Source organism: Rhinolophus ferrumequinum, chromosome X (assembly GCF_004115265.2).
Source record: "Rhinolophus ferrumequinum isolate MPI-CBG mRhiFer1 chromosome X, mRhiFer1_v1.p, whole genome shotgun sequence".
NCBI classification, from domain to species: Eukaryota; Metazoa; Chordata; class Mammalia; order Chiroptera; family Rhinolophidae; genus Rhinolophus; species Rhinolophus ferrumequinum.
The window spans coordinates 85,070,919-85,359,276 of record NC_046284.1 but is presented as its reverse complement, the minus strand read 5'-3'; the positions used below and the strand labels follow the sequence as shown (position 1 = coordinate 85,359,276).

Sequence of the window (288,358 nt, the reverse complement as noted above, 5' to 3'; positions counted from 1 at the left end):
AGCACTCACCACTACCTAGCGTATATTTATTATGTATTGGTTTAATGTCCATATCTAGAACAGAGGTGGGCAAACTGTAGCCCATGGGGCAAACTGTAGCCCATGGGCCAAAACTGGCCCACTCTGTTTTTGTAGATAATTTTCTCCAGTCATCCCTGTAAGTATTGTGTGTGGCTGCTTTTGCCTATAACAGCAGAGTTGAGCAGTTGTGAAAGAGACCATATGACCATCTTATCTTAATCTATTTGCTATCTGGCCCTTTACAGAAAAAGTTTGCTGATCCCTGTTCTGGAGTATAAGCCCCATAGAAACAGGGACTTAGTTTTGTTTATAGCTGTATTCCCAGGTCCTGTCACAGTGTTTGACATATACTAAGCCATCAATAAATATTAATTTACTGAATGAGTGAATGAATGTAGGAGAAGAATGATAGGAATAAACAGAAAACTAAGCCAGGCTTGAGTCAGATCTTGAACCTTGTGCTAAAGGGCTTGGCTGTTCCCTGATGGTGGTGGGGGTGTCCTGAGGACATAGAGTGAGGGAAACTCTATGGGTTCTGTCAGTGAAGGGTTAAACAGCTGTTTCTTCCATGAGATCACAATTATTCATGACCACATGGGTGTTAGAGACATCCGCTGTGAAGCATGGGTATGTGGGCACCATGTATCTGCTACTACCACTCTAGGCAGAGTGGAGGTTGCTTAAGGGAGGGACACGTAGGGTCGCAAAGTGCAGTGTGTGAATCCTGCTTCCCACACAGACTAGCTGTAGAGCCTGCAAAATTTAACAAACTTCTCTAGATCTCAGTATTCCTCATCTTCAAAATGGAATATTTACAGACCCACCCTCATCGGGTTGGTTGCTTGTGGATTTAAGGGGTCATGTAAAGTGTTTGGATCAGTGACTGGCACGTAGTAAATTCTTCATGAATATTAGCTGATATTAGTGATTCTCCAGTATTAACAACTCTCCATAATGACCCCTTATTTGTGTATTATTGTAACAGTGTATGTTGTGTAGTAAATAATTTAACCATATTCAAAGAGAGGTCTGGCCTTTGCCCTTAGCTTTTGGAAGATAATGTCTAGGTCTTGGAATGTCATGCCTGATAGGAATGTCTTTGTACGCTTGGGAGTCATGATCCAGATAGTAACTATGTGATTTAGAGTGGACACTCAGCCATACCAACAATGTGATTTAGTGTGGGGTCTTGGTCCAGCTAGATAGTAACTATGGACTATCTGTGTGGACTCTGAGTCACGCCAACAATGTGATGTTGGCCTTGACCTCCTGCGGATTAGAAACAGAGACCAGCCATGTGGGCAGGCAACTGTGTCGACATGATGGAGACCCATTCAAGGCTCTGGACACAAAGGCTTGGGTGAGTTTCCTAGTTGGCAACACTCCATGCTATTGTCACACATCAATGCAAGGGGAGTAACGCTGTCCTGACTCTATGGGGAGAGGGCAATTGGAAGCTCTGCATTTGGTATCTTCCTGGACCCTGCCCTATTAGTCTCTTCCCTTAGCTGATTTTAACTTTACTCTGTATCCTTTCCCTGTAACAAACTATAACCATTAGAATAACAGCTTTCAGTGAGTTCTGTGAGTCCTTCTAGCAAATTATTGAAACTAAGGGTGGTTTTGGGAACCCCCTGAACTTGCAATTGGTGTCAGTAGTGACAGTAGTTCTATGTGCATTGTTCCCACTAATTTTGCAGTTGGCTATATTTCTGCAAATGTACAGGGTGTGGGTCTCTGTGGATCTCAGTTCTCTTCCTAGACTGACCCCTTGAGAGGTGCTAGGTCAAAACACCCTCCCCAGGGAACCTGCATCCTCCTGTCTCCCCCTGTCTGTGAGGCTAACAGAGAAGATAAGGCCACCATATCACCCCAGGAGCACCACCTTGAAAGGGCTGCAAGACTGTACATTTCTGATGGAAATGGGGGTCTGGGAGGGAGGTCTTTTCCAGACCTTTGTGGTGAATGCCCCTGTCCTCATACTGGGGTCTCACACTAGGGCCACAGAGGTGGACAGGTGGGGCCTACCCTAAGGGGAGTGAGGTCCCTATACCTCGGGGGAGAAAAACACATCAGTGCTTAATAATAATAATAATCAGAATATTAAAAATCAATAAAGCAGTTTGCCCCTCCCATTCTTGTACACATAGCTCTGTGCACATATGTGAGTGTTTCTTTAGGACACATTCTCAGAATTGCTGCATTAAGGGAATCATTCTTTCAACAGACACCTAATGAGCATGCACTGTGTGCCAAGCATTGTTCTAGGAGTGTTTGTCTCATGGGTGTGAGGTCCCTGAGCTCTTTGCAGTTTTTTCTCTAGAGTGTAGTAAGGACCCTGAGCTGCTTGAGGGTTTCTGCTTAGAGTTTTCAGTATCTAAGCTGTTACGGGGTCTGTATCCGGCGTATATCATCTCTGAACTCCATGGGGGTCTGTGTCCCAGGGAGTGAGGTCTGAGCTGTTTGGGGGATCTTCTCTCCAGTGGATGAGGTCTTTGAGATTTGGGGGATCTTTTTCAGGGTGTGAGTTTTTTCCTCCCCCCCTTTATTGAGATATATTTGACATACAACATTGTGTAAATGTAAGGTGTACAGTGTGCTGATTTGATACATTTATAAATTGGAAAATGATTACCACCAGAGTATCAGCTACCATCTCCATCCTGTCACATAGTGACCATCTTTTTTGCAGTGAGAATATTTAAGATCTACTCTCTCAACAACTTTCAAGGATATGATACAATATTAGCTGTAATCGCCATACTGTACATTAGATCCTCATAACTTATTCATCTTACAACTGGAAGTTTGTACTCTTTGACCAATATCTCCCCATTTTCTGCAACCTCCAGCCCCTGGTAACCAGTAATCTATTCTCTGTTTCTCTGAGTTCAGCTTTCTTTTTTTTCCTTTTTTTTTTTCCAGCTTTCTTAGAGTCCACATATAACTGATACCATGCACCATTCGTCTTTCTCTGTCTGACTTATTTCACTTAGCACAATGTCCTTAAATTCTATCCAGCTTGTTGCAAATGCAGGCTTTTCTTCTTTCTCATAGCTGAATAATATTTTATTTTATATATCTATGCACATATACGAAGGTCTGACAATTAAGTTTGGGAACTTGTTGCAGCAATGTTGCTAACATTTTTTGAAATCAGAGGGATTATTCATTATGAATTTGTACCAACTGGACAAACAGTTAATGAAATTTACTATTTGGAAGTGCTGAAAAAACTGTGTGAAAAAGATGAAAACAACCTGAACTTTTTGCCAGCAATTCATGGCTCTTGCCTCACGACAATGCACCAGCTTACACGGCACTGTCTGTGAGGGAGTTTTTAGCCAGTAAACAAATAACTGTATTGGAGCACCTGATCTGGCCCCCAATGACTTCTTTCTTTACCCAGAGATAAAGAAAATATTGAAAGGAAGACATTTTGATGACATTCAAGACATCAAGGGTAATATGATGACAGCTCTGATGGACATTCCAACAAAAGAGTTCCAAAATTGCTTTGGAGGGTGCACTAGGTGCTGGCATTGGTGCATAGCTTCCCAAGGGGAGTACTTTGAAGGTGACCATAGTGATATTCAGCAATGAGGTATATAGCACTTTTTCAGGATGAGTTTGTGAACTTACTTTTCTGACCTCATAGGTACATTAATTTTTTTTTCACGTCTTCTTTATCCCTTCACCTGTTGACAAACACTTAGGTTGCTTCCATATATTGGCTATTGTAAATAATGCTACAATTAACAAGAGGGTGAATATATCTTTTTGAATTAGTGTTTTTATTTCCTTTGGATAACTACCCAGAACTAGAATTGCTGGATCATATGATAGTTCTGTTTTTAATTTTTGAGGAATCTCCATACTGTTTTTCATAGTGGCTACACCAATTTACAATACCACCAACAGTGAACAAGGGTTTCCTTTTTCTCCACATCCTCTCCAACACTTATTCATATAACCATTTTAACAGGTGTGAGGTGGTATCTCATTGTGGTTTTGATTTGCATTTTTCAGTGTGTGAGGTTTCTAAACAGTTTTGGGGGTTTGTTTCTCAGTGTGCGAGGTCTCTGAGTTCCTTGAATGTCCATGTCCCTGCATGTTTCTGAGCTATTTGGGGGGTCTGGATCCCAGGGTGTGAGATCTCTGCATTCCTGGGGAGTCTGTGTCACAGTGTGTCTGGGCTTTTGGTAGGTCTGTGTTCATTCTGAGGTGTCTGGCTATTTGGGGATCTGCACTCCGGGTTTGAAGTCTCCCAGCTATTTGGTGTAATCTGTGTGCAGAATTGAATGTCTCTGGACCCTATGTGGGTTCTGTATCCAGGATTTGTGGTCTCTGAACTCAAAGTTTGAGTTCTCTAAGATGTTTAGGGGTCTGTGTCAATGTATGAGATCTGTTGGCTGGTTGGAGTCTTTGTTCTTGAGGGCCTGAGCTGGTTGGCTGTTTTCCAGGATGTGTATCTATTTTCAGGTTGTGAGGTCTTTGAGATATCTAAGGAGTCTGTATCCAAAGTGTGAAGTTTCTGAACACTTTAGGTATCTGTGTTTGAGGGAGCCAATTCCCTCAGCCATTTGGTGGTCTCTGTTTATGACCTGTGTAGGCATCTTTGTCCAGAGTACCCTGAGAAGTCTAGGGGTCTGTCCTAGGTGGGGTCGTCTGAGAAGTTTGGGTCATCCCAGCGTATGAGGTCTCTAAGTTGATTGTTTCATGTTTAATGTCTTTCTGCTGTTTTGGGGTTTGTGCCCAGGAGTAAGATCTCTGCATTCTTTGGAGTTCTGTGTTCCAAGGTACGAGTTTGACATATTTTAAAGTCTGTGTTCAGGGTGTGAAGTTTCTCTTTGAAGGTCTATATTCCAAATTTAACCTACGAGATTGGGGTTCTGTATACAGGATATGAGGTCTCTGGACTCATGAAGGGTGTGGGTTCCAAGGTTTGAGCCTGAAGTATTTCAAGTCCGTGTCAAGGGTGTGAGGTCTCTGAAATCTTTGAAGTTGTTTGTCTCGAGGTTTGAGTCTGATGTACTTGGGGTCTGAGTTCAGTATCTGAGGTTTTAAATGCTTGAATGATCTGTGTTTTGTGGTCTGAGTCTGAGGTACTGGGGGGATCTATGTTCAGGATGTGTGGTCTCTGAAATCTTTGAGTGTCTGTTTCCTGGGGTTTGAATATAGGAGACCTAGGGGTCTGTTTCAGAGCATGAGGTCTCCGAACTATTAGAGGGTCACTGAGAAAGTTTGAATTGAAGATATTTGTACTCCGTGTTCAGGCTGTGATGTCTCTGAACTTTTCGAGGTTCTTCGTCTTAAGGTTTTAGTGTGAGTTATTGGGGGCCTCTGTTTTGGGTGTGAGGTTCTTGAATTTTTAGAGGGTCTATGTCCCAAGGATCAAGTGTGAGGTGATTGAGCATCCTGTATCCAGGGTGTGAGGTCTCTGAAGTTTTAGAGTGTATGTGTTCCAAGTTTGGGTTGGAGATATTTGCAGCCTGACTTCAGGGTATATGATCCTTGCTTTTTAAGGGTCTATATCCCAATTTCTGAGTCTGAAGTACTTGAAGTCTGTGTTCAGTGCCAGGTCTCTGAACTTATTGAGGGTGCATATCCAAGGTTTCTGTTTGAGGTATTTTTAGATCTGTGATCAGGGTGTGAGTTCTCTGAAATCTTTGAGTTTTTAATCCAAGGTTTGAGTCTGAGGTACTTCAGCGTCTCTGTTCAGGGTATGAAGTCTTTAAACTATTTGAGGATGTGTGGCCCAACTTCTTTTGTTTATGTGTTTGGAGGTTTGTGTTCAGAGTGTGAGGTCTCTAAACTCTCTGAGGTCTGAGTCCCAAGGTTTGAATCTGAGGTATTTGAGGGTCAATATTTAATGGTGTGATGTCTCTGAAAATATCACAGTATGTGGTTTAAGGTCTGAGTGTTAGGAGGTCCATATTCAGGCGTGAGGTCTCTGAACTTTCAGGGAGTTACCAACGTTTTTTTTTCTTCTCTTTTTTTTTTTTATTAGTTTCAGGTGCACAAGACAAAGTAATACTTAGATGTTTATCATTTATATCCCTCACACTGTGTGAACTCCCCTTCCCCCATCCACTACCCCTCTGACATCGCACAGAGCCATTACATTTCCACTGTCTCTATTCCTAATGCTATACTCCGCCTCTTGTAAGTATATACATACATATATATATATACATATATATGTATAAAAAATTATAGTTGGCATTCATTGTTGTTCAGCTTCAGATGTACAGGCAGTGATCAGGCCTCTACATCATCCCTGAGGTGGTCTCCCAAATGGGACACGTATCCATTGGATACCCTACAAAATCTTTACAACATTATTGATTACATTCCCCAAAGTAATTTTCAAAACCCTGTGGCCATCTTGTGGTTACTGACTGTTTTCTAATCTCCTCACCTTCCCCTTTACCGCCACCCCCCCGCCCATCTAGCAAACCTCAGTTTTTCCTCTATGTCTCCAAAACTGTTTCTGAATAGTTCATTCACTGATTCTTTTCTTTAGATTCCACATATAAGTGAGATCATATGGTATTTGTCTTTCTCTGTCTGACTTATTTCACTTAACATAATGTTCTCTAGGTCCATCCATGTTGTTGCAAATGGTAAGATTTCTTTCTTCTTTATGGCTGCGTAATACTCCATTGTATAAATGTACCACAGTTTCTTAATCCAGTCATCTACTGATGGGCATTTCGGTTGTTTCCATGTCTTGGCTATTGTGTATACTGCTGCAATAAACATAGGAGTGCATAAAGATTTTCGAATTGGAGTTTTGGATTTCTCAGGGAGTTACCAACGTTTTATGAGTCGGTTATTTAGTGGCAGTGTTCAGGTGTGAGGTGTCTGAACTTGTAGGTTTCTGTATCCCAGTATTTGGGTCTGAGGTATTTGGGGGTCTGTAGTCAGGGTATAAGGTCGCTGAACTTTTAGAGAGTCATTGTACTAAGTTTTTATTGTGAGTTATTTGGGGTTCATGTTTAGGATTTGAGGTCTCTGTCCTATTTTAAGGTCTTTGTTTTAATTTTTGAGTCTGAAGTGTTTGGGAGTCTTGTTCAGGGTGTGTTGTGTTTGTATTCATTGAGCTCTGTATCCTGAGGCTTGAATCTGAGGTATTTGGGTTCAAATTTCAGGGTGAGAAGTCTGAAGTTTTAGAGGGTTTTGTCCCAAAGTTTTTAGTGTGAATTACTTAAGGTCTGAGTTCAGGATTTGAGGTCAGTGATTTTTTTTTTAGAGGGTCTCTATTCCAAGTTTGGGTTGGTGGTATTTGTGATCTTTGTTCAGGGTGTGAGGTCTGGAAACTCTTTGTGGGTCCATGTTGCAAGACTTAAGTCTGAGGTAGTTGAGGCTTTGTTTTCAAGGTGTGAAGTCTTTGAACTTTTGGATAGTTTCTGTCCCAAGGTTTGAGTCTAGAGTATTTGTGTTTTGTGTTCAGGGTGTGAGATTGCTGAACTCATTGAGAGTCACTGTTCCAAAGTTTGAGCCTTAAGTATTTTGTAATATATTTCAGAGTGTGATGTCTCTGGACTTTCTAAGGTCTTTGTCACAAGTCAGAGATATTTAGGGGTCTGTTTTCAGGGTATGATGTCTACATTCTCTGAGGGTCTGTATCTCAAGGTATGAGAATGAGGTAACCAAGGATCTGTGTCCAGAGCTTGAAGTCTCTCAACTCCTTAAGCATGTCCCAACGTTTGAGTCTGAGGGAGTTCATGGTGTAAAGTCTCCAACATCCGTGAAGTCCCATTGTAAGGTTTGAACCTGAGGTACTTGTGGGTCTGTGTTCAGGGTAGCAGATCCCTCAAATTTTTGTGGGTCTGTGTTTTAATGTTTGAGTCTCAGGTATTTTCAGGTTTGTGTTCAGGGTTTGAAGTTTCTGAACTCTGTGAGGATCTGTATCAAAGTTTAAGTTTGAGATATTTGGGGTCTGTGTTCAGAGTTCAAAATGTCTGAACTTTTAGATGGTCTTTATCCCAGTATTTGAGTCTGAGGTATGTGGGTTCATATTCAAGATGTGAAGTCTCTGAATATATTGGTGGTGTGTGTCCAGAGATGTGAGTCTGAAGTATTTAGAGGTCTATATTCAGGGTTTGAGTTCTCTTAACGTTTTGGTGGTTTGTGTTGCAAGAGCCGAGTCTCAGGTATTTGGGGGCCTCTGTTCAGGGTTTGAGGTCTCTGATCTCTTTGAGTGTCTGGGTCCCAAGATCTGTATTATTTGGGGGTCCCTGTTCCAATTTTTAAGTCTGAAATATTTGAGGGTCCATATTCAGGGTGTGTTTTGTTTAAGGTCTGTGTTCCAATGTTTGAGTCTGAGGTATGCAGGGGTCAGTTTCAGGGTTTGAGGGTCTATGAATTTTTATAAGACCTTTGTTCTAAAGGTTTAGCATGAATTATTTGGTGTCTAAATCCAGGGTGCAAAGCTTATCATTTTTAGAAGGTCTTTTCCCCCTCTTTTTGGCTAGTGGTATTTTGTGGTCTGTGTTCAGGGTATCAGGGTATCTCTGCACTCATTGAGGTTCTGTGTTCCAAGGTTTGAATCTGAGGTACTTGAGAGTCTGTGTTCAGTGTGTGCGAGCTCTAAAATCTTTGAGGGTATGTATTTAAATTTTTGAGTCCAGTATATTTGGGATTTTGTATTCAGGGTGTGAAGCCTCTGAACTGTTGAGGTTCTGTGTCCCATGGTATATGTCTGTAGTGTTTGGGGGTCTTTTGTAGAGTGTTAAGATTCTGAATTCTGGAGGATCTGGGTATAATGTTTGAGTCCTAAGTATTTGGGGATCTATATTCAGAGTGTGAAGTTTCTGAACTTTTGGAGGCTATATCCCACAGTATGAATTTGATGGTTCTGGGCTCTACATTCAGATTTTCAGGTCTGTGAACTTGTAGAGGGTCTATATCCCAATATTTGAGTTTGGCTATTTGTGGGTCTGTTCAGGGCATGAGTTCTCTAAACACTTTAAGAGTCTGAATCCCAAGGTTTGAATCTAAAATGTTTGTGTGTCTGTGTTCATGGGGTGAGTCCTCTGAACTCTTTGAAGGTCTGTGTTCCAACATTTGAACTTGAAGTATTTGGTTGTCCGTGTTCAAGGTATGAGGTCTCTTTGAGTTGTTTGACAGCCCATGTTCCAAGTTTTGAATATGAGTGACCTAGGGGTCTGCTTTCAGTATGTAAAGTGTCTGAAGTCTTTGGTATCTGTGTTCCAAGGTTTGCGTTTTAGGTATTTTGAGGCCTGTAGTCAGGGTGTGAGATCTCTGAACTCACTGAGGTGTGGTTTCCAGACTTTGAGTCTGAGGTGTTTAGGGACTGTATTCTGGGTGACCATATTCTCGGAACTTTCTACGTTCAGGGTGTGAAGTCTCTTAACTCACCGAGGGTCTGTGTTCCAAAGCTGGAGGTCTCTGAACTCTTCGAAGTCAGTGTTTGAAGGATTGAATTTGAATAGTGGGAATCTGTATTCAAGGTGTGATGTCTCTGATATCTAGATGGGGGTCCTTGTCCCAGGGGGTAAGGATGCTGAGCTGTTTAGGGCTTGTGTTCAGCGTGTGAAATTTGTGATCTGTGTTTAGGTCTCTTTCTGGTTTGAGATCTCTGAGCCATCTGGGAATTTGTGGTTAGCCTGAGAGGTCTCTGAGCTCTTTTGGGTGTTTTTGAGCAGAGTGTGAACTCTGTACTCCTAGGTTGCTATCAGGGTGTGAGGTCTCTGAGCTCTTTAGGCTCTCTAAGCCAGGGTTGGAGATGTGTTCCTATTTGTGGGCCAGCTTCCAGAGTGTGTGGTCTGGACGCTATTTTGGAATATCTAAGGTAGAAGTTCTTGGAGCTGTCTTAGGTCCATGCTTAAAATGTAAGGTCTCCAAACATTTTTAGGATCTGTGTCCCAGGCTTTGAGGTTTCTACATTCTTTGAAATACTGGATCCCAAGGTGACAGTTGTTTAGATTTGGGGATTCTTTGCCTGGATTATCAGGTCTTTGTCCTGCGTTTATGGGTGTGTTCAGTTTATGAGGTCTTTGGCTAATTGTGTGTCTGCATGCAAGGTGTGAGGTCTTCTAGCTTTAGAGTTCGTTGTTTAGAGAATGAATTATCTGGAGATTTGAAGGTCTTTGAACAGCAAGGGGCGTGTCCTGTGCCCAGAGTATTGAGTCCATGATCTCTTTTGGACTCTGTGTCCCAGAAGGTGATTTTTTGAGTTGTTTCAGGGGTCTATGACCACAGTGTGAGCTGTGTAAGCACTAGACAAAGTGATCTAATGTGTGAAGTTCCTAAGTTAGTGTGGATCTCTTCCCTAAAGTTTATGGTCTTTTACCTGTATGGGGATCTCTATTGAGTCTCTGAGGTCTGTAAATCTGCTTTGGGGTCATCGCACAGGATGCTAATTCTCTGAATAGGATGTGAGGTCTTTCAGCTTTTTGGAGGTTTGTGTTCGGGGTGTGATGTCTCTGAGCTCTTTGGGGGTCTGTGTCACAGTTTTGAGGTCTCTGAGGTCTTCTGGGTCTGTATTATTAGAGTGAGATCTCAGAACTCTATAGGAATCTTTGCCCCAGGGTGGGAGGATGCTGAGCTGTTTGGGAGTTTGTGTTTAGGGTGTGAAGTCTGTCAGTTGTCTCAGGGTCTGTGTGTGTGTAAGGTCTCTGAATTCATTAGTTGTCTGAGCCTAAGCACTGATTGTGGATGAGGGCCCTGAGCTCCATGGGGGCCTCTCAGGCTATATACAGTTCTGTGTCTAGGATGTAAGATCTACTTGCTGTTTGGTGATCTGATCCTAGGCTGTGAGTTCTGTGGTTTTCAGGGGGTCTGAGTTCAGGGTGTGAATTCTCTGAGCTCTTTTATTGAGGGGCGGTGTCTGTGTAAATGGTTTGAAGACTCTAAGCTATAAGAGTGCAGTGTGAGCTTTCTGAAGTATTTGATGGTCTATTTTCCTGTACATGTTTTCTATGGCTGCTTGGGGTTCTGTGCCTTGGGATGTGAGGTATCTGAACTACTGGTGAGTCTGCTTAATGCGTGAGGTTTGTGAGATTTTTAGAGGTCTGTTCTGAGAGTGTAAGGTCCTTGAGTTCTTTGGTGTTCTGTGCCCAGGATATGAACTCTCTGAGTTGTGGAAGTGTTTGTATCCTGCATGTGAGTTGTGGGAGCTGCTTGGACGAAGTGGTACATAGATAGCTCTGACCTTCTCTGAGTTTTTTTTTTGGTCTGTGTCCAGGATTTTAGGTCTCTCACCGATTTAGGGGTCTTTGCCTAGGCTTGGAGATCACTGAACTCTTTGGGGAATCTAGTCTCCAGGTTGTAAGGTCTGTGGCTATTTAGCGGTCTATATACTCAGTGTCAAATGGCCTAACTCTAAGGGAGTATTTGTTCCAGATGTGAGGTCTCTGAGCTGTCTGGGTAATTGTGACCCAAGGGTGATGTTGGTATCTGTGCCAGGGTGTAAAGACTGTTTAATGTTTGGGACTTTCCATTCTGGGTGTAAAGTCTGTGAACTGCTTAATGGCCTGTGCCCAGTCCCAGGTGTGTGGTGTCTGTTATTTATGGTTGATGGGGGTCTCCTTCCATAGTGTGGAGTCTCTAAGCTTCTTTGGGGTCTTTATCCCGAGGTCTGAGGTCTAGGAACTGTTTGGGGGCATGGAGTTCTTTGTCTTCTGCTCCTGATGGACAATATCTTCATGATAATCACTGCCTCACTGCTCTGTGACATCTCAGTTGCCTTAACCTCTCAGAGCCTAACTGTCCTCATTTTTACTCAGTGAAATCCACACTCCCTGTAGTGTGATTGCTCTGAGAATGAAGAGCAATTGTGTTTCCCACATCCCCAACTTCACTCCTGAAGAGATCATTACCCACAGGTCCATTGTACCAGTTTTCCTCAGTTTGGGCAAAAATTCTTCCTTGTCTTGAAGGACATGACTTTTCTAATATTATCAGTTAAAGCTATAAATTTCCCTCTAAGTATTCCTTTAATTTAATCCCATGAATTTTGATCTGTTCTACTTTTGTTATCATTCAGTTCAAAATGTTTTCTAATTTCCCTTGTGATTTTGTATTTAACCCATGAATCTTTTAAAAGTATGTTGTTTAATTTCCAGATATTTGGGGGTTTCCAATATATCATATAATTGATTTGCAATCTAATTCAACTGTAATCATAGAATATACGCTGTATAATCCTGGTCCTTTAAAATTTATTGAGATATGTTTTAAGGTCCACAACCTGAACATAATACCCCCCATATACTACTGAAGGGAACCAAAATTTTGCCACCCTGATTCTGCATTTTGGGAGATTGGCTTTAAGCTGTTTATTAAGAAACAAGATTCAGAAGGAATCTTTGAGCCTCCCTTCCTTTTCTGCCTAAGAGATTCAGACAGAGAAACCTGCTTTTTAAAAAGGGAGCCTGGGCTTAATCACCTGAAGAATTTTCACCCTAGGAGTACTCAGGAAGACTCCAAGCCTGTTAGCTAGACACCCACTGTGTCCCATTGTTTCTGAGTTGCCCAGCAAGAATTTTCCTGCCATGTATGTTCAGCTTTTCCTCGACAACCTGTAAATTGCCCATTCTCACGGAAATCTAATAGTCCTCCCCTCCACTCTCTCCTTTGTTCAAAATATCTTATTCCCAATGTTGCCTTACTGTCTGAAATTTTCATGCTTATGTGAAACCCCATGTGCATGTATTTTTAAAAAAATTTTTGATAGGTTATTTATTTATGTATTTTTTAATTTATTGGGGTGACTATTGTTAGTAAAGTTACATAGATTTCAGGTGTACAATTCTGTACTACATCATCTATAAATCCCCTTGTGTGTTCACCACCCAGAGTCAGTTCTCCTTCCATCACCATATATTTGATCCCCCTTACCCTCATCTCCCACCCCCCACCGCCCTTACCCTCTGGTAACCACTAAACTATTGTCTGTGTCTATGAGTTCTTGTTTCTCATTTGTTTGTCTTGTTCTTTTGTTGTTTTTGGTTTATATACCACATATCAGTGAAATTATATGGTTCTCTGCTTTTTCTGTCTGACTTATTTCACTTAGCATTATACTCTCAAGATCCATCCATGTTGTCACAAATGGTCCTATATCATCTTTTCTTACCACCGAATAATATTCCATTGTGTATATATACCACAACTTCTTTTTTTTTTAATTTATTGGGGTGACAATTATTAGTAAAATTACATAGATTTCAGGTGTGCAATTCTGTATCACATCATCCATAAATCACACTGTGTGTTCACCACCCAGAGTCAGTTCTCCTTCCATCACCATACATTTGATCCCCCTCACCCTCATCCCCCACCCCCCAACCCCCTTACCCTCTGGTAACCACCAAATTACGTTCCCCAGATTAATTTTCAAACCCGTGGCCATCCTGTGGTCACCAACTGCCCTCCAATCCCCTCACCCTCCCCCCTACCCCCCACCCCTCCCGCCCATCTAGCAACCCTCAGTTTTTCCTCTTTGTCTCCAAAACTGTTTCTGATTAGTTCATTCACTTATTTTTTTCTTTAGAATCCGCAAATAAGTGAGATCATATGGTACTTATCTTTCTCTGTCTGACTTATTTCGCTTAACATAATGTTCTCTAGGTCCATCCATGTTGTTGCAAATGGTAAGATTTCTTTCTTCTTTATGGCTGCGTAATACTCCATTGTATAAATGTACCACAGTTTCTTAATCCAGTCATCTACCGATGGGCATTTTGGTTGTTTCCATGTCTTAGCTATTGTGTATAGTGCTGCAATAAACATAGGAGTACATAAAGATTTTTGAATTGAAGTTTTGGGTTTCTCCAGATAGATACCTAGGAGTGGAATTACTGGATCATAGGGTATTTCCATTTTCAGATTTTTGAGATACCTCCATACTGTTTTCCATAGTGGCTGCACCAATCTGCAGTACCACAACTTCTTTATCCATTCATCTGTCGAAGGACATTTTGGTTGTTTCCACGTTTTGGCCACGGTAGACAAAGCTGCAATGAACATTGGAGCACACGTGTCTTTATGTGTAGATGTTTTCAGATTTTTTGGGTAGATACCCAGGAGAGGGATTGCTGGGTCATATGGTAATTCTATTCGTAATTTTTTGAGGAACCTCCACACTGCCTTCCATAACGGCTGCACCAGTCTGCATTCCCACCAACAGTGTATGAGGGTTCCTTTTTCTCCACAGCCTCTCCAACACTTGTTACTATTTGTCTTGTTGATGATAGTCATTCTGACTGGGGTGAGGTGATATCTCATTGTGGTTTTTATTTGCATTTCTCTGATGATTAGTGATGTTGAGCATTTTGTTATAGGTCTATTTGCCATTTGTATGTCCTCTTTGGAGAAATGTCTCTTCAGGTCCCCTGCCCATTTTTCAATTGGGTTGTTTGTTTTTTTGTTGTTGAGTTTCATGAGTTCCTTGTATATTTTGGATATTAGCCCCTAATCAGAGGCACTGTTTGCAAAAATCTTCTCCCATTCAGTTGGTTGCCTCTTTATTTTGTCGATGTTTTCTTTTGCTGTGTAGAAGCTTTTAAGTTTCATATAGTCCCATTCATTTATTTTAGCTTTTACTTCCATTCCCTTTGGAGTCAAATTCATAAAATGCTCTTTGAACCCAAGATCCAAAAGTTTAGTACCTATGTTTTCTTCTATGCAGTTTATTGTGTCAGGTTTTATGCTTAAGTCTTTGATCCATTTTGAATTAATTTTGGTACATGGTGACAGATAGCAGTCCAGTTTCATTCTTTTGCAGGTGGCTTTCCAATTCTCCCAGCACCATTTATTGAAGAGGCTGTCTTTCTTCCATTGTATGTTTTTAGCTTCCTTGTCAAAAATTATCTGTCCATATTTATGTGGTTTTATTTTTGGGTTCTCAATTCTATTCCATTGGTCTATGTGTCTGTTTTTCTGCCAATATCATGCTGTTTTGATTATTGTAGCCCTGTAGTACAAGCTAAAGTCAGAGAGTGTGATACCTCCAGTATTGTTCATTTTTCTTAAAATTGCTTTGGCTGTTTGGAGTCTTTTGTGGTTCCAAGCAAATCTGATGATTTATTGTTCTATTTCTTTAAAAAATGCCATTGGGATTTTGATGAGGATTGCTTTAAATCTGTATATTGCTTTGGGTAATATAGCCATTTTAACTATGTTGATTCTTCCAATCCATGAGCACGGAATGTCTTTCCATTTCTTTGTGTCTTCTTCAATTTCTTTCAAAAATGTCTTATAGTTTTCAGCATATAGGTCCTTCACATCCTTGGTTAAGTTTATTCCTAGGTATTTTATTCTTTTTGCAGCAATTGCAAAAGGAATTGTTTTTTGTATTTCTTTTTCTGAGATTTCATTGTTAGTATATAGGAATGCAATGGACTTTTGTACGTTGATTTTGTAGCCAGCAACTTTACTGTATTTGTTGATTGTTTCTAATAGCTTTTTGATGGAGTCTTTAGGGTTTTCTATATATAGCATCATGTCATCTGCAAAGAGTGATAATTTAACTTCTTCATTCCCAATGTGGATGCCTTTTATTTCTTTCTCTTGCCTGATTGCTCTGGCAAGGACTTCCAACACTATGTTGAAAAGCAGAGGTGATAGGGGACAGCCCTGTCATGTTCCTGAACGTAGAGCAAAGGGCTTCAGAAAAACTACCAGTTCTTTATTGGTGAAAATATGAATCCAGATGGCAAGGTTGCTCTGATGGACTGTGTGAGGACAGTGTGACCCCCATATATGATTTTCTTTATGGATGGTTTAGAAATGGAAAAAAATGTTAACAAATTTGGCTATTTGGATTTATCACCTGTCATCATCATCATAACTGGCTGCTGGTTTTCTTTCTTTCTTTTTTTCCTTCAGTCTCAATGTGGCATCTTCTTTATATCCTTTATATAGGGTTCTGTTCAGCTAGTCTTCAGATGGTTCTCAAGGTTCATTGTTCTGTAATTTAGTTGTAATTTTAATGTGGTCATGAAAGGCAGCAGGCACAGCATTTACCGATTCCACCATCTTTTTTTCCATCTCTGGCTGCTGTTTTTCATCCACAGACTAGGACTATGACAAATGGGACCGATCCTTGAGCTCATTATTTATTTTGACCTTGATTTATTTGGAGCAGAGGCATTGTTTTCAGGAAAAATATGTCACGTAGGTTGTCTAAAAATAAAATGCATTTAAACTCTTTTGAAAGAATGCCTCTTAATACATATTTAAATCTATCCTGTGTAGTGTTCCTGAAGACGCTAGAGTCTGGTTGTAGACCACTACTACAAAGCATAAGACTGTCTTTGGATAACTTTTACAGTGAAAACTACTTTTGGGGCTCAAATATGAAAAACAAAGATTAAAAGTCTTAATTTTGAGTTGAAGTAAAGGGAAAGACCATGTTCACAGCAGAGCTAACATTTGAAGTGGATTCCTTAGACATTTCATTACCTACCAATGGAAGTAGTTAACTCTGAAAGAGATTACCAAAAGAATAAAAAGAAACTAATACAGTTGGGGGAAACAACAACAATAATGACCTCAGACTCTGACCTTGCAAAACAGACCCTTAATGAGTTCAGGGACCTCACATTCTAAACACAGATACCCAAATATATCAGTTAAATATATCAGTTAAATTACAGACTTCCAAAGGATTCAGTGACATTATAATCTAAATGCAGATCCTCAAAAACCTCACACTCAAATCTTGGAATATCCATCTTTGAAAAATTCCAAGGCTTCTCAACTGTACATCCTAACAGAGACCTGAAAATGCATAAGCCCTCATGCCCTAAACATAGATCTGCAAATACATCAAGCTCAGAATCTTAGGACACAGATCCTCAAAGAAGTGAAAGACCTCGCACTCTGAACAAAGACCCCCACATAACTCAGAATCAATTGTTTAAAAAAGGACCTTTAAAGAGCCACAGACTCTCACTCTAACACACTTTCCTCCAGATACCTTAGATCTTGTAACAGAGATGATCAAAGAGTTCAGTGCTCTCACATCCTGAATACAGACCCTCAAATAGCTCAGATTCAAAATTTGTATGACAGACTCTCAACAATTCCAGAGACCTCACGTCATAAACACAGATTCCCAAATACATTGATTAAAACTTTAATATACAGAACCTCAAAGAGTTCAGAACAGTCTAAACACAGACTCCCAAACTTCAGACTCAAACCTTGGGACACAGAACCTCAAAGAGATCAAGGGCTGCATACCCTGAACTGAGACATCAAAAACCTTTTAAGTAAACTTAGCTCAAAGCATTCAGAGATCTCTTGCCTCAAACACCTCAGACTAAAACCTTGAAAAATAGACCTTCAATGAGTTCATAAAGCATACACCCTGAGCACACATTCCAAAATACTTCAGACTTACGCTTTGGCAGACAGATTCTTAATGAGATAAGGGACTTTACATCCTGACTTTAGAACCCCAAATTCATAAGATTCAACCTTGGAACACAGATGTGCATAGATTTCAGAGACCTCATAGTCTGAACACAGATCTTAAATACTTCACACCCAAACCTTGGGACACAGTCCTGTAAAATTTCAGAGTTGTAATGTGCTGAACCCACACTCCCAAATATCTCAGGTCCAACCCTTACAAAATAGGCTGCATACAATCTCATATACCTCACAGCTTGAACAATGACAACTAATACTTCCAGTCCAAATCTTGGAGCACAGGCTCTATAAGATTTTAGAGACTTCATACCCTAAACATAAATCCCCAAATACTATTGACAACACTTAGTACACAGACCAACAAAGAGTTGAGAACCCTCACATTTTTGATACAGAGCCCTCAAGAGCTAACACTCAAACTTGTAACACTCTAAGATTCAGAGATGTCACACCCAAACACATACTCTCTATTACCTCAGACTGAACGTATGGGACACAGATCCTCAAGGTGCTCAGAGACCTAACACTTTGCACAGTGACCCTGAAACACATCAGACAAAAATCTTGAAATACAAACAATGATTACAGAGACCTAACACACTGAACACAGACCTCTCATTACCTCAGAGATTCAAACTTGGAACACAGATTATCAATGTGTTTTGAGACCTCAAATCCTTGAACTCGCAACCTCACACAATCAAAACTTGGGACAAACTGCTTGGAGCGTCCATTTCCACCCTTTCATTTTCAGTCTGTTTTAATCTTTGTAGCAGAGATTTGTCCCCTGGAAGCAGTATATGGTTGGGTTTAGTTTTTTGATCCAACCTGCTACTCTGTACCTTTTTATTGGTAAGTTCAGTCCATTTACATTTAGGGTGATTTTTGATATATGAGAATTTCCTATCATTCTGTCTGGTTTTCTGGTAGGACTGTGTCTCCATTGTTTCTTTGCATTTTTGTTGCTGTCTAGCATTTCAGTGTGGTGGTATTCTATGATTTTCCCCTCTGTTTCTTCTTTTTTTCTGTTATATATTTCAGTTCTGGATTTTACCATTCTGATTACAATTAAGTTTATGTAAAAGAAAGTTTCATATTTAGAGTATTCCGTTTTCTTCAGCATGCTTTCTCCATTCCCTTGTGCTGGTTCAGACCTTTACTCTCTCCCCTTTTATGTTTTTGTTGTCAAAAATTTGCTGTGAGTTGATTTCTGCGCTGTAGTAGCAAGTTGTCTCTTTCCTCTTTTGTTTAAGTGTTTTTTATTTTCTTCTTTACCATGTATGTTATGTTTAACTGAATAGTGTCCTACTTGGTGTAGATGTTGCCATTTCCTGCTTCTTTTTTTTAATTAAAGTTTATTGGGGTGACAATTGTTAGTAAAATTACATAGATTTCAGGTGTACAATTCTGTATTACATCATCTATAAATCCCATTGTGTGTTCACCACCCAGAGTCAGTTCTCCTTCCATCACCATATATTTGACCTTCTTTTTTTAAATTAAAATTTATGGGGGTGACAATTGTTAGTAAAGTTACATAAATTTCATGTATTCAGTTCTGTATTACATCCTCTATAAATCACATTGTGTGTTCACCACCCAAAAGGCGTGGTAGATGAGGGTAAAGGGGATCAAATATATGGTGATGGAAGCAGAGCCAATTCCTGCTTCTGTCTGTGTGTTCGTAATACTACTCGTGGCTTTGTATTCTTTGCTTTTATGTTTCAGGTCGAATAGCCTCCTTCAGTATTTCTTGTAGTGCAGGTCAGCTTCTGAATGTCTGGCAAGGTCTTTATTCCTCCTTCATATGTAAAGGATATCTTTGCTGGATATGTTATTCTTGGCTCATAATTTCTCCCTTTTCATAGTTTTATTATTTGAGTCCACTCCCTCCTGGCTTGTAGAGTTTCTGCTGAAAAATCTGATGATAATCTAATGGGTTTTCCTCTGTAGGTTACCATCTTCTTTTCCCTGGCTGCCCTGAGGATTCTTTCTTTGTTGTTAGTTTTTGACAGCTTCAATACAATGTGCCTTGGAAAAGGCCTGTTTGGATTGAGGTGATTATTTGCTTCTTGGATTAGAGCATCCAGTTCTTTCCACAAGTTTGGGAAGTTCTCATCAACTATTTGTTTGAATATACTCTCTGTTCCCTTCTCCCTTTCCTCTCCTTCTGGTATGCCCATTATTCTTATATTGCTCTTTCTGATGGAGTCAGAAAGTTCTTGTAGAGTTCTTTCATTTCTTTTAAGTCTCAAGTCTCTCTTCTTCCATCTGTGTCATTTCCAGGTTTCTATATTCAATGTCACTGATTCTTTCCTCCATCTGGTCAGCTTTATTACCTAATCTGCCTAATTCATTCTTCCTTTCTTTTATTTAGTTCTTAATCTCTGGAAATTCTATTTGGTTCCTTTTTTAAATTTCAATCTCTTTGGTAAAATGTTCATTTTGTTCTTTTTTTTTTTTTTTTTTAAAAAGATTTTATTGGGGAAGGGGAACAGGACTTTATTGGGGAACAGTGTGTACTTCCAGGTCTTTTTTCCAAGTCAAGTTGTTGTCCTTTCAATCTTAGTTGTGGAGGGTGCCATTCAGCTTCAAGTTGTTGTCCTTTCAGTCTTAGTTGTGGAGGGCACAGCTCAGCTCCAGGTCCAGTTGCTGTTTTCTAGTTGCAGGGGGCGCAGCCCACCATCTCTTGCAGGAGTCGAACCGGCAACCTTGTGGTTGAGAGGACGCGCTCCAACCAACTGAGCCATCTGGGAGCTCAGCGGCAGCTCAGCTCAAGGTGCCATGTTCAATCTTAGTTGCAGACTAGTTGCATCCCTTGTGGGACTCGAGGAGTTGAACCAGCAACCTTGTGGTTGAGAGCCCACTGGCCCATGTGGGAATTGAACCAGCAGCCTTCGGAGTTAGGAGCATGGAGCTCTAACCATCTGAGCCACCGGGCCGGCCCCATTTTGTTCTTTGATTGTGCTTCTGAGTTCATTAAACTGCCTGTCTGTGTTTTCTTGTATCTCGTTGAGTTTTTTCAGAACTGCAATCTTGAATTCTCTGTCATTTAAGTCACATATTTCCATGTCTTTAAGTTCATTTTCTGGAGACTTTTAATTTTCTTTCTGAGCTGCCTTGTTACCTTGGTTATTCATGGGCAATTAATGAATTATTATTAGGTTGGTGCAAAAGTAATTGCAGTTTTTGCTATTATTTTTAACCTTTTAAACCAATTACTTTTGCACCAACCTAATATTTCTATTCCTAGGTCTCTACAGGAGTGGGTTCTGCAACAGGTTGGTAGGAAGAGATCTTTGTTTTGCTTTCCAGTAGGTGTTGGTAGAATGCTTTCTTTTCCCTCCAACTGCAGCCTTTTATCTCTCTCACACTGTAGTGTTATATTTTCTCTGCACTGTTCCGGATTCTCACACAGTGGGGGGGATTCCCTGAAAGGTGGGCTTCTCCTCTTTGTGCAGGTCGCCTTGGTCTCAGGGCACCACCTCCATTGAGGGATGCTGAGAGCTTCTGAAATTTTGAAGCTCTTTCTGCACCAGATTCAGGGCCTGTGAATTTCAGCAGCACTGCTTACCCCTTCAGGGAACTGCCCAGATAGGTGAGGGCAGGGGCAGGGCGGGTTGTGAGAGGTGGCTCTGAGCAATGGTGGTGACCACCAGCACAGCCAGTCCTGAATTCAAGGCTCCCTCCCCTTCGCTGGAACTAGTTGGGCTGTGAGTCCTTGGCTGCAGGCTGCCGTTCTCAGAACTGCAAATATTCTGTTTTTTTTTATCTGACATTGCTACTGTTCCACTTGTAGCACTGGGCAAGTGGGGGTGGGGTGACCTCTGGGAGGGTGGGAAGGATCGGCTAGACTCTGTCATCTCTCTGTTTGCCTAAGTCTTCCCTCCTCTGCTTGGCAGTGAGGGCTTAAACCACCGTTTTCACCCTTCTTCCCTCAGTCTTTGCTCCGAGGTCTCTGTCGTGAGCTTTGGGTTCAGTCGTGTTATATGCTGATCCCTCAGGTGGGATTGTGGGCCATAAGGGGAGCGGTAGCAGTCCGAATTCTTCCCTCTCCCGTGACTGCTCTGGAATGCAGGGAGCTCAGAGCTCTGAGCTCCGGTCTGCGTCCTGCACCCATGTGGCCCGCGACTCCACACTTCCCCCTTCCCTCCTACCCCGCTTGCCCAATTTGTCCACCTTTAGATGATTTCAGTTGCATGTCTCTTAGTCTTGCCGGTCTGCTGCACAGGGAGTCCTTTGTGGAATTATAGTTGTTCAATTTGTTGTAAATTCCAAGGTAGATTTCAAGAGACTCACCTCACGCCACCATTTCTATGACTTCATCCCCAAAATTTATTGTTTAATCTTTATATTGGCTTCTACCTCTGGTAAGCAAATGCTCCAGTCCTGTGCCTTCTGCAGGTGCCTTTCTCTTTCCAGATTTTGGCATGGCATTTACCCTATGACTTCAGTTCTCTGATGAGTCCAAGAAAACTCATTCATTTGCAGGTTATCCATTTTTTTTCTAGGACAATATAGGCAACATCTTTCCAGCTCTCCATCTCTGAACTGAACTTCTGGGTCATATGGTATGTGTATATTTAATTTTATAGGAAACTGCCAAACCATTTTCCAGAGTGGCTGTACAATTTTGTATTTGGGCCAACAACATATGAGAGTTCCAGTAGTTCTACATTCTCACCAGTACTTGGTATTGTTAGTAATTTTTCTTTTGGTCATTTAATAGTTGTGTAATGGTATCTCTATGGTTGTAATTTGCATTTCTCAAATGGCGAACGATGTGGTGCATCTTTTCATGTTCTAATTTTCCATCTGCATGTCCTCTTTGGTTTAGTGACCATGGCTTTTGCCAATTTATAAATTGGTTTGCATTTTTTTCTGTTGTTGTTGTTACTGAGTTTGGAAGTTCTTTATACAGTATATTCTGGTTAGAAGCCCTTTTCAGATATATGATTCGTAAATATTTTCTCCCTGTCTGTAGCTGTCTTTTTTAAGTTAGTATTTTATTGTGTTTTTTTTTAATTTAATTTTTTTTAAATTTATTGGGGTGACAATTGTTAGTAAAATTACATAGATTTCAGGTGTGCAATTCTGTATCACATCATCTATAAATTACATTATGTGTTCACCACCCAGAGTCAGTTCTCCTTCCATCACCACATATTTGATCCCCCTTTCCCTCATCTCCCACCCCCCAACCCCCTTACCCTCTGGTAACCACTAAATTACGTTCCCCAGATTAATTTTCAAATCCCGTGGCCATCTTGTGGTTACTGATTGTTTTCTAATCCCCTCACCTTCCCCTTTACCCCCACCCCCCCGCCCATCTAGCAACCCTCAGTTTTTCCTCTTTGTCTCCAAAACTGTTTCTGATTAGATCATTCACTTATTCTTTTCTTTAGATTCCGCATATAAGTGAGATCATATGGTACTTATCTTTCTCTGTCTGACTCATTTCACTTAACATAATGTTCTCTAGGTCCATCCATGTTGTTGCAAATGGTAAGATTTCTTTCTTCTTTATGGCTGCGTAATACTCCATTGTATAAATGTACCACAGTTTCTTAATCCAGTCATCTACCGATGGGCATTTCGGTTGTTTCCATGTCTTGGCTATTGTGTATAGTGCTGCAATACACATAGGAGTGCATAAAGATTTTTGAATTGGAGTTTTGGATTTCTCCGGATAGATACCTAGGAGTGGAATTATTGGATCATAGGGTAGTTCCATTTTCAGATTTTTGAGATACCTCCATACTGTTTTCCATAGTGGCTGCACCAATCTGCAATCCCACCAACAGTGCACAAGCGTTCCCTTTTCTCCACATCCGCACCAGCACTTGTTGTTTGTTGATTTATTGATGATAGCCATTTTGACTGGGGTGAGGTGATATCTCATTGTGGTTTTTATTTGCATTTCTCTGATGGTTAGTGAGGTTGAGCATTTCTTCATATGTCTGTTTGCCATCTGTATGTCCTTTTTAGAAAAATGTCTCTTCAAATCCTCTGCCCATTTTTTAATTGGGTCGTTTGTTTTTTTGGAGTTGAGTTGAGTGAGTTTTTCATAGATTTGTGATATTAATCCCTTATCAGATATATCATTGGCAAATATCTTTTCCCATTCAGTAGGATCCCTTTTTGTTTTATTGATGGTTTCCTTTGCTGTGAAAAAACTTTTTAGTTTGATATAATCCCACATGTTTATTTTTTCTCTTATTTCCCTCGCGCGAGGGAATATATCAGTAAAAATCTTACTCCGGGTAATGTCTGTGAAGTTTCTTCCTATATTTTCTTCTAGGTATTTTATGGTTTCAGATCTTACATTTAAGTCTTTAAGCCATTTTGAATTTATTTTTGTATATGGTGTAAGGAGGTGGTCCAGCTTCATTTTTTTGCATGTGTCTGTCCAGGTTTCCCAGCACCATTTATTGAATAGACTGTCTTTACCCCATCGTACATTCTTGCTTCCATCGTCGTAGATTAAATGGCCATATAGGCATGGATTTATTTCTGGACTCTCTATTCTGTTCCATTGATCTATGTGTCTGTTTTTATGCCAGTACCATGCTGTTTTGATTACTGTAGCCTTGTAGTATAATTTGAAGTCAGGTATTGTTATACCTCCCACTTTGTTCTTATTTCTCAAGATTGCTGAGGCTATACGGGGTCTTTTATGGTCCCATATAAATTTTAGGATTATATGTTCTATTTCTGTGAAAAACGTCGTTGGTAGTTTGATAGGAATTGCGTTGAATATGTATGTTGCCTTAGGCAGTATGGACATTTTAACTATATTAATTCTTCCTATCCATGAACATGATATGTGTTTCCATCTATTTATATCTTCCTTCATTCCTTTCTTCAGTGTCTTATAATTTTCTGAGTACAGATCTTTTACTTCTTTGGTTAAATTTATTCCCAGGTATTTTATAGTCTTTGGGGCAATTGTAAATGGGATTGTTTTTTTAATTTCGCCTTCTGATGTTTTATTATTGGTATATACAAATGCAACTGATTTCTGAATATTAATTTTGTATCCTGCTACTTTACTAAATTCATCTATCAGCTCTAATAGCTTCTTGGTGGAGTCTTTAGGTTCTCTATATATAGTGTCATATCATCTGCATATAGTATTTTATTGTTTTAAGGACATTGAAGAACCATCATGAAAATTCAAACATAAGGTAGGATTTTATAATACACACATACATCCTCAAAATCATAGCTTAATCCTCCCTATTCTTGCATAATCATAAACCAGTCTCCTCATCTTGGACACTTAAGATGCCTTCAACAAAGAATCAATTCCTTTGCAGTTCTAAGATCAGAATAATGGGTAGCAGTATGTTTGACTTTGTAAAGAGAAGATTATAGCAATTCAAATTGATTATCTTCTATGACAGGAAAAGGCCTTAAAGATGTGGAGAAACTAACAGGTTTTCATTTATTGAGGCCTGAGTTAGGCTTCTATTTCTATCTTCTAGATTCATTAATGATTAGTCCTATAGTTTATGAATCGTACTCCAAGGAATCCAGGCCTTCTGTAGAGGATCATTCAGAGGTTGCCTAAGAGATTGAGGGTGCAGGGACAGAGATGATGAGCCTCTGAGAGCTCCTCTTCTCTAGCTTCAAGCACATCAGCTCTGAGTATTTGTTATTGGGTTTGTCTATATGTTTTTTTTAATAAACATTTCTATTTTGAAATGATTTTAGATTTACAGAACAGTTACAAAGATAATACAGAGTTCCCATATACTTTTCACTCAGATTCACTTAATGTTAACATCTAATGTAACCATGGTTCACTTGTCAAAACTAAGAAATTAACGTTGGTACTGAACGGGACCAAAGCTTTGCCACCCTAAAGCTGTCTTTTGGGATATTAATTTTAAACTGTTTATTTAGAAATAAAAAACTCAGAAAGAACCTTTGACGCTCCTTCCTTTCCTGCCTAAGAGATTCAGCGGGAAAGACCTACTCCAGGAAGGGAATCTTAGGATGTTCACCTTAGTACCCTAATTTGAATTAAGTATGGTCCATGGGAGGGTGTCAAGCAGGGGCCTGTTAACTAGATACCCCCTGTGTCTCATTGTTTCTGGGTTGCCTAGCAAAAATTTACCTGCCTTGTATATTCTGTTCTTCCTCAACCACCTGTAAAATGCCTACTTCCTTTGAAATCCCAGACTCCTGCCCTCCTTTTCTCCTTTATTCAAAATGACATACATACCCAATTTTACCTGTGTTTGGAATTTTCATGTATATGTGAATTCCTCGTGGGCATGTATTAAAATTTGATTTTCTCCTGTTAATATATCTCTGTTAATTTGATTATTATCCCAGCTAGAAGAACTTACAAGGTGGGAGGAAAAGCATTTTTTTTTTTTTTTTAGCCTCCACAGTACTATGCTTGGAATACTGCTAACTAAACTATAGACTGTATTCAGATTTCATTAATTTTTCCACTAATATTCTTTTAATGTTCCAGAATCCAAACCAGGATACCACATTACATTTAAAGAAGATTTTTCTTTTCGTTCTTTTAACAGTGTCCTTCACACAGCAAAGATTTTTAAGTTTGATGAAGTCTGATTTATCAATTTTTGTTTCTTGTATGAATTGTGCCTTTAGTGTCATATCTGCGAATTCATCAACAAACCCAAGGTCTCCTAAGTTTCTTTTTAATTTTATACTTTACATTTTATATTTAGATATATGATCCATTTTGTGTTAATTTTGTATACAGTGTGAAGTTTAAGTAGAGGCTCATTTTTGTTGCATATGACCATCCAATTGTCCTCATATTATTTATTGAAAATACTACTCTTTGTCCATTGAATTGCTTTTGCACCTTTGTCAAAAAAAACAATTGGCAATATTTGTGTGGATGAATTTCTGGACTCTATTTTATCCCAGTGATTTACGCATCTTGATTACTGTCACTTTATAATAATTCTTAAAATCAGACAGTTCAGCACCCAGATCTCAGTTTCTAAATACCATTTCTCAATAAAAGTAATCAAGAACCATGGAGAATTGGCTGATTCTAGGGCAGAAGGCAAACTTGTATTATCTTGTAGTGACAGAAAGTGAGGGAAAGCTAAAAAAACAAAACCAAAAAACAAAAGCACAAAAGATGAGGGCCATGTCAAAAGTACACAGGAGCCAGTCTGAAAAAGGTCCTAATGGCCAAACTAGATCAATTTGAGCCACAAAATACAAAACAATTGTATTGGAATTGAACCTAAAAAATGAAATAAAATAGCCACAAGTCCATAGTGACATAAATAAAAAAATGGGGAGAAAGGACAAATCTTCCTTACAGAAGAATTCCAAATAATAAATAAAGAATGAATGTGTGAAATAAAAAATCACTATTAGAACACCACAGTGATGACTGCTGCTGGCAAGGTCCATAGATTAATACTAAAATCAGAGGCCTAAACTTTAAGGAGAAAAAGGATATTTGCATAGCCTCAAAGTATTTTTCTCCAGATATTTATTAGTTACTGTGGAGATTTTTTTTTTCTTTTTTTGGCAAGTGACTTGTCTTTTTTTATTTCTTAGCCTTTTTTTTCTTTTTCTTTCTTTTTTTTTTAATTAAAGTTTATTGTGGTTAGTAAAGTTACATAGGTTTCAGGTGTACAATTTTTTACAAATTTACTGGGGTGACAATTGTTAGTAAAATTACATAGATTTCAGGTGTACAATTCTGCATTACATCATCTATAAATCCCATTGTGTGTTCACCACCTAGAGTCAGTTCTCCTTCCATCACCATATATTTGATCCCCCTTACCCTCATCTCCCACCCCCCCAACCCCTTTACCCTCTGGTAACCACTAAACTATTGTCTGTGTCTATGAGTTCTTGTTTCTCATTTGTTTGTCTTGTTCTTTTGTTGTTTTTGGTTTATATACCGCATATCAGTGAAATCATATGGTTCTCTGCTTTTTCTGTCTGACTTGTTTCGCTTAGCATTATACTTTCAAGATCCATCCCTGTTGTCACAAATGTTCCTATATCATGTTTTCTTACCGCCGAATAGTATTCCATTGTGTATATATACCACAACTTCTTTATCCATTCATCTATCGAAGGACATTTTGGTTGTTTTCACGTCTTGGCCACCGTAAACAAAGCTGCAATGAACATTGGAGCACACGTGTCTTTGTGTGTAGATGTTTTCAGATTTTTTGGGTAGATACCCAGGAGAGGGATTGCTGGGTCATACGGTAATTCTATTCGTAATTTTTTGAGGAACCTCCACACTGCCTTCCATAACGGCTGCACCAGTCTGCATTCCCGCCAACAGTGTATGAGGGTTCCTTTTTCTCCACAGCCTCTCCAACACTTGGTATTATTTGTCTTGATGATAGCCATTCTGACTGGGGTGAGGTGATATCTCATTGTGGTTTTTATTTGCATTTCTCTGATGATTAGTGATGTTGAGCATTTTGTCATATGTCTATTTGCCATTTGTATGTCCTCTTTGGAGAAATGTCTCTTCAGGTCCTCTGCCCATTTTTCAATTGGGTTGTTTGTTTTTTTGTTGTTGAGTTTCATGAGTTCCTTGTATATTTTGGATATTAGCCCCTAATCGGAGGCACTGTTTGCAAAAATCTTCTCCCATTCAGTTGGTTGCCTCTTTATTTTGTCGATGGTTTCTTTTGTTGTGTAGAAGCTTTTAAGTTTCATATAGTCCCATTCGTTTATTTTAGCTTTTACTTCCATTGCCTTTGGAGTCAAATTCATAAAATGCTCTTTGAACCCAAGATCCAAAAGTTTAGTACCTATGTTTTCTTCTATGCAGTTTATTGTGTCAGGTTTTATGCTTAAGTCTTTGATCCATTTTGAATTAATTTTGGTACATGGTGACAGATAGCAGTCCAGTTTCATTCTTTTGCAGGTGGCTTTCCAATTCTCCCAGCACCATTTATTGAAGAGGCTGTCTTTCCTCCATTGTATGTTTGTAGCGTCTTTGTCAATAATTATCTGTCCATATTTATGTGGTTTTATTTCTGGGTTCTCAATCCTATTCCATTGGTCTATGTGTCTGTTTTTCTGCCAATACCATGCTGTTTTGATTATTGTAGCCCTGTAGTACAAGCTAAAGTCAGAGAGTGTGATACCTCCAGTATTGTTCTTTTTTCTTAAAATTGCTTTGGCTATTCGGAGTCTTTTGTGGTTCCAAGCAAATCTGATGATTTTTTGTTCTATTTCTTTAAAAAATGCCATTGGGATTTTGATGGGGATTGCATTAAATCTGTATATTGCTTTGGGTAATATAGCCATTTTAACTATGTTGATTCTTCCAATCCATGAGCACGGAATGTCTTTCCATTTCTTTGTGTCTTCTTCAATTTCTTTCAAAAATTTATAGTTTTCACCATATAGGTCCTACACATCCTTGGTTAAGTTTATTTCTAGGTATTTTATTCTTTTTGCAGCAATTGCAAAAGGAATTGTTTTTTGTATTTCTTTTTCTGAGATTTCATTGTTAGTATATAGGAATGCAATGGACTTTTGTACGTTGATTTTGTAGCCAGCAACTTTACTGTATCCGTTGATTGTTTCTAATAGCATTTTGATGGAGTCTTTAGGGTTTTCTATATATAGCATTATGTCATCTGCAAAGAATGGTAATTTAACTTCTTCATTCCCAATGTGGATGCCTTTTATTTCTTTCTCTTGCCTGATTGCTCTGGCAAGGACCTCCAACACTATGTTGAAAAGCAGAGGTGATAGGGAACAGCCCTGTCGTGTTCCTGAACGTAGAGCAAAGAAAGGGCTTCAGTATTTCACCATTAATTATGAGATTAGCTGAGGGTTTGTCATATATGGCCTTCATTCTGTTAAGGTATTTTCCTTCTATACCTATTTTATTAAGTGTTTTAATCATAAATGGGTGTTGTATCTTGTCAAATGCTTTTTCTGCATCAATTGATATAATCATATGATTTTTGTCCTTTATTTTGTTTATGTGATGTATCACATTGATGTATTTGCGGATGTTGAACCATCCTTGTGCCCCGGGGATGAACCCCACTTGGTCGTGATGAATAATCTTTTCAATGCATTGTTGTATTTGATTTTCTAGAATTTTGTTTAGGATTTTTGCATCTGTATTCATCAGAAATATTGGTCTGCAGTTTTCTTGTTTTGTGTTGTCCTTACCAGGTTTTGGTATCAGGGTAATGTTGACCTCATAAAATGAGTTAGGGAGTACTGTCTCTTCAATTCTTTGGAAGAGTTTGAGCAGGATTGGTATTAGATCCTCTTTGAAGGTTTGGTAGAATTCACTAGTGAAGCCATCTGGTCCCCGGCTTTTGCTTTTGGGAAGGTTTTGGATGACTGATTCAATTTCATTACTGGTGATCGGTCTGTTTGGATTTTCCAGTTCTTCATGGTTCAGCCTTGGAAGGCTATATGTTTCTAAGAACTTGTCCATTTCTTCTAGGTTATTCAATTTGGTGGCATATAGTCCTTCATAGTATTCTTGGATAATCCTGTGTATTTCTGTGGTGTCCGTGATAACTTCCCCTTTTTCATTTCTGATTTTGTTAATTAGTGTCTTCTCTCTTTTTATCTTAGTGAGTCTAGCCAAGGGTTTGTCAATTTTGTTAATCTTTTCAAAGAACCAGTTCTTTGTCACATTAATTTTTTCTGTTGTCTTTTTGTTCTCTATTTCATTTAGTTCTGCTCTGATTTTTGTGATATCCTTTCTTCTGCTGACCTTGGGTTTCACTTGTTCTTCGTTTTCTAGTTCTTTAAGATGTAACATGAGGTTATTTATTTGGGATTTTTCTTGTTTCTTGAGATAGGCCTGTAATGATATAAATTTCCCTCTTAAAACTGCTTTCACTGCATCCAAAAAATTTTGGTAGGATGTATTTTCATTGTCATTTGTTTCTGTGTATCTTTTGATCTCGCCTCTAATTTCTTCTTTGACCCGGTCGTTCTTTAAATGTATGTTGTTTAATCTCCATGTATTTGTGTTTTTTCCTGCTTTCCTTTTGCAGTTGATATCCAATTTCAAAGCCTTGTGATCAGAGAATATGCTCGGTATGATTTCAATCTTCTTAAATTTGCTGAGGCTGATTTTATGTCCCAATATATGGTCTATCCTTGAGAATGTTCCACGTACACTAGAAAAGAATGTATAGTCTGATGTTTTAGGATGAAGTGCTCTATCTATGTCAGTTATGTCCATTTCATCTAATGTGTCATTTAGGGCTGTTATTTTGTTATTTGTTTTCTGTTTGGATGATCTATCCATAGCTGTCAGTGATGTATTTCGGTCTCCTCGTATAATTGTGTTTTGGTCAATTTCTCCCTTTAGTTCTGTTAGTAGTTGCTTGGTGTATTTCGGTGCTCCCTGATTGGGGGCATAAATATTGATGACTGTTATGTCTTCTTGTTGTATAGTCCCCTTTACCACTATGAAATGTCCCTCTTTGTCTCTTGTTATCTTTTTCACCCTGAAGTCTGTTTCATCTGATATCATTATGGCTACACCTGATTTTCTCTGGGTACCGTTTGCTTGGAGTGTCAATTTCCACCCTTTCACTTTGAGTCTATGCTTGTCCTTGTAGCTGAGATGTGTCTCTTAGTCCTTGTAGCTGAGATGTGTCTCTTGGAGACAGCATATGGTTGGGTTTAGTTTTTTGATCCACTCCGCTACTCTGTGCCTTTTTATTGGTGAGTTCAGTCCATTTACATTTAAGGTGATTATTGATATGTGAGGATTTCCTGTCATTCTATCTTTAGTTTTCTGGTAAGGCTGTGTCTCCATTGTTTCTTTGCCTTTTTGTTTTGTCTATTATTTCTGTGTGGTGGTATTCTATAATGTTTCCCTCTGTTTCTTGTTTTATTGCAGTATGTATTTCAGTTCTAGATTTTTCTTGAGTGGTTACCCTTAAGTTTAAGTAAAAGAAATTTTGATATTTTGAGTATTCCATTTTCTTTAGCATGCTTACTTTCTCCATTCCCATATTCCGATTCAGGCCTTTACTCTTCTCCCTTTTTATGTTTTGGTTGCCACAAATTGTCCCTGTTGATGGTGGTTGAATAGGCTTCTTTAGTATTTCTTGTAGTGCAGGTCGTGTATTAGAAAATTCCCTCAGCTTCTGTATGTCTGGAAAGGTCTTTATTCCTCCTTCATATCTAAAGGATATCTTTGCTGGATACATTATTCTTGGCTCATATTTTGTCTCTTTCACTAGTTTGAATATTTGGTTTCACTCCCTCCTGGCTTGTAGAGTTTCTGCTGAAAAATCTGATGATAATCTAATGGGCTTTCCTTTGTAGGTTACCGTCTTCTTTTCCCTGGCTGCCTTGAGAATTCTTTCTTTGTCGTTTATTTTAGACAGCTTCAATACAATGTGCCTTGGAGAAGGCCTTTTGGGATTGAGGTAATTAGGTGTTCCAATTGTTTCTTGGATTTGAGGATCCATGTCTTTCTACAGGTTTGGGATGTTCTCTTCGACGATTTGTTTGAATATATTCTCTGTTCCCTTGTCTCTTTCTTGTCCTTCTGGTATGCCCATTATTCTTATATTGCTCTTTCTGATGGAGTCAGAAAGTTCTTGTAGAGTTCTTTCATTTCTTTTAAGTCTCAAGTCTCTTTCTTCTTCCATCCATATCATTTCCAGGTTTCTATCTTTGATGTCACTGATTCTTTCCTCCATCTGGTCAACTCTACTACCTAAGCTGGCTATTTCACTCTTAAAAAATTAATGTGACAAAGAGTTGGTTCTTTGAAAAGACTAACAAAATTAACAAACCCTTTGCTAGGCTCACTAAGATAAAAAGATAGAAGACACTAATTAACAAAATCAGAAATGAAAAAGGGGAAGTTATCACGGACACCACAGAAATACAAAGGATCATCCAAGAATACTATGAAGGACTATATGCCACCAAATTGAATAACCTAGAAGAAATGGACAAGTTCTTAGAAACATATAGCCTTCCAAGGCTGAACCATGAAGAAGTAGAAAATCTAAACAGACCGATCACCAGTAATGAAATTGAATCAGTCATCCAAAACCTTCCCAAAAGCAAAAGCCCGGGACCAGATGGCTTCACTAGTGAATTCTACCAAACCTTCAAAGAGGATCTAATACCAATCCTGCTCAAACTCTTCCAAAAAATTGAAGAAGAGACAGTACTCCCTAACTCATTTTATGAGGTCAACATTACCCTGATACCAAAACCTGGTAAGGACAACACAAAACAAGAAAACTGCAGACCAATATTTCTGATGAATACAGATGCAAAAATCCTAAACAAAATTCTAGAAAATCAAATACAACAATGCATTAAAAAGATTATTCATCACGACCAAGTGGGGTTCATCCCCGGGGCACAAGGATGGTTCAACATCCGCAAATACATCAATGTGATACATCACATAAACAAAATAAAGGACAAAAATCATATGATTATATCAATTGATGCAGAAAAAGCATTTGACAAGATACAACATCCATTTATGATTAAAACACTTAATAAAGTAGGTATAGAAGGAAAATACCTTAACATAATAAAGGGCTTGCCATATATGACAAGCCCTCAGCTAATCTCACAATTAATTGTGAAAAACTGAAGCCCTTTGCTCTATGTTCAGGAACACGACAGGGCTGTTCTCTATCACCTCTGCTTTTCAACATAGTGTTGGAGGTCCTTGCCAGAGCAATCAGGCAAGAGAAAGAAATAAAAGGCATCCACATTGGGAATGAAGAAGTTAAATTGTCACTCTTTGTGGATGACATGATGCTATATATAGAAAACCCTAAAGACTCCATCAAAATGCTATTAGAAACAGTCAACGAATACACTAAAGTTGCTGGCTACAAAATCAACGTACAAAAGTCCATTTCATTCCTATATACTAACAATGAAATCTCAGAAAAATAAATACAAAAAACAATTCCTTTTGCTATTGCAGCAAAAAGAATCAAATACCTAGAAATAAACTTAACCAAGGATGTGAAAGACGTATATGCTGAAAACTGTGAGATATTTTTAAAAGAAATTGAAGAAGACACAAAGAAATGGAAAGACATTCCGTGCTCATGGATTGGAAGAATCAACATAGTTAAAATGGCCATATTACCCAAAGCAATATACAGATTTAATACAATCCCGATCAAAATCCCAATGGCATTTTTTAAAGAAATAGAACAAAAAATCATCAGATTTATTTGGAACCACAAAAGATCCCGAATAGCCAAAGCAATCTTAAGAAAAAAGAACAATGCTGGAGGTATCACACTCCCTGACTTTAGCTTGTACTACAGGGCTACAATAATCAAAACAGCATGGTATTGGCAGAAAAACAGACACATAGACCAATGGAATAGAATTGAGAACCCAGAAATAAAACCACACAAATATGGACAGATAATTTTTGACAAAGAAGCGAAAAACATACAATGGAGGAAAGACAGCCTCTTCAATAAGTGGTTTGGTTTTATTTTAACTGAAATCACTGGCAGATTTTGCTCTCTACTTTTAAAAAAATTACCTTCAAATAGTTTCATAGAATTTCATCTGTTCTGGACTTGAGAAATCTGTGTTTCTTCATACCACCAAAAAGAGTAATATGTTGCAAAATTAGTGCTCATATGCCTGAAAATGTACATTAGCCTAGAAATCTATGCAGCAGTTAGGGTTCTGATTCTTAGTTTCATCTCATAAGACCCAAACTGTAGTATCCTTTATGTACATTTATCACCATCTAAGTAACATTCTGTTAAGTAATCTACCCAACTGTTATATTTGTATTTTAGATGATAGACAGTGATACATTAGAAAGAAGACATACTGAAGCCACACATGCTGTTATATTGATCATTTGGCTTGTGAAATTCTCTCAATAAAGCTCTGTGGTTTGCTCAGAGAAGTCATGCACATCTTTTGTTAAATCTGTTCCTAGGAACTCGATACTATTGTAAATAATATCTTAAACATATTCTGTTTAGAGCTGGTGTATAGAAGTGCAACGTGACAAATTTTATAACTGGCAGTTTGTACTTCCCCCCACCCACTCTTTTCTACTCTTCAGTTTGGGCTGGTTTTATTTTTATAGGACTTTGGCCATGTTATCTAAAATTTCATTACACAAAGTTGTCGATATATCCTCTCATTATGCTCTTAATGTCTGCAGGATCTGTAATGTTACTGTCATTTTCATTCTTAGTACTAATAATTTGTGCCTTCTCTCTTGCATTTTTCCATAAAATCAGGTTTACCAATTTTATTATTCTTTCTCAAATAAATCAACTTTTGGCTATGCTGATCCTATTCTATTTTTGTTTTATATTTTGTTAATTTCATCTCACCATTATTACTTTTCTTCTACATTGTGTTTAATTTGTTCTTTTTCTAACTCCTTGTGATGTTTAGCTCACTAGTTTTCAGCCTTTTTAATAATACAATTTTATTTTTTTTTGAGTTTTTTTTAAATTTTATTTTATTATTATTTTTTAAATTTATTGGGGTGACAATTGTTAGTAAAATTACATAGATTTCAGGTGTACAATTCTGTATCACATCATCTATAAATTACATTGTGTGTTCACCACCCAGAGTCAGTTCTCCTTCCATCACCATATAATATAATACACTTTTAAATTGTAATGTTCTCTAAGTAGGGTTTTAGCTTTATCTCACAAGTTTTGATATATATTATTTTTGTTGTTTAATTCAAAATATTTTCTGATTCTCATTTCTTTGACTTATGGATTACTTCTAAGTGTATTTCTGTTTTTGAAATTCACTTTTTTAAATTTATTTTTTATTTTTCAATTATAGTTAACATTCAATATTTTATATTAGTTTCAGGTGTGTAAGATAGTAGTTAGACATTTACATGATTTATGAAGTGATTCCCCTTTAAGTCTAGTACCCACCTGGCACTATACATAGATTCTGTATTTCCCCCAACATAAGACCTACCCTGAAAATAAGCCCCAGTTAAGATTGTCAGCCAGTTAAGACGGATGCATTTAGTACATTATGATGATGTTCCAGAAGAAGATGCTATGACTGTATTTGAATAAATGTAGATTCTTGTACATGAGAAAATAAGACATCCCCTGAAAATACACCCTAATGCATATTTTGGAGCAAAAATTAATATAATACCTGGTCGGAGAAACACGTTAGTACACTATTATTGCCTATATTCTCTATGTTGTACTTTACATCCCCATGACTATTTTGTAACTACCAATTTGTACTTCTTAATCCCTTAACTTTTTTCACCCCACACCCTCACCCCACTCCTATCTGGTAATCATCAGGTTGTTCTCTGTATATGTTGTTTGCTTGTACATTCTGCTCTTTATATTCCTCATAGTAAGTGAGATCATATGGTATTTGTCTTTCTCAGTCTGACTTATTTCACTTAGCGAAAAATCCTCTAGGATGGAATCTTCTAGGTCCATCCATGTTGTTGCAAATGGTAAGATTTCATTTGTTGTTGTTGTTGTTTATTAATTTCATTTACTTAATTTTATGCGTATATTTTTTTTCTGTTACTTATTTTATTTATTTATTTATTTATTTATTTATTTATTTATTTATTTATTCAGTTTGGTACCAGTGTTTTTTATTTATTTTTATTGTTAATTTTAACATTTTTTTTTACTAGTCTGGCTGAGTGATATTCCATTGTATATAGGTACCACATATTCCTAAGTGTGTTTCTTTTTTTTTTTTTTAAAGATTTTATTGGGGAAGGGGAACAGGACTTTATTGGGGAACCGTGTGTACTTCCAGGACGTTTTTCCAAGTCAAGTTGTTGTCCTTTCAATCTTAGTTGTGGAGGGTGCCGTTCATCTTCAAGTTGTCCCTTCAGTCTTAACTGTGAAGGGCGCAGCTCAGCTCCAGGTCCAGATGCCGTTGCTAGTTGCAGGGGATGCAGCCCACCATCCCTTGCGGGAGTCCAACCGGCAACCTTGTGGTTGAGAGGATGCACTCCAACCAACTGAGCCATCCGGGAGCTCAGCAGCAGCTCAGCTCAAGGTGCCGGGTTCAATCTTAGTTGCAGGGGGCGGAGCCCACCATCCCTTGCAGGATTCAAGGAGTTGAACTGGCAACCTTGTGGTTGAGAGCCCACTGGCCCATGTGGGAATCGAACCAGCAGCCTTCGGAGTTAGGAGCGTGGAACTCTAACCTCCTGAGCCACCGGGTCGGCCCCCTAAGTGTGTTTCTTAACTTTCAAACATTTGAACACTTCTGTCTTTTTGTTATGCAGCACAAATAACTGATAGAGCTGTTTGCAAGACACACAGCTAAAACATAAAAATTTACAAGAGTTGAAAGTAAAAAGATGGATAAAAGATATTCTGCACAAAATAGCTAAAGTAGTCTTTAAGATAAACAAGTGTTACAGAAATAAGGGATACTGAAAAAAATTCAGAAGATTTAACAATTATAAATATGAACCTGCTGGGTGGTGAACACACAATGTAATTTATAGGTGATGTGATACAGAATTGTACACCTGAAATCTATGTAATTTTACTAACAATTTTCACCCCAATAAATTAAAAAAAAATATGAACCTGATAGCATGGCTTCAAAACATAATTGGAAAATTGGCAGAACCACAAGGAGAAGACAGGAACAATAATCAGACAAAGATTAGTAGGGATGTGTAAGATTTGCATAACAAATTTTAGCTAATGGAAATGTATACAACTTCAACAACTGAATACATATTCTTTTTCAGTGCAATTATTTATTTCTACTTGCCATATGTATTTCATGATAAAAATCGATGGTAAAGTTTTTATATTTTTCCCATGATGTTGACTTTGCTGTTTCTTTGAATATCAAATTCAAGTTCAAATGTTTCTAGTGATCTTTTTCTCATTGCTGGGGGCCCTTCCCTATTGGGGACCTAAGCACGTTAGGGTAATCTAGCACTCATTCTGGTCCTTCTTCAAGCTTTCACCCATCACAGTCTGTCACCAGGTACGGGATCGCTGTAGATGCAAGTAAAGCTAGTACAACCTGAAAACTATGCTCAGTTCCCACATCTGTCATCTGGCGGCAGGAGAGAAGTGCCAGATGGATGGGAAGGACCCCTGAAATTAGGGACAGCTTGACAATAGAGAACCAATTTAAGTGTTTTATTGCACGCCCCCCAACGGCAGGCATTAACTGGAACGATGCTGGGGTGCTTCAAGGAAATGAAGCAAGAGTTAGCTTAACAAGGGGAGGAAGCAGGGCAGCTCTGGGGTTGTCATCTGTAGTGATTCTGCCTCTTCAGCCCAGGTGTTTGGAACAAAACTCCAGAGCATGGAGGATATGGCACCTGTCTGTCTATTTCACCTGAGGGGCAGCAACCCTATCAGCATCCTGGGAGAACCAGGATGCCACCACAGTGGCAACCTGATGGGAACCAGGCATCCCATCCACCTTAAGGGCTCCCCATTCCTGACAACCAACTCCTGCTAACTCCAGGAGGCCTAGGCACCCCCCTGCCTGCAGAAAGGGGCCAGGTGGAGGGGTGAAGTCCCATGCTAACCAACGAGAACTGTGCTAAGGTATCATGAGGCAGCACAGCCCCACAAGCTGAGCAGTGTGTACTGGGCCAAGGCCAGCCATCGCCAGGACTCAGGGACTGACCCTTCTAGAAACACTCTCCCTGATCTTCCAGCACGGGCTATTTACTTCTCTGAGCCCCATTCTGACACCCACCCTAGGCTGCCCTCCCTGTAACCAGCACCTGTAGCCACTCCGACATCCCCCAGCGCGCCCAGGACCTGAGCTCAGTCTTCATGGGCCCCGTCGTGCTGCTGCCCACTGCCAGCAGCTCTCAGTGGAGGAGCTCCCCTAGGCCCTCAGACTCAGGCCCGCCCCTCCCCTGCTCCCAGCTGCTAGGGCTTGAGGGTCTTGGGGTGGGGTCCTGTAGTTCAGGCCCCTCTCTCAGCCACAGGGGAGGTGCCAGCTGTAAGCATGACGTTGTTGTGCCTGGTCCTTCCTGCTGCCCAGTGTCTGCTGTGCCAGAAGGCCAGGAGCCAAACCCTCAACCCACCGGCGGCCTTGGGAGCCCGAGGAGGAGGCGAGGAGCAGGCACAGCCTCGGAAGAGCACTGATAAGATGGGCAAAGGGACGTTCCTCTTCAGGCCCAGCGGCCTTGGGAGCCCTGCCCCTGGGAATCTGGGGTCCAGGCCTGCCCCAGAATGGAGTTGGAGCTTCATCCTTATCGGGCAGGGGGGCAGAACCTGGGGTGGGAGGGGAGCCTGGGACAGGGCTGGGGGCAGGCTCAGCTGCAGAGATGATGGTCTATCGCAGCTTCTGACTGCGCTCCTCAGGACCCGGCCTCTGAGAGGACATTTCACAGCTCCAAAGACGTTTCTGGATTTGGTTACTCCTGTGTCCCTGGCCCCGCAGTGCTGGGGTAAGCTGTCTGGATGGAGCGAAGGACAAGGGGAAGAAGAACAGCGCTGTATAAGGGGTTGCAAAAGGCTGTGCTCCAACAACGTTGTGTGGGGTACAAAGTAATCTCTCCCCAGAGGCCTTTGCTGGAATGCAGTGGACAGTGCCCTGGATGAGAATCAAAGGAACTAAATCGGCTCTTGGCTCTACTTCTTAAAAGCTATGTTTATTTGTAATATGTAGAGGATCCACTTTGAGTCTCAGCTTTGTTGCCTGTAAAATGAAGATAATTCATATCTCATAGGGATTCCATATAGATTAAATAAGATTTAAAAAATGGCCATTAGCAAAGGAAAGAGCTAGGCCTGTTCTACATGCAGTGCAAATGTTGGTTGTATCCAAATCTGAGTTTTCTCTGGGACCAGGGCTAGAGGCCAGAATACAGCAGAAGTGAGGGCCAGTCAGCTGAGAACCACCCACAGACTTAGCTCACACCCTGTCACACCCTTCCTCTCCAACACTCACTGCTGCCTGGGTCTCCAGTGCACCACACTCCTTGCTCTAGTGCACACGTGAGTTCAGCTAGTGTCATGCCCGAGGTCTCTAAATGAGACCCTCAGGCAAGGGCGGTCCCAGCCTGCATCTGATGTCTAAGATGAAATGCTAAGCGGAGATGCATGCTGTAGAAGAGTGTGAGATAGGATCCTGTGTGTGTGTGTGTGTGTGTGTGTGTGTGTGTGTGTGTGTAGGATATACATATATGTTGGCATATTCATTTTCTATGAATATGGAAGAGTACTCAATTTTCATTTCTATGAAAATTTATGGACCAGTACACAAGAAACTTAACAGTGGTTATTACTGGGAAGTAGAACTGGGATGATGGGCAGAGAAGAGAGGGGACTTTATTTTTACCAATCATTATCATTTAAATATTTTTACCCTGAGCATCATTTATAATGATGGAAGCTTTAAATCAAAATATATAGATAAATTGATATGTAAATATAGGTGATAGAAAATGGATATAGATAAATGATATGTAAATAGATGAAAGATGAGCTAGAGACATGCAGACACAGATATCTCTGTGCTTCAGTTTCCACACCTATGAAATGGCACCTATTTCATAGGATTTTATTGTGACGATTAAATGACTTCCTGCATTCAAGACCTTGGCACAGTTCCTGGCACACAGTAAGTACTCAATGAATGTTCTCTTCAGTGTAATAATGATGTGGAGGAAGACAGGTTGCCTTGATGTGATAATCTTTTTCGCCATCTTGTGGTCAGTGTACGCCATGCGGGAATGTCAATGCCAATAAGAAGCATATTTTCAACCCTCTTCGTAGGTGAGTGTACGAGTTCTGGCCTTATAGAGTGGCAGACCTATGACTTTTAAAATCAACAAAGAGTATAGACAGACAAATAACTTTATAAATAAATAGCTAAATATGACTTATAGTCCTCTATTCTAGTCATCTTTGCTTTCAGATCTGGATCCCCAGACTTGAAAGTGTCAGTGAGAAACAGCACATTGACTGGTTCCTATTTGTTTTTCGGTCTCTCTTTATCCATCAGGCTTCATAGTTGCAAGCACAGAATCCATTCTAGCTTTTTTAAGCAGAAAAGATATTTTTTTTTTTAAAAAAAAAGAATGGCTATTAGGTAGAACTCAAGGAAATATCCAACAGGTGAGAGAATTTGGTTTGTGGGATAGGCAGCCACAAATTGGTATAATCCCACTTCTTCTGGGGGCAGCCACTGCTGAGGTTGAACCCAGGATTGTGCCATTAGGACATCTACTACAACTGCCTGGGAAAACTCGGTATCTGTTGGCCATGCTCTACCATTTTCACCAGGCGTGGATTCCACTGGACAATTGTTTCCTATTTCTGTCTCCTCACCCAAAGTTTTGATGGGGAACATCTGACTGGTGGAGCTTAGGGCTCATATGTCTCCCCTAGGCTAAGTTCCGGTTTCCACCTTAGGAAGACAGGACTCTTTTTTTTATTATTATTTGTTTCAGGTGTACAAAACAACTTAATGATTAGACATTTACACTCCTCACAAAGTGATAACCCTGTACGTAGCAGCTATTTTACAATACCATTGACTGTATTCCCTATGCTGTGCGTTACATCCCGTGACTGTGTGTATGTATTTATAGTTGACATTCAACATTATTTTATATTAGTTTCAGGTATATAGTGCAGTGGCTAGGCATTTATATAATCTATGAAGTGATTCTTCCTGATAAGTCCAGTACCCATCTGACACCCTACATAGTCTTTACAACATTATTGATTATATTCCCCATACTGTATTTCACATCCCTGTGACTATTTTGTGACTACAAATTTGTACTTCCTAATCCCTTCACCTTTCTCACCCATCCCTCAACCCTCTCCCATCTAGCAACCATCAGTTTGGTCTCTGTATCTATGAGTCTATTTCTGTTTTGTTGGCTTGTTTATTCTATTCTCTAGATTCCACATATAAGTGAGATCATATGCTATTTTTCTTTCTCAGTCTGACTTATTTCACTTAGCATAATATCCAGAGAGGCAGGACTCTTAACTCGGGGATTCTGTAAATTTAGAAAGGTTATTCAGAAGAGGCTGGATAGGGCAGGGGGCGACGTCTTGTCCTTAGGAAGAGGCTATTGAGTATGTGTGCTTCAGAATCCCATGTCCCTTCCTGTCTAGCAATAGGTTCTAGATATGGTCCAAGCACTGCTGGGAATTTAGGTCTGTCTAATTCTGTGGTTAGATTCCATACCAATTATCCAGGGGGAGGAGCATGGTGATACCAGATGGGACAATTCTTTTAGGCTGGGAACTCCATGGGGGCAGGGACCACGTCTGTCTGTTTTACCACTGTATTACCAGCAGTTAGCTTGGTGCTTCAATACATGAATGAAGGAATGATGGAATGAATGAACAAATTAAGCTCTCTACTTTCCTTATGTAGTTGTAAATTTTCATTGAAACTTAGGGCCCCTAATCTCAGGAGAAGCCTAAGAGATGCTGTTTTGGGGATGTCTTGTTAAATAAGGGAGATCATAAGAGCGATAGCTCCACTCATACCAAACTACAATTTTATGTAGGGTTTCTGACTCCCCTCCAGAAGGGTTCTGCCTGAACAGATGCATTCATTGTCTCCATTCAGAGGGAAAGGACAATCAAGTGTGTGCCACCAGATTTTACTGTCCAGATACTTTCTTGAGGAGGAATGTGAGCAATATTCCGACAGTGGAATTTCTCGAGATTGCTGGGTCTGAAGGCCTATTGGAATTGAGCTTTTACATCTAGCAGTAGGTTCAGCCAGTGGCTTCAACAGTTGCTCTACCCCTCACTTAATAGGAAGACCCCATCTCTGGCTGTAACTGTTGAAAGGCACAGACCACCAGAGGGAGTAGGTGTGCCTCTGCTGTGGTGGATCATGGCACTTCCTGTTTGGACCCTCTGCCCCTCCACTGACGCTCTGGAAAACAACACTGTTGCTCAGCAACAGGTAAGCCAGTCATGCAGGGCTCACGCCTCAGTCACCTGAGACGTGGAAGATAAAAGCCTGCCTTCAGATCACATCTACTGAAGTACTTTAAAATTTACTGGCCACTTGAAATTTCAGGGGTCTCCAAAACCACACATTCAGTGAATTCGTGAGAACTCAAGGGACTCAATATACAGAGGGTACCAAAAAAATTTATACACATTTTAAGAAAGGGAAAAACTGTGTTAAAATTGTAATATAATGAATGATGCTAGCATTCACTGGGTTAACACCATCTTTTGAGAGAACATCATACTGCACATTGCTACGTAATTCAATTCAACTTCAAAAAGTAATACATAGATAGCATCTCTTAAAATGTGTATACATTTTTTGGCACCCCCGGTATAATTGTATTCATGACTAAAATTTATTACAGCAACAGAATATACAATAAGATCAGCAAGGAATAAAAGACACAGGTGGGGGTCTTGAGAAATCCACTCACAGGCTTCCTTATGCTCTCCTTCCCGTGAGGGGGCGCACCAAGCACACTCTTTCCTAGGAGTGGAAATGCACAATATGTGGGCGATGTTTTTGCTCAAGGAAGCTCACGTAATGCCTGAGGGTTTTTTTTTTTTTAAATCAGAGTATGGTCACTAGGCACCCTCTGCCTAGCACGTACCAAAATTCCCGACTCTCAGAAGGAAAACAGGTGTTCAGCATAAATGACATTGTACAAATGTCTAGATATGGTCCAAGCATTACTGGGAATCTAGGTCTGACACAGCAAACCACCCTTATCAATTAGGGAACAGATCAAGTGCTGTATTAGTTTTCTGTAACTGCTGCGACAACTATCATAAACTTAGAGGCTTAAACTATACAAATTTATTATCTCACAGTTCTGTAAGTTAGAAGTTCGGCACAGGTCTCACTGGGCTAAAAATTCAGGTGTCAACAGGACTGCATTCCTTTCTTGAGGCTCTAGAGGAGGATCTATTCTGTTCACTCAGCTTGTTGGCAGAATTCAGTTCAGAAGTCCCTGTTTTCTTGCAGACTATAAACTGAGGGTCGTTCCCAGCTTCTAGAGGCCACCACATTCCTTGGCTTGTGGCCCTTTCTTCCATCTTCAGAGCCAGGACAGTGAGTCAACTCCTTTTCAAATCTCATCTTTGTGGCCACAAATGGAAAAGGTTCTTCACTTTTAAAGAATCGTGTGATTAGATTATGGTCACCCAAATAATACAGGATCATCCCCCATCTCAAAGCTATTAACCTTAACCACATATGCAAAATCCCTTTTGCCATGTAAAGTAACATATTCATAGGTTCCAGGGATTAGGAAGTGGACATCTTTAGGCAGCCAGTATTCTGCCTGCAAGTGCCAAGTTCCCAGGTACCAGTCAAGGGCCAACCTCGAAAGCAGGCCTTTCTAAAGACAACAATCTCAGGTCTAACTATTTTCTATACACCGATACATATCGAAACGAAAGTGACATCATGAGTCCAATAGCATGTGGCACATATTGTGCTTGTAATATCTTGGATTTCGTAGATAACTGGACTGGGGGCCCAGGCCACAAAGAGGCATTTATGCTCCAGACACTCTAATGTCGGGGCTGCACCGGGCTGTCTCCTTCCCACTTTCAACCGTGATAGGAGCCAAGGTCAAAGAAACTGTTAGGCCATGGTGATTATTAGCACTAGGCTTGGCAGAAAGTAGATTCCGGTTTAAATTCTTAGCTATGTACCAAGAACAATTTATTCTCTTTGATTTTCATTTCTCATCTCTTTATAGGTAGAACACCATTATCTTACAGATTTAAATGAGAGAATGCACGTAATGCATGTGTAAGACAGTATCTTCCAGATCATAATGGCTAGTGTGCTAGGAGATGGAACAACCAGTGGGAGCAGAAACAAGATTAAAGTCTCCTATTTCACATGGGGCTTCCTCTTGGGGGAGAAATAAGAGGCAAAGACTCACTTTTAGGATCTACCTTGGTCTTTTTTTTTTCTCAGTTAAAGTTATTAGGGGAACAATTGTTAGTAAAATTACATAGATTTCAGGTGTACAATTCTGTATTACATCATCTATAAATCACATTGTGTGTTCACCACCCAGTACCTTGGTCTTTTTTTCCCTTGAACCCTTATCTCTTTGTGGACAAACTTATTTCTCTTCTGTTAAAATGTGACATCGTGAATTATTAACTTTTGTTTTTCGCCACCAGCTCCAGCTTGCCCTTTTACTCCTACTCCTGTCCCTGCCTCAGACATGGCAGGTCCAAGCCTTCTGCCCCAGGGTAGAGTTATTTTAAGCAGAAATGCAAATAGAATCAAAGAGCCCAAGATCAGCTATTGAGGTTTAGAAGAGCCTTCAGAAAATCTACACAGAGAAAAGAGGACTAAAAGAAAGGCTTTTTGAGTGTAGAATCTCAGGTCTTTTTGAATACCAAGAGATAAGGACCTGGCCTTTCTACAGGCATAGAAGAATATGTGGTCTGTTCAAGGGATTTCCCGTCATCCCAGACTAGATAAAGACCCCACAGACTGAAGGGAAGCAGAGAGATACTCGTGACATTCAAGGCCAGGGGATTCCAACCCTCATTTCAGATTCCACTGACCCTGAAACACTCCAGGTGTATTGCTGTGAAGAAACAGCATACTGAGAAAAATAAGGAGGCTTGCAGAATATGTTAAACTTTTGGCCAAGAGAATGAAGGAGGCCAAAGAAAAATGCCAGGAACAGATTGCCAAGAGACATAGGCTGTTTTCTCTGAGAGCTTCTACCTCTAAGTCTGAGTCCAGGCAAAAATGAACTTTTCTAAGAGTAACAAATAAATAAGATCAGACATCAAAAAAAAAAAAAAAAAAAAAAGAAAGAAAGAAAGAAAAAGAAAGAACGAAAAAGAAAGGAAACACTTCACATTTTCTCTCTCTTCTCCCTCCCTCCCCACATGATTTGGGTTCCCTCTAATTTCCAAACATCACAATGGTACAACCTGGAAGACCTAAAAGGCCACTCAATTAGCTTTTAGTTAGGGCCTGAGGATTGAGAGATAAATAGAGTCTTAGGTGTTCATAGAAGGTCCAGCACCAACTCTCAAGGTGGCAGGGATTTGCAGGCAAAGGCCTGTATTTAAAAGACAGATTTTACCTGGTTTGGGTCCTCAACAAACCACTTTAGGTCCTCTGAGAAAAAAGACACTACCCTACTGGCTTTGTAGTCATTATCAGGTGAAGACCCCATTCCTCCCATTAGTAGAGCATCCATGCAGTTTCCTGATGGCAAGGTGACAATGTTGAAGTCACAACAGGTGAACAAAACCCAGACACAGAGTCATTTGCTCTGGGGTCAGCTGTTCACTGAGAGATGAGATGAGATGTCTGGTTCCCCCATTTCTGATGGATGCATGCCTGGCCAAGGCAGTGAGCAAAGGGGGATGTCAGGGTGGAATTTTGAGGGACCAAAATCGGGGCAGATTGAAATGATTAATAATTCAGTGATTCCTGATCTCTTCTGTCTACAACTACTAACCTTCCATGACTTGTAGCTTAACAGTCCTCTGAATTTGGGGGAGGCTTCATGTATCCACTGAAGAAAAGAAATTTAAAATGCACTGAGAACACTGTATCATGGCTAAAAGCAAATGAACATTGTTCCTCCAGCTGGATTGCATGCATGTACATCAAGGGAAACCATGAATCTCACTGAATCACAGGCAGACCTCACAGATATCGTGCATTTGGTTCCAGACCATCACAATGAACAAGTCATAATCTTTTTGCTAGTGGAGGGTCTGGCCTTCAATTTGTAAAAAAAAAAAACCCAAAAAACCAAAAACCAACACCTGTGAAGTGTATTAAAGTGAAGCACAATAAAATGAGGTGTGTCTGTACAGGCAAACTAGTGTACAAGTTGCTTTTTATGCATTTTTCAAGGGAGAGGGGTTGTAGATATGATGAGATTCTCAGGGGGTTCTGAGACTTATGACATTTTTGTAGGAGGGCGTCCTGGATCCTTGCTTTATGATTAGGTTGGTGCAAAAGTAATTGCGGTTTTTGCAATTATTTTTAACCTTTTAAACCACAGTTACTTTTGCACCAACCTAATAACTGTGCACTCTATGAACACTCATTTACAATCCCCACGATATGCTTTTCCTGCTTGTGGAGCCGGAAAAACAATACTGAGCACACAGTTATTGTGAGGAATTAATTAGAAGGTGCTTTGTAAATAAATTGATCTTTAAATGAGGGGCATTCATGTGTTAGCCTTCCTTACCACCCCAAAATGAATAGCTCTATTAAATAAAGGGCAATTGGATGAGATTCTGGGTAGAGAGAGACACATTTTTAAAAAATGTATGTGTACATAGTTTATATGTGACATAATGATGTGTTTCGTCCTATATTTTTTCAAGGAATCTTTTTTGTAGATTATTTGGTATTGTGGGCTTTAAAAATAATGATAATGCTGATAATGATAATTCCTTGTACTTGCGTAACCAGTAGTCTTCTCATTTATCTCATCAGTTGTTGACAAAGCCCTCTTCTTACTCTTTTAAATGAAATGAGGCTATTGCTGGGTCCGCAGTGTTTGGTTGCCATGGTTTGAGTTCGTTTCATAAGCTGTTGCTTGGCAGTCCCATGCGTCAGCTGGCTCTTTTCCTCACAACTCTCACCACACACTGTCTGAAGTATAATGAGACTGAGGCTGGGCAAAGGAGGATGTCGGTCCCTGAACATTTTCTATCTCCCCCCACAGTGCTCTTACCATCGTGCCTGATAGATGTGTTGAGAGCAGAGCAATGAAGTACTTATGGATATGTGATTTAGAGTCACACAGACCTGGATTCAAATTCTGGTTCAGGATCTGGCTCGGTGTGTCATTTAGCTATGCACTTAGAAGCCTGTTTGAGTCTCAGTGTCCCCATGTGTAAAGTGGGGTGTGATAATACTCTGCTCCAGGAGTACTTGTGAGGATTGAGGGAGAAAATCCATTTAAAGCACCTGTGCACAGTAGGTGCTCAGTAGCTGTAACCTATACTAAAAAGGGTGATGAGAGGTGGTGGAACCATAACTTTTTTTGTTCTGCAGTAAAATGCTCTGATGTAGCAGTCAGTTTGGATTTAGTTTGTATAGTTATGTCCCACTTGCCTTTATCCATAGAATGAGTGGGCACAATGCAAATCCATGGAGTAAAACAGGAATTTATAAATAATCAGGACCACTGAAAAGAACAGGTATTATTGCCAAACAGAAGAAAAGTAGGGATGCAGCAGACAAGTAGGGATGCAGAAGATGTTCTCTCTAGGTAGTGGGTGCGTAGGCACTATGCATTCAAAGGGGCTTGCATTGGGGAGGCCCTTCTCCTCCCTAGACAAACACATACCCACAGGCAGTGGTGTGCTGGTAAAACAGCTCTCAGAGGGATAAAGCCACTGATTTGTAGCATTTGCCTATTTCCATGGTAGAAATACTCCTACTATGGCCAAGTTCAAGCTACCAACATGATGTCTTTGAATGGAATGTGGAATTGGGAAGAGATGCGTGCAATCCATTCTCAGGAATCCATGCCACCTACTCTAGCACAAAACTGATCCTTTCCTCAGGGGCAGCTTTATTTGATTTTCTCACTGGTGGACATTCCAAACAAGTTCCTGTCTGTTTTTACAGCAGTTTAGGGAGGTGAGTTCCCAAGATTGCTCTTCTGCCCTTCAATTTTCCTATACTGGAAGGATATGGCTGAGGAAATCTCTGTTGTACAGGCCCAGCCCACACCTTTACAGGCCTGGCTCCTGTGCTTTTTCTTCCCCGGGACAGGACCACATGACCTTCACAGGATCCAGAGGAGACTCAGGAGCTAGGAATCACCTAGGTGAATGTCCTATTTGAGGTGGTGTCTTCTTTCAAAGTTATCTTTTATCTTTTTTTTTTTTTTACATAACCCAACTCAAACACACTGCCTGCCTCATAGTCTTTCGTATTCTTAGTCAGTTCTACAATGTATATGACCTTAGTATTTTAATATTAGTCACCAGCCAGTTTTAAAATTAATCACTTTTAATCTGTGCCATCATACAACTTCTTCCTGTAATAGAACTTCGATGTACATGTCTGATTCTGATAGCTGGAGTATACAAACTGTGGGGGTCTGAATTCCCTTATGGACTGATCGGTTTCAAGTGTCAGTGACTTTCATTCACATGAGTAGGCACATTGAGCAGCTTTTGGTGAAAATATGCTGTATGTGTTTTACATTTTACTTGGTCCATAATTTGTATTTCTGCCCCACTCAATATCTGGCAATGTCTGGATGAATGGCTTCTGTAATTACAGTGGCCCAAAACGTAGTGTGTCCCCTACACATCAGCTGGATAATACCAGAATGTTTATGTTATGTGGGTAGCGGAAGAGATAATTAGATACAACATCCTACAACTTTCTAAGGAGGGTAGGCCCTATTAAAGGAAGATTTTTCAGGTTGGGGGGAGCTAGGGACCAAGTCATCAACTTCAATATAATTAATAGCCTGTCACAGATCTTACAGGAGTTTTCAGTAGTGGGTAGAGTATTCAAGTTTGGAGAGAGCAGATAGAAGAGACTTAAATTTCTCTGAGAGGGTAAGAGGAGAGATCAAGAGGACCTGGGCAAGATCCCTGAGGATGAGAATGAAGCCAGGGATAACAGAAGGCTGTTTGGGAGATGGGGCATGAGGTGGGGAGGAAGGGGATCTGATCTCTGGAGACTGAAAAAAGAAGATTTTGGAGAAGAAATCATGTGTAATGGGGACTTTCTAGCTAAATTCTGTGGGAGAACCCCTCTAACATATCTTCCCCTAGGACATCTTCATTTAAGTCTACAATGCTCACTGTTTGATAGGAATGGATTCTCTTCAGTAAAAATGAACACAATCTGGCTTCAAGATTTAGATAAGGAGAAAAAGAGAGCCTGCGGGTCAGGCAAGCAGATGTGGCTTATATACACTCTTGTGTGAATGAAGGAATATCTGTGCATGAAAAGACCTAGTGTTCAGAGCTCACTGCTTGGGCTGGGGTGCAAAGTATTTCCTGAGCTCAGCTGGAGGACCATAGGGCTACAGAGGCATGGGGAGGACAGGGATGGAGTCTCTTTGAATGCGAGCCTAAAGGCTCCTGGAACTTTTCAAGCTGAGCATGCAGGAGTAGACCTGGGCTTCGTGTTCCTCAAAGATGCTGCCTAGGAGGGGCAGACCCCTGCTGGGGACAGTCTTGCTGGATCTGGAAGAGCAGCTTATCAGCAAGGATAAGCAACATTCTGTCTAAAAAGCAACCAGGAGTCAACAAACATTTCATTACCAATGTTTTCAAAATACTTGAAAAATGTGTGTGCCAGGAGAGAGCCTGTGGTTTTTTGACTCTTAATAATTTTTACCTTTCAGTCTTTGTACCCAATTATTTAAATGTTAATGAGGAATGAGGGTGTTATCTTTTATGTACTATGAAAAAGTCTTAAGACTTTTCAAGTCCACTTTTACATTTAGGGCGAATTGTCAGATACTAAGAGTGCTTATTTCTAATTTATTTTCAGGAAATTTTGCCTTGCTACCTTTTTAGAAGATTTAAATTAAAATTATACATCCAGCTATGATTTATTTAGAGGCTAATTGCTTGAAAAGGAATAAGCAGGGTGTGGCCGAGATGGCTTGGAAGCCACCTAAGATTCATGTTCTCTTTCCATGTCATGGAGCAGCTGCCCAGTCAGACATTACACTTCTCAGTGCCCCACCACACCCCCAACTCCATCTAGGTGACTAGTACTTGCTAGTGGAATATGAGAGTTACTGTGTGGCCAAATAAGGGGCTGTGCCTTCTCCATTGTCTCTTTTCTTATTTGCCAGTTAAATAGAGGGAACACGGGGCTCTAGAGAGAAGAAAGTTTACAAGATAGGAAGCTACCACCAAGCAAGAACATCTTCACTGGGTTTATGGAGTTAGAACTAAATATCCATTGCGTTAAGCCACTGAAATTGCCTCAGGGTTTATCTGTGATAGTAGCTAGCATTACTTTAACCAATGGAGAGTGCTATCCGGGATTTCTCTAATCAGTCATCAGTCTTGTACATAGAGCGTAACCTGGAACACACTTTGCCTTTCCAAACGCTCTAACTGCGAAATATATTTAGGAAAATAATGTTGAGGGTGATGGTAGGATATTCTTTAGTAAGCCCTCAGTCTGAGTTGGGTCAGGTCCCTTAAGGATTGCCTTCCAGGAAAAGGCACAGGCAAGAGGACCTAGGACTGGACCCCAAAGGAGTGGTTTAGGAATTTATCAGTTAGAAAAGGAACAATGCTAACAGGCAGGTGGTTAATAGGAGCCTAGGAAATACAGCCAAAGGGTAGAAAACTCAGAGTGTAGGTTAAACAAGGATATCAGCCTGGTCAAGCGAAGGTTACAAAGATAAAAGACCCACAAGAGTCCACCAAAAAGCTATGAGAACTGATAAATAAATTCAATAAAGTAACAGGATACAAAATTAATATTCAGAAATCGGTTGCATTTTTATGCACCAATAATGAACTGTCAGAAAGAGAAATTAAGAAAACAATCCCATTTACAATGGCACCAAAAAAAATATCTAGGAATTATTTTAACCAAGGAGGTAAAAGACTTGTACTTAGAAAACTACAAGACACTCAAGAAAGAAATTGCAGAAGATACAAATAAATGGAAGCATATACTGTGCTCATGAATAGGAAGAATTAACATCATTAAATTGTCCATATGACCCAAAGTAATCTATAGATTCAGTGCAATCCCTATCAAAATACCATTGGCATTTTTCACAGAACTAGAACAAATAGTCTTAAAATTTATATGGAACCATAAAAGAGCCCGAATAGCCACAGCAATATTGAGAAAGAAGAACAAAATTGGAGGTATCACACTGCTTGATATCAATCTATATTACAAGGCTATAGTAATTAAAATAGCATGGTACTGGCATAAAAACAGACACATAGATCAACAGAGAACCCAGAAATAAGTCTATGACTATATGGTCATTTAATCTATGACAAAGGAGGCAAGAACATACACTGGGGTAAAGACAGCCTATTCAGGGAAAACTGGACAGACACATGCAAAAAAAAAAAAAAAAAAAAAAAAAACAGAAACTGGACCACCTTCTTCCTCCATATACAAGAATAAACTCAAAATGGATTAAAGACTTAAATGTAAGACCCCAAACCATAAAACTCCTAGAAGAAAACATAGGCAGTAAACTCTCTGACACTGCTCTTAGTGGTACTTTTTCTGCTTTATCTCCTCGGGCAAGGGAAACAAAAGGAAAAATAAACAAATGGGACTACATCAAACTAAAAAGTTCTTTATCTCCTCGGGCAAGGGAAACAAAAGGAAAAATAAACAAATGAGATTACATCAAACTAAAAAGGTTTTGCACAGCAAAGGAAACCATCAACAAAATGAAAAGACATCCTACTGAATGGAAGAAGATATCCGCCAATGATATATCTGATAAGGGGTTAATATCTAAAATTTATTTTAAAAAAACAACTCAACACCAAAAAAACAATCCAAATAAAAAATGGGCAGAGGACCTGAATAGACATTTCTCCAAAGAGGACATACATATGACCAATAGACATATGAAAAGATGCTCAATGTCACTAATCATCAGAGAAATGCAAATAAAAACCAAATGAGATACCACCTCACTCCTGTCAGAATGGCCATCATCAATAAATCAACAAAGAACAAGTGTTGGCGAGGATGTGGAGAAAAGGGGACCCTCGTGCACTGTTGGTGGGATTGCAGATTGGTGCAACCACTATGGAAAACTATTTGGAGTAGCCTCAAACACATAAAAATAGAACTACCTTATGACCCAGCAATTCCACTTTTGAATATTCAAAGAAACCTAAAACACTAATTCGAAAAGATACATGCACCCCTATGTTCATTGCAGCACTATTTATAATAGTCAAGATATGGATGCAACCTGGGTGTCCATCAATAGATGATTGGATAAAGAAGAGGTGGTACATATATACAATGGAATACCACTCTGCCATAAAAAAGAATGAAATCTTAACCATTTGTGACAACATGGACGGACCTAGAGGGTATTATTCTAAGTGAAAATGTCAGAGAAAAACAAATATCAGATGATCTCACTTATGTGTGGAATCTAAAGAACAAAGTAAATGAACAAAAAAATAGAAGCAGACTTACAGAGAACAAACTGATGGTTTGCCAGAGGGGAGGGGGATTGGGTGAAAAAGGTGAAAGGATTAAGAAATACATAATGGTAGTTACAAAATAGTCACAGGGATGTAGAGTACAGCATAGAGAATATAGTCAGTAGTGTTGTAACAACTGTGTATAGTGCCAGGGTGTACTAGACTAATTGGGGGGATCACTGCATAAATTATATAAATGTCTAACACTATGCTGTACACCTGAAACTAACATAAAATAATATTGAATGCCAACTGTAACTAAAAAAAAAATTAAGAAAAGAAAAACAAGTCTACTGAAATATGAAAAATATATGGGTGAAAGCGCCGAATCCTAGCCACTAGACCACCTGGGAGTGGAGATAGTGGAAATGGGATGGCTCGGTGCGGTGTCAGAGAGATAGTGGATGGGGGGAGGGGGGTCCACAGTGTGAGGGATATAAATGATAAATGTCTAAGGAAAAAAAAAACCAAAAAACCTCATAGACAAGACAGACAATAGTTTAGTGGTTACCAGAGGGTAAGGGGGGTGGGGGGTGGGAGATGAGGGTAAGGGGGATCAAATATATGGTGATGGAAGGAGAACTGACTCTGGGTGGTGAACACACAATGTAATTTATAGATGATGTGATACAGAATTGCACACCTGAAATCTATGTAATTTTACTAACAATTGTCACCCCAATAAATTAAAAAAAATATATATATATGGGTGGTTCAATATGAACTAAAAAAAAGATAAAGGAAAGATAAGTAACATACAAATATAGGGGTAGAGAAGGGCTAGTTAGGAACTAATTTAATGGAAACACCATTTATGTAGTTATCTGCATGGCCTACCACCTTCTGAGTATTTTTCTTTGGGCTGCCCAGGGCCCTCCCAATGCACCTGGCCTTAAGCTAGCATCTGGAAACACTGCACATACAAGCATTCTACACAGCAGTGTGCCTTCCTCTTTCTCAGATTGATGGGATGCCCTCTGGCAATGAGAGGATGAAAGGCAATGGAGAGCCGGTGCTTTGGTCACTCTGAAGGTTGAATCTTCCAGAGCTCAGTGCAGTTAGTTCCAGGCAGCCTCAGTGAGGTGGGCGGAGCCTGCCTGCCCAGCTCCCACATCGGGAGCCTTAGAAGCTTACAATTTCTGCTCTTTTTCTTTCTGCTAAAGATGATCTGTAGATCCTACTCTTCTCCTCTTAGCCCCTCCCTTTTGGGACCTAAGCCTCTGGTGTCAGGGTTCTGGGCCAAATAAAGTGAGACATTTTCCTATTAAGTCAATTTATTTGGAGAGGGATGACACAGTAACTAAAAGCAAGTTCCACTGAGGATAGTGAGTTCTCATTGGTCAGGGAAATGAGTTCCTCCACCAAAACATGATAGACTCTTCATCTGGTCACTAGTCTGGGATTTGTGGGTGATGAGAGAGGCTGTGTACCTGACATGCCATAATGAGGGCACCTAAAAATAAGAACAAGTTTTTGGAAGTAGTTTTCTGAAAGGACACTAGTCTTGGTGTCTCCAGTAGAGAGAGTTCTTACGGAAATAACTTTATTTTGATCAGCGTGTGTATTAGTCGAAGTTCAGTTGCTCATACCAGAAATCATTCTAGTTATTTTAACAGGATATGTCAAACAACAACAACAACAACAGCAAACCCCACAGGATATGGATTTTAGAGAATAAGGTGCTTGCAAAATCACTGGGAAGGCTGAAGGAGCAACCTGTAGGCCAGCTGCCAGAAATGACCACTAGAACAATGTCTACTGTCCCCCAGGAAGACCGCTACTTCTGCCACAGCCAGGAAGCTGGGGAATCAGGAAGTTTCTTTGCTGACAGCTGGGTTCAGGATTACACCACCTTAGCCACAATCCTGGAACCAGGAATCTGCCCCCACAGCCATTGGATTTCAGAACATACTCCTGTAGCTGTGCTCCTGAGGTCACAAAGCTGCCTTCACCTCTGTTGTTCCATGCCTGCTAGAACCACAGCAGCAGAATGGAGGCCTGTCATATCGCCACCTCTCTCCCCACTTGACTAAATTGTCCGAGAGGATTCTTACACGAGTATACCTGATTAGCAGAACCTAAATTGCATCCATTTCCTGTTTTCAAGGGAGTAAGAAAATAGAGCTTTTAGCTCTCCAGCCTGTGTCATCTAGGAAGATGCTCTAGAGAGGGGTTAGAAGAGATGTTCGGCAAGCCAATCTATAGAGTTCACTACCAGTCATTCCCTGCCCAGAAAAAAGCCCTCATCCCTGCCCTTGACACTCTGAGACTGGCCTTTCATGTTATGAAACAGGCCCAACGAGATAAAAGCTTCAGTTCTGAAAGCAAAATAGTAGTAATGTAATATCATTGGGCTGAGGAACATTATGCTGAGTACAGCCTGCACTGATGTAAATGATACAATCAAAGCATAACAAGGCTAGCTCTATAAAGTGAATATTACTGTCTGGAAAAGAAACTAAACATGGAAAATTATTTTTGAGAAAAAAATGTATTTAAAAGTTGTGACATCCACCAACACTATAAATTTTTTAAAGATACAAATATATTCAAGATGAATTTTAGATAAAGTGTGGTGGAGAGAGGGTCTGAATGAGAGAAAGGATTTGGGGTAAACGAGAAAAGTAATAGAATTAAAAAGAACAGTTCGTACTGACATGATAAAAGTGTGCCATAATCTTTGTAGTGTGAATAGTTCAACTCCTGATTTTGTAACATTTAAAAAGGATACATAAAAATTACTGAAAGTGTTAACTGGTGATTGGAAGCATGCATTTTAAATGAATTTGCAACTGAAAACTTCATGAAAACACTGACAAACAGAGCAGGAATAATTGACGTAAGTAAATTAGATTTAAAATATAAAAATTGCAACCTACAGAATGGGAGAAAATATTTGCAAACCATATATCGGATAAGGGAGTAATATCCAAAAAAATATAAAGAACTCACGCAACTCAACAGCAACAACGCCACCAAAAAACCAATCTGATGAAAAAGTGGGCAGAGGCACTAAATAGACATTTTTCCAAAGAAGACATCTAAATGGCCAATAAGTATAAGATAAGGTGCTCAACATCACTAATTGTCATGGAAATGCAAATCAAAACCAGTGTCACCTCACACTGTTAGAATGGCTATTATCAAAAAGACAAGAGATAATAAGTGTTGGTGAGGATTTGGAGAAAGGGGAATTCTTGTACACTTTGGTGGGAATATAAATTGGTACAACCACTGTGGAAAACTGTATGGAGGTTCCTTAAGAAATTAAAAATAGAACTACCATACGACCCAACAATTCCACTTCTGGGTATATACCCAAAGGAAATGAAAACAGGATTTTGATGAGGTATTTGCTCTCCAATGTTCATTGCAGCACTATTCACAATAGCCAAGATATGAAGACAACCTAAGTGTCCATCAATGAATAAATGAATAAAGGTAGATGTGATATATTTATATGAATATTATTCAGCCATGAGAAAGAAGGAAATCCTACCATTTGCCAACAACATGGATAGAGCTTAAGGACATTATGCTAAGTGAAATAAGGCAGACAGAGAAAGACAAAAACAGAACTATCACTTATATGTGGACTTTAGAAAAGCTGAACTTACATTTTTTTACTGTAAGAAAACTTAATTTTTATTTTAATAATTTTAAGGAAATTAATTCATGAGAAAATTAGTTTAAAGAACAAATGAGTTGATTTCCACAAGCTGTCCAAAATCATAATAACCCATAACATTTTAATTCATAATGGTATGCAAAAGTAATCTGATGAAAAGTGTCTATCCTTCATCCCTGCAGACAAAAAGCTGAACTTATAAAAGCAGACAGTGACATGGTGGTTACCAGGGGCTGGGAGTGTGGGGGAATTGGAAGGTGTTAAAGGGTAAGAACTTGCAACTAGTAGATAAATAAGTCTTGGAGATCTAATGCACAGTATAGTGATTATAGATAAAGATACTGGATTATAAACACCAAACTTGCTAAGAGACTAGATTTTATTCCCACCACAAAAAAGCAATGATGATTATGTGATGTCATGGAAGTGTTAGCTAACTCTACAATGGCAATCATATTGCAATATATAAACGTATCAAATCAACATGTACACCTTTAACTTACACAATGTTATATGTCAATTATATCTCAATTTAAAAAACAAACAAAAATAAAATATAAAAATTAAAAGAAGTCACTCTCAAAATTCTGAAATACACGCAAATCTATAATTGTTAAAAAGCTTAGAAAATGCCATACAAGGTTTAAAAATTATTCAAATGTCCAAATGGAAAGCCTAGGAATGTTCACATCCTTAATTCTGATAGAACAAATATGGTATCAAAATAATATTAGCGCCTGATAAAAATTGTAGAAATGAAAAGCTTATTGAACATGAAAGCAAAATCATTGAGACATTTTAAATAAACGTTTAAGATATTAACAAACTGAAAAAGTGGCTAGAACAGTAACCTAAAATAGTTTATAAATGAACACAGTCAATAGTTACAAAAGTATAAGCTGCCGTTGGGAGATACTCCTTTTCAGCCAATTTCGAAACTCAAGAAGTTTATGAAAACTTCAAAAAGCCGGACAGAATAAAATTACTTACCTGAAAACGGAATTGAAATAAAAACAAAAACATCAAAAGGAAACAATTCCACAAAAACTTAAAACACATCTATTTGACTCATAAAAATCATTGAAAAGCGAACCCAAAGACATTCAAATTGACTGGAAGATCCTGGTTGTTGATTAGAAACATTTCCTTTTAAACCCATTTAAAATGTTATAATTTTGCCCAAATTGTACACTGCCACCCTCTAAAATTTCTTCTTTCCCAAGTTCCCCTGTATCCTATTCAAAGTAAGTCCCCTGCACAATTAGGCAGCTGCTGAGCAGGCCAGGAGGCATCCCTGTGGCATTTACAAATTGAAACAGATCACACAAAGATTAGGACTCTCACTTCTGCCTTTCACACCATGCAACAACTTTGCCAAACCAAAGGTCTTAGATTGGCTCTTCCCATCATCAAATAGAATTTGCCCACAGCAAGGACCAAGAAAGACCCCCAACAGTTCCCAAGCACACCTACTCCCCCCCCGCCCCCCACCCAGTAGCATTCTCTCTCCTTGAATGGAACCAGAAGCTTCTTTCAGGACTTGTGGCAGTGCCAGATAATACTGATGTGATGGAAGGAAAACCCTACCTGCTTACCCTCCCAAATGGCTGCAGTTGTGTGATGATGGTCAACATTGACCTTTTTCCTGGCTATTGGAGGTGACTCAGAGATTCTTTTGTTTGTTGTGAATGTCTTCCATGTACAGGCCAAAAGCTGGAGTAATTGGGTGGGGTGTTGATGGGAAACGGTGAGGTCCCGGGTCTGTTGGTTGGGGCAGGTAGAAGAGGACAAGTGCCTCATGTTGTGGGGAGCAGAAGTCAGGGCTCTGGTCTGGAATGGAGCTACATCATGGTGAGGTGAAAGTTGTCTGGGGTGAGCTGCCTCATTTCAGAAGGGGCTGATATGTGGGTCCTGATGTAGGCATGATCGTCCTCAAGGTGTAAAGGACAGAGGTGAATGCATGGTCAGAGCTGGGCTGTCGGGGGCAAAGCTATTCACCCAGGTCTGGCTGGGGGCTATTCCTAGATACTGTATTTCATTAAATCTAAGATGCCATCGAATGTAAAATGTACCGTTATTTTATGTATAACTACACTAAGTAAAAAAGCCTGCCAATGAACCCATGCCATAATGTTTTCTTTGCACTTACAATTTTTAATTTTCACTTAATTGAAAAAGTTATTTCAGTCTTATATAGACATAGTACTTTTCATATATCACTCTTATGAGTACATAAAAATATAAGCAATATAAATTGCTTAAAGTATTTCTAAAATTTCTTCACATCTATAACTTGACTATTCTGAATCACTTCAGCTCTGAGTTGGAATTCATGTTTTTTCCACATGATATTATCCTCTATGCCATCAAGATTGTAGGTGATGCAGCATTTCTTAGAGGAGTGACTGACTACTGTCCAGGGTATTTTCTTCCAAGTTGCTTCCAAGCTACAAGTTTTGACATGGGCTTTCTTGCTTGGCTTGTGTAAAGCAATCCTGATGAAGTAGCCTGTTATCTCAATAACAAAACATAACAGAGTTTCAGCTATTTGTAGGTATCTTCCTTCCTTTGGGTTCAAAACACACTTGGCTGTTGCTCTGCATAAAACATGTGGAATTGCAACAATTCCTCCATATTTCAGGTATCTATTGCCTCATAACAAACCATAGCTCCACAGATCACTATTTCCAGCCTGAGGCATGCCATTACTCTGCATGCCAATATGCTTCTGAGCATTGACCTTTGCTCCAAAGCTCTCTCTTTATAACTTTGGAAATAATTATAGACTCTCAAGGACTTGCAAAAATAGTAGAAAGGTCCCACGTGCTCATCACCCAGCTTCTCCCAATGGGGACATCTTACATAACTTATAGTGCATTGTCAAAACCAGGAACTCGATTGGCAGAATACAATTTAACTAGACTTACAGATCTTAACTCAGATTTTACCCATTTTCAAATGCACTTGTTTATTTTGTATGTTTGTGGATCATTCAGTGACATTTTATATATGTATATAAAATGTATAACATGTATATATTTTGTATAACCAGTACCACGATCAAGATACAAAAGTGTTCTGTCACCACAAAGATCTCCCTTATGCTGCCCCTTTATAGTTACAGTTTTTATTGGGGCAACTGGCTTCAGCTTCCTCCTCAATTCTTGTTGTTCTTGTTGTTTTCTCTGGTTGTAGATGCTAAGCAGACCCTTGGTTGGCTGCCCATCTATTTTGCCTCCTAAGCATGCCACAACACCCTACACAGCAAGCCCCCTTGGTTCCTCCTCTGACTGAAAGTGTTGCCAATCATTACGGTGACTGCAACCTCTGGGCTTCTGGCAGTAAATTGCTGCCACCTGGCCTCTATTACTTTATGGCTCCATGATCCCTGTGGACATTAATAAGCCCAACTCTGTGACCACCTCTCCTACCCTTAGCCCTAGCCAGCAGGTGAGAGCCACCACTGAATTTCTTAGTGATGCTGGTGCCCCTCTCACCAGTACACTCCTGATGGCTTTGGTGAATAATGAGTTTCCTTGGCCCCCATGGAACATAATCTAGGAGTATTTTTGACCTCACATGATATATCTATTCCACATGTCCAATTCCTTCAGCCTTTTTATTCCTTCCTCTACCATCCTCCAGGCAATGCAGGCGTTTCTACTTCACTCAGCATGAACCTATGCCTACTCCAGGCTTCTAAGAGCCATCCTAGCAGTGAGTTTGCTCAATTCCTGGGGTGCTTGACAGGATGTTAAATCCACTTCCCGAAAAAGTACCCTCAGATTGATAAATTCTTGCTTCTTCAATGTGATGTTCTAGCTGCCTTGAACAAGTACCTCAAAATCCAATCCCAGGGAAACTCACCTGGCTCATGGCACTAAGCGTTAGCTAATTCTTGTAGCTCCTTCAGTATATGATTTATTTCCTTCCTTATCAGGCCCAGCATATCTCCAGTTTGGTTATGCTAGGATTTAACTGAGGTGATTAGTCTGGCAGCCAGGAAAAAAGATTAGGGCAGCTCCTGAAAGGGAAACCATTGTTTTGTGGCGTGAAGCCTCACTGGCATCTTCCAGCATGAGAGAAGTGGTAGCTCTTACTAGGGAAGGGTGCACTACCTCTGCAAATTCTGTGAGTCCAGGGGAATCTACAAAGCCAATATCTTAGGGATATCCATCCAAATGTCGCCATTCTATTTTTCAGGTCCCAGGTCTTTCCAACCAGGGCTCTGACTTGAGTGTGACAGACTTGTCTGGGATGAGCGTTTAATCATTTTGAGGCTCTTACTATCAAATCCTGGGTCTTCTTTTCTGATGTGAAGAAAAAAAAGGGCATCTTTATAAGCTACATATCAACAAGCTCCTCTGGCTCTTATTGTATTATAATTATAATTGTTTGTTAACAGCCTTCAACCTCATTATCCCTTTGTAGGGCATAAATACAAGTTAGTAATAACCAGCCAACTTTTCTGCCCTATCTTTCAAATGCCAGAGTCATCATACCTGCAAGGGTATTCCAGTCTATTGGACATTTTCCCAGGTCACTAATGGTGAAATCTTCAGCATTTGGGTCACCACCTTGGAATATCTGATCCCATCTACAACTCAGGATGGCATCCTCTTTGCCCAACAGGTGGAGAGTTATACAGCTCCCAAACTCCATCTGATCATCTGCTTTCTTGGATCCCACGAACAGTCCAATTTATGTCTATTCAAAACCTCCAAAAAGCAGATGCCAAGATCGGATTAGATATGCAAGAAATTTATTGGGAGACATGCCTGTGGATTATAAACAGGAAGAAGCAGAAGTAGGCAAGGAGAGCCTTCAGATTACAATCCAGGTCTAACACCTGTGAAAGGAGAAGGGGAAGGGAGGAAGATTGGCTAGGAAGAGTCCTAGTCTGTAGCATAGTTTAAAGAAAGTTTGAGCCAGGGAGATGGGTTAGAGGAATCTTGTGTCCCACAGGATGGGTCAGCACTAGTTCTTGCACCATGCTCAGTCAGTGGCTATTGGTAGCCCAGGGGAAGCACGGTCTTGGCGCAAACATGGCAGTGGACCAAGTCAGGTAGAAGCTGCAGCTATTAGCCAACTATGCTTCCTGCAGCAGGAGATCTCAGTGATACATTTTTATGGGCACTAGAGGTGCCATTCTAGGAATAAGCTTTGTATCTGTCTCTGATTTTGACCCCCTGGGGAAAGGGTTGAGGACTTCTGCCCATGCCTTTTTAAGTGCAATGCATGGACACACCAGGGCTGATTGATCCTCTTATCCTACTTATATACACCCAGTATGAGGTTGCACATTATCAAGAAAGGATCCCTCATCCTCCATCCCTCACTCAAGTTTTGGAACAGGAATGGAAACTGACAATGTGCCATGACCAATTTGCAATCAATTCTCAGGATTTCTCTTTGGCTGGAGTAGAGTCCTGGTCTGGACCTCAGACTCTATCATATAGCTGATTGATTTAAAATTTTAAACCCTAAACTAACTGTTGTAATTCTTTGCCAAACTGTGTTTTGCCTCTGACTCCTACTCTTGGACCCCCACTGTATTAAGACCTCCACACAAAATTGTCAGTCAGCCTTAATATATATGGTTTTTGCGTCCTCATACTTGTCAACCTAAAGGGAAGGGCTTTAGCCCAATTAGACCCTATGACATTGCAGCCCTTAGACAGCTCAACCTTTAGACTTGATTCATTCTCACTACAATGTCTACAGGGTGTTAAATATGTGTGACTGCCCGTTCATATCTGTGAAGTTTGCTAGTTTCCACATAATTTCTTAGTTGGAAGTACCTCCACCCTTGCCTTAGCAGCAAAATCTCTTATTTGGATGGTTTCCAGTGGTGGATCATCCTCCTCCATAGTTGGAATGGCCTCAATTCAACAAGAATAGCTCTGAACTACCACTGAGAAGAGTCAACCTTAAGCAGTGTTTTGCAATATTTGCCTAAAGTTATGCCCCCAACTAGTGGTCTCCTGAAAAAATTCTTAGAGTGGCTGGTTTAGGACCATTGCATGGAGCATTTTAGGCAAGTAGAAAACCAGTCCTTCCTTGCGTTATTTACTTCTTTCCACCATCCAATGTGTGTGACAGCATCGTGGTTTCAGGTATACTAAAACGTTTATTGTCTTAGATCCTGTTGCGGGTTTAATTCTGTCACCAAAAATATGTTGAAGGATTAATCCCCAATATCTGTGAATGTGACCTTATTTGGAAATAAGATCTTTGCAGATGGAATCCAATTAAGATGAGGTCATTAGGGTGGGCTCTTAATCCAATATGACTGCTCTCCGTATAAGAGGAGAAGAGACACAGAGATGGAGACACATAGGGAAAATGCTATGTGACAACAGAGGCAGAGATTGGAGAGATGTGTCTACAATCCCAGGAATTCCAAGGATTGCCGGCAACGCCGGAAGCTAAGAGAAAGGCATGGAACAGATTCTTCCCTAGGGCTCTCAGAGAGAGAGCATGGCACTGCTGACATCTTGATTTTAAACATCTAGACTTCAGAGCTAAGAGAGAATAAATCTCTGTTGTTTAAAACCACCCAGTTTGTGGTAATTTATTATAGCAGTCCTAGGATGTTAATACAGATCCCCATACTGACTTTGGTTAGTTATGGCAGGAGTTTCCAGAAATATAAAAGGGAAACTTGGGACCTACTCATCACAGAGGGGTGTGTGCAGTACTTTGGTGTTCCTGGCCCTCCTCCAAGTTGTATTGGCCAGGAACAAAAATGTAGAGAAGAGGACCCAGCTCAGGTCTCTGGTTCTGAAGTCTTAATAATTAAGAGTCTTGCTGCACACTTTGGCCAAGGCATTCAATGTTGCCAGTTCTTATTTCTCCACTCAGTTTTATATTTTGGGCTCCTAGAAATGAAAATAGTAATACTTACAGATAATACTTAGAAGAGCTATTGTTTGTTATGAGTGTTTTTACATTTTTGAAGTCACCACTCACAACAATGCTAAAATGGAGTCATTGTTATTACTATATCCATGTTTACAGATGAAGAAATTTAAACACAGAGACGTTAAATAATATGCCAAAGTTCTCATCGTTAGGAACTGGCAGAGACAGGATTTGAACACTGGCAATAATAGCTCCAGAGTGTGTGCATTTAACTGTTATGCCAGACTCCCTTCTTCTCTAACAGGAGGAATAGTGGAAGTGGTGCCAAATAGAGTTCACCAAATACTGGATATACCACTAGTCCAACAACCTACTGACTGTCAGAAATAAATAGCCTGACTTTATTACCATGGTGTCTGCACATTCTCAAAATGGATTGCTTTTTGGGAAGCTCAAAGGCCACAATTTCAACCTCCTAGACCCAATGCCACATTCCAAGATAGCTTATTTAGATCCCAGATCCCTGGTCTCCCAGTCCAGCTTTTCCTTTTGTAAAGGAGCCATCCTCAAAGTATTATTTGCTTTCTCCTACAGTTAGTATTTCTCTCCCAAGATTATTTACTTAGAGGATAATAATAAATAAGTTAGAGATAAATAGACATCAATTGATAGTGGTATAGCTAATTCCCACAGAGAAGTTGGAAGCTTCTCCAAGAATTTCTCTGCTTAGTTAAAGGGCATAGCCTACTATAGTGCCTATGGACAAATTGAAACCTCCATAATAGAGTTTACTTGTTCCCCAAGTTCCATTTGATGTCCAAATCAGACAGGAATGTTTATGGATGTACATTGGCAATAGGTCTACTTTCAAGCCAACAATTTTTGGACTATTGTCCTCATTTCTTCTATGACATCAACAGCATTGGGGTATGTTTCTGTTGGAATTTTTGCTAGTCATAGTCTTTATGCCAACTTGAGCTCAAGTGGAAATGTGTGACTCTTTTGATGGACTCTACCATCCAGCTGACTCCTCCATCAAAATTAGTTGTATTGTGGCAGCTGTTTCTTTCTACATACCATCCATATTACAAGACTTGATGACTTTGTTAGGTAAAAAATAAAAAAAAAAAAAGAAGAAGAAGAAGAAGAAGGAGAAGGAGAAGAAGAAGAAGAAAAGAAGTCCTTGAGGTTTCTAAGACATGCCCACTTTAAGCCAATTTAATCTTGGGTGCTGCTTGTGGGATTTCAGGTACTTCTGCAAGTTTTCTAATCCCATAAACAATGCCTACAGTCGAGGAGTTTTTAATAAATTAGTTCTGTGCCCAGAATTCAGTGGAAAAGTCCAGATATCTATTCCTTTCTGTATTCTTCCCAACAAGCCCATTATGGCCTTGGGAAGTAATTACGTGCTGGGAACCCACCACTCCTGTTTTCTTTTTTTTTAAATTAAAGTTGATAGGGGTGACAATTGTTAGTGAAGTTTCTACTCCTGTTTTCTTAGTTTGAAATTTGTGAAGGCAGAATGGTGAGATGTTTCTGAATATTTTTGGCTCAGAACCAAAACAACTTCCATTTCTCCCTGGATGCAGAGTCCCATATGTAAAGTGAAGTACCAGGCAGGCAATATTTATTGCTCATCCTTGTGCCTCAGTACATACCCATTCTCCCTAAAGAGTAGACACTGGTCGCTTCCTGAAGATGATAGGTGAGTTCGTGTATGTATTTTTGGTTTGGAGTCCTGTCCTTGATCTGAAACCAGGTCCAAACAGGAACCAACCATATTGACCTATTTTCTCCAATGTAGCCTCTTTGGATAATCAGATTAAAAAGTTAAAGTCAGGTTTATTAAAATATAATTTACATACGGTAAGCTTCACCCTTTTTAGAAGTACAGTTACATGAGTTTTGATAAGTGTATACAATTGTGTAATCACCACCACAATCGAGATACAGAAAATTTCCATATCACAAAAAGTTTGCTTGTGCCCCTTGGAGGTCAACCTTTCCGCTTGCCCTCAGCTCCTGGCAAACACTAGTATGTTTTATGTCCCCTTAGTTTTGCATTTTCCAGCATATAAATAGAATTATACAGTATGTATCCTTCTGATGCTGGTTTCTTTTACTCAGCATAATGTATTTGAGATTCATCCATGTCATTATGTGTATCAATAGTTCATTCCCTTTTATTGCTGATGATTATTATCCTTTTGTTGGAGATATCCTTTGGAATGGACATACCAAAGTCTGTTTACCCATTCACCCATGAAGGACATTGGGGTTGTTTCCAGTTTGAGGTTTCTACAAACATTCACATATAGATTTTTGTGTGAACAGAAATGTTTATTTCTCTATGGTAATATCTAGAAGTGGAATTGCAGGGTCATATGGTAAATGTATATATGACTTTAAAAGAAACTTAACACCCTCTTACTCTTCTCCATCTCTGCCCATTTCTCTCTGAAAAGGTAAATGTTATTGGTTTGTAGCAGAGATTCACCATCCCCAAGCTTTTAGTTCACCATCAAAAGTTTGTTTTCTAGAAAGTAATCAGCGTCAACCGTTTTATTTTGACTTTCTAGTTCTTTTGGTTGTAATAATTGGAAAATCATATAATCTTTCCATATTTCACATTATTGGGTCCAGGTGCCGAATTTTAAAGTCGTTTTGTTGTTGTTGTGTTGTGTTTTGTTTTGGTTTTTTTTTGAGTGTTTATTGCCATTCCTGTGACTGGGAAGCCCAGGGGTTCCATACTAATTGAATGGGGTGGCTGTCCAGCATCTAGCCTTTGTAATGACCAGCAAAAAAAACTTCATGATTTTCATGAGGTTGTCTCTCTCTGTCTCTCAATTCACTCCCCAAATACCTCATCACCTCAAATTCACTCCTCAAATACCTCATCACCGATGCCTTCTAATGGACCCAATCCCTAAATACTCCTTGTATGTTCTCTGACCTCCTTCTATATATCTCCATATCAACTGTCTGAGCAAAGGTCCCTACAACTTCCTCTTGTCTCCACTGTTTGGTGGCCCCATACATTAGCTCACTTCCATCAGCTACTTTGAAAACTTCTCAGTTCTTAACATTATGTTTTCCCTCGCCTTGAAAACATTCTTGGACTCATTGGACTTCAAGATTTTCAACGATAGATGCCCATCCCACTTCGGGGTGGGTGGATGGCAGAGCAGAGTAGGTTTTTTCGGGTTGCCCCAGGCTGTTCTGTCTCAGCTCCCTCCTGCAGGTTTATTGTCTGCCTTGCAAATCATCTTCCTTGTTTGAGTCATCTTGACAGCCTCATGTGCAGACTTGCCCTCTTAATGAAGCTCAACTGGCGGTGGGTGCACCATAATGACAGGGGTTTGTCCCTTGCCTTGGCACTCCTCAAATACCTCATCACTTTCAGACAGATTCTTTCCATTTACTTCTTAGGGCAGAGTCCCTAGTGAATCACTAAGACTATCTTTCCATCTTTCCACAATTTTCCATTTCTTAGAGCTCTTGCCCTTTGACCTTTAGAACTGAAACTGACTGGCCTGCCACTTTCATCTGTCCACAAAAAATAGGTCAGTACTGTACTACACTTTTTTTTTTTTTCAGTTTGTTCCTGCTCCTTCTTTCCATCTCATGGAAAGGGAACGCTCTGTCACAAATTCTGGTAATGTTATCCCCTTCTCTCTGTGTTTAACCTTCCTGGATTCCTGCCCCTCCACTAGGGATAACATTGTCTTTACCCAAGAGAATATAGTTCCAGAATCTTCTGCCCATCCCTCCTCAATCTTTCCTAATCTCATTCTTAAGTAAAGTGAGCTCGTCCTAGGAATAAATCTTCCTTACGAAACGCCATCCCAGTTAATCACTTTACTCTTAGTAAAACACTCTCCGAAATTCTCCTGGGATGGTGGATTCCTTCCATGTCACATATCTTGGCAGCAGATTTATCTGGCATACTTAGGGCTCCCCAAACGTGTACTGACAATATGAAGATGTTAGATGTCTTTGCAATTCTGTGGGAGGTCTTTCCGATATGTCTGCTGACTCGAGGCTTGCCTAATTCTGATCCACTGACACTGTTGTTTCCACTCAAAAGTAATAATAATTAAAAAAAAATTATAACTGAGAAAATGAAATTCTGATTTGTTTGTTTTTTAGATAAAAGTCGCAGAAGCCTATATGATAGTAGAAAGTGAAGCACCTGAATCTTCTGCTATTTTTAACCCAGATTGTGAGATCCAGGTTAAATACCTTGCCTGAGCTCATCTACAGTGTAAGTTCATAAAACCAGTTCCCCATTTCATCCCTCCCAACATGATGGCTCATAGTGACCAAGGACATTGTCCAGTCAGTCTCATTGTCCCAGCAGGACAATACATGGTGACCAAGAAATAGCAGAGTGGCAGCCAGAATAGCAGACATAGGAGTTATTTTTAATTTATACAAATCACTTTTTGAGAATGAGGGATCATGTTCATATGAAAATATCTAGTATTCACCAGCCATTGGTTAGGCTGGATTGGAGGCTATTTAACTCTGATTTAGTTGGGAGCCTGTGGTCTAGAGAAGAACAGAAGAGAGCCACGTCACTCTGCTATGTTTCCTTATTGTGGAGACATGTCTAGTGAGAGCCCACAAGGTCCTGGGGACTCCGCCTACAGCTGTGGTCCTGGATGAAGTCCTGGACTTCCGTTATTCCACCAGTGTTGACCAGGGGAGCAGCAAAGGGCATGTGGTCACATAGATCCCTATGAGGTCAGTTTTATTAGAGCCTCTAGAGACACTTGGGAACCTCTGCATCAAGGCACAAAAACCTGACATTTCTCATTAAAAACAATATGGTAGAAAATATTGCTGAGAATTCAATTTCCTCTTGTTTTTATTTGAAATTCCTTTTTCAAGAGATTGTTCTGTGTAACCTTCAACCAGTTTCTCCCAATACTTACATCTTGTGTAATAGAAATAAGTATTGGAACAATGTGTGTGCATAGTTCTATGTCATTTCATCTCATGTAGATTGGTGTAACTGCCACCACAATCAAGATACAGAACTATTCTATCTCTGTGAAGATCTTCCTGCTACCCCTTATAGTCATACCCATTCCCCTCCCACCCACCATCCCAAATCCCTGGTGATGACTAATCTGTTCTTCATCTCTTAATTTTGTAACTTCAAGAATGCTATGTTGGGGCAGCCAGATAACTGAGTTGGTTAGAGCACATGCTCTTAACAACAAAGTTGCCGGTTCAATTCCTGTGTGGATGGTGGACTGCACCCCTGGCAACTAGATTGAAAACGTTGACTGGACTTGGAGTGGAGCTGCGCCCTCCACAACTAGACTGAAGGACAACGACTTGACTTGGAGCTATGAGTCCTGGAAAAAACAAAGTTACCCAATAAAAATTAAAATAAAATAAAAGAATGCTATGCAAATGGAATCATTCAGTTTGTGACCTTTTGAGATTGTGTTTTTTTTTTTCACTCAGCATAATGCCCTTGAGATCCATTTAAATTATTGTGTGTATACTTTGTCCTGTTTATTGCTTAATAGTAGTCCATGGTATGGCTAAAGCACAATGTGTTTAACCATTCACCTATTAAACAACATTTTGGTTTTCAAATCTAGCTATTACAAATAAAGCTGCTAAGGACATTCAAATACACATTTTTGTGTGGACATAAATTTTCATTTCTGTGGGATAAATGCCTAGGAGTTAGATTACTGGGTCATGTGGTAGTTTAGTTGTTTAAGAAACTACTAAATTATTTTCTAGAGTGACTGTACATTTCCATCAGCAATGTATGAGAAATCTAGTTTCTCTGCATCTTTGCCAGCATTGGTATTGTCACTATTTGTTAATTTAGCTGTTCTGATAGGTGTGTGGTAATATCTCATTGTGGTCTTAATTTGCATTTCCCTAATGGCTAATGATATTGAACATCTTTTCATGTGCTTATTTGTCATCTGTTTGTCCTCTTCAGTGCAATATCTCTTCAAGTATTTTGTCCATTTTCTAACTGGATTTGTTTTTACTGTTGAGTTTTCAGACTTCTTTACATATTGTAGTTATGAGTCTCTTGTTAGATAGTGGTTTGCAAATTTTTCCCCAGTCTATAACTTATATTTTCATTTTCCTAAGAGTCTTATACAAAGTTTTTTATTTTGATGAAGTACAGTTTATCAACTTTTTATTTTATGTATCATGGTTTTGGTGTTACGTCTAAGAATTCTTTACCATCTAAGAATTCTTTACCAAGCCCCTAGGGCCTGAAGATTTTCTCCTATGTTATTTTTCTAAGAGCTTCATAGTTATAGTTTTACATTTAAATCTGTGGTTCATTTTGTCTTAATTTTTGTATAAGATTTGAGGTTTAGGTCTAGGTAGAGGTTATTTTTACTTTTTTTTTTTTGACTTATGAATATCCAATTGCTCCAGCACCATTTGTTGAAAAGACTGTCCTTCCTTTATTGAATTGCTTTTGCACTTTTGTCAAAGATCAGTTGGCCAATCTTGTGTGGGTCTATTTCTGAGTTCTCAATATGTCTATCTGCCAATACCACCCCTTTTTTTTTTTAAGAAAAAGAAGGATTTTATTAGGGAGCCCTAATTGGCAAACAAATTCAACCAAGATATTACAAGAAATGATAATGACAAGTCAGTTTTCTTCATGAATACTGATGCAAAAGTCCTAAGCAAAATAATAGCATAACAAAACTATATCAAATTTAATATATCATGATTCTGTAAGGTTGATAACAGGAACACAAGGTAGCTTTATATGACCAAATCAATCAGAAAAAAAAATTGCTACATAAGATTTCCTTTTCTGCTTTTCAGTAACAATTTCCTCATTTCCTTTTGAACTCTCACTAGCAGTATTCTCCATATACAGATTTCTGCTAACAGTCTGTTCAAGGCAATTTAGCTCTTCTCTATCAAGCTCTGCAACATGCACCAGCCTCCACCCTATGTGTGATTCCAAAGCCATTTCTACACATTTTTGATCACTATAGCTATATAAGAAAACTTAAAATTGAGCAGTGTGATTCCTCCAACTTTTTTCTCTATTTCAATATTGTTTTAGCTGTTCTAGTTCCTTTGCCTTTTTATATAAGTTTTAGAATAATCTTGCCTACATCTGTAAAAAAATCTTTCTGGGATTTTCATAGGAATTGCATTAAAGCTGTATATAAATTTTGGGAAAATTGACATCTTTATATATTGAGTCTTCCAACCCATGAACACAGAATGTCTCTCCATATATTTAGATCTTTGATTGCTTTTTTCCGAACTTTGAAATTTTCAATATACATATCCTGTATGTGTTCTGTTAGATGTATGCCTCAACATTTTGTTTTGGAGCAATTATAAATTGTATTGTGTTTTTAATTTTGGTTTCCATATTTTTGTTGGTGTATACATACACACACACACACACACACACACACATATATATACATATACATATATATATATCTTGTGTGTGGGGTATATATATATATTATACATATATACATACATATATATGTATATGATTGACATTTTTGTATTGATCTTGTATCCTTCAAACTTGCTGAACTCATTTATTAGTTCTAGGCGCTTTTTTTGTAGATTCCTTGGGATTTTCTATCTAGATAATCATGTCATCTGAAAATAGGCAGTTTTATCTATTTTTTCTGATTTCTATTCCTTTTATTTTTGTTTCTTGCCTTATTGCACTGGCTAGAACTTCCAGTATTATATTGAATAGCAGTGGTGAGAACAAACATCCTTGCCTTGGTCCCAATCTTGGCGGGGAGGGACATTCAGTCTTTCACCATTAAATATGTTACCAATAGTTTTTTTTGTTTGTTTTTTGTGTTCTTTACAAAGATGTTCTTTACAAAGTTTCCTCTGTATTTCTAATTTTGCGAGAATTTTTATTGTGAATGGGCTTTGAATTTTGTCAGATACTTTCCCCCAGGCTATTTTCTTTCTGTTGTTCACACTGGATAATTTCTATTATTCTATCTCCAATTTCACTGATTTTTTTCCTCTGTCTCTTCCACTCTGCTATTGAGCCCATCTATTAATTTTAAATTTTTCAGTTACTGCAATTTTTAGTTTTAAAAATTCCACTTTGTTTTTTTTTTATATCTTCCACTTCTTTGATGAGACTTTCTATTTGTTTCTACACATTTTTCATTTGTTTCTATTATATAGTCTCTACTGACACTGTGTTAGAGGGGGCTTGTTACTGCCCAGTAGAAATGAAAGTTCTGGCTCCTAACTTGCCCTTCTCTGACACCGTCCTGGCAAGGGGTTTGGCTTCTTACAGCCTGCCCAGGGAGGATGTCTAAGTTCCCCACTGGGCCTTTGTTGGCATAGGTGGTGCTGCAGTTTTTTTTCTGTGGTGTTTAGAGTAGAGTAGTTAATATCTGAAACTTTTCTGTCTTGCAAAGTTTCCCCTTTCCTAATCCTTTGCCTAAAGAGACCAAGCTTTGCTTGAGGCTTTTTTTTTTTTTTCTTTTTGGCCTATGCCCATTGATGTTTTCAGGTTTTCAGCTTCTCTAGCACCCTAGGATATCTGAGGCAAAACAAACTCCAGGGACCTCACTGCTGTGTCATTACTTGCGTTCTAAGGTCCATAGCTAGTCTGCTTTCTTCTGTCTACTTTTCAGCGTCTTCTTATGTTTGTTTTATATACAATGTCCAGGTTTTGAAACTAGGCTTAGCAGGAGGAATAGGGAGAAGTACAACTAGTACATCTTTTTTTTTTTTATTAGGGTGACATTTGTTAGTAAAATTCAGGTGTACTGAATTTTATGTACTGAATCTACTGTAGTAGATTTCAGGTGTACAATTCTGTATTGCAGCATCTATAAATCCCATTGTGTATTCACCACCCAGAGTCAGTTCTCCTTCCATCACCATATATTTGATCCCCCTTACCCTCGTCTCCCACCCCCCACACCCCTTACCCTCTGGTAATACATCTTTCCAGAAATAGAAGTCTCACTTGCTTTGTTTTAAAATTTCATTTTATTATTAAAAAAATTTAAACATACATAAAAATAGAAAGGTTAGTAGAAAGAATCCCCTTTACTCAGCTTCAACAATTTTCAACATTTTTCCAATCTTGTTTCATTTATTCTGCCTACTCCAAGGTTTGTTGGAGTCTTTTAACTCACATCCTAGATAGAATATGATCTCACTCAATGTGAGTGTGCATCTCTAACAGAAAAAAATTTTTTTCATAACCACAATGCCATTATCACAATTTACTGATTAACAATAATCCCTTAATGAAATTAAATACTAATTTATATTCAAATTTCCCTGATTGTTTCAAGAAGTGTTTTTAAAATTGATTTTTTAAAAATAGTATCCAAACCAAATGTAACACTGCATTTAGTTGTCAACTCTCTTTTAAAAATCTATACTTATATCAAAACATCATGCTGTACACCTTAAATATATACAATTTTTATTTGTCAATTATACCTCAATAAAGCTAGAAAAAAATCTGTAAGTTTCCCATCTTCTTTTTCCTCATCTTTTAAAATTTTTTTTCTTTTCCTTGATATTTTCTGCCAAGATGTCTTTCTAGTAATTTTTGAGATCATTGTGGACCTCCTCATCCTTTTTTAAATGTCATTTATCATTGAAGAAAACAGATCACTTTTCTTATAAAATATTCCACATTCTGGATTTGGTTGAATGTCACTTTCTTAGTGGTGACATTGAACTTGCTCTTCTGTCCCCTATATTCACCATGAACTGAGAGTTAGAGTTATAGCTTGATTAGACTTAAGTTCAATTTTTATTTTTGGCACCAATATATCACAGGTGATGCTGTATGCTTCCCACTGCATCACATCAGGAGGCACATATGGAGCTGTCCTATTCTTAGTGATGCAAAAATTGATCAGTAGGTTCAGGTGGTGTCAACCTGATCCTTCCATTGTAAAGTTCCCCATCATCATTTTGCCTAATCTCTTTTTAGCCATTCATGATCAGTGCCCTAGATTAGTGGTTCTCAGCCAGAGATGACTTTGTTCCCTAGCGGACATATGACTATGTCTGAAGACATTTTTGATTATCATGAATGGGGTAGGGGGGTGTGCTAATGGCATCTAGTGAGAAGGGGCCAGAGATGCTGCTAGAAATCCTACAATGCATAGGACAGCCCCAAATAAAGAATTGTCTGGCCCCAAATGTCAATAGTGCTGGGGTTGAGTAAATACGGCCTAGATTTATTATTTCATTAAGGATTGTAAATGGTGATATACTAATCTACCATTCCTTCTGCATTTGCTCTCTGGAATTGTTGTATAAAAAAAGAATATCATAACTATTTGGTTACCCTAAAATATAGTTCCTATAGGAAAGGTGGGATAAGTTCTTGATTTTTTCCTTTTATTTATTTTTGCAATAATAACTTGGTGCTCTAGCATTACCCAGGGGTGACCAGCATTTTTTAATGTCATTATGAACTCATGTATTTTGTACATTTGATGCTTGGTTAATTGCTGATTTTTTGATGCTCTAATTGTCTCAATATAGACAATTATGGGAACTCCCCTTCATCTTGGATCCTGTGTTCTTTTGACATGATTACATTTGTCTTTGATATCCCTTGCTTTTTGGCAAAACAAGATGTCCCAGGCTCATTTTGTACATTTCCTGTTACAGACCTGTGATTTCTCCAAGGTAGATTGGCTCCTTTTGGCAGGAAATTATTTTAGAGACCACAATATGGGCATTAGATATACTCATGGCTACTAGATTACCATTGCTGTTAGGTCTTTTCAGTGGACAAAGCTAGGAAATACTTATATTTTAGAAAGAGAAAAATAGATCATAAGTTCATAATGTTTCTGTAAATACTGTATTTCCCTAATTTTCTTACACAGAAGGTAGCATACTATATACAATGTTCTATACTTTGCTTTTTCCATTTAACAATATATCCCAGATATTAGTCTTAATCATCATATAGAAATCTATCTCATTCCATAGTATTTATTTTATTTTTAAAAATCTTTTTTCCAGCTTTCCATGTTATGGCTCCAGTATAATTTATTCAACTGGTCCCCTGGTGATGGACATTTGTTGTTTTCCCCCCAGTCTTTTGTTATTACACACAGTGTTACAGTGAATGGCCTTGTGCATATGTCATTTTGTGCATTTGCTGGTGTATCTTTGGGTTGGATTCCTAGAAGTGAGATTACTGAGTCAAATAGTGAACACACAAGTAATTTTGCTAGAAATTGCTAAATTTCCCTCTATTGAGGTTATATAATTTTGTCTGTACTGCTTTTTGTGATTTTAAAAGGAATAAAATTTACTGGCAACTAGTAGTAAATAAGCCCTAGAGATCTAATGGACAGTATAGTGAATATAGAAAAAAAGATTGTGTTATAATCATCAAACTTATTAAGAGACTAGATTTTAATTATTTCAGCCACAAAAAGAAATGATAATGATGTGAAGTGGCAGTGGCTACAATGGCAATCAGATTACAACGTGTATCAAATTAGCATGTTGTACGCCTTAAACTTACACAATGTTATATGTCAAATATATCTTAATAAACATAAATAAGTAAAAATTAAAAAAATAAATTAAAAAGGAGCAATATTTTGAAAAAATCAGAAGTGTGATTAGAAATTATAAATACCAGTTTCGGTACAATATAACAAGGGTACCCTTCCCAGCCTTCAGAATTGAAAGACACTTAGGACAAATGCAGATGTCAAATTCCACACTTTGATGAGTAAAACTGGAGAAAGCAAAACTTCACTGTGCCTCTAAGCTCAGTCCTAGGGCCATGCTATATCCCACAAGGCCAACCTCCAGCACTAGACACCGATTTGAGGATTCCGGGGTTTTCCTAAAAGACCAGGGTAAGATGGGTGGCTGGCCAGATGCTGTGCCAGCATGCGGGAAGCTGATCAGAACTCACATTATAAAGCAAAGGTGTAAGTCAAACGGGGCAGCAGTATGAAGGGGTACAGTCAGAGGTGCTGAAGACTGAGGGAAGCTAAGAAACAGACTACTGGAGGTGATTTTTGGTAAAAACTGGAGAAATGGCTGGTTAGGGTATGATGCAGTGTAACCGATATCTTTGCTGTCATCCCTCACAAGCATAACTTTGCTCTCTCTGTGAGCCTTTCCTTTCTTTCAGACAGAGAAACGCCCAGGCCATTGGAATCACAAGGGTGCCTTGACAGACTCCATTTTCCCTTCCACACCTCGAGGCCTGCTGCTTTCCTCTGTAGGGCTGCCATCTCCTGGAAGCCTGTTGTGGACCCCAGTAAGCCCAGTGCTTAGTTCCCTGGCTGCTGATATGCTGTGGGAGTGCAGGGCGCAAGGCCTTGTGGTGCTGCAGTGGTAAGCAGGGGCTGCTAGGCTGCCTATCTCGGTCATCATGAACAGGCCAGCAGGCTGGCTATTCCTGTGTTTACAGCAGTTTGGCGTGGTCCAAATGGGGTGGCACCTGACCAGCTTCCAGATCTAAGGGCCCTGGTGCTGAGTGAATTTGCCATTTGCCCTTTAGCCCAATGAAGACTCTCAGAGCACTAGTAGGATGTCAGGGCCCTAGGTAAAGTAGGTGTCAGACACCTCATTGTTGATATTAGGTATATTCTGAATGGACACAGGTATAGAAGCAGAGAGTAAACATAAGCAAATTTAAGGTACTTAATGTTTTTGTGCCTCAGTTTCCTCATTTGTATAGTGAGAATAATATCAGTACCTAACTTTTCAGGGTGTTATGAGGTTTAATAATGTAGTAAAGTACTTATAAAATATTGCCTGGCATATCATAAGCAATCAAGAAATGTTAGTTACTATTATTGCTATTAGATTATAATTATTGTATGTAAATCATAAATCATATCGTGTCACCCCCTTGCTAACTCCCCTAAGTGATCCCCATCAAAATTTGGATAATATTGAAATCCTATATAGTAGTCTCTGCCTGCATAGCTATCCTCAGCCACATCTTGTACCACTCTCCTTCTTCTTGGTAACCATTTCAAGCCCTTCTGGCTTTATTTTCATTTTTTAAAACCACCAAGTTCTTTTTTTTTTTTTTGCACTTGCTCTACTTTTTGATAATCAGAAAACAAACAAAAATACCCGACACTAATATCCAGGATCCATAAAGAAAAGTTTTCGAATCTTGATTACATAGTAAATGGAAATATATATCTATATCTATCTATCTACATATATATATGTGTATATATATATGTATATACATATATATGTATATATATATACACATATCTATCTATCTACCTATCTATCTATCTATCTATCTATCTATCTATCTATCTATCTATCTATCTATATATATATATATATATAGAGAGAGAGAGAGAGCGCCAAAAAATGTGTATACATTTTAAGAAAGGAAAACTGTATTAAAATTGTAATACTCAATATATACCGATAACAAAGGATGAATACAAGTCACATTTGACTTCTGCAATTACAAGAGGTGCTCAAAGTGGTTACCATCAGCGTCCAGACACTTCTGATTACGGTGAACTACTGTTTAAGCAACATTGACCAAAGTGTTCACTTGTATACATGTTTTTGGCATCCCCAGTATATTAGAATATAACAGAAAAAGGGCTAATAGTTTAGTAGTTAAGAATTCAAACTCTAGATTCTGACTGCTGGGTTTGAATCCCAGGTCCATCATGTACTAACTGTGTGACCTTGGTTATCACTTGTTCCCTCTGTGCCTCGGTTTCCTCACCTGTAAAATGGGGATGATGATAGCACCTACTTCTATAAATTGTAGTGAAGATTAAACCTATTTAATAAAAAAACTGTTGGCACACTTCAAGTACCATGTAAGTGTTACTTATTATTTTTAATAAGGAGCCAAAAGAAAAATAGGCAGAGAATATGAATAGGCAGTTCACAAAAAAGGAGCAATACAAAATGGCCAGTAAACATATGAAAATATGGTCGACTTCACTCATAATGAAAAGCATGCATTTGTTTATTTCACAAATATTTAAATATGTATTAAGTGCCGAAGAGGCATTGGGAATAGAATAGTGAACATCTTAAGGCTCATGGAATTTACATTATAGTAATTTTTATATATGTGTATGTGTTGTAACATTTAATGTATCACATGGTGATAGTGTTTTGAAGAAAAATGAAAGAGGAATGGGATGTTATATAGAGGTCAAGGAAGGACTCTGAGATAAGGTGACATTGAAGCAGCAATCTGAAGAAGCGACAGAGACAACCATGAAGATCTCTAGGGGAAGAGTTTTCTAAGCAGAGGTAACAATAAGGACATAGGCTTGGAAGCAGGAGCCAGCTTAGCTTATTCAAGGAAGAGCAGTACATTTACTTTGAGGCAAGGCTGAGTTAATAAGAAGAGAGGTCTAAGAGACCACGGCCAGATTCTGTAGGGCTTTAAAGACCAGGACAAGGACTTCAGACTTCACTAGAAGTGAAATAGAAAACCATCTGTCACTTAGGAATTGTATTCAGCTACACATAACCGGGATCCAGACAACAAAGGCTCAAATTGGATGATGTTTCGAGTGTTGTATTGATTCTAAGACACTATCAATTGTAAGACACACCATTATTTATGTACCACCAAGAAAGAAAAAAAAGGTTTCCAAATATAATCATTAAACTGTCATTCAAAGATTTCAGAGATGTTGAAACATGACAAGATGTCCCTGTTAGAATTGGTAAAATATGGCATTTTTTTTCCTTATGTAAGAATAAGTCCAGAGGTAATCAGTTTTTTGGTTGTAAAATGGTTACTCAGCTATAGTCACTAAATCCTCATTTCGGGGAGGAAGAAGGAGAAACAAGAAGGGGGGGAAATGCCTTTTATCCTTCCACATTAACTTGTAAAATTCTTCCTCCAAAAACTCACTGGAATTTGTATTGGCATTGCACTGGATATGTAGCTCAACTTGGAGAGAACTGCCCAACGTCCAAGTGCTAAATTGTAGATCAATATGTATATTAGTCTCATTTCTAGTTCATAAATAGATGTAAAAAACATGCTTGTATTTGCACAGAAAATTTCCCAAAGGATACATGAAAGACTGTTAACAAGTGATTATTTCAGGGGAATAGAACTGAGTGTGATTGGCAGGGGAGAGAGGGTCTTTAACTTCATTTTATGCCCTCTTTGCCTTTTTTAAAACCACAAATATTTTATATGTTACTTTCATAATAATAAATATAAATCAGCAACCTTAAAAGTGGAGCGTGATTACCGTGTGGGTACAGGAAGACTTTCCACGGGGTAAATAAAGTACTCAGAGTTTTAAGGGGATCAATTCTACAACCTCAAATTTCATATTTCCTAAAATTGATCTACCAGAGAACAAACTTGCGGTGGAGGAATAAAGCTGGTTCTGTTTTTTCCATGTCCCTTTTCATAACAGTCCTTTTTGCACTTTACCATAGAAAAGCCTATCTTTTACCCATCCTGATTCTTACCTGGGTGCACTGCCCTGTGGTGTAAAATCCTCAGGGCACCAGAGAGACAGTTCCACACACTGCTGTCAATGATGAAGAAACAAATTGCTTTACCAAATGAATGGGATCAAATCCTTTTGCAACTTAGATTGCTTCCAATAAAATTGAAGGAGAACCCAATGGAGCTGTCAGCTGATAAATCATGAAAAATAATTTTGAAGATAAATCATTGTGTAACTAATTACCCCCCATATATCTCCAAATGAATTCAAAGACTTGAGTGACATTTCTAAAACCAAATGTTCATTCCCATTGACTTATTTATATAAACAAAAGTTTCTGTGTGCTAACGTTTAACCAAGCAAAAAATAGGAAGAGAATTGATGCTGAATCCTGTCTAATTCTAGCAATAGGCAATATTTATCCCTGGATATACCCACTAAGTTAAAAGAAGATCTATCTGTAATACATTTTTGTTCTTATTTTTAATAATTACCTTTCAATATTTGTAATATATTTACAATGTTTTACAAATCTAATGTTTCGATCCATTATATTCTAATACTAATTGACAATACACAAGCAAGAGTAAATTTTTAAACAACATTTAGAGCTTTAGGATCACAGGAACATTTAAAAAGCATTTATTTTTTTATTTTTTTTAAATTAAAGTTTATTGGGGTGACAATTGTTAGTAAAGTTACATAGATTTCAGGTGTATAGTTCTGTATTACATCATCTATAAATCCCATTGTGTGTTCACCACCCAGAGTCAGTTCTCCTTCCATCACCATATATTTGATCCCCTTTATCCTCATCTCCCACCCCCCAGCCCCCTTACCCTCTGGTAACCACTAAACTATTGTCTGTGTCTATGAGTTTTTGTTTCTTATTTGCTTGTCTTGTTCTTTTGTTGTTTTTGGTTTATATACCACATATCAGTGAAATCATATGGTTCTCTGCTTTTCCTGTCTGACTTATTTCGCTTAGCATTATACTCTCAAGATCCATCCATGTTGTCACAAATGTTCCTGTATCATCTTTTCTTACCGCCGAATAGTATTCCATTTGGTATATATACCACAACTTCTTTATCCATTCATGAATCGAAGGACATTTTGGTTGTTTCCATGTCTTGGCCACCGTAAATAAAGCTGCAATGAACATTGGAGCACACGTGTCTTTATGTATAAATGTTAAAAAGCATTTAAATAGCAAAAAAATACATATTTTTGCTGCAGTGGAATAGGATAATCAATAAAATCATTTCACGTGCAAAAATATACATTATTGGGATAAAATCCTGTTAGAAGAAATAGAATTAAGAACTCAGGGAGAAGAAGGGAAATGTACAACTTGCAACTATCAAAGAAGAGCTCAGTTATAAATTTTTAAACAAGAAAATGGTGGCTCTCAAATCACTAAGGTATTTAGGTTTCAGTGGTTTCATATAGAATCGTGATGTAACTGTTTTGTTTGTGAACGTTAATATTTGTTGGAAATCACATTATTTCCAGCTGACATTTTTGATGCAAAATTTTAGATGTCCCAACGTGTAGAGCACAACGTTAAAAATATTTTTAGGAAGTATTTTGATATAAGCCAACAATTGTATATAAACATATAGAACAAATATTCAAGGGATTGTCATATACTCTTTTGCCACCTTGTGGTCAGAGGTGTATCCAAGCCCAGGCACTGTGACTGCAGTGAGGAGGGGTCTCTCCTTAGGGGGCCCCTCTGCTAGCCTACAGTCGGGTCTTTGTGAGGCAGAGATGGTGACATTTCCCCAGGACTGAGTCCAGAACCACACAGGTACTAAGCATGAAAAAGATTATGCTGACACCCCCTGCATGTGATGCAGAGCAAAAGCAACATGCAATCCGGAAAGGAATGTAAGGAAGCACAACAAAATTCTGACTTTTCCCATAAGGACTATTTTTTCTTTTTTAATGTCAAGGTGTTTCTGATATTTTTTTCTTGATTCTCTTGTTTTTGGTGCTTCTTCTCTTTCTGGTGACCTACACACTTCCTTAGGCTGACTTTTGGGGAACCCAGCCCTGATTCTGGCCTTGGGCAAGTTTGTTTGGTTCAGGGCTGTGACCAACAGCTCCTAGTAAAACACCTGGCTCTGGGTTGGAGCTGACATTTGTTGAGTGAATGATGGCAGAGCCCCCAACTTCCAGAACATGCTGGACCTTTGGGCTTCTGCAGAAAGTTGATTGGTAAGGCAGTCAGGTTACCATGGTGTCTTCAGGGGGAGACAGTCCCAGGTACACAGAGATCTAGGGCTCTTGGATGTCTGTTACTGTGTGGAGGTGGGATGCGAGTGCCTCCTGTCCTTCCACACCCACTCCATGACTTCCGTCATTTTTAGCAGCAGTAGCAGAAGCAGGATTCCTTCAGTGGGTGAGCTACTTGCAGTTCCTCTGGTTGCAGACCACAAAGGGCAGGATTTACTGGAAGGATGCTGGGGTGCTTCAAGGAATTGAAGCAAGAGTTGGCTTAGGGAGGGGAGGCACCAGGGCAGCTCTGGAGACCTCGGCTGTAGGGGAACCAGGCATCCCATCCTCCTTAAGGGCTCCCCATTCCTGACAACCAACTCCTGCTAACTCCAGGAGGCCTAGGCACCCCCCTGCCTGCAGAAAGGGGCCAGGTGGAGGGGTGAAGTCCCATGCTAACCAACGAGAACTGTGCTAAGGTATCATGAGGCAGCACAGCCCCACAAGCTGGGCAGTGTGTACTGGGCCAAGGCCAGCCATCGCCAGGACTCAGGGACTGACCCTTCTAGAAACACTCTCCCTGATCTTCCAGCACGGGCTATTTACTTCTCTGAGCCCCATTCTGACACCCACCCTGGGCTGCCCTCCCTGTAACCAGCACCTGTAGCCACTCCGACATCCCCCAGCGCGCCCAGGACCTGAGCTCAGTCTTCATGGGCCCCATCGTGCTGCTGCCCACTGCCAGCAGCTCTCAGTGGAGGAGCTCCCCTAGGCCCTCAGACTCAGGCCCGCCCCTCCCCTGCTCCCAGCTGCTAGGGCTTGAGGGTCTTGGGGTGGGGTCCTGTAGTTCAGGCCCCTCTCTCAGCCACAGGGGAGGTGCCAGCTGTAAGCATGACGTTGTTGTGCCTGGTCCTTCCTGCTGCCCAGTGTCTGCTGTGCCAGAAGGCCAGGAGCCAAACCCTCAACCCACCGGCGGCCTTGGGAGCCCGAGGAGGAGGCGAGGAGCAGGCACAGCCTCGGAAGAGCACTGATAAGATGGGCAAAGGGACGTTCCTCTTCAGGCCCAGCGGCCTTGGGAGCCCTGCCCCTGGGAATCTGGGGTCCAGGCCTGCCCCAGAATGGAGTTGGAGCTTCATCCTTATCGGGCAGGGGGGCAGAACCTGGGGTGGGAGGGGAGCCTGGGACAGGGCTGGGGGCAGGCTCAGCTGCAGAGATGATGGTCTATCGCAGCTTCTGACTGCGCTCCTCAGGACCCGGCCTCTGAGAGGACATTTCACAGCTCCAAAGACGTTTCTGGATTTGGTTACTCCTGTGTCCCTGGCCCCGCAGTGCTGGGGTAAGCTGTCTGGACCGAGCGAAGGACGAGGAGAGGGGAGGAGACAACGAAGGGGGTCGGAGCGGCGATTGGAGCCGAGAACTGGAAGCGCCTTAAAGAGACTGCGCGGTCCCCGCCCCCCTTCCCGCCAGCCTCAATGAATTAGAGCTGTGTTTCCCAAACTTGCCTGATCATAAGAATCCTCTCGGGCCCTAGTTAAAGATACAGGTTCCGGAGCACCTCCGTTCGAGATCCTGATTCAGTGGGTCTGCGGGTGGAGCCGAGGAATCTGTAATTTTAACACGCTCCCACGTGATTCTCGGGAACAAGCAAGTTTGGGAAATATTGAATTAAAGGAAACGGGGCCTGGCTGCAGAAGCGGCCTCCGCTAGGGGGCTACGGCGGGAGGATTCCCGGGGGCGTCGCCTGCTTCCGCCGCCGCCTCCAGTGAAAGTCCCTTTTGGGTCCAGCTGCCACAGCCACCACGCTCCCTCAGGCCGGGCGGGGGACACCCCAGGTCTGCGTGGCCCCCGCGCCGCCACGCCCAGTGGCCTCCCGAGCCCAGTGAGCAGGGGGAGGAGCCGCCGCCAGTGGAGGCGGAGGAGGTAGAGGAGGCGGAGACGGCCGAGACCGCGGCGGAGAAGGCGGAGAGGAAGGTGGAGGCGGAGGCGAAGGTGGAGGGGAAGGTGGAGGCGGCGGGGAAGGTGGACGCCAGCGGGAAGGTGGAGGCGGCGGGGAAGGTGGACGCCAGCGGGAAGGTGGAGCTGGCGGAGGGACCGGGCGGCCGGGTTGAGCTCAAGCTGGAGCCCGAACCCGAGCCGGTACGGGAGGCGGAGCAGGAGCCGAAGGGGGAGCCGAAGCAAGAGCTGGAGGATGAGAACCCAGCGCGGAGCGGCGGTGGCGGCGGCAGCAGCAACGAGGTTCCTCCCCCCACCCTTCCCTCCGACCCCCCGCAGCTCCCGGATCCCTCTCCGCGGCGCAGTCGTGCCCCCCGCCGCCGACCCCGGCCGCGGCCGCAGACCCGGTTCCGTACCCCGCCGCAGCCTAGGCCACGGCCCCCGCCCCGGCCCCGGCCCCGGCGCGGCCCTGGGGGCGGATGCCTGGATGTGGATTTCGCTGTGGGTCCACCAGGCTGTTCCCACGTGAACAGCTTTAAGGTGGGAGAGAACTGGAGGCAGGAACTGCGGGTGATCTACCAGTGCTTCGTGTGGTGTGGAACCCCAGAGACCAGGAAAAGCAAGGCAAAGTCGTGCATTTGCCATGTGTGCAGCACCCATCTGAACAGACTCCACTCTTGCCTGTCCTGTGTCTTCTTTGGCTGCTTCACGGAGAAACACATCCATGAGCACGCCGAGACAAAACAACACAACTTAGCTGTAGACCTTTACTATGGAGGTATATACTGCTTTATGTGTAAGGACTATGTATATGACAAAGACATTGAGCAAATTGCCAAAGAAGAGCAAGGAGAAGCTTTGAAATTACAAGCCTCCACCTCAACCGAGGTTTCTCACCAGCAGTGTTCAGTACCCCGCCTCGGTGAGAAATACCCAACCTGGGAGACAACCAAACCTGAGTTAGAACTGCTGGGACACAACCCAAGGAGAAGAAGAATCACTTCCAGTTTTACCATCGGTTTAAGAGGACTAATCAATCTTGGCAACACGTGCTTTATGAACTGTATCGTCCAGGCCCTGACCCACACTCCAATCCTGAGAGATTTTTTCCTCTCTGACAGGCACAGATGTGAAATGCCAAGTCCAGAGTTGTGTCTGGTCTGTGAGATGTCTTCACTTTTTCGGGAGTTGTATTCTGGAAACCCATCTCCTCATGTTCCCTATAAATTACTACACCTGGTATGGATACACGCACGTCATTTAGCAGGGTACAGGCAGCAGGATGCCCACGAGTTCCTCATCGCAGCGTTAGACGTCCTGCACCGGCACTGCAAAGGTGATGATGCTGGGAAGGTGGCCAACAATCCCAACCACTGTAACTGCATCATAGACCAAATCTTTACAGGTGGCCTACAGTCCGATGTCACCTGTCAAGCCTGCCATGGCGTCTCCACCACCATAGACCCATGCTGGGACATCAGTTTGGACTTGCCTGGCTCTTGCACCTCCTTTTGGCCCATGAGCCCAGGGAGGGAGAGCAGTGTGAATGGGGAAAGCCACATACCAGGAACCACCACACTCACGGACTGCTTGCGAAGGTTTACAAGGCCAGAGCACCTAGGGAGCAGTGCCAAAATCAAATGTGGTAGTTGCCAAAGCTACCAGGAATCTACCAAACAGCTCACAATGAATAAATTACCTGTTGTTGCCTGTTTTCATTTCAAACGGTTTGAACACTCAGCCAAACAGAGGCGCAAGATCACTACATTCATATCCTTTCCTCTGGAGCTGGATATGACACCGTTTATGGCCTCTAGTAAAGAGAGCAGGATGAATGGACAATTGCAGCTGCCAACCAGTAGTGGAAACGACGAGAATAAGTATTCCTTGTTTGCTGTGGTTAATCACCAAGGAACCTTGGAGAGTGGCCACTACACCAGCTTCATCCGGCACCACAAGGACCAGTGGTTCAAGTGTGATGATGCTGTCATCACCAAGGCCAGTATTAAGGACGTTCTGGACAGTGAAGGGTATTTACTGTTCTATCACAAACAGGTCCTGGAACATGAGTCAGAAAAAGTGAAAGAAATGAATACACAAGCCTACTGAATTGACACACAGACCTACCTGTAATGGAAGATGACGACACCTATACCACAACTGGCATCGATATTTAAAGGACCTACTTGCATGGCCCATGGGCCTGACAGAGTAAGAACTGAACAGTACCCAGTGTCTAAAAGGTCCTGATTGGAAGAGAAATAGAAGGGTTGGGAGAAGAGGCTCTAGTCTAAGCAGTCAATTAAAGGAAAAATAAATGGCAGGAATGCTCTGTGAGAGGAAGGCAGGAGCAGGGAGGTCCTGACACTGGTACATAGCCTATATTCCTCCAAAAGATTGTGTGGGGAAGTGTGGGGTGGGAGGGGGGTGGTGTGTGGGGGGGTGTGCCCTTGTAACCGTAAAACATCTTTCTCCATGGGTGTTTCAGCTTCAACTGACCAATCACATAACAGTTATATGTTTGGGGGGTAAAAAGAAAAGTTTATACAAATGTAGCCCATTACATATATGGGTATGAAAGCGGAAAAGTGGAGGAGGCAGGGATATCTCATTGACAAACACCTTTGCCAGTTTCTTTGTATTCGTGATTTTTTGTGCTATTAAATGCAGTATTAAAAAAATAAAAGCCCACATGGGCTAGTGAAAAAAGAAGAAATAAGGGGGCTTGTATAAGGGAGCAAATGGCTCCAATAGCAGAGAAGACAAGAAATACTGTAAGATAAGCAACCAACACAGACAGGCCTCAGCTACGAGTATCGTGTGTGTGTTTAAAAAAAAAAAAAGCTGTATGATATACTTGAGCAAATCAATGAACCTCTTTGCAAGTGTTTTCTCATCTGTACAATGCAGATAATCCCTACCTTAAAGGGTTATTGTTAAAGATTAAGTGATATAAAATGTGTCAAAGTATAAAGTAAAAGGCTTGGAACTTTGTAGGGGCTCAGTAAACATTTGTTGGGTCTGAAACTTCTTTGGACCAGGACAAGAATGTATCAGAGGTAAGGGTCAGTCCTACCTGAGACCCATGGACAGAATGGGCATACATCATGTCACATGCAGTCACACACACACACAACTCCCTCCCAAACACTGTCCACTTGGAGCCTCAAGGCAAAGGACTCCACCATTGTTCTTGTGTAGAGGGCATCACAGCTGATGTCACACCCAGGATTGGGGGGAGAATCACAATTGTCCCCAAAAGTCATTATTCTGTCCATTTGGAAGACCATCATGTTGCTTTCATGACTCAGCACCCCAGTGATGGCACTGTTAGGGCCACTAAGCTGCCAAGCTTCCACGTGAGGGTGTTTGGTGATCTTTGCCTTCCACAAGCATTATGGGTGTAGCTGTTATATTCACCTGCAGGCATAGATCAATTGAAAGACTGTTTTCCAAAGCTCGCTGGTCCACCAGCCCAGGGATATTGATGGAGCAGCTTGTTGTCCTCTTCCCTGGTTCTCACAGAAGGCAGAGTGGCTTGCAAAGAGCTAAGGCAAAACAGATGGGCTGCACCCAGGTTGAGGTAAGCACTGGTGGTTCCTTCTTTTCTTCTCAGCATCAGATACAAAAGTACCATCAGATACAAAACTAGGAAATCCTGGGGGCAGAAATGGAATGTGTATCAGGCTTATGGGGCTTGGATCCACTGGCTATGGTAAAAGGCTGGGCTTCCTAAGTCTACTTCGTGGTCCACTCATTTAGAAATACACATTTATTTAAGTGGTTGTAGGTGCATCCCCAACTAGCTCATAGGCTTTTTTTTTTCTTTGGACGGGTTGTGTCTCCTCTTGTACCCTGGGCTGCATCCTCAGCCCCTAGCACAGTTCCTGGCACATAGTAAGTAGATATTCAAAACATTTACTGGGTGGATGAATGAACCAAGACACCTTCCTTTCATAACCAAACTTTCACCAATACCCAGGGCCCATAATCCTCAGGAGAAAATGTAAAAAGTGTTATGTTTGATATCTTGTAGGATAGGGGAGATCAAAAGATGAGTGGCCTCAGATGCCACTTGGCAACTTCATGCCGGGTGTCTGACTACCTTTTGGGATGTGTTTGGTAGCCCTGCCTGGGAAGACAGCCATGCCCTCCTTCCTCATCTCGGCCACTTCCGTCAGGCATGTGCCACCAGATTCTGACTGCTTGCACAGAAATGGTCTTTTACATGTTAAAAACATTTTTATTTGGAAATGATTTTAAACTTACAGGAAAGTTGCAAAAAAAAAAAAAAAGTGTAAAGAACACCTGTATCCCCTTTACCAGATTCACCTATTGCCAACAGTTTACCTCATTTGCTTTATAGTTTGTATGTATGCTCGCGATCTCTCTCTCATATTTGGACCATATGAGGGTAAATTATATCATAGCCCTTCTATAGTACTATAGTACTTCAGCGTGCATTTCCTAAGAATAGGCATATTCTCTGCATCACAGTATAGTTAACTTCAGTAAATTTAACACTGATACAATACTATTACTCAATCTGCAATTTGTACTCCAATTTTGTCCGTTGAGATGATAATATCCTTTATAGCATTTTCCCTCTCCATCACAGGATTTGGTCTAGCGTGAGGTGTTGCTTTTAGTTATCATGTCTCTTTAGCCTCCTTTAGTCTGGAACATTTCTACAACTTTTCTTCATCTTGTATAGCATTAGCATTTTTTAGCAGAATGTTCCTCATTTTGGGTTTGTCTGATACAGAAACTGTCTTTTAAATACCCTACACTCAGGAATAGTTCTAAGAGATATGAAGGGCGCAAGACTGCTGAAGCTGACCTCCAGTCTCTACTGGTGGAAGGCACAGACCACCAGAGGGAGCAGCTGTGCCTGGCACTTCCTGATGGAAGCACGCACCTCCTCTGGAAAACACCATTGTCCCTCAGCAACAGGGGAGCCATTCAAGTCCAGCCCCATGCCCCTACCTGTCACCAACCCCCAAATTGATCCATGGCCTACTTTCAGATCACATCACTGTGGGACAGAGCAGGTATGTGTTACCTTGAGTTCAAATGGAGATTCAGTCATGTTTGAGCATGTCTGGCACATGGGCGGGCACCTCCATGGTTGGGGCCTTTAGGGGGATCAGGAGCTAACATCCTTGGTACCTTTATCAACATTCCCATGGTAGGCACAGCAGCAGTGGGTTGGGGCAGGGGAGAGGTAAGTATTTCTTAAGGTGCTTTGTGAGCAGAGTACAGAAAGATGGGACCCAGAAATAGTAAGGGAGAACATGGGAGATGCCAAAAACAGATTGGTTTGTGATCTACTGGGGACATTCAGACACAATTGGGCTATTTTACACGAGGACTGGAATTCCTGTGTAAATTCCAGATGCGGGCAAGAGCTGGCGAAATTTAAGCTAATTCTTTAACTGAAACTCCATCTATTTCCCCAAGCTGGTAAGGGTGAGGAAACTCAGTTTACATGTTGGTCTATGATCTGGGCCCAGACAGGAACAGACAAAAGCTGGGTGCTCACAACTCAGTGCCTTATCTACCTATAGAGCTCAGAACGAGGGACTGAGCAATGGGGTATTTCCCTTTCACCTGTGGCACTCGCTTCCTACAGTTTCTTGGCCTAACCAGGTTGAAAATCCAATACTACCACCTCCCATCTAAAACTTACTTCAGCCCACACTTCACGTAGATAACTGCCTTACTTCTTCCCCATCCACAGGGAATCCTGATCAGGGATGCCATCAACCAAGAGGTCTTTTTCAGTCAAGAAACAGTGGCCCCCGTATGATTCATATTGTCATAATGCAGTAGACCTGGTGCCAGGAACCTGTGTTTGCACCAAATGTATGTTCACACCCAGAAGTGAAGGCCCAGGTTCTCTGAGAGTATGAAACCCAGCATCCACAGCAGTGTGTCACAAATGCCCTGCAGGTGACCCAATACGATTTTCAATTCTTGTATTGAAGTATATCAAATATACAGGAAATACACATGTCATAAGGGCACAACTTGATGAATTTCTAGAAAATAAACACACCTCTGTAAACAACATCCAGAGCAAGATGACTTACCCATAAGTGAGGACCCCCTCCTGCTTCCTTCCACTCAATAACCTCAAAGGATAATTCCTATCCTGACTTCTTCCATTGTAGATTAGCATTACCTTTTTTTATGCCTTCTATAAATAGAATTGTTCAGTATGTATACTTTTATGTCTAGCTTCTTTTGCTCAACATTATTTTATGAGCTTCAGATATGAAGCCTTTTTGTCGAGAAAAATTATGAGGAGCATCATTATTTCTGCCTAATAAATTAGAAGTAAGAATCTCTACTCTTCCCAGTGATTTCTGACATGTTGAACCAACTAAAAAAGGACCAAGGCCACTGCAAAGTTGGACCTCAAGAGTGTCTGTAATTTCACTTGGGTACAAGAAAATGGTGGATGTTTGTTTCTAACAAGCTTATAGACACAGACAAGAGTATGGTGGTTGCCAGAGGGTAAGGTGGGTAGGAGGAGGATGAAGAAGGTAAAGGAGGTCAAATATATGGAGACAAAAGGAGACTAGACTCTGGGTGGTGAGCACACAGTGCAATATACAGATGATGTATTATAGAATTGTACACCTGAAACTTATATAATGTTATTAACCAATGTCACCCCAATAAATGTAATTAAATTTAAAAAATCCACAAAATGAAAAAACAAAACAAAACCTGGTGGATGGAAAAGAGCCTTCCAGATAAGCTTGGAATAACAAGTACCAGGAAAGTCAATCTTTGGCCCTGTTCTGTCCAAAAATCTTGGATTCCAGCACTGTTCCATCACCTCCTCAATGGGACTCTATTCTAGTAAGTTCTCAAACTTTAACTTGTATCAGAGTCACCTGGAGGGCTTGCTAATGCACAGATTGCTGGGTCCTGCCCCCAGAATTTCTGATTTCAGTAGATATGGGGTGGGGGCTTGATAATTTGCATTTCTAACACATTCCCAGGTGATGTTCATGCTTCTGGTTCTGGGATCACACTTTGAGAACCACTGATCTATTCAATTTGTTTTCACACCGTGGTATTTGGAGCCCAAGGAGGCTGTGAAGATGCCCTGGGGAGCACCTTGGAGAGCACCTTGGAGAGCAAGGGGGAGGGTAAATTGGTGAAGATCAGGAACTCTCAGCCTGACTTCAACCAGAGCAAATCCTCTCTATTTTATATGTCGGGGTTCCAAGTAATACTTAAAGACAGGGTTCTGCTACTAAAAATTTTAAAAGTTGAAAATCACTATGCTAAGGAATTTTAGAACCCCAAAGGAATGATAGATTTAAACTACATGAGGCATATCTGGAAAATAATCCAACATGCTACAGAGACCTGGCCTCATATGTTCCCTTAATCTAGATGATCCTGAGGGGAACTTAATTTCCTTGGAACTTAAAAAAGTGTGTATTTATGTGGATGGAAGCGATAATGGAAAGTGCTTAATTATAAATAAGGTGCAATATCATATGTATAAAGTATGTTTTTTTTTGCTGACAATATGGCACACTAAGATGACATGAATAAGTACCTCCCCAACTACAAACACATATTTAGCTATAATAAAAATTTTAATATATAGCTGAGATTTAAAACACAAAAAATAAAATCTCTGGAGAAACAAAAAGAAAAAATTAAAGCCAGTCTAATACTTGTAAACAGACCCTGCAAAACTCATTGCGCTATTGGTTCCAGATACCAGGCTCTAGGGACTAGGGCTTAGAGCTAGGAATCTAATGCTTAAGCAGGTACTGGCAACACAACCTCAAGTCCAACAGAGGCAGAGAACCTGCAACTGAAATCTCTGGATAAAAGCCTGTAGTAGCTTCTCTGTCCATTAAAAGGGGTTTGGAAAGTAAGCAGTGAAAAGTCTTATGCTCGCTTTGGAGCCACCTGAAGAAATAAAAACCCCAGGCCCATGTAATATGTGGATGTGGGGTCTAAATTTACCGTACTGTGTTTTATGGGAGCCATATCTGATAAATTAAAACACAAATTGAACCATTTAAACCTCAGCAAAAGCAAATACATTTTTATATTCCAGGGCACATGGAACCAACAGAAAAAGAATTATCTGCTGAAGATGTGCTTAGAAACAAACAATAAAAATGTTGTACCCTGTTTTCCTGAAAATAAAGACCAGGTCTTATATAATATAATACAATATAATATAATATAATACTGGATCTTATATTAATTTTTGCTCCAAAAGACGCATTAGAGCTGATGGCTGGCTAGGTCTTATTTTGGGGGAAACACGGTACTCGCAAAGAAATGACACACCATGCAGGAGAGTCACCCGGTTGCCACAAGGAGGAGAATTAGTACTCCCAAGAAATACTAATGAGAAGAATTACTACTCTTTTTGTTTTGTTTTGTTAGTAAAATAAGGGCATTTTCAGAAAAACAAACCGAAGAAAGTTTAGCAATAATAGACTCTCACTAAAATAACTATTGTAAGATATATTTCAAGAAAAAGGAAACTGAAATCAGAGAGCAGGGATGAATAGGAGGCAAGAAACAGTGAAAAAAATTGGTAAACATGGGGAAATCTGAATAAGCATTAAGTACATAAAACATTAATAATATTGAATAATTTGGAAGTATAAAAACAAGCTGGTACTAAAAACAATGGAGCACAAAAACATGTAAAACACGGTAGGAGACTATTAATATTTAAAGCATTCTAAGGCTCTTAAATTGTTTTGGAGGAAGGTAGTGATATTGACTGAATTTGGACCTTGTTAAGTCAAGTATGAATGTTTAAACATTTAAGAGTACGGACTTGTAGTTTCTGGCAATGGCAAGCTTGGTTATTTGATTCAACTTTCCTAGTGAAGTAATGAAATATGCTGGATAAACTCTTTCAAAACCACTTTAAAAGCATTGAAGAGCTGAGAAGACAGGGAGACTTCAAGGCCAATTTTTGGATGAAAGTTGTAACCAGACAGGTAAGTAGAATATTGGTGCACCAAGGCCATTTTATTCTGAGGGCATTTGCCTACATTGACCACCTGAGCTTTGATTCAGTGGCCACACAGGGCTAGAGGGAGAGAAGTTACGGTTCAGGGCCAACCCAAGGTAGGAGTTTAATAAGAGATCCTCTCCCACATTAAGCTGGGACCCTAAAAGGCTACATCATCTGCATAAGGGCCAAATGGAACAAAAGCTGTCCCGGCTCTCAACAATCCCAGAGAACTGTACAGAGGCTGCCTTGGCACCAAACAGAACTCACTTTCTAAAAAGGAAGGGTAGAAAAGGGGCAGAGAAGTAAAGAGAGAGAGAGAGAGAGAGAGAGAGAGAGAGAGAGAGAGAGAGAGAGAGAGAGAGAAAGAGAGAGAGAACGAGGCCACACTCCAGTCCTCAAACAGATTTGCACCTCTATCACCCATGGCCTGAATCAGCCAAGGAACTTCAAGTTATGAATTTGGTTTTAGGTGGCTCCCAGACAGGTAGTACTACATGGTGCTCGGTTTAAAAAAAAAACAAAAAAACCAGAGCCTCTGGAGGAGAATCTATTCATTCCAGGCCTCAGGGAACCCCCACAAATAAATTTTCAAGGGCAGTGACCTGAAAGCAAACTAAAACAGGCACACAAGGAAATAAGGCAACTTGAGTTAGAAACAGCAGGGGTAAGAAACAAAGGAAACAAGCCCATAAAGATTTCAGAGAATAGATTACCAGACACATATTTTGAAACAACTATGTGTATCATGTTTAAAAAATAAATTGTTAATCTGAAAACATCCAAGGGAAGAAAAATCTAAAGGAAGTGACATAGCATATTGGGAAAAAATTTAAACAGAACATCTAGAAATGAAAATTACCAGCTCAACAAATGTATCTGGCAGAAATGTGGACATAAGAAAGTTAATGAACTAGAATATAGACTTGAAGACACGATCATCCTCTCAGTATGGAGAAAGAAAAAAAAAGAAAATACAGAAGAGAAAGAAAGAGACGAGGGCACAATGAGAAAATCTAGCACACATCTGACTATAGTGTGAGAGAAAAAGAATATGGATATTAATGGAGCAGAGTCAATATTTCAAGAGAGAAAGGCTAAAAGATGTTCTAGACTTAATGACAGAAATCAATCCACACATTCAAGAAGCCCAACAAATCCTAAGTAGGATAAATAAAAAGAGATCTAACCTCAATACTGCAAAAAAACAAAGAGAAAGAGAAAATGAAGTCAGAGAAAGGTGACACATCATGTCATAGGTACAGCAACTAGACTGACAGCTGACTTGTCAACAATTACAAGATAGTGGAATGATCTTCAATTTGCTGATTGTTACCTTAGTAGTCTATACTCAGCAAAAATATTTTTTAAAGAATGAGAGTGAAATAAAGACATTTCACACAAACATTGAGATAGTTCTTCGCCAGCAGGTCCTCACTAATGGAAATTTAAGAGTGTATTGTACTGTAAGAATGCAAAGGATCTCAGGCAGAAGATTTGTGATGAATGAAAGAATGAAAATTAAAGATGATGGTAAACGTGGACAAATGTAAATTAAAATATAAAACAATAATAATCAGTGCTAGTGGGATTTGAAAAGTAATCTAGACTTGAAATACCAGACAACAATAAGCATGAGTTGCAAGAGTTAATGTAATTAAAGTGTTCTAAACTCTTGTATTATTTGAGAGGAATGTAAAGGATTTCCCCCCCTTCTTCCGCCACCCCCCCCCACTCTGGTTCAAGCCTTTGTTTTTCAGTTTAGTTGTGTACGACGCAGCTCCCTGGCCCATGCTGGTATTATGAGCCTTGCTCTTCCCCCGGCTGAGGTAGTGGGTCACTGGTTGTCGGTCTGCCACTCACAGCAGCTCACGGCAGCTCAGGGCAGCTCACAGCAGCTCAGGGCAACGCAGCTCCACGTCGAGCTGTTGTTCACAATCTTAGCTGTAGAGGGCACAGCTCACTGGCCCATGTGGGAATCGAACCCGCGACCTCGGCATTAGGAGCACAGCACTCCAACCACCTGAGCCACTGGGCAGGCCCCCCCAGGTAAAGGATTTTTTTTCACTTTAGACTTCTGTAAGGTATTATGCATATCATTATTTCTTTTTTTAAAAAAGATTTTTATTACTTTAAAAATATAGCTAGCATACAATATCATATTAGTTTCAGGTGTACACCATAGTTATTCAACATTTATATACCTAAAGAAGTGATCACCGTAAGTTCAGCAACCATCTGACACCATCCCATGCTATATTCTTGACTATATTTCCTATGCTGTACATTACACCCCCCTGACTTACTTGTTTTATACCTGGAAATTTGAACCTCTTATTCCCTTTACCTTTCCCCTCCTTTTTTAATTTTTCAATTATATTTGACATTCAATATTATTTTATATTAATTTCAGATGTACAGCATCTGGTGAGACGTTTGTACAATTTAAGAAGTGATCTCCCCGACTAGTCTAGTACCCACCTGGCACTATACATTGTCATTACCATATCATTGACTGTATTCCCTATGCTGTACTTTACATCCCCATGACTATTTTGTAACTACCAATTTGAACTTCTTAACCCTTCACCTTTTTCACCTTGCCCCCAACCCATTCCCATCTATCACCCCAACAAATCTAGTACCCATCTGACACCATACATAGTTATTACAATGTTATTGACTATATTCCTTATGCTATACCCTACATCCCCATGACTACTTTGTAACAACCAATTTGTACTTCTTAATCCCTTCCCCTTCTTTCATCCACATCTGCAAACCCCCTCCCATCTGGCAACCATCAAAATGTTCTCTGTATCTATGAGCTTGTTTCTGTTTTGTTTGTTTATTTTGTTCTTTAGATTCCACATATAAGCAAAATCACATTGCATCTGTCTTTCACTGTCTGACACACTCACAGGCAACTCAGGACAATTCCCTCCATGCTGCAGCAGAGGGCAAGAACCCATTCCCCTCCCTGGCTGAGCAATATTCCATTGTAGATACGTACCACCTCCTCTTTATCCATTCTTCCATCAATGGACACCCAGGCTGCCCCCACATCTTGGTCATTGCGAACAATGCTGCAGTGAACATAGGGATACACATGTCCCCTCGAAGTAGTGTTTGGGTTTCTTCAGTTAAAGATCCTGCAGTGGGCTTACTGGGTCCTTCTTTGTCTCTTCTTATAGCCTTTGTTTTAAGGTCTATTTTGTCTGGTATAAGTATTGCTACCCCAGATTTTGTTTGTTTGTTTGTTTTTCATTTCCATTTTCATGAAATATCTTTTTCCACCCCTTTACATTCAGTCTTTGTGTGTCTTGCAATCTGAAGTGAGTCTCCTGTAGACAACATATGCAAGGGTCTTGTTTTGTTATCCATTCAGCCCTCCTCTGTCTTTTGAGTGGAGCAGTTAATCCATTTACATTGAAAGTAATTGTTGACAGATAGGTAGCTATTGACATTTTATTCATAATTTTGATCTTTCTTTCTTTCTTTTCATCTTAAGTCTCTCTAACATTCCTTGTAATACTGGTTTGGTGATGATGAACTTCTTTAGCTTTTTCTTGTCTGGGAAGCTCTTTATCTGTCCTTCGATTCTAAAGGACAGCTGTGCTGTGTTGAGTAATCTTGGTTCTACGTCCTTGCTTTTCATCTTGTTGAATATTTTGTGCCAATCCCTTCTGGCTGCAAAGTTTCTGTTGAGAAATCAGCTGACAATTTTATGGCAGCTCCCTTGTAAGTAATTAACTACCTTTCTCTTGCTGCTTTTAAGATCCTCACTTTGTCTTTAAACTTTGTTGTTTTAATTATGATGTGTCTTGGTATGGGCCTGTGTGTGTTCATCTTGTTTGGGACTCTCTACACTTCCTGGACTTGGATGTAAATTTCCTTCATCAGGTTCAGGAAGTTTTCAGTCATTGTTTCTTCAAATATTTTCTCAATCCCTTGCTCTCTCTCTTCTCCTTCTTCTCTTCTCCTTCTGTGATGTGAGTGTTGGTATGTTTGATGCTGTCCCAGAGGTCTCTTAAACTATCATCATTTTTTTGGGGGGGGGATTCTTTTTTTGTTTTGCTGCTCCTATTGGGTGTTTTATGCTACCTTGTTTTCCAAATCACTGATTCGATCCTGTGCTTCATCTAGTCTGCTGGTGATTCCTTATAGTGCATTCTTCATTTCAGTTATTGTATTCTTCACTTCTGACTGGTTCTTTTTATGGTTTCTATGTCCTTTTTTATGCTTACTATCTCTTTGTTTAAGTTCTCACTAAGATCCTTGAGCATCCTTATAACCATTGTTTTGAATTCTGTATCTGGGAGGTTGCTAACCTCCATTTCATTTATTTTATGTTTTTGAAATTTTTATTTTTATTGGGGAAGATTGGGGAATAGTGTGTTTCTCCATGGCCCATCAGCTCCAAGTCATTGTCCTTCAATCTAGTTGAGGAGGGCACAGCTCAGCTCCAAGTCCAGTCACCATTTTCAATCTTTAGTTGCAGGGGGCACAGCCCACTATCCCATGTGGGAATTGAACTGGAAACCTTGTTGTTGAGAGCTTGCACTGTAACCAACTGAGCCATCCGACTGCCCCTCTGGAAGCTCAGTGGCATCTCTATTGTCTTCAATCTAGTTATGCAGGGTGCAGCTCATTGGCCCATGTGGAAATCAAACCAGTAGCCCTGTTGTTCAGAGCTCGCGCTCTAACCAAATGAGCCATCCAGCCTCTGTCGTTTAGTTCTTTTTCTAGAGTTTTCTCTTGTTTTTTCGTTTAGGATGTATCTCTTTGGATGTATCTCAATTTGAATGCCTCTCTATTTGTATCTATGTATTAGGTAGATCTGCTATGTTCCCCGGTCTTGGCCAGGTGGCCTTATGTAGTAGGGGTCCTGTGGGGCCCAGTGGTACAGTCTCCCTGGTCACCTGCACCAGGTGCTCCAGGAGTATGCTTTGTGAGGGTTGTGTGTGTCCTCCTGTTATAGTTCAGCTTTGGTTTCTATTGGCATGTCAGTGGGTGTGATTGACCCTCAAGCTGACTGGATGTGGGGTTTGGCCACGTTCACAATGTATAGGCTGCTGTGCAGGGCCCTTACCCCACTGAGTGGTATTTACCCCAGTGGGCTCTGGTGCCTGTTGAGGCTGCCCTTTGTGTGTGCCATTTGGGCTAATTGGGCGGTGCTCTGCTGTGATCTGAAGCCAACCTTCAAGTATGTTGGTTCTGGGGCCTCTTGCGAGGGGCTCCAGTGTAGGCCCAGGTCACCCATTGCCTGTGATTGGCCAGGGAATACCTGGTAAGAGCTCAAAGCAATCTGTATTTGTTCGATGCCTGTGCTAACCCTGGAGGTGCGTGGGAGAGGCCACGCTGCAAACCGAGGATGTCTGCCACTAGTACTGGGACTGGGGTAGCTCTGCAGAATGCCGGGACACCCTGAGGCCTGCTGCTACCTGCCAGCTCCCTTAAGGTTCAGCCACTGATAAAGCCTCCTGTGGTATGCAAGTTGGATGAGGTAGGGTCTTGGTGAGTCAGCAGGGTGGAGCAGTGGAGTTCACCAGGTCAATCAGATTCAGATTTGGCCTGTGGGGGCGGGCTCAACACAGGAAAGATGGCACCCACCTGCTGGCTTCACAGGAGGACTTAGAAGGAAAATGCCAGCTATCCTCCCCACCTCATCCTGAAGTCACAGAACTCAATCTGCCCCCCCATATGTCTCTGACAACCACTCCCCCGAGTTACTGTCCTTCTGCTGGAGCCCAAGGTGAGTGCCTGGGAGTGAGAGAGTCTGTGCACGGGCCCTTTAAGAGGACTCCTGAGTTTCTTGCTGCCTTTTGTCCCACCTGGATGGTTAGAATCGCCACTTTTTCATAGCCAGATATTGTGGAGACTTCTCTTTCCAGCATCAGTACTCTGGGATGGGGAGGCCAGTGTGGGACTGGGGTCCCTCACTCCTCTGGAGGAAACTCTGAGGCCAAGATATTCCTCCTGCTTCTCAACAGTCACACCAGAGGTTTGAAGTTAGCCAGTTCTGCATCTCCACCTCTCCTACCAGTCTTGGTGTGGCTTCTTCTTTATATCCTTAGTTATAAAAAACTTCTGTTCAGCCAGACTTCAGATGCTTCTCCAGGTGCTTTTTTTCTTTTTTTTTTTTTAAAGAGGTTGCAACTCACAGTGGCCCTTGGTGTTATTAGCACCATGCTCTAACCTACTGAGCTAATCGGCCACCCCTGATTGTTCTGTAATTTAGTTGTAATTTTAATGTGTTCATGGATGGTAGCAGGCATAGTGTTTACTCCACCATCTTGGATCTCTAAAGCATGTCTTAATAAATACCACAGCATTGGGTTTATTCAGACCACGTTCCCTGATTACAGTACAAGTTGGAAATAAAAAGCAACAATAACAACAAAATCTTTTAAAAAAAGTTCTTTGAAATGTTTGAAAACACTTTTACATAACTCTTCAGTTAAAGGAAAATCATAATGTAAATTAGAAAGTATTTAGAACTGAATGATAATATATGAGGTTGGACAATTAAGTTCGTGAACACATCCTAGAAAAAGTGCTACATACCTCATTGCTGAATGTCGTCACCTTCGAAGTACTCCTCTTTGGAAGCTATGAACTGACACCAGCACCTAGTCGACCCTTCAAAGCAGTTTTGGAACTCTTTTTCTGGAATGGCCATCAGAGCTGTTATTGTATTACCCTTGATGTCCTGAATGTCATCAAAATGTCTTTCTTTCAGATTTCCTTTATCTTTGGGCAACGAAAGAAGTTATTGGGGGCCAGATCAGGTGAGTAGGGAGGGCGTTCCAATACAGCTATTTGTTTACTGGCTCAAAACTCCCTCACAGATAGTGCCGTGTGAACTGGTGCATTGTTGTGATGCAAGAGCCATGAATTGTTGGCGAAAAGTTCAGGTCATCTAACTTTTTCATGCAGCCTTTTCAGCACTTCCAAATAGTAAGCATGGTTAACTGTTTGTCCAGTTGATACAAGTTCATAATGAATAATCCCTGTGATATCAAAAAAGGTTAACAACATCATTGCAACATGTTCGCGAACTTAATTGTCAGACCTCTTAGATATCAAAATTTGTGAGATACAATTAAAGCAGAATGTGAAGGGAACTATATGGGCCTGAGTGATTTTTATTAGGAAAGAAGACTAACATTTAATGATTTAAGCACCTAATTCAAGAAGTTAGAAAACTGACACCAAATTAAACCTAATGAAAGCAGAAGAAAAGTCATAATCTATGTAAAAATTATAAAATGATGACAAAGAAAAAAAAAGAATGCAATAGAGAAGATCAATAAAACAAAACTTGCTTCTTTGAAAAGACAAATCTCTGGCAAGACTGAATAAGAAAACAAAAGAGGAGGCACAAGTGAATAACATTAAGAGTGAACACAGGGACAACACTACAGATACAATGAAGATTTAAAAATAATTTTAAAATACTACAGCTTTCTACTAATAGATATAAAATTGACATCATAATCCCCTAAAAAAATTTCAAACAGGATTAAACACCTACATGTGAAAAACAGAACTTAAAAACCTTCAGAAGAAAATAATAAAGAATATTTTAACCTTAGGATTTTCTTTCTTTTTTTTAAATTTTTTATTGGGGAATAGTGTGTCCCTCCAGGACCCATCAGCTCCACATCAAGTTGCTGCCCTCAATCCAGTTGTGCGGGGTGCAGCCCAGCCCCAAGTCAAGTTGCTGCCTTCAATCTAGTGGAGGGCGCAGCTCACTGGCTCATGTGGGAACTGAACTGGTGACACTGGTGCTATGAGCACCATGCTCCAACCACTGAGCCAACTGGCCGCCCACCAGCAGCTCAGCTCCAAGCTCAAGCCGCCGCTTCTCACTGGCCCATGTGGGAATCCAACCAGTGACCTTGGTGTTATGAACACTGTGCTCCAACCATTCAGCCAACCGGCCGCCCAAGGATTTTCTTAAACAGAACATAAAAAGCAAAACAAACAAACAAACAAATAAGTCCAGATATAACTTAAAAACAAAAAAATCTCATTTGTTTTGTATATTGAAATTCTCTTGGTCCCTTGAAAAATTAAGTTTTAATTATTATTGCAAGAGAAAATTCTGTTGATTTTATATAAGCTATTAATTTTATGTCTAAAAGCAATTTCAAATAGTTAAATAGGGACACAGGTTGACCTATAACACTAATATTAAGAGAGAGAATATTAGCTACACAGTTTTAAGAACAGCATTATATGCTTTTTGAACTAATAGATGTGTATATTATTTCACATCATAATCCAAGGCAGTGTGATAGATATTGAATTACATAATAATTGTATTCTTTGTTAGAGTTGTTTGCATATAGAATGTTTGTAACATAAAACAAAATGAATTTAAAGAATTGTATATAATTTTATTTGCTTAATTTCATTTAGATTATAAATCTTTTGAGAAAAAGCCTTATTTGAGAATTCTTCACATCTTGTGAAGATGAAATAAAAAGCAAAATGTCATCTTTTCCATGTCAAAATTTCATGTGGTGGAAAAACTCAAAAATCACACACGACAACATTCATTATAAATCATCTTTAATTCAGACTTCACAAGGATTATAAAGAGTTGAAAGAAAAGAAGAAAGTTTCAGAGAAAACTGAAAAGCCCCCAAAACATCATATTCTTCCACTGATCTCAATTAAAAGTGAGTATTTAGTACTGAAAATGTGCACTCTAGTGAGGAGACTCTAGGAGGAGTCTAACTGCTGAAAGTGCTGGAAAATTCGTGTTATAATGTCATGCATTATAATGTCAAATTGTTAAAAGTTGATTAATAAAATTGTAACTGTAAAAGCCCTTACTGATAAAATTTCAGAATTATTCTTGTATTCCATGAGTTTAATCCATGATAATGATATTCAGCTTTGGCTTTGACTGAACATGGATGTCATTCACGTGCATTCTGTGTAACTTCATTATCCAGAATATAGAAATCACTGTTATAAAGCAATAAGAAGGATGCACAAGCCAATGGAAAAAATGAGCAATAGATATTAACAGGCAATTCACAGAAAAGGAAACCAAGATGAATGATACTCAATTTTACTAGCAATTAGGAGATGCAAATTAAACAATATTGAGACATCATTTTCATACTCATCAGATTGGAAAATTTTACGAGTCTGAAAATACCAAGTTGGCCTTGGCAAGGATGTTAGGGTAACTGGGATTTTCATATACCGCTGGTTGGAGTACATATTGGTACCACTTTAGAAAGCAGTTTGGAGTTTGGTGGTTGTTTTGTTCTCACAGGTTTTGAGAGGGATGTAGTAATAGCCAGCTACTGTGCTTCTAGATATAAACCCCAGAGAACTCTTGCACACATAGTATTGCTTTTTATAGTAAAATTTCCACCAGTGAGGGAAGGGATGAATAAATGTTGATATATTAATACAATTGAATGCTTAATAGAAATGAAAATAAATTAACTTGATCCATATGCAGCCACATGGATAAACCCTACAAACATTGAGGGGAAAAAAGTTTGGCAGTGATACATACAGTTTGATATTATTTATATAGATTGAAAATATATACCACACAGCATTAAGTACTGCTTTTAAGGGCACATATATATAGTGAAGGTATAGAAACATTGACAGGAAGACTACAGACTAATTTCAAAGTAGTGGTTACTTAGGGGAGGGAGAGAGGGCAATGGATCTGAAAGGAGTACAAAGGGAGCTTCATCTGTATCTGTAACATTTTATTTATTTAAAAAGAAAATAATTTATGTAAACATGTCCAAATAAAATTCAGGGTACACGGGTATTTGTTATATTATTCTATGCACCTTTAAACATATTTAAAATATTTCATAATAAAGGTGTGATTTATTGCTCTAACTCACTATAAGCAATGCCAAAAGACTGATAACAAACTGTGAAAAATAGTTACAGCTTACATCACACAGGGCTTATTTTTCTAAGATACAAAGAACTCCTACAAATCCATATGTAAAAGACCACAACAAAAGTATGGGCAAAGAATATTGATAGTTGACAGAAAAAGAAAAAAAATGACTCTTACACATAAACAATTCTCAAGCTCAGTCATAAAAAGAGAATTGCAAATTAAGACTAAGTTGAGATGCTATATTTTATATATCAGATTGGCAAGGATAAAAAAAGTCACCATAGGGGTGAGGTTGTGACAGACAGATATTGGTGGTAGCTATTAAACACAGCCTCTGTGTAGAGCAATTAGTCAATATTGGTTAAAATTACAAATGCATATACTTATACTAAGCAATTTTGTAGGAGTTTATCCTACCGATATACTTGCACACATGTAAAATGATGTGCAAGGTTATTCATTGACAATATTAGAGACAACCTAACAGAGTACTGGTTAAACAAATTGTGGTATCTCTATACAATGGACTAAAATGCAGCTGTTAAAAAACAAACTCTTTATGTGGGATAATTAGTGGAAAAAAACCAAAGTGCAGAAGAGTAAGCATGAAATGCCACCATCGCGTGTGAATGTATTATCTATTCCAAAAATATGGGTTTAATTATGTAAGCTATATATGTTAGCTAGTATTAGTCTCCATTCACAAACTCATGTAAAATAAATATAAAACTTTGTTTTCAATAATTCAACCTAATTTGTGTCCCCGAACCCCTATGTCACCAGTAATAATATTTCAGACCTATACCCATCTACCACCAAGGCAGTGCCACAATCCTGATATCTTAGATAGTGCCAGGATATTGAAGATTGGAAGCTAGTACTCAGTCTGTCCACACAGTTTGCTGCTGTGTAAATCTTGGGCCTTATAGCCCCATGAATTGTGTGGCTGGCTATCTGATGAATCCATGCCACGTTTGGGACATGACACTTTCATAATGCTACATCATTTGCTGATATGCACCACACAGCAATATAGATAAAAGTGTGATCATAGCTGATGGTTGATAGGTAGGTAGGAAGAGAGAGAGAGAGAGAGAGAGAGAGAGAGAGAGAGAGAGAGAGAGAGAGAGAGAGAGAGGATGAGTCATCTACTATATGCCAGGCACTCTACTGAACTCTGCAGATGTAGCAGTGAACAAGCCAGATGAAAATCCCCGACTTCATGGAACCTACATTCTAGAGGAAGAAGAGAAGAAGCCTAATTCCAGGGTACTTATACTATGAGGAGGCTGGAGTGGAGATTGAAGCCCATCTTGCCAGTGGAGTCCACAACAGGATTTGGGAGTTCGTGGGAATGAGAAGTGGGACTGAAAAGAGGAGAATGGATTCTCGATCTGTCTATGGAACACTGAGTCTGTCGCTCCCACCACACCCCAAATACACATAAGCAGCCCAACAAAAACTGGAAGGCTTTTATAAAGATATTGTGTCATAAAGGGCTTGAATCGCATGGATCTGATGAATCAGTGGCAGGGGCAGGGAGCGAGTGGGGAGGGCAATGGGAGCATTTCCTGGGGGAGGAGTATTTTATCACTGGTATTATTATTTAGAATTGCTGATGCTTGGTGATAATAAATAGCAGGCCAACTTTAACATCATTATTTTTAAATTACCTAAAGACAGACAATACACCCTTTTATTGCCTTGCCATCGAGTGCAGAAAGCTTCTCACCACCGTTGCCCGCAGTAGGGAATGACAAAGATAAAGGGAGATGTTCTCCTAGAACAAATAAATTAATATAATTTGAGACAGCATACTTGATACAATAAACCTATGTCAAGGATATAAACTGCTTTACAGTATTTTTCAACAGGTCAGTGGTAAGCAAAAAGGAATCAGTTCAAAACCTATGCATAGAAACCAGGGAGAAGTGAGGAAAAAGAGAAAGGAACATAAGTAAAAGGCAAATGAAGAGAATACACAATGAGAAAGTTTAGAAAAGAAACACTAGAAGTATTGTAGGTATCATGATGGCTCTTCAAAAAAGAGCACAATCAAGAATCACAGTGTTAAGTGCTGGCGCGGATGTGGAGAAAAGGGAATGCTTGTGCACTGTTGGTGGGATTGCAGATTGGTGCAGCCACTATGGAAAACAGTATGGAGGTATCTCAAAAATCTGAAAATGGAACTACCCTATGATCCAGTAATTCCACTCCTAGGTATCTATCTGGAGAAACCCAAAACTTCAATTCAAAAATCTTTATGCACTCCTATGTTTATTGCAGCACTATACACAATAGCTAAGACATGGAAACAACCGAAATGCCCATCGGTAGATGACTGGATTAAGAAACTGTGGTACATTTATACAATGGAGTATTACGCAGCCATAAAGAAGAAAGAAATCTTACCATTTGCAACAACATGGATGGACCTAGAGAACATTATGTTAAGCGAAATAAGTCAGACAGAGAAAGATAAGTACCATATGATCTCACTTATTTGCGGATTCTAAAGAAAAGAATAAGAGAATGAACTAATCAGAAACAGTTTTGGAGACAAAGAGGAAAAACTGAGGGTTGCTAGATGGGCGGGAGGGGTGGGGGGTGGGGGGGAGGGTGAGGGGATTGGAGGGCAGTTGGTGACCACAGGATGGCCACGGGTTTGAAAATTAATCTGGGGAACGTAATTTGGTGGTTACCAGAGGGTAAGGGGGTTGGGGGGTGGGGGATGAGGGTGAGGGGGATCAAATGTATGGTGATGGAAGGGGAGCTGACTCTGGGTGGTGAACACACAGTGTGATTTATGGATGATGTGACACAGAATTGCACACCTGAAATCTATGTAATTTTACTAACAATTGTCACCCCAATAAATTAAAAAAATAAATTAAAAAAAAAAGAATCACAGTGTTGTTACAAGAAGCAGAGTACAGCATTAGGAATAGAGACAGTGGAAATGTAATGGCTGTGTGTGATGTCAGAGGGGTAGTAGAAGGGGAGAGGGGGGTTATCACTGTGTGAGGGATATAAATGATAAATGTCTAACTATTACATTGTTTTGTACACCTGAAACTAATAAAAAAAAGTATTACTGTGTTGTACACCGGAAATTTATATAATGTTATTAGCCAATGTTACCTCAATAAATTTAATTTAAAAACATATATACTTCAAATAAGAAAAGAAATACAGGGTTCAAAGAAGATATTTAAGACAATGGGAGATTAAGAAGACCAGTTTATGGTGCAGCCGTTATGGAAGGCAGTGTGGAGGTTCCTCAAAGAGTTACGAATAGAATTACCATATGACCCAGCAATCCCTCTCCTGGGTATCTACCCAAAACATCTGAAAACATCTACACATAAAGACACGTGTGCTCCAATGTTCATTGCAGCTTTGTTTACGGTGGCCAAGACATGGAAACAACCAAAATGTCCTTCGATAGATGAATGGATAAAGAAGTTGTGGTATATATACACAATGGAATACTATTTGGCGGTAAGAAAAGATGATATAGGAACATTTGTGACAACAGGGATGGCTCTTGAGAGTATAATGCTAAGCGAAATAAGTGAGACAGAAAAAGCAGAGAACCATATGATTTCACTGCTGTGTGGTATATAAACCAAAAAGAACAAAAGAACAAGACAAACAAATGAGAAACAAAAACTCATAGACACAGACAATAGTTTAGTGGTTACCAGAGGGTAAGGGTAGTGGGGGGTGGGAGATGAGGGTAAGGGGTATCAAATATATGGTGATGGAAGGAGAACTGACTCTGGGTGGTGAACACACAATGGGATTTATAGATGATGTAATGCAGAATTGTACACCTGAAATCTATGTAATTTTAGTAACAATTGTCACCCCAATAAACTAAAAAAAAAGAAGACCAGTTTATAAATCTCAAAACAAAATAGAAAAGAAAAATAAATTACAAAGCCACATTAGAAGCAAACAAACCCCAGAACTGAAAAAATGCAAACATTGTGAAAAGGCTCAAGGAAATCACACCAAACAAAACAGAAAAGATCAATGGCACCATGACTATAGAAAGAACTACAGCTGATAAGGTAGATGAAGCTGGTGTGAAAAAATCCTTCATCCCATTTCAGATACATAAATGCTGGGTAAATGTAATAGAAATAAAACATATATAGCCACATTTACAACCAAGAAAGGGAAATCCTTAAGCACCACAGACAAAGAGGTAAGGCAAAGTTAGATCAGTGACCATGGCTGAAGCTGAAAATGACCTAAGCGATTTTGACATACACTAGCAGCATACACTAGCAGTGTACACTATCAGATTTTGGCATACACTAGCAGCGATAATGAAAGAGAGGTCTGGGGATCCCTGAGATCTTTTGGGGGTCCACAAAGTCAAACTAGTTTCACAATAACGCTGAGACTAATTTATCACTCCCGTTTATCATTCTCTCTTCTATCAAGTATACAGTGGGGTTTTCTCGAAGCTACATGAGCTATGATATTGCACAGATTGATGCAGGACCAGATATGAGAATCTAGTTTTTTATTAAGCCAGACATTAAAGAGATTTGCAAAAAATGGAAAACAATGAGATTACATTTTTACATATTTTGGAGTATACATAGCACTATTTTAATTACAAATATGTTATTTATATAATGTGTTTTCAGTATTGGTATTTTAAATGAATTAACAAATTAATATTTAAAATTTTATCACTTATAACTTCTAATATGGCAAATATTGATAGATATAAGTTACATAAACAAAAGGTCTTCAGGATGTTCAACATTTTTAAATTTTATTTTAAAATTACCATATAGTAAAATTGATGATGTTGGCATATAGATTGATGAATTTTAACATTTGTATAGGTTCATGTAACCATCACCACAACCAGAATAAAAAAGTTCTACTGCCCCACAAACTCCCTTTTGTTATCCCTTTGTCATACCCCCATCCCTAAGCCCTCACAACCACTGATCCATTCTCCATCACTATGGTTACATCTTTTTGAGAATGCCATATAAATGGAATCATACAATGTATAATCTTTTGAGACTTGTTTCTTTCCTTCAGCACAATGCCTTTGAGATTCATTCAAGTTATTGAGTGAATCAATAGTTCACTCCTTTTTATTGCCAAGTAATACCACAGCTTGTTTATCCATTCACCTGCTGAAGAACATTTGGGTTATTTCCACTTTGGGGCTATTACAAACAATGCTACTATGAACATTCATATACAGGTTTTATGTGAACATTTCTGTAAGGTAAATACCCAGGTAAATGGGACTGCTGGATCATATGGTAAGTGTATGTTTAACTTTATAAGAAACTCCAAACTGCTTTTCAAAGTGGCCGTAACATTTTACATTCTGAAGAACAATGTAAAAGATCTCCATGTGCTCTGCATCCTTGATAGCAATTGGTTTTGTCAGTATTGTTTATTTCAGCCATTCTAATAGATGTGTAGTGGTATCTCATCATGGTTTCAATATGTATTTTCCTAATGGCTAATGATGTTGAAAATCTTTTCATGGGCTTATTTTCATTTACATATCCTCTTTGTTAATGTGATTATGCAAGTCTTTGTCCATTGTTACATGAAATTCTTACTTTCTTAACTGTTGTGTTGTGAGATTTCTTTATGTATGCTGGAAGCAAGTCCTTTGTCAGATGTGAGAATTGCAAATATTTTCTCCCGGTCGTTAGCTCCTTCTATTATTCTCTTAAAAGTGTCTTTCATAGAGCAAAACATTTCCATGTTGATGAAGTCCAATTTGTCATTTATTTTTATGGATCATGTGAAAAAAACTTTTGACCTAACTCATGAAGTTATTTCTCCTGTGTTTTTAGTTAAAAGTTTCATAGTTTTATGTTTTACATTTAGACATATTTTTTATTTTGAGTTAATTTTTGTAAAAGGTGTGAGATTAAGGTTGAGGTTCTGTTTTTTTTTTTATATACATGGAAGTCTAGTTGTTCCAATGTCATTTGTTGAAAAGACTATCCTTTTTCCTTCACCAATAAAAACCACATTGTCTTGATTTCTGTAACTTCATAGTATGTCTTAAAATCAGGTATGATTGCTTTGACTTTATTATTTTCAAAATTGTTTTATCTATTCTCATTCCTTTGTCTTTTCATATCAATTTTGGTATCAGCTTGTCAATATTGACAAAAAATATTGCTTGGATTTTAATTGTAATTGCATTAATGTATAGATTAATTTCAGGATGACCGACATCTTTACTATGCTGAGTTTTCCTATCCATGAACATGATTTATCCTTTCATTTATTTAGGCCTTTTCCTATCCATGAACATGATATATCCTTTCATTTATTTAGGCCTTCACTGATTTCTTCCATTAGCATTTTGTAATTTTCGGTATATACTTTCGGGTTTTGGACTTCTGTAAGTCCATGCCAGGTCATAACTGAAGAAATAAAGTGGTAAACTTACTGATAATTCAGTGATACTATAAATCTGGTCTTCTTCCCCAATCCACTCTATTATTTTCAGAGTACTCAAATAGCTCTTCCATGCATTCTGTCCAGGTTTTATAGCTGTATGTAGTGAGAGAGATAGTTTGGAGTTTATTTATCCCATCTTACCAGAACAAAACAATAATTTTTAAGTGTAAATGAGTTCTGAGATGAAAAAGTTTAAGAACCTCTGCATTCTAGGGACTGGAATTTTAATACTCTCACAGAGATGGAAGATGAGGCCATGAAGCAGGAACAGAGTTTCATCCATTAAGCCTTGAGCCACCCTTTCACACAAAGGGAAGTAGTAAAATTTCACTCACAGAGCAAGAAATATGGCAAGAAAGCTCACCACTTGCCCAGGAAATAGGTAGAAAACGGTCACATTTAAAACAAAGGGCATGTAGTGAATAACTTCAAAATCATTCAGAAAATAGACAGGGTTGTTGTTTCTTTAAGTGATAAATCCAAGAGATTCAGGAAAGGAGTGGGGGGGGGAGGGGAGAAGAAATTACTGTTCAAAGAAAACAGCGACTTTTTCTTCTGATCATGATGGAGTAAAAGGAATTGGGTTTACCTTCTTGCCTTTAACAACTAAAGAATGGATACATGATATAAAACAATGGTTTTCAGACATTGGACATCAGGCAGCAAAGGACATGGATCCTTGAGAGAAAGGAAACAAACAAAGTGAACCCTATGATTACCTCAGCATACTGCCTGGAGAGTTTTCAGGTCACAACACAGGCAGTGGGAATCCAAACAGAACCTGGCGTCTCCTTGAGTCAAGAAGACAGAGCTGAAAATTCAAGGACAAGGTGATTAGATTCACAGAGCTGAGCAGTGTATGTGGATTCTCCTAGACTCTTCAGCCGAGTTCTGATCAGCATATGTATGTGAGGAAACTACCCAAGGCTAGGGAATAAATGATAAGAAATGAGAGTGGAGAACAAGTTTCGGAGCTCAAACAGGGCTGGGAAGAATTCATATTCCCAATATCCTGAGTGGAGAAATCTTGTAATACACAGGGCTTTGGGTAGAGTACTCAGAAGAGTAGTGCCTCAGTAGAGGACAATTAAACTGATGCTCTGATCTGTTGGGGAAAAATTAAAGATAAAATTACCTGCCAATCCAGGAAATCCTCTCCATTAATGGAGAAAAGAAAGAAAACATTGAATAAGCATTAAACCAGACTGTGGTGCATTACAGGCGATCTGCTAATGAGATTGGAAAGAAAGAAAGAAAGAAAGAAAGAAAGAAAGAAAGAAAGAAAGAAGAAGGAAGGAAGGAAGGAAGGAAAGGAAGGAAAGGAAGGAAAGGAAGGAAAGGAAGGAAAGGAAGGAAAGGAAGGAAAGGAAGGAAAGGAAGGAAAGGAAGGAAAGGAAGGAAAGGAAGGAAAGGAAGGAAAGGAAGGAAAGGAAGGAAAGGAAGGAAAGGAAGGAAAGGAAGGAAAGGAAGGAAAGGAAGGAAAGGAAGGAAAGGAAGGAAGGAAGGAAAGGAAGGAAAGGAAGGAAAGGAAGGAAAGGAAGGAAAGGAAGGAAAGGAAGGAAAGGAAGGAAAGGAAGGAAAGGAAGGAAAGGAAGGAAAGGAAGAAAGAAAGAAAGAAAGAAATCCTATTATTATGTATGTAATGTACCCATTACAAACATGTTCTTAAAATAAATAAGTTGTCCCTATGAAAGAGGACTTAAAAACACTGTTTACTACACAATATTTCATAGTTCATCCTAAGTTCACCTAGTAATTGGAGTAGACATCTGTTCCAGTTAATTGCTTTTATCTGAAGGAAAAATAAAACTTCTCATATCTCTATGACAAGCAGGTGCTTACAGCTTAGAGCAAGGTGCCTAAGCTAAGCTTCTAGGATGACAGAGAAATATAGGGGTGCTTTCTTCCTTGATGTTTACATTTCAATGAGATGGCTCCCAGTCCCTTAAGAAAAACATTTCTGGGTTATAAGTCTGGCAAGAGGCTTATTTAGTCTTTGAAAAGATTTACATAAATACATACATACTAAAGGGACAGAAAAAATATTCACAAATACTGAATTTCTCAAGAAAATACAATAAGAAAAGGGAGGAAGAAAAGGTCTCTTTCCTTTTTAGCAACAGGGAAAGTTCAATTTTATTTTTATTTATCCTCCAGATTTTACCTTGCAAAGATGAAAACTAAGCCTCAAAATAATTAAACTCTTTCCAAGTAATTTACCTGCATCACAGAAACAGCTAAAAATAGTGAAAATAAATACAGAAAATTTAGTACCAAACAACACAAAATTCACAATGTTTGGCATGCAATAAAAAAATTGCCAGGTATGCAAAGAAACAGGAAAATAGGACTCATAATCAATATAATCAATAGTAAGAGACCCAGAAATAGAACAGATAATAGAGTTAGTAGACAAGGTCATTAAAACAACTTCTACAAATATAGCCGATATATGTAGAGGAAAGAATGAGTATGTTTAGGAGAGGGATGGAAGATATAAAGATTCACAATGAATTTGTAGAGACGAAAATATATGTCTGTGATATACTGGATAGGATTAAGAGCAGATTAGGCACTCCAATAAAAAAGATTAGTGAATTTAAGAACATAGCAATGAAAATTATTCAAAAAGAAACACAGAGGAAAAGTCTGAAAATAAATGAACAGAACATTAGTGAGTTGCGGGACAATAGCAAGTAGCCTAATATATGTATGATTCCCAAGAGAGGACAGAGAAGAGGGCAAAGAAAAATTATCAGGAGCCGTAATGGCCAAAATTTTCCCAAATATGATAAATCTATAAACTCACAAATCTAAAAAAACTCAATGGATTCCAAGCATGAGAAACATAAAGAAAACTACAACAAGGCATGTCAAAGTCAAATTGCTCAAAAGCAGTGATAGAGAGAGAGAGAGAAAAAAAAAAAAACCTACAAGGGACCACAAAAAAGACATATACAGAGGAATAAATGTAAAAATGATACATATTTTTATTAGAAACTATATAAGTCAGAAAACATTGAAGCAACATCTTTAAAGGACTGAAAGAAAAAACTGTCAATCTATAATTCTATACACAGCAAAAATATTTTCAAAAAGAAAAAATGAAGACATTTGCACACACACAGAAGCTGCAATAATTTATCACCAGCAGACCAGTACTACAAGAAATGCTAAGGGAAGTCTTTCAGGCAGAAAAAAAATACCAGATGGAAACTTGGATCTACACAAAGAAACGAAGAGATTGAAAAAGGAAACTATGAGGGTGACTACCATTTCTTTCCTTATTTTAAAAATCTCTTTAATAGATAATTGACAGCTTAAAGCAAAAAGGAAAACATTGTATTGTGAGGTTTATAACATTTGTAGAAACAAAATGCATGAAAACAATCACACAAAGGCAAGGAGAGGGAATATGGAAGGACACTGTTGTCAGGTTCTTATACTATACGTGAACTGTTCTAATATTACCTCAAAGTTGGTTGTGATAACTTAGAGCTATATACTGTAAATCCTAAAACAATCACTAAAGTAATGCAACAAAAAGTTATATCTAATAAGCCAAAAAGGAGATAGCACGGAATCCTCAAAAAAATTCATTATTCAAAAAGAAGCCAATAAAAGAACAAAATGGGAACAAAGAACAGGTGAAATAAACAGAAAATAAATAACAAGATGGCAGATTTAAATGAGACCATATCAATAATCATATTAAAGGTAAGTGGTCTAGCACCCCAGTTAAAAGGCAGAGAGATGGATGAAAAGTTATGACCCAACTATATGCTACCTACAAGATGTCCATTTTAAATATAAAAACACAAATAGATTAAAAATAAAGGGATAGAATAAGATATTCCATGTTAATCAGAAGGAAGCTGGAATGGCTATATTAATATAGGAAAAAATAGATTTCGGGGCAAAGAATATTACCAGAGATAGAGTGCCATTTCATAATGATAAAATGATCAATTCATAAAATAACTGAACATCAAAATGCATGAAGTAAAAACTGATAGATTTGCAAAGAGAAATAGACAAATTCACAAGTATGAGATTCCAACACCTCTCTCAATAATTGATAGGACAAGTAGAAAATAAGGATATAGGAGACTGAAACAAAACTATCAACCAACATGATCTAACTAATATTTATAGAAAACTTCATCTAAAACAGCAGAATATGCATTATTTTCAAGGATCATGCAGAATATTTACCAAGACACCAAATTCTGAGCCCAAAAGCAAGTCTCAATAAATTTAAATGGATTCAAGTAATACAAAGTATGCTCTCTGACCACAAAGGAATTAAATTGCAAACCAAAAACAAAGAGGTATTTGGAAAACCCCAAAATATTTGGAAGCTAATTAATGCACCTATAAATAACCCATTGGTTGGCGAAGAGAAATCACAGGGGGAATTAGAAAGCATGTTGAGCTGAATGAAAATGAAAATATGACTTATCAGAATATGAGGGCAACAACTAAAGAGTGCTTAGAGGAAACCTTATAGTACTAAACACTTACATTAGAAAAGAAGAAAGGTCTCAAATAAATGACCTGAGCTTCCATCTTAGGAAATTAGAAAAAGGAAGCAAATCAAATACATTAAACAGAAGAATTAAAAATAATGAATATTAGAGTAGTAATCACTGTCATATAAAATAAAAAATTTGATGAAACCAAAAGCAGGTTCTTTGGAAAAAAATCAATATAATTAATAAATCTCTATTCAGACTGCATAGGAATAAAAAAAAGATACAATTTACTGATATCAGGAATGAAACGGGGACATTATTACAGATCCTAGACATATTAAAAGGATAGTGAGGGACTATTATGCCAATAAATCCAGCAACATGGACAAAATGGACAAATAATCTGAAAGACACAAACTACCAAAGCTCACTGTAGACTAAATAGATCATGTAAACAGACACAAAACTAATAAAGAAATGGAATTTTTATATACAAACCTTCCCATAAAGTAAACTCCTGGCATAAATGGTTTCACTGATAAATTCTACCAAGCATTTATAGAAAAGAATAATACAAATTCTATACAAATTCTGCCAGAACATAGGAGAACACTTTCTGACTAATGTTGTGTGGCCAGAATTACTCTGATACCCAAACAAGACAAATAAATTTTAAAAAAGTAAAAGAAGACTAGAGACCAATATCCCTTATGAACATAGATACAAAAATTCTTAACAAAATTTTAGCAAATAAAAAAAATTTAGCAAATAATCTAGTATATCATGAGCAAGTGATTTATTCCAAGAATACAAGAAGGCTTTAGCATTTGAAAGCCATCAATGTAATTTACAATATTAAAAGATGAAAACAAAACAAAACACCAAGCCATATGATCACTTCAGCAGATTCAGAAAAAGTGTTGTACAAAATCCAACATCGTTTCATGATAAAAAATTCTCAGCAAACTGGGAAAAGAGGGGAACCTCCTCAATCTGTTAATGAACATTCACACACACACACACAAACCTATATATAACATCATACTGATGGTGAAAGGTGGAATGCTTTGAGATCAAGATCAGGAACAAGGCAAAAATATCTGCTCTCCATTTATACTCATTATTCTACTGGAGGTCCTAGTCAATACAATAAGGCAAGACAAAGAAATAAAAGGTATACAGAGTAGAAAGGAAGAGGTAAAACACTATACTCAGATGACATGATAGTCTATGTAGAGAATGCTAAGGAATTCACAAAAGAAGCTACTAGGATTAATAAATGAATTGAGCAATGTTGTAGGATAAAAGGTCAATATACAAAAATAAATTACATTTCTACATATACTAGCTGAAAGCTATTGGAAACTGAATACTTAAAAAAAATCTACCATAAAATATTTAGAGATAAAAGTCTAACAAAATATGTGCAAGATCTGTGCATTCAATACTAGAAAACATTGCTAAAAGAAATTACAAAAGACCTAAATAAATCAAGAGGTATATATATCATGATCATGGATGTGAAGATTCAGTAGTGTTAGGATGTCAGTTGTTTCCAAATTGATCTAGAGTCAATTCATTTCCAATCAAAATCCTGTCAGAATTTTTTAGAAACTTACAAGCAGATTCTAAAATTCACATGTTAAATCCAAGAACCTGGAATAGTCAAATACAATTTTTTACGGAACGTGCAATTGATTGACTCATTGATTGCAGGGTCAAATCCTATCTTTATTTAAATTTTTATATTTTTTCAATATGGATTTTTACATTAATTTTCAGTTTTTAAAATACTGCAGTAAACGACTATTTTTGATTACTGACTTTTTGTGCCTGCTTGAACTTTTTCCCCGTTTTATTGAGATATAATTGACATATAACATTGTGTACCGTTAAGATGTACAATGTGATGATTTGCTACCTACATTCAAATACAATTTTGAAAAGGGAGAATAAAGTTGGAATACTTACAATAACCGACTTCAAGACTTATTATAAAGGTACAGTAATCAAGACAGTGTGGTATTGGCATGAATATAGGTAAACAGATCAATGAAACAGAATAGAGTCCAGAAATAGGCCCACAGAATTGACTTTTGATAAAAATAAAGAGGCAATTCATTAGAGAAAGGATAGTATTTTCAGCAAATGGTGCTCAAATAATTAGATACCAATATGCAAAAACTGAATTTTGATGCATGTCTCTTTCCATTTATAAAAATTAACTTAAAATGGTCATAATACCTAAATGAAAAACCTAAAGCTATAAAACTTTTGGAAGAAAACAGTAGAAAAAAACATATTTTTACCTTGAGTTGGGCACATCTTTCTCATATACATACATAACACCGAAAGCATGTTCCATAATAGAATAAATTTAGATCTGTTCTTAGAAAAACGCTATTAAGAGAATGAAAAGACAAACCTCAGATTGGTATAAATATTTGCAAATCCATATATAACAAAGGACTTGTATCAAAAACATACAAAGAACTTTCGGGTGGCTGGATGACTCAATTGGTTAGAGCACGAGCTCTGAACAACAGGGTTGCAGATTCGACTCCCACCTGGGCCAGTGAGCTGCGCCCTCCACAACTAGATTGAAGACAATGAGCTGCTGCTGAGCTTCTAGAGGGGCGGCCTGATGGCTCAGTTGGTTAGAGCCTGAGCTCTCAACAACAAGGATGCCGGTTCAATTCCCACATGGGATGGTGGGCTGAGAGCCCCTTGCAACTAAAGATTGAAAACAGCAACTGAACTTGGAGCTGAGCTGTGCCCTCCACAACTAGATTGAAGGATTCTGACTTGGAGTTGATGGGCCATGGAGAAACACGCTGTTCCCCAATATTCCCCAATAAAAATTTAAAAAAAACCCCAAAAATATAAAGAACTTTTATAAAGCTGAATAGACCAGTAACCAGTAACCATTAAACAAGTCAAATTAGTAGTTTTTTAAAAAATAGTTTTAAAGCAAGTCATGAAACTAAAATGACTTTACCATCATTTTTTCTTAAAACCAACCTTCAAAAATTATATAACCTTAACTTCCCTGGTGAATAGGAAAATTTAACTCAGATTTTGAGGCTAGAATAATCTTGATGCTCAAATCTGACCAAGACACTGCATAAAATTTTTTTTATTAAAATTCACTGGGGTGACAATCGTCAACAAAACCACATAGGTTTCAAATGTACTTAATATCTCATCTATATATTGCATTGGGTGTTCACCACCCAGAGTTAATTTTCCTTCCATCACCACCCCCTTTACCTTCTTCTACTATCCCCTCTCCCCGCTTACCCTCTGGTAGCCACTAAACTGTTGTCTGTATCTATGAGTTTTTGTTTCTTTATTTGTTTGTCTTGTTCCTTTGTTGCCTTCAGTTTTATATCCCATATATGAGTGAAGTTATATGGTTCTTGACTTTTTCTGTCTGACTTATTTCACTTAGCATAATAATCTCAAGATCCATCCAGGTTGTCACATAAATTTGTTTATAAGGCAATCTTGATTGTAAGTAAAAATGAAAACTCCTAGCTAAGATAAAGCAGATTTATTCCCTAATGTACACTTTTTAAAAATATGAATAAGTAGGGTTTATCCCATTATTTCAAGAGTGGTTTAATTAGAGAATCAGTTAATGTAATTCATCACATTAATAGATAAAAAGGAGAAAAACCATATGATCCTCTTAGTTGTAGAAAAGCAACTGATAAAATTAAACACCCATTCATAATTTTAAAACAAACAACAAAACATAACAGATACAGAGGTGAAAAAGATTATCTACCCAAAATCTATATCAAACCTTGTGCCATTATTATCCAACACTATATGGAGATTCTAACAATGCACTGAGATAATAAAAATAAAACAGGAATAAAGATAGAAAAAGAGGGTAAATATAATTCACAGATAACATGGCTGCCTATGTAAAAAAAATATCTACGAGAATCTATAAAGGAACTATTAGAATAAAAGACTTCAACATGGTTGCTAGATACAAGAGTTTCATACAAATGTCAATAGAGTTCCTATATACTAGCGATTAGCAGTTAAAATGTAATTTTAAAGAAGGATCTCATTCACAATAGAAAAAATTATAAGTTATCGATCTAGGAATAAATCTAAAACCAGTATTTTACATAAAATTATAATACATAAGATCCCATTTAAAATTTATTTCTATGTACTTAATTATTTATATTTCTGTCTCCATTCAATAAAAATTTTGAGTACCTACTATGTGCCAGACACTGTTGTTAGGGCCAGAGATGTAGTGATGAATGAGACAAAGTTCCAGCCTTCATGAAACTTACATTCTAGTCGGATGAAGTGATAATAAAACAAGTAAAATACATAGCCTTTTAAAAAGTGCTTGAAGAAAAATAAATCAAGCTAAGGGAATGGATGACAAAGGAGATGGTATTTTAGAAGGAGTGGTAGAAGGGAAGGAGAAGACATATGAACAGAGACCCAAATGAAGTGGGGAGATTGCCAAGGGGATATCAAGTGGGGAATGGAGGTGTAGGGGAAAGAGAGCTTTCCAGACAGAGGGCAGCAAGTACAAAGGCCCTGAGCTGGGAAAAGCATGGCAGGTCCAAAACAGCAACACCAAGTTAGTGTGTCTAGAGGAAAGTTATGCAGGAAACAGAGCATAGGGCCTTTTCTGTGAGCCATCATAAGGAGTATAGATTTTTTTGAGTAAGTTGGAGAAGCCATTGAGTTTTACACAGGAGTAGAATAATTTGACTTATGTTATAAAAGGGTCACTTGGACTTCTGTGTTGTGAATAGAATATAGGGTGGCAGGAGTAGAATCCGGGAGACTTGTTAGGAGAATATTACAATAATCCAGGTGAGAGATCATCGTATTTAGGAACAGAAGGGTAGTGGTGGAGAAGGTGGGAAGTGGTATAATTCTGTGTATATTTTGAAGAGAAAGTCAAAAGGATTTGCTAATAGATTGGGTGTGGGGTGTGAGAAAAAGAGACAAATCAAAGAGAATCGGGGATAGAATTTGGGTTAAAGTCATGGCCAAGGTATTTTGACTTGAGTATCCTATCGTGTGGTAGTTATACCACAGGGTCTATAGACCCTCAGGTACTCCTCCAGTTTCTCAAAGATTTTAGCTTGTCTCACTGTCACTCTCTCCAATTATTCCTATCTTAATTCTTTGTGATTTCAATATCTAAATACCTCATCCTCCCAACATCCTAGACTTGAAATCCTCTCTTCCAGTTATGCACTCCACCTAATTGCAGTCATTTGCCTCCATTTTGTCATTACCAATAATTTCTACCCCTTCCTATATCCCTGGAGCTGAACATGGCCAGAGAAAAACACAAAATGACACTCTCGCTTTAAATTCAAGAATACGAATCTGAAGTGGACACTTAATGTTGCCAGGAAATAACATAGTATCCTAGTCCATTTAATCTCCCGGTTTCCTAGACAACTATTTCATACCTTCTCCTTTCCCATCAAGCCTCTAATACCTCCTCCGCACCCATCCTCACTCTCAGCTCATGACCTTGCTTCTGATTTCACTGAGAAAACAGAGGCAATCAGAAAACAAAGCCCATAAATTTCTACCACTGCATCTACTCACATACCTAAATCTATGTCTATATTCTACCCTTTCTCCTATGACTATGGACAAACTGCCCTTACTTTTAAGGCCAAGTCTCCCCCACACATATTTGTTTACTAGATCCCATACTCTGGCAATTCTCTCCTGTCTTGCTCCTTGACTATACATATATAAATTTTTTCCCGTCTACAGGTTCTTTCTTATCAGCTTCAACTATGCTATTGTTGGTCTCACTAAAAAATTAAAACATATTCTTTTGAGCCACCTTTACTTGCTCACTACCCACCCCATTTCTTTGTTCCCCTTTACAGTAAAATTCCTCACTAGAGTTGTCTATACTCAATGTCTACCTACAATTTCTCTTTTCGTATTCTTTTAAACAACTTTTCTTTATTTTGAAATAATTATAGATTCACAGGAAGTTGTAAAAATACTAGATAGGCCCTTTGTAAACTTGACCCAGCTCTCCCCCACCCATAGTTACATATTACAAACTATAGTAATCTAATCCAGGATATTAACATTGGTACAAAGTGTGTGAATAGTTCCACGCATTTTATCACATGTGTAGATTCATGTAACCACCATTGCAACCATGATACCGAACTATTCCATCGCCACAAAGATCTCTCTGTTGCTACCCCTTTATAGTCACAGCCACCCTCCTCCACCACTCCTAATCCCTGGCGACCACTCATCTGTTCTCCATCTCTATAATTTTCTCATTTTGAAAATATTAAGTAAATGAAATCCTGTAATATGTGACCTTTTGAGATTGCCTTTTTACACTCACCATAATGTCCTGGAGTTCCATTTAAGTTATTGCACGCATCAATTGTTTTATACAAAAAGGAGGTGGGAGACAGTGCACAGGGGCGGCGACAGCATCCCTGGGGCTACAAGTGAGCCGGGACGCCATCGGTCTCCACCAGGTCGTCAGAGACTATGTTGAGCTCAGTGCTGATCTTTTTGTCCAGCTCGTAGCGCTCCACTGTGCTGAGGTGAAGCCAGCGATTGAGCAGCCCTGAGACTACGGCCGACCCTGCGTCCACCCTACGTGCGGGATCCGCACCGGTAGGGAGGCTGGCGGCACGGTGGTCGGCGCGTTCTACAACACCAGCAGCCACCACCGATAAGTCTTCTCCTCCTGGGTAGCAGGAGCCCGGTGTCGCCGTCTAGTGTGAAGAACCACGTGATGTGCTTGCTGTCCCACACCACTGACTTTTTGCTGGGCCCCTAAGTGGACCCCGCACGAGGTCCTCCAGAACGTGTTCACGTGGATGCCCACGTGGAAGTCTGCCCAGCGAAGCAGACACATACTCCAGAAACTGTCTTTGGCTTCTGGCAGGTGCATATATACCATGAGGTTGCCGTCTCGGCCAGACACCCTGAAGCCCAGCTGGGCATTTTCCACGGGGAGGTCCACGCTGTGTACCTCAAAGGGCTAGGCGTCCCGGGAACCGAGGCTCAGCGTCTTGCTGTCCTCCTGGTAGCGTAGCAGGAAGATGCTTTTCATGACGTCAGCCAGGATAAGGTGCTTCACCCAGATCATCTGGTGGAAGTGCAGCTGGGTGTCAGTGAAGGGTGCCTCTCAACTCGCTGGCCCGAGGCTCCACAGGAAGCCCTTCCAGCTGATGGCTGACACCAGGCAGCAGTTGCAGTGACACAGAGTGATCATGGTCCCCTTCTGTTCCTTTTCATATAAGACCTTGAACTTGTTCTTGGTCGTATGGTAAGTGTATGTGTAGTTTATTAAGAAACTGCTAAACTATTTACCAGAGGAACTGTACCATTTTACTTTCCCACCGGAAATATGTGAAACGTCCAGTTTTTCCACATCCTTGCCAGCATTTAGTATTATCACGTTTTCTTAGTTTAGCAGTTCTAGTAGGTGTGTAGTGATATCGCATCATAGTCTTAATTTGCATTTGCCTAAAGGTGAGTGATGTAGAGCATCTTTTTATGTGTTTATTGACCTTCTATGTATCCTCTTTAGTGAAATGCTTCTTCATGTCTTTTGCTCATTTTCTAAATGGATTTTTTGTTTTCTTTTACTGTTCAATTTCTAGTGTTCTTTATATATTCTACTCTTAGCACTTGAAAAATGTTGTGCCACTTCCTTCTGGCCTCCGTGGTTCTGATGAGAAATACACCTTCATTCAAATAGCTTTTTCCCCTAAGTAAGGTGTAATTTCTCACGTGGTGCTTTCAAGATTTTTTTCTTTGAGTTTTTAAAAGTTGGATTACAATGTACTTTGGCATGGATTTCTTTGGTTGTATTCTGTTTGTGGTTTGCTCAGCTATTGCATCTGTAGGTTTATGTCTTTTCCCAAATTTTGGAAATTTGGGAAAAGTCATTGTACTTTTTCAGTTCTAAAATTTCCATTCAGTTCTTCTTTATATCATCTATTTTGCTGAGACTTTCTATTTTTTCATTCATTTCAAACTTGTTCAGAACTGGTCTTTGAAACATTTTTATGGTGAATGCTTTAAAATCCTTGTAATATAATTCTAACACCTGTGTCACATAGGTCTTGGTGTCTGTTGATTCATTTTTCTTACTTAAGTAGAGATTGTTCTGTTTTTTGTTATGATAAGTGATTTTCACTTGTATCCTGGACATTTTGGATGCTATGCGATGAGACTCTGGATCTTATTTAAATGTCCTGTTTGGCTGACATCCTCTGATGCTATTTCAGGAAGGGGGCGTCACCTTGTTACTACTAGTTGTAGGCAGAAGACCATGTTTTCTGCTTTGTCTTCCCTGTGAGGCAGGACAGGCATCTCATTAATATTGGGAGAGGGTGAAAATTCAGGTGCCCTACTAGGCTTCCACTGACACCACGCAAGCACTGTGTCACTCCTCAGGTTCTAAGGTCCCTACTCAGTTTTCCTTTTTCATCTTTCAAAATCGTCTTATATTTGTTTTACATATAATGTCCAGGGTCTTTACTTAGCGGGAGGAATATGGGTAAGTGCATTCGTTCTGTCTGGTGAATGGGAAGTTCCTCCTCTTCCGTTTTCTCCTGAACCCATACTTATCAGGCTTCCATCTTCCATGGCTCTACCAAACCTGAACTTGTCAAAGTCACCAGTGATTTCCACATTGCCAAATCCAATGCTGCCCTCATTTTACCTCACCCACCAGTAGCGTTAAACTCAGTTGATCACTCCTTTCTTCTTAAAACACTTCCTTTACTTGTTTCCAGGATACCACACTGCTCTGGATTTTCTCCTATCGCATGGCTACTCTTTCTTAGTTTTCTTTTCGGTTCCTTCTCAGCTTCCTGATTTCTTATGGGAGCACTCTGGTAAGAAATCTCCTCTATCTCTACTTTCTCCCTTGGTCATCTCATCTGATCTCATGACTTTAAGCGCCATCTACTGTCAACCCTCAAATTTGTATCTTCAGTCCAAACCTCTCCCCTAAACTACAACTTGTACATCTCGCTGCCTATTCAATATCTCTACTTGGATCGCTAATGTGTATTTTAAATTTTAAAATGTTAAAAATGGAATTTCTGATTTCTACCCTCCCAAACCCACTTATCCTTCATTATTTCCAACTGCTCAGTGCACAAACCTCGGGATCATTCTTGACTTCCCTCTTTCTCTAACACCTCATAGCCAATCCATCAGCAAATCCTGATAGTACTACCTTGAGAATAAATTCACAATCTGACCACTTCTGATCACCTTGGTCCAAGCTACCATTATCTCTTGTCTGGATTGCTGAAATAGCCTCCTGACTTGTGCTTCTCCCTCCTACGTAACAGACTAATTAGAGAAATCCTTTTAAGAGAAAAGTCAATCATACCACCCTTTTTCTGAAATCCTCCCATAGTTTCTAAGTCATGGCTCAAGCAAGAGCAAAAGTCAAAATTCTTACATGAGCCAACACATGATCTGGCTCACTGTGAGTTCTGTGACTGCATCACCAACTACTCTTTTCCTCGCTCACATCGTTTCCACCACACCAGCCTCCTCTCTGCTTCCAGTCACACCAGGCATGCCCCATCTAAGAGCCTTCACACTTGATTTTCCACTGTGTGAAACACTCTTCTTCTAGGTACCAGCATAGCCTACTTTCTCACTTCCTTCAAATTCTTTCTCCTGTCACCTTTTTAAATTTCAACTTCTCTCAAAACCTTCTCTGATTACTCTATTTTAAGTTGTAACCCTCCAGATCTCTCTATATCCCTTTGCAGCTTATTTTTTCATAGTACTTACTCCCACATATACCATAAAGTATTCTTATTTATCTTGCTCATTATCTGTCTTTACCATCCCCCCTCCAAAAAAAAGTGTAAGCTTAGTGAGGGCATGGACTTTTGCCTTTTCGTTCACTGCTATATTTTCTGTACCTGGAACAGTGTATGATACATGGTAAGTACCCCGTGTATAAATAAATAAATCACCTAATTTATGCTGTAGTGTCCCAGTACTAATTGATAGTGGCCATATCAACTTTCTTAGGCTTGGAGTCTTAAAGTTTTATTTTTAATTTGAATTATTTTTTAAACCTCTGTTACCTCTTAGAGTCAACTTATCTGTTCTTGTATCTTTTGTTAGATTCTGGAGGTTGCCAGGATAATGGACCAACAGTAACCAAAAGTAGAATGTATTCTTGTCATAGTCTTATCTAGTTTAATAAATCACCATTCTGACAATGTGATATATAGATGATGTATTACAGAATTGTACACCTGAAACCTATGTACCTTTACTAACAATTGTCACCCCAATGAACTTTAATTTTAAAAAATCTGCATTTTCTAAAGGGTGTTTAAAATGACCTACAAAAATATATTTAAAATGTGGTAATCAAGCCAGGGGAAATACAGGTAGAAAAAAAATAAAATGGAGCAAGAGGTGAGGTTGACACAAAATACAATCTGTAAAGTCCCGTTCACTTGCTAGGGGTGGACCGAACATTTGGCTCTGAGCTTTCTAGTAGCCAATGCAAAAAAAGAAAGACAAGAAGGGCGTGATTTACTGATTCCATCCTTCCAGAGCAACGTTCTCTTCCTAGAGACATGTTCTTTACTCCACCAATAGATGGCGCGCCTTCCACGTGATTACGTTACAGAGCAAGCCCTTCAAAGCAGTCCTTAACTGAGCCTAATAATAACCATTATTTCTGAATTACGTGCCTGGCTATTTACATTCACCATTTAGTTCTTAGTGCAGCTTTGTGGAGAAGCTGTTATTATTCCCATTTTAGACACAAGAAGACAGGCTCAGTAGTAAAATCTCTTGCTTAAGCCTGAATTCCAAACTAGCTCTCTGATTCTCTATCACACCACACGGTCAAACTGCTGTCATTTGGAAAGCCCAAGATAGGTCTTCTTATTTCTAATTGGTGGAACTCCTCTTTGATTGGAGGGCTTTCTTAGTGTCGCTGCCACAAAATGCAATAGGATTCAGAGATTAATTTGGGCTCAGACACTAAGGAGCTGTTTCAGACCTGGCAAATCATTTAATCTGCATGCCTCAACTTCCTCTCCTGTCAAATGGGAATGGTAAAATCTGCTTCACTTAATTCTGAAGGTGGTATGAGGATAAAAGGGGGAAAGAGATGTGAAAACACCCTACAAAGAAGCAAACACTGTAGGAATGATGTATTAAACTCAGCATTTATCAAATGCCTACCAAAAGCTAGGTACTGTGGTAGTGCTGTAAGGAAATATTACTCAAAGTGTGGTCCATGGCTCAGTGCCAGCCCACAAACTGCTTATTACTGGTCCACGACAAGAAATTGACAGTAAATGTTTTGAAACCTTAACAACAATTTGACGGAGTAATCTTATGTCTGGTAAATAAAATCAAAAGAATTGGGCTTATATTTTATATGTCTTTGTTTTGATTTCATTTTTCTAGTAATTCATTTTTATTGTACTTTGTAAAAGTATTGGTACATGATGGATTTGGGAGGAAATGGTCCTGCCCCACAAATAGTTTGAAAAGCACTGCTGTGATGGATGTAAAGGAACCATAGGCCATGGACCGTGCCCTCAAGGAGCTCTCGGGCTAGGGGGTAAACAGGTATCACAGTGGTTTTGAGAAACCACTACCACTGTGCCATGTACTTCATCCCCTTCATGAAACAGAAGGCCATACAGACTTGGATGGGCTTGCAGATTAGAGACCCGCAAATCCTCAAAACCACTCCCTGAACTAACGCTCATATTAGCCCCCTTAGAATACCAGCAGCACTAATCTAGATAGAATTGGACTTCTCTCAAATCTGATATGGCATTTTTTAAAAATAAAATTTCTCGTGAAAACCATCTGTCAAAAATTATGCTGGCCCCAATTAGAGAACTATAAAGACTGGGTTTTTGCATATCATAGACTTTCTAGTATATGCTCACAGGTTAATGGGGTCTTTCTTTAACTGGCACTAAAGCAGTGAGCTAACCAACTGGCTCTTTAAAACTATCCTTGACATGGTATTCAAAATTTTTTCCATATTACTTTTGAAGATATAAATTGAATAGGTAACACACAGCCATGTCACAAAATTGGGAAAGTACACAGCTCCACCTCTTTTTTTACATATTGTGTCATAGAGAATTTTACATACAAGTACATACAGAGCTTTGTCATTGGATAGATGTACGTTATTTATTTGATCAGTTCTCTATTGGTGGGCATCTGGTTGTTTTTCATTTTTTGTTATTACAAACAATGGTACAGTGAATAACCTTGTACACACAACTGGAGGAGAAGTTCCTAGAAATGGAATTTTGGGATCAAAGTCTCATGTGTTTGTAATTTTTATAGTTATTGCAAAATTGCCCTCACCTGACTAATTGCACTCCTACCAGCAATTTATGAGAGGACTCTCTTTACCTTTGTCAACACAGTGGATTCTCAATATTTTTATATTTTACTGATGGTATCTCACTGTAGTTTTCATTAGTATTTCTCCAGTTATGAGGTTAGCTATCATTATTGGCATAGAAGCCACTTATTCATTTTGATACTCGGGGTAAAGTTACATGGCAATTACAAATGATCCTAGGTCACTATATTTTCAGAATTTCCTAACCTACTGTTTTGATAGATCTCTGAGCTAAAGAACTTTGTTCATTTCCTTTTATTCCACTCCATTTTTCTAGAACTATCCTAGGCATTTCTTTGGTACCCCAGACATTTTAGTTTAAAACTAGTATTCCTAGGGGCTGACACAGCACCTGGTACAATAGTTAGGGCTTAAACAAAATGTAGAACAAATCAATAAGAACAATACCAGAAGCACTGACTTACTACTTTGCATGGCTATGTACCTATGTAACATAAATTACGTAAGTACTTACTTCAGTCTATATTTGCAATGACAATTTCAAAAATTAAAGATAAAGCTGCTTTAGACATGACAGTTTAGCTGCCACTGTGATCTATTGCTCTGAAGTTTTTTTTTTTTGCAAAATTAATCCTAAAGTGCTACCTTTCGTTATACAGAGAAATTTATTGTTTTATTCTTTCTTTATAAGTAACTTTTAAGATGACGTTGTGTTTACTTTTTGCTTTGTAAGATCTGAAATGGCTTTTGACCAAAAGTCTGTTGACCACCGTGGGGGGTTGGGTGGGAACATTTTTTTCAGTTTTTCCAAGGAAGGGTGAGGAGAGCAGTGAACTCATTTAAGTTGATTTATCTACACTCTTTTGGCACACAGTTGTGGGACACCTGGCTAAGTTTCTCATAGGGAAGAGAACAGAGTTAACAGAATCTATAACTTGTGACTAAATTATTAACTTTGCCTCATTAGCACCACACTCTAACCACTTCACTTGGGAAGGTATTGTGTAGGCATTTATTACTCAGCATATAAATAGCTTCAGCAAAACTTGGGAATCCAAAGCCTGAAGGAGACATCATCATCATCAGCATCATCATCAATAGTAATACTAGCTAACAATTATTGAGCGTTTAATCTAAAATCCCAACAGGAGCCTTCCAAGCTGTCAGCGGTCGGTGGCGACACCAAGTGGTATTCTGCGTGTACTGCAGGCCTCTCATACTGGCCATAAATCACTCCGGCCCAAGCTCTCCCAAATAACTACTGTATTCCAAGTGGAGCCAATATGCTCGCTCTGTAGAGGTAACTTCATGACAAATATGCTTCTAACCAGATTGCCATCCTTCAATCCGTCTTTTTCTTGTCTCAGAGAAAGAGACGTCTTTCCCAAAGTTAGTTTGTATTTTGCATCTCATTTCTATCTCCCCACGTATTTTACTCCATTATTTAACTTTTCCTTTTCTTGCCTCTTCAATTTCTGTTTCGCCAGTGGCTCTTCCTGTTCAATCTACAGGTAAGCTCCGGTTTCTCCTGTCCTGCAATGACAAAAACAAACAAACACCTCAGATTCACCTCCTTAAAAAAAGAGTTCCAAAACAGGGAACTTGCTCAAAAGCCTTAATTCTTTTTCAATCAATTTTTCCCCACTTTTTTCAGTTATAGTTTAAATTACTTTCCGAATTAAGTACAAATCTTAGTCCAACATTCAGGATCCTTCAAAATTGCAGCATGATTTATCTTCTGGTTATATCTCCCCTATACTCGCCTACCCTAAGCTTCAACAATGCAGCACTACTCATGGTGCTCATACATGATTTCTTTTGCACAAGGTTTTACCTCCACTTTTATTTACCTTTATCAGAGGACTCAGCATAACCTGATTTAATTAATTTTAATTTTTTTAAAATTTAATTTACTTAATTATAATTATTTCTAGTTACTTGTGGATATTTCCCACCCACCCATACACTATGAGAGCCTGAAGGCAGGGACTAAATGTTACCAGATGAAAAAGTAAAAATTAGCTTGGACTGAGAAAGCAAAAATCTGGCCATTCATCATGCTGGAACAACAGACACCTGATAAAGCTAGCTGTAAGTTTAACAGGGAACGATATTTCTCTCAAAGACATGTTGCAGCTGCAAAGTGATAACAACCCCATTTATCTGAATGATCACCACTTTTTTTATTCACTGAGAAACTTTGTTCTCTATAATCAGAGACTATCAGAAACTTTGCTGCTTAAAATCACAGTAGTGAGAATAAAACATCCCACATTTGTCTGAAGAACATTAAGTTTCTTGGACACAGAGAAGCAGCCTCAATTTTCAATCCAGGTGCAGAGCTTCAGATAAGAGTATGGAGACAACATTCCACATCTATCTTTACTTTGTGGTTCCCAAGGAAACAGGGACTCTGGGTTCACTTCACAATTCAGACCTGATGTTGACCCCTTCACACAGCCCTGCTTTAAGCTTACCAAGACAATGCTTCATTTAAAATTCACCTAAATTCCACTCTTTCCTATAATGACTCCTTTTCTTTGGTGAGATGTCCCTCCCACGGTTTCTCTGGTGTGGGGTCTCCCTCATTGAAATGGGTTTAAAAGCCTGACTTTTCATATTACGGATTTGTCTTTGGTGGCCTTACACTGACTGGGCATTTTGTATCCTTGACCACTTAGCTTGTCCAAAGTAGGCATTCAAAATTGCTCGCTACAGTAGACTCTGAATTAGAGTAATGGGGTTCTAGTTAGATTATTTGGATTGATTATATGGATTCCAGTCTCAGTTCTACCAATAACTAATTATTAGCAGGGTCATCTTAAGTAAGTCAATGCTTCCCATTGGCCTGTTTTCTGTAAAATGAAGGGATGTTTCTTCCAATACCAAGGCAAGGGCTTTGGCGTCACGTAGACCCAGGTTGAAATTCCAGTTCTACCACTTATAAGACCTGTGGTTTTTGCTTTTCTGAGCCTCCGTTTTAATTTTAATTATTAAAATGGATATAATACTGAAAACTGCCGTGTAGATTTTCCAGTATTGCAATGAGGATCGAGTTGGTTGTTACAAGCATCACTATATTTGATCACTATTCTTACTGCTACTCTGTGAACTAGGACAAGTTAATCTTTCTGTGCTTTTTCCCCTTATGAATAAAAGTGGAGAAATAATAGTACGTACCCCAATGGGGTTATTGTGGGCATTAAATGAGATGAAAAAAGTAAAGGGCTTGGAACAGCGTTTCGCATATAATTATAAGCTGAAAATACGTGACCTAATAATAATTGGTATTCGATTTTTACTACTAATTACTGTGGGCCAGGAACTCAGGGTGACAATTTCATTCTAAAGACAAAACCATAAAAGTGCACCGCAGGCTCGAAACAGTAAAACATAATGCAGTACTTTTTTCTTTCAAAAGCAATTGACACGCCCAGTACTGGCTTAGGACCCGCCCAAGCTTCATTAAATATGGCAGCTGGCAGGGCCGGCCTACTGCGACTGCGCACGCGGAAACCCCTCCCAGCGCTTCGTTCTCGGTTGCTGTCAAGGCCCCGCCGCCTCCCCGGCTGGCTTTACCCGGTCTCCACTCGGCCGAGGTGCGGGGAGAGGGCCAGCAGGGGCGCGCACGCGCAGACGTCAGCTGTGCTCGGCCGATACTTGGCGAGGAGCCTGTCACATGAGCCGCGCGCCCGCTCCGCTCCCCCTCCTCCCCGCCAGGCTGTGAATGAAGCTCTGCCGGCTACGTGGGGCGCTAGCTCTACTTGGTGTTCTGGACGCCAGAGCCGACTGTGCGCTCGGCCCGCCGAGTGCGGGCTCCGCCGCGCCTGACCTCGGCGACAGGTAAAGACAGATGGGCTGTCCCTTCCCCAACAGGTCCTCCGCGGGCCGCTGGCCCCCGGCCCACCCCTGGAGCACCCCCTGGGCGCAGCGACACCGGGAAGCGCTCCCTCGCTGGCTCGGCCCCCCGCAGATGGGGGTTCCCCGTGCCTGGCCGCCTCCGCCTGGCACTCGAAGGAGTTAGACCGGCTAGTTCTAGCCAGTGCAGGGCGGCATCTTCTCGGGAGCCCAGCCCTAGTGTCCCAGCAAGGGTCCCTGCGCTGTCCCAGCGAAGTTTTCTCGCGGAGCGGCGCCAAGCCTGCCTCGCTTTTGAATGGGGGAGGTTAGCTGCAGTCGTCCCCTTTCCAGGACTGGGGCAGGGTGGCTTTGCCTGGTAAAACTCTGTCAAGGCCCCGTTCTTCTCCCTCCTCCTCTGGACTCACAGGTTGGTGTGGATCTTAGCGAAGTGGAGTCCATACTCTCCGAAAAGTAGTTGCTGAGTTTTCCTTGTCCCACTTAACGTGTGGGTGGCCGGTTCTCTCCAGACTGTACGGGCTTGCGCCTGAGTGCCTTCACCCCCAAGCGCTTTCCCTTCACACTGATGCGCGTTTACCTTTATGTATTTCAGAGCAAATCAGTTTCCTGGACTGCCAAGTGAAGTTGTGCGTGTGCCCGTGTGATAACGTCAGTGTAAGCTACCTCAAATAAGCCAGGGAAATCCAGAAGTGTGGAGCATAAGAAGCCAGTAAGAATCTGCTTTACATAAACTTCATGCATTTATTAGCAGTTACCCAGTTGGATTTCAGAGATGTTAGAGTTCGCCTGATCCCACTAGGCGCAGATCAGTACTATTTAACTGCACGCAAAATAAGAGGAAGGAAAAAAAAGAAAGAAAGCAAACCCCCAAACACTGTCCCAGGTTCCAGATAAGTCATCGGAACGCTTTTTCTTGGTGAATCTATCCTGGGACTTTGTGAGTTCCTAGTTTTCTTGGACTTCGTGAACCTTTTCTTATCCAAAGCTTTGTCTTTTCTCTATTGATGTTTTGGGGACTAGTGTACACATTCACACTTTTGTCTTAAAAAAAAAATCATTAAAGAAGGCCAAAATGATGACTCTCAAGTTTGTGTTAGTCTTCAGTACGTGCACGCTAGCACTTTCACTTCAGGGTGGTGTTACTTCTACAGAAGCTATGGAAATAGCAATCTACTTTGATGTACACCAGGTCAAAAAGGTGAGGACATCTTCTTAGAAAAAGCAGATTGGCTCGTATGCTAATTAAGGAAGACCAGTTTATTAATTAGGAACTTGTTTAGATGGACAAAGGATTTAATATATTAAACCTCTGAAACAAAGTAGTCAGACCTTTTATTTTTTTTCTCCCATTTCTAGCGTCTGCCTTTTATATCCTTGCGAATAGTATTGTCCTAAGACTGATTTTGACATTTTTAAAATAGGAATGAGCTGAATTAATTTGGCTTTACTTAAATTAGTATTTTATTTTTACATTTTTATTTTTCTTTGGTTCTTCCCCCCCCACCCCCCGATTGTAAAAGCGATATATGCTCCCCATAAGACATGAGTGAAGTGTGGGAAAGTACAATGAAGCGGACAGGAAGAACCACGACACAGAGGGCATCACTCTTAACTTTTTATTATACTTCCCTTCTTTTCTTTTCCTATACAAGATCTCTTTTAAAACTTTAAATAGTCACAAAATTTGCTGTCCTTTCTACTATTTTTTAATGTAAAGTTGGGTGTTTGGAGGTTTAGGAAGGGCATTGGATATCATGCTGCTCTTCACTCCCCAAAACATGGAACATCAAGATAGGAAGGATGCTTAACGGTCATTGGTCATCTCATCCAACCACCCATCCTTTGAGATTCCCAAACCCACTTACTGAAGATCCAGTGATTCATGCACAATTGAACAGCAGCACTCAGTGGCAATATTAACTGACTCTAGATCTTCCCATGCTTTCTTCAGCGATCCCTTTCTGCTTAGGGGGAACTTGGCACTGCCTGTGTCTGTATATCTTTGAAAGAGAGGTTCAGGGAGGGACAGGACATAATTTTCAAGGATTTGAAATGTTGTGTGTGTGAGTGTGTGTGTGTGTGTTGTTGTTGTTGTTTTTTGTCACTTAGGTATTCATTTTTTCTGTTTATATTTTCAGGTTCGGGGCTTGAGTCTCTGGCAGAAAGTAAGACCACACAGTTTCTGTTCCATCTACATCCCATTCAAGCCTCCCTACAAAACTGGGGGGCTCTGGGAAACTCTGAGCCTGTAACCCCAACGTGGAAGAGGGTAGGATCAACATGGCCATGTGGCAGGGTAAGAAATTAGCACTCATTCCTCTAACTGGTTTTTCCTCCATCTCTATCCTCCATCCCTACCTACCCACCCACCCCCCACCACCATGGCAGGCAGCCAGCTGTTTCTTTAATTTAACCCTCTGTCTTCATAAGGACAAAGCATATTAGTTTAAAAGAAGTCGCTGCTACTTAGAAGTTCAAATTATTTTGAAGTGGGAGTAGGAGGGTGGTGGGGGAAGTAGCAGGAAAATGTAGAGCCAGAAGCATTTTCAAAGAACTCTCTTTGTTTGAATGTGTGCTTGTGGGGGTTACATGTGAGGAAACGGGGGACATTTTTTTCATATTTGTGTGTTTCATTTGTTTCTGGCAAATTTCTGTCATAAGGTTCTCAAATGTGGGGGAGAGAGATGTCAACACCTCACTGGCTTCATCTTCCTAGTAAAGACTTTAAACCATATTTAATGTTACAATGTTTGTATTTGGTGATAGAAGGAAAATGCCTGTTTTAATATTACGAACTACTGGAAAGTAAAGCTCAGTGATATCTTACCTGATGTCTTACATCTCTTGTGAACCTGCAAATTCCTACCATGCACAGTTATTTTTTTCTGGGGCGGGGGGAGGGTTGAGGATTGGCCCTTTGGGAGAGTATTGGAATCTCCAGGGGTATGTGGGATTTTTATGTTTATCAAAAGGGAGTGTGGGTTTAAGAAATGATAGACAAATACTACCGAAATTCATCTATGACCCACAAAAGGTTAAGGATGGTGTAGAATGAAGAGCTCAGATGTCTATAAATATTCAACAGGTAAGTTTGTTGGTGGTCTAACGTGTCTTTTAAAACTGTCTCCTGTTGGTTATGGCTTCAAGTATGTAGTCACACAAATATAACAACTATTTTTGATGTACGAGGATTGTCAAGTTAAAGATATTTGTTAAACTGGGATTCAGCCTGTATGCCCACTTTGACTCACACGATGGGTATTTATCAGGAGCAGTTTGAATATTCTTGTTTAAATCCTGAGACATTCCTTCATTCAACAAACAGAATACAGAGATGAAAAAGACATGCAACGCTGGACGGTTCCTTGTCTTAAGGGAAAGACAGACAAATAAACAAATAATTGTGTCAGGTTGAATAAGTGTTAGAATAGGGAGAGGTGCAAAATGCGATGGAAGCCCAGAGGAAAGCATAATGAACCCTGAATTTTGAGCCAGTCTAAAAAAAATGAGTGGGAGTTTGCCAGATGGGCAAATGAGAGAATTGCATTCTGGGCAGACAGAGAAGCACTGTTTGGGAACTTCCAACTTGCTCTGTTTGCTTCGTGGGGCACAACCTCAGATGAAGCAGGGAAGGTAATCAGAGGCCAGATAATAAAGAGCCTTGTATGTTCTAGGAAGGATTTTACACTTTATCCTGAAGACAAAGATTCTAAACAGGGAAGTCACATAATCAGATTTTGTTTTATAAAGATGACTTTGGCAGCATTGTTGAAGTGGGTTTAGAGCTGGAGAGAATGGAAGCAAGAGCCATTTGGGAAGTTTTGGGTATAGTGATTTAGGGAAGAAATGGTGAAGGTCTGAACAGAATGGGATGAATTCTAGAAATGTTCTGTGACTGGATGTGGGAGGAACCGAGCCTGGGTTGACAGCCAGCTTGGGTGCTTGGGGCCAGTGGTGCCATTCACTGAGATAGGGAATATGGGAGGTGGAGAGAAGGGCATGGAGATGGTGGGAAGTTAGGGTACTGAGTTTGGTTTGGCCTGTCTTGTTTGAGACACTTGTGGGCTGTCAGGTTATTGTTTAAAAGCCAGTTCTGAAAGTATGGAACTGGAGTTTGTGCAGGTGGGGATCTAAAGTTTTGTTTCTAACGATGCATAAAGAGCTGGTGTGTTTTCTCTGTGTTTAATGAGTGTCATTAGTAGTTAATGCTTTATTTGTTTTATAATACAAACATTTTCATGGGTAACACTTCTTAATAAAAAGGTCATTATTTTCTTAATAAAACATTTTGCTATCTCAGGCCCTGAAATCTGATCTGCTTAAAATTACATTGTAGTAAAACCTAATTTTTCTGGCATTAGGAAAGAAGGGAGTACTCCACAGGAGTAACTGCAGCTCATTTCTGTTGTTGTGCAACCTCTGAAGTGACCAGCAGAATACAGTGATAGTCTGGGTGGCAATGTAGTATAGTAGTTAAAAGCATGGGTCTGGGTTCAACACAGTTGGTTCCATCATTTGGTAACTGTGAGACCTTGGGCAAGTCCCTTAACCTCTCGGTATCTCAGTTTTCTCCTTTGTAAAATGGGGATAATAATAGAACGTATGTTACATGATTGTCGTGAAGATTAATTAAGTTAATATATGCAAAGCACTTGGAACATAGTATGTGTGCCATTATTATTAGTAGTAAGATGTTTAGAATATTGTGGATCATGAAATTTAGCAATAGCTGTTGTTTCTACTATACTTCTTCTATTACTACTGTTATTGATACTATTATTTTGTTGTAGCTTGAGGTGGGACTGGGACTGTGTTCTTTGGAGGGAATTGCATGTTGTCCTTGGATGTCCTGCCCTTTGGTAGTCTGTTTGGGACTTTAGGTAGAAGTTTAGAGCTGAAGAGAGCCTTAGAAAACATGTAGCCCAACCCCTAGAGGTTAAGTGACACTCCCATAGTCAAACAGGTTGCTGGTAGTGACAGGACTAAAACTCAGGTCTCCTGACTCCCTGTTCCAATTTTCTTTCCATGGGCTCATGGAAGAGGGTATGTGTGAGCCTTTCAGCTCAAGGAAGCTCTGAGTCAGTCTCTGGAGCTCGCTGAGGAACTCTAAGAACTAGAGGAAGCCAAGTCTCCTTAGTCTCTCAGGTCAATACTGTCTAATTCCTCCATGGAGAATTGGCTCAAAACTCCCATACCTGTTAAACATGAACAACATGCTTATTTTGACTTCATTTGATGGAGCCCTCTAATCCATTTCCTGGCCACTTTAAACAGAGTATACTGGGCATAATTTAACATTTTTGATAACTAAGGGTCATTATTAATAATACCAGTTTTATTAGTCTAATGGTCAAAACAATTTCGGATGGGATGAAGTTGGAGATTTGTGTTGTCAGGTGTTATTTATTCAGTTAACATGTATGAAGCACTAGTTGTGCACCAGGCACTATGCTGGGCCTTAGAGAGGTAATAGTAAAAACAGGTATGGTCTCTGCTCTTGTGGAGCTTACCAAATAAGATAAAGGTAGCATTTCAAGTTCATGAGATTATTTAGTGCTTAACAAATGTACTGAAATAATTTGGAAAAATGACAGTAGTGTAAATTTAGAAGGATTAAAATGGTTTCTTAATAAAGAAGGGGGTGCTCAGGTCTCATCCTTGCAAATTGTGATTCAGTCTTAAGACCTGAGCATTTAAAGAAGCTCTGTAAGAAATTCTGGTGTGTAATCCTGTTTGGGAACTGCTGTATTAAAGAATGAAAAGATTTTTTTTTTTAAACAGAGAAATGGTAAAGGAACTCAAAAAATATAGGAGACTATCTAATCTTGGGGTAGGGAAGATATTTATATGCATAATATCTAAGGTAGAATAATGAAGAAAAAGAATATAATCAACTATATGAAAATTTTAAATTTCTGCACAAAACCATAAGTAAAGTTAATGAGAAAACTAAAAACAATTGCAACAAGAGTCATTATCCTTAATACGTAAAGTCCTATAGAGCAGTAAGAAAAATACAAGTATTTTACTGGAAAAATGGGCAAAGGATGGGAATAGGAAAATATATAAAGGAAGAAACTTAAATCACCAGTAAACATGAAAAAAAATTCTTAGTAGTAAATAAAGGGGAATTAAAATGGCATACCATTTTCTCCACTAAAATTTGCAAAGATTAAAAAGGAATGACAAAGGAAAATCCAAGATGGCAGAGTAGATAAACACTGTGCCTGCGTCCTTTCGTAAATACATTAAAATTACAACTAAATTACAGAACAGTCAACCTGAAGGACCATCTGAAGTCTAGCTGAACAGAAGTTTTATGACTAAGGATATAAAGAAGCCACATCGAGACTAAAAAAAAAAAAAAAGAAAGAAATGGCAAAACTCAGTGTTGGCAAGGACACTCACACACACTTCTGATGGGAATATCAATTTGGCATTATTTATGAAAACCTTTTGACCTGGCAATTCCTTTTCTTGGAATTTATCCTAAGGAAGTAAATGTGCACAAAGGTGTATCAATAAGGATATTGATCGCAACATTTTCTATAGTGGGAAAATTGATAGCACTTGGCATTCTGATACATTGATACCATGGAACACTATAGTTACTAAAATGATGATGCAGAATTGTATTTATTAACATAGAAATGGGTTCATGATAGATGTTAAATGGTGGGGTGAGGGAAGCAGATCTCAGAGCAGCTCTTTTATCTCTATTGATAAAATAGTTAAAAGTGTGGACTCTGGGCTTAGCATTAGATTCAAATCCCACCTTTATCAGCTGCCTGATGTTGGGAAGTTACTTACTTCAGTGTTCCTCAACTTCTACATCAGTAAAAGAAGCACAAAATAGCAGCAAACATAATACTTCCCCATTTGTACACCCATGAGGATCCCCTGTGGGTCTCGTAAACCCTCCCAAGCTCAAGCCTCACCCAGCACGATGAAATCTGAATCTCTGGGGATGGGATGCAGCACTCAGGATTTTGGAAGTCCCCCAGGTGACTACAATGTATAGACAAGTTTGGGAACAGCTGAGTGAACACATGGAGGTGGCTGGGAGGATTAAATGAGAAAATCACAGTGCCTGACATGTGGTAAGTACTCAGTATATGGTAACTGTTATGAGTAACTTACTGTTTATAGTACGATCCATTTCAACATGTGTGCTTGTGTCCATGGGTGTGTAATATAAATTCCGAAGGGATATACACAAAAGTGTTAAAAAAAATTACAGTTAACTTTATTTTTGCTTATTTGTATCTTCCAATTTTTCTGTAAGTAGCATGGATTCCTTGTTAATTTTAAAAAGGATAGTCTCTGAAGGAAATACCAGATATATGTGCACAGCTTTATATAATAAGGTATGTAGTAGAGTGAAAGACTGAAGACACCGTTTACATAGTAGGGGAGTGTAAGTAAATTGTGGTAGGTCTACAGAGTAAAATATCTGCCCATTAAAATCAAGAGTAATGCTGAGGAAAATTTTCATGGTATAATGGAAAGGCATGGGATTATCCCATTTCTGGCTTTTTAATTTAAGTGTGGGTTTATGTGTATCTCTGCGTGTTTCATGTTATATGCACACCTATGAATATGATGATCAATACAGAATAGAAGGAAATGAGCCAAAGTTGTTAAAGTGGCTACCTCTAGGTAGTAGGATGCATTTATTTTTCTTTTTTGTTACTTTTATTTTCCAAATTTTATACAGTGAATATGTATTACTTTTATAATCAGAAAACAAGTGATTTGAAAATGAGATATAAAATAACAGTGCGTCCCGCAAGGAGTGGATTGCGTGGGCTTCTGGACAGCTGCTTCAGTCATTCCGTATCCCCTTTACCTCCAAACTGAAAAAAAGAAAAGAATGAAACCAAGTCCCCGAGGGTTTGGTTAGAGCAGTTTTTTTGTTATTAATACTTACTGAACTACTCTTGTAATTTTTGGCCATCTTTCCTGTTGACTCCAAAAAGTTTTTTGGGAGTGAGAGTGGGGACAGGGAGATGGTACAAAAATGGGGAAATCACACTTAATTTAGTGGGAATTATGTAATAAAGCGAGGTGACAAAATATGTCAGGGTAAGCATAAAAATAAAGCACAGAAAAGTTGTAATAAAATAGATAGTTGAAATGGCAAACTGTTCTGTTGGCTTCAGATCCGGAGGAACCATGTTTCAACCTTGCAGTTGGTTTTTTGTTGTTTGTTTGTTTAGCACATCACAGTGTATCTGTAAACACTGCTGATTGAGCTAACACATGGGGCCTAGGGGAGCATCACAGAGCAGTCAGTGAATTGATGACAGGCCCTCAATATGAAATCTGGATAGCTGTGTGGTTTGATAGGTGGACCACCATCACCTAGGAAAAGCCATCTGCTCCTGCCTATTGACCAAAACGGTAGTGTCTGTGTGACTCTCAGAAGTCATGTTAGAGAAGGAGTAAGAAAACAGAGTCCCTCCTCCCCTTTTCTTTTTCCTCTGTGGCCCAGTGTCTCACCTACAGCAGGTACAGAAATGAGTTCTTTGTTTCTCTGCACTATTGCCCTTTTATAGCTCCTCAGCGGGGCAGACAGGTGGGGGATGGATTATGATGAGAAGCATTGAGTAGGGGGTAAACCAAAACAATCTTTCAGATAACTTTTCTCTCAGAGCCAGCTACTCCTTCCCAAGCATATGGTTGTGGAAGGAGTATGGGCCTTGGAATCTGATACACCTGGATCTGAATCCAGCTCTGCCAGTTGGTAGCCAAGTTACCTAAACTCCCAAAGTCTCGATTGTCTCATCTGGGGTCAAGTGTAGTCTCTGGAGACAGACTCCTTGGGTTTGTAGCCTGGCTTGATCATTGCTAGCTGTGGGCAAGGTATTTCATCTCTTTGTGCCTCACCCTCTTCATCTATAAAATGGAGTTAATAATGATAATACCTACTCATAGGATTATTGGGGGATAAAGTGAGTTAATATGCACATATACATCCTTGGAACACTGCCTGGCGCTTGTTAAGCTCTCACAGATGTTGACTTTTATATCATAATATGCAAAAGGATATGACACTATTTTACCTCCCGCAGTTGTAGATGAGAATGAGAATCACCAAAATGCCTGGCCTGTCTTAGCTGCTCTGACTGTATAATAACTGCAGCAGCAGCAGAAAAAAAAATGATATGCTCTTAAAGGGATGTTTTTAAGCTGGAAAGGGTCTTTTGAGGTGATGTAGTGCAAATGTCTCATCTTGCAAAGGAGGAAACTGAGGCCCGGTGAAATTCCTTCTGGGTCATACAGCTGTCAAATGACGCATAGAGCTAGGACTCGCCCCTGGGCTCCTGATAATCGATGCTGCCAGTCTGTCTGCCTGTGTAGCCCTACTCGTTACCTTGCCTAACCTAGGGTTGGCTGTTTTACAGTTTTTGGCTAAATGTTAGTCTTTCCCTACTATGCTTTATTGCTACTTGGACATGTTCAGGGTTTTTTGTTTGTTTGTTTTGTTTTGTTTTGTTTTATAAAGAATTGTCTTGTCATTGAGGCTTCCAGGGTGTGGTTTTTCTTCCCGTCACTCTGTTAGCATTTTTTGAAATAAACTATACGTTCTTATGTTTTAACCAAAATTATGATTCAGAGCTTCCTGTTTCTGTAAGGCAGTTCTGTGTGTGGTAGGACGGGAGGAGGGTTGACTAGAAAGTTTCACTACAGGTGGCAACATATGCCAGATTCTTCTTATTCTTCCTACTTTCTGTTAACACACAGGTATTTATAGACCTGTGGTCATACCAAAGAAGCTGTTGAGGAGTTATTAGGATGAGGTAACCCCATGAGTAATGGCATATTTTGAAGTTTTTCAACCTAATACCATTCAGGCATTAGGTAGCACTTTATTGTATTTATTGAAGATTTCTCCCCTGACTACTTACATGAAGAGCAACACAGAAATTGCAACATAGAGCAGTTAGAAATAAATCCAGGACAGAGCCCATCCAGTGGAGATGAACTGGGTATCACCAGGTGTATGAAATACTCTGGGCACTGAATTTTTCTTGTCTTCTGGGCCCACACAAAAAGATAAGCACAAGCCGCTATGGAAGGCAGTGTGGAGGTTCCTCAAAAAATTACGAATAGAATTACCTTATGACCCAGCAATCTCTCTCCTGGGTATCTACCCAAAAAATCTGAAAACATCTACACATAAAGACACGTGTGCTCCAATGTTCATTGCAGCTTTGTCTACGGTGGCCAAGACATGGAAACAATCAAAATGTCCTTCAATAGATGAATGGATAAAGAAGTTGTGGTATATATACACAATGGAATACTATTCAGCGATAAGAAAAGATGAAATAGGACCATTTGTGACAACATGGATGGATCTTGAGAGTATAATGCTAAGCGAAATAAGTCAGACAGAAAGAGCAGAGAACCATATGATTTCACTGATATGTGGTATATAAACCAAAAACAACAAAAGATTAAGACAAACAAATGAGAAACAAGAACTCATAGACACAGACAATAGTTTAGTGGTTACCAGAGGGTAAGGGGGATGGGGGGTGGGGGGTGGGAGATGAGGGTAAGGGGGATCAAATATATGGTGATGGAAGGAGAACTGACTCTGGGTGGTGAACACACAATGGGATTTATAGATGATGTAATATAGAATTGTATACCTGAAATCTATGTAACTTTACTAACAATTGTCACCCCAATAAACTTTAATTAAAAAAAAAAAGATAAGCACACTAAATTACGTTGTTGACGTCTTCTGGCCAAAAAAATGTTCAGACCTAGAGAAACCCCCTGGCCCTGTTCGTACTGTCTTCTCTCTGGTGTTTCCACTGCCCTCCCTTGGCCTGGCCTGACCTGTGGCCACTTGTGACGCAACACTGAATATTCTCAGGTTGAAATCATGATCTTGAGAGTAGTGAGAGGCAGATGGGCAAAGGAATTGCCACCATCCAAATTCGCAACTCTGCCAAGGCTTTCTTTCCCTTGGGTTCTACTGGTAATAAACAAGAATACTAGATGCCTCTTCCTCTTACCGTCTCTATGTTAAATAATCATACCACCATCCACTCAGACATCAAAGCCGAAAGTCTGTGAGGCACCCCAGTCCTTGCTCTTCCCCATGTGCAGTCCACCCCTGGTGGCCTAGATCATTTCAGTCGGTCGCATTCCTGGCAAATGTCTGCTTACCTTTTGGCCATCAGCTCAAGAGTTGTCTCTTCTCTGTGGTTTTTCCCAAAACCTTGCCCATCCGCTGGTAAAATTTGCCTTTCCCTTCTTTTTGTGTCTCCCCAATGTATTGTATACCCCTCGAAGGCATTGGATGTATTTGTTCAGTACTTCTGTTTTTGTGTCTGCTGTGTGCCAGGCACTGCATTGGGTAAGTGCTGGGGTTATAGCAGTGACCACAAAAACCATGATTCTTGTCCACCTAGGCCTTGCAGTCATGTGTGGGAGTTGGAATGCAAACAGGTAAATACACAAATATTTCATTATGAAGTGTTGTGAGTGCTACCGTGTTTCCCCAAAAATAAGACCTAGCCAGACAATCAGCTCTAATGCATCTTTTGGAGCAAAAATTAATATAAGATCCAGTCTTATATTATATTACCATGTTTCCCCGAAAATAAGACCTAGCCAGACAATCAGCTCTAAAGCGTCTTTTGGAGCAAAAATTAATATAAGACCGGGTATAATATAATATAAATAATAAAGACCGGGTCTTAATTTTTGCTCCAAAAGATGCATTAGAGCTGATGGTCCGGCTAGGTCTTATTTTCGGGGAAACATGGTATGAAGTAAAGTCCTGTGAAAATGAATAATAAATGTGACATAATTTATTGGGCAGAAAGGTCTGGGAGGAAGTGACAAGTTCAACTGAGACTGTAAAATGAGTAGGAGCTAATCCAGGCAAAGAGTTAGGGGGGAGAGCATCTCAGGCATAGGAAATGAAGTGGAAATCCCTGAGGTGGAAAGAGTCTGGATTCTTCCCCAGCACGGTCCTGTGTAGCTGGGCCATAGTGAATGAGGTATACAGGGGCCACGGGATGAAATTGGAGGGGTGGGCAGGTCACTGGGTTTGTAGGCCATGTTACTAAGTATCCTAAGTACAATGTGAAGGCTTTGTGGATAGATTGGATAGGGCAGAGTGCCAATGATTGAGAGGGGAGTGTCTTTTTTGTCTTCACATGCCACCTACCTAGCAGAGAGTACCTAGCACATCCTGTGTGCGAATTGGGTCTTCAATAAATGATAATTGCCTTGCCTTCCTACCAGAATTGCCATGGGATTTCAATGAGGTCAAGTATGCTAAGGTGCTTCGCAAAATATCGAATGTTAAACAAGTGTTATTTAGATGTGATTCACTAGATTCTATGCAGTGATGCTTACAGATGTTCACTGTCACTGAAAAACAGAAACTGAATTCTGTTTAACTAGCAAAATCTCTTAGTCAGATCATCCCATGCCATGAATATGCAGATGTATTGAGTTCTTACATATTCAAAGTTGTCTCCATTGCCAATGCCTTTATCTAATTACGACTGAGTGGAAACCACCTTACATTAAACCATTCTGTAGCACTCCTGGTTAGAGACCTTCAATTCACTCCACAAAATTTCTGAACCTAAGGAATTCCTTATTCAAGAGCTGGATTAATTCTGAGGAATAGCACCCTCTGAATTTGCATTTGGATGGGGGCAAGGTGAAGCACAGCAAGGTGTGGCTGCCACCACCTGTGGCACTTGGTTTTATACACTGTGTTAGAAGATCTAACAAAATCCTCAGTGAGCTGCTTTTTTTATGTTAAAATACCTAGCTCTCTATTTGAGCTGCAGGACTGTTAGGCGATTGATTTAAAAGCCTCCTCTGTGAGGTGTTTGTGGGAGTATAAATTGTTAGAGCCCCTTTGGAGGGCAGCTTGGAAGTCCTTATCAAAACGTAAGCTCTGTATATCTTTTGTTCTAGTGACTCTAGTCTGAAAAGGAACTGCACTTGTTAAAGGATGTTAGTTGCTTTCGACGTTGCCATTTTTTCACTATCGACAGTCTTGATGTCCATCATGAGAGACTAGTTGTATTAATAATGGTGTATACACACGATGGAATACTGTGCATTTCACTCAAAGGAGTGAGGTAGATCTATATACAATGACAGGGAATACTATCCACAGTACATTTTAAGTGGGCAAAAAGGTGCAGAAGGGTATCGTATGATGCCATTTATATAAGAAAGAAGGGGGGAGGTAGAGGATAGATAGATATGAGTTTGTATATAAGTATACTTATATATGTATAGACATTTTCTGGAATGATGTACAAGAAACAGTTATTATTACTTTGGAAATTAGGGGTGGCAGGGCTAAGGGTTCTTCATTGTCACTTGCTACCTTTCTATACTGCTTGACTTGTTTACAACAAGCTATAATGCCTTTAAATAATAGCATTTAAGTAAAACCCATACCACACTTGATTCTTTTCTTGACACTATTATACTAAGAAATAAAAGGTGCAATAGTGATTGAGGTAAGAGGTGAGGTCTGAAGTACAGGAGGCAGAGTCTGGGCAAATCAAGGACCTCTGAAATCTACCAGGGAATCATCATGGCAGGGGTGGGGGTGGGGGTGGGGAGGGGCGGGGGAGGAGCTGTGGCTTTGTTAAAGCTTCACTCTGAGAAAGTAAGTGAGATAAAATTAGGTAAAAATCTTGCTTTTATTAGGTTTTGGGGGGTATGAAGCAATTTTAATTTTGTTATTAGTTTTGATCTGTGAATATTTTAATACCTAAGTAGCATAGCAGTTGTATTCTAGGCCACAGTTAATTATCTCCATGTCTGGATAAATTGTTGTTCTTGCTTAACTTGTTTAAATATTGCGAGTGAATGGCAGACTACAATTTCTTGAGCTTTTTGCTTAAGGACCTGAGGAGAACTGCAGGTATGATCTTATGTTTGAAGTCGGGAAGATATAAGTAGCCTGATATTTACATTAACATGTTGTGATTAAATTAAATCCCGAAATGCTTCAAGATCGTTTTAGCCCACCTTCCCCTCCCTTCCCCCCAAAAGAAGGCTTTTGCCTGAGATACAAGAAGTAAAAGGAATGTCCAGCTAAATGTCCTATTGATTTGGTTAATGAATAGTTCCTTCACTCAGTTGTGTGTGTTTAGAGACTAGAGTCACTAGCCTGTCTTAACTGACCCTGCTTCTCTAGTATTTGAAATTTTAACCAGGAGATGGATGGTAGAAAACAATGGATTAAGAAGCAAGACAGGTTTTACTCTTGGATATATAATTATATGCATAAGGTATATAATTGGGCAGGTGGCAGAGACTAGCATGGTGGGAACAATTGTGAGAAAGGAGAAAGGCTAAGTAATTTCAGGGTGTAGATTGGTATAAAAAGACTGGAATCATAGAGTGCAACCTTTGAGAGATTTTTCTGGTTATGGAAATCAGAGCACAAGGAGCTACCTGGAATATGGTTTGAGGTTGAACCCAAACCTGAACCTAGAAGTTATGCTTAGAGAACCAGACAGGAGGATTCTCATCTTTGCTGGTGATCATAGAAGCTGTTAGAAATGGCTCTAGCTTGGCCTAGGTATAAAGGAGGGAGGAACTGGGACAAGAAACCATACATCCTAGAAAGACGGACAGAGAAGACCCAAGCCATGAGTGGGCTGGACTTTGTATCTACTGAGAGCCGGGACTTGGCTGCCTGTGTAGAGGATGTTACTGAAAGCTTCACTCCATAGTAAAGCATTCAGATTTGACTGAGGTCGAGGAAGGGAACAGATACTTGGATACTTAGTGTGTGCCTTTTCCCAAGTGCTTTACATGGATTCTGAGCTAGTACCTGATAGAGACATAATTAGGAATGGCAGAGTCTGGCTCTAGAACCTGTGCTCATAGTTATTCTGTATTCGTAGGACCATCACTCCAAGAATCCCTCGTCCACCACCAGCCCAAAACAATCAGGGCGGAAGCCAGCTGAAAGAAGGAAGCTTTCTATTAGAGTACCCTTGTTGTGGTACCAGTGAGCGAGTGAAATGATCTCAAGGGAGTAAGAAAGCAGAAGTAAGAAAGTAAGGAAGTAAGAAAGCAGTTGAATAAACAGCGGATGGATAAGTGAAATACAATTCTGTGGCCAAAGTTCTGGATTCTTTCTATATTGAAGAACATAATTTAGTGAGTACCTTCTGTGTAGAAGACACTGCTAGGTGTCACATGTGAGACTAAGAGGAATCAGAAGCAGATACTGTCCTTCCCACAGCTAGTCTCTGAGGGAGTTAAAATATGTGCACAAATAACCATGACTCAAACTAATGCTAGATACACATTAGAAGAGGGGTTTAGAATCCCCTAGGAGACAGAGCAAAGTGAGGTGGTGGCCGCTGAGGCAGACCACTCAGGTACCGTGTTTCCCCCCAAATAAGACCAGGTCCTATATTAATTTTTGCTCCAAAAGACACATTAGGGCTTATGTTCAGGGGATGTCATCCTGAAAAATCATGCTACGGATTATTTTCCGGTTAGGTCTTATTGTGGGGGGAACATGGTAGACCACAAAGGTAAGGTGGTGGCCTCTCAGGGAGCATGGGGTGAGTTTTTCTATAGTTGTTGATGTTGGTGATAGGATTTCAGGCAGCAAAGTACAGGGTCCATTTGGGGTAGTGAGGAAAGTATCATGCCAGGCCCGTTATATTTATTTGCATTGCCTCATTCAATCCTCCTAACAACCCTCTATTGACCAAGTGACTTATTGTGAAAACCAGGGAACTTTTGAGAGTGAAGTGGTGTGCTAATCAGAGGGTAGGCATAGACAGTGACTGACCCAGGAAAACCAGGACACATGAGGCAGGTGGTATTACCCTCATTCCACAAATGAGAAAAATGAGGCTCTCAGTCACCTAGCAAGGAAGTGGTAGAGCCAGGACTTGAATTCCGCTCTGGTTCCTAAGCTAAGAGATCCATACTTCATTCTGTAAGCAATGGGGGACAATTGAAGGGCTTTGAGCAGAGAATGTCATGGTTAGAGCTGTGTAAGACAGATGGGAAGGAGATACTGGAATTGGGGAGATTGCTGAGAGAGAGTCAGGTAGAACATCATGAGGGCCTGGATATAAGATATTGACTTTGGGGATTTAAAGCAAGGCCTCAGCATGAGAGACATCACAAAGGAAGAAATGGCAAAGCTTGACTATTGGTCAACTTCAGAGGGAGACAAAGATTAAAGGATGACTCAGGATTTCAAGTTGTTGTTATTATTATTGGTTGTCAAATGATCTTTAATTGAAATATTTTCCTTTGTAGTTCTTAACTAGCTGGGCCTTCCCCAGCTGTTGATGACTGTTGATGTCATCTGTGATGTCTTGAGGGTGGCGGTCCTCAACATTGCAGCCCCCAGACTGGGCTGTCCCCAAGATCTCTTTAATGGTTCTCTATTTAGAGAGTTCTGTAGCTAAAGATCGGTACCACATCTGTCTGGCAATGTTGACAGTCTTATCAAAAGTGGTATTTCCACTGTGCTTGATGCTTTTTCCTTCTTTCTGTCTCCTGGCGGTTCTTTGAGGGCTTTGATGATCAGGGCAGAAGGCACTACCTCAGTCTGGGCCTGTGTTCTGAACGGTCAGTTGCACTGTAGTCCTCAGACCCTTCCAATCACTGGTTGCTTTGGCGTTGTCATAACCGACCTTTTTTGGAGACAGACCCAGGGGGCCGATTTTGGGGGCCCGGGCAGATGTGGCACTGACTTCCCCACTGGTGCGCCTCAGGTATACAACTTTGATCTCGTTGGGGTTGAACCTCAGCAGCATGGTGGACGTGGCCGGTGTGGGATAAACCTGAATTCGGGACGACTGAAGAAAGTTGTAGCTGGGCCTCCAAGCTGAAATCCCAAAGCTCAAATTATTTTAGTGAAAACATTGTTAACCAAAAGTAGCCATTGCCACCTAGAAAGGTAATGTGAGTTTTTATTAGCATTCTAGACTAAGAAATTCCGCTTCTCAGTGCAGTTGACTTACTGACTTGTAATCATGAACAAATTATTTAACCCTCCTTTGCCCATATTTACTTAGCTGTAAAATGTAATATTATCTGTCACTAAACAACCCCTGAAATAGCTCAGCTTGCCTGAATTTTTTTAACCTCCACATTTTCTAAATTTGAGTGCTTGTGCTCAGCAATGTGAAATTGAATTCCAGTGATGAGTACACTCACTTTTATGTTGTCAAAACAATAATCATAATATTGATAATGATGTGTTGTCTCCTTTTTTTGAACTCCTGCTTCTGTTATCACCTTTAACTAATTGCCAGATTAATTCTAATAACATCTTTTCTATTGTCTTAAACTGCTTTAAGTTCTTTATTATGGTTTAAATTTTTAATTATTTTTATTAGCTCCCTGGATAGAGTGGAAAACACATGTGTCCCTCTGTTCTTCATACTGCCTTAAATCGAGGCACCCAGGAAATACTGATTGATTTGATTTGACCAGTATAATGGCACAATAGGACTGCTTCTCCTTTTGCTTTGTACATTATACTTTATTAATATGGTCTCAAGTGGTAGTATTAGCTTTTTGGTAGCTACATCTTACTGTGAGGTCATAATGAGCCCAAGGCCTACTCTTTCTCCAAGTATGTCTCTATGTCTCTCTTTTTATCTTTTATTTTTATTTTTTTAGAGAAATCTTTCTGGTCTAGCTTTTACTTAAATCTTAACGTAGTTAAATTTTTATTTCTTGTTCATCTTGTTAGTTTTAGCATTATCATACCTATTTCATAAACATCTTTAAGTAATTAATAAAATGTTGCTTGGTATATTAGTTTTCTATTGCAGCATAATAAATTACCACAAACATAGTGGTTCAAAGCAGTACCCATTCATTATCTCACAGTTTCCATGGGGCATGAGTCTGTCATAGCTTAGCTGGGTCATTTGCTGGGTCTCTCAGGCTACAATCAAGCTGTTGACTGGGATCGCAATTTCATCTGGGGTTTGGGGTCTTCCAAGCATACATGGCTGTTGGCAGAATTTAGTTCATTGTGTTTGTAGGATTGAGTCCCTCAGATCCTAGGGTCCACCTGTCGTTCCCTCCCACAGGGCCCTGTCCATAGGCACTTCACAGTGTCGTAACTTGCTTCTTCAAGGCCAGCAAGAGATGAAGCCTCTATGTCATGCTAGCAAAAAGGAATCCCATTTGTGTGTGGGAGAGAGAGAGAGAGAGAGAGAGAGAGAGAGAGAGAGAGAGAGAGAGAGAGAATATTAGCCTAATCATGGCAGCCACCTTTGCTGTATTCTGTTGGCTAGAAGCTAGTCACAGATCCCACCCGCACTCAAGGCAAGGGGATTATATAAGGCCGTGAACACCAGGAGGTAGCATTATTGGGGATCAACTACAAGTGTCTGCCAACTTGGCATAGAGCTGAACGAGGCTAACTGGAGACTTTGCTACTTACCATTAATCCATTAATGGACACTCATTGGGTAAGGCTGCTCTGACAGCTGTGACTAACTTTACTGTCATGTAGCAAATGTTTTTCATCTCGCTTACAAAGCTGTAATGAGGGATGATGTTCAATGATTTGCCTAAAATCATTCATCATGTGGTACCTTTCACTGAGACAGAGAGCACTGGACTAGGAGTAGAATTGTGGAGATGGAGATAGCAGTTTGTATGCTCATAGATATCTAAGTAGAGATTCATCTCCCCAGGATCTGGGGCTTAGGAGAGGGTTTGGGCTGGAATAGAGATTTGGGGATCTTCCAGGTGGAGATGGTAAATAGAGCCTAGGGTATGTGTATAGTTTGAGAGAGGAAAGGTGTCACGGGTAGAGTTCTAGGGGAAACCCAGGTACTTTCTCTAAGTGATTCCCCTGACCTCCTAATCGAAAACCACAACGAAAAAGGTATCCAGCTCCAGGGGAAAAGTCCTATTATTTTTATTTGCTTCTACCTTCAGTCCCATCTCTTCTGTCTGTTCCAGGTACTACTTATCCGATTACCCCACTTTTCTTCTGGTATCTTCCTTTCCACTGGATCCATTCACTCGACTCTCCATTAACATGTTGTAATCTCCCTTTGCTGTGCTGTCTAGCTGCCAATCCCTATCTAGCCAGCCACTTAACCTTCTGGGCCTCAGTTTTCTCAAAGGTTGAGATGCATAATATAGGGAGAAGGTCATGACTTTTAAGAAGCCTCTTTCCGATCTAAATTCTGTTCTGCCATCTTATTTCTCTCCCCTTTTCCCTTTTTGGTTCTGTTGACAGTTCAGTTCCTTTTTGAAACTTCCTTCCCTTGGCCACAGAGTTGTTATACTCTCGTTATTCTCTTTCTGCCCGCCTCTCCCACTGCTGCTGCTTCACTTTTGCTTCCCTCGGCTCTCCTTAATTATCCATATTTGGGAGTGTTGAGTTCTTTGACTTTTCTCTCTTTATACACTGTCCCTCTGAGATTTCATCTTCTCTCCTGGCTTTACGTGTGCTGGTTTTTAATTATAGAAGTAGCACATGATGACATGTTCATCTTTAAAAATATAGAAGCATCTTGAGTAAAAAGTGAAAGTGCCCCTTCAACCTCCTCCTTAGAAGTAACCACCGTTATCATATTGGTGTCCTGTCTTCCATATGTTGAGCTCCAAGCCCATAAATTTAGCTCTAAACTCTAGTTTTTCATCCATAAGTGCAATCAGGATACCCTTACTCGAATGTTCCACTATCAGCATGTCAAATTCTCTAGCTGAATGACTTTGTGGGCATGTGGTTGATGTGATTCTTTCTGTGGTTGTTTCTGTTCTGTGATTTGTTCATGTCTAATATGTATTTCTTTTTGTGTCCCCATAGCATTAAAGAGTAGGTATTCCTGTATGTTTGTTTGATCCTATTATTTTATGGCTGGTAAGCTCTTGTTAGTACTCCTTCCCAATTTGCTTATATGCACAGACCCAAGGAAATAGAATATCCCTCGGTCAAAATTTTAGATGAAAAGGTGAGTGACTGGTTGTCATTGGGAAACAGAAATATGAGCAGTTGGGTGAGTAAGAGGAAGCATGGGACTTGATGGAGGAGAATAAATGTGGATAGTATAGTGGAAACTTTGATCAGTAAATTAAAGCCAAAGTGCTAACATTAAAGAAATATATAATGGGCTCTGAAACTTAAATATCTTAATCTAAAATATTAGCTACCGAAATCGCTATTTGTGTGAAAACATTGTTTGGACTCTGAAAAAGATATATGCATAAGCTCTGCAATGTAATGGGTCATTTTACAAAAGTATTTTCTACTATATGCGTATTTTCCCCCTTTTTCTGCCCCCCCCCACTCTGGTTCAAGCCATTGTTTCTCAGTCTAGTTGTGTAGGACACAGCTCCCTGGCCCGTGGTGGTACTGAGCCTTGCGCTTCCCCTGGCTGAGGCAGTCGGTCGCCAGTTGTCTGTTGGCCACTCACAGCAGCTCACGGCAGCTCTTGCCAGCTGTCGGCCGCTCTCAATGGCTGCCAGCCACTCATGTTGGCCACTGGCCGCTCCTGGCAGCGCACAGTAGCCCACGGCAGCACACAGCAGCCGGTGGCAGCACACGCCTACCTCCCGCTGCTCACCGCAGCCCAGCTCCAGGGAGAGCTGTTGTTCACAATCTTAGCTGTAGAGGGTGCACCTCACTGGCCCATGTGGGAATCAAACCGGCGACCTCACCGTTAGGAGCACAGTGCTGCAACCACCTGAGCCACTGGGCCAGCCCATATATGGGTATTAATTGCAAATTAACTGTAAAGGTTATGCCTTTTGAGAACCCAGATTGTCAATGGAAATTGATCACTCCATGTTGTATTAATGAGGCTGTGTCATAAGCAGTGACACTAAAAAATTGCAGGTCTCTATATGAGCTTAATTCCAAAGGAATTTAGGGTAGCTTTGGTTGAGAATCCATAGTTGTGGTTCTCAACTGGGGGCCATTTTTCTCGTCTGGGGACATTGGGCAGTGCCCAGCGGACTTTTTGGTTGTCGCAACTATAGAGGGATATTACTGTCATCCAGTAGCTAGAAATCAGGGAAGCTGATAGGTATCCTATATTGCCCAGACCAGCCCCCCACAACAAAGAATTATCTGACCCAAGACATCAGCTGTGCTGAAGCTGAGAAACCCTACTCCAGGAAATTTGGGGTTGGGGAGAGATCCAGGGAGGTGTTCATTGATGCCCCTTTTTCTTTATGCTGATGCCCTGTAATTCTTAATCTTGGAAGATATGATGATTGTTTGGATTTCAGTGATAGCAGCATAAATATTAGATAGATGAACCGTGTATGCTTTTCTAGGTATTCTACTTACTTGGGAAATTAATTATTCTAACTATTAAAGGAAATTATCCCCAAACTTTGTCAATACTCATTTTTTTTCAAGGGGAACTTATTGCCAGAACACTTAAAGAGAGATAAACAAGGATGCTAAGACCTGGTGTTATTTTATCTTGAATTGTTGCTGTGGTGTACTACATTTTAATTCTCAGTCCTAAAAACTGCAGGCTACCCACCTGGTATTAAACTGAGATAGAGCTCAGGAGTTTAAGTGGGTTGCCCATAGGGTTTCCAGGCGGGAATTCCTGCCTGTTCTCAGGAATTTTTTTCGCTTTCCCATTCCCAAATCCCGAGATATAAACTGAGAATCCATAGTTGTGGTTCTCAACTGGGGGCCATTTTTCTCGTCTGGGGACATTGGACATTTCTCGTCTGGGACATTGAATTGTTTCCACAAAGTGACGGCCGTTCAAGGAGCTGATTTTCCCGATTTTTCTACCAACTTTTCTCAGGATTTGGGAACGGAAAAACGAAAAAAATTCCTGAGAACGGGTGGGAATTCCTGCCTAGAAACCCTAGTTGCCCAAGGCCATGTAGTGATTTAATCATAGATCCTGGGCCACAAATCGGGTTTCTTGATTCCTAGGCCATTCATTGTTCCTTCAGTTTTGCCATCGCTTCTGTATCACTGCTTCGCTGCTTTGAGTCTTCTGAAATGCACAATCAAGTATGTCAAAGATTGGATGGTCTTATGTGCTGGGCATTTTGCAAATTTATGCAAGACTATTCAATCTCACTAGCTATCTAAAAAAAGCAACAAAAATAACCAAAAATAATGCAGTTAAAATTAAGGAGTTATACCTTTTCACCTATTAACCATGGATGCAATATTACAGCAAATGGGGGACAGAGCTTAAAGAAAGTGGTAGGATGAAAGGACTGTTATATAACACAGCTGGATGACATTTCTCTAAGCTACCATTTTGAAGAATGTTGCCTTTTGGACAAACTCCCAAACTCCATTTGGCTAGCACTTTGGAATTTTAACTGGGTAAAAAATATGATTTTCCATTGCTCCCAGCTGCCCTGCACAGTTTAGTAGACAACTATTTAAAAGAGAATAGAACCAGCATTGATTTTCTTTATGAATTTAGGAAATACACTTGGTTTTTTCTATGCTCAGTTTCTTCATATAGTAAATGGAGGATGATAATGATAAAGGCAGTTAGTATTTATTAAGCCCGTACAATTTTGCCAGATACTGTTCTAAGCCTTTTACATATATTGGACGTCAGTAAATCTCTGTAAGGTAAATACTATTATTCCCATTTTAAAATTGAGGAAACTGAGGCAATGAGAGGTTAAGTAACTAGCTTTCGTAGTTAATAAGTAGTAGCGCCTGATATGAATTGGGACATGCTGTAAATGGAAAATATACACCAGATTTCAAAGAAGTAGTATGATAAAAAGAATATAAAGTATTTCAATAATTTTTAAAACATTGATTACATGTGATATTATTTTGGATATATTGGGTAAATAAAATCTATTATTAAAATTAATTTCACCGTATTTCATTTTACTTTTCTTAATGTGGTTTCTAGAAAATTTTTTTTAGTTAAAGTTTATTGGGATGACAATGGTTACTAAAGTTACATAGGTTTCAGGTGTATAATTCTGTAATACATCATTTATATATCACATTGTGTGTTCACCACCCAGAGTCAGTTCTCCTTCCATCACCATATATTTGACCCCATTTACCCTCATCTCCCACCCCCTCCCCCTTACCTAGAAAAGTTAAGGTTACATATGTGACTAGTATTTTTATATTTCTGTTAGATGGCCCTGTTCTAGAGAGGTTTATCAAGGCAGCTCCCGGGGGTGGGTGATTCTCACCCTATTATCACATAGATGGAGTAAAAGCTGAGGAAAGAAAAATATTAAATTCATTGGGCTAACGTTTGCTGCCGTTGCCTATAAGTCTCTAAGGTGGATATTATGTCTAACTTCTACTGCTTGCATTATTAAGGGGTGAGGAGGGAGGATGTTTTTAAACTTATGTAAGTTCTCAAGTTTCAGTCCTATAGATATCTACTGAATAACTATGTAAGATACTGTGTTGAGTTGATAATGTGGCTCAGATAAAATCAGTGACTTGGGCCTTGCCATCAAGGAGCTTATAATCTAGTAAAAGAACATGTGCGTACACAGCTCTACATAAAATCATAAATAATGAGTGGTAGAAACAAAGGGCTTAGAATCTTAAGAGCACAAGAGGTAATCTGCAGCTATGGTGAGGAGGAGGGAAGGGGGTGACATTTGAGCTGGTTGGAGCAAGATAGGATTTTAATAGAGGTCCTCTCTGTACTCAAAGGAACAGTCAGAAATAGGTGTCAGGTCACTGAGCTGGCATGGCTTTTTGCTCACCAAACGGAAGCTCTGTGTGGCACAAAACGGAGACAGGCCATTGAAATGGGGATATTTTTTAGGACATGTTTGTGTTGCTATGCCTTCCTCGGCGGATCCCTTCCTTGCACATACATAGAAACCCACTCACCAAACAGACTGTTTATCTAAGTCTTTTGATTTCTGATCAGCTAGGCAGCAAGTGTTGCTTAAGCACGTAACTCGTGCCTGTGCATATGTTTTGAGGTACGTATAGATAGACGGGCAGGGAGATAAATTGTTTTTAAATTGTAGTTACAGTGGGCCAACCTTGAAATTTAGATTTAACATGAATTTCTTCTTATAAATTGTTATGTAATCGCTGAAGCAAATAATGGTAGCTCCCTCCATGGAGAGGAGTAAGTAAGGGGCAGAAAGAGGCCACAAATGTTATTCTAACAGAAGCTTCTTTACCTTGAAATGAAGAAGTGAGAAAAAAATACTCCCTTCAGCCCCCACCAATACTACTGTGTTCAATTCTGTCGTTTCCTTCTATCTACTCATTGTTCATCAAATTGATTGGTTTGTTTTTTTTTCTTGGCATTAAGAAAAAAGACTGAAAAAGAAATAAAGAATATTGCTTTCAAGATAAAATTCAGAAAGAAAAGAACTCTTTAGCCTTAAGTGGTGGGGGCTCTTCACTCTATACTTGCAGAAACGTTGTCTTCTAGGTGGGATTTTTTGTTGTTGTTGTTTGATTGTTTTATGCTAATAGTTTTGCCCCCATTAATGTAGAAGATGCTACGGTAACTCCTCCCTGCTCTCTGGAGGATACCATACAATTCATTGGTTTTTCCTTTCATAGAATCCTAAAATGTTAAAGCTACAAAGGGATACTCTTGTAGAATGTTAGAGTAACTAAGTCTTTTAGAAATGATAATCCAACTTTTCTCTTTAAAAGGTAAAAATTAATATGTTCTTATTATAACCAGTATTTAAAAATTAGAACATGCAAATAAGGAACAAAGAATTTTCACATCCCAAATTTTTTTAAAAAGAGAATATTTTTAACATTTGCTGTATATAGCCTTCTAGATTGTGTGTGTGTGTGTGTGTGTGTGTGTGTGTGTGTGTAACTTTAACAATAAAATGTATTATAGCACTTTATAAACTGCCTTTTTTCATCTTTACATCATGGACATATTTCCATATTGTCAGCTCTTCATCTACAATAACGCTTTTGACTACTCCACTGAATGAATGTACCATGATTTATTTAAGCAGTCCCCTGTTGTGAGACATTGCAGTTGTTTCCAGTTGTTCTTTATCATTACCAGTGTTGCACTGAACATCCTCTTTATCACACCCTTAACTGTTTCTTTGATAGAAATTATAAAAAGTAAAATTGGATAGATAGAAGGATAAAGGTTGATGAGTTTACACTCTTGAACTATTGCTAATCCTGTGTATTATCATTTGGAAAATATTTGTCAATTTGATAAGTCAAAAAGCTTTTCCTTCAATTACGAGTGAGGTTGAGTTTTCTTCATATGCTTATATTATTGGTAATTCTTTATTGGTAGTCACTTTTTAACTAATTTGAGTTACTTAATTATTAAGGATAGTAATTCTGTCATAATATTGCACATATTTCTTTTCAGTTTTGATGTTTGTTTTATAATTGATTTGCTTTTAATGTACACAAGTTTTCCATTTTTATATAGTCAAATGTACCAGCCTTTCTTTTGTGGTTTATACTTTACATGTGTCTCACCGCAGAGCAGGGACTTGGAAGGGCCAAGGACATGTGCCCCCCGAACTCCTTCTAGACCACACTCCCGGTACTTGGAAGCCAATAATTCCCTGCTCAGTCTGCTTCCAGGGCTTGCAATGGCCTCTTCCCTGGGTCTGTCCTCCTAAGGGGCGGGGGGACTGTGCTATAGGTGTGAGCTCTGCTATGTCCAAGAGGTGATTGTTTGGTGGGAGAAATGTGGGTGGAGCTTTGATGTGTGAGTTGGGTAGTTCACACATATATGCCCAAGGTCCCTAGTCATGTAGTAAGGAATGGGGTCAGGGGAGGGGGGAGAAAGATGGGGGTGGGGTAGAAAGTTTGCATTTATATTCTTGTCTTTGGCCTTGCAAATGTCATGGATGGACCTGTTTCTCATAGTAATATTTGATTTTAATTACATTTAAATCTTGAATCCATTTGGCATTTCTTTTGGGATGAGATGTAAGGTCAAACACCAAATTTTCCCACCAAATGTCACCCCTCTGGTTTTATAGATGGGAAACTGAGCCTTAGGTTGTAATTTACACAGAGTCACTGGGCTGGCTAGTGGCAGAGTTGTCTCTTATGACTGACAGATTAGTGTTCATTCCCTTAGGCAGATAGACCTAGGCTTTACTCTGGGGTCCGGTGCTAAGTGGCCTATCTCATGTCGTATAGGATAGGTCAATAGGTCTCTGATTAATTAAGAGAATCCTACCCATTTTCCACCCCTGCACCCCACCATTTTGCCCCGTCAACTGCATTTTCCAGGTTCCGCCCCTTGTGGTCAGTTCAGACCTCGTCCTCTTGCTGCAGGCTGCCTGTCACCTCTATTTATAAAGTAGTCAAAACTACAGCCCTTTGTCACAACCTCTGCTCCTTAAGTTCCAGCTAGAACCCAGAGGCTGGGAACACAAATATATGTAGAAACCCAACTAAGCACTTTTATTTTACAGAGTTAGTGTGTTTTTTGTTAAGGTTTTTGACAAGCTGTTCAGACCATCACCCCACCCCCAACGCCCTTGAGATTCCATAAGCACAGCTATTGTGGTAAAAGTCTGATACAATTTGGCTGCTTCTGAATACAGGCTGCTTATTGTGTTGACTTTGGTTTATTTTCCTCTATCTAATTTATTTTTCAGAAATTCACCTAGATTTGATTCACTGTTTTATCTTCTGTCTCTACTTTTAATAAGGTACTACATACTCTAAAGACAGTTCAACCTAGCAATTATTACACTGACTTTCAACAGGGCAGGTTTCTTTCTCTTTTTTAATCTTTAATGAAGGTAAACCCTACTCTGTTTCCCCAGAGGTAGAAATCTCAATTTGTTTGGTTTGAGCAGGAAAAAACTTGTTAATTAAAACTGTCAGAGTGTAGTGAACTTTGTGATTTGAATGTATGTTGCATCAGATGATGAATGTAGGGATTGGAAGAGGAAGTCATTCACAGATGCTTTTGTGATTCAGTTATGATGACACTAATGTTTTAAAAATTAAATTAAATTTTGTTATTAGTTTCAGGTATACAAAACGACATGGTGATTAGACACTTACATCCCTTACAAAGTGGTAACCCCACCAAGTCTACTACCCATCTGATATCCTACATAGCTATTACAATACCACTGACTGTATTCCCTGTGCTGTACTTTACATCCCGATGATGACACCAATCTTTTTTTTTTAATTTATTGGGGTGACAATTGTTAGTAAAATTACATAGATTTCAGGTGTACAATTCTGTATCACATCATCTATAAATCCCATTGTGTGTTCACCACCCAGAGTCAGTTCTCCTTCCATCACCATATATTTGATCCCCCTTACCCTCATCTCCCACCCCCCACCCCCCTTACCCTCTGGTAACCACTAAACTATTGTCTGTGTCTATGAGTTTTTGTTTCTCATTTGTTTGTCTTGTTCTTTTGTTGTTTTTGGTTTACTCACCACATATCAATGAAATCATATGGTTCTCTGCTTTTTCTGTCTGACTTATTTCGCTTAGCATCATACTCTCAAGATCCATCCATGTTGTCACGACACCAATCTTTTGTTCATCAAGTTGCAAATTTTTTTTTTTTTTTGGTGGGAATCTTGAAAGTCATTTACAGTCAATCACAGTTAACATACAATTTTATATTAGTTTCAGGTGCATAACATAGTGATTAGATACTTATATAACTTATGAAGTGATAACCCCAATAAGTCTAGTACCTATCTGACACTATACATAGTTATTACATTATTGACTATATTCCCTATGCTTTACTTTACATCCCCATGACTATTTTGTAGCTACCATAAAGTTGCAAATTTTGATGAAGTCAAAATTGATCTGAACGTGTAGAGAACTGTACCACTATCTCCATGGTCTGTCTTAGCTCTTTGGGCCTATGCTGTTGCCTTCACTCTCTAGTACTTTTTGTTTGTTTTGCTTTGTTTTATTTGTTTGTTTTCAAATTACGGGTGAGAACAGATAACAGCATAGCTTTTAGTTACTATGCACATTGCATTATGCTTTTTCTCTTACTCATAAATCTAGGATAAGACTGAAATTGTAGAAATATGGTCAAAATACTCTGCAGAAAAGCAAAGGAGAGTAGGCATATAAGGAAATAACATAAATACCCATTACAAGACTAAAAATATATGTGTAGGGAACATTTTGACAGCAATGTCCCATACCTTCCTAGTAAACTATACATCTTTTAAATGTAACTTCTTTTTTTTAACTAGAGCCATACCACTTCTAGAAGGGCCCCACTTTGTGTGTCCAGTCCAAACTAGCCCATCATTCAAGATTCCTAGAATCCTGTTATCTTTCATTTGTTCTAGTCCAGCCTCTGACTCAGCCTGGAAGTCCACTCACCCTGCAGTGACCTTAGTGGGTGATCATTCCAGTTACCCCACAAGTCGTGTTTCTGGAGTGGGGCTGCCTCAATCTGACAGTTGACTAGCTGTGGTTATAGCATTGGGCAGAGTATCTGACCCTTCTGTACATTAGTTCTCTCATCTATGAAATGGGAATAATGGTACCCACCCACAGGACTGTTGTGATGTTAAAATAAGATAATAAATATGTAGTACTTATTATATCTACTAGCACATTCTTGTTGCTCTTACCGTTATTGGTATACCATTGTCATGATGATGATTGAAATGTTTGAAAATCCTTCTTTATTTTGCCTGAAATCTGTCTCTCTGTAATCTCTAACCATTGTGATGCACAGACAGAAAAAAATCTAACCCTTTCCCTATTTGACAGCCTTTCAGATATTGGACAGGTAAGGACACAAGTATGAAAGCACATTGTAGATTTTAAAGTACCATGCTACCTACAATGAAATATTTAACATTATCATTATATATCATTATAGTATAGTCTACATTATAGTTATTATCTAACTTGTTCCTTCCACCTGCCACATCTTATCTTTTCCATGCTAAGTATCCTGTGTTCCTTTTAGTGTTCTTCATATAACAAGATTTCTAGATTCTTAACCATCTTAGTTGCCTTATTTGGGATATACGAGTACTCTAGTTTATTCATGTCCCCTTTAAAACGTGGCCCCTAGAATTTGACTTGGTACTGTATATGCAGTCAGACACCAGTGCAGAGCACAGCTATAATACACTATTAACACAACCCTCCCTTTAAAATATATATACTTTGTTAATCAAGTGAAACATTGTGTCCATTTGATGGATTATTATCATTCTGTTTACTGAAGGGCCTTTTCAGATGAGCTCTCATTGAACTTGCTGAATATTTTGAAACTTATTTTTTCACCAGGTCTTTTTTTTACCCTCTTCTTTGTGCCAGGCACTGTGCTGTGTGTGGGGATACAATGGTGGGTTCTACCTTTGTCTCTATTATATTACAGTCCCTAGTCCAGCTTGCTAATATTTTTGGATTCTAGTTCTATTGGAAAACAGATTGGCTGCGTCTCTATGTTTTATGTCATTCATAAACTTGATAAACATGTTTTCTCTGTCTTCTCTAACGTGTTGGGTTAAAAAAGGTATTTCAGTAGTGCCAAGTACAGAACCCTGAGATAAGCAACTAGATCTCCATTTGTGAGGTTGACATTGATCCATTAGTTAGTGTTCTTTAAAAAAAACAAACCTTTTTATTTTGAAATAGTTACAGATTCAGAGAATGTTGCAAAGAAAGGTATAGAGAAGCCCCATGCCCCTTCTCTAGTGTCCCCCAAAGCTAACATCTTACATAACTACAAGTACAGTCCAATATCAAAACCAAGAAATTGACATTGGTACAATCCATAGAGTTTAATTCAGATTTTGTGTGTGTGTGTGTGTGTGTGTGTGTGTGTGTGTGTAGCTCTATGAAGTTTTACCATATGTGTAGCTTTGTATAGCCATTACTACGATCAAGATACTTAACTCTACCGTCACTATAAGACTCCCTTGTTCTACCCATTTATACCCACACCCCTTCCCCCTCCCTATACCTATCCCCTGGCAACTGTTCTCCATCTTTATAATTATGTTATTTCATCAATGTCACATAAATGGAATCGTGCAATTTGTATCCGTTTAGATTGGCTTTTACCCACTCAGTACAATTTCCTTGAGATTCATCCAAGTTGTTGCGTTTATCAATACTTTGTTCTTTTATTGCTGAGTAGTATTCCATTAGTATTTTTTTTGAATAGAGTTAGTCGATAAACCATAAATCAACCTACCTGTATTACAGTGCAGGGCACATCTCACTGTCTCATGTGAATGTATTCTATAGAGAAAATATCTGTAACTACTGATTGAAACTCAAAGACACTTAGTGACATTACCTCAACCTACCAGTCTCACTACCTCATCCTTGCTCATAACCATCAGTTGAATACTCCATTGTAGTCTGTTTTTCCATTAAGATCTGCAGTCTTCATTGCTGAACTGTTTCAGATATGTCTGGCTTTTGAAAATTGGGTTGTTAGTTGTCAAACTACTGTCTTCCTTCATTTCTGTAGACAGCCTTGATTTTTCAGAGATTACTAACAGTGGCTTCATCAGGAATGTTGGCTACCTCAATACCATGGGACATCCTTGATGTGGGTCCAGAGACCCAAATTCATTTTAAACCACTTGCCAGTCTCAGTATCTCAGCATCTGTTGGGCTCCGACAAACTATTATTCACATTTGTGCTACCATTTCCAATTTGAAAATCATCCTTATCATTTAAGATGGAATAGAAATAGGAACTGAATCATCCCACTGCTGTTCTTGTTTGCTCGTTCTCTCTGTCACCTGTTCACATATGTCTTCTGAGGATCGATGATCTTACCTTGAAAAACTGAGCTTGCTATACCTGCATTAGTTCTGGTAGCTTACCAGTGTACTTCTGGTGTACCTACATAGTGTTCTTTAGTCATGTCTCCTTTTCTCCTTCAAGATCATGTGGGATTGATGATATTATGAGAAGTTTTTCCCCAAAATCTTTTTATTTTTATTCCTCTTAAACAGTAGTCTACTTAAGAGCTACTGTGGTCTCTTGTAGAAATTTTCATTCCTAATATATGGGGGAATATCTTTGTACCTATCGCTTTTTTTTTTTTGGTCCTTGGTCATTACCCAGAAATATTTAAGATGACATGACCATATTTCCTAAAGTTTCTTTCACTTCTGCTTTTACCAATCAGTTCTTCTTTCTTGGTCAAACTTATACAGAGTTGTAGTTTCCTCTCACTGCTTCCTCAGCATCCTAAAGGATGAAATTTCCCTCTTGGAAGTTTAGCACAGCCCTTTGATAGGTATATTGTTTTCTGGCTGACACTCCCTTCTCACATCTCCTGTGCCCTGCAGAACTCCTGTTCTTTGGTCAAGAAATGTCCATATATTCTTAATCATTTTTCTGGAACTCTGCCTTGATGACACTATTTTCTTTGCTCCCCTCTTAAATAGAAGCTGCTCATTCTCCCATAATCCCTCAATCTCAAAGCTAGCTCCTGGTGCCAGGGTGTTGTTCAACAATTTTGCTTTCCATCAGGTTGCCATCAGGCAATATGCATGCCATCAGGTCGTATATGGACTCTCTTCATTGGCATAGACCGATCTCTGGGTTACTGACTCCCATTCTTTGAGGCCTCTGGCACCGAGCTTAGTATTCTATGCTGTCCTAACTCCTGGCATCATCCTAGATCATGTCAGTGGCCACACTGATGCATCGTCAAATGCTCTAGCACAACACTGCCTTGACCTCCCACAATAGGACTTCCTTTTTTGCTCTGCTTCAGCAACTTCTTCATCTGGCCACACTTTGTGCCTTGTCAACAATTCAGCTTTTCGATGAATACGTCTAGCCTTCCATATCCTCTATTCCCTTATTCTCACAGAACCTCTTTGACCTCATCGATACTCTTAGGCCCGACTTGTTTCTTCCTGACTTCAATCCTGTCTTGCTTCTGTGGTCTTTCACAATCAACCATTTCACAGCCCCACTCAACCCTGACAGCCATTTGATATCAATTCCCACCAGTATCCTCAATTCCCTCACGTCCCTCTTATTCCCCTGCACCTGCCCTGCCAATCCCCAAACCTAGATGGACTTGAGCATCTGCTTTCTTCTGTCCTGTTCCCAGGCTGCCGAGTAGTACTTGGGAAAATCATCTTACCATGCAGATTATATCCATGACCAGACTGTGATTTCTGACCACAGCTGGATCCTCAACGGCTGCTCACTAATCCTTTTTGACACATTCTTGGTTGGTTCCTTTTCCAATTTCCCACAGGATCTGTTCCATTTTCTTAGCATACCCCTCTGGTGCCCTAATTTAGCTCTATCTCCAACGCCTCTCAGCAGATAATCTAGTTACATACTTTCCTGAAAAGATAGAACCTATTGGTGATAAACTGTCTTTTCCTCAAAACGTTTATTTCCATGGCTACTTTTATTTGTATTGTTTTTGCATCATTTTTTCCCAAGGCTAACCTGTCTTTCTTTGTAACTATTCCCGAATGCTTCATTTAAAATATTGTATTCTATTAATGTCTCCCTTCTCTCTTGTATCTTTAGTATTTTTCTCACAGAGCTCTTTTTCTTTGGCCTGCAAACATATCCAAGAATGCCTCTTTCACCTACTTCTCCCAAATCTTCTTTTAATTCTGTCATCCCTGCCAACTAATGGGATATCTTTTTCCATCATTTTATCTGAAAATTTCTTAAAAGAGCCATCTATTTTTTCCTCATCTTTCAGTCTTCAATTCACGAACTCTGGCTTGGGAACCTTTCCCTCTGCTAAAAACTGAACCTCTCATAGGTCAGCATTGACTTCAAAATTCAGATTGGGTGGATTGGATATCCTGAGGTATAGAAAACAGAGGAGGGAAGGTTTTGTGTGTGTGTGTGTGTGTGTGTGTGTGTGTGTGTGTACGTACACACACAGGATTGCCCATGCCTGTGTAGAGTGGAAAAGAAGTATGAGGAAGTGGGTATGGAATTCAGTACTAGGCCTTTTTTTCTGTTCCAGGGACATTCATTGTGTGATCCAACAACATCTTCTTTCTCTTTGCTTTGATTCTCAACCAACCTGATATTCATCATGTTTCCACCATCTCGTTTGTTGAATTCCATGAGAAAACACTTTTTTACTACAAATTATGAGGATTATGGTAATGATAGTGGCCCCCTTTTGACTACTTATGTTGTGTCATACACTGTGATATATACATGCATTGTAAAGTTCACTCTTCATAACAGCTTAGTGAAGTATTTTAATACCGATCTTATGGATGGGCCAATGAAGGTTCAGAGAAGGTAAGTGTCTTAACCAAGATCACACGACAAGAAGCAGCACAGGGAGCTGAACCCTGGTCGGCCTGGCTTCAAACCTCTCCTTCATCACTACACTCTACTGCTTTCTGTGATCTCTTGCCAGATGCCAGCTCACTAGCTTTTGGTGATGATAACTGTGAGATCATATTTACTTTCTGGCGTTTCAAGTGTCCCAGTAACTTTGTCACAACTACTCTGTTAAGTCAGTCTGTGGACTTCTTCCGCCAGCCCCAGGCATGAATTCTAGCTGTTTTGTTCAGTTTTCTCCTGAATAGTGGTGGGTATCTCTTTTCCACTATGGTTTTTCTTTCTTTGTCACATTTTTGGTGATTTATTTTCCTTACCTTAACAATTTCCTTTAAGTCCATAGTCATCATGTTAATGAGTCTCCAGCAAAATCATTTTTTTTGTTCTGTGTGAAATTTCCTCCTTCCCTTGCCAGAAGTGTATCATTCTGAGATCTTAAGTGACCGTCCGGAAAACCACATCCTATTCTTTGACATAATTTCAGTAGCAAGACATTCATTTCCCGTATATTTCCTTCCAGTGAAAAGTCATGACCTTCAACAGGAAGAAGAGGTGAAAAGCTTCCACATGCCCCTGAAATCTTCAGTTTTCTACCTAAACTTTCAAAGTCAGTAGATGTAGTCTAGGTTCTTCTTGGTTGTATAACTTGTTCCTAGATCAAAACATTTGCAGGACTAAAAGTAATCCGGAAGACGCATAGCATCCCCGTCCATCTCATTGAGTCAAAAGTGTCAAGGACTGGAGAATCTACTGGAACAGCAACAACAAAAGGCAGCCCTGCCGTTCATTGGGCAGGGAGGACAGACCAGATAAAGACAACTGCCAAGTTAACAGGAAACATTGCTTCTCCCAAAGTCATGCAGCAGCTGTAAAAAGCCATAAGGCACCCTGTTTGAGCGAATACTGCTTTCTTGTCAATGACCCCAGACCTACTCTGTTATTCCCATTTATTACTGGGGATTCCCAATTGCTGAGCTGACCTTGCCTCAGGACAGCATCCAACCCCTAGTTTATCCCCGCTTCTCCTAATCCTGCCCCTGAAATACTAACCAATCCAGAATTGGCCCCCACTTTCCTTGGGCCCTCCAGCGAATCATTCAGCAGGAACCCAAAAGATGCTTCCCTCCTTCTGCTTTTCGAGTAGCATTCCACAGTTCCTCTGGACTGCCCTCTGTTATGATGTGTGAATACATCTGACTTTGTTGGGCTATAAGCTTGTCCTTGGTGGTCTCTAACTGATTAAGCTTTAAATGTCATTCTCACCTTGAGCTTCTTCCCCCATTTTTTTTAGGTCTATTTAAGTTCAAGCCTGCTCCAATTCCATATTTCCTGCCTTAAGAATGAAGGTCCCCACCCCCTTCCTGGCTCATCCCAGGTATAGTGCTGCTATCAGATTGATATGGTGCCATCTCGGCCTGGAGTTAATAGCATGAGCTAAAAGCCCAGTATTAGAATGTTATTAGGGACTTGCCATACCTGGGTCATGGTGGTAAAAGGGATGCTGAGTTAATGAGCAGTCACACAGTGACTCCAGAAGGAAGTGAGTGGTGAAAGACGTGAGGGACATTCACTGGTTTTAAAAATATTCTTAAGGAAGTGTTTGAGTTGGGGTGGGGTAGAGAAGCGAGAGCAAGTGATTCTGAGTAGAGCAGGATGACTTGTGTAAAAGGATGGAAGCCAAAATGAACAAGCCACATTGGAACAATAGCCCTTCCCTTGAGACTGGAGAGGCAAAGAACAAGAAAGTCTGCGTTTGTTTGTTGGTGTCTCTTCTCAGTGAAGTACATGGTTTGAGGGCTGGGGAGAGTCTGATTAGGATTTAAGAAGAGACTGTTGCAACAGGTGGCCACCACAGTACTGTAAAACTAATCTAGAAAGGCAAAAGAATAGAAATGCCTAGAAGTACCCAGGACAGAGTGGTAACCACTTGGCAGCTTCTCTTTTTTCATTAAATTTATTGGGGTGATCTTGGTTAGTCAAATTACATAGGTTTCAAGTGTACAATTTTGTGATACATCATCTATATATCACATTGTGTGTTCACGAACCAGAGTCAGTTCTCCTTCCATCACCATATATTTGATCCCCTTACCCTCTTCTACCACACCCCTCCCCCCCTTACCCTCTGGTAACCACTAAACTGTTGTCTGTGTCTATGAGTTTTTACTTGTTTTGAAGGCACTTGTTACCCGTGGAGAAGATGCTTTCAACTTCTGCTCTCCTGAACCTCTCCAAACAAGGAGATATCTCTTCCTGTTTGATTCTGGTTTTACATTAGGAAAAAGTGAATTTGATTTCCCTCCTCAGATAGTATGTCAGGACAAATATTACAAGCCACATCCATATTCTCCTCAGAAGAGGGATGACAGGTGAATTCTATGTCAGAGTTGTTATGAAGACCTGTGCTGTTTCCCAGTGAGGCCATTTAGGATACAGTCCATGTTCTTCTGTTTGTGGATAATTAAATCTGTCTTTTGCCGCCTTATCACCAAAAAGTGCTAAGGAATGCCTGCATTGCATCATTATTCTGGCTGAAACCAAAACCTTAATGCTGCTTCCTTTGCATAAACTGCACCTTTCTTATCTTGGGCAACTTCATTGAAGTTGATTAACTGGTTAGGTGGTAACTCTACCTCTTTCGGGTCCTTTATTTCCTATTTGGATGTGATGCATGTTGCATTTTTAACTCTACAACATAATATTAAGTATGGTAAATTTGCTTTGGTTTGGAAGAAATTTGTTCAGCAACCATTTATTTATTTCAGGTCTCCCTCTTTTTTTTATTATTTTATTTTATTTTTTTTTAATTTATTGGGGTGACAATTGTTAGTAAAATTACATAGATTTCAGGTGTGCAATTCTGTATCACATCATCCATAAATCACACTGTGTGTTCACCACCCAGAGTCAGCTCCCCTTCCATCACCATACATTTGATCCCCCTCACCCTCATCCCCCACCCCCTTACCCTCTGGTAACCACCAAATTACGTTCCCCAGATTAATTTTCAAACCCGTGGCCATCCTGTGGTCACCAACTGCCCTCCAATCCCCTCACCCTCCCCCCGACCCCCACCCCTCCCGCCCATCAGCAACCATTTATTGAGCACCAACTATGTTCCAGAAAATGTCAAACGATGTTTTGAATAATTGAGCTGTTTTTTGTTGAATTAGAGCAGTAAACTACTCAACAAGATACATTCTTTTGAAAGAGCTGTCACAAGAAGAGTAGGTGAGAGATTACTTCTTGAAAAGAAACTTCATTAATTCCATTCAATTGTATGCAAAGTCAGTGTATTTTAGCGAAAATTGTAGCCTGGAACAGACTTGCCAGTTACAGCTTTAATGAACAAGTAGCAATTTAGTGCCAAGCTTTGTTCTAAACACCTTCAAATATTAAGTCATTAATACTCCCAACAACCCTACGAAGTGGATACTATTTTCACCCCCATTTTATAGGTGAAGGAACCGAGTCACATAGAGGTTTAGTAGCTTGCCCAAAGTTACAAGGCTATTAAGCCCTGATGTTGGGATTTGAATACAGTCTGTTTATAGTCTGTGTTACGTATATTAAGCTGCAAATTAACCTGTAAGGTTACTTAAGTGGACTTATGCCCCCCCCCAGAAATCCTACATATGCTATTGATGTGTTTATCAAGCTTCTTTATTCCTGTATAAAGGTAGTTTTCTACCCAACTCTAATCCAAATTATGACAGATTCTGACTTACTGGTATTTATTTGTGAATTTTGTTATTTTTATTATTTTTGCTGATTTGTTGTGCACTTACTATGTCCCAGGCACTTGTGTCCAAAGCTCATTCTTTCAGCTGTCACACCGTTCAGTTCCATAAGCTCTCTCTTCCATTGCTCCCTCAACAGCAGATTCATACAAACCCCACGTGGGATGACTTTATCCTGCCTCAGTCTGTTAGTGACTGTCTCCAAAGTTCAGGGAAAAACCTTTCTTGAACTGTATTATTATGTACTGATAATCAATGCCTGAAAATTATGTCACATACAACAAAATATATGTGCTCCCAGGGCACCCAGCAGCAGGATTGAAATAGATCCAGTCATGCGTTGCTCGTTTCACTTGGAAGGTGAACACACGGGGTCATGCTCCTCACCTTAACACCACACGCATCAGAGTCACAAAAGGGCTGAGGGATCTGCCTGGGGTTAGTCTCAGCTTCATTGAGACACAATGACATGTAAGAAATAGCCCATATTTAAAGGGTGTAATAAGTTTTGAAATATGTATACACCTGTGAAACCATCACCATAATCAAGATAATGAAAATATCCATTACCTCCAAAAGTTTTTTCCCAGTCCTTGGTTAATTCCTCCCTTCTCAGCCAGCTCCCTCCATTTGCTTTTTATCACTCTGTGAATTTGCGTTTTGTTTTTTAATTAAATTTTATTGGGGTGACAATTGTTAGTAAAGTTACATAGATTTCAGGTGTACAATTCTGTATTACATCATCTATAAATCCCATTGTGTGTTCACCACCCGGAGTCAGTTCTCCTTCCATCACCATATATTTGATCCCCTTTACCCTCATCTCCCACCCCCACCCCCCTTACCCTCTGGTAACGCATTTTGTAGTTTTATGTAAATGAATCCTACAGTATGTAGTCTCTTTTGTTTGGCTCCTTTCATTCAGCATACTTATTTTGAGATTCATCCACGTTGTGTGCAGAAGTAGTTCACTGATTTGTATGATCTTACTGTCTGGACATACCACAATTTATTTATCCATTCCCCTGCTGATGGGCATTGGAGTTGTTTTCTTTTTTTAGCTACTGTGAATCATGCTGCTATGAATGTTGGTGAGCAAATCTTTCTACGGACATACTTTCATTTCTCTTGGGTAAATAGCTAAGACAGGAATGACTGAATCGTATAGTGGGTGTATGTTTAACTTTCTTAGAAACTGCCAGCCTGTTATCCAGAGTGGTTGCTGATGGGACTGTAAAATGGTGGAGTCAATGAGTTGCAGTTTCTCCGCATCCTTGCCAGTACTTGCCAGTACTTGATACGGTCAATGTATTTAATTTTAGCCATTCTAGAAGGTGCATAGTGATATCTTGTAGCTTTAGTTTGTCTCGTACTTTTAACTTATTTGTGTCATTATCTGTAAAGTGAGTTTTTATAGGCAGCGTACAGTACATAGGTTCTGGCTTTTTAAATGTAGTCTATAGATTTCTGCCTTTAATTGGTTTGTTTAGACTAATTACATTTTAAAACAGCTTTTTTGTATACCATACATTCACCTATTTAAAGTATACAATTTAACGGTTTTTATTATATTTAGAGTTGTGCAACAATCATCACAATCTAGTTTTAGAATATTTTCGTCACTCTGAAAGAAACCCTGTATCCATTAGCAATCAATGTCATTTCCCTCACCCCCACCCCAGCCCTAGGCCACCACTAATCTACTTCCTGTCTCTATAGATTTACCTATTCTGGAAATTTTCTCTAAATGAAATCATATAATATATGATCTTTTGTGACTGACTTCTTCAGCATAATGTTTTCAAGGTTCATGCATGTTGACAGTTCAGCATGTAACAGTACTTCATTCATTTTTTTGGCTGAATAATATTTTATTGTGTAGCTATGCCCCATTTTGTTCATCGGTTGATGATGGTCTTGAGTTGCTTCCACTTTTTGGCTATTATGAATAATGCCACTATGAACATTCACATGTAAGTTTTTGGGTGGCTATATATTTTCATTTCTGTTGGCTATATACTGAGGAGTGGAATTGCTGGGTCATACTGTAACTCTGTGTTTAATATTTTGAAAAACTGCCAAACCATTTTTTTTTTCCTAAAGCAGCTGCACCGTTTTACATTACCAGCAGCAATGTATGAGGGTTTCAATTTTTCCACATTCTTGCCAACAGTTATTGTTGTTTGTCATGGGATGTCTTTCAATTTATTTAGGTCTTGTTTAATTTCTTTAAGAGTGTTTTGGACTTTTCAGGGTACAAATTTTGTACTTCTTTTGTTAAATTTATTCCTAAGTATTTTCTTATTTTTGATGATATAAATGCAACTGTTTTCTTAATTTTATTTCAGATTGTTGATTGCTAGTGTATAAAGGTGTATACTGACCTTGTGTCCTGCAGCCTTGCTGTACTCATTTATTAGTTCTAATAGCTTTTTTTTTTTTTAGTGAATTCCTTAGGATTTTCTGTATACACAATCATGTCATCTGTATTTACAGATAGTTTTACTTCTTACTTTCCAATTTGGATGCCTTTTATTTCTTTCTCCAGCCTAATCGCCCTGGCTAGGACTGCCAGTGCTGTATTGAATAGAAAGTCTGAGATTGTACATCTCATCTTTTTCTTGATTTTAGGGGGAAAGCATTCAGCCTTTTATTATTAGTTAGGATGTTAGCTCTAAAGACCAGCTGTAGTTGGCCTTTAATCAGGTTGAGGGCGTTTTCTTCTATTCCTAGTTTACTGATGGTTTTCTGACGAAAGGGTTTTGCAGCCTCTGCCCTAGGAGTGGGCTGGGAGGAGGGTGATCAGGGCCTGGTATTCTTGTCCTGCTGCACCTGGAGTAGAGTTTCTACCCTACAAGTGGGAGCTGGGCGATGGAATGGAAACTTGGTCTTCTTGGCTGTGTCTGATTGGAATACAACTTCTGCAACACGGGGTAGGGGACGAGAAACACCAGCAACTGGCCCCTCCTGGGGTGAAACTGTAAGTCCAGACTGGGAGCTGGGAGGGGGAAGAGCCCCCATTCTCTTGGCTACCCAGGATAGAACCTCTGTAACACAGTACTAGGGGCAGGGTGGTAAGCAAGCAGGTCATAGCTCAAATGCCATCCACTCTCACTGTTCTTGCTGAGATTTAATAGGTTTTCTTCCATTTATGTTTCACCATTTGCTACATGCCCTTAGGACAATTTCCAGAGACTTTAAATGATTGCTTTTAAAAATAATTTTTACCAGTTAAATTGTTGCTTTGCTAAGGAGAGAATGGGCCAAGCTCCTTACTCCATCGTTCTGTAAGTCCCAATCAATGATTAGAACTTATAATTTAAAAAAATTATTTGAACATAATTTCAAACTTACAGAAAATTTACAAAAAAAAAAAAATACAAAGAACACCCTTACACCCTTTACCCAGATTCACCTACTATTAACATTTTACTCCATTTCCATGTTCTGGTATATGTATGCATATTTTCTGAGCCACGTGAGGGTAGAGTACGTACATCATGGCCCTTTACCTCAAATCATTGAGTATTTCTTGGAAATGGAGTTATTCTCTTACATAACCATAGTATAGTTATCAATTTCAGTAAACTTAATATTATTTATCTTATCTACTAGAGAAATTATAATTCTCTATTTTTATCACGCTTTCTCTATTTTTGTATGTGTCGTATATTGCACATAATATTAATACAGTGGTACATACATGGGAGCACATGCTCAAATGTTTTTCTGCTGATTGACATGTGCAATAAAAAGATTTGTGAAGTAGCCAATCCAGACTTTGACCGAGGCTTTCACTATATCAGTTTAGCTGCTTCTACCACTACCTTCTGAAGTAGGCAAGATATATTTTCCCCATCCATGCCAAATCCAAAGAAATACTGAGGAATTCACTGAAGATAGGGAGCTTAGCAAGTATTAGACCTGGGCCTTAACCCCAGCATTTCCGACCCCAGAGTCTGTACTCTTTCCACACCAAGTGACCTTGCTGAATAAGCTTTCAGCTATTTACATGTGACTTTTCTACTCTATGAATTTTAAAGCAATTTAAGATCAGAGGATTCTAAAACCTGTGCCAGATGCTTCCACCATATAGATTTGAAGACATTGTGGCTCATTGAGGTTAAGTGGCTGTTATTTCCTAAACCCTCCCTGTAACAAAGTAGGACAAAGGAAACCTTACCATTTCCCTTCCTCCTCTCAAAAGGATGCCCCCCCCACATCCTCAAAAATGTTGGACTTGATTGTGTAACAACATTTATATGGCCCTTTACTGATTACAAAGCATGTAAATACATTCTTTCCTTCTCGAACCATACTGACCCTGTGAAAGTAGGCCCCAGGGTGATGCATGTGTACTTTCAAGTCTGCGAAGTACTGCTCTAGGGCGCTGACCCTTCGGCCTCTACTTACACCTGGTTCTCATTGTCTGCTTACCAACCCTCTGGCAATACGCGTGAATTCTTGTCATGGCCAGTGCCAGAGACTTTCTCTATAGCCAGACAATTTCTCTTTCATCGAAGGTGGCAGTCTTCAGAGTGGGATATACAAGATGATCTACTAGGATTAGACATTTTTAAAGATGATGTATTATAGAATTGCACACTTGAAACCTATGTAATTTTATTAACCGATATCAATAAAGTTAACAGAATTAAACAAGAAAATATAAACAATTGCAACTCACCATAAAGCAAAACAAAACACGCACGTCTTGTATCATAACAAACACATTAATAGCATATGCCCATTCACGCTGTAACCATCCACGCGCACAGTCTCTTTGGAGGAAGCCGAAAACCTTTGCCAGTCTTCCATGTATAGCATAAAGATTCACAAAATCTTGGAACCACAGTTTCAGTACCAAAGACTTGAAATGCTACAGTCACTATATATAGAATAAAAAATATGCCTTAAAATAAAAATGTCTTTAAAAAAAGATTTTTTTTTGCTGTTTCCTCTAGCTGTTCTTTTTATTCTCTGTATCTTCATTCATATACCATCAACTCACCCATTTAAAGTGTACGAATCAATGGTCTTCAGTATGTTCACACTAATTTCAGAACATCTGTGTCCTACCAGAAAGAAACTACCTGCTCATTAGTAGTCACCCTCCAGTCCCAGGAAACCACCAATCGACTTTCTGTCTCCATAGATTGCCTACTATAGACATCTTACATAAATGGAATTGTACATGTTGTCTATTGTGTCTGGCCTCTCACTCAGCATGTTTTCAAGGTTCATCTAGGCCGTTGCATGTAACAGTACTTCATTCCTTTTAATTGCCTACTAATATTTCATTGTATGGATAGACCACATTTTGTTTATCCATTCACCAGTTTATGGATATTAGGGTGGTTTCCACTTGTTTGCTATAATGAATAACACTACTGTGAACATTTATGTACATGTTTTTTGGTGGACATAGGCTTTCATTTTTTTTGGCTGTTGCTGTCTTCCTTGATTAGCATAAATGTTGTGTGTTAGATTTTGAGAGAAGAAAAACAATAGAAAAGTAAACGTGGCTGTTTCAGGGAATTAAGTTTTATTTCTTCTTTGGCTTTTCCATGCACACTGTCTCATTGTGTTGGCCTTCCGATTTAGCTCTTTACTTGTCCTCCTGCCTGCTTCTTACTTCTGCCAGGGATGTCGTGAGAGGAAAGGAAACATTATTGAGTAACATCGAAGTGCTAAGTACTTCACATTTAACTTCACAGCAACCTTATATAAGGTTGGTGCTGTTAAACCCATTTAAAGATGAGAAATATAAAGCTGAGACTGGAATTGCTCAAAATCACCTTACAATTAGGCAGAAGTGAGATGAGCCCACCTCTTTTTGAGTCCAATGCTCTTTCAGTGGACTGTCTCTCAGATGAAGTATTTGAAGTTCAGAGGACAGATCTTGTTTCTCACCGGAGACACGAAGATGGATACATGGAGTGAGAAAAAAAGGGAGGTGAAAGATGATGCGAAGATTTTGATGAGACTACATGAATGGGAGTATGTGGGAGATGGAGGGGATGGCAGGTGAATTCAGGAATAGAACCTGGTTTGTGGAAGGAAGGTGTTGTTCAGTGTGCAGTTGGGGACATATGGAATTTGAGGGCATCATTCATTCAACTGATATTTGAGTAGCTTGCTTGTGCTAGGCACAGTGCAGGCTGCTGGAGATACACTGAGATCACCATGGTTCCCTGCCCTAAGGGAGCTTGTGGGCTTAGTCGAGAAGACAGAAAAAACAATTATAATCAAGTGTAATGGGTGTCAGAAGAGAGGAGAAAGATTTAATTCATGTGTCTGGAGAAAGTGATTCTATAAGGCTCTGAAGTTAGTAGAAAGAAGCTCAAAATGGCTATAGCTTAAGGTACACATGGGGAAGGACATAGAATTACCAGAGATGGATATTGGAGATGAAAATCTTGAAGAGTCGATAATATTGTGTCCCTCCACTTACACCCTTCCCATAAGGGAAAAAAGGTGATTGCCTGCTACGTGGAACAACTGGTAGTAGTTGCCTGACTCTTGTGCTTTGTTGCCCCCGTGCCTTTGAATGTGCCGTGTCCTCCTGCATCTGGAGTTCTCCCCTGTCCCTTTTGTCCAGCCGACTCCTGCTCATCTTTATCATCATCTTAGAGAAAGCCTGCCGTGACATCCCGGTTCCGGGTCCCCACAGTCTCCTCATCCTACTGATCACACTGTCTCTTCTGTTAATTGTAAGTGCCCTAAGGGCAGGGACATGTTCGTCAACCTGAGTAGCCCCTCAGAGTGCCTGACACTTAGTTGGATGGATACATGGATGAATTCAACAAAAATGACCACATCTTGAGGGAAATCTGCATCTTATGAACAAGAGGAGGAGGCTTCGTCACTTTGTGGAAAAGGAGCTCGCTTGTCAGTCTAACTCAGTCGTTCTTAACCCGGGGTAATTTTGCTTCCATTCCTCCCCAAACACTTGACAATGTCTGGAGACATTTTTAGTTGTCATAGTTGGCAGCAGGGGGTGGGGGCAGGTGGCCCCTGGCATTTAGTAGAGATCAAGGATGCTGCTAAACATCCTACTATGCACAAGACAGCCCCCCACAACAGAGTTATCCAGCCCAAAACATCAGTGGCACTGAGGTTGAGAAATCCTGGTCTAATCTAGTTCAGCTCCTTTTTCACCTAAAGCCGTGGTTCTCAAAGCCTAATTGTAAGGTGATTTTGAGCAATTCCAGTCTCAGCTTTATATTTCTCATCTTTAAATAGGTTTAACAGCACCAACCTTATATAAGGTTGCTGTGAAGTTAAATGTGTGCCCCCCACTAGTGGCAGCATCACCTGGGAACTGTTAGAAAGGCCAATTCTAAGGTCCCACCCCAAAGCAACTGAAGGAGAAACTCGGGGGATAGGGCCCAGCACTGCTTGAGCAAGGCCTCCAGGGTATTCTGACACAGGCTGAAGTGTGAAAACCACTCCTAAAGTCAAAAAGCTGGTTGGTAACGGATCCAGCATCAGAACCCCTAGAGAAGCCAGAGAGGGAGTGGTCGAGGAATAATGTCAGAGCAGTCCACAGGAAGTGATGGTTTCCAGAGTGGAAGTGGTCATTGGCGTCAACTATTCTTGAAGAGTTGCTAAATGTGAGAACAGGCAAAAGGAGGCAAGGCTGCTGCTAATAGTTAAGACTCTTGAAATGGAATGAGGCGAGTGTAATGTTAAGAAGGGAAAGATTTGAGTAGGAGGGACCTGAAAGCTTTTAGTTTGCAGTCATCGACGCAAAATAACTGCTTTTTAAAATCTATACTGAATGTTAGGCTCATGGGAATAACTTGCCAGTACTCTCATCTCGCTAACACAGCAGCTCTTGTTCTTTTCGTGTTGTCTTCCTTTGAAGGAAGAACAGGCTTTGTCTATGTGCATAACTATTTTTACAGTGGAGTGTTCTGCTGTCACAATAAATAAAAAGGCATTTTCAAAGGTTATGCCAGAGCAGTAGGCAGCATTTTGCTATGGCAGCAAAGCTAAACGTGATCCCATTGTCAGTTTGTTCTGCTTGGGGTCAGGGTGGGTTGGTGGAATTTGAAATCCTAGGAAAAGCCAGGCAGGTGCACTTAGACTAATTTTGGTTCTCTGGGAAGAAAACAGTAAATAAAAAACAACTTCAGGACAGAAATTGTTCTTAAGCCTCATTAAGGAAGCCAATGATATTGATAAGACAATATGAGAGAAAAGGACTCTGGGAAAAGCTGACGCTTTAAATAGTAGACACTCAGAGCCATCTGTGAATCTCCTGTGTTTTCTTTGGATTGTTATTTGGACTGGACAGTTTTCTCAAGAAGCTTTCTGTTGACTGGGGGTGGAGGGAGAAAAGGATTTTAGAGCATTGTCTATTTTGGGGGAGGGAGAGTTAAAATAGGTGCTGGGGTTAGAGATTTGTTTCCCTGACAAATTGAGTATGTTAGGGAAATGCTCCCTAAGGGAAATGCTCCCTAACATTGAATAAAACATATTTTTTAAAAAAGCATTTATTTTGCATAGAAGACCTTTTTTCCTCTTAAAAACAATCTTCATGAATATATGTGTATTAGGCACAGTGCAGTGTATTCTTAAGCACACTTTACAAGTCAGGGAAATTAATGATGGTATCCCCAGTTTATAGATGAGGAAATTGAGGCTCAAAAAAGTGAAATGACATGGCCAGAATCAGACAGCAAATAAGGATCAGGGCTAGAATTCTAAACCCTGGTATGTTTTTCTGCAAGTCTACTGTAATTTCCGTAGTAACTTAGTTGCTGTAGTGATCAGTTTCCTAGAGGTATCTGAGATGCCTTTATACCTCTTTTTATTCGACTAAAGTCAGTACCCAAGGTTATAAAAGGACCATAAGGCAACTTTTCAAAGTTTGTGTCCAGACTCCTCCCAAAGAGGCTCTATGGAGGGAGACTAAAACAAAAACAAACAGAAACACCTCCCCCATTTCCTCCTAGCTCCTCTTATTTTCCCGTAGCCAGGCTACACAAAGGCTGGTTTTAGTGTGTGGAGCAGGTGGTGGGCAGGGCCTGGGCAGCCGTCCCCAAGCTGATTCAGCTGTGATGGTGACAGCTGCTCTTCTCCAGTTGCCTGTAACTGGCTGATCTCAATCACCTGGAGAAGGGACAGTGTGCCAAAGGGCCTTTTGTGACCATGGGCAACTGGTGTCAAGCTTTCTGGGTTCAAATTTTATCTCTGTTGCACACCAATGGTGTGATCTTGGTAAGCTGATCCTTTAAATTTCCCAGGAGACAGAATAAAGCACTGGTTAAGTGTAGGGACTTGGAGCATTTTTTTCATGTGTCTGTTAGCCATTTTGATGTCCTTTTGGAAAAATGCCCATTTTTAAATTGAATTTTTTTGTTGTTGACTGAGTTCTTTATATATTTTGGATATTAACTCTTTTATCTGATACATGGTTTGCAAAAATGTTCTCCCATTCTGTAGGTTGTCTTTTCATTTTGTTAATTGTTTCTTTTGCTCTGCAGAAGCTTTTGTTTGATGTAGTCCCATTTGTTGATTTTTACTTTTGTTGTTTGTGCTTTTGGCGTAATATTAAAAAAATCATTGCCAGGACCAATATCGATGAGCTTCTTCCCTACTTTTTCTTTTAGGAGTTTTATGGTATCAGGTCTTATGTTTAAGTCTTTGATCCATTTTGAATTAATTTTCGTGAGTGGTATGAGATAGAGGTCCAATTTCACCGTTTTGCATGTGTTTCCTCAGTTTTTTCAGCACCATTTGTTGAAAAGACTATCCTTTCCCCCACTGGGTGTTCTTGGCTCCCTTGCTCAACATCACTAATCATCAGGGAAATGCAAATCCAAGCCACAGTGAGATAGCACCTCACATTTGTTAGAATGGCTGTTATCAAGAAGACAAGAGACAATGAGTGCAGGTGAGGATGTGGAAAAAGGGAAGCCTTATACAGTAAGCCTTCACTCAATGTCATTAATAGGTTCTATGACTTTAAGTGAAAGGACCTATAATGAAACTAATTTTACCACAGGCTAATTGATATAAACAAGAGATAAGTTCCTATGGCATCTCATCAACATTATAATGAAATGACGTTGAACAAACAGTGTTATTCCAGGCCCTGGAATATGCTGTATATTGTTGGTGGGAATGTAAATTGGTCCACCACTATTGAAAACAATATGGAGGCTCCTTTAAAAATTCAAAATAGATGTATATGATCTACATATTCCACTTCTGGGTATATACCCAAAGGAAATGAAAATAGGATTTTGATGAGATATATGTACTCTCATGTATATTGCAGCATTCTTCACAGTAGCCAACATATGGAAACAGCCCAAAAGCCCATAAGTGGATGAACGGATTAAAAATGTGGTACATCGGGGGCCGGCCCGGTGGCTCAGGCTGTTGGAGCTTCGTGCTCCTAATTCCGAAGGCTGCCAGTTCGATTCCCACATGGGCCAGTGGGCTCTCAACCACAAGGTTGCCGGTTCAACTCCTAGAGTCCCGCAAGGGATGGTGGGCAGCGCCCCCTGCAACTAAGATTGAACACGGCACTTTGAGCTGAGCTGCCTCCCGGATGGTTCAGTTGGTTGGAGTGCAACAACAAGGTTGCCAGTTTGATTCCTCGACTCCCACAAGGGATGGTGGGCAGTGCCCCCTGCAACTAAGATTGAACAGGGCACCTTGAGCTGAGCTGCCGCTGAGCTCCCGGATGGCTCGTTTGTTGGAGTGCGTCCTCTCAACCACAAGGTTGCCGGTTCAACTCCCACAAGGGATGGTGGGCTGCGCCCCCTGCAACTAGCAACGGCAACTGGACCTGGAGCTGAGCTGTGCCCTCCACTAAGATTGAAAGGACAAAAGCTTGACTTGGAAAAAGTCCTGGAAGTACACACTGTTCCCCAATAAAGTCCTGTTCTTCTTCCCCAATAAAATCTTTAAAAAAAAAAAAAACGTGGTACATGCACACAATGCAATGTTATTCAGCTATGAGAAAGGAGGATATCCTTCCATTTGCAACAACATGGATGGACTTTGAGCATATTATGCTAAGTGAAATAAGTCAGACAGAGAAAGACAAGTACTATATGATATCACTTTGTGAAATCTAAAAAAGTTAAACCAGTGAAAAACAGAGTAAAGTGGTGGTTACCAGAGGTTGTGGGGGATGTGCAAGAGTGATGGTGTTTAAGGGTACAAACTTTTCACGAATAGTAAATAAGCCATAGAGTTCTAATGCACAACATAATGAATATAGGTAGGGTTCCCGGGCGGGAATTCCCACCCGTTCTCAGGAATTTTTTTCGCTTTCCCATTCCCAAATCCTGAGAAAAGTTTTTGATCGGGAAATCAGGAAAATCAGCTCCTTGAACCCAGTAATACCCACAGTGGGAAATAAACGTACTACTCACAATGTATCTCTTAGACATTTTTCCTATTTATTGCTAGGGTTTCCAGGCATGAATTCCCGCCCGTTCTCGGGAATTTTTTTTCGCTTTTCCATTCCCAAATCCCGAGAAAAGTTGGTCAGGAAATCGGGAAAATTGGCTCCTTGAACCCAGGTGGTTGGTAGTGTGGACCATCACTTTGTGGAAATGATTCATCGTGGAGAACAGAAAACAGTTTATATCTCGGGATTTGGGAACAGGAAAGCGGAAAAAAATCCTGAGAACGGACGGGAATTCCCGCGTGGAAACCCTAAATATAGACAATAATATTGTACTATAATTATGTACTGTGATAAATACCGCTACATCAGCAATCATATTACAACATATTGATGTATCAAAGTAACATTCTTTACACCGTAAACGTACACAATGTTACATGTCAGCTTTATTCAATAAAAATGTGTTGGGACTTTGAGATCTGAGGAAGTGGGTTTCAGGTCCAGCTCTACCACTTTTACTAACTGTACACCAAGGATGAAATTCATGGGCATGTGACCTGTGCAGTCCCGCAGGGCTGGGTACTCCGAAGAGCCTTGTGCTTGGTTTAATTCTCTGTTGTCTCCATCTTGAAATTCTTAATAATTTTTTTAATCAATTACACTTGACATTCAATATTATTATATTAGTTTCAGGTGTGCAGCGTAGAGGTTAGACATTTATATAATTTATGCAGTGATCCCCCCATTAGTCTAGTACCCACCTGGCACTATACATAGTTACTACAATATTATTGACAGTATTCTCTATGCTGTACTTTACATCCTTGTGACAATTTTGTAACTACCAGTTTTTACTTCTTAATCCCTTCCCCCTTTTTACCCAGTCTCCCCAACCCTCTTTCTATCTGGCAACCATCAGTTTGTTCTCTGGATCTATGAGTGTGTTTCTGTTTTGCTTTTTCATTTATTTTGCTCTTTAGATTCAACATATAAGTGAGATCCCTCTAAGTTCATTCATGTTGTTGCATATGGGAAGATTTCATTTTTTTATGGCTGATTAGTATTCCATTGTATATATGTACGCCCTCTTCTTCATCCTGTCATCTATTGATGGGCACTTCAGTTGTTTCCATATCTTGGCTATTGTAAATAGCGCTTCCATGAACATAGGGGTGCATTATCTTTTCGTATTAGTGTTTTGGATTCCTTCGAATAAATACCCAGAAGTGGAATTGCTGGGTCATAAGGTAGTTCTGTTTTTAACATTTTTGTTTTTGAGGAACCCCCAAACTGTTTTCCATAGTGAATGCACCAATTTGCAATCCCACTAACAGTGCACGAGGGTTCCCTTTTTTTCCACATTCTTGCCAACACTTGTTCTCTGATTTATTGATGATGGCCATTCTGACTGGTGTGAGGTGGTATCTCATAGTGGTTTTTATTTGCTTTCTCTGATTATTAGTGATGTTGAGCATCTTTTCATATGTCTATTGGCCACCTGTAGGTTCTCTTTGGAGAAATGTCTCTTCATGTCCTCTGACCAATTTTTAATTGGATCGTTTGGTTTTGTAAGTTCTTCATGGATTTTGGATATTAACCCCTTATCAGATGTATCACTGGCTAATATCTTTTCCCATTTAGTAGGTTGTCTTTTTCTTTTGGTGATGTTTTCCTTTGCTGTGCAAAACCTTTTTAGTTTGATATAGTCCCATTTGTTTATTGTTTATTTTATTTCCTTTGCCTGAGGAGATATATCAGTAAAAATATCTCTAAGAGCAATGTCAAAGAGTTTATTGCCTGTGGTTTCTTCTAGGAGTTTTATGGTTTGGGGTCTTACATTTAAGTCTTTAATCTATTTTGAGTTTATTCTTGTATATGGAGTAAGAAGGTGGTCCAGTTTCTTTTTTCTGTTTTTTTTTTGCATGTATCTTTCCAGTTTTCCCAACACCATTTATTGAATAGACTGCCTTTATCCCACTGTATATTTTTGCCTCCATTGTCATAGATTAACTGACCATATAGGCCTAGGTTTATTTCTGGGCTCTCTATTCTGTTCCATTGATCTATGTGTCTGGTTTTATGCCAGTACCATGCTGTTTTGATTACTATAACCTTGTAGTATAGTTTGATATCAGGTAGCATGATACCTCCAACTTTGTTCTTTCTCAAGCTTGCTGTGGCTATTTGGGGTCTTTTGTGGTTCTATGTAAATTTTAGAATTATTTGTTATAGTTCTGTGAAAAATATCATTAGTATTTTGATAGGGATTGCACTGAATCTATAGATTGCTTTGGGAAATATGGACATTTTAACAATGTTAATTCTTCCTATCCATGAGCATATTGTATGCTTCCATTTATTTGTATTTTCTTACATTTCTTTCTTCATTGTCTTTGAAATTCTTGATGTTTTTTGAACAAGGGTCTCTGCATTTGCATTTTGCAGTGGGTCTCACAAATTACATAGCTTTTCCTGTGTTACCTTTGGGAAATTACTTAACTACTGAGTCAGTTTCCCCAACTGTTAAATGAGTCTATACAGAGGACATACATAAAGCACTTACTTGTAGGCACAGAGTATGTGCCCAGTCAGTGTTAGCCATCCTTAACAGGATACTGGGCTTCAGTTTCTCCATCTGTAAAATAAAGCGCTAGGTTAGCAGCTAAAATTTCCTCACTATATCTATAACTTTTCCTAACCAATAGGAAAGCACTTTGGAAAATATAAGGGCTGCTATTTAAACATAAAGGTTCATTTTTTTTTCTTTATGGTCCAGTTTTTTTTTTTAACATGTCCATGTTAATTTTCTCTGCTTGTAGCCTCGACCTGAAAACCTTGAAATTTTCAATTTCCCTTGAAAATTCTTACATAATGATTTTAACCCCTATTTAATTTATTTTAAATCCGCCCTTTTTAGTTGTAAGATGAATAAGGTCTGAGGATCTTATGTATAATATGGTGAATATAATTGATAGCACTGTGTTGTATAATTGAAATTTGCTAAGACAGTAGAACTGATATGTTCTTACCATCTATATATATATATATATATATATATATATATATATATATATATGGTGATGGATGTGTTAACTAGATGGGGGAGGGATCCTTTTAAAATGTATACTTATATCAAATCAGCACCATGTACACTTTATATATTTTACAGTTATGTTTGTTAATTTTACCTCAATAAAGCTGAAAAAATAAATGTGCCCTTTATTTAATGAATATAATATGTTAAGTGGGTAGATTTGGCCTGTAGACTCTCCCCAAGGGGTAGACATTTTTTCAACCAACGTGGAAGATAAAGGTAGGAGTAAAGCGTCTTTGGGGGTGTGGTTACTGGAGAGGACAGGAAGATCAAAGAAATGTTTGTGGTTCTGTTTTAAATGGGAGGAGTGGATCACATGCGTCACTGGAGATATAGGGATTTGGTGGAGACAGCACTGGCTCCCACAAAGGTGAGGAAGAAGATAATCGAAACACAGTTTAGGGACCGACTTTGGAGAGGGTGAGGGGAACTTCATCCTCTGAAACAAGCAAAAATAGGTTGAAGATGGTATGATATTTTTCTTTATTGTATACTGAAATACCTTAAAAGAAAAGAGGGCAATATCTTCCCCGCTAAGTACCAACTATTTATAAAACTCTGTAATCTTTTTGTGTCCTTGTCATTTTTACCAAAATGAACAGATGTTGGGTTATATTTTATTAAAGTCTTGCCTACAGCCCACCACAGGCCACACATTTATCATTTTTCATTTTTGATGGCTAGATTTTAGTCCTTCACTAATATATCAGAGTTTATTTAACCATTGACTAATTTAAAAACATTTGGGGAGCAGTTTCACATATTGCTGATTCAGTTTCACATATTGCTCCTTTTTGTGTAGTACAGGGTAATTCTGAAGCTTTTTACCTGCCTTGAATTATTTCAATTCATTCTTCAGACTCAAAATCTAATTCATTTTCAGCCAGTCATACCTATCTACTTGTTTGGCAATGTCTTCATGAACTTAAAAAATTTCCTTCAGTATCAGGTAAACTTTCAGGTGGTTAAAAACAAATTACCTTCTCCGCCTGCTTTCCCTCTTTAGCTATGCTTTCTCCACTTAAATTTTTCCTATAATTCTTTTATATTGAAGCAACTTTACCTTTATAAATACTAATTAGCCACATTAAAGGTCTAGTACTGCCTAATGTATTTAGGATTAAAGATATAAATATTCCTGTGATTATTAGAATGCTGAATTAATTATATGTCTATGTATGTCTCAGTTTTATATTACAGAGTTAAAATAACATTTTTATTGATTTTTATTGAGATATAATTGACATATAACATCGTGTAAGTTTAAGGTGTACAACGTGTTGATCTGATACATTTGTATATTGTGATATGATTACCACTGTAGCCACTAACACCTCTTATCACAAAATAACATTAAAATCTAATGCCACTTTAAAAAATACCCAATGCAAAATTCAGCCAGTCCTTCAACCCTGTTGAAAGCTTTCTTTTTCTTTCTAATATAGGCTTTAATGAAACAAAATAATTAAAATAGCCCACAATGCTTTTTTTAAAAAGTATGTTTTAGAGGCGGACGGGTGGCTCAGTTGGTTAGAGTGCGAGCTCTGGGCAACGGGGCTGCTGGTTTGATTCCCACATGGGCCAGTGAGTTGCACCCTCCGCCACTAGAATGAAGTCAATAAGCTGCCACTCAGCTCCCGGGTAGCCAGATGGCTCAGTTGGTTGGAGCGCGGGCTCTCAACCACAAGGTTGCCCGTTCGACTCCTCCACTCCCGCAAGGGATGGTGGGCTGCGCCTCCTGCAACTAACAAGGGCAACTGGACCTGGAGTTGAGCTGCGCCCTCCACAACTAAGACTGAAGGACAACAACTTGACTTAGAAAAGTCCTGGAAGTACACACTGTTCGCCAATAAAGTCCTGTTCCCCTTCCCCAGTAAAATCTTAAAAAAAAAAAAAAAAAGAAAAAGAAAAAGAATGTTTTAAATGTAAAATCACCAGAAAGTACTGGGGGTGCCAAAAAATGTATACACATGACTTGTATTTATCTTTTGTTATTGATATATGTTGAGTATCACCATCTTAAATACAGTTATTTTCCTTTCTTAAAATGTGTATACAGTTTTTTGGCACCCTCTGTATATAAAAACTTTTTATCAATAAATAAACTTGTGATTGGAAACATTTTCAATCAAAAGTCCAAAAGCAGTTTCACTTAATGGCAGAGATAAAATGGAGAAATATTTATGAAAGATTGCCAAACAAATCGATTTAGGTATAAATGGCTAAAAATAAATCTGAAAATTTTCAGAATCTGAAACTGAAATACTGAAAACATGCACTAAAAGTTACAAAACTGTCCTGGTGGTACGTGGAAGTGGCCAGGCCAGTATGTAAAATGCCAATGACTGAAAACATGGATTTTTTTCCTCCTATTTGTTGCTTTGACTAATTCACTTAGAGCTAATAGAGTACCATAGCCTTAAAAACTGGTATTGTTTGTCAGGAGAATGAAATATTGAGTTTTATCAGGACATTAATAGGTGCTTTAATTTATGATGAGGCTGAACATTTTTCAGTGTTCCTTCCTTGTCGGTGTAATATGTTGATATCTTTTTGCCACTTACCTAGAGGAAAGTAGTATTAACTATCAGGTTGTATCAGATCTTTATTATTTTTTATATTAAGTTCTTTTTCCATGAAAATTGTGCCTGCTTTCTTTTTAAACTTTGTAATTTTTTAATCTGCAAAAAGCTTTATTTTTATTTAGTCACATTCATCACCCATGGATGATAATTTCTTCTTTTGCTTTGGTATTAATGAAATTCTGTCACGCACTGAGTATAAATGCACCGTTCCATTTTCTTATAATTTTTCATAATTAGAAAAAAGTTTGAATCCTTGACTCATCTGGAATGAATTTTAATCGTTTTCCCAAAAGCATTTATTGAAAGTTCCTTTCCCCAATGAGCCATCATTTCTCACACTGTAATCCAAAGGCTGTGTGAATTCTTTTTCCACTATCGATTCTCTCGCATAGTTGAAGCTGTTTGAATCCTATTCTAATTTAGGATTTCATGGTTAATGCATTTCTCTGTCTCTGAGCCTTATACGCATCTTTGTCTACTTTTTAATGTAGAAACTCAACCCTGATACGATGCCCTAACCAAAAAATAATGATAAAACAAACAAAAAGCCCTGCATCTTGAAATTACATTGAAAGACACCATGGGTATTTTAGTCATTTTTTCCACACTTCAGCTTTAGTGTCTCAGTCCTTGCAGATTTTTATTCAATTTACTAATTTTTTTAAATGACGTTTTTAATCACAAAAGTCATGTCTTTCAAGATTTAGGGTGCAAATCCAAATATTACTAAATTCATTTCTATTACTAGCAGCCAGAGAGCAGCAGCTGTTGGATTTTTGAGAAAATAGCAAAAGAACACTAAGAAGAATGTATGTGGGCTATGGTTAATTGTGTTCAAGCTAAAGACAAGGCTGAAGCCAATATAATAAACCTTTTCCAGATTAAATTCACCAAACTGTCAGTGGCATCATTAAGGAAATTAGTTCAAGTCCTTGTATCCAGTGTTCTTTGCCTCCGAAGGTTTCGTGATGCTTCTACCTGGAGCCAGTGAGTCACACATGTGAGGGAGCCTGGAGGAATTATACTGACCTTGGTGGCGGTTCCTCTCTTCCCGTGCACTGCCATTATCACCAGTAGTAATTTCTTCTTGTTTTTGGCCTCCTAATTTTGAGCTGTTTTTCAGAGTGGCAACAGAGACGAAACATTGTTTTAAATGCAGGTGACATTTAGGAACAAAATAAATTGAAAGTTTTAAGAATAAACATTTTAAAATCCCTTTGAATGTCTTATATGGCCCGGGGTAACCTAAATGTAGAGAAGCCCCTTGCCCTCTGTGGGAAACTTATGTCTACTTTCAGGATTTCTTTTTGTATTCCATTAAATAACATCGTATAAAACAGGATGGGGAATTATTATTTTTTTTTTCTAGCAAGGACCACTGACCCACTGAAAGAATTCAATTAAGGGTCATAAGTTTAAAGAAATCTTTTAACAAGTAAAGAAATATAACATGTTCCATTCATCTGGTTTTAAAATTAGGAAAAGGGAACATAAAACCCCCTATTCTATAAATGCAGCAAGTAATTTACAAGAAGCACTTGGGTTTTATGTTATTGGCAGTTAAAAGAGAAACAGAGGAGAAGGAAAAAGAGGGGTATTCTGAGTTACATATACATAAAGGCTGGTCCCCTCTAAAAAGCACAGGAATAGAAGCAGCCAGATGATGCCAAACTTTGCTATTGAAAGCATTATAGAAGTTGTGGTGCAAGTTTCTATGCATGTGTGGAAAACTATTCCACAGATACAGAATACCAACTATTTATATTATTGTTCAGCTCTTACAAATTCTTGCCTCTGTTTCTATTTGTGTGTGTAGAGAAAAAATATTTTCACATTGCTTTTATCATTGGTTTTGCAGTTTTTTTGTTGTTGATGGACTTTTTTTCAGCTAACATTATTTTGTACATTCATTTCCATGTATCAGGTAGCATGATACAAACATTTATTTTAATAGCTAAATTAAATAATATCACCTTGAGATCAAAGACTGCCTGTTTTGTTCATGTGCATATACCTCAAAATGAACAATCAGTGAATAAGAGGGAATAAATGCTGTGTCAGACTTGGTTTAATCACATTTCTGGGATTAAAAAAAATTATGAATACAGCTGTGACAAACATCTTTTGTACAAAGCACCCTTTTTCTATGTGAGAGGAGAGGTCTAATTCTGGAGGGACCTGTTCCTGAACTGAGAGTACTGAATCAGACAGTTGGTTTATGTGGTCGTATAGTCAACAGTGTCTTGAGTGTCTTCATTATCCCAATAGCCCTGCAGTTATTTAGCTTTATCTTTATTTTTACTAACACAGTGGGTGAATGTAGTACTAAATAATCATTAACTTGTGGTTCATTTAGTTCATTCCATTTATAGAAACCATTTGTCTTTAACGTCTTATTCTAAGGAACTTGGGCATTACCTTTATATTTAGGCGACAAGCTTTTTGTACATTGTATTGTCACATTGAAGAGGTAAAATTGACAGGGTTTGCTAACTATCCAGGTTGAAATGAAGACCTAAATGTTTCTGCACTGTTAAGCTGTGGTCTTGGCCATACTTAGTCCCCATAATATATATGTGCCTAGTTAGTAATTCTCAGGTTAATTTTTTGGTGGTTGTTGCTGTGGTAAAATGGATTTCTGTCTGTCTAGTTGTATTTGGTAAGTGCTTATTATTAGAGTGGGAAGGCAATAAATGTTTGAGATTTTATCATAATTTGCCCTTTGTTGAACTCATTATTTTTAATTTTGTTTCTTGACTATCTTGGTCTTTTAGGTTATATAATTATGTAGTGTGTGAATTGTGCTGTTTTAATTTTATCTCCTTATATTACTCATTTTTCATATTTGATTACAATGGTCAAATTTTCTAATATGGTTAATTAAGAATGGTTATTAGATATCTTGTGTGGTTTTTCTTTTTTTAGATGAATACCTCCAATGTGTCTCCTTTAAGAATAGTGTTAACTCCTTTCTGACATAATCATATTTATTGAAATCTTTACTAACAATTGTCACACCAATAAACTTAAAAAAAAATACAAGGAGAAATTAACAAGGGAAGACAATATGATTTATGTGTATTATGTAAGTAAATAAATATTATGACATATGGAGAATTCCAATTAAAAAAAGAAAATCCTTTTACTTTTAATATCAGAAATGAATGTTGAATTTTCATTTTTTTTACCTTATTGATTCACTTAATTTTATTTTTACTATTTTTCTTGTGAATCATTAGTCTTATTTAAAATCAGTCTTGTAACCTCAGGCTAAAACCTGACTAACTATTGAAGAACAATTCTTTTAAAGTACTAGTATAGGGTTTACTGAAATTTCATTTAGAATTTTGCATTTGTGTCCACAAATAAGACCAATCTATAATTTTCCTTTTGAGATTTTAGCCATAAGTCAGGTTTAGTAATCAAGCTAGCATTCACCTCATGAAAATGAATTTGCTAGAACACTTTTAGGAACCATTTGTGTAATGGGATTATTATTTATTTAATATTTAAACACTTAAGTGCCATTTTTGTTTCTTTTGACATTTGTTGATAATGTTGCTTATTTCTTTGGGCTATTTAGATTCTTTATTTCACTTTGGGTACTTGGGCTTTTTTTTCTTTTCAAGAAAGTTATTCCTTTCATTTTTTAAAATGCACATTTTCATATGGAGCTACCTAAAACTACATCAGTTTTGCATTAACTGTATATCTTTCCAGTCAATAATTTGTGTGTTTTTCTTTTGTTTAATTGAACTAGCAGTTTATCAATTTTTCCCCATTTCCGCCACCCCCCGCTTCCGGTTCAAGCCATTGTTTTCTCAGTCTAATTGTGTAGGACACAGAGCCCTGGCCCATGCTGGTATAATGTGCCTTGCACTCCCATGGTCGGATGACTACTTACGATGGTGCTCTGGTAGTACACGGTAGCCCACGGACTCCCAGCTCCAGGGAGAGCCGTTGTTCACAATCTTAGCTGTAGAGGGTGCAGCTCACCGGCCCATGTGGGAATCGAACTGGTGACCTCAGCGTTAGGAGCACAGCGCTCCAACCACCGGAGCCACCTGGGCCGGCTCAGTTTATCAATTTTATTAGTTGTTTTCAAACTGCCGGCTCAGTTTATCAATTTTATTAGTTGTTTTCAAACTGCCCCTTTCTTAAGGTAAGTATGTAGAGCTGTGGATACACTATTTTGATTCACTATTTTAAATAGTTGCTTACTTTTTTGATTCAGATGTCATTTCAGAGAGATGTATTTTTACAACTTCCATGTGGTTTGATTGTGTTCTTATATCCCATTTCTTATCTTACTGCCTTGTGCTGTGTGAAATTCTTGCCATTTCATATTTATTGAGAAGGTCTTTGTGTTTCAGTATATGATAAATTATTGTGAAAAAAAACTTTTTTCTCAAAATTTTCCACTTGAAAAATTGTGATAAACCTGATGATTATATTGTATTGACTGTTTTGTTTCGGTATACTGAATTCTTTCATTGTTTTTATTTCTAATTTGATTCCTCATATTCAAATAATGGAATTCCATTTTCTTTTATTTACTGGATATTTAAATTTTTATTATCTGGTATTTTGTGTATCATTTTACAATGTCTTTGTTTTTTGGGGTTTAAAGTTTGCTTTTATTTTTCCAGATTCTGTGACTAATGTCTTGCCTTTTAATTTGCATAAGTGAACCTAAAAGGAGTGGCAATTTTTAACATGTATTTTTATAACAAATTAGGGTCAGATTTTATTTATTCCAGTCTATAATTATTTTATTGTATTTCATGCATAAAATTTAGCATTATAATTACAGGACCCTTATTGGAGGGGAATCTTCCAAGACCCTCAGTGGCTGCCTAAAACTGAGGATAGTACTAAACCATATACCAGAGGTGTCAAAGAATGCATACACATTGACTTGTATTCGTCTTTTGTTATCGGTATATATTATTATAATTTTAACATGTTTTTTTCCTTTCTTAAAATGTGTATAAAAAAATGTGTGTACATTTTTTTGGCACCCTCTGTATATATATATATATACTATGTTTTTTCCTAAACACACATACCTATGATCAAGTTTAACTTATAAATTAGGGACAGTAAGATATTAACAATAACTACTAATAAAATAAAACAATTATAATATACTATAATAAATGTTATGTGAATGTGGCATTATTTGATTAAACGCAAGCACTGTGATACCATGACTGATAACTGAAATGACTACTAAGTGACTAAGGGGCAGGTAGCCTATACAGTGTGGATTCACTCAACAAGGGGATGATTCATGTCCTGGGTGGGATGGACTGGGATGGCTTAAGATTTCATCAGGCTACTCAGAATGGTGTGCAATTTAAAACTTATGGATTGTTTATTTCTGGAATTTTCCATTTAATATTTTCAGACTGTGGTTGACCGCAGGTAATGGAAACCTTGGAAAGCGAAACTGCAGATAAGGGGGGGGCAACTATTGTATCTTATATTTTGCACTTAACCATGAACTTTTTTATCTTTTTAAATCATACTCTAGTAGATTTGATGAATGGCTTAATAATGTGGAAATGTAGCCTTAATTCCTTAATTTTGCTTCAATTTTGCTTCACTATTGCTTCAATTTCTTATTGCTGTGTCCAGTGATTCTTTTATTTCTAATAATCTAATGGTTATTTGCCATATCTAGTCTTTCTTACGTGCTTGTTAAGCCATCCATCGTATTCTATTTGTTTTTTATACTATCTTAATTGCTGATGTTTTCACCCTATCCTTGTGACTTTACTTACTTTTAGTATTGTAAAACTTTTTCATTGGACCTGGTTTGCTTTTAAAAAAATCATATTAATTGAGTCCTATCTTGATTACTTTTTATTAATAATACTTATTATTCTTTGAGATTTAAAAAAAAGTTGATGTGTTTAATTTCAAAGGAGCTTTTTTGCCATCTGCCTACATGTTTGGTTTCTTAGACAGCTTTAGTTAGTCATTTTCTCTATTATTAACAATTAACCTTATGGAATTTCTTTTCCACAACATGAGAGTAAATTGCTTTTCCCTTAGTCAAATGTATATAAGAATTTGTTTAAATTTTAAAAATCCTTTGGGTCTTTTAATCTGTACATTAGCAGATGTGATATTTAGCTCAGTCATATGTGGTAAATCTTTAAGGATAATTAAGAGTTTCCCTGTGCATTTGTAGTTTAATTTTTCATCCTTTCTCAGTTTTGATTCAGAAAAAGAAGTCAGTTTTGAAGAAAATACTTAAAAATCTACCTTCCTCTCTCCACTAGCAGATCTAGTAAACTGTCTTATAGTTTAGCAAAATGCACAAGTTTTTTCCTAAAAGCAGAGTGTCTGTATTTTGTCTTCCAGCTTGCTTTCTCTGTAATCTAACAGTTAAAAAGAAAATTATGTAAATATATAAATATATAAATATATATTCAGTCAAGTCTGTCTATGAATGGACAGTTTGTAGCTAAGTTTACATCCCACCTGCTTTCCTCCTGCTACCTATCTGATATTTTGGAAAATGCTATCCCCCCCTGTTAGGAATAAAAATGAAAAGTACAGCTGGGAACATAAATGGACTTTTAAATATGAAATTATCTGCTATTTTTAAATGAAATGATCCCTGCCACACTTCCTACCTCATTCGAATTCATCTGAAACATTTCATTTTTGGTTAGCATAATCAAAACTTAACAAAGATACAGTATAAAAAATAATTATATATTTTTCCCAAAACAATTCACATGAATCCTTTTTTTCCCTCTTTCTAGTAACCTACCTCATTTAGTTATTTTAAAAAGATACTGATTTTAAAATATTGTGCTTAGGCAAGGTAGCACTTCCTGCACAAAACGTAATGATTACCTTGAGGTTCATAAACATTCTGAGAGGGGGAAAAATGTTTTCTGGTCATTAACAAAATGATAGGGTAAATAAAAAGTTCAATAAGTTTCTTTACTGCAGGACTTCCCCTAGCTTTTAACATGTTTGTGTATTTCCCAAACTTTTTTTCTTTTTGACCATAGGACAATCCTACTTTTTAAAAAATTAGGAACACAGTAACATCTCATAGAACCAGTGTTCCATAATTCACAGTTTAGAAAATACCGGTCTAAGGATTATATATTTGTACTCATTCAGAAGAGGCTACTGGACTTGATAATCTTCAAAAAATAAGTATATAAGTATATAATAAGGAAAAATGCAAGGCACATTCAGGAACAGTTCACACGGGTATAGTACAGGCCAAAAGCTTGAGTGCTGATGAAAGAACCAGCTTATATTGCCAACTCATTCTTGAAATGATATATTCTCATCCTCACAGGTGCTCCCCACCCCACCCACTCACCCCACCCCATGTCTCTAATGTATTTCATTGGCAAAAGTCCACTGACATTGCCTGTTTATTGAACTTTCTAGAAGTGTGATATCTTAGGAGACTGCAGCCCTATAATCCTTCCTTATCTTCTAAACCTGTCCAAGGTTGTTGGTAGTATACTCTATCCTTAGGTGCTTTATCTTTTATAGCCTCTTCTGAAGGGTAAACAATGCATTTCTTATACAAGATAGATGGTATCTTATCTGGTAAGACCTTCTCCCAACTAGATTCTGGGAGCAATTTGTCTGTATATCCTTTTGGAAAATTACTAACAATAATACACTTACATAAAAGCAGTCTATTAAATAATTCTTATTAAATTCACGAGAATCACCCCCTGACAGGTACAAATATGGCAAGGGAGAAAAAAATCACTGCCCTTCATATAAGACACCCTTGGAAGTACTTAATGTACTATAAACTGAATGTTAACAGACCAGTGGCATTATAATTGTAAACTTTATATGAGGACACTTTCGAGGCATAATAAAACATTCTGCCTGGAATTCCCCAAGCAGAGGGCATCTTAATTAGACTCTTTTAAATCTCAGGTAACATTCTGTTGCCTGTGCCCATAAGAAGGAGGCCAAGGGGAACATTGCTACTTAGACCTTTACAAGAAAGGCCCCTCCCTCACAGTGTCTTCTGCAGGCGGCCATTTTAACATACACTAACTCCAGTGCGGAGAAATCTCAAGGTAGAAACTATGTACCGATGGGCCTTTTGGTTGTTTCCATGTCTTGGCTATTGTGTATAGTGCTGCAATAAACATAGGGGTGCATAAACTTTTTCGAATTAGAGTTTTGAATTTCTCTGGATAGATACTCAACCGAAATGCCCATTGGTAGATGACTGGATTAAGAAACTGTGGTACATTTATACAATGGAGTATTACGCAGCCATAAAGAAGAATGAAATCTTACCATTTGGAACAATATGGAAGGACCTAGAGAACATTATGCTAAGTGAAATAAGTCAGACAGAGAAAGACAAATACCATATGATCTCACTTATATGTGGAATCTAAAGAAAAGAATAAAAGAATGAATTAATCAGAAGCAGTCTCAGAGACATAGAGGAAAAACTGAGGGTTGTTAGATGGGACGGGGGATAAAGGAGAAGGTGAGGGGATTAGAAAGCACAGTTGGTAACCACAAGATTGCCATGGGGATACGAAAGTTAATTTGGAGAATGTAATCAATAATGTTGTAAAGATTTTGTAGGGTATCAGATGGAAATTTGTCTCATTAGGGAGACCACCTCAGGGAAGATGTAGATGCCTGATCACTGCACTGTACACCTGAAACTGAAGCTGAACAATAATGAATGTCAACTGCAATTTTATATAGATATAGTTATAAGAAGCAGAGTACAGCATTAGGAATAGAGGCGGTAGAAATGTAATGGCTGTGTGCGATGTCAGAGGGGTAGTGGATGGGGGGTGGGGGGTTATCACTGTGTGAGAGATATAAATGATAAACGTCTAACTATTACATTGTTTTGTACACCTGAAACTAATAAAAAGTGTTAAAAATAAATAAATAAATAATTTTTTTTAAAAAAGAAAAAACTGGAAAAAATTGGAAATTAAAAAAAAAAAAGAAATAAAATAAGGTCCACTGCTGTGGCTATAAATAAACGTGTGTCAATGACTTAGCTCCCACGTGAAAAAAAAAGAAAGAAACTATGTAGGTTAGTTTATAGATTGTACAGATTTGATGAGGTCCAGATATATAGTCTTGGTGTTTAAAGTGTTACTTTTCTAGACATTTCTTGCTTCCCATATTTATATCCCTGGCCCCACTTCACCCCCCAGAAAAACCCCTCCATCATCCAAGTAATTCAGAGTTTTGGGTTCCCCACATTCCTTGCTGGCCTGTCTTGTCATCCTTGGTCAAGGCTTAGCTTTTTCTTTTCTTTTTTAGTTTTTCCTTTTAGAGAAGCAAGGTCCCTTTGTGTCTGGCCTCTAGCAAGAAATCGTAGAGTTCTGTTTGTCCTCTTTCACCACCAGATAGCCAGTGTCTCTAAACTTTGCCCCTTGTTCTATAATGCTACTGTCCACACCTCAGGCTAGAGGGGATTCAAATTCAGCCTCTTCACCGGATTTCCAAATTACTCTAATCCCTGTGTTTCCCAAGAGATCTGTCTCCTTTCCAATGAAACCCAACCAACTGCTGTCAGGCTATGCTCTATAAAATAACTGCTTTCTTCATGTCACTTTCTTATTCATGAACCTAGGACCACCTTTCCAATGCTTATTGTCTCCACGGTAAATTCCTCCATGTGCTTGGGTTTCAAGGCCTTTGTTATCTTGTCTCACCTCATTTACCCATCCTGACTCCCCTATCTTCCTACACACCTCAGCCCCTTGACTCAGACATATCATCACTCTCCTCGACTGGTGCTTCTCAAAAGAGCTGTGCTGAGAGACCCCGTCATTTGTATTTGTATTTTTTCTAACTTCTAACCCATCATGGATTGATACTTTTGTATAATACAATAAAGATCATTAGGAGAATGAAATTATAAACACGTATAAAATATAAGCTTCATATTTATTATTAGATTCACGAGAGATAAAATTGCTCTGTCAAATTGCTATAAAAGTTTCTAAATGCTCATTAATTTCTGGACTTGTCTTGGTGAACACTGGTAATAACAAGTTGGGGACCGGCACTCAGCCTTGAACCACACTTCGAGTAGTGCTACTCTGCCTCCTGCTGATCACACTGTCTGCCTGTCCTTTGCTTAGACCTACCTGCCCTAGCTTGGAATGCCTTATCTCTTTATCAGCAACCTTACCTGCTCATGCTAGAAGGCCCAGACGGTGTGCCCCCTCCCACCCCACCCCTGTAGCTATACTAAGCTGTACTGAATATACCTCTTCCTTGAACTGCTGCAGCTAATACCGCACTGCTTAGCCCCTGATTTTATTAGCACTGTATTTTTTTTCTATAACAGACCCATCTCTATTAGCATGGCCCACCTCCTGCCTCCCCAAGTAGCCTGAAATCCTAGAGTATAAAATGTGTCTTCCAAAAAAAAATATTTTGGCACTTAGCCATATAAGTCTCTCAGTACATATTGGTTAAATGAATAAATGAATCTTCTGTCCAAATAAAAATAAATAACATTTTTATCCCGCTGCCAAATTTGTCTTCCACAATACATAGTAGGTACTTGATTAAGCCATGTATTTTTTTATGTATTTTGTCTTTGCTTTGCCTAATTTATTTATCGAAAGTCTTAAGTGCACATTTATTTGTTTTACTCTATTACAAAAGTAGTACATGCTCAATGTAGGAAATTCTAGACACAGAGACTCACAAAGAATTAAACGTTCATAATTCACTGCCGGTCACATTTTGCAAATTACTGTTGTTGTTTTTTTAAATTTATTGGGGTGACAATTGTTAGTAAAATTACATAGATTTCAGGTGTGCAATTCTGTATCACATAATCTATAAATTACATTGTGTGTTCACCACCCAGACTCAGTTCTCCTTCCATCACCATATATTTGATCCCCCTTACCCTCATCTCCCACCCCCCAACCCCCTTACCCTCTGGTAACCACTAAATTACGTTCCCCAGATTAATTTTCAAACCCCGTGGCCATCTTGTGGTTACTGATTGTTTTCTGATCCCCTCACCTTCCCCCTTACCCCCACCCCCCCACCCATCTAGCAACCCTCAGTTTTTCCTCTTGTCTCCAAAACTGTTTCTGATTAGTTCATTCACTTATTCTTTTCTTTAGATTCCGCATATAAGTGAGATCATATGGTACTTATCTTTCTCTGTCTGACTTATTTCACTTAACATAATGTTCTCTAGGTCCATCCATAAGCCATGTATTTTTAAAGTATATTAAATTGATTATAGTCTGGGCACATACAGAGTACTCATAATATTGCCCTGTTCCATAACCTTTCGGCCACTGTATACGGTTGTAACTATGGCACAGGTTTTGGTTGGGTGTCTTGCCTCTCAGAGGCATTTTCTGCTGATTCAGACCAGTTGTTCCTGGCCCTGAAATTATGACTCCATGGAGTGTTACATGTTAAGAATGTTGTGAAACTTCAAAAATTGATCCTATTTACCCAATTTTATTAATTTCTGTTACACATACACACACCGTGCTATCTATGCTTTGTTCCTTTAGAAGTTAGAGGAAACTTTAAACTGAGATAGTTTTACAGTTGCCCCAAATTTGGAAATTACCGAATTAGCCTATTTCAGGTTAAGTGGCTCAGTCTGCACACCCCTTAATCAATGAATAATTTCTCCCTTATGCATTTAGGTGCAAGGTTGGTTCTTATCGTCCATGCACCAGTACTTATGTTTCCATCTCAAACAGTGAGTCTACTCCAAACGACCAGAACGCTATGCCATCCATTTAAGCATTTCTGTAGCAAGGTATTTAATGACGCTAGTAGTTTAGTCAAAGGATGCTGGTTAGTTTTTTAACTTTTCTATTAAAATATAACATACATACAAAATAGCATGCAAATCCAAAGTTATAGCTCAGTGATTTATCACAAAGTGAACATGCCTCCATAACCAAGGGTGGTGAGAATTTGGGAACTTCCTTTCTTTCACAATCCCAATGATGGTTTCTTAAACATATGGCACTATGGGAGTGTACATTATGAAGTGTAAATTGTAATCCGTGTGCAGAGGTGCTGCTCAGTTGAATGAATTAAGCCTTTGACTTGTCTCATTGTCCTGGGAGCATTGACGCCAGCTGTCTGGTAGCACAAATTCTGACAACTGCCCAAATCTATAGGGTCTTTCAGTTCATTTTTTTTAAAAAAAAAAGTTTTCCAGGTGTTTTGAATTATATTTAGTTGTAGTTAGTGGCAAATTTATGAGCTGGCTGGCTACATCTTTTCAACTTGTGCCACAGAATCTGCAAAAGGGTCTTGGGGTCGGTCTCCCCTTCCCCCCTATTTTTTCTTTCTTTTTTTTTGGCTTCTGAAATTTCAGCTTGGAAAAATTACAAAAGGGTACCCATATTCCCATTTTCTCACTCCTACTATTTTCTTTGGGCTTTCAAAGGATGAATTCTGACAGTGTTTCATGCATCCTACCTTAGGAATAGACACAACCGTCATGAAGTACGTGTGCTAGGAAACCTGCCTGTTTTCTTCTTCAAGGTCCTATGTGGTTTGTAGGGTTGAAATTCTAATCAGTACCCACATTAACATACCCAGTGACTATCCAGGTGCATCACTGGCAGAATCTCTAAGACCTCTGTTTAGGAATAAAAAAGCACAAAGAGAAGAAATACTTAAATGTTGTGGTTTGTGTCAAGGAGAAAAACGGCCACAGTGCTAAAATTGATTGCAACAGAACTAGCACTTCGGTAGGACAATGTGCTGAGTTCTGCACATTGTTTTCTTCATTTTCCCCCTAGCAGTAATTTCTTAACTCAGTGATGTATTAACCTTGTGGCAAGCCAGCAACTCTTTTAGATTGTTTTTAATGCAAGTTATTTGCTTTCCCTTATGATTAATTAAGGGATGTATTGAAATTATAAAGGTTTACATATATGCAGACCTATAATTTTTCCTTGGTTTCTAATGTACTTGATTAAGGCCCACAAAAGCCTAAATGTTGCAGTTACTCTGAGGCAGAGTACAGTAGGGTGTGAGACTTGGTGTGCTGTTGATTCCTCGAGCTAACTAGGGAGGGCTTGTTACTTGGTGGCTGCTGGGTGATGGGATAAGCAGTACAATAGCTTGAACAGATTTAAGTATACAGCAAAACAAGTTAGGAAGTGAGACCCCCCTCCCCAACCCCTTGAACTTCTGGCATCAGAGAAAGATGTGCTGGGCCCCAGTGGATTTGGGTCTCTTCCTCCGTTGGCTTGAGCCCTAGATTCTAGGCATTTAAGGTTTCCTCTCCACACCCACCTTCTCCACCACCAGGGTCAGCCTCAGAGCAGCATTTCCCCGGGGACCTGAAGAGGAAATGTTTCCGGTTGTCCTTGCTTTTTAATTTAAGGGCTTTGTTTAATCTGGTTGCTGGGGGAGAAACAGTTTTTCACATTTAAGGGAAGTATCTAGCTGGATTTTGTGCTCCTTTGTTACTAAAGTTCTAAAATTGCAGACTTTTAGTATCATATGATGTGTGTTTTTCATGTGTTAAATTCCAAAAGGGGCAGAGAGGAGTCAGGAGGGGGACCAGAAGGTCATGATTCTCATGGGCGCTTCTAGATTCAATATGTGATCATGGAGGAGAGAAAAAAGAGCAGAGTTTTCAAATTATATAGTTTTTCAACGTTAATCATTGTATGATCAAAAAGCATTTATTGAATATCCATTATGCAACTAGCACTGTGAAAGAGGATACAAGAGAAAAATGCCCTAAACCCAGTTTCTCTTGTGCTTATTATTCAAGAAACAATGAAGGGGGTGGAGAATGAGAATATAATTACAAAGTAAGTAGCATTGTCCAACTAAGAGTTTAGGAAAAGCAGAGTATCACTGAAGAAATGAGACTGAGCTGGGCCTTTAAGGCAGTTAACATTTGGACAAGTAGAAAGGGAGGGGACAATCCAATCTGGCTCAGTAACACAAATATGGTTAGGGGTGGGTGGACGGCTGACCATGAAGAAATTGGCTGGACTGGGCAAGAGGACTGTGGAGAGTCTGGGAAGCAGGGTGGGGGAGTCTGACATTTGAGTGTGGCCAACAGTAGGGACCTGTCTTAGGGAAGAATAACAGATAATGAAAGGTGTAAAGCAGTCAGGGCCAGACTCCAATAGGAAAGGTGGGGATAAAAAGTAAAAGAACAAATCTAAAACACTGCAAACCAGAAGTTTGGACTTGGTAACAAATTAAATACATATAGGAGGGAACAAAAGATAATTAACATTCTAAATCGGTAAGCTCAACATAGCAATAGTGATTGCAGATAATTTTGGGGGAAGGAAATTTACTTTGGGGGAAGGAAATTTACTTTGGGGAAAGGTAATGAATTTCGCTTTAGGTATGTTTTTTAGGTGTCAACCTTTTTATTTTGTGATAAATTGTTTGAAATATCCTGTGACTTGAATTGAAACCAGGAATAGATACTTTGAATTTATTTGAGAATGATGTCTTCTGAAATCCATAATAGAATTCAAAGAGAGATAATTAGAAAGCCGAAGATATATTTTTACCAGTGGGGGGCGGGAGGCACACACACAGTAGGAACCTTGAAAAAGGAAGAGGTAGCAGCAAAGACTGAAAAGAAGGAAAGATTGGAGAAGGTAGTAAGAGAACTAGACTACTATACAGTATACTATAATATAAACTAAGACAAGGGCATTTCAAGAAATAGGTAGTCACCTTATGTGAGATGCTAAAAGAAGAAACTGAGAAGAGTAGGAAGTTTTAAAAACTTCCCGTTAGCTGTGTTAGGTTCTAGTGTATGGTAAGCCCCTTAGACCATGTAAAGTTAGAATCTCACTATAACACAGCCTATACTAGTGCAGAAATTGATACACCCTTATTCAGTCTTGTGCTCCATTCTAAGAGGGTAGATATTCCTAGAAGAATCTTACCCTTGACTCCATTCTGCTGTATAAACCCTAGGGACAGCACAAGACAAGGTTTATGCATTTTCTCTTCAAATATACAAGTATACAATAGGTCACAAAAGTTAAACACGATTGGGTGAACTTTTCCACAGTTTCAGCAGACTTTTTTTCTCCCCCAAAAATATATTTATTCATATTACCGTGCTATGAAGCAGCTAAGATGCAGAGGTGTCAGCCACTTGGCTTTAAGACTCAGATCAGGCCAGTGAAACGGTTGGAACTAGAATCCAGTTTCCCAGATTGTTTGTTTCTTCTTCTCTAGCCGACTGAGAGAATAAAGACTCATCTCTAACTCAATATAGCTGGCCTCTTGGCCCTAAATTCAGATCAAGACTTATTCATAAGCGTATATTTTAGATTTACAGAGTGAGGTGTAGGCATTATTTGTCATGCTAGTAGTCACCGCGTCTTCTTGGGAGGGTGGTTAGGTGGAACAGTAACTGAAGGATGGAGTGTATGTCCCCAAACCTGACACACCCGGAAATCTTCCTGAATTTGTAAATCATTTTGATTTTATCCATAGCTTCTTGCACAATAATGGCAAAGGGGAAATAATTTGAATAGCTGCTGCTAAGACATTTTTGGAGCCTCGAAATGGCAATACTTGAAACAGAATGGGAGCAGCTGTACTCAGGGTAGAAGCAAACAGATTTATTTCACAGATAGTTAAGGAGTCTCTACTCTGTATATGAGGCCTCCAAGCGATGTGAAAGTCAGTTTCTTCCCTTAGGGGGAGATAAGGCACGAGGCAAATAACTCTAATACAAGGCAGGATGTGTGTAAGTGCTATGTGAGCCACTCAGAGGAGAGACATTCTTAGAGTGCAAAGGCTTGACAGCTCTCAAGAAAAGCACAAAGGAAGAGATCATGAATCTATTCATTCTGCCAGTCCTCCAAGTTGTAAGACGTAATAAGTTTATGTACCAAATGAATGGTGTAACTGTGTCTATTTTTAGAGGAGGCTGGAGCTCATGAGTAAAGTCCTTCCAAGTTGTCGTTTTTTGTTTAAATTTCCTTTGAGCAATAAAATAAAATCCACTCCACTGCCAGTTTTATCATGTGTTGTATCTTGCTTTTAGAGCTACAGGGGTTGGGAAAGGAGGGGGAAAACTAGTGTTTCATGTTGGGAACACCAGCACAGGATAGGTAGCTTTCCTAGAATTAAGGGTAGCAAAAGCATATTCAATGCCTTGGTGTCTGTGCGGCACACAGCATTCTGTTGTTTAGAGCTTTGCAATACGTGACCATTTCAGGGAAGGATGCTAAGATTCCAAATACCTAGTTCTTAGCCCAAGACATTTTCTGTGTGTTAATACCGGAATCCTAGGCATTTTCTGATGTAACCACGCCCTGGCTTACTCATCCAAGTTCTACAGATTGCTTAAAATGTCCCTCACGCTCATCTCATTTATATTGGCTCAGCTACCACCTCATTCAAGCCTCCTTGTTCCCAACACTCACAAGATTCATCTAACAAAACACCACATAGAATGAGTTGCCAATTCCTGCTCTTGAAATCCACCAAATCCCTCCTCAGCCCCTCACACTGTCACTTCCTTTCTCACCTCTACTCAGCTCAGCTCAGGCCTTCCTGAACTCTCTCATCTGTTGCTTGTGAAAGCTGAGCTTTTACACTGATATCCCTAGTGCCAATCCATATTTCCACTTGTTGCTAGACCAAACTTCCTGAAGAAGCATTTTGTTCTCCTACTTACAAACTTTGGTAACTGCCCAGGGCGGGCAGCTGTGTTTCACAGGAATCCCAGTCATTTTCATACTGCCTTTATAATCTTCATGTCCATCTGGACTTGCTGTCTTCCTTTCAATCAGCTCATTTTGAAAATTAAATATCTATTCTAGTTTCATCTCAAGCAGTACACTTCAGACAAACATGAGTTGGAGTTAGTTTTACTTTATTCCTCTTCAGCCTTCAGTAGTCACGTTGATTAAGAGAAACACCGTCAGTGAGCCACCTAAAATTCCCTCTCCAGAATGATAGCTCACCACACAGATAGTCTAACTCATTTTTATTCTTGCAGCATTTAAGGACCACAGCATAGCTTTGACCTTATTCACCCCTTCTTCCTGACAGAACTCTTCACTCGAGCCAGACTGGTTTATTTGTGGCCTCTTAACTTACTTAGCACCTTTACCATTCTCCTCCCTACCTTCTGGAATACCCTCCTCCACTTCTTCTTCCTCGCCACGCGTCAACATCTTTCCCATCCTCTTTGGTCACTCTTCATTCCAATTCATCAGGTCTGCAGCAATCTCTCTCCTCTTTAAATTCCTGCATTTTGCATCTACTGCCTTGTATCAGTAGTTCAGCATTTCATTTTATCTGGCTTAATTCTGTCATCGTGGCATCATAAAGTCTCAGAGTTGGGATGGAACTTAGAGAACTTTTCATAGGACTCTTACTTGGTATAGAAACTTCAAGCTCCTTGAGGACACCAGTCATATTATACATATCAAACCCCAAATGTACATTTCCTTTTTAGGGTTTTCTTGACTCTGGCTGCTATTAAATATACCATTCATCATCTCATGATGTTTTAGGAGCTCCTTATCTAGCTTATTCTGATCATCACCAGCGCTTCCACCAGAGGTATCAAAGTCACGACTTTATTATGTTACCTCCCACGTGTCGTGTCCCTGTCGTGCAGTCTATACCCTTCACACCTTATGTCAGTACCTCCTCGCTTACCTCTGAACACGTACATACAGCCATCTCGGTCTCCAATCCATTTTGCCACCTTCTCCTTTACTTCAAAATTATAATAATGGACATTTTTATTGAAGATTCCATTTCTGTGTCTGTCTCCTTAGCTCTCTCTTTCTTTCCCCTTAGCCCCAGGTTTTGAGCACAGGGTAAACTCTGGGACTAACCACACTGCAGCAGCTTCTTTCTGGCTCCAGACAAGGGAGAAGGTAAATAATTGGGGTCACAGGCACTCATGGGGCCCTTTGAGTGACATTTCCCTACAGAGGCTCATTTTGCTGCTACTGGTACCAACAGTGATGGTCAACATTTCGTTACACTTACGGTGCACTAGATGCTGAGCTAGTCATGTTGTCCAGTTTAACAACGCCACGGCAACCCCAAGAATGAGGTTGTAGTCCCCACTGTATAGATGAGGAAATGCAGGCATAGGGCAATGAGACACAACAATTAATGGCAGAACCAGGAGTCCCAAAACTGCCATACTACCGTGTTTCCCCGAAAATAAGATGTAGCTGGACGATCAGCTCTAATGCATTTTTTTGGAGCAAAAATTAATATAAGACCCGGTTTTATTTTACTATAAGACCGGGTATAATATAATATAATATAATGTAATGTAATGTAATATAATATAATATAATACTGGGTCTTATATTAATTTTTGCTCCAAAAGATGCATTAGAGCTGATGGTCCGGCTAGGTCTTATTTTCGGGGAAACACAGTATGCAAAAATACAATGCTGGAGGTGTGGGGGAGCACGATTCCCATCACCCCCTTGCACATTCCTGCTCATACACACACAGGAATATATGCTTACAGTGTCTAGTCATTTAACCCTTCTCACTTAGCCTCCCATGACCCCGTCTGCTCCTGCCAATGCGGGGCCATCCATATATACCTGCAGATACCTTGCTACTGAGTGAACCTTCTCATGAGCACCCACACAGAAAAGGTGTAGATAAACAAGCCTCCTCACCTTAGACCTACAAGCACCCTTCCTTTCTGACCTGCTTGCTACCTCACAGGCCTTATGCCTTAATTACACATCAGAGTGTGAATTTTCTCAGGCCCCTCTCCTACATCAAAGGTTTTGTATTTCTGTGGTGTCTGTTGTCACTGCTTCTCTTTCATTGCTGATTTTATTTATTTGGGTCCTCTCTCTTTTCCTGATGAGTCTGGTTGAAGATTTGTCAGTTTTGTTTATCTTTTCAAAAAAACAGCTCTTGATTTCATTGATATTTTGTATTGTTTTTAAGCCTCTATTTCATTTATTTCTGTTCTGATCTTTATTATTTCCTTCCTTGTACTCACATTGGGCTTTGTTTGCTGTTCTTTTTCCAGTTATCTTAGATGTAAAGTTAGACTGTTTATTTGAGATTTTTCCTGTTTCTTGAGGAAACAGGAAAACATTGCTATAAATTTCCCTCTTAGGACTGCTTTTGCCAGGTCCCTTAGATTTTGGGTCATTGTGTTTTCATTTTCATTTGTTTCAAGGTATCTTTTGATTTCTTCCTTGATCTCGTTGTTAACCCACTCATTGCTTAGTAGTATGTTATTTAGCCTCCATATATTTGTGTGTTTTTCTTATAATTGATTTCTAGTTTCATACCATTGTGGTCAGAGAAGATGCTTGATATGATTTCAGTCTTCTTAAATTTATTAACACTTGCTTTGTTTCCTAACATGTGGTCTATCTGGGAAAATGTTCCATGTGCACGTGAAAAGAATATATATTATGCTGCTTTGGGGTGAAATGCTCTAAAAATATCAATTAAATCCATTGGTCAAGTGTGTCATTGAAGGCCACTGTTTCCCGGTTGATTTTCTTTCTAGATTTGTCCATTAGTGTCAGTGGAGTGTTAAAATCCCCTACAATGATTGTGTTACTGTGGATCGCTGCCTTTATGTTGGTCAATATTTGTTTTATATACTTAGGTGCTCCAAAATATATTTATATGTTTAGGTGCTCCAGTGTTGGGTGCATACATATTTACTAGGGTTTCGTCCTCTTGTTGGATTGATCCCTTTATCATTATAAAATGTCCTTCTTTGCCTCTTATTATAGTCTTTGCTTTAAAGTCGATTTTGTCCAATATAAGAATTGTTACCCCAACTTTTTTCTCATTTCCATTTGTGTGAAATATCTGTGTCCATCCCTTTATCTTTCGACCTGAGGTGGGTCTCTTGTGCACAGCATATGCATGGGTCTTCTTTCCTTATCCATTCAGCTACCACATGTCTTTTTTTCTTTATTAAATTTATTGGCGTGACAATTGTTAGTGAAATTACATAGATTTCAGGTGTACAATTCTGTATTACATCATCTGTAAGTCCCATTGTGTGTTCACCACCCAGAGTCAGTTCTCCTTCCATCACCATATATTTGATCCCACTTACCCTCATCTCCCACCCCCCACCCTCCTTACCCTCTGGTAACCACTGAACTATTGTCTGTGTTTATGAGTTTTTGTTTCTCATTTGTTTGTCTTGTTCTTTTGTTGTTTTTGCTTTATATACCACATATCAGTGAAACCATATGGTTCTCTGCTTTTTCTGTCTGGCTTACTTCGCTTAGCATCATACTCTCAAGATCCATCCATGTTGTCACAATGTTCCTATATCATCTTTTCTTACCGCCGAATAATATTGTATTGTGTATATATACCACAACTTCTTTATCCATTCATCTATCGAAGGACATTTTGGTTGTTTCCATCTCTTGGCCACCGTAAACAAAGCTGCAGTGAACGCTGGAGCACACGTGTCTTTATGTATAAATGTTTTCAGATTTTTTTGGGTAGATACCCAGGAGAGGGATTGCTGGGTCATATGGTAATTCTATTCGTAATTTTTTGAGGAACCTCCACACTGCCTTCCATAACGGCTGCACCAGTCTGCATTCCCACCAACAGTGTATGAGGGTTCCTTTTCCTTCACAGCCTCTCCATCCTTGTTTCTGTTTGTCTTGTTGATGATAGCCATTCTGACTGGGGTAAGGTGATATCTCATTGTGGTTTTCATTTGCATTTCTCTGATGATTAGTGATGTTGAGCATTTTTTCATATGTCTATTTGCCATTTGTGTGTCCTCTTTGGAGAAATGTCTCTTCAGGTCCTCTGCCCATTTTTCAATTGGGTTGTTTGTTTTTTTCTTGTTGAGTTGCATGAGTTCCTTGTATATTTTGGATATTAGCCCCTTATCAGAGGCACTGTTTGCAAAAATCTTCTCCCATTCAGTTGGTTGCCTCTTTATATTGTCGATGGTTTCTTTTGCTGTGTAGAAGCTTTTAAGTTTCATACAGTCCCATTCGTTTATTTTAGCTTTTACTTCCATTGCCTTTGGAGTCAAATTCATAAAATTCTCTTTGAACCCAAGGTCCATAAGTTTAGTACCTATGTTTTCTTCTATGCAGTTTGTTGTGTCAGTTCTTATGCTTAAGTCTTTGATCCATTTTGAATTAATTTTGGTACATGGTGACAGATAGCAGTCCAGTTTCATTCTTTGGCACGTGGCTTTCCAATTCTCCGAGCATCATTTAGTGAAGAGACTGTCTTTCCTCCATTGAATGTTTTTAGCTTCTTTGTCAAAAATTATCTGTCCATATTTATGTGGTTTTATTTCTGGGTTCTCAGTTCTATTCCATTGGTCTATGTGTCTGTTTTTCTGCCAATACTATGCTGTTTTGATTATTGTAGCCCTGTAGTACAAGCTAAAGTCAGGGAGTGTGATACCTCTAGTATTCTTTTTTCTTAAGATTGCTTTGGCTATTCGGGGTGTTTTGTGGTTCCAAACAAATCAGATGATTTGGTGTCCTATTTCTATAAAAAATGCCATTGGGATTTTGATGGGGATTGCATTAAATCTGTATATTGCTTTGGGTAATATAGCCATTTTAACTATGTTGATTCTTCCAATCTATGAGCACGGAATGTCTTTCCATTTCTTTGTGTCTTCTTCAATTTCTTTCAAAAACGTCTTATAGTTTTCAGCATATAGGACCTTCACATCCTTGGTTAAGTTTATTCCTAGGTAGTTTATTCTTTTTGCTGCAATTGCAAAAGGAATTTTTTTTTGTATTTCTTTTTCTGAGATTTCATTGTTAGTATATAGGAATGCAATGGACTTTTGTACGTTGATTTTGTAGCCAGCAACTTTACTGTATCCGTTGATTGTTTCTAATAGCTTTTTGATGGAGTCTTTAGGGTTTTCTATATATAGCATCATGTCATCTGCAAAGAGTGATAATTTAACTTCTTCATTCCCAATGTGGATGCCTTTTATTTCTTTCTCTTGCCTGATTGATCTGGCAAGGACTTCCAACACTGTGTTGAAAAGTAGAGGTCATAGGGGACTGCCCTGTCGTGTTCCTGAACGTAGAGCAAAGGGCTTCAGTTCTTCACCATTAATTGTGAGATTAGCTGAGGGCTTGTCATATATGGCCTTTATTATGTTAAGGTATTTTCCTTCTATACCTATTTTATTAAGTGTTTTAATCATAAATGGATGTTGTATCTTGTCAAATGCTTTTTCTGTATCAATTGATATAATCGTACGATTTTTGTCCTTTATTTTGTTTATGTGATGTATCACATTGATGGATTTGCGGATGTTGAACCATCCTTGTGCCCCGGGGATGAACCCCATTTGGTCGTGATGAATAATCTTTTTAATGCATTGTTGTATTCGATTTGCTAGAATTTTGTTTAGGATTTTTGCATCTGTATTCATCAGAGATATTGGTCTGTAGTTTTCTTTTTTGTGTTGTCCTAACCAGGTTTTGGTATCAGGGTAGTGTTGGCCTCATCAAATGAGTTAGGGAGTACTGTCTCTTCTTCAATTTTTTGGAAGAGTTTGAGCAGGATTGGTATTAGATCCTCTTTGAAGGTTTGGTAGAATTCACTAGTGAAGCCATCTGGTCCCGGGCTTCTGCTTTTGGGAAGGTTTTGGATGACTGATTCAATTTCATTACTGGTGATCGGTCTGTTTAGATTTTCCAATTCTTCATGGTTCAGCCTTGGAAGGCTATATGTTTCTAAGAACTTGTCCATTTCTTCTAGGTTATTGAATTTGGTGGCATATAGTCCTTCATAGTATTCTTGGATGATCCTTTGTATTTCTTGGTGTCCGTGATAACTTCCCCTTTTTCATGTCTAATTTTGTTAATTAGTGTCTTCTCTCTTTTTATCTTAGTGAGTCTAACCAACGGTTTGTCAATTTTGTTAACGTTTTCAAAGAGCCAGGTCTTTGTCACATTAATTTTTTCTGTTGTCTTTTTGTTCTCTATTTCATTTAGTTCTGCTCTGATTTTTGTTATTACCTTTCTTCTGCTGACCTTGGTTTCATTTTTTCTTCTTTTTCTAGTTCTTTAAGATGTAACATGAGGTTATTTATTTGGGATTTTTCTTGTTTCTTGAGATAGGCCTGCAATGATATAAATTTCCCTTTTAAAACTGCTTTCGCTGCCTCCCGAAAATTTTGGTAGGATGTATTTTCATTGTCATTTGTTTCTGTGTATCTTTTGATCTCTCCTTTAATTTCTTCTTTGACCCAGTCGTTCTTTAAAAGTATGTTATTTAATCTCCATGTATTTGTGTTTTTTCCTGCCTTCTTTAAGCAGTTGATATCCAATTTCAAAGCCTTGTGATCAGAGAATATGCTCGGTATGATTTCGATCTTCTTAAATTTGCTGAGGATGATTTTATGTCCCAATATATGGTCTATTCTTGAGAATGTTCCATGTACACTAGAAAAGAATATATAGTCTGATATTTTAGGATGAAATGGTCTATATATGTCAATTACGTCCATTTCATCTAATGTGTCATTTAGGGCTGCTATTTTCTTATTTATTTTCTGTTTGGATGATCTATCCATAGCTGTCAATGATGTATTTAAGTCCCCTAGTGTAACTGTGTTTTGGTCAATTTCTCCCTTTAGTTCTGTTAGTAGTTGCTTGGTATTTCGGTGCTCCCTGATTGGGGGCATAAATATTGATGACTGTTATGTCTTGTTGTTGTATAGTCCCCTTTACTATTATGAAATGTCCCTCTTTGTCTCTTGTTATCTTTTTCACCCTGAAGTCTGTTTCATCTGATATCGGGTATAGCTCCACCTGATTTTCTCTGGGTACCATTTGCTTGGAGTGTCAATTTCCACTGTTTCACTTTGAGTCTGTGGTTTTCCTTGTAGCTGAGATGTGTCTCTTGGAGACAGCATATGGTTGGGTTTAGTTTTTTGATCCAATCTGCTATTCTGTGCCTTTTGATTGGTGAGTTCAGTCCATTTAGGGTGATTATTGATATGTGAGATTTCCTGTCATTCTATCTTTAGTTTTCTGGTAAGGCTGTGTCTCCATTGTTTCTTTGCCTTTTTGTTGTTGTCTTTTATTTCTGTGTGGTGGTATTCTATGATGTTTCCCTCTGTTTCTTCTTTTATTACAGTATATATTTCAGTTCTTAATTTTTTGAGTGGTTAACCTTAAGTTTATGTAAAAGAAAGTTTGATATTTAGAGTATTCCATTTTCTTCAGCACGCTTACTATCTCCATTCCCATATTCCGGTTCAGGCCTTTACTCTCCCCCTTTTTATATTTTGGTTGCCACAAATTGTCCCTGTTGACGGTGGTCGAATAGCCTCTTTTAGTATTTCTTGTAGTGCAGGTCGTGTATTAGAAAACTTACCTCAGCTTCTGTATGTCTGGAAAGGTCTTTATTCCTCCTTCATATCTAAAGTATATCTTTGCTGCATATATTATTCTTGGCTCATAATTTCTCTCTTTGAATAGTTTGAATATTTGGTTCCACTCCCTCCTGGCTTGTAGAGTTTCTGCTGAAAAATCTGATGATAATTTAATGGGCTTTCCTTTGTAGATTACTATCTTCTTTTCCCTGGCTGCCTTGAGGATTCTTTCTTTGTCGTTGATTTTATACAGCTTCAATACAATGTGCCTTGGAGAAGGGCTGTTGGGATTGAGGTAATTAGGTGTTCTATTTGCCTCTTGGATTCGAGGATCCAGTTCTGTCCACAAGTTTGGGAAGTTCTCATCAACAATTTGTTTGAATATATTCTCTGTTCCCTTCTGTCTTTCTCCTCCTTCTGGTATGCCCATTATTCTTATATTGCTCTTTCTGACGGAGTCAGAAAGTTCTTGTAGAGTTCTTTCATTTCTTTTAAGTCTCAAGTCTCTTTCTTCTTCCATCTGTGTAATTTCCAGGTTTCTATCTTCGATGTCACTGATTCTTTCCTTTATCTGGTCAACTCTACAGCTAAGCTGGTTATTTCATTCTTGATTTCTTCTATTGAGTTTTTAATCTCTAGAAATTCTATTTGGTTGTTTTTTAAAATTTCAATCTCTTTTGTAAATGCTGATTGTTGTTCCTTGATTGTGTTTCTGAGTTCATCAAACTGCCTTTCTGTGTTTTCTTGCATCTCGTTGAGGTTTTTCAGAACTGCAATCTTGAATTCTCTGTCATTTAAGTCACATATTTCCATATCTTTAAGTTCCTTTTCTGGAGACTTTTCACTTTCTTTCTGAGCTGTCTTGTTTCCTTGGTTATTCATGGCAATTACTGAGTTATTATTTCTCTTCCTGCACATCTATAGGAGTGGCTTCTGTAACAGGTTGATAGGAAGAGGTCTTTCTTTTGTTTTGCAGTACTTGTTGGTAGAATGTTTTATTTTCTCTCCGAATGCAGCCTTTTTTTTCCCTGTCTCACACGGTAGTGCTATGTTTTCTCTGCACTATTCCAGCTTCTCACACAATGGGGGGATTCCATGGGAGACGGGCTTCTCCTCTGTTAATAGTTCACCTGGGTCACAGGGTGCAGTGTCCGTGTGGGTATGCGGAGAGCTTTTGAAGTTCCAAAGCTCTTCCTGCACCAGATTCAGAGCCCGTATGTTTCAGCAGTTCTGTTTACTCCTGCAGGGATCCACCCAGATAGGTGGGGCCAGGGGCAGGGTGAGTTGTGAGAGGTGGCCCAGAGCAGTGGCAGTGACCACCAGCACAGCGGGTCCTGCTTCTACAGCTCCCTCCCTTTTGCCAGAACTAGTTGGGCTGCGAATCTGTGTCTGCGGTCCACAGTTCTCAGAACTGCAAATATTCTGTTCTTTTAATGTGGTACTGCTAGAGTTGTGCTTCTAGCACTGGGCAGGTGGGGGCGGGGCGAGCTCTGGGAGTGTAGGGAGGGTCCGGCTAGTCTCAGTGCCTAAGGCTTGTGTTCTCTGCTCGGCAGTGAGGGCTTACACCACCGTTTTCAGCCTTCCTCCCTCTGTCTGTTCTCCGAGGTCTGTGCCGTGAGCTTTGGGTTCAGCTGTGTTACATGCTGCCCCGTCAGCCCTGTGTGCCATAAGCGGAGCCCAAGCAGTCCGAGTTCTTCCCTCTCCCGCAGCTGCGGTAGTTCCGGGATGCAGCAAGCTCGCAGCACTGAGCTAGGTCTCGTCCTGCGCCCGTCGGGATCCGTGTCAACGCTTCTCCCTTCCCTCCTACCCCGCTCACGTGATTCGTCCACCTTTAGGTGAATTCAGTAGTGGGCCTCTTCATCTTGCCTTCTGCTGTGCAGGGAATCCTTTGTGGAGTTATTGTTGTTCGATTAGTTGTAAATTCCAGGGGAACTTTACAGAGGCTCACCTCACTCAGCCATTTTGATGACGTCTACCCTATGTCTTTTGATTGGAACATTTAATCCATTTACATTTAAAGTGATTATTGATAGGTATATAGTTATTGCCATTTTATTATACGTATTTTTTATCTTCTTTTATTTGTTTGTTTTTGTCCTTCTTGTTCATAAAGAAATCCTTTTAACATTTCTATTTCTTGTATTACTGGCTAGGTGGTAATGAATTCCTTAAGCTTTTTCTTGTCTGGGAATCTCTTTATGTCTCCTTCAGTTTTAAATGATAGCCTTCCTGGGTAGAGTAGTCTTGGTTTTAGGCCCTGGTTTTTCATCACTTTGAATATCTCCTGCCAATCCCTTCTGGCCTACAAACTTTCTGTTGAGAAATCAGCTGATACTCTTATGGGAGCTCCCTTGTGAGTAACTACTTGTTTTTCTCTTGCTGCTTTTAAGATTTTCCCTTTGTCTTTAGCCTTTGCCATTTTAATTATAACATGTCTTTGTTGTGTACCTCTTTGGGTTCATCTTGTTTGGGATTCGCTGTACTTCCTGGGCTTGTTGTCTATTTCCTTTGCCAGGTTAGGGATATTTTCAGTCTTTGTTTCTTCAAATAGATTCTCAATCCCTTGCTCCCTCTCTTCTCCTTCTGGTACTCCTATGATGTGAATGTTGTTATGCTTGATGTTGTTCCAAAGGTCCCTTAAACTATCTTCTTTTATTTTTTTTAATTCTTTTTGTTGTTGTGATTGGCTGTTTTCTGCCACATTGTCTTCTAAATCAGTGATTTGATCTTGTGCTTCATCTAAACTGCTGTTGATTCATTTTAGTGTATTCTTCATTTCAGTTATTGTATTGTTTTTTTCTCACTGGTTTGCTTTTTATGGTTTCTATGTTCTTCTTTATGTTTACTATCTCTTTGTTGAAGTTCTCACTAAGTTCCTTAAGCTACCAGTGTTTTAAACTTTGTCTCTGGTAGGTTGGTTGCCTCCATTTTACTTAATTCTTTTTCTAGAGATTTCTCTTGTTCTTTTATTTGGGACATATTTCTTCCTTCCTCATTCTGGCTACCTCTCTTATATTTGCTTCTATGTATTAGGTAAATCTTCTGTGTCTTTCATTCTTTGCCGGGTGGCCTTATGTAGTTTGTGCCCTGTATGGTCCAGTGCAGTGGTGCAGTCTTCCTGATTACCTGAGCCAGGTACTCTAGGAGTGCCCCTTCTGTGTTTTGTGTGTTCTCCTGTTGTAGTTCAGCCTTGATTGCTTTTGGTACTAAAGTAGGTGGGATTGACTCCCAGGCTGTTTGGCTGTGAGGATTGGCTGCACCCACAGTGTATGAACTGCTGTGTTGGGGCTGACCCCTCAGAGGAGTCTTCACCCTTATGGAATCTTGTGCCTGTTGAGACCATCCTTTGGGTGTGCCACCTGTGGGACTAACTGGGTAGTGCTCTCGTGTGGTCTGAAGCTGGCCTTTTGGTGTGTTGTTTTTGGTGTCTCTTGGGAGGGGCTCCCATGCAGGTCAATTTCAGTCTTGCCTGTGACTGGTCCAGAGCTACCTGGTAGGAGCTACAAATCTTTATGTGGTTGTTTGCTGCCTGTGCCTCACAGTGAACCAAGGCTGTTTGCCAGCAGTGTTGGGCCTGGGGTAGGTTAGCAAAAGGCCCAGAGTTCCCCTATGCCTTTTGCCACCTGTCGGCTGCCTGTAAGGGTGAGCCATTGAAAGAGTCTCCTTGGGGTGGCCGGTTAACTCAGCTGGTTAGAGTGTGGTGCTAGTGGCACCAAGGTTGCCGGTTCTATCCCCGCATGGGCCACTGTGAGCTGTGCTCTCCTTAAAAAAGGGAGGGAGGGAGGGAGGGAGGGAAGGAAAGAGAGAGAGAGAGAGAGAGAGAGGGAGGGAGAGAGAGAGAAAGAGAGAGAAAGAGAGAGAGAAAGAGAGAAAGAAAGAGAGAAAGAAAGAAAGAGAGACTCCTTAGGTGCACAGGCCAGGCTGGTTGCCCCGGTGTTGAGAGTGCCTCTGCTGATGCAGCACTAGCTGGGCAGGGTTCCAGGGAGTCAGAGGGTGTGGGCTGTGGTTTTTACAAAGTTAATGCAGATTCAGTTCTTGTACCAGTTCCTGGCCCGTGACCATTTTGCAAAATGCCCTGAGAACACTGCAGACAGGCAAAGCTTGCTTCAGGCCCACAGATCTCCAAGAGCTGCTCAAGAGAGACTACAGTACAAATTGTGACTGACCGCCCACCACCAAAAATTCCCTAGGCTGCAGTGTACTGTCCACTGCTATAAAACACTTTTGTAGCTTGTGGAGTGGGCTGGCTGCCCAGGAGCTGAGATTGTCCCTGGTGATGCAGCACTAGCTGTGTGAGGCAGGGACCCAGGCGTCACCAAGGTGGTGTGCACTCATGAATTTTACCAGACCAATGCAATCTCAGATTTGGCCCTTTGGAGGAGGGTTCAAGATAGAAAAGATGGTGCCGTCCTGTAGGCTACGTGTGAGGCAGGCTCCACCGTGGCAGCTGTATCCTCCAGCACTCGCCATGAAGCCACACAGCTCAGTCTTTCCCTGCATGTCTCTTGTGCCTCTTCAGTTGCCACCCCTCCACTGGAGACCAAGTGACTGTTTGCAAGCGAGTGACTCCATGTGCTGGACCTTTAGAGGCATACTCCCCTGTCAGGGAGGACGTCTGGATTTCCAGCCACCTTACTTCTCACCAGGACAGAAGGACAGAATCCGTGCTGATTTTCAATGAGATGTTGTGGGGACTCCTTTTTCCGGCACAGGACCCCTGGGCTGGGGAGCCTGGTATGGGGCTTGGACCCCTCCCTCTTCAGGGGGGACCTCTGCCACTGAGGTGTTCCTTCCAGTGTTCAGTCATTACCTGTGCGTTTGAGGTCAGCCCATTTCGCATCTCCGCACCTCCTACCAGTCACGATGTGGCCTCCTCTTTATATCCTTAGTTATAAGGGTTCTGTTCAGCTAGTCTTCAGGTGATTTTTGAGGTTGATTGTTGTATAATTTAGTTATAATTTTGATGTGATCCTGGGAGGCAGCAGGCATAGTAGCATTTACCCAATCCACCGTCTTGAACCTTCTCCCCATCCTTCTTTCTTTAATCTCACCTCAGCTCCAGCTCGCAGTCATCACAACATCCCAGACAGATGGCCAATGGGAACAGAGCTGGAGGAGAGGGAGGCCAAGATGACAGGTCCAGCTGGAACTACTTTCTGGCCTCTCTCTTTTATCTTGCACTCCTTTTTCATGTGCACACATGTGTGTTATGTGTGTTAGAGAGACACCTGATCTGTTCCATTTCATCCAGCAATGAAGGTCTGCAAGCCTTTGAGAACTGGCCCCTCCCATTCCAAGCATTGATTAAACTAAAGTACAATTAACCTTTGTTATTACAACCTCCCAGTACACATATTGGTTGTGCTACAGCGTCACCTTCCTCATTACTCCTTTCTCTGTGTTCACCCATACAAGCATTTATGCCAGGAGCTTCAGCCTTATTATACATTCTTGACCTTTCTTCTATTTCCACCCTCCCTCTCCCATACATGTGTGCCCAGGATTGCCAGAGAGTAAGTCCTTATCACCGTTGGTTCTCATACAACGGGGTGGCTACACATGCCTTGGGGTGGTGGTTAGGCCCACTGTCTTGGCAATCAGATTACCTGTGATGGAATCCTAGTGCTATCCCTTACTAGCTCTCTGATCTTGGAAAAGCAACTTTTGCTCTTTGTGTCTGAATGTCTACAATACATATAATTTGAAAATTAAATTAAAAATTTAAAAAGAACTATCTCCTTCACTGACCCCCAAAAGCTCCTCTAGTTTCTACCCATTTGTATATTCCACTCCTTAAAGGAGTTAACTCTCTCCATTTGTGATTCTCCCATTCTCTCTTGAACACCCTCCAGTTAAGGCTTTAATCTTTACCTCACCACTAAAATCACCCTTTTCAAGGTCCCCAGTGCCCTTCACATCACTCAATTCATTGAGCAGTTTCATCATCTGACTTGACAGATCCATACACAGTTGCTTATTTCCTGTGTCTTGGGACTCTACCTTGTTTCTGGGACTCCACACTTGCTCAGTTGTTATCTTACTTCACCAGCTTCTTTTTCTCACTCTCTTTTGATGGCTCCTCCTCTTCTTCCTGAATTTTAAACATTAGACAGATAGAGGGCTTAGTCTTTGGATGACTTCTTTCTACTTCTCAGTAATCCTCAAATGTTCTCATCTTATCTTGTGGCTCTAAATACCATCCTCTGTGGATGACTTCCATATTTATATTTCCAGACTGGACCTCTCTCCTGAATTCTAGATGTATGTGTCCAACTATGTACTCAACATCTGCCCTTGGATGTCTAATAAGTGCCTCAAACTTTAACACAAACAAAACCAAAGTCCTGATTTTCCTCTCCCCTCCCTCAGTTTTCTCCAACTCAGTAGATGGCATTCCCCAATTGCTCAGGCCAGAGATGTGTAGGGTTTTAATATACTGAAGTCTTTGGATTCATCCTTGACACTTCTTCTTTTTCCCCACAATCTAAATCCAAACCATTATCAAATCTTGTTGGCTCTACTTTCAAAATACATGCCTGCTCTGAGTATGTTTCACATAGCCACTCTTCACCTCTTCCTTTACTTTCACCCCAATCCAAGTCTTCCATGGACTGACAGGAGAATGGGCCTTCCGCTTACACACACCTCTCTCTCTCTCTCTCTCTCTTTCTCTCTCTCTCTCTCTCTCTCATTATTATTTTTTTATTTTTTGTCTGGCTCTGTATCTTTCTCTCTTCCCTTTTCCACACTCTGCTTTTCTCTCACCCCTTCCCCACACTTGCCTTGAGCAAAAGGGTGGCTTATTTTAGCTCCTCCCCTGCCTTTCAGTCACCACCACACAAAGTGCATGGACACAGGCTTGCAAGAAAATGAGTCAGCTTTTTGCCCCAGGCCCTGGCCTTGCTTGTCTACCTGCCCACCCGTGGCCTACACAATCCACATTATTTCTGTATCTTGCTTGGGGTGTGGCCACACACATACATGCACAGGTGTGCACAGAATCACATATACACATGTGCATTCAGGAGAATGAACTATTATTTCCTTTGTTCATATCTTTTGCATGGTAGATGGTGAGCTTTCTGAAACCACTGCCAATAAGCAGGAGACGGAGCCTTAGCTTACCTTGCTCTCGTGAACATTCTCATACATGCGAGTGAATAAGGCTTTTTTTCTACAGTACGTTCCCCCTTATTCTTGGGGGATACGTTCCAAGACCCCCAGTGGATTCCTGAAACCGTGCATAGAACTGAAACCTAATGGACTTCTTTAACTCTTCCAGAAATGAGGCAGTAGCTTCTTCATCAGCAGATGCAGCCTCTCTAGTAATTTTATATTTTTCAGTTCAAACCTATTCCTGAATCTGTGTGACCATCCCTTACTTGGAGTAAATGGCTTGGTGTCACTCATTTCAGGGGATCCCCTGCTGAAGTCCTCGTATAGGCTTAATGCTTTCTGGTGCAACACATTGTTGTCAGTCAGAACACGTTTTCTGTCATGTCTTCCACCCACAAATTGAATGCCTTTTCCATCTTTAAGCACTTATCACACACTGTGGCTGTAACTTTTGCGGTTTGAGGTGTGACAGCAAAAGTAGCATGAATTTCTTTTTCTTTGTTCACGATTTCATGGATAAAAGATTTGTTCTTACCATAGATCATAGCAACCTCAGCATACATTTTTTTTTCTCTCCTTATTAAATCAAGAACTTTCACCTTTTCACTTAAAGGAAGCACTTTACAGCTTCTCTTTGGCACATTGGAATTGCAGCATCACTGCTCTTACGCTTTAGGGACGTTATTAAGTAAACTAAGGGTGGCTGGAACACAAGCACTGTGATATCACGACAAGCAATAACAGGCAGGTAGCATAGCGCACACAGCACGGATACACTGGGCAAAGGGATGGTTCACATGTGGGCCAGGATGGAGTGGGATGGCAAGAGATTTTATCAAGGTACTCAGAACAGCTTGCAAGTTAAAACTTATGAAATTGTTTATTTCTGGAATTTTCCATTAATATTTTCAGACTGCGTAACTGAAACTTTGAAAGTGAAACCGTGGATAAGGGGGAACTATGGTATTCTCTATCTGACATCCATTGCCTGCAGAGAGCAATACTTTTTGAATTTCCCTCCTGTGATTTGCCACCAAAGTGAACCTTCTTAGCAAGTTGATCACCTTGTCTCTCCCTCTGACTCTCTCGTGCTCTGTCTTCCCACACCGAGAGCCAATCGTTTTTCATGCCTTGTGTAGGGTTGTAGACTTTAACACTCACCGCAAGCAGCGCTTGTACCTACCACGAGCAGGTGTGCAGGAGATACCTCTCCCTGTTACATCTAGCATGCACGTGGAGCCCAGAGCCCCTGCTCCTCGCTCTCACACCCACACCTTCCCTCCACACAGCACAAGGGGGCGTGAGGTGCTCTCATGTGCCTTGCATGGTGTAGTATTCCTCCTCCCCCACCCCCTCTCTCACTGGACAGAAGATTGAGCCTTCTTTGTTGAGTCCTCTCTCTAAACATCAGCATGTAAGATTCTGAGCTTTGTTATCATGTGTCCTCTATGCAGAGTCTGATGTTTTATCTGTAAAATAGTGATAGTAATGATTACCTTGTTGGTATTTTATGAGGATTTAACGAGCTAACATATGAAAAGTACTTAGAACAGTGCCCTGTAAATAGTAAACACCACAATGGTGCTTGGAATAAAAATAAAGAAAAAGAAAGCAAGAAAATGGGAAAAAATAGGTAGTAGTGAACTTTCCTGAAGGTAACATACGTGACCGAACATGAAGACATACCTCCTGATTACAGTATGTCTGGGACAGCCACATACATACCTGTCCAAGATACCTGGGGAACACATACACACTCACTCACGTGCACACAGTGTACAGGAGAGCAAACCTCCTGACTTGCTTTCTCTCTTACATGCCTTGAGTGTAGGACCGTTGGCATCTTAATTACCCTCCCACACCCAAGGCTTGCAGGAGGGTGAGCCTTCTCCTTCGTCTCCAGTGCCCAGGCATGAGCACAAACACACACACACAAGACAATTTCGGTCTTGATGTAGCCCCTTCCTCATATGTAGTCCCTCATGTATCCTATGTGTGGGACATATACACATACCACTGCTACCAAACCCCACTCTGGATGACCGTCCCACTCCATGTATGCCCCTCCTAACTAGGCCACCAGCGCTCCTCCCTTGACTGGCTCCCTTACTGCCTGGGCAACCCCCAGGCTGATGCACCTTGCTTTTTACACCATTCCACATGTTGTGCCAAGAGAGTGAGCCTTTCCCTGCTCCCTCTCTCACATCCCTTGCATGGTGGAGGGTGCGCTTGCTGAAAACCCCTCCCACATGCAGGGTTTGCAGGATGGTGAGCCTCAGCTTTCCTTGCTCTCTTGCGCATGCATGCATACATGGACACTCACCTTCACAAAAAGACGGACACACAGGTGGTGGGAAGGGGAACAACCCGCTGCCCTGTGCCCTTTCTCTCACCTCCGGCTTACATAGGCCTTTCAGGAGAGGGAATGTTCTCTTAACCTTTCTCTTGTACAAATTACAGGTCCTCATACTTACTGATAAGGACAACCTAGAAGGAGGGTGAGCCTGTTCCTTCCTTGCCAGCACCTAGAAGGAAGGAGAGAGAGCCTTCTCAGCATTCCCATACGTGGGTTGTGATAGAAAGGGAGCCTTCTAGCTAATCTAGCTAATGCTCACAAACCCAATGTGTGAGGGAAATTAAGGAGTATCTGCTCCTTAACACATATGGAAGTGAGCATGTGCACGCATGTCCCCCGCTCCCCGCCACCACACCCACGTGCACACATGGTACAGGAAGTTGGATTCCCTCACTATCTCATGCCGTCCCAAATGCATACTTATTTGCATTAAAGGGTACATGAAGGTCTGTCTTCTTAGACATTCATGTAGACATGAGTCAGAGTGTGAGCTTTCTCTGTTCTCTTCCCTTCCCAGCTGATTCATTGAGTCATTCATTTATTCAACAAATAGTTACATACAAATATTTCAACACATCTACTATGTGTCGGGCTCTCTCCTGCTCACCAGGGATACATCAATGATAAAAAGACAAGAATCCCTGCCCTAGTGGGGGGAGACAGGCAGTGGACAGAGTGAGTAGGTTAGATACATAATGTGTCAATTGGTGATAAGTGCGCTGGGGAATAAGAAAGCAGGAAAAGGGGATAAGGAGTGGGTGGGCCAGTGGCAGTGGAGATAATGGTGGAGAAGTTTCAGGATCAAATAAGGCAATCAGGAAAGGCCTACTGGGTTCTAGGAACAACAAACAGACCATTGTGGCAGGAGTGGGAAGGTGGGAAGTAGCAAGATATGGAGGAAAGGGAAAGCTGAGGATTAGTATCTATAAATGGTGAGAACTCTTGTTTCCAAACAAAATCATAATCATGATACCACTATCACACTTAATAATTAACAATTTCTTAATATCATCAAATATCCGTGATTCACATTTCTAGTTGTCTCAAAATGATCATAAACTAGGATTCACATTGAGTCCATACGTTGCATTTGGTTGGTAGGTATCTGTAGTCTCTGAATTATAACTTCTCTCTCCATCTATGTTTTTTTATCTGCTTATAATTTATTTGTTGGAAAAAAGTGGACCATTTGTCCTGCAGTTTCTCCTAGCCGGGATTTTTCTGATTACATTCCTGTGGTGCAGTTTACATGTTCCCTTTTTTTGTTTGTATTTCCTATAAATTGATAGTTGTATCCAGGAGCCTGATCAGATTCAGGCTTAACTTTGGGGAAGGGGACAGAAGAGCTTCCATCAAGAGGAACATAATGACTGATTGTCTCTCTTTCTGTGATGTTAGGTGCTATTGATGCTCAATTCCTAAAGCCATTATTTCCTTAGGTTTGCACAATGATGATATTTTAATTCAATTATTCTCTCTTCATTTAAAAGCTGGAATACTTCTGTAAAGAAAAATTTTCCCTTATTTACTGTTTGATTACCCAATGGTACAATTTTTATAGGAAAGGTGAGATCAATTCTTGATTCTTGCTATTCAGTACTCAAAATAGTGAGTTGGGTCACTAGCTTACTCCAAAGGGGATTATTTTAAAAAATTATTATAAGCTCATGGATTTAAAGATATTTGAGCTTTCAATCCATTGCAGTTCTTATCTTCAGTGAAGCTCAAATGTCCCACCTTTACTCAGGGGGAGCTTCTTCAAATTGGCTCCGGAGTTTTTCTGTCATTGCCCCAGTAGTTATTCAGTAGCTTCTCTGCTTTCTGGATTGAGATAATGTTCCAGGCTCATCTCAGATATCTCCTTCCCCAGACCTGGAATCTACCATGTCTTCAATAATGAGCCTTGGTTCCTTTGATTGGATATGGTATTTAGAGACCACATTCCTGGCACTGAAGGTGCTCCTTGCCTCTGGATTGTTTTTCAGGCTTCTTCAATGAGCAGAACAAAAGGAATGTTTTGTTGTTGTTGCTTTGTCTTGTTTCTAAATAAAACATATTATGAGTTTATTCTTACACTTCCAATTCAAAGTTAGGATTACAGGGGTTTTACATGCCTTTTTTCAAAAATAGCATTCTAACTGTTGTGTTGTAAGAGGGAGCAAGTGCGGAAACAAGTAGACCAATTAGGAAGCCACTGAAATAATTCAGGTGAGAGATCGATGGAGACACGCTGGTTGTGGTGAAAACTGGTCAGATAGAGATATATTTTAAAGTTAGGAGACATGAGAGGAAGAGGAGTCAAAGGTTGAACCTTCTCTTTCCTCTTTTTATGTATGGGTTGGGCACCTGTTCCAACACTGGGTGTGTGGGTGTCGGAGCCTTCTGCTCTGTCCCCCCTCTCTAATCTTAGTACCGAGATGCAGGTGCTACCCCAGTGCAATGCACTGGGGCCAGGATTCCACAGAAGGTGAATGTCTACTGCACGGAGAAGAACAAAGCGTCTGTCTGTCTCCTCTCCTCATTCATTTCGCAGATCTTTTTGAACATCTCTTGGATTAGGGAATCCAATAGTAAAGAAAGCATCAAGGGCGTTGGGCTGACTGTCTCGTGAGCCTGTACCGGAGAATAAGATTCCTGACTGCCATTAAGCCTGCTTTCATGTATTCAAGGGGATGGAGACAGTGAGTTTTTCTGTTGTTCCTCCCATGTCACCTTTGGGAGCCCTCTCATTTACTCTTTCTCTCTAATCCTTGGTACTTTCTACATGCAGTGCACCTGGGCAAGGATTCCGAGCGGGCTGAGTCGTATCTGCAGGTGGAAGCACAGAACACCTGTACATCACATCCCTCTCCCTCCAGCCTGCCGTTATTTATAGACTTCCTACGTTGTGCCACTCAGTCTGCCGGCTGTAGGCAGCCAGCAGTGAACAGGCCAGGCATAGCCCGAGTATCCTGGAAAGTGAGCACACGCAGGAAGGTGACCCTCATTTATCCCCACTGTGCAGGTGTGCATTCGTGCTGAGGACGCTGGCGAGTGAGGTTACTCTTTAGTTCCCACCTGCCCAACACCCTGTCCCATCCCCCAGGACAGACAGGCATAACTAAGGGTGTGGACCTGCATGCAGTCCCCCTGATGAGGGGAGGAGGGATGGAGCCTTCCTGCCCTGACCCCATTCTCTTATACCTCCCAGGAAGAGCGGTGACCTCAGTGCTTTTCCCTGAGAAATTGTTGAATGCAGGTCCACTCGCTTATGAGTGCTCTCTGTCATGTTCACAGATAAACAGATACCCAGGCATGCACATACGTGAGCAAGGGAGACAGGGGGATGAGCATGCGTGGGAGGCCCACACATGGCTAAGTGTGCAGCATATACAGGCAGGTGAGTGTTCAGAGACAGGAGACGCTGGAGCCTTTGGTTCCTCCTCACAGGGGCAAATGTCCCCATTCTCATTCACTCATTTGTCCTATCTAGCTAGCTAGCTATCATCTTCCACACACACACACACACACACACACACACACACACACATGGAGTATTCACTTTCTGACTCATTCCCCTCCCCTCTCTCTGAGTACTCCCTGATACACACAAGCGTGTGAACCATTCAGGAGAGTGAGCCATCTCACCTGCTGCTTCTCACATCCCTTGCCCAGGGGAACGTAAGCTTTCTCAAACTCCCTCCAACATGCAGGGTTTGCAGGAGAGCAAGCCTCGGCTACCCCATTCTCTCCTATGAGTGCCACATGCTTCCCGCCCCACACAAGAACTACCTACACGAATGCATCGCCAGTCCAAAGGCACAGGCCGTCTGACTCCACTGATATTGCAATTGAACTCTTGCCAATTAAACAATGAGCTCTCCAAACCCTATTCCCATATGGTGCGTGCTCTTGCTCTCTCTGGTTGTTGCTGGTCTTGCCTTCAGTTTGTACAAAACGCAACATCTGTGAAGTGCAATGAAGCTCAATAAGATGAAGTATGCTAATAATGATAGCTGTGTGCCAGGGGCTGTGCTCCACGTTATGTGTATTTGTCATCCTGTTTCACTTTCTTGGCACTCTTAAAAGGTAGGCTTTATTGTCCTCATTTGTCGGAAGTGAAACCTGACCTTTGGAAAATCAGGTTGATTCTCTAAGTGAATTTGGGGTAGCGCTTGGATTTGAACTGAGGTTTGAGGATACCAGAGTCCATAGTTTTTCTACCACACCAGTACTGTCACCTGAGAACCTGTTAGAAATGCAAATTCTTTGGCCCTACCCCTGGCCTATGTGATCAGAAACCCCTGTAATCTGTGTATTACCAAGCTCTCCAGGTGATTCTGTGCATGTTGAAGTTTGCGAGCCACTGCACTCAGCTATAGTGCCTTCTGGTCACATATTCACACAAAGGATTTAGGGGATAATGAGCCTTGGTGATATCTCATATTCGTTCTCTCTCTCTCTCTCACTCACACTCCTCTCTCCTCCCAGTCTCCGTCCTTGTAGATTTATACCTTTTTGTCATCATTTTGTTGTTATCCAAGAGAAGACAAAATAGGTGTTCAACTAGCATTCCTTAATGTGAAGCTGAAGAACCTTCTCTTTACTAATGTAGTGTCACAAGTAAACACCTTCTGTGAAGAAGAGTGAGCTCTCTTGTTAAACCCACGAGGAACCTTCTGTCCTGCTCCCCCTCTCTAATCCTTGCTACCTGGGTGAGAGTGCTGTTGGAACGCAATGCACCTGGGCAAGGATTCCGAGAGTGCGAGCTTCATCTTCATTTAGGACAGACCCTTCCATCCTCTTTCCATCTATTCCACAGACACTTATGGATCGCTTCTTTCATACATGATACTAAATTGGGCAATGAGCATACACATACAGTAATACATAAAACATGCCTGGTCCCTGCCCTCATGTTGCTTCCAGTCGAGGGGGAAGAATGGAATTCCTCATCAGCCATTATACCTACATGCCCCGAGAGTAGGTGGGCCACATAGTGGACTTCTCATTGCCACTGTCACCCACAAGTACACAAAAGCATGACTCTCTGATCTCACACAGGACTATGCAGGAGAGAATATTCTCTGCCTCTGAATAGTCACTCATAAATGACACTGTATATACATGAGAACAAGACTCTTTGTCATAGCTACACACACACACACACACACACACACACACACACACGAAGGGCAGGTGCCTGAGCCTTCTTGTCTGCTCCCCCTCTCGAATCCTTGGAACCTAGGTGTGAGTGCTGATTCAGTGCAACACACCTATTCAAGGATTCAAAGAGGCTGAGCCTTGTCTGCACATAGAAGGACTGGGTACCTGTACATCACCTCTTCTACCTTCCCACCTTCTCTCAAATATTTGAGTTTGCTAGGACATGCCAGCCCCTGCCCTGGGTGCTAGAGATACAAGGGTGAATTAAGATAGACAGGAACCCTGGGCCAGAGTCCTCATCCCTGGGTCCTCCAGAGGACACCTATGGGAGAATGGACTTCATTCCCCATGGACAGGCTTATCCCTATGTCAGGGCATTAGCTTTCTCTTTATTCCTGCTTACTGTGTGTCAGATACTGTAATGGGGAAGCATACATTGGGTGATGAGACTGACACGACCAGTTGTTGCCCTCAACGAGCTTATAGCTTAGTAGAGGGACGGAAGGGAATAAAGTATCCCTTTCACCGCACTGTCCTCCAACAATTGTATGCACATGTGTGCCTGCGTACAGACATTGTTCCAGCCTTCTTGTTGTCCCCCACACAGCCACCACCACATGCAGACTCTCACACATGATCTGAAAAAGATGTTGCTTGCAGAGACTCTATCTCTGAGAGGGAATGGCCGTGTGATCTCATGCATGGGGATGAATGCATATGCACACCCTAGGGAAATGTATCAACTTCATTTAATGCATATAGTGATGCTTTGTGGGAATGGAACCTGGAAAGAAAAATAGGCACACACGTACAGGATGCAGGTACCCGAGCTTTCTGCTCTGCTCCCCCCTCTCCTCCTTTGTCCCTGGGTGAGAGTGCTTTCTGAATGCAACATACTGGGGCAAGGAGGGTGAGCCTCCTCCTCTGAGTGGAGAATGACAGGATCCGTACGTCACCTCTCAGCTGCCTGCTGCATGCCTGCCTGCCCTCTGTCCCTCAGTCGTTCTTTCCTTCCACAAATCATATTCATTGGGCACCGGACACAGAAGAGTAGACAAGACTGACGTGGCCCCTGCCCTCCTGGATCTGACAGTCCAGGGAGAAGAATGGACTTGGTCATCACCCACCACCCCTGCATGTACTGAGGGAGAGTCGGCCCCATGGGGGACTTCTTACATACCCCCCAAGTTATACACGAGTATGACACTTCTCATTCCTGCTGTCACACTGATACATGTAGGAGAACCTCTTGAATTCAGTTTTCCGTGGGTGCCCTGGGGAAGGACAGTGAGCTTTCTTGTGAAACACACACGCAGGGGTTGCGGGTGTCAGAATTTTCTGATCTGGCTCCCCCTCTCTAATCCTTGCTACCTGGGTGAGAGTGCTTTCTGAATGCAGTGCACCTGGGCAAGGATTCTGGCAGGGGCAGTGGCGTCTTCAAATAGGACACAGCACCTCTACGTCCTCCTCCCCTCCTTTCTACAGCTACCTGTTGAGCAGCTACCCCCTTTCAGGTGCTGTGCTGGGCAGCTGGCCCACAGAAGGATGAACCACATCTGGTCCCTCCTTGCAGATTGCAGAATGGACTCCTCATTAATTATGCCTGCATGTCCTGAGGGTCCCTTGACACGGCCCACCCCTCATCCTAGTCTCACACAGACGTGTGTAGGAGAATCTTCTAAACCTCAGTACGATCCCACATACCCAGAACTGCGCTGTGCGCAGAAGGGGCTGATTGGGTCACACGCATGGACACGATGCGGGGTATGCCCCTGCCTGTGCATCACTCCCCTCCGCTCGGGGCAGGTGCCAGTGCTGTCCTGCATCATTGCCCCTGCTCACGGACCCCAAGGGAAGGAGCCTTGTCTACATTTAGAAGGACAGGACTCCTTGCGCAGCAACTCTCCCTCCCCCTTTCCCCTCCTCCCATAGATGTTTGAGTGTCAACTAGCTGCCAGGTACTGTCAGCCCCAGGGGACGTAGCAGGGATCAAAACGAGCACGCTTGCTGCACTTACATTCCCGCGGGAGACTAAGCAACACACTATAACATGGGCGCTGTGGCCTAACATGTGCAGAATGAAGTAGATCCTTCTGTTCCCTGCTACCTGCCCTGCAAACACAAATATGTGTAGGTGTCGCGACAGTGAGACTTCTCACCACCCCATCACCCACACACACCCAGCGACAGAGACCTGCAGGCACTGCCACCCAGGCATGCAGACCAGTGAGCTTCCCGAAGCCTCCCGCCCACAGGGACTAAGTGAGGGAGGCCTGCTTACCGCCCTTCTCCTTTGTGCTACTGTGTGCGAGACAGGTCCTTTTCTTTACCTTTCTGTACAATCACATGTGAACATACACACATGCACACGCACACGCAGACACAGCCCACTCAGGTATAGAAATGCAGAAGCTGTGCTCCACATACTTGGAGCTGCATTCACAGTGTGCATAGGATACTGAGTGTTACTAGCAGCGTCCTCTCGCCAATGTCCACTGTGCAGGGCAGTGAGCATTTACATGCTCCTTCCACAGCCAGAGCTTGAGTGAAAGAGGCCCTTACTTCTTGCTTATCTCACACATACATATGCAGTAAGGACACTTCACCTTTGTATAATCATAGGCAAATCACCTGTGAGCAGGAGAGTGATGTTTCTTGTACGCACACACACGATCTGAAGATGCTTGAGCCTTCTATTCAGGTCCCAGTTTCTCATTCTTGGTACTTGGGTACAAAGGCTGGCCAAGTCCATTGCCCTGGTACAAAAATTCAAAGAGAGAGAATCTCCTCCATGTTTAGAAGAGCAGAGTCTTTACATCACCCTTCCCATTCTTTCATTTTTTTAATATCCATGTAGGATGGTAGTTCTCAAAGTGGAATCACCGGACTGGCAGCATTGGTGTCACCTGGGAGCCTGTCACCCGTGTGCAAATTCTTTGGCCCCGCCCCTGACCTACTAAAGCGTGAACCACAGCGGTCTGTGTTTTAACAAGCCTTCCCACCAATTCTGCCATTCACTCAAGTTTGACAATCACTGATTTCATGTAAGTGCTGGGGACACAGCGACAAGCAAGTCAGGTGAGGGCTCAGCCCCCGAGAGACTTAGCCTATAGAGAGTGTAAGGGAATGAGCGTCCCCATTTGTCATGCACATTCCCACGACTGTGTCCCTGCAAGCTGTGGCAGGGAGTACATCTGCTCATTACTCTCCCTGTGTCCTCCAGAACCACACACTTGGCCAGCATAGGAAGTTAAGCGAACTTACAACCAAGACTATCAGGGAAGAGCCTTATCGTTACTTTCCAGGGCAAGCAGCCAACACGGTACACACACATGCACGCGCACAGTGTGCGGAAGAACGACCTGCTCCTTCTCCCATACCCATTGCATATCGGAGCTGTGAATTCTCAAAGCATCTCCTGTGTGCATGGATTACAGGAGGGCGAGCCTTGTCATCAGGAACCTTCTGCCGAACAATTCAATCAGCACTTATTTACTGATCACTTTTTATGTGCCATGCACTGTGCTGGGAGTATGCTGCTGAAGAAGAGACAACATCTCTCTTTACAGGACTTCCTGTCTAGTGGAAGTGTGTGGTGGAGGAACTTTCCCAGGCCTAAAAAACAGGCATGCGGGGGGGTGCCAGCAATCGAGGCTACTCATTCTCCTGTGCATACTCACATTCCCCTGTGCGTTCACACACACGCATGTGTGCACACACACAAATCTGGACACATTTCTGCACAAAACTGAAAGGAAGGAGAGAAGCTTCGTTATTATTTACACTTGTCTGCAGAAGTGTGAATTTCCTTGTTGCGCACACACATTCAGATGCACGTATGGTGTGCAGGTGCCTGGACCGTGGTGTTTGCTCCTTCTCCCCTGTAGTTGCAACCAAGGCTTGAGTGTTGGCTTATCAGTGGTCTTGGGCAAGAGAACAAGCTCGTGAGCCTGGTCTGTGTGTAGGACAGAACCTGTGCAGCACACTGCCCTTACTGTACTTTGCTTGTTCTTTTAGTCATTTATTTGTGTGTGCATTTCTTTGTTGATTCACCATCCGTTTAACAAATTTGCTGAGTTCCTGGATTTGCCACCATGAACTAGCCATAGGGACGCCAGCCTTACTGTCTAGTGGGCCCCTGGAGAGTCGACTTCCTCATGACAATGCCTGTAGTTACGAGGGCTCAGAGCGCAGGAATCCAGTTTCTCCTTTTCCCCTCATACAGACGTGCATGTGGTGTGCACGTCCTGAGCCTTCTGCCCTGCCCCCCTTCTCTAATCCTTGCTGTCTGGGTGCTAGTGCTGTCTCAATGCAATGCACCTGGGCAAGGATTCATAGAGGGTGGGCTCAACTACACCAAGAAGGACAGACCTTATACATCACCCCTCCCTCCCTGACCCCTCTCTCCTTCCGGCCCTTTCTCCTTTCCCCACCCTCTCTCTTCCTTCTCAGTAAGAGTTTTTGAGTGCCTGGTGAGAAGGGTTAGGGATTTGGGGCTCTCTGTCTGGTGGCTTTATCTGTGTTCTAGAAGAAATGTCCTTATCAAATAATGTCGGTGAGCCCAGGTGTTCGGAGTGCTGGAGACTGAGCTTTTTCTTTATTCCCCTCCTGCCTCCCACACACATGGTGGTGGGCAGAGACCAGAGCTTTCCCATCCGCTCCCTCCCTGACTTCTTTCAAGCCAGATGTGAGTGCTGTCTCCCTTATTGTCTTCAGTCAAGGCTTCAAAGAGAGGGGTCCTTGCCTACGTATGGCGGGACTGAGTGCTGTTCCGTGTACATTCTTGCCTGTCTGAATTTGTATGGACTTTCTGCAGTGTGTCACGCACTGTGTTAAGTGTTAAGGATACAGTAATAAACAAGACACTCAGAATCACTGGCTGTGCCAGTGCTCTGGTGGGCACCTTTAGGAGAAAGAATTTCCTGCAGATCCACAGTGCACATGGGCCGAAGAGTGAGCCTTGCTCTTCCCTCACCTACTGAGGGCACCCTCACCCTGTACCCTCTGAGGACAGAGAGATGCCCACCTTGCTGGAGAAGCTTCCCGCCTACGGGACGTGTAGGACTTTGAGCTTATACACCGCCCATCTCTCCCAGGAACTGCAAGCAGGACTGTGAGATTCCTTAAGATGCCCACCACAGGCTCTTCTGGACTTGGAGAGGGGGTGAAGAGCAGGGGCCCTTCTGATTGCTGCTGTTATATGCACAGCACAGTGTGGCAATGAGAATAGCCTATGTCTTTCTGTTACCAGACTATTTCCATCTCTCTGTGTCTCCGTCTGTCTCACCTTGGCTGTGCATGTGCCCCATGTTCGGATTGACTCCCTCTGTGCCGTCCTTGGTGCTGGGCCCAAGTGCTCTCTCAGTGCTGTGCTCTAGTACAAGGGCTCTCAGAGGGGGGCCTCAGCTAATGTGGACAAGTGAGCGTGCCCTGGCATCACCCTTCTCTCCCATTCATTTATTAATTTCCTTGATAAATATTTGAGTGGCTTCTAGGTATTGGCGATGTGGTGGCCTTGCTGTCTAGTGGGTTTGTGTAAGAATAAAGATCTTTATTATCGTGCCCACAGGTTTCAGTGTGTGAGTAAATGAACCTCTCATTTTTTTCCCTCCATGCCCAGAAGGGTGCATCCCTTCTTTTTAGCAGACCACTGGAAGCATACAGAAGAGTCAATTTCCTCATTACCTGTTATGCACACATGTAGTGTGTCGGGATGGGCCTTGTCACTGCAGGCCGCTGGAGGAGCTGGCACGTGGTTATGCACATGCACTTCCAGTCCTCGGGCCTTCTCTTCTGATTGGCTCCCTCTCATAGCCATTGCACATGTGTGCCATGCTTTCTGAATCCACCATCTATATGCCTGGGCCAAAGGACAGTGTGCATGGTGATCATATAGGACTGTTCTTCTTTACGTCACTTCCGTCAGGCTTGGTCATTCTTTCAGCAGTTATTTAGGGGGCATTTACTATGTGCCAGCCATGACGCTGGTTGCTAGAAATACTGCAGTGCAAAATAGACAGACAGCATTGGGTGTTTGGCCCTGTGGGCACATACAGGAGTTTCTTAGAAACTCTTCATATGCTCCCCATCCACTTTTTAACCCACATTTGGGTATAAAGAGAGGCAGAAGAGTATTGTCCCAGAGTTCAGAGTTGCATATCAATAGCATGTTTTTGTTACCTGGAAATGAGGGGACAGTCCTGTGAGTTAAACTATCTGGGATAAATCATTAAGAGAAAGGGGGAGGGGTTGGAGAATTCAGATTTAGTCTAGCATTTCAGCCTGTTCTGACTATGACCTTAGCAGTATTCTCCACTATACTCTCCATTTCAGGTAGGCTGAGCTATTCATTCCTACCTTTCTTAGTGCCTTTGCCCATTGCCCATTACAGATCAGCATAACAGTACAGTATTAGGAATGGTGAGAGAGGAAGGGAGGGACGGAGGGAGGGAGGGAGGGGGGGAGGGAGGGAGAGAGACAGAGAGACAGAGAGAGAGAGAAAGAAGAAGAAGAAGAAGAGGAAGAGGAAGAGGAAGAGGAAGAGGAAGAGGAAGAGGAAGAGGAGGAAGGGGAAGGGGAAGGGGAACGGGAAGGGGGACAGAAGGGAGGGGAAAGGAGGGAAAGGAAGGGAAGAGAAGGAAAGGAAAGGAAGAGACAAACACTACATTTCAATCTTCTTTCTCAAGTTCTTAAACAGGACTTAAAATTCTGACTCTTCATCCTTCTCTCCCAACTTCTCCCAGTATACTCTGCAGAAGAGACTTGGGTTGTTTAACATGTGCTCCTTTACTTTTGTATAACCTAAAACCCCATTTTGGTTACTGGTTGCTTTTCCCCCCTCAGACTTTACATCTCTTTTGATGCACAGGACCAGCAGAATCAGCAGTCCTCACCTCAGATCTGGAGAAGCAGAAAGTTGTGTGGGGGAAGCAGTCTGTGTTTTAACAAGCCCTCCAGGGGATTCTGATGTACCTTGAACGTTGAGAACCACTGGTTTAATTAACTGTAATAGAGATTTCTGATTTACACAGGATGATTTTTGAGTCAAAATGTCCTTATGGGTATACTGCTATTTTAGTCTATGATTTTTTTTTAACTTAATAGACTTTTTTCCAGCAGTGTTAGGTTTAGAGAAAACTTAAGCAGAAAATACAGACTTACCATGTATTCCCATACCTGTTTCCGCTGTTTTAACATCTCTCAGTTAGTGTCGTAAACTTGTCACAATTGATGGGCCAATAGGTTATTAACTAAAGTCTGCAGTTTATATTAGAGTTCCCTCTTAGTGTTGTACACTCTGTGGGTTTGGAAAAATGTATAATGACATGTATCCATTATAATATCATACAGAGTGGTTTCACTGTTCTAAAAATCCTCTGTGCTCTGCCTATTCATCCCTCCCTCCTTCCAAACCCCTGACAAACACTGATCTTTTTACTATCTACATAGGTTTATGTTTTCCAAAATATCATATGGTTGGAATCATGCAGAATTTCTTTTACTTTATGTAAGACTCCTCCATATATTTTTGTGGCTCAATATCTCATTTATTTTTATCACTGAATAATATTCCATTGTTTAGATATACTAGTTTATCTATCCGTTCACCTACTGAGGAACATCTTGGTTTCTTCCAACTTTTGGCAATTATGCGTAAAGCTGGTGTAAGCATCTGTGTGCAGGTTTTTGTGTGGGCATAAATTTTCAAATCATTTGGGTAAATACCAAGGAGTGCAATTGCTGGATTGTGTAGTGAAAGAGTATGTGTAGTTTTGTAAGAAACCGCCAAACTGTCTCCCAAAGTGTCTGTACTATTTTATATTCCCACCAGCAATGAGACTTCAGTTGCTCCACAACCTCGTCAGCGTCTCATGCCAGTGTTTTGGATTTTAGCCATTATAATAGGTATGTAGTAGTATCTAATTGTTGTTTTAACTTGCAATTATCTAATTACACATGATATTGAACATCTTTTCATATGCTTATTTGCCATCTGTATATCTTCTTTGTTTAGTTTCAGATCTTTGGACCCTTTTTCAAATTGGGTATTTCTTTTCTTGTTGAATTTTAAGAATTCTTTTTATATTTTGGATATTTGTCCCTGATCAGGTATGTCTTTTGCAAATATTTTCTCCCAGTATGTGACTTGTCTTTTAATTCTATTATCGGTGGCTTTTGCAGAGCAGAAGTTTTCAATTTTAATGAAGTCCTATGTATCAAGTCTTTCTTTCATAGATCATACTTTTGATGTATCTAAAAACTCATCGCCAAACCTAAGGTCACCTAGAGTTTCTCCTGTGTTATCTTCTAGGAGTTTTATAGTTTTGCATTTTACATTTAGGTCTATGATTCATTTTTAGTTATATTTTGTGAAAGTTGAAGATCTGTATCTAAATTTTTTTCTTTGCATGTAGATTCCAGTTGTTCTAGTACCATCTATTGAAAAGACTGTCCTTTCTCCATTGAATTGCCTTTGCTCATTTGTCAAAGATCAGTGGACTGTATTTGTGTGAGCTTATTTCTAGGCTCTCTATTCTGTTCCATTGATCAGTTTGTCTATTCTTTCAACAATACCACACTATCTTAATTATTGTAGCTTTATAGTGACTCTTGAAGTTGGATAATGTTAATGCTTCAACTTTGTTCTACTTCAGTGTTGTGTTGGTTACTCTGGGTCATTTACATTGATAAGCATCAATATAAACTTTAGAATCAGATTGTTGATATCCACAAAATAACTTGTTGGGATTGCATTGAATCTATAGATAAAGTTGGGAAAAACTGACATCTTGACAATATTGAGTCTTCCTATCCGGGTGCATAGACTATGTCTTCATTTATTTAGATCTTTGATTTCTATCATCACAGTTTTGTAGTTTTCCTCATATCGATCTTGAACACAGGTTGTTAGATTTTATACCTAATTACTTCATTTTTGGTGCTAAAATGTCAACGGCATTGTGTTTTATTTATTTTATTTATTTTTTAACATTTTTTAAATTAGTTTCAGGTGCACAAAACAATGTAATAATTAGACATTTATCATTTATATCCCTCACACAGTGATAATCCCCTTCCTCCAATCCACTACCCCTCTGACATCGCACACAGCCGTTACATTTCCACTGTCTCTATTCCTAATGCTGTACTCCGCTTCTTGTAAATATATATGTGTGTGTGTGTGTGTGTGTGTGTAAAATTGTAGTTGACATTCATTATTATTCAGCTTCAGCTTCAGGTGTACAGTGCAGTGATCAGGCATCTACATCATCCCTGAAGTGGTCTCCCTAGAAGACAAGTGTCCATCGGATACCCTACAAAATCTTTACAACATTATTGATTACATTCCCCAAATTGACTTTCGTATCCCCGTGGCCATCTTGTGGTTACCGACTGTGCTTTCTAATCCCCTCACCTTCCCCCTTATCCCCACCCCCCATCTAGCAACCCTCACAGAGAAAGACAAATACCATATGATCTCATTAATATGTGGAATCTAAAGAAAAGAATAAATGAATGAACTAATCAGAAATAGCCTCAGAGGCATTGTGTTTTAAATTTCAAAGTCCAATTGTTCATTGCTGATGTATAAGAAAACATACTTTTGTATATTAACCTTGTATTCTGCAACCTTGCTATAGTCACTTATTAGTTTCAGGAGGTTTTTAGTTGATTCTTTGGGATTTTTCTATATAGACAATCATGTCATTAAGCACAGTTTGAACAAACACAGTTTTATGTCTTCCTTCCTGATCTGTAAACCTTTTGTTTCCTTTTCTTTTTGCATTAATTGGGACTTTCAGTAAGAGGCTGAATAGGAGTAGTGAGTGCAGACACCTTTGCCTTGCTCCTGATCTTAGCAGGAAAGCGTCTAGTTTCTCACCATTAAGTATGTGGTGAGAAGGTCTTTTGTAGATGTTCTTTATCAAATTAAGGAAGTTACCCTTCATTCCTAGTTTGCTGAGAAATGTTTTGTATCATGAATGGATGCTGGATTTTGTAAAATGTTGTTTTGTTTGTTTGTTTTTATTTTTATTGATTGATATGCCCATAAGGTTTTTCTTCTTTAGCCTGTTGATGTGATGCATTACATTAATAGATTTTTTAAAAGTTGGACCCGCCTTGCATGCCTGAAATAAATCACAGTTGGTCATGATATATAATTGTTTTTATACGTTGTTGAATTTGTTCTGCTAATATTGTGTTGAGGATTTTTGCAGCTATGTTTTTGAGAGATATTGGTCTATAGTTTTCCTTTCTTGTAATGTCTTTATCTTGTTTTGGTATTAAGATAATTCTAGCATCATGGAGTGAGTTAGGAAGTATTGTCTCTGCTTCTATTTTTTAAAAGAGATTGTAGAAAATTGATATAATTTCTTCTTTTTTTTTTTTTTTATTTATTTATTTTTTTTATTTTTTAATTTATTGGGGTGACAATTGTTAGTAGAATTACATAGATTTCAGTTATGCAATTCTGAATCACATCATCCATAAATCACACTGTGTGTTCACCACCCAGAGTCAGCTCCCCTTCCATCACCGTACATTTGATCCCCCTCACCCTCATCCCCCACCCCCCAACCCCCTTACGCTCTGGTAACCACCAAATTACGTTCCCCAGATTAATTTTCAAACCCCGTGGCCATCCTGTGGTCACCGACTGCCCTCCAATCCCCTCACCCTCCCCCCCCACCCCCCACTCCCTCCGCCCATCTAGCAACCCTCAGTTTTTCCTCATTGTCTCCCAAACAGTTTCTGATTAGTTCATTCACTTATTCTTTTCTTTAGAATCCGCAAATAAGTGAGATCATATGGAACTTATCTTTCTCTGTCTGACTTATTTCACTTAACATAATGTTCTCTAGATCCATCCATGTTGTTGCAAATGGTAAGATTTATACAATGGAGTATTATGCAGCCATAAGGAAGAAAGAAATAATTTCTTCTTTAAATATTTGGTAGACTTCACCAGTGATCCCATCTACATCTAGTGCTTTCTGTTTTGGAAGGTTATTAATTACTGATTCAATTTTCTTTAATAAAATAGACATATTCACTGATCTGTTTCTCTTTGTATGGGTTTTCATAGATTATATCTTTCAAGGAACTGGTCTACTTCATCTAGGTTATCAAATTTATGACCATAGAATTGCTAATAATATTCCTTTGTTATCTTTGTAATGTTCATGTGATAAACGGTGATGATCCTTGTTTCAGTTTTGATATTAGTAATTTGTATCTTCTCTCTTTTTCTTAATTAACCTGGCTAGAGGTTTGTTAATTTTATTGATCTTTTCAAAGAACCAACTTTTTAAAATTGATTTCCTGTCTTCAATTTCATTGATTTCTACTCTAATTTTTATTATTTGTTTTCTTCTCCTTACTTTTGGTTTAATTTGCTCTTCTTTTTCTAGTTTCCTAAGGTGGAAGTGCAGGTGATTGATTTTAGATCTTTCTTCTTTTCTAAGATATACATTCAATGCTACAAGTTTCCTTCTAAGCACTAGTTTTGCTGTACTCCACAAATTTTGATGTTATTTTTTTCATTTTCATTTAGTTCAAAATGTTTTTTTAATTTCTCTTGCAACTTCTTCTTTGACCCATGTGTTATTTAGAAGTGTGTTGTTTAATCTTAAAGTATTTTGGGTTTTTCCAGCTATCTTTCTGTTTTTGGTTTCTAGTTTAATTCCATTATTATCTGAGAGTAGATTTTGTATGATTACTGTTTTTTTTTAATTTGTCATTGTGTTTTCATGGCCCAGAATGGCATCTATCTTAGTGAATATTCCATGTGAGCTTGAGAAGACTGTATTCTGATGCTGTTGTTAGATGAAGTATTTTACAGATGTAGAATTAGATCCAGTTGATTGATGATTCTGTTTAGTTCAACTGTATCTTTACTGATTTTCTGCTGCTGGATCTGTCCACTTCCAGTGGAGGGGTGTTGAAGTCTCCAACTATAGCAATGGGTTCATCTATTTCTCCTTGCCATTCCATCAGTTTTTGCTTCATGTATTTTTACACTCTATCGTTAGGCACATGTGCATTAAGGATTGTTATGATTTCTTAGAGAATTAACCCTTTATCATTATGTAGTACCCCTCTTCATCCCTGATAATTTTCCTTGCTCTGAAGTCCGCTTTATCTGAAATTAATATAGCTACCTTAGCTTCCTTTTGATTAGTGGCAACATGTTATATCTTACTCCATCTCTTTCCTTTTAATCTGTGTCTTTATATTTAATGTAGGTTTCCTTCAGAAAACATAGCTGGATACTGTATTTTTACCCGCTCTGGTAGTCTCTGTCTTTTAACTGGTATATTTAGACCATTGATGTTTAAAGTGATTACTGATGTGATTGAGTCCATATTGTCTGCCATATTTGTTACTGTTTCCTATTTGTTGTTCTTGTTGTTTTTTTCTTATTTTTTGCCTTCCACTCTTTTTCTACCTTTTCTGGTTTCAATTGAGCATTTTGTATGATTCTATTTTTCTCTTCTCTTAGCATGTCACTCATAGTATTTTTTTCAACTTTTGTTTTTTTTAGTGGTTGCCTTGTGTTTGCAATATACATTTACAACTAATTCAAGTCTGTTTTCAAATAACACAATACTATTTCATGGATAATGCCAGTACTATATAACAGAGTATTCCCATTTTGCCATTATTATTTTGAACAAACTATTATCTGTTGGATCAGTTAAGAATAAGAAAAATAACTAAATGTTAACCAGATTTATTGTGATTATTTCATCATATATACAAATATCAAATCATTACATTGTATATCTGAAACTAATACTGCAATGTTATATGTCAATTATACCTCAATTTAAAAAAAGGCAGGTGAGGGAAAAAAGAATAAGAAAATAAAATATTTTATCTTCATTTATTCCTTCTCTAGCACTCTTCCTTTCTTTGTGTAGGTCTGAGTTTCTGACCTGTGTAATTTTTCTTCTTTCAGAAGAATTTCTTTTAACATTTCCTTCAAGGCAGGTATACTGCTGACAAATTCCCTTAATTTTTGTTTTTCTGAGAAAAATCTTTATTTCTCATTCAGTTTTGAGGGATTATTTCTGTAGACTCAGAATTCTTCATTGGTGGTTCTTTTCAATCCTTTATTTCATTCTTCCCTCTTCTTGATTGAATGTTTTCTGAAAATAAGTCTGGTGTAATTCTTATGCTTGCTCTTCATAGATAAGGCATTTTTTCCCTCTGGCTACTTTCAAGATTTTTTCTTTATCTTTCATTTTTTGCAGTTTGGATATGATATGCCTAGCTGTAGATTTTAAAATATGTATCCTCCTTAGTGTTCTCTGAGCTTTCTGGACTGTAGTTTGGTATCTATCGTTAATTTTAGGGCATTCTCAAGACTACATTGCTTTAAATGTAGTCATGTGGGCGTTTCAGTCAGTGATAGACCACATATGTGATGGTGATCCCATAAGATTATAATGGAGCTGGATTTCCTGTAAGAAACAGAGAATATGTGATTCAGGAGGATTTTGTTTTTCTCTGCTAGGAGCAATATCTGTATGGCTTGTTAATAGATTCCCTCTCACTCACAAGACCCCAATTTTGAGTACATAGATTATATCCCAACAGTCAGCCACTGACCTGTTTCATTACAGAGGTGTCTGTTATATTCAGAGGTGCTATAGCCCTCCCAGATCTTGCCTGATGCTCTTCACAGTGCGTTGCTCTAAATTCTTTGTTGAGGACCTAAGAGCCTGTACAAGTACAGAGGTCCACAGGAGCTATTTTAACAAGTATTACGTGGCACTGCCACTTTAAGAAAAGCTTTCTGTGGTAGTGTCGAGCCAGTCTGTCCCTGTACTTTGGAAATATTTTCAGGTTGTAATGATGTGAAACATAGATAAGTGTTATTTCTTTTATCAGTTCAATGCCAGAGAGAGCCCTTGTGCCAGATAGGATCAATGGAACCAAAATCAAATTTCCGAAGTCAAAATATTGAGTCCTCAGTTCTATACCCTTTCCATATTAAACACCTTTTTTTTTTTAATGTATACCACAGTTTCTTAATCTGATCACTGCTCCAACCTGCAATAGTCAAAACCACATTGCCATGACAATCCCCTATGTTCCTTTATCTCTCCATCTTGATTTCTTATTCCTCCTGATCCTCAGGCTACCTTCCACTCCCTCCTGACAGTCACTATTATGGTGATCTATGTCTTTCCCAGCCAGTTTCTCCTCCATATTTCCAAATAATCCCACCCACATTCCTATTCATGGAACAGCATTAACAGCTTTGATGTTCTATTTCTGACCCTTTCAGAAGGAAGTAGGGGGAGGGCTTGTGGGACAGTGATTATAAAGTCTGCAGGAGTGTACAGTCATGTCGTAGCCTTCACATTCACTCACCGCTCACTCACTGACTCACCCAGAGCAACTTCCAGTCCTGCAAGTTCCATTCAGGGTAAGTGCCCTATACATTTTTACCTCTTATACCATATTTTTACTGTACCTTTTCATATGTAGATATGTTTTGATACACAAATGCTTACCATTGTGTTACAATTGCCTACAGTATTCAGTACAGAAATATGCTGCACAGGTTTGTAAATAGGCTCTACCATACAGCCTAGGTGTGTAGTAGGCTCTACCATCTAGGTTTGTGTAAGTGCACTCCGTGATGTTTGCAGAATGATGAAATCGCCTAACAGTGCATTAAGTGATGCATGACTGTATTTTTCTATTCCTTTCTTCTCCTGGTATTCCTATTATACATTTGTTACATTTTTTGTAACTGTCCCACAGTTCTTGATATTCATTATTTTATTCTCTTTGCATTTCAGTTTGGGAAGTTTCTACTGACATTTAAAAAAAATGACTAAAATATAGCTAACATAAAAATTAATACTAAATAAATGCAATGAAGACAGCAAAAATAACAAAATAAAATATAGCTAACATACAATATTATATTAGTTTCAGATGTGCACCATATTCAACCTATTGACATTTCTTCAAGCTTGCTAATTCTTTTCCTCTGCTGTATCCAGTCTATTGATGAGCCATCAAACACATTCTTATTTCTTTTACAGATCTCTCACATTTCATTTTGATTTTTTCTTTTTCTTTTTCACTTTCTTCCGCCTCCCCGCCCCCACTCGGATTCAAGCTGTTGTTTCTCAGTCTAGTTGTGTAGGACACAGTTCCCTGGCCCACGCTGGTAGTATGAGTCTTGTGCTCCCAGCCGCCCCTCCCCCCAGGCTGAGGCAGTCGGTAACCAGTCAACGGTTGGCCGCTCACAGCAGCAGCTCATGCTGGCTGCTGGCCGCTCACGCTGGCTGCCTGTCACTCATGGCAGCACACAGTAGCCCACTGCAGTACACAGCAGCCCCTAGGCAGCTCACACCAACCTCAGGCTGCTCACCGCAGCCCAGCTCCAGGGAGAGCCATTGCTCACAATCTTAGCTGTAGAGGGCGCACCTTACTGGCCCATGTGGGAATCGAACCAGCAACCTCGCCGTAGGAGCTCGCTGCTCCAACCACCTGAGCCACCGGGCCTGCCCTTGGTTTTTTTCTTAGAGTTTCTATCTCCCTGCTTACATTACCCATCTGTTCTTTCTGTTGCCCATCTTTCCCATTAGGGCCCTTAGCATATTAATCATAATTGTTTTAAATTGCTATTGTGCTAATGGCAACATTTCTTCCATATATGAGTCTGCTTCTGATGCTTGCTCTGTCTCTGTGTGCTGTTTTTTTTTCCTTTTAATATACCTTGTACATTTTTTTTGGAAGCTGGACATGACATATGGGTAAAAAAAGTAACTGAGGTAAATAGTCCTTTAATGTGAAGTTTTATGTTTATCTGGATAGGGGTTAGGATGTGTTTACCATTTGCTCTAGCTATGTGTCAGGGGCTAAAATTTCTTCTGGTGTCTTTTTTTGTTTGTTTCTTGTCTCTAGTGTCTTTTTTTGTTTGTTTCTCCTGTGTATTTGGTTCCACTAGAGATGACTTCTTAAATAAGCTTTAAGACCTACAGTTCTTGTAGTTGTATTCCCCTGTTGTTATTCAGGAGCACTTTCGATGCGGTAGTAAGGTGTAGGGGGAGGGGAAGTGTTCTATAGTTCTATGATTAGGTTTGAGTCTTTTAGTGAGCCTGTACCCCTTGGTTGTGAACTTCAGAAGTGCTTCTCAGTTTTGTTTTGTTTCCCCTCATGTGAAACAGGAAGACTAGAGGGCGCTAGAGTTGAGAGTTTTGTTTATTGTTTTTATCCCTACATTGGTTAGACTTTGTTAAAATAGTTTCTCTTGAGGGCTGGCCTTGTTAAGATGAACAGAAAGCTCTGGTTCGTTTCTCTGCCCCCTGCTGGAAGCACAAGGGTGTTTTTCTCAGGTCTTCCCTGGGAGAACTAGTAGGGTTCCTCAAAATTTGCAGACGTGTAGGGTCCCCATAAGACTGGGCCCCGTCTAGTTCTTAACTCTCTAACTTACCCACACTGGACCTCCAGCTATTCTTCAATTATAATTTAAGTTCTCCTACCCTGGTACTGGTTCCCATGGAGGTTTCTGCTTGTATGAACTGTGATTCTCTTTATCAGCCTGTCTGTCTCCCCAGTTTGGGGGGCAGCAGTTTGCCCTGTGACCTCAGTTCTCTGATGGATCTAAGATGAGTTGGGGATTTTCAGTTTGTTCATCTTTCTTCTCATTGTGAGGATGAGAGTGATGACTTCCAAGGTCCTTACATGCTTGCCCAGGAACCGGAAGTCCTTTGATTTTTACTTGGATATTTGTATCCACATTTTCTATTACCTTTATCAGTGATGCAAAGAATTATTTATTGTAGTACATATGAATTCATCATTTTATATCTTTCCATAGTCAGAAAAAATGTCTGTTCTCCACATCTTGGATAAATATACTATTTTGTTTTCTTTTTAAAACCAACTTTAAAAAACCCATCTGGGATTTATTGTCATAATGGTATATGTTGTTGGGGTCACACAGCAGCCTAGCCGTTTGTCTCCCCCAACCTTTCCCTAAGGAAAGAAGAATTTGTGGGACTATGCCTCTCTGGGATGGAGTTTATAATATCCTGAGTCTCTCCATTTGGTCTTCAAGAGAAGGGTCTGCGGTCAATGATGAGTAAAATTCCTCGCGGGAGGGACAACTCAAGCCAGACGGGACCCCGTTGGGACCCCAATGAGCTGTTATAAGAAATAATAGGAGGGAGCCTTGCCCCGCCTTCCTCTTGTTCTTGAGGGAAGCTGCTGCTTGCCTCTGCTACTCCCTCTCACCTTATTGTGAGAGAGGCTCATTAGAGCGATAAGATCAAGCTCTTTCTGCTCAGCTCATGGGACAGTTTCACCGCGAGAGACTCTCTCCCCCAGGGTGGTGCATACCACACCTTAGTCATCTTGGGATGATATGCTTCGGCTGCTTTGGGACAAATAATTGGGTATTGAAATCATTTTTTTGAAATGGTGTAAGAGTTTCACAGACCCTGCCTCTAATCATGTGATGTTCATTGTTTGTAATCAATAAATGCTGTCAGTGACCCGATTCGGGGCCCCAGTCTCTTGAGACTGCGAGTCCCTTGGTCCTCTGTGATTTAACTGTATATGAGTCTCTGTCTCTTTATTATAGTTTAACCCTCGCCGCCTCCCTCGCCTTCCCATGGCTTGTGTTGTGCAGGTTGCAACATGTTGTGATCCTGTATTGTTTTCCATTTTGGTATCTAGCAGTCCCTCAACTGTTTACTACAAAGTGATTTTTCTTTATATTTGTGTCACTTCTCATCTATCAACTATTAAGTTCTTATAATAGTTTGTATCTATTGCTAGAATCTCTATCGTTAATTCCCATAAGGTTTTGATGATTGTTTATTTGTAGAATATTAAAATCTGACAGAATAAGTTTGCCATATTTACATGTAAGAAGATAATAGGAGTACACTGGTATCCTTGCCTACTTATTCTTCCAGATGAATTTCACTATAGATATTAATATAATTCAAATTAGGATCTGTTTCATTATTATTATTTTCAGACTTTGTATCCAAGAGCATGATAAATCTTTGTCGACTAATGTCTTCCCTTTTTTTCCTCCTTTTTGGCTTTTATAAATTTTAGAGTAATATTGTGTTTTGAGTTGATGCCTCTATCATAAATATTATATTTTCTACTTCTATGGTAGTACATAGAAATATTTTTTATATAGATATTTACCTTATGATTTCTGAATTCATGTATTATCTTTATTTATTTTTGGTTAATATTCTTAAAGTTGTATAGATATGTATTCGTGCAATTCAAACATCAGAATATGATATTTCTTCTTTTTCTATATATAGTAAGCCTTCAATTAACGTTATTGGTAGGTTCTGCAACTTCAAGCAAAACAAGATATAACAAAACCAACTTTACCACAGGCTAATTGATGTAAATAAGGGTTAAGTTCCTACAGCAGCTCATCAACGTTATAACAATATGACGTTGAACAAAATGATGTTATTCAAGGACCCATAGCACGTTCTTTACTTTTTTCCTGTTAAAGTTGTTTGGTACTTTGTTAAATGTAATTGGCAGTAAGAGGCATCATTTCCTTCCTGAATTAAAGAGAATGATGTTTTACTTCTTGGTTTTAATTTAAATATTCTATATCATGTCAAGAAAGAAATACTCTGTCTGGAATATTTTTTTTTTTAATTCAGAATAAATGTAAATTTTAAAAATCCATTCTTGACATCTGTTGAGATAATTATGGCTTTCAAAATTTTATCTGTCAACCTGATAAATCATTTTGACAGTTTCCCTTGTGATACCAGTCTTGTATTCTTGAAGTAAACCCTATTTATTTGTATCAGGCAAATCTTTCAATGTGATGCTATATTCATTTTGTTAAAATTTGTTTAGGAGTTTTAATCGTATATTTCAAAGTGAAAGTAATCTACAAATTTTGAGTCTTGTTTTTGTCAGGCCTGACTGACCCTTGTCTTTGAACCGCATGGCACTTCTGTAGCTACTTGGTGTTGCCCAAGTATAGTTTCTCTGTTCTGTGTTTTTCCTCTACTTCAACAACTCTCAAAGAATGAACTGGGGATTCCTGGGACCCTTTTAAGGGGGTCTGCAAGATCGAAACTATTTTCATATGAATAAGAATAATGTTATACAGAATGTCACTTGCAGGTCAACAGATTTTTTTTGTGGAGCAAAAATAAGAAATCGAAAAGTTTATTGCCTCTTTGTGCTTGTTAGCACTGGAATATGTGATATACTTTATATTTGCATTTGAAGGGTCATGTGTATTAGCCCACCCATTGGTTCATACGTTTGTTTTTGCCAAATGGGCTAGTTGAGATGGAAGTATTAATTTATTTGAACCAACACCTGTCACTGTCACTAGTAAAACAAGATGCTAGTATGCTGTACCACAAACTATTAATAGCATCATCCCACCCCCAACCTGGCTCTTTCAGTCCACCTGTTGGAAATATGCACTCCTCCTCCATCCCAAATCACCTGCATTGAAACTGGAAGTAGCAAACTGCGTCCCTAGCTCTTTCCTCCTTTCTCTCCTCCAGCCCACTGCTGCCACACTTACTTCTTACAATTATATTTTTATCACGTTGCTCCTCAAACACCACAGTGACCCCATTGGCTTCCCAAGTCCATCATGATCAATCTTCATCCATTTTGCTCAAAGATACTTACCCTGTCCTCTAGTCAAGCACAAATGCCAGCCTCATTCTCACCTCATGCCTTTGGTCACTTTTTTTCCTGGGTCTGGGATACGCTCTGTCCTCCATGGAGCCTTCTCTAGCTTACAATCTCCCCTCCATTTCCTGAATGCCAGTTACACTTTTATTCTAAAAGTTGAATACTTAGCTGTTGTGTAATTGCATTGTGTGAAAGTTTTCTCCCCAACTAGATCATAAATTTCTCGAGAGTAGTGACAGGTAACAAATGCTTTTTGTATCCCCAATTCCCTGCCCTCACGGTGCAAGGCATAGATTTATTGAGTGTCAGCCATATAAATATGTTGATTGGCTGTTAACCCTTCCCCTCGAACTGTAATCGTCCTCAGTAAGCATTTATTGAACACGTACTCTGGAACACTAGAGTTGCTGGGACAACAGAAATGAAAAGGACATGGTGTATGTAGTCACAAGGTTCCGTGGAAGAGATTGTGCAGTCAACATAGATGTCTGAACAAAGGGGGTGTTACGGGAAAAGCCTCTTTGGCCTGGCCCTAGATGGATTGAATGGGATTTCACCAGGCTGAAAAGAGGATGGGGGGCTGGGCGGGATTCCAGACAGAGTATCCGGCCTGAGCAAAGGCATGGAGGCATCAAAGTACATGGCCTATGTGAGTATAACAAATTTGTGACAGGAGATAAGTCTCTCTGAGTAGATGGGATCTATATTTCATAGGGCCCTAAATGCAATGAAAAGAAATTTAAACTTGACCCTATAGGCAATGAGGAAGCAGCTTACGATTTTAAGCAAGAAAATGACAAAAGGCACTGAAAATGCCTTTAGGCTGAAAGCATCAGCTATGTAATACAAATATCAACCAAAACAACATTTTCCCCTGATTGCCCTCCTCCCTAGGCCTCCATTATATAACAAGCCCTATGTATAGTCCACCAGTTGGGATAATAAATCAAATTCCCTTAATTTGTTCCTGGCCTACCCTAAATTCTAACTGATCTCAGGCTTGTGACCATCTAGAGGTTTGATTTATTCCAGATGTGCCATTCTCTGGACCAGCATGTCATGGTGAAGCCCCAAAGTATTATGGAAAGAGCATTAGGCTTAGAGTTCAACTAGACACGGGTTCAAACCTCAGCTTTAAAGAACTTTAAATTATTTTCTCATTTTTCTGCTGCTCTAATTTTTTTCTCTTGAACTTCTTTATATCTGCAAAATAAAACCAAAGACTACCAGAATGGATTATCCATGGACAAATACCACTTGGAGTTTTATTGATTGTATTTATTTCGTTTGTTGAACTCCCATTTATAGAATCTGTTTTGCTTGATTTACTTGCTTCTTCTAATTTTCTTTTGTTGACCCTTTATTTCTATGTACTTATTAAGGAAGCACTTTATAACCCAAACAGTGAACCAGATAGCGGCTCCAGGAAATGTTTGGAATGAGGCAGCTCAATTTAGCTGAGTAGTTCTGTGTCAGTGGGTTACAGGAAGGAGTTTGTAAGGTCCCTGTGGGAAAACTGGTACGTTTTCCAGCTTCCCCTTTGTTGAAGCTTCATCTTGTACCGTTATTATTTTGTTTTAATGAATTCCCAGAACAATGGTTACACCCATCTGAAAATATGACTATAGAACATATCCCAAAGCCAAACATAAATTATTTTTGGACTCCCTGTACATTTTCTTCCTATGATTTGTGTGGCTAATGTAGACTTGCTGGAACTGTGTATTTTAAATCATTTCCTGAATGAAACGTGAATAGTGGAGAGAAAGGGAAAGTATTCTGCATCATTTTGCAAATTGTCTTGCTTTCTTTCAGTGCTTAGTCACTCTATGGAATTCATGGGCATTTAATAAATGTAAACAAAAAGAAAACCTCTTGAGTTTTACTACCCTGTTAGCCTCAGTTCTTCTCATCAGCTCAAATGGTGCTTATTTTCAGCTAAGATTTCTAGAAACCTGGAATACTTACTCTTGACATTAAGTGCTTTTTGTAGGTTCATTGAATGTAGTAAATCCCAGAGTGAGACAAATATTAACTGCAAATATTGACTCTGATGCCACCTACATTTTAAAAGGAAAGTTGATGTGGAGGGTGAGGGTGGGGAACAGGCCTTTTTAGATTTTATTATTGTGTTTATGTTATTTCCGCTTTTTTTTTTTTTTTTTTTCATTTCCATCCTATTGAGTTTGAGGTAGCAACCGAAGTATCAAATGGAGTTCTTGGGAATTCGGGACTGGAGCTTGAGGTAGAGTTGAGAGCTAGAGATAGTAGGTTTCCTTGAAGGATACAATTAATACAGTAGTCCCCCCTTTATCTGTGGTTTCATTTTCCATGTTTCAGTTCCCCATGGTCAACTGTGGTTCAGAAATATTAAATGGAAAATTCCAGAAATAAACAATTCATGTTTTAAATTGTACACCATTCTGAGTACCATGATGAACTCTCATACCATCCTGCTCTGTCCCACCCTAGATGTGAAGTATCCCGTTGTCCAGCGTATCCACGTTGTGTACACAACCTACCTGTTAGTCACTTAGCAACTGTCTCAGTTACCAGATACATTATTAGAGAGAGATAGACCACATTCACATAAGTTTTATTATAGGATATTGTTATAATTACTCTATTTTATTAGTTATTGTTAATTTCTTACTGTGACTCATTTATAAATTAATTATACTATTATACGTATGTATGTACCAGAAAAAATAGTATATGTAGGGTTCAGTACTGTCTGTGATTTCAGGAATCCACTGGGGGTCTTGGAATGTATTCCCCATGCATAAGAGGGGGACTTTTGTAAATCAGAGTAAGGCGGGGGAAGGAGCTGTTTTCTCAGATCCAGAGCAAAGTAGAGAGGCTTTTTTTTTTCCTTAAAGAGCAAAAGACACATCTTCCTGGATGACAGGAGGGAAGACAGATTCAGGATTTCCTGTGTTGTTTGTAATAGGAAAAAACTGCTAACTATCCTGTGGTAGGTCATGTTTCCTAGGATTGGCAGCTGAGACAGGGAATTTGTGTAAGTGCATTGTTTCAGGCGTGCTTGGAGAAGGGAACAGGATAGAGCAGGGTGAAGAATTCTGCGAGGATGAAGGATTGGGGAGCAGTGAATGAGCTTGGCTAAGACCACGAAGCATGGATTCTTAGTATCCTAGGACTCATTTGATCCACATAGCAAGGTTAGAGTTTTTGTAGCTGAGGACAGGGTTTTTTTTTTTTTTTTCGATTTAAGTTTATTGGCGTGACAATTGTTAGTAAAATTACATCGATTTCAGGTGTACAATTCTGTATTACATCATCTATAAATCCCATTGTGTGTTCACCACCCAGAGTCAGTTCTCCTTCCATCACCATATATTTGATCCCCCTTACCCTCATCTGCCAACCCCACCCCCCTTACCCTCTGGTAACCACTAAACTATGGACATGGTTTTATGATCGGTAATTTGGTACATTTACTCATATTAGTACCTTTGGGTAAATGATTCTACCTTCCCTACGTTGCTACCTTACCTGACCCTGTGTCACCATGTCAGCATGGTAATGTTTCTGGGGGACCTATTATTCACATCTGTACAGAGTTCAAGCTATTTGTGCATATTAAGGAAGGATATTGGGAATGAATTTCTTTTATTTATTATATATTCATCCTTATCTGTAAGTGAATGGCAGGTTTCCCTTGGAGTATCTGTTCTCTTGGTTTCAACCATCATCTTGATGTTGATATCTCCCAAATCTTTGTCTCCCAATCTTCATCTCATCTGGCCTACCCATCTTCACTTTTGTATCTGTCCTGCTATCCCACAATGATTTGTGTATGACAGGTGGTTCATAAATGCCACTCACACTTCAGTCAGGCTGGTCTCTTTATTACAAGTGAGGTATTGTGAAATTGAACAACTGATTTGGAGCTTAACGTTTTTTGACACTGACAGGGCAAGTGACTTAGCCTGTCTGAGCTTCAGTTTCCTCATCTGCACTAGGAGTCATAATGTCATAGCATAGGAACTTTGGAAAAATGAAGTGAAAGAGTTCACACAGGCCAGTGCCTGAAGATTGATAAGTACCTGGTAAATGTTGTTCTTTGTCCTTTATGTTCAGTGTTTAAAATATTTAATTTATCTGCTATAGTTCCAATTTTTCAGGCCTATTGCTTAATTTAATCCTATTTGGTTTTTACCACATTCATCACACATAATTCTGATAACTTAGGGTAAGAAGTTTCTTGAAAGAGTTGGAATACCTCAGAAGGAATATTACTTGCCTAATCCAATAGAACTTTGCTGACTATGATTCTTGATCAAGATTTTATTTAAAAATTGGGGGAGAAGGGTAGATAAGTTAAGGTTGGCTGTAATGGTATTTTTAAAAAATCAATATACTAAGATTTTTTGAGTAAAATTTATATCAGAAGATTCACACTTGGAATGTAAAAAATGTTTCATCTTTAACATTAAATTCTTAAGCAGAGAACAACAGTATGCCTCTTTCTCCCAGTATTTCTGTGCATCTACCATGTTTCCCCGAAAATAAGACCTAGCCAGACCATCAGCTCTAATGCGTCTTTTGGAGCAAAAATTAATATAAGACCCGGTCTTATTTTAATATAATATAAGATAAGATTGGGTCTTATATAATATAATATAATATAATATAATGTAATGTAATATAACACAATAATACTGGGTATAATATAACATAATATAATCCTGGGTATAATATAATACCGTGTCTTATATTAATTTTTGTCCAAAAGATGCATTAGAGCTGATGGTCTGGCTAGGTCTTATTTTGGGGGAGACACGGTATATTGTGTTAGGAACTATGGGAGGCTCAGAGGTATAAGATAATGCTTCCGAATTCCTAAATGGCTAGCGCATTCTCAATAATGATGTGTACTTTTTATTTCAATTGATTACTTGTGAACTACTATGAGTTTTTTGTATTCATGTCCTCATTTGGTTTGTTTGTTTGCGTGGTTCTCAAAAAACTGCTGTCAACTACGTGGTAAGGGTAGAGGTACATTACATCTGGAGGGTAACTGAATATACTAAGTAGCTTGCATGTCTATATTGTCAAAGTAAGAGTATAAAGTGAGACATAAGAATAAATGGTAACCTAAAAGGTGAAAACTACCCAAGTATCCATCAACTGATGGATGAGTAAACAAATAGCCATAATATGGGTATTATTCAGTCCTAGAAAGGAATGTAGTACTGGTACATACTATAACATGGCGAGTTATGAGATGTGGAAGAAGCCAGACACAAAAGGCCACATGTTATATGATTACATTTGTATGACATGTCCAGAACTGGCCAATCATAGAGACTGAATGAGAACAGAGGTTATAAGGGGCTAGGGGTGGGTAGGGGACGATGGGGAGTTATATTTATTGGGTACAGAGTTTCTGTTTGGGATTATGAAAAATTTCTGGAAATGGATAGTGATGATGATTGCACAACATTGGAAATGTACTTAAGGCTGCTGAATTGTCTAGTTTAAAATAAGTCAAATGGTACATTTTGTTATGTGTATTTACTTCAATTTAAAAAACAATAAGTGGCAAGGGGCTTGCAGGTCATTGTCATAAGCCTCCTGTTTTTCTTTCTGTACAGGAGCCATGGATAACAGAGGCTTTCAGCAGGGGAGTTTCAATAGCTTTCAGACCAGCTCCAGTGATGAAGACCTGATGGACATACCGGGGACAGCTATGGATTTCTCCATGAGGGATGATGTTCCTCCCTTAGATGGAGAAATAGAAGGTATCATTACTGCTGATGACAATTTATCTTTTAAATATTATTTTTAATGTACATATAGTAAAATTCATTTATTTTCTGGTACACGGTCCTGAGTTTTAATGCATGCATAGAATCTTGTGTCCACCACCACCGACAGGATACAGAACAGTTGAACACCCCAAAGAATCTCCTCTTGCTATCCCTTTGCAGTCAGACCTCCCTACCCCCAACCCCTGGTAACCACTCATCTGTTCTCTGTCCCTGTAGTTTTTCCTTTTTGAGAATGTGATATAAAAATGGAGTCACGTCATATGTTACCTTTTGAGACTGTCTTCATTTACTCAGCTTAATGCCTTGGAGATTCATCCAAGTTGTTCATTCCTTTCTGTTGCTGAGTAGTATACCGTGTTTCCCCGAAAATAAGACGGGGTCTTATATTAAGGTTTGCTCCAAAAGACGCGTTAGGGTTTATGTTCAGGGGACGTCATCCTGAAAAATCATGTTAGGGCTTATTTTCCGGTTAGGTCTTATTTTGGGGGAAACACGGTACTATGAAGTGGGGACACTGCGACGTGTGGTAAATGTATGCTGAACTTTGTAAGAAACGGCTAAACCGTTTTCCAGAGTGGCTGTACCATTTTGCACTTGAACTAGCTATGCATGATTGTTCCACTTGTTCCACATCCTCGACAGCTCTTGGTATGTTCCATAATTTTTGTTTTAGCTATTCTAATAGGTATGTGGTGTTATCTCTTCATGGTTTTAATTTAATTTCCACAATGACTTACGATGTTGACCATCATTTTATGTGCGTATTTGCCAACCTCATATCCTCTTTGATGAAGGGTCTGTTCAAATTCTTTCTTCTTTTTATAATTGGGTTTTTGTTTTTAGTATTTGGAATACTTTTATAAAATGAGAATTCTCTTCATCTATTATTTGGCTATCCTGTAATGTCATTCTGCATACAATTTCACATTATAGCTAGCTGTGCCATGGTTTACTTAACCAAGTTTCTATTGGTGCACATTTCAGTTGTCTCCAATGTTTTGCTGTTACAAACAGTGCTGCAGTGAACAATCGTGCGTGTGTGTGTGTGTACTCACAGGTATCTTTTAAGTATATGAAGCATTTCTATATCATGAGTGTATAAAACTGCTTATTTCCCCACAGCCTTGCTGGTGCTAAATCTTATAATTCTTTTTCCATCTTTACAATATTATAGGTAAAATAAATAACTAAATGCATTCCCATTGTTTTAAACTTTATTTTTAAAATTAATTAATGAGGTTGAGCATATTTTCATGTTTACTAACCATTTAAATTTCTTTTTCTGGAAGTTCCCTGTTCATATGATATTATTACCCTTTTGTCTAATGTAGGTTAAATATATTTTTTTCCATTTCTGGTTTTCCTTTGTTAACTTGTTTAATCCACAAATACTTAAACATTTCATATAGCTAGGTATATCACCCTTTTCTTTTGTGAATTCCAAGTTTCTTATTGTAATTAGAAAGGACTGCATCACTTTAAGATTAAATTTGTATAATTACTTAAAATTACTGTTTGGTTCTTTAACTGACTGGGATTGCCATTCTCAGAGTAAAGTCAGAGGACCAGAAACTACTGTCAGAATTCATTATTTAGCAAATTTGTTTTAAGGACATATGACATTGCAGATACTTTGCTAAATAGACACATAGGGACTTATGATAGCACCTGCGCCATAGAGTCATGTTCAGGATTAAATGGCATAATAACATATAAAGTGCTTATAACTGTACCTGGCATCAAGTTAATGCTCAATAAATGTTAGTTATTATTTTATTTTTGTTATAACCCTACAAGTGCTATAGCTCTTATAAGAACTTAGCAGAAGACTCGTATGTGCGCGTGCGCGTCTGTCTGTCTGTCTGTGGAGGAATGGAAAAGATTTCATGTGTTTGAGAAGGGCCTTGAAAGATTAGTTATTTGGTAGGAAGAAGAGCATTCCAGGCGGAAAGCAAGCTTTTACAGAGACATCAACAGGCATAATATACAGAGATATAAAAAAGGCAGAATGTAAGCCCAAATAAGTAAATTGGGGCCTTGAATGTCATACTGAGAAGTTTGGATTAATTTTATTGTCACTGTAAAGACAAACTCCTTCACCCATTCATTCAACAAAATATTTTTGAGCACCTGTATGAAAATTTTTGAGGCTCTGTTGTATGCATGAGGATACACTGTGATTAAATAAGACCCAAGATGACCTGGAATATAGATCTAGTTGGATAAATGAGTAAACGGACAGATTACCTAGTTAATTACCCATTGTGGTAAGTATTAGGATGGAAATAGAATGACAATTGAAGATAACTGGGGAATAACACTGATTAGAAAGGTCAGAGAAGGCCTCTCTGAGGAGGTGACCAATTTGGGATGAACAGATTAGTATGAAAACCGCAGGTTTGAAATGATAACAAGAAATTTGCCTAGTAAAGGTATCTCAGGAAAGCAACAGTAGAAGAGAGCTCCTGAATTTAAAGTTCATAAAAGAAAGGCACTCACAGTTTGTTATGTAGTGATTTTTCATATTCGCCTATTTCTGTAAAAGGGACATCACTTCCACTTACTGTGTAGGTATAACCATAGTGAGTCAGTTATAACAATCACAAACTCTAGTGCAGTGGTCAGTTAGGACTTAAACTGGCTACCTCTCCTTAAGCCTTCTGGCTAAACCAGAGTGGTTTAGCTTAGTTATCATCATTGCTTCTGATAGAAAGTGATTTCATATAGCATTCGGGTCACCAAAGTACTTTTTGTGTGTTCACGTTGCTCTCAGTAAGTGACTGGGGAAAGCGAGTATCTGTTGTTCCCTTTTTTATTTTTAATTTTTAAAAATTTTTATTAGTTTCAGGTATACACAGTAACATAATAGTTAGACATTTACACCCCTCACAAAGTGATAACCCCCCTCCCCCAAGCTACTACCCCTCTGACATCGCATATAACTGGTACTATACCACTGACTGTCTTCCTTATGCTATACTCCACCTCCCGTGACTATATATAGTTGACATGCAATATTATTCTACTTCAGCTTCAGGTGTACAGCGCATTGGTCGTGCATCTACACAGTCTATGACGTGATCCCTCTGATAAGTCCAGTGCCCATCTGGCACCCTACACGATCTTTACAGCATTGTTGATTATATTCCTCATAGTGTATTTCATATCCCTGTGACTATATTGTGAGTACTAATTTGCACTTTCTAATCCCTTCACCTTCTCCCCCATCTCTTCCCCACTCCCATCTAGCAACCAACAGGTTTTTTTTTCTATATCTCTTGAGTCTGTCTCTGTTTTGTTTGTTCATTTATTCTGTGTTGTTCCCTTTTAATGGACTAGAAAACTGAGACAGACAAGATTTTGGCATTGCCTGTGACTAGAATGTGTTGTTACATGAGAAGTCCTACACCACTTTTCACTAGCCTACACAGGAGAATCACTGCTTATGGTTTACAAGTTCTGACTATAAAATAATGAGGCTATTTTCCATGAGCCACACATGAAAATCAGTTCAGTCACTATACTCTGTAGTGATGTAATTTTCTTGCTTTGCTTTTTAATTGTTCTTACTTTATTTAACGTTTTCACATGGGATTTCCTAATAAAAACAACAACAAAAAAGCTCATAAAGTCCTTGATATTTGGTGGTGAAACTGTGCGTAAAATATTACATTTTGTACCAGGCACAATAGCACGTACTAAAAAGATTAGTTAAAAGGAGCTTGAAAGGCAGTAGAAGTGGTTCTTGTTTTCCAGATGGCTAGAGGGATTCATTTATGAGGAATGAATAAATAAATTATTCATGGCATGGTTAAATGCATCTGAGGTAGTGTTATAGCAGTCTGTAAATTAGAGGAAACATAAGCATGGAGATCTGAAAGAAGGGGAGAGGGAAGAAAATAGCAAAAGGGTTTGAGTAACAAGAAAAAATTCAGAGCTGTTCTCATACATAGTTCATCTGTTCTCACTTGCCTGCCTCAGCAGCCTAGACCTCATGGTCAACAATTCATTCATTCATTCATTCATTCATTCATTCAATATTTATGGAGCACCCAGATGTGAACGCAGCTGTTTCAGTAATGCTCTCCGAGTCCCTTCTTCCCCTCACCTCCTTGTCTTTCTACCTAGCGTACCTTGCTGCTGCTCTCTAATTGTTGAACGAGGAGACATTCCTGGCAGAGAGCAACAGAGGTAAAGGCACAGCAGTGAGACAAAGTCCTTTCAATTCAAGAGACACAGAGTCTTCAGGTCAGAGGTCTTAGGCTCCTGGGATGGGGATGGTGGCAGTTGGAGCTGGGGAGAGGCGAGCAGGGGATAGGGTGGGAGATATACTTAGAAATCTAGGTGGGGTCCGGATTGTGTATGCTTTTGGACCTTATCTTGTAAGCAAGGTATCATTAAATGATTTAAAAACAGAGGAATGATATGATAAAATTTGTGTTTTAGAGAATTTATGACACTGTGGAGGATGGATTCAGGGGAAAAGTAGGTTGGACACTGGAAGACCAGTTAAACCATTATTTTTAAAAAATCTAGGCAAAAGATCCAAGGCCTGAATTAAGACAATAGGAATGGAGAGAAGAAGGACTAAATTCTAGAGACATTTCAGAGGGGGGATTAATAGGACCAGTTAGATATGAGGAATAAACTAGAAGAGAATCATGGGTGACTTCAAAGCCCAGGCAGAGTATGAGAGCAGTCCTTGGCCTCCCGGCATGTGACAACGTGCCCGGACCACCCCTGTGAGCCTCAACATAACCTCCCAGTGTCCCAGGGAAGGGAAAACAGTTCTTTAAAATGGTAAACATGGTGGTGCATGAAATCCACCAAAGTAAGTTGGGAAACAGGTCATTTTATAATCTTCTGATTCAATCTCAGTGTCTGTTAGGCCTGTGTCTTGTAGCTGTGGCCTCATAAGTTTTAGTCCAGTGGTCCAGCTCTTTGTTCTCCCTGCCACCACTCCTGTCCCTGACCTCAGCTTTTTCAACCCATTTCCTGGAAGCACAGGATCCTGTTGCCTATGCCCCCCCCCACTTAGGTGGGATAAGAAGGCTGGGAAGGGAGGGGGCTACAGAGGGAGGAATGTCCTTCCCCCAACTTGGATAAGGCTCAGCCAAAGAATTTTCCCCTGGAGCGTAGGCCTTTCATAGAGAGCTCTGGGATATTTCAGTGATTACTGTTTACCTCCCCTCCTCAGAGCCAGGAGGGGATCTTTATGGAATCTTTACTGAGAACTTGCTGGAGTACCTGGAGGAAGAACCCACAAACGTACAGGCCACAGGAGTTTCTCACTCCCACGCAAGTCCACACTCAGCCTTCAGCAATTCATCAAAGTTGCCATTTCAGTGTCCCTATGACATTATGGTTCCAGCATTTTCTACTCTAGTTAAGAAGATCTCAGCTGTGTCTCTTTGGATAAGCCTGTTTCTTCAGATTTGGGGGTTGCAGTTTCCCCTGCAACCTTGACACTCTGGTGGAGAAAAGTCATTGATTTTTCAGTTTGTCCAGTTTGTTCAGTTTGTTGTAAGGATGGGAATGACAACTTCTAAGCTCTTTACTTGCCAGAGCTGAATCTGGAAGCTCTCCATTTATTTTTCACTTAGGGAAACCACTTTGGCCCCTTCTTGGAAGGAAAAAAAAAACAACATATATATATGTATGTGTGTGTGTGTATACATACATACATATATATATATATATATATATATACCTATATATACATATATACATATATATGTATATATATGTATATATGTATATATAGGTATGTATGTATATATATATATATACATATATATATATATATATATATATATATATATAGAGAGAGAGAGAGAGAGAGAGAGAGAGAGAGACTGCTGTAACTTTTCAGGAGTATGTGCTCGATGTTTCTGGCACCTGTGGCTAGGAGGTACTCCAGGGATACTGTAGTTATATTGGTATAGCTCTAGTTAGCAGTACACCAGAAGCCTTGGATCCCAAGTTGTCCTGTACTTCACTGATGCGCTGAGTCTTACTTTTCTAAGGATTGGTAGTGCCATTTTATGATCTTGCCAGAGAGTGTTCTCAGATAACTGTGCAAGTAAAATACCATTTGGAATGCCTCAAAGCTAAGATCTTCTCAAAAGTCATTTAGCACAATGTAAGAGTGACCAAAATAAATAAATAAATAAATCGTTGCTAAAATGATATAGTACAAGAGTTGGAAGGGACCTTAACAATCATATATGCTAATAACCCCCTCATTTTATAGATGGGAAACCTGAAACCCACGGAGATTAAGGCAATTGTCCAAGGTGACACAACTAGTGAGTTGTGGAACTAGGGTTCAAATTTGTATCTTCTCACTGCTGGACAATAGATCTGATCATAAAGGCTTTCTTTGTATCAACTTTCATTGAAAAATTTAGTAAACCATCTTCCTCTTGGTGCTTTCCTCCTGGTGTTCTCCAGAAGCTATCACCTACTTTGTTTCTAAGTACCCCAGTGGTCTGCCTCTCAGAATGAAGTGTGCCCTTTGCAGTGTCCCATTTCTACTCTTCTAGCTGTGTCATCGTTATTTTTTCTGTTTAGAACCACTTATATAACACATAAATACACCTCATATTAAAGATTTAAACACTACACATGTATATAAAATGTGAACCCCCCCATTTCCCACTCCAGAGATAACCCCTAAACATAATTCAATATGACCCTTTCAATTCTTTTTCTATCCAGTTAACACACAGACTTAATTTATTTGAAAAATTCTACTTACTGTTTTGTGACTTGCTTCTTTTATTTAATATGTTTGGGGGATTTTTCTGTTTCAGTACATAGCAGTCTGCTTCTGTCCTTGCATTGTTCCCCCATCACTGGACTCTCATTGTTTCCAGGTTTTTGCTGCTACTAACATTGTTGCAATGAATAACATCGATGTGCACAGGTACAAGTGTTTCTTTAACAGCAATTCCTAGATTTTATATAAGTGTTTTTTTAACTGATTTTTCTGTCCATGACATCACACTATTCCCATAAATCCAAGAAGAATTTCCTAATTTCCTAATTGGTACTTTCTCTCTTAAAGTTTCTCCTCCTCCCCCTTCCTTCCCCCCTCCTCTGCAAAAGAATAATGAATGACTAATCTCTTGTCCCCCATTTTATTTATTTATGTTTTTGCTTTTGGAGATTAATGGAGAGAAACCAATGCAGACTTAGTACAGAAGAAATGGAGAATTGCTGCTTCTAAAACAATAATTACAAGTTATTATACAGGACCATGCTAGCCAAAGGGTTTCCCAACACTGTAGAATGTTATGTACATTTTAAGGCAGTGTCTCCCTACCCACTACATTCCCCAGTCCTTTTTTTACTCCCATAAATGTGTAAATTTGAGAAGGAAGGAATGAGCAAGAAATGGAACAAAGGCCTATTTTTCTTTATATAGACAACCCGTTCAGCAACTTTGTCAAATCTAGTCCCTTTACTTCCAGTTCTCCATTGATTTTCATGGTATTCTAGTCCAGTGGGAGCCTGCAGATACCAAGGCATAATTCTCATGCAATTTTTCCTAGCTATGATAATTCTGGCAATTTAACACCCTGGCTCCAGTGGTAATGAAAGTGTGTTGGGTTAGGAACTTCCACATTAGAGCAGATACTGGGAATAGGAGACATAACAGGTACACCCCGAGCAGATGTCTGCAACCCAGTGGGGATAGAGCTGTACCCAATGGGAAACAAGGAGTCAGAAGGTGGTGTTAGAATCTAGATTTATGCTTGTTTCTAAAGCCTTTCCCCTGTCCCTTTATGCCATGCCCCATCTTCCTGTATACTTCACATAACACAAACTTCATCTCAGTAACATGTATCGGAGATGTGGTTGCAGTTTCTGCAGTTCTGTTACCCAGATCTCTCATCATCCTTTTTATTGTCTAGCTCTCAGCAGAGTTGGGATAGAGAGTTTCCGCTTTGTTGTCCTTCCTGCCTCTTGGACAACTTCAAGTTTTAACCTGCTGTGAACAGGAACGACAGTAGTCATTCCCTACATGAAATGACTATTTGGGTGACACTCAAAACCACAGGCACTAACCAATCAGCTTGGATGTCAAACATAGGGCTGGGCTATGTCCTGGAACCTCCTGGTATTCCAGCAGCTGTATTATGGGAACTTTCAGGACCCATCTAGGGGACAGTTGGAAGGGAGGAGAGTCCTCAGGAAAGAACAGTTATTTATCTACAGCTATGGAGGTATTTCAGTATTTAAGAACCAGTCTGGCTGTACAGATGTGTGCCTATGGAATAGCTGCCCTGGATAAGTGTCCCAGGGGCCAAACTAAGATAGTGTATTAAAGCATAACATGGTCCCTTGATATTATCCAGGACTCAGATGGGAGGACTACTTCACCATTTGCTTTTCAACCACTGGGTTTGGGTAAGTGGGAAAGCAAAATAGAAGCAAAATGGAGGCACACATTGGTAGATGGCAAGGTCCTAAAAATGTTGACGAATTATTGGGTCTTGAACTGTTATGTATTCTCAGATATTAGAAGTTAATGGAATGTGAACGGGTTCGTGACTTATGGGGAGATCTAGAATGGATGAACCATTCAAGAAGGGAAGGGGGGTGCAGGTATGGAAGTGAGAAATGGCCTCCAATAGGCTCTTAATCCTTGCATACTTGCTGTAGGCTGAAGGTGAAATTTAAATGACTCCAGGATGAATATCTGCTGATGTGTGCTAGGTAGAGTGTTGATTTTTTTTTTGTGGATGTGGTTCCTGCCCTGCAAAAATATAATATATCCCTGTAAAAACTGAAACACATTTAAAAAAAATGGGACTATTTTCAAGTCCTGTGATACATACCAATACCCCTGCCCCATTTCTTTGAGTGCTTTTTTCTTCCTTTAGGCTGCTGCCAATAAGTGCGCCCTCACAGAGCTATGATATTACTAAAGCAGTGCTTCAAGGTTGGTGCACAGTGCACGAGGTTTCTTTCTATTCTCTTTCCCCCAGTGTTTTTGTTAGTGTTTAACTAGTTCATTTAATCAGTTACTGCTCAGCCCCCCAGGTAAATTTCTAATGGCATATTGGTTAGGGATTGAAATAAACATCATTCTCAAATAGCAATTTCTTTTCTTGTATTTTAAGGGATTTTCTAGTTCTAAGCATCATGTGATTTGTAGAAAAAAAATCAGAAAGTGGTTTCCATAAAGGGAAATGAGCTAAATGCATTCATTTATATGCCTCCTCATTGAAGCAGTGTGTTTCTAAAGACCCATTGTTAAGTTTTTAGACCTAAGAGTAGCCCTACTAGGAAAACTGTTTCAATATTGACTTTTTTTTTCTGACTAGTTTTCTGTATCCCCCTGCCCCACACTCAAGTAATGCAAATTAGCCTTTTGGGGGCTTTTCTTCTATCTGTCAAGCAGAGATCTAATTGTACTTTAACTTGAATAATTTTGCTGTTAGAGCATTAAATCATTTTATATATAACTTGGGGCATACTATGCCTTCAAAGTTTGAGTTAATTTTTACTTTTTTTTGTATAGAGACAAAAATCTAGATTTACCTAAGTACCAAAATTTGACATTTAGGGTTGTTTAATTTTACTCTACCTTTCTTGGCAGAGTATTTATACCAGAAAGTTAACTCTTAATACACAGTTTTTTAAAAAAATCCTTTTGCATTTTGTTACTTTCTTTGTACCTCAGTAGTTGGTCCCCAATGGATAGGTAATCTCTGCTACCATTCTTGACAACTAAGTCTTACGAATTTACTTTCTTTCTACTAAGTAAGAAAATGCTGAGAAGAGAAACCAACTGGATATATAGTGTGACCCACAGCTTAAGCTATTTATCATCAAGCCAGATATTATAGATACCTCCATGCAAGAGTGCGAACAGTTTAATCCCTCTCACTGGTAAAACCTAAAATAGTAATATTGTCCTCATCGATATTATTATGCATTAAAATACTTTATTTTTCCTATTCTAAAATTATAATGAATATTTTAACATTCCTGGTCCACACTTGTGCCAAATGCCCATTAAGTGGTTTTTGTATGCTGAAAGTTTGTATGCTGAAAGGGTAGGAGCCACTCACGTTTTAGAAATAAGAAAATTATCTGATCAGGTCTGTGTTCCAGAAAGGTAACTCTGCTTGACCCCAGTAACTATATTACTGTGTTTCTATCATAGGATGCATTAAAAATTGATGAGCATTTCTTTGTCTTATTTTCACAGCAATATCAATTGATGTACACCTGGCAGTCTGTATAATGAACATATACTAGAGATTACAAATGTGGCAGAGAAGGGAATGGGGGGATAGAAAAGACTAAAAGAAATATAACATGTCCAACTTTGAATACCAGTGTGTCATTTCTTAATCCGAATTGTATTTAAATCCCATTTTAGTATGAGGACTGCATCATAGCTACCAGCCCTCTACTTTTCAAAGGAAGTAGATTTACATGGAACAAATGTCCTTCCCCTAGAAACAGTAATGCAATTTGAAAAGCACATAAACTTTCATCAGAAGTTATTAAGAGGATATTAGTTATGCAATCTAGTCACTGAATGTTGAAGGACTATACATTTTTTTCAGGTACCGAAACAAACAAACAAAAGCCATCTTGAAGTGTAAAATAATCTAATAAGGTAACATAAGTCTTGTTAAATAATGTAAGTGAACTCTGTAGTGGTCTTCAGATACAAGTATTTAATAAAGAATGACTTTGAAGGAGGATTATGAGGTTAGGCATGTCATCCTCTTTGAGTAAGATATATATACATACACACACACTTTTCTAAAAGTGTAAATGTATAAGACAATCACACTTGGGCCACAAATAGCTTTTTTTTTTTTTTTAAGTTTCGTAGCTCATTGCCACAATACTATCGGTTGCCACTTTGTTTTAACTCTTCTCAGTAATGCTAGATCCGTTTATCAAGAAACTGAGATGTGATGATAATGATGGACTGGACTGAAAGCAGGCAGGATTCCTGGAGTTCCTCACATTTCATAAAGTTTTGTTGTAGTAACATTTCAGGATGCACTGGGTATTAAAAATTGATGAGAGTACCCCAACATTTCAAAGATCTCCATTTAGGACAGATTTTTTTGGAGCACACTGACGGGATTAATGTTTGACAGTGGCTATTGTGTGGATTCACTTAGGAAGTTGGGAGATGGCAGTTTGATTCTTCTTTACTGGACTGGCCTTATTGCCAATTAATTAAGACCTGCTTAAAAATAGCCTTTGGATTAGGGCCGGGGAAGGGAAAGCCTTTAAAACAATGCAAATGTAGTAGTGAATTTATTTCCACAGCTGAAATAACCGCTTTTACCTGGTTTGGATTAACAAGATCAGATTTGATGTTTTCTGGCTAGAGTACTAATAGTAAGAAACAACTCATTTTCTCGACTATATTCTGGGTTTTCAAAGTTACTAGGTGCTTTTAAAGAACTGACCTTGTATAGCAGTTCATGTGCAGTTCAGTTTTTTTTTTTCTTTTTCAATTTATTGGGGTGACAATTGTTAGTAAAATTGCAGCAGTTCAATTTTTTATATTTTTCTCTAATTGTGATGTTTACATAGAAAGACCTAAGCCACGTGTGTACAGTTTAAGGCATAATTATAATGTCAGCACTCAGGTGACCAGTGCTCGGACCAAGAAAAATTAGCAGCATTCCAGAAGCCCCACCCTCACCATGTGCTTCATCCAGATGATGACCCCCTCTCTTCCTCTGGGTAGCCAGGGTCTTTTGTCATTTTCATACTTCTCTTTTTAATGTAGTCACTTACATTTGTATCTTATACAAAACCTATAATTTAGGTTTGCCTGGTTTTGAGCTTGTATGAATAGAGTCATGCTATGTGCACTATTGTGTCTGGGGTCTTTCACTTGGTGTAATGTCTGTAAGATTTTATCCTTGTTATTGCTATCCAGTGCATTTTTAAGAAAGCTTTTTCTTTTTTCTTTTAAATTAAATGCACTGGGGTGACATTGGTTAGTAAAATTATATAGGTTTCAAGTGTACATTTCTAGAATACATCACCATATATTTGATCCCCTTTTCCCTCTCCTGTATTTACCTGTTTCCCTTTTTTACTTAGGATCCCTGTAACTCTAAATTCTTTCAGAGATTTCTACTTTGCCTTCCTGGATTTTCTGTTAAATGAGGTCTGAAGACTAAAGCTTGTGTGGACCCCAGTTTTCTTTAAAAACATTTTTTGCATTGCAGTAACATTGGTTTATAACATTATATGTTTCAAATATACAGTGTTATAATTTTATACCTGTATATCCTATTGTGTGCTCACCTCCAAATGACTAGTTTCCATCTGTCACCATATATTTGACCCCCTTTACCCATTTCTCACTCCCCCCTCACCCCTCTTCACCTCTGGTAACCACCAATCTGTTCTCTGTATCTCTGAATTTGTTTTTGTTTTGTGCACTTGTTTGTTTCTTTTGTTCTATTTTATATTCCACATATGTGTGATGGCATATGATTTTTGTCCTTCCTTGAGGGTATTACACTAAGTGAAATAAGTCAGATGGAAACGGTCCCCAGTTTTCTGAACTGCCCCGACTGCCCCCAGTTTGATGGCATTTGTTGAGATGAGACTACATCTTTAAGGCTTCTGTGCTCCATTAAAAATCTTCCTTTCTCCAAGGCTGGTCCAAGGGTCTGGTCATGTGATTCCAACAGTGACATCACACTCTGACCGCTGGGGAGCACTGGTGGTTCTTTAGGTGGCGTTTGTTCCTGTGAAAGGCAGAGAACGCAGCAAGTGCCCTTCTAAAAGCAGTTCATACCGGGGCTCCTTCTGTCAAAGCTCCTCAACCTAAATGACCAAATGTGGGCTGCCAAGGTTATTTCTTCCTTGAGGCAGAAAAAAAGAAAGCTGTGATTGAAGGTAAGCAGACTTGAGCCTGGCCAGGGACTGAAGCGTGACCCCAGGGAGAAGGGAATCTGGAGAATCGCAAGCAGTCTGTTGTCGGATTCTAATCACTGCCTGCTCTTTTAGAGCTAGCTGCCTGGCAATTTGCGTTTATAACAGGAGCCTTTCTCCACAGAAGGATGATGCCGTGCTCGTGTTACCTAGTGATGTAAGAGGATTCTTTCTTTTCTGTTAGGAAGCCGTTGCAGATCTTCATTTTGTCTTAATATCCTTCCAGCTGGAGGGCTTCACTTGATATATAGTGTAACATTAGGTAGCTATTGGATGCTTTTAAAAATCAGTTTCACAAAATCCTGTTTAAATTTCTTCTGAAAGAAGCACTCTTAAACCAGAGCAAATTCAAGTGAAGCATTAATCTGCTCTGAAAAGTAAATTTTGGATTGTTTGGTGCCCTGTGTTCATGTCAGCATCTGTCTTGAGAATTGAAACCCCTTGGTTCTTTCTCCCCCCTCCTCACATACTTTATTCTCTTTCTGCCCTCATTTCCTAGCTGGCTGTTTCCCTCCAAGCTCTCAAACAGCACACCAACACTGATCTTTATCTGTATGTCACTAACATGATAGGAAATGCGGGTCTGGTGATTCAGCAGCCAACCATTTTACAGCCAGGTAGGCTGGAAGATAGGGAAAGGACTTTGGTTAGAGGTTTTAAGATTAACTTGTTCACCTCCTCCACTCCAGCCCCGCCCCCAGCCTCACCCTCAATATGGTTTGGATTCTGCAGAGCATTGTCTTTCAAATGTGTGTGTTGCTCGTGAAGGGTATGCTGAATTAGCTATTTGGAAGGCTGAAATTTGTAAACCAGGTACATCTTGTGTGTTAATTCAAACTGACCTTATGAGAGTGCTAAAGTTGTGTGTTAGAAGTTTAGAGTGAAGATGGGGATGCAGATGGGGGCTGTGGGGGTTGGCTCAGGCCCACTTTGGCCTTCTCTGCAGAGGGATTCATCATCAGACAGTCTGGATAAAGCTTTGTCCCTGCCAAGGTTGATGCTGCAAATGTGAGCTCTGGCTCCTGGAGTTCATTGATGTCATTACTCTGCATTTTTCCTCAGCATGCATTTACATGAATACCTGAATACTGTTTACACTTGGTGTTTAATAGCAAAATATTGGTTCACCCGAGGATTGGGAAATATTTTGAACAACTTTGTTCCACAATACTAAGTAACCTTGTATGAGTACAACTTCTGAGTTTGAATACTTCTCTCTTGTCACCACTGTTCATCGAACAAACTTTGCTTCAGCTGATATTTATTGAGTCTTGGACAAGTGCTAGCCGCTGGAGAAGGCAATGAGGAATCATATCCAGGGCTGCCCTCAAAGAGCTTCTAGTCTAGAAAGGAAGGTAAAGCATTTGCATTAGGAATTGTAATCGAAGTACTAAAAGCGAAGCAGATAAAGGATAGTTGTGATAGTTGGGCGAATGGATATGTTTCTTCCACTTGAAGAATCAAGAAGGGACATCACCATGCAGCCAGCCCTGCAGTGTTCTTTAAACCTCTCCTCGTAAATGTTAGACTGTACTCAGTAAAAGTTTCTACAAGCCCGTTACATCAGGGATCAAAGTCTTCTACCTATTGAGGGGAGGTGTGTACATTCCAGGCAGCTTAACTCTCGAAGAGGCCTCCATGCTCCCTTTGGAGTCCCGACTCAGGCAAAAGCCACCTCCCAGTGTTGAATTACTGCCTCATAAATATAAAATGCTTTCTGTTGTGATATGTCTGCAAAGGCTTTTGACCCTTTTGTCTCCCTTCCATAACAGAAACTGAAATACCTAAGCTGCTCCAAGGTCCCGCCTTTTGCTTTGTAAATCCTTTCCAACGGCACTTCAACTCCTGTCAGTTCTCCCTTTGCACTGTCACTCGCATCTGTCCCCTTCCATTCACACTGCCTTAGGACACTCATCGTTTTGTGCCTAGACCACAGAAACCCTGAATGTGATGGATGTTCTCACCAGGTGATTGATTTTATTGCTTTGTCAGCACACCCTGATTGTAGTCATCTGACAGTTTGAGGGCTCACCTTTGGTGTGCAGAAAGGAGGTATTAAAAATGCCCAGTGTCTAAAGTACTAACGTCTGTTTCCTGTTCAATGCAGAGGACAAGTCATACAATGGTGGAGGACTAGGTTCTTCAAATAGGATGATGGACTTCTTGGAGGAGCCAATCCCTGGTGTGGGGACCTATGATGATTTCAATACAATTGACTGGGTGAGAGAGAAGTCTCGGGACCGGGATAGGCACCGAGAGGTAAGACGAAAGACAGTGCAAGAGTAAGTGTTAAGAAATACCGGGGGAAGAAGTGGAAGATTTATCTATATTCTTTCCTTCAGACCTGGATGTGGCTGACTGTGGTTTCTATTGGCAATGTAGAGTTTTGTTTTTTAATTTATTTTTATTTTTAAGGCATCTTGCATATGATTTTGAAAAGAAGTTATACTTAATAATGATTTATCTTCTTACAGTAAGAGGTTACAAAGGATCCTTGCAGCCCTGAAATGAGTATAAATGCCTATGCAGACAGGTGAAAACAAACTTGGTGGAAGGGACCAAAATAAATTTCAAAGATCCTCCCTCGCCATTTCATCTCCTTTTATGGTTTTCCCTTGAAGTAGGATTTTTAGAACTAAGAAAAGTAAATGTCACTAACAATTGTCACCCCAATAAATTAAAAAAAAAAAAGGTAAATGGGCTTCTTTTAAAGGAATAAAAGAAAAGAATGTCAGAGCCCTAGTATTTACTGAAGTATACAGGATAAACTTTTTGTGATTATAGCTCTTGTACTCTAAAACCAAAGTAAATTTGTGCATTTGACTCAAACAAGACTGATTAAATTCAAATTAAGGACATCAATTTAATATGATAGGTGATAGATGATACTTATGGCTATGGCACAATTTCTTTTGAATATGACAAGAGAATTTCCCCCACTTTTCTCTTTTCAAAGTACCATGAAAACTTCTCAGAGCAGTCCACCAAGCTCATTTGCCTTGAACTTGTTGCTGTGTATCATTAACTGAGGGAATCATAATTTCTAGTTTGTGTTAGGAGCACATGGAGAGCTGATTTAAAAGGTAGGGCCCCTGCCCCAATGATCCTGATTCACTAGACGATCCTCTGGGAGACATTTCTTCAACTAGCAGTAGGTATTATTATTTTTCCTTTCTTACTATTCCCGCTTTGACTCCACATTTAAAAATTTGATTTTTTAAGTTGACCCCATTCTCTCCTGAGTTCATGATGTCTTCCTCTCAGAGCCAAGTGAATCTCCTGAGCAGATCACTTTCCGCTCTTAAGCCTTCCCCAGCTCTTGACTGGTTTTGTCATGACCACCTGAACCCAGGAGTCAGCTTGTCCCAGGTACAGGTTTTGAGAAAGTCCTTTGCAATCCCTGTATTTGTGATCATCCCACTGAGTTTTCTTATCCTAAGTAAAAAATGGGATTTCTGTAAAACATTCTGTTTTTCATAAGGTTTCTGATATTTGGGAACACATGCATATTCTATCTATCCTATCAATTCAACAAGCAGGCTTGAAAATTTGGAATTGTATGGCTGTAGAATTTCTGCTCTCTGTAATTCAGAGTTCAGTTTGTCATTAGTTGCATATTCAATGTTATTCACATTGTGAAAGTCACCTGTGATAGGACAGGGGTATATTTCCCATTATATTAAAATGGTTGCACCTGAGACATATTATGCCAATGAATAGTAATGCAAAATCAATTAAAATGGGTTAATCAAATATTCAAAGGGGGACTTTTTTTTAGCATTAACTGTGCATTATAAGAATGGCAACATTATATGGTGATAGAAAGAGAACTGACTCTGGGTTGTGAACACACACCCAGAACATAGATGATGTATTACAGAATTGTACACCTGAAATCTATGTAATTTTACTGACAATTGTCACCCCAATAAACTTTAATTTAAAAAAAAAAGAATGGCAACATTGTCACTGGGAAAAATGTCACCTCATCTACTTTCAGCACTGAACTAGAAACTTGAAGTTATAGGTCAAAATGAAGTTTTTTGGTAAGAGTTTATTTGAGCCACACTCACGGCATATGCTGGGGAGCAAGATCTCAAATGCTCCTCAAAGTGAAGTTTTTAACTGCTTTAAAATGTTTATAATTCTGTATTATAATTATGTGTGATGTTGCTGTAGATGAAGATGGGGTAGCTAAGTCACAGTTTCAAAGATAAGATACAGCGGTAGAGAAAAGGGGGAAGTACCAATGGCAATGCTGTCAGAAAGCTTGGTTTTGAGATGTGAGCACTAAAGGGTTAAATTGACATGGCCAGGACCTAAAAGGTAAAACTTTCTGCACCTCTTGATGGCCTCGGATAGTCCCAGCAGGTTTTTGAAAATCAGGGATGCATCCCTGATATCATTTAGTATCTATGATCAATGTACAGTTATGGGTTTGTGGGATCAAATCTTAAAATTTACCTGACCTGAAGCCCAGCTCTGGATAGTAAACCTCAAATTGTACTTTCACCACTCAAATAAGCTTATGTTTGTTTATTCTTCAAAATCAATCAAACTATTTGCTGTTAGTCAAGAGACCACCCTTGGAATAGCTGATGTCCAGGGCAGAAAGAGATTGACGCTATAAGAAATTAGCAGCTGAATGGGGAAGGCCTGAGTAAGATACTTGCAGGCATCGTAGATGAAGGCGGGGTTTAGTAGTCAAGGCTCAATAAACCTCAAAGTTCTTGGTGACATTGGTTCAGCCAAAGATTGTTTGAGAAGTAACTCCCAATTGATCTGTATTCCCAATGAATAGATTTGTCTTTGTGTTTCTTTACGCTATTGCACATTTTGAGGTGAAAAAGCAAGAGTGTGTGTAGAGTGTACCAATATTTTCTCATTTCTCCTTAGATTACCAATAAAAGCAAAGAGTCAACATGGGCCTTAATTCACAGTGTGAGTGATGCTTTTTCTGGCTGGTTGTTGATGCTACTTATTGGGCTTTTATCAGGTATGTTAACTCTTGTCAGTTTTCTAAACCAATCTCCTAAAAATTGTGATATGCCCCTCCCGTAGGTCATGACTTGAGTTGAGTGCTGTGTTTTACGATTTTCCTACATGAAATGAATTGCTGGTGGGCCTTTGGAAGCTCGATGTCCCCATCTGTAAAGAGATACTAATACCTGCATCTCCTTCCTTAAATAAATGAGGTTAAGTGAGGAAATGCATTTAATTGCATTTGTATGCTATAAAATGATGTATCCATTTTAAGGTGCTGTTAGCACTGCCTTTGGTGCTTGTCTTGAGGAAGAGCCCTTCTGTTGGAGACAGTCAGCTTTTTAAAAACACATACTGCATGGTGTTTAGGAGCAGACTTCCTGAGAGATTTTTGTAGCTATTTCTTAAATATCTGCTCTCTTATTTGTAAAGAAAAGCATGTAAGATATGGCTCATACTCTCAAGGAGCTTACCATCTCACTCTTTCATGATGGCTGAGAAGTGGGATGGTACCACGTTTCCCATCATCCCTGTCAACCTCTCCAGTCACTCCAAATAGCATACAGTCTAACTAGGAATAGTACACTTGCTATGCAAATACAACTTTAAAGCAAGTCCCCAAGCAGATTCCTCTCCTGTGGAGGAAGCAGAAAGCTAAGAATACCTGGCAGAGATGCTAAGAGTTGTATCCTTATGGCATCAAAAGATGGGTCTAGGAAGACCTGGAATATTGAGATAAAATAGGAGTTAGGTGGGAAACCTGGAGGTGGATGGGATGAAATGGCAGTTAACATCACAGGTTCTGGTTTGCAGCTGCCTGGATTTGAATCCCAGCCCTACCACTTGCTAGTTTTGTAACTTTGGGCAAGTTTCTGAAACCTTGGAAACCTTAGTTTACTGGTCTGTAAAATGGGGATAATGAGAACCTATATTACACATTTATTGTGAGGATTAAATGCGATATAGCATACATGACACTCAGTGCCCAGTTGTGAACGGTGCTGCTGCCGCTGCTGCTGCTACTGCTGCTTCCTAGAGATAATTCAGGAGCCATGGGAGTATAAGATGATAACTAGCTTTTCAAAGATCGTCTAGGGCAGGGGTCAGCGAACTTTTCAGGTAAAGGGCCAGATAGTAAATATTTTAGGATTTGTGGGGCCACATGGTCTCTGTAGCATGAAAGCAGCCATGGATGATAGGTAAGCAAATGAGCGGGGCCGTGACCAAGAATAACATTATTTACAAACACAGAGGCGGATTTGACCCTCGGGCTGTAGTTTGCCAACCTGTGGTCCAAGGTGTTAATGTTGCCCCTTCTGGCTTGCACAGGAGAGAGAACATGGTCTGACCAGTTTAGAGCTGGCTAATAATAGACTAGGTGGTCTGTGGTCCCAAGTATTGCAAAGATGCTGAAGAGAAGGAAGAGAGCTAAGTAAAGGCTGAGGTTAGCGGTTAGGAGGATACCAATGACCTTGAAAAGCCACCCCAGGTAGAGCTATTAAGGGCCAGAGTTCAAGGGAAGGCAAGAAGTGTGGAAGTTTTGGAGATATTGGGTGGTCATTAGAAATAGAGAAGAGACAAAAGCTTGAAATGGTAACAAGGACGAGGGAATACATTTTATCTTTAAGGGTAGAGGAAGCCAGATAAAATTTGTAACCAGGGAAGAAGGAGCTAAGTGGGAAAAAAAGGGAAGAGAAGTAGATGAGAAGGTAGGGTTGAGGGTACCTGTGTTAGGCAGGATAAGACATGCATACGTGAAACAACTCCATAACATCGTGTTAATTTTCTGAATCCAGGCAATAAGAGTTAGAAGGAAGAAAAGGCGGGGGCCGGAGTGGCCAAGAGTAGGTGTCAATCAGTGTGTTAGATTTGACTGGGTTATTCAAGTATGTAAATAACCTGTGTTAACACTTCAAGCACCTACCAAAACATACACATGACATGGCCTCCAGCCTGTTGGAATGTAAGCGTAATAGCCTCAACTTTTTAATGTATTTCTTGTCACTAGGTGGTCAGTGAATATTTTTCTTTCCCTCATACACACAGGGTATTTTGTTTTTAAGCATTGGAGAGCAACAATAGAAGCAGTGTGTCTGAATGCAGGAACAGTCTGGGAATTCAGGGGCTGTGAATTTTATGATGTCTTTCCTATTTCCCTAAAGCTCTATTCTAGACCATTTAATTTCTTTATGCCAGAATTTCTTCATCTGAAATGATGACAAGGCCAGAATCGAAAGTACTGGAACTATCTTAACCCTATCAGTCTATTAGCCATAGTACCAAAGTCCCCATTCACTATTCATTTTCTCATAATTTTCTTTGATGTATATATATAAAAAAAACATTGTTTGCTTCTTCTCACTAAGAAAATTCAGAATGTTCATGTCCTAGGCTCAGGAAGTCTACAGTTTCATACAACTTTCCCCGTGCATCACAGTATGTGCTTTTATAAATTCAATTCCTTTAGCCTAGAATGCCTTCCTGTCATTGCTTAACTTCCCTTGTCCTTGGAATGAAATCATTAGCGAGACTGAGCCCTTCTTCCCGTAGTCTTCATCAACTCGCCTCCCCAAGCCATCTCAAATAAAATGTCATAATATTCTTCAATACGGGCAATGCTAATTTTCTCAATCTTATACATATTGTATATAATGAGAATAAAATAATCATTAATAAACTGGACTGTCTTTATGGATCAGTGTTCATCCACTCTAAGTCAAAGCAGTGTCTTTGCCATGTAAATCAGCTGAAAGTCAAATCCATTCGCCCCTTGCTCCCACCCAACCACTTTGCTCTCCCTTAAGTTTCCCCTGTATAGAAATTCCACAGACATAGCGTTTAATGCAGACAATGTTTTATTTTTTCCTCTTGAACGGACATTTAATAATAGGTGAAATTGATTAGTGATAATAGGTAAAAATCAAGCAGACAATCAGAAAGAGGTTGCAGACGGAACAGAAAAGTAGATGCTTGTTCTTTATTTTGATTCTTTTTCCCTTGTTTCCTGACAACTTTGGCCTTTCCTTCCCTCCCCTCCAATCAGGTTCTCTAGCTGGCTTGATAGACATCTCTGCTCATTGGATGACAGACTTAAAAGAAGGTATATGCACAGAAGGATTGTGGTTTAACCATGAACACTGTTGCTGGAACTCCAAGCATGTCACCTTTGAAAATAAAGACAAATGCCCAGAGTGGAATAGCTGGTCCCAGCTTCTCATCAGCACAGATGAGGTAACGTGTAGTGAGCATTTCGGAACCACTGACTTCTATTCTGACATTTACTTCATTTCTTATACTGTACGCATGGCAAGTGTGGAATCTCCTGCCTGTTTTCCTTTTCATGAAAAGGGGAACCAATGCCAGCTGCCTTTTTCTGTGGTTTAAGGGAAACCCTATTTCCATCTCTTCTGGCATGTGGAGTCTTTTGATGCTTACACAATGACTTAACATTTTTGCTTGTTTTAAATAAGCCTGCTGTTTCTTCTTACTTGTTAGTACACAGTGTGACTGAATCTATCTTTCTCTAATAATTTCAGTAGAAACATTAGAGCCATCCAATAGGTAAGCTATAATTTCTAACAAAGGATGGACTGGGTTAAAATATGTTTATTGTATCGATTCCAAATGTAATTTTCCCTGAGCATTACATTAGAACATTAAAAAATTATGGTACATTCCATAATCAAAACAACAGAAACTCAGGAATGAAATTGTCCCAGTCCCTTTGAGATTAAATCAGTATTTTCATTTTGTCCTTGTGTTCTAGCTTATGTTTTTCGATGCAGAAGTGACTTTGTTTTTTAGTTCCTTACCTTTCTATTACCACTTGGTTGTAAGTTAGAGCTTTCCTACTAAAAATGAAAGCACAAAACAAAACAAAACAACTCTCAAATCCCAATTGCACTCCACCGACTTCCACCAACTAAAACTACCATCTCAGCTCACTACCCATCCACTCTGTCGGTGAAGTGAAGGGGGCAAGACAATGATATATATGTTTGTACTTTTAAATTTCATTTTTACACCTGCTTGGTCCACAAACAATAAGAAATGGCAGAGAGAGAGATAGACAGAGAGAGAGAGAATGAATCAGTTAAGGGAAAAGTAGGATAGGAAAATAATAAAGTCGGAAATAAAAGTGTTTATGTACATATATGACTATGCATATTTTGGTTTGGGGCAAGAGTTCAATAACGGGTAAATATACATTATACGTGTGAAAGGGTTTAAGTCTATGCTCCTCAAACTGGGATAAGGTCAGCATGCCAAAGGGTAGGTGAAACCACAGGATAAGCAATATTTGCCTCCCAGAATATCAGTTTTTCCTGATTTTTTTGAAGAATATTTTTTTCAAAAATTAAATGTAAACAGTCATTAAAAAGGAATGCAGAATTTCCATGTTTGTTAAGATAAAACATAATCTCTATTTCAGCTCTGTTCCTGGGTACTCCACCACCTCCCCTGATGTCTCTATTTACTCTCCTAGATTAGGAGTACTTGGTTAGAAAAATTTGAGAACCCCTGGAACTTAGGGTGAATCTGTGTGTGTGTGTGTGTGTGTGTGTGTGTGTGTGAGAGAGAGAGAGAGAGAGAGAGAGAGAGAGAGAGAGAGAGAGAGATTCCCTTACTTTTTTTTGACTCTTATTTTTGAAGTAATTATAGATTCACAGGAAGTTACAAAACAGTGTATAGGGAAGTCCCCCCTACACTTTACCCAGCCTCCACCAATGGTAACATGTTAGTACAGTAGCAAAACAAGGAAACTGACATTGGTATAATCCATAGACCTTTTCACCTGTTTTACAGGCATAGGGGGTGTGTGTGTGTGTGTGTGTGTTTCTCTGCAGTTTTGTAACATATGTAGATACATATAACTACCACCACAATCAAGATATAGAACTATTGTTGTTTCACCACAAGCCTCCCCCATGCTACCCCTTTATAGCTTGTGTGTGTGTGTCTGTGTGTGTGTGTGTGTGTGTGTGTGTGTGTGTGTGTGTGTTTAAGCATTCCAACCCTAACTTTCAAACTGGAGCTTGAGATTTGCTTAAGTGACAAATTCCTCTGGCTCTTCTTTTTATGAATGAAATCCTTGCCTGGGGAAAGTCTTCTGGGTTTTTGAAAGTTTTCCTGCCAAGAACTTGGCCTCCTGGTCTCTGCCTCTAACCAGTTTCAGCTACCTTCCCTTTCCCTCCCTTTCCCTCTTTGTTTCCTACCTCTGGAGTATTCTTCTTCCCTAGCTACATGCCAAAAGCAAAGGGAGAGCAATTATCTGTTCCTCTGCGGGAGTAAGATAATGGAAAACCTGTGTCAAAATTATAACTCAGAAGAAACCTGAGCATTTTGGTTCTCCTTGTTTAGGTCAACAAATTATTTTAATAGTATTTTATGTTTTAAAAAGTTAAAAGTTCATTGTGTTTCATGTAATTTGAGTGAGTTTCAACTTCTAATATTTCTATCAGCAAGCATAATCTCCTAATATTCAAAATAGATTTTTTTGTAAGACAACTTTTTGCAAGCCCTTTAATGTTGGTGAATCTTTATTAGTGGTTAAAATTAGATTTCTTTTCTAGCAGACTTCGTTATCATAGGGGGAATAGTCTCAAAAGTATGTTCTCTCCATTTTAAAAACAGCTATTGCCATTTTATTCTTTGGGCTATCTGGCATTTCACTGGTTTTGTTTTATGACCAGATCCCGAAACTTTCTACTGCATAAACCTGTTGCTGAATCTGTGGTAGCAAAATTCTCTCAAAGGTGTAGTTGTTCTCTGCAGAACATAATTGTGTATTTTAGGAAAAACAGCCAGGAGTTTTAGACACTATAACCTCCTATGAGAATTTGACACCAAGTTGGGTAGCCAAAGGTGAATTTAATGGACTTTTAGGACCAATCGCTTCAAATATATAGACAAGGTTCAGCCATTCCAGTAAAAGGGCCAGTAAGATTCTTAATAAAATTGACATAGTATCTATCATGTATAGTTGACCCTTGAACAACACAGGTTTGAACTATGCAGGTCCACCTACACAATCGGCCCTTTGTATTTGCCTCTGCAGATTCAACCATCTGCAGATTCAACCAACTGTAGATCGAAAAATGGTATTTTTGCATTGCCATCCACGGTTTCCCAACTGCAGGTCAAAAATGCTATTTTCGACCTGCAGTTGGTTGAATCCATGGACGTGAAGGGCTGACTGTAGTTAAGTTTTGGGGGACTCAAAAGTTATATGAGGATTTTCAACTGACTTGGGCCTAACTCCCACGTTGTTCAAGGGTCAACTGTATATTTGACTACAAAACCTATCAAAGCCCTCCTACAGAAAGTGAATTTGCTTCAGAGGTTTTGTTTTGTTTTTGTTTTTGTTTTGCTCTTGTTCTTGCCCATCCCTAGGAGCCATTCTCAGTTTCCTTCGGGTGTAGCAAAGCCTCTCATTTTCAGTAGCAAGTGGGCTGACAGTGTTTCAGTAGTTGCTTTGCTGACAATTGTGGAAGGAACATCAGGAGTGATTTAATATTGGTCTTTTTCTTTCTGATCTCCTCTCCTGAAAACCCATTACTCAGAAGAGCTGCATGCCTCACTGAGGCTGTCTGAACTAAAATATGCTTCTTTCTTTTTCCCGTTCCAGGGAGCCTTTGCCTACATAGTCAATTATTTCATGTACGTCCTCTGGGCTCTGCTATTTGCCTTCCTTGCCGTATCTCTTGTCAAAGTGTTCGCGCCTTATGCTTGTGGCTCCGGAATCCCTGAGGTGAGTCTCTAAAATGGCTTATCATTGTTAACGATAATGAATCCTGTTTGATTAAAACCTTTAATATGTATTCCAGCACATAGCACAATATGAATATTAAACAGGATCAGATCCTGAGGCAATCTAGGGCCTTTCTAGATCTTCCCTACATCTCCTCCCAGCCTGGGCCACCTGGACATTAAAGGGGTTGATTCCTAGTCTCCTGTGAGTTCATGGTGAGCTTTGCCCTACTCCCTACGAAGGAGCTCACAGGGTAGATCCCAAGATCAACTTTTTAGAGCAGAAGAAATAAAACTATTTTGCTGTATTTCCTATAACCCGATTTGGGCTAGAAAAAAAGTGGTTAAAATTCCTGTTTCTAACTATTCTGGGTGTAGCTTGCTTGACAGTGACTGAAACCACTGAGATTTAAGGTTACCCAGATGACCTCTTTGTTTCCTGACCAAGTCGTAGTTACAAATATTTCTGGCAGAGAATGAAGACTATACTAGTCTCTAAGGAAAATACCCTCCCTTTCTACCTCTCCTCCATATACACACTCTCATACTTAAAATACTGCCTTGCCTAGCTATCCACGTGGCAAAAGAAAGAAACAGAATTCATGAGAGAGAGAGAGAGACAGAGACAGAGACAGAAAGAAAGAGAGAGCGAGAGAGAGAGAGAAAGAAAAGAAAGAAAGAGAGAGAGAGAGAGAGAGAGAGAGAGAGAGAGAGAGAGAGAAAGAAAGGAAGGAAGGAAGGAAGGAAGGAAGGAAGGAAGGAAGGAAGGAAGGAAGGAAGGAAGGAAGAAAGGAAGGAAGGAAGGAAGGAAGAAAAGGAAAGAAAGGGAAAGAAAAGAGAAAGAAGAAACAGGAAAACTTAAAGAATAGTTCTCACTTTCTTGGACTCCTTGGCTCCCTCTCAAACTGGGATCACTGTATGTCACTTGTTCAAAAGTTATAGTTTCTATAATGAGGTCCAGATTATTGCTTCTTAGCCTGGTGTACTTGCTTAGTCTATGTTCAATCTCTCTGTGTTTGACCTACAGATAAAAACTATCTTGAGTGGTTTCATTATTAGGGGCTATTTGGGGAAGTGGACCCTGATTATCAAAACCATCACATTGGTGCTGGCAGTGTCATCTGGCCTGAGCCTGGGCAAAGAGGGCCCCCTAGTGCACGTGGCTTGCTGCTGTGGGAACATTTTGTGCCACTGCTTCAACAAATACAGGAAGAACGAAGCCAAGCGCAGAGAGGTAATAACAAATGGCCTTAATAGTCTCTTTCTCCATTTTTTTTTTTTTTGGTAAGGGCATAAATGGTACAGTCTTAGCAATGCGAATTTGGGTATTCTACCAATATTAATGCAAATATCCTTTGACCCAGAAGTTCCACTTCTAGGAATTTATCTTGTAGGCATCCTAGCATGTGTGTGTGCCGAAAGGTGTATGGGGATATGTGTAGTCAGTACAGCATTTGTCAACATAGTGAAAAATTGAAACACTCACAATGTGCATCAACAGGGAACTGATTGAATAGATAATATTCTGTCCATACTGTGGAATAGTATGCAACTGTTAAAAAGACCGAGATAGCACTTTGTATACTGACACGGAAAGATGACTAGAAAACACAATTAGGTTTTAAAAAAACAATTTCAGAATAATGTGTATAGTATAATTCAATTAATGTTTTTCAAAGGTGTGTATATGTGTACCTAGAAAGAAAATGTCTGGAAAGTGCTTTTATCCCAAACTGTTAAAAATATCTGCATCTGGTGAATGGGAAAATGAGGTGGTGGTGAAAGAGAAGGAAACACTTAAACTTTTTATTATATATAAGTCTATACAAGTGTGTGCTGTTTCTATTACAAAATAAGTTACAAAAACAATAGTTTTTTTTTAAAGAAGTTGTTTATTCCTGTGAAACAATACACATTCAGCATGTGTTTCAGATGCCAGCTTTTTCATGTTTTATTTCTACCTGCCACCACACAAAATTCATTTCTCTCTGTATTAGATCTCCCTCTGCCTTTTGCCTTAACCCGCTGCATTAGTCCAACCGCAGCATGTCTGTAGTGGTTCTCATGTTTATGCGGTTGTTAATGTATATCATTTTGAGGAGAAAGAACATTTTTTAAAAAAATGTTCCAAGTCATTGGCTGCTTTTTGTCCTGCTATAATTAAGGATTTAAGAAAATAATGGTTCTTGCTCTGTATTCCTTTAGTTACAAAGAAATCACGTATGGAATGGGTCAAGACCAAGGTCATTTCATTAGAAAGGGTTTTCACAAAATTGGAACCTAGAGATTTATTTTGAAAACAAAACAAAAAAATAAGTAAATAAAAAACCATAAGACCCAGAAGGAAACTCAAAAATGTTGAAATTTCAAGTATGGAATAATACATTTTGATAGTTCAAGGGGGAAAGTTCCTGGCAGGAGAGGAAGAAAGGCTAGAAGGAGGGGGGGGGGGAGAGAGAGAGAGAGAGAGAGAGAGAGAGAGAGAGAGAGAGACAGAGAGACAGAGAGAGAGAGACAGAGAGAGAGAGAGAGAGAGAGAGAGAAAGATCTGAGTAGATTGTTGAGTTAGCTGTCAAATGGTGGAGGGACATAAAGGCAGTATTAAATCGGTGAGGTTGTTGTATGGGAATAATGTACACCAGAAGCTAAAGAGTTGGAAAAAAAAAACCATTTTGGGGCAGCCGGTTAGGTCAGAGCGTGATGCTTGTAACACCAGGGTTGCTGGCTCAATCCCCACATTGGGCCAGTGTGAGCTGCGCCCTCCACAACTAGATTGAAACAACTAGTTGACTTGGAGCAGATAGGTCCTGGGAAAACACACTTTAAATAAATAAAAGTTTAAAAAAAACCATTTTAACTGGCAAGAGTGAAGTGTTGGTTTTTGCTGGTTTTGCATGGGTACAGGTGGCTTTGAAACTAGATTGCTGGTTACTTTCATTCCATAAAATTGGTATTTTTGTTTGAATCATTTCTCATAAAATGAAAGGGGAGTTTGATTTGGCTGTTTTTCTGTACAGATTCCATATATTTCTCTAACTAGACTCATGAATACTTGAATCTTCAGTTTACTTCCCATTGCTTATTTAAACTTTTTAGTTATTAATATTTTTTCCTGTTGATCAGTGGCAACGCTTTTGTGTCCCACGGCCTTGTCAAAGTGGAAAGATGATTGAGAGTAAAATAGGGATTTGATAAGGAAGGGCATAGACAGACTCCACTCTACAACATAAAATTAAAGCAAGCTAGCCACCTCGATTCTTTCTTCTCCTGCCTATTCATCCTAAACAGAGTCATGGAGATCCCCCTTCTCAAGTTCCGGTGTTGACTGCCCTCATCCTTCTCAGATGAAAGCCATTATAGCCATAAATTTCTAAGTCCTCCCCAGCTAGCACCAGATAGCTCACTCTTTCCTCCCCTTCTTTTTCGTGGGCCATCCTGCACTCCCAGAGAAACCTGCCTACGCATTTTGCCAAGAGCCATTTTATACTTCAAAAATTCTTAATTTTGTTCAATTTTTCTTTGAAATACTTCCTTCCTTACCCCAAATCATATATCACTCCACAGCAACCAGAATCCAATGAAAGGATTTTATCCTTCTATTAATTCTGGTGTTTCTCATGCTCCGCCCCTGCCTCCTCTCCCTTTAACTTGCCACACCCAAACATACTTAGATCTTCTCTCCCCTTAAAAATCTATCCCCAGCCTTGCTCGTAGTTGCCTCCCTAATTCATTCCACAGGTCACTAGGCATGGAGTACGATGCACAGTGCAAGAAGCCCTAAATACCTAATGTATGAATATTTGCAGCTCCTGAATACAGCGAGCCAGTTGTGTCTTCAGTTTTGTATCATTAGAGCCTTCTTAAAAATCTCATTTAAAAAGCATTCCTTTACAAAGAAAGTGCTATGCAAACACATCACTGTAAGTACTTCATTTCGGTGGTGGATAGGTCTACAAAGTCAAGTTCAGTTACTGAATTGGGAGTATTGGGGTTGGGGGCATGAAATGGAATAAAGCACATACCTAAATTAATTACAAAGGAAAGCCCCTCTACCTGTTCAGGCATGTGAACCATGCGTTCAAACTCCAGCGTATGATGTTTGCTCTCAAAGGAAATATAAACTGAACTTCATTTTTGATAAACTGGATGTGGAACATGTAAAGATTTTTAAAAAATATATTTTAGTAACCACTAACATTCCTTTTAAAACTGATTGAAGGTAGGAAAGTGGTATTATTCTGTCACTAATTTTGAATTTTGGATTGTAGGTCTTGTCGGCTGCAGCAGCAGCTGGTGTATCTGTCGCCTTTGGGGCACCTATTGGCGGAGTATTATTCAGCCTAGAAGAGGTAACTGCTTTTAACTGTCTGTAGCCCATACACATGGAATCGGGTCCAGTATCTGTGTATGTGGCAGTCCCAAAGTGCTCTGTGCAATTCAGTGCTTTGCTATGTGACCAGAGATCTCTGGGCAGTTTTCATCCTCAACTCTTAGCTCCTACAGCACCAACTTTTCACCTGAAACAGTTTCTGCATATTGACTAAGTTTGCTTTCTTGCCTTCTCTCTTATAGGTCAGCTACTATTTTCCCCTCAAAACTTTGTGGCGTTCGTTCTTTGCTGCCTTGGTGGCAGCATTTACTCTACGTTCCATCAATCCGTTTGGGAACAGCCGCCTGGTTCTATTTTACGTGGAGTTTCACACCCCATGGCATCTCTTTGAGCTTGTGCCATTCATTCTACTGGGTATTTTTGGTGGTCTGTGGGGAGCTTTGTTTATCCGCACAAACATTGCCTGGTGCCGGAAGCGTAAGACCACCCAATTGGGCAAGTATCCTGTCATAGAGGTACTCGTCGTGACAGCCATCACTGCCATCCTGGCTTTCCCCAATGAATACACCCGAATGAGCACAAGTGAGCTCATTTCTGAGCTGTTTAATGACTGTGGCCTTCTGGACTCCTCCAAGCTCTGTGATTATGAGAACCGTTTCAACACAAGCAAGGGGGATGAACTGCCCGACAGACCCGCTGGTGTGGGAGTCTACAGTGCCATGTGGCAGCTGGCCTTGACACTCATAATGAAAATTGTTATTACTATATTCACCTTTGGCATGAAGGTGAGGAGATTCTTTTGGTACTTGGTGGATGTATGTGTGACTGTGGGTTTGGGGGGCAAAGCCAAGATATCATGCAATCCTCATAGCTCATGTAGCACTTCCAACTTTACCTAATGTTATATTCCTCAACCCCCAAAGCCTTTGTACCCCCACATGCCCTTGTAACTTCTTAGACGATCGTACCTCTATCTAAAATTGTCCAAGCCTAGTTGTAGGCCAAATGCAAACGTCAGTGCTGAGATTTTTAAGTAGAAATGTTGTCTTCTTTTCTGTGGAAAATATATTTTTCCCCTCAAAAAGGATGGTGAGGTATTTGTTCCAGTGCATTGTGTATTAAAACACTATCTGGCCAACATAGTGTTGGTCCTTATAAGATGGCTTTAGAGTTTACCCCTAAAGCAAAAAAAAAAAAAAAAAAAAAGGAAAAAAAAGTACATTGAACCAAATGAAGTTGCTGATATTCAACCATTTTGACCACTATAATGGCAATTTGGTATGGTTTAGCTCAATATATAGCTAAATGTATTTTTTTACGGTTGGTATCAATGTCCCATTATCAAGAACTTCACAGGTGATCCTAAATTAATATTTAAACAGTCAAAAGCTGACATCAGGCCAGCATGTTTTACTTTTAGTACCCATTATCATTTCAATGCTTCAGAAGAAACCAGAAAAGACATTTTGTTAAGGTATTTTCCTCCTCCTTCCTAGATTTTTATTTATTTGTGTCTTTTCTTTAGCTACCTACTACCAAGTTATTTCCCTGTATTCTCTGGGGAAATGGAGATTCAAACCAGGGAATTAGAGACAGCAACTCATTTTAGGCAGTACCGTAATCTCTATCCCCCTCAGCACCCTGGAAAGTTTTGCAGTACTTATTGAGTTTCACCTGTGGCTTCATTCTTTGATTTGAAATGAATTTTCAGACCATCAGATCCACTCAGATTCAAATGTACTCCAAAAATCAAAAACAGGCTATTTAAAATGGGTGCTCTACAGACAAGATTTCAGGAGGAAGGTGCTATTATTCCCAAAGCACAGAGAACCTAAGGTTCAGAGAGGTTAAGTAACTCACCCAAGGCCACAATTTAATCCGTTGTTTTGATTATCCTTCTCATCATTTCCCTCTCTTAGCTCAGAAAACTGAGAGTTCACTCTAGTGTCCTAGGAGTCAAAAAAAGAGTGGGGAGACAGATGAGAGTTCCTTTTCTGTATCGTGATGCAACCATAGTCACTACTTCATTTAAAAAAGTAATTGTTTACTGTTTCTTTATATCATTATGAAATAAACTGAAACCTCATGTGCCATATCTTTGTGGGGGCAGTGGGTTAAGATTCAACACATGAGGGTGGTTATGAGCATTACGTTTAAACCCCAGCACCACTATTTACTAAATTTTGGCCTTGGGTGAGTTACTTAACCTCTCTGAACCTTAGGTTCTTTGTGATTTGGGAATAATAGCACCTTCCTCCTGAAATCTTGTCTGTAGAGCATCCAGCACAGAACATGGTAGTCAATAAGGGATAATTACTGTTGATAAGAATTCAAAATTGCGGAAAATGTCTGCATATATGAGAAACTCCATCTGTTTTCCTTTTTCTTTGGGAAAGGCTTAATTTCTGCCTCCAGTTCTGTGTTGGTCTGGAGAGTTCAGGCTCTAGCCTGATGGACCCCGAATAAGGGTAAGCTGCTTTGCAGTCATACTTGCCTGCACGTCCCAGAGAACCTCTAGTCGCTGTAGTGTTACACAAATCTTTACAGCCACTTGCTAGCATAGTGCATAGTTACGTTGTCATTGGCCTGTTTGCTTCGCAGAGGGTCAACCCTCTAGGCCTTACACATGCCGGGCACTCGCAGCATTTCTCACTAACCACCTATTGCTTTCTCTTTGCAGATCCCTTCTGGCCTCTTTATCCCTAGCATGGCTGTCGGTGCTATAGCAGGTCGACTTTTAGGCGTAGGAATGGAACAACTGGCTTATTATCACCATGACTGGGCCATCTTCAATAGCTGGTGTAGCCAAGGAGCTGATTGTATCACCCCTGGCCTTTACGCGATGGTTGGGGCTGCAGCCTGCTTAGGTGAGTAGTGTTTGCACTGATTTCACAGAAGTTGCTACCCAGGTGACATAATAAAGAAGAGGGATATTAAACACAATTGATTGCAGATTTTTTTTTTTCTCTCAGAGTGAATTTATTTTTTTATTTTTTATTTTTTTAATTTATTGGGGTGACAATTGTTAGTAAAATTACATAGATTTCAGGTGTGCAATTCTGTATCACATCATCCATAAATCACACTGTGTTTTCACCACCCAGAGTCAGCTCCCCTTCCATCACCATACATTTGATCCCCCTCACCCTCATCCCCCACCCCCCAACCCCCTTACCCTCTGGTAACCACCAAATTACGTCCCCCAGATTAATTTTCAAACCCGTGGCCATCCTGTGGTCACCAACTGCCCTCCAATCCCCTCACCCTCCCCCACACCCCCCACCCCTCCCGCCCATCTAGCAACCCTCAGTTTTTCCTCTTTGTCTCCAAAACTGTTTCTGATTAGTTCATTCACTTATTCTTTTCTTTAGAATCCGCAAATAAGTGAGATCATATGGTACTTATCTTTCTCTGTCTGACTTATTTCGCTTAACATAATGTTGATTTTTTTAAGTGACCATTTCCTGTTGGGTTTGCCATTTTTCAAGTGCTATAAGAAAGCGTTCTTTACCATATATCTACATTCCTCCCCTTTGAGAATAATTCCATCATACTGAGGAAATAATCAGTAATTTAGGCAAAGCTATCTGTACAAGAATGTTCATCATGGTATTATTTATAATAGCAAGAAGTCAGTATCAGCCTAAATGTGCACAGTAAGGGATCAGTTAAATAAATTATGGTACATCCATATAATGTTATACTATGCAGTCATTGAATGTGATGTTCATATTTAACATATGTAACTATAATATTAAATAAATTTGTAATAAGATACAAAACATAAAGTGTGTGTGGGGGCATTAGGGAATTTAACATATAATATGAGCTGACCTATATGTAAAAACCATATATTTTTGCATAATAAACAACTTGGAAAAGTCATTCAAAATTTTTACTCTGCTTATTTCTAGATAGTGAGCTTACAGATAATGACTATCTTTTATAGATTTTTTTCTCTGAATTTTCCACGAGGGGTCTACACATCCCAGAGAACCTCTAGTTTCTGTAGTGTTACACAAATTGTGGATATCTTCTGTAATTACTTTTATAATTGGGGGAGAGTAATAGACAAATAAAACAAAAAGAAGAATCAAGAAAGCATCTTGTATTTTGTAGATGTGATTTTTAGACATCTCATTTGTGTCCATTGTAAACGTCCTTTAATGCATTGCTGGGGTCTGTGCAGTTGTAGGTGAGACCTCCTTTTAGCAATGTTTCTGGTAAGTAAGCTTTTCCTGAATGGGGCCAGTAACAGACTGATCATTGTAATGGATCCTGTACTTTTCCTGCCTTCAGAATCCTATGTCTGTTTCTTTGCAGGTGGGGTGACTCGGATGACTGTTTCTCTTGTTGTCATAATGTTTGAACTAACTGGTGGCTTGGAATACATTGTGCCTCTGATGGCTGCAGCAATGACAAGCAAGTGGGTGGCAGATGCTCTTGGGAGGGAGGGCATCTATGATGCCCACATCCGTCTCAATGGATACCCCTTTCTTGAAGCCAAAGAAGAGTTTGCTCATAAGACTCTGGCAATGGATGTGATGAAACCCCGGAGAAATGATCCGTCGTTGACTGTCCTTACTCAGGACAGTATGACCGTGGAAGACGTAGAGACCATAATCACTGAAACCACTTACAGTGGCTTCCCAGTAGTGGTGTCCCGGGAGTCCCAAAGACTTGTGGGATTTGTCCTCCGAAGAGATCTCATTATTTCAATTGGTAAGGATTTCAGAAAGGGGATAATGGAATCCACTATGGAAATTAATAAATATTCACGAAATGGAGGAAGATGGAGGGAAGAGGGGACTGGTTAGGGGCCAGAAGGATAGAAATAGCATTCCCAACTTGTTTTTCTCTACTTTTCAAATAGAAAATGCTCGAAAGAAACAAGATGGAGTTGTGAGCACGTCCATAATTTATTTCACTGAGCATTCTCCTCCGATGCCACCATACACTCCACCCACCCTAAAGCTTCGGAACATCCTGGATCTCAGCCCCTTCACTGTGACTGACCTTACCCCCATGGAGATCGTCGTGGATATCTTCCGCAAGCTGGGACTGCGGCAGTGCCTGGTTACACACAATGGGTGAGAGCTCTTTTGCGAGGGCGAATTGGATTGTGGGAGAAAGACTGTAGAGAGATAAAGAAGAACCTAATTCACAGGAGCATTCGTAGCATTTCTAGGCCTTTTGAAGCTCTGAGATGAAGATGTATGTGTCTCTTTTATTGTCATAATTAATAGAAAATGAGTTTGGGGGAAGAAGGTGGGTTTGAGAGATGTGAACTGCTGGTTGCACGTTATAAATAACTCAGTTCCTCTTCCACAAATGAAATGGCTGTTTTCTCATAAACAGGTAGCACTGAAATTATAACGGTATTAAGTGGTATATGTATAGTATTTGGTCCTTACGATACCTTTGTTATTATTATTTGAGGATGAGAAAATGAAGTTTCAGTGAGGTTTAAAGAACCCTTTATGCCAGAGCTCTCGGTTAATATATAGTAGATGTAGGCTTTAAACACAAGTCTGACGCCCAGGCCAAGGCTCTTTCTTTTTGGGATGTTTCTTATCCAGTAAAGGAAGCCGTGCTATTTTCTTTTTATTGGAAAAGAAAGGAAGTTGAGGAGAAGGGTAGATTTTTTTCTGAACATGGTATGTTAATCCAGCAATTACATAAGAATTGCAGCCTGTAAAATTTCTAAACGGTGTAACAGATGTCTTGCAGGATTTAAATAAGGATGGGGACTTTCCCTAACTGATACATTCAGCATTCACTGAATCCCTACTTCATGAAAGAAGGTATTCCACTAGACTCCAAGGAGACAGAAAAATGAATAAAACCCTTCTCTGCCCCTAAGGAGGATGCAATGTTACAGGGAAGCTAAGAACACACAAATGTATATAGCACAACAGCAGACAAGACAAGTGCAGGAAACGGGGTTGTTGGGTGGAAGGCACAGTTATTGTTGGCTTGTAGGATCAGGGAAGGTGTTCTGGAAGAGCAATATTTCAACTGGGTTGCAAAAGGTGAGTAAGATCCATGTATGTAGTGAAGAATATTTAAACCAGAGGAGACTGCAGGATCTGAGACCTAGAAACACGAAATGCTTGCAGCATGTTGAGGGACCCATGCATTGTCCCATTGGCCTGCTGCACATATCCTTGTCCTGTTGTCTCATCATCGGCAAATACAGATTGCAGTCAAAGACAGAGTTGAAAAGGGCTGAGGAGGAAAAGTGTCACCTTTGAGAATGTTATTTTAACTGCAGATTCATTTTGGTTTTGTTCTCTTGTTTTGTCTTCTAGGCGATTGCTTGGAATCATTACCAAGAAGGATGTGTTAAAACATATAGCACAGATGGCAAACCAAGATCCGGATTCCATTCTCTTCAACTAGAATCACAGGGTTGTGCTAGATACTGAACAGGAAGGACATTGCAGACTATGGATGTGTTTTATTAACTGGGTACCCAAAACACATTTCCCATATTGGATGGTGAAGTTATATTAGTGTTTTGTCTCTTTCCTAGAAGTTAACCAGTTGCACTACATAATAATCTCTGGAAATTAATCTTCTGTTTAGGAGAAAATGCAGTTAGGCTTCTGTGGTATTGCATTAGGAAGATTTCATGAAAAAGTAAACAAGATTGCTATGGTTTATTTCTTTTTCTTTTTTTTAAAGATTTTTTAAAAAAAATTAAAACATAATTGTTAGCCAATATGCAATCACTGAAAACTATGCAAGAAAAATTCCAACAGTCCTGACTGATAGCCTGCAGGAAACTCATGAAAAGGTCACTTTTTTGGACTCTAACTGTCATTGGTGGAAGATGAAGTGTAAAATAAGGGGCTTTGCTTTTCCAACCACAGAAAAGAAAGCCAGAAGGAAAATAGTAACGGTATTTTCCAGACTGTGAAAATTCAGTTCAAATGTTATCTTGTTGCTGTTACAATATTTAGCATTATTAGTTTTTTTGTGTGTGTATGTATATGTTAATTTTAATACCTGATTATAAGACAATGCTGCTTTGGTTAATCTCCTCTAGATGAATTTAGAGAGGTTGATTTTATAGCTTGCTTGTTCCTGGTACTCTTTTGAAGTGCACAAAGATAAGTTACTGATCTTTCTCCTTGTCTGCAAGAAGGGTAACTTTCCATATGGCATTTGTTAGCTAGTAGACAAGGGCTTTGCCGTGAATTGGTTAGTAGCAAGGAAAGATTTCTCTAGCTTCCTTGAAATGAATGATTAGTGAAGTGCTAAGCAAAGTCAACGACTAGGAATTTCACATTTTGTGAGGTCCCAACTAATCCTCTTACCCAGATGCCACCTCCATGAGTGATGGTGCTTTAGGCTTCTGGAATATGTAACAATAGTAAAGGGAACCAAGTTCAACTACATACCAGGGAAGATTCTGAGCTATAGCTGCATTTTCATGCATTCCTTTGTAAAGACCACCAGGACTAAAATAACTGGACACTCACGCCTCCTCCCAGTGTGAAGTACATAGAGCAGGCCAGTGTTGTCCCTGTGAACATGATTTTAGGCTCGGGGTACTTTCAGTAATATTCAAGGCATTGGAACAGGGTAGGCAGCTGTGACTCCCTTGAGGCTCCTTAGAATTCTCGATAAAACGCAGAACCATCCTAAGACCCAGGGTTGTGGACAAGGCCTGGTGACATCAAAGGTGCTTGTATCCAATTGAAAAGGTGCCTGTCTCAATTTCCTACCACCTTAACTGCAGTAGAAAACATCACAGCGTAAGGACACCTGGTGGAATTACAGAGCCACCACCATCATTCCGACCACTGTTTCATTTTCTACAGTTTTACCCCCGTGCAGTTAGTTGTTCCCCCTCCATTCTTTGCCCCTTCCCACTCCTCAGCCCTGAGTCCTCTGTTTGGAATCGAGTACTCTGCCTGGTTAATCATTCCTATTACAAAAAATAACTCCCAGGGGTAGTTAAGTAGTAAACCAAGCCTCAGTGATCTTATGGCACGTGGACCAGAGGTAACGCACAGCCATTTGCTTTGCCCTGTAGCCCAGTCACTGCTGCCATGCCTCAATTTCCACACAGATGCCCACAGCAATGAGACTTAACTGCCAGGGGTGAGAGTTCAGCCTTTCCCATTTTACAAGTCTGTTCCCAACACTTCCCTCCATCCTTTTGGCCTAGAATCAGCAGTCACTCAGCATATCCTCCCCAGCCTCCCACCTCCCATCCCCAGACATCTCAGTATACCTCATTTAAAAGCTACTGTTCCTGGATTCTAGGATTTTTTACCCCTAGTTCTTTCCAAAATCTGAAATTCTTTTATTGCCCAGAACTGGGTAGCCAAGGCTTATTTTGATTTTTATCCTTAAAATATCAAGGCAGTCACCAGAGCTTCTCCTTTTAAGTGTATCACTCTAGCATTTTAATGAAAGAGAAAAAACTCTAGGTTAATTATATGATAGTCATGATTCAGTAACTTTACATCTTTTGTCCCTTCCGTGCCACTGATTTCCTCACGTGAGATGTGGCGACTTTATCTGACTACCCCTGTATTTTGTGTAGAAATCAAAGTTCTCATCTGTATATTTCTGGTTCACTACCTATCTTTTTTGTATTAGCCATCCAGCTAAAGTTTTCAAAACAGGAAATGTTTGTATTTCTGGTATTCAACAACAGTGAAAGATTTGGTTGTGTTTCGTAGTGCAGCAGCGATATGGAGTTTGCCTTTGTATTTCTTCTAGGCTCTGTTTTTGATTTTAGACAGATGAGCCAGTGTTAAGGTGCTACTTCAGAGAATAAATTCAAGAAATCAGATAACACTGTGCCAAGGTATACTTTCTAGATGCTAAGCACCGATTGGCCCTCCAGAGAATAATATCCCTTTGATACCTCACTCCTGATAAATCTCATTCATTAACCTCAGCTTCTCAGGAATCCTTGTAACTCATATGCTAAAAGTAGCTGTAGTGTATGGTATCCATTATATGTCTAATCCTATGGTTTGGCTCAAAGGTTGGCTAATTGTGGCTAGAGCTCCCTGCTAGACTGCTGGCTCAGCACCTTTACACTCAGAGTTTCTTGCTTTGAGGCAAAGGAAAATATTCTTCCTGACATTGCCAATTCAGCAGTTGGACATGCTTAACCAACAAACAAAGCCCATGTAGGGAGGTCTGTCAGTAGCCTCAAATGGCCACATACCTCAATGGCAAAAGACTAGATAATCTGTGATTTAAAAATGAATATGAGTTGAGACTGGTCTATTTTGGTATTAAAAAAAGAAAATTGCCTGACACAAGGGAAGGATTTACAAAAGAATGCCAGTAAGTGCTTCAAGAGAGTTAGGATTTTCCAAGGAAAAATATCTGGTAGACATCTAACCATGAAAGGAGTGAGAATCTATAGATTTGTAAAAATCTGCTATATTTTATATCTTCAATGTAAAGAATTAAAGAAGCTGAAGCAGTTAATGGATAATTAGTTATACCATTGGAAGGAAGAAGCAAGGGACTGGAAATGTAAAATAAAGGCCACTTTCAAGATCATTTGTATTTAAATGTTCAGATGGTCTCCTCCTTTCTGGCTCTGGTGGCCTTCTGGCTCAGCCCAGCTGTGGAGCAGAGGTGTATAGTCCACAGAACAGATATCCTCTGGTGGATAATCTGACGTTTGTGATACTTTGGATTTGCCAGCTGGCAGAGCAAACAAGTAATTGTTTTGGCATCAGAGGCTGAATCTGAACCCTTTACAGGAAGAGCAGAGCACAATATTAATTTCTCTAGCCCTCCTTCAGTTGTGTTTCAACATGCGAATGATAAAGTAATGGAGACTTAGTGTGGTCTAAAGCTGCAAAGTAATTCTCACTCATGTTACGAACCTGTTCAGGGGCAGGGAGAGCAAGTATGTTTTAAAAACTGAGCATGCAATAGAGTCCATCATAGAATGTAATCGTTGCTGTATGTTTTAAATATTTAAATCACCTGTTCTGATTGGATCTTAATCTTGGTTTGTTTTGATAGGCAGTGAGAGGGAAGGTGTACTTGTTACCCTGCGGTATCTTTTCTTTTTATTATTTTTTATTTTGTTATTTTTATTTTTATTTAAATTTTATTGGGGAACATTGGGGAACAGTGTGTTTCTACAGGGCCCATCAGCTCCAATAGATTGTCCTTCAGTCTATTTGTGGAGGGCTCAGCTCACTGGCCCATGTGGGAATCAAACCGGCAACCCTGTTGTTCAGAGCTCACGCTGTAACCAACTGAGCCATCTGGCTGCCCCCCCCCTTTTTTTTAGATAAATTGCAAGGAGTGCAATTTTTGAAGTTGAGTTTTTAATAATGGTAGTGAAGACAGTATTGAGAATTTGAAACAGCCAGTGTGTTTTATATTGCCAAAGTACTTACTGATGACTGACCACATTATATTGTGAAGAACCAGTTTACCCACGCTGGAGCAGAGCCAAATACCGGCCATCCATCAGTTCAGAGAAAGCAGGAGAGCATCTTTCATAGTAGTGCATAGAGTATTGAGCTCTTGAAAACCCTGAGAAAAAAATCAGGACTTTAGAAAACAAATGGGAGGTAGAATAGTGAGTCCTTTAAAAAAAAAAAAATAGATGTCTGTATATGTGCTCTGAACCTAAGTATCCTAAAACCTTGATTTTTTTTTTTTTTAAACCATCTTTGGGATTGCCTGGATTCCCTTTGGAAAGGGAATGGAGAGTTGTGGCAGTAGAAAAGCCTTAGTAAGAAAATATATGAGTTCCTGTAAGATGGTGGAAGAAAGGCCAGCCATACATCCTGGCATTTATAAACTGCTTGATCATATGACTCAACGGAAGAGTCAAATACTCTTCTAAAGACCAGGCTTTCCAAGCAAGAGCATTTGGCTGGAGTAAGTCTACTTTTATGGAGAGGCCTGACCCAAGACATCTGCTTACTGCCTAAATGATAAGCTTTAGGTAGATTGTCTTGAATTTTGATGGCAAAATATTTTTAAATCTGTATTTTTAGCCTCCCCAGTGTGTACTTATTGTATATTAGAAAGAAAAAAGTGAGGGTTTCTCAAATCAGAGCTCAGGGAACTGTATAAATTTGAAGTGAAATCGTTGTAGTGGACCTGTGGGGACCGCTCAACTTTGCTCTGCCTCAATTTTGGTTGTTTGCTCCAAGGAGAGAAGTTCTTGGAATAGTAGGTGTTAGCAACTTCAAGTTATTCCACAAACGTATGCTGGCCACAGTCTCATTTCTGAACATCTGGATCTGGGCAAAGTTTTGAAGTGATATAGGGAACAAGATTGTTTTTTCCACTGTGTAGTCTGATTTTGCCAAATCACCCAAGAAAGAAAGTATATGTTGTGCGGAGTTTGCATTTCTTGGAGGGGACCTATCGAGTCGCCCAGCCCAATCCTGCAGTCATAAATTCCTACCTCTAAGTTCCTGCCAAAGGGTCTTCAGCCTCTGTGTGCACACTCATTGAATGAATGCTTTGCCTAAAGAAAGGCATTTGATGGTGTAAAAATATGAGGGTTTAAAAAAATGATCTCTGCCTCTCCTTCTTTTTATCCCACCCTCCCTCTCCTCTCCTCAACTCTCCTCTCCTCTCTTCTCTTCTCCTCTTCTCTCTTCTCCCTCGCCCACTCTCCCATGCCCTAAATTCAAAACTTTCTCAATCGTTACAAACATATTGTTTTTTCATTATGGACCTGGGAAGGGAGAAGATTGTTCTGAAAATACAGAATGGAAGATAAGGCTGCTTGATGGGGCCAACAGGGCTTTGCTTCACTGTAGGGGTGAGAGCCAGTGGTATTTGTCAAGAGCTTTAGCATCTCAAGGCAGTATTCACTGAAGTATACATTGCTAAACCTTTTTATTATGTACTAGTCCAAATCTATTGAAAGTCAGAGGCAGTCGAGGATTTGGTGAGTGAAATGTCATCTAGCAAAACGGGAATGAGGGAATGGCCTCAGATGGTTTTATCAGGGCAGGAATCTTCAGCCTCATTATCGTATTGAGTGTAC

The 288,358-nt window shown here is 39.6% G+C and overlaps 2 protein-coding genes and 1 pseudogene across 3 annotated transcripts; 2 read left to right on the top strand and 1 right to left on the bottom strand.

Moving 5' to 3' along the window:
- The first annotated feature begins 81,638 nt into the window (after positions 1–81,638).
- USP27X (ubiquitin specific peptidase 27 X-linked) lies at positions 81,639–85,673 on the top strand. Its single transcript, XM_033095848.1, has 2 exons — positions 81,639–82,083; positions 82,471–85,673. Exons 1-2 carry the CDS (start codon positions 81,639–81,641, stop codon positions 84,786–84,788), a joined length of 2,763 nt encoding a protein of 920 aa, XP_032951739.1. The 3' UTR covers positions 84,789–85,673.
- A 33,357-nt stretch (positions 85,674–119,030) lies between these two features.
- On the bottom strand, positions 119,031–119,650 carry LOC117016440 (cleavage and polyadenylation specificity factor subunit 1-like; annotated as a pseudogene).
- An 8,865-nt stretch (positions 119,651–128,515) lies between these two features.
- CLCN5 (chloride voltage-gated channel 5) lies at positions 128,516–285,060 on the top strand. Of its 2 annotated transcripts, XM_033109254.1 has the most exons (15): positions 128,516–128,785; positions 129,390–129,506; positions 130,936–131,093; positions 247,161–247,307; positions 262,390–262,541; positions 265,179–265,278; positions 268,309–268,496; positions 271,894–272,016; positions 273,043–273,249; positions 276,284–276,364; positions 276,588–277,130; positions 279,026–279,212; positions 280,669–281,067; positions 281,219–281,435; positions 282,657–285,060. In XM_033109254.1, exons 3-15 carry the CDS (start codon positions 131,078–131,080, stop codon positions 282,745–282,747), a joined length of 2,451 nt encoding a protein of 816 aa, XP_032965145.1. In that variant the 5' UTR covers positions 128,516–128,785; positions 129,390–129,506; positions 130,936–131,077; the 3' UTR covers positions 282,748–285,060. The 2 variants fall into 2 exon arrangements, with proteins under 2 accessions (XP_032965145.1, XP_032965154.1); XM_033109263.1 differs by lacking the exons at positions 128,516–128,785; positions 129,390–129,506; positions 130,936–131,093; positions 247,161–247,307 and adding an exon at positions 260,050–260,246.
- The last annotated feature ends 3,298 nt before the right edge of the window (positions 285,061–288,358 follow it).

Coding starts and splice junctions, on each gene's coding strand:
- USP27X (XM_033095848.1), top strand. CDS start 81,639: ATGACGTTGTTGTGCCTGGTCCTTCCTGCTGCCCAGTGTCTGCTGTGC. Junction 82,084..82,470: donor CCTGGCCCCGCAGTGCTGGG/GTAAGCTGTCTG, acceptor CTACGGCGGGAG/GATTCCCGGGGGCGTCGCCT.
- CLCN5 (XM_033109254.1), top strand. Junction 262,542..265,178: donor ACCGGGATAGGCACCGAGAG/GTAAGACGAAAG, acceptor ATTTCTCCTTAG/ATTACCAATAAAAGCAAAGA. Junction 272,017..273,042: donor GTGGCTCCGGAATCCCTGAG/GTGAGTCTCTAA, acceptor TTTGACCTACAG/ATAAAAACTATCTTGAGTGG.